This window comes from Lithobates pipiens, unplaced genomic scaffold (assembly GCF_037356315.1).
Source record: "Lithobates pipiens isolate NorthernLeopardFrog02 unplaced genomic scaffold, aLitPip1_a1.2 Scaffold_1, whole genome shotgun sequence".
NCBI classification, from domain to species: domain Eukaryota; kingdom Metazoa; phylum Chordata; class Amphibia; order Anura; family Ranidae; genus Lithobates; species Lithobates pipiens.
Window position 1 is genome coordinate 105027664 of NW_027507685.1, and position 288358 is coordinate 105316021.

General features: G+C 45.7%; 1 protein-coding gene across 2 annotated transcripts; it reads right to left on the reverse strand.

Annotated features, from left to right (window-relative positions):
* Positions 1–23977: 23977 nt before the first annotated feature.
* Positions 23978–218826, reverse strand: LOC143960348 (protein crumbs homolog 1-like). Of its 2 annotated transcripts, none has more exons than XM_077468986.1 (13): positions 218548–218826; positions 165078–165749; positions 156823–157018; positions 154137–154276; positions 151844–152026; positions 148592–148705; positions 111786–112739; positions 106063–106607; positions 101876–102041; positions 99214–100069; positions 96042–96158; positions 93374–93494; positions 23978–27234 (listed from the first exon to the last, which is right to left on the reverse strand). In XM_077468986.1, the coding sequence occupies exons 1-13, from the start codon at positions 218618–218620 to the stop codon at positions 27010–27012; spliced, it is 4362 nt and encodes a 1453-aa protein (XP_077325112.1). In that variant the 5' UTR covers positions 218621–218826; the 3' UTR covers positions 23978–27009. The 2 variants fall into 2 exon arrangements, with proteins under 2 accessions (XP_077325112.1, XP_077325020.1); XM_077468894.1 differs by lacking the exon at positions 23978–27234 and adding an exon at positions 83019–85990 and having other exon boundaries at positions 218548–218825.
* Between the last annotated feature and the right edge of the window lie 69532 nt (positions 218827–288358).

A 288358-nucleotide genomic window follows, 5' to 3' on the forward strand; every position in this document is an offset into this window, starting at 1 on the left:
ACCCATTAAAACGCTAGGAGGAGCTCAAATTTGTAACAACTTCAATATCGGGCGTTGCCATTTCCCTCAATGTAGACTCCTCCACGTCTGCCTCGCTTGCCACCAAGCTCACCCCAGAATCGCCTGTGGGATCAAAAAACCTAACCACACATGACTGAGCCACATACACATCGGATGGCTGCACTTCTACCTTCTTTCACACCCATCACCCTCACTAGCAGCCTTCCTACTACAGGGTTTCACCGTAGGTTTCCACACAGGGTTTATCACTCTTCCAGACACCACCCACGAATGCAGAAATCTTCGGTCAGCAGCCACAGACGAAGAAGCGATCAGCACCTTGCGGCAAAATGAACTTGATCGGGGATACATGATCGACCCCTCTCACACCCACCTTTTTCTGTTTGGAGAGTCAGCCCTATCGGGCTTGTGAAAGGGAAATTCTCAAATAAACTTCGTTTAGTCTATGATTTGTCCGCGCCTCATTTTTCTCACGTACCTAGTTTAAATTCCCTTATACCCTCAGAAGAATTCGGCCTCAAATATTCCTCCGTAGACCTTGCCATCCAAACCATCCTCAGCTTAGGAGCTGGCGCCTGGCTGTCCAAAGCCGACATCGCGGACGCTTTTAAGTTATTACCGATTCATCCATGCCTATGGCAATGGCACGGTGTCAAATGGAAGGACCAGTACTATTTCGCCACAAAATTAACCTTCGGCTCCAAAAGCAGTCCGTGGCTCTTCGACACGTTCGCCCAGTGCCTGTCCTGGATTCTTTCACACCACGCGTCCTGTCAGAAAGTGATCCACTACTTGGACGACTTTCTGCTTATTGAGGAACCTGGGGAACCTCCAGTAGATCTAAATAGCCTTAGGGAAGTTTTTGCCAAACTCAATATACCCATAGCAGAGAAGAAGGTGGAAGGCCCTGCACAACGCATCACCTTCTTGGGTATCATCCTCGACACTCAAACCATGCAGGCTAGCTTACCTCTCGACAAACTAACCCGCATCAGGGAGGTCATCCATACCTTTACAGTTACCCAAGGGTACACCAAGAGACAACTTCAGTCTTTGCTCGGGATGCTCAACTTCGTGGTAAGGATCATCCCCCAGGGTCGATCTTTTGTCTCCCGCCTCTTAGTATTTCTTTCCCAAGTCCAAGACCCCGACCGTGTCTTCAGGCTAGATCAAGCAGTGACAGCCGATCTCAACATGTGGGACGATTTCTTAGCAAATTGGAACGGCATCTCAATGTTTATCCCATCAGTATCCCCCTCTTCACCCCAGATAGTCACTGATGCTGCAGCCTCCACAGGCTTTGCAGCGATCTTTGACCGTCACTGGTTCGCAGGCCCATGGCCGCCAGAAATTCTCGCAATCCCCGGGTTCAGTCTATCATCCTCGTTATTTGAGCTATATCCTATAGTGGCTGCAGCGCAAGCCTGGGGCAGTAGCTGGGCAGGACAGACAGCTACTGTTGTTACAGACAATCAAGCCACAGCCAACATCATAAACAAAGGCCGTTCTAAGTCACTGGCCATAATGTCATTTCTACGCAGGCTGGTACAATTGTCCCTTCAGCACCAATTTAATCTTCTCTGCATCCACATCCCAGGCAAATGTAATACCTTAGCTGATGCCCTGTCCCGCCTTAATTTCGAATCGTTCTTTTCACAGGAACCTGGAGCCGACCCAACCATGACTACTATCCCACACTGGTCTCAGCTAACTCTGCATTGAATCCATACCTATGCAATGCTACCAAGCTCATTAACCTTTCGTTATCTCACAACACGATCAAGGCCTATCGTGCTGCCTGGAAAATGTACAACAGATTCCTAGCAGCCTTTCCCGGGGCGAGCCCAAGCGATCTCCATCATATCCTCGCTTTCATTTCATACTGCCACACGCAGATGACTTTGGCTCACAATACTATCAGACTCTATCTGGCAGGCATCCAACACTTTATTTCTTTGCAAGACCCCACCAAGCCGTCCTTATTCGCCGCTCATGCAGTCAAGACAATTCTGCGTGGTATTCTCAAACAGCAGCCGCCAGTCAGCAGCAAACGTCTTCCCGTGACCGGCGCTATCTTTTGTGAGATATCGCTCTTCCTCTCTCGTTCCCCTTTTGGCCCCTTTCCTAGCCTGGTCATTAAAGCAGCCATTTACCTAGCCTTCTATGGTTTTCTGCGCCCCAGCGAATTTACAGTCACCAGCTCCCGCTGTAAGACGCTATGCAGACGGCACCTCACTCGCCACCAAACCTTCTTCACTCTACATCTAGAGGTATCTAAAACACAACAGGTGGGCCCAGGGACGGACATCAAGTTTTTCGAAACCTTCAATACCTGGTGCCCTGTGGCCGTCTTGGACCAATTACTAGCGCACTTATCCGATCCATCACCCGACAGCCCGTTATTACCATTTCCGGTTAAACCTCTTAGCTGTAATCAGTTTATCAGCCATGTCAAGATCCTCCTACGCAATATAGGCCTTGACCCAGCTCGTTATTCAGGACATTCTTTTCGCATCGGAGCAGCATCAGCAGCCTCACGCAACGGAGTTCCAGCACACGTAATCAGGAAGTTGGGAAGATGGAAATCCACTTGCTTCGCTCAGTACATTCCCGACCCACAGTCAGAAATGGCTCAAGCCTTCTGCGGCCTTGCTCTCTAATCATATTGTCTTACTATAATAAACTACTTTGTCCCTAAACCAAGTCTTTTGCGCCCTTCTCTTAGCATACCGCCCAGTAGCACAGGGCTCACTGCCCAGCTCACCTGGGTTTACCTTACCGCAGACCAGGGCACACTTCAGGTCTATTTTATGTTGTTCGTCATGTGGCGTGTTTATGTTTTCCTTCCATATCTTTGAGGACGAAGGGTTTTGACCATAAATAAGAGGGCCAGTATGGTGGCCCGTAATTATGGGAGGAGCCCGGAGGGTATATAACCAGACCTCGCACACCGTTCAGTGTCGATTCCAGTGCGCGGTACCCTCCCACCCATTTCCCTTTCTCACAGCACTCAAAAAACAAGTTTCTCTACAGAAACATCCATTACTTTCTTCAGGTATGCGCCCTTCTCTTAGCATACCGCCCAGTAGCACAGGGCTCACTGCCCAGCTCACCTGGGTTTACCTTACCGCAGACCAGGGCACACTTCAGGTCTATTTTATGTTGTTCGTCATGTGGCGTGTTTATGTTTTCCTTCCATATCTTTGAGGACGAAGGGTTTTGACCATAAATATTAATTATAGGGAGTTTTAATGAGAAAATGCATTGACACATAGAGAAGTGAGGCTTACCGGCCAGGGACACCACAATGGTCACACAGCTAGGGTGGTACCCAGCTATTAGGCTGGGTTAACCACCCTTGGGGGCGGACACGGGAGGACAAAAGAGTTGTCCAGGCACATTAACTGTAAGGGAAATAAAAAATAGCCACAATCAGCAATATAATTGGTTAAAAATGCATTTGAGGGGAAAAAGAGGGGGGGGGAGGAAGGGGTGGGGAAGATAAAAGGGGGGAAGGGGGGGAAGCAAAGGGAAGGAAGGGGAGGGGGCAACATGGTATGCCTATATATATAGGCGCTCCCCAGCAGGTTGGTATAAATGTCAAATTTTTTTATTATTATTATATATTTTTTTAGGGGATTAATGAAAATTGATAAAAAATTGAAGAACAACCTACCAGGTCGTAAAGGAAAGGAAATTTATCTGAGTAGATGGTTAGAAGGTTGAAAAATCCCCACTAAGTAATGCTTGTAGTCTATACAAAAGGTATATTGGAGCGGATCAGTACTGCTGTTCCTAAAAGTAAGAACAATATGGTTTCAAAGGCTACAAGCCATAAGCATGAACAGAGTGGGGAGATATATGTATAAGGGGCCATATGGCTTCCCAGGTCCCATGGTGATAGCGGTCCCCTATTACCTGTCAACTTTGTGGATTGCCTGGATCACGTCTGCATCAGACCAAAGCCAGCGCTGTGTGCAGGCTGTCTGATGTGGCTCTCTTTTGTCCTCCATCCTGGTGCATCATACGGCCGGCGACGGCGCCCGCCGATGATATCACCGGGACCGCCGCTCCTACTGCGCATGTGTCAAACCTGATAGCGCAATTGCCTCAAACCACCACGCAATGAAGCGCAGATGGTGACTACCCAATTGCTGGTTTTCCCATCTCCCTTCAGGCCATCACCATGTCTGGAAGGCCAGCAAGGAGAGGCAGACAAGCGCGAGCCGATAAAAGAGGGCAAGCAGGCTCTGTGTCTAGAGACAACAGTGCTGGTCATGGACGCGGTGCATCGTCATCATCAGCACGTGACCATGGGACACGCTTGTCCTTCTTTTTGGCAGCTGGACATGTTGAGCCGCAACATGCCGAAGACTTGGTAGAGTGGATGACCAAGCCTTCTTCATCCTCCTCATCCTCTCTCACCCAGGCTCAGGGTACTAGCAAAGCAGCTGCCAACGCATCGTCTTCCCTCCTCTCAATGTCATCATCAGTGACTCCTTCCCTAGACCCACCATGTCCTCCTGAGGAGTCTCCTTAACTCTTTGAGCACAGTGTTGGGTACATGCTCCAGGAGGATGCCCAGTGTTTTGTAGGCTCTGATGTTGATACTCAGCTAGAGGAAGGCAGTAGCGTGAGCGCAGAGAGAGGGGATGCTCAAGAAGGACAGCAATCTGGCAGTCATGTTCCACAAGCTGCAGCATACTGCCAGGTTTGCTCCAGTGATGAAGAGGGAAGGGATGATGAGGGTACTGACTCCACGTGGGTGCCTGGTAGGAGAGAGGAGGAGGAGGAGGAAGCACATGTCCAACGAGGCAGGATGCCCTCTGGGGGCCAGCTTAGGATCAACACACCGACTGAATCACACCGCAGAGCTCCACCTGTGCAGGGCGCTGCCTCTGCGCGTTATACTAAAAGTTCTTTGGTGTGGGCCTTTTTTGAGACAAGTGCATCAGATCGCACCGCTGCTATTTGCAACATATGTCTCAAGCGTATCTCGCGTGGCCAAAACATCAGCCGCTTGGGCACCACATGCTTGACCAGACATATGTTGACCTGCCTTGCAGCTCGTTGGCAAACGTACCTCAAAGACCCACACCAAAGAACAAAGCGGACGACTCCTTGCTCCTCATCAGCTGGGATCTCCAACCCCACTAGACCTTGAGTCCTCTCTGAAACCTGCTCTGAGAGGAATGAAGGTGTAGAATTGGGTGTGTCACAGCCAAGTGCTTCCGGGCACTCTGCTAGCAATACACCCACGTCCGATTATAGCAGGCAAATGTCCCTGCCCCAGCTGCTGGACCGCCGAAAGAAGTTCACTCCCAGCCATCCACATGCCCAGCGGTTGAATGCTAGCTTGGCTAAATTGCTAGCACTTCCACTGCTGCCTTTTCAGTTGGTAGACTCGGCCCCCTTGCGTGAGTTTGTACAATGTGCGGTTCCTCAGTGGCAGGTCCCCAAACGCCACTTTTTCTCACGGAAGGTAGTTCCGGCTCTCTACCGGCATGTGGAAGGCAATGTTCTTGCCTCGCTGGACAGGGCGGTCAACGGTAAGGTGCATATTAGCGCTGACTCATGGTCCAGCCGGCATGGACAGGGACGTTACCTGTCTTTCACGGCCCATTGGGTCACTCTTCTGGCAGCTGGGAAGGATGCAGGACAAGGTGCAGTAGTGTTGGAGGTTGTTCCGCCCCCACGCCTCCAAAATGCTACTATTGGTTGTGACACACCTCTCTCCTCCACCCCCTCCTCTTCTTCTTCCTCCATGGCCTCTTCCAGTGCTCTGTCCTCAGAACCAGCGGTGCTCCGTAGGCAAGTACGCAGGCAAAATGATGCCATGCCATGCTTGCGCTGGTTTGTTTGGGGGACAGGAGCCACACTGGGGCAGATGTTTTGTCAGCTCTGCAGGGGCAGGTCGAGAGGTGGTTGACGCCACGCCAGCTTAAGCCAGGAATGGTGGTTTGTGACAATGACACCAACCTCCTCTCTGCCCTCCGACAGGGACAACTGACCCATGTGCCCTGTGTGGCTCACGTCCTTAACCTGGTGGTGCAGCGGTTCTTGGGCAGGTACCCGGGCTTACAGGATGTCCTGAAGCAGGCCAGGAAAGTCTGTGTGCATTTCCGCCAATCATTTAATGCCTGTGCTCAGCTGGCTGAGCTCCAAAAGGAGTTGAACCTGCCCAAGAACCGCCTTATATGTGACATGGCCACCAGGTGGAACTCAACGTTGGCCATGCTGCAGCGGCTGCACACGCAGCAGAGGGCCATCAAGGAGTACCTGTGCGACTACGGCACCAGGACAGGGTCAGGGGAGCTCGGTTTTTTCTCACCATGCCAGTGGGGCATGATCAGGGATGCATGCACTGTCCTGTCACCGTTTGAGGAGGCCACAAGGATGGTGAGCAGTGACAGTGCATGCATCAGTGACACTGTACCTCTTGTCCACCTCTTGGAGCATACGCTGCGTGGAATAATGGAGAGGGCACTTGAGGCAGAACAGAGGCAGGAAGAGGAGGACTTTCTTGCCTCTCAAGGCCCCCTTTATCCAGACAGTGTTCCTGCTGTGCCACCCATCACACAGGAAGAGGATGAGGAGGAGGAGGAGGAGGAGGAGGAGGATGATTGTGTCAGCATGGAGGTGGAGGCTGGCACTCAGCAGCAGCAGCAGTCTTGTAGGGATGATTTACAGTCCCAAGAAACCAGTGGACTTGTACGTGGTTGGGAGGAGGTAGCTGCGGATCATGTTGTCCTTAGTGACCCAGAGGACTCTGGACCGAATGCCTCAGCTAACCTACGCTGCATGGCCTCCCTGATCCTGCAAAGCCTGCGGAAGGATCCTCGTATTCTTCGGATCAAGGAGAGGGACCATTACTGGCTGGCCACTCTCCTTGATCCACGGTACAAGGGTAAGGTTGCTGACCTTATCTTGCCGACGCAGAGGGAGCAGAGGATGAGACATCTCTGGGAGGCCTTGCAGAAAGGTCTGTGCAACGCGTTCCCAGAGACTGGGAGGTTACAAACTCCTGGTCCTGGACAACGTGTTGCTGAGGCTTCGGTCAGAAGGAGCAGTGGAGAAGGTGGCCGTCTGACCGATACGTTCAGACAATTTTTTAGTCCGCAGCCCCAAGGTATGATCGGTTCCAGCAACCATCACCAGCGTCTGATTTACATGGTAGAGGAATACCTAGGGGCAAGGTCAGACTTGGACACCTTTCCCACCGAAAATCCCCTGGCTTACTGTGTCTTGAGGATGAATCACTGGCCAGAGCTTGCACAGTATGCAATTGAGCTACTGGCCTATCCTGCATCCAGCATTCTTTCGGAACGCACCTTCAGTGCTGCTGGTGGCTTTGTTACCGATCACAGGGTGCACCTGTCCACCGACTCAGTTGATCGACTGACCTTCATCAAGATGAATCAGTCTTGGATCACCACCAGCTAGCAAGCACCTGAAGCTGATGTAACCAAATAATTTTTTTTGAAATATCACATCCCTTCAAGACTGCCTATGCTGATGCTGAGTGACTGTCCTTTTATGTTGATTATCTATCCTCTTCCTCCTCCGCTGATATGTTGGAAGAACATTTTTGGTTCTGGGTGATGCCACCAGCCCAATTTTTCAGCCCCTGTTTAACAGGGGCGTTTAATTACAATTTTTGATGCAATGCTTTGCAGCAGGGCTCATTCCTGCACCACAACTAGAGTATATGGGAGAGGTTGCAGTGTCGTGGCACCAGCACCAGTGCCTAAGGCCCAATTTTTCTGCCCCTGTTTAACAGGGGTGTTTAATTACAATTTTTGATGCAATGCTTTGCAGCAGGGCTCATTCCTGCACTACAACTAGAGTATATGGGAGAGGTTGCAGTGTCTTGGCACCAGCACCAGTGCCTAAGGCCCAATTTTTCAGCCCCTGTTTAACAGGGGCATGTAATTACAATTCTTGATATAATAGTTCACAGGAGGGCCCGTTCCTGTGCCCACCCAGAGTAACTGTGAGGACTTATAGTGTTGTGGCACCAGTACCACAACCACCAAAGGTCAATTTTTCTACCACTGTTCAACAATGGCATGTAATTACGATTCTTGATATAATCGTTCACAGCAGGGCGCTCCAGCGCCCACCAAGAGTCACTTTGAGGGCTTACAGTGTTGTGGCAACACCAACACCTTGTTCCGCCATTTCTTCAGAGCATATAGGGCAGGCCCCTACTTTCAAACATCCAACTTACAAACATCTCCTACTTGCAAATGGAAGGAGACAACAGCAAGTGAGATGAAAAAAGATAGACGGCAAAACAAATTATACAGGGGTGATAACCCTTCCCTATGTTTTCCAAAAAGCTTAAAAATAGATTTTTTGACTGGAGCTACACTTTAAAAATGCACCAGTTAAAAATTACAAACAGATTCTATGTCACGTACCTTCTAGTAGCGAGCCCGGATTGCGGAGAGAGGCCTCCCTTACGACTCCCACTACCGGTTTCCTGGCAATGTAACAGGGAACACAGGAGTAAGGAGGGGTACAGGTGCCTGGCAGGATCAACAGATGGGTAGGATGGGTAGGTGAAGTTCAGTGGAGCAGGTAATCACAGTGAATGGATCAGCAGGTAGTTTAAAGGCAGATAACACAGTTCAATGGAGCAGGTAACTTGATGTCAGGGAAGTAGGCGCAATCTCACGAGGTATGTTCGTGTTAACGCGCGTCAGCGCCTACGGAAGCGCAAGGTAGTTCCAAGACGAACGGCCGACGCTACGTCTGACCAGGCGGGCGTACGCGGTGATGTTATGAACGCACAACGTACTCGGCGTAGCCGTACGATCGCCTCGACGCGCTCACGACGTGACCTGGGCACCTCGCCTATTTAAACGTTCGCCTGACAGTGCTGCATCGCTGGATTATCGTCAGCTCCCCTGTGTACCTGTGTCCGTGATTTCTGCTATCTGATCTCCTGTGTACCGACCCGGCTTGCTCGACCTGCTCCTTTTGTTCTCCTGGCTCTTACCCCTGGCTTGTACCCGACGTTCCTTGTCTGCTCCCTGCACCCGATCCCGGCTTGGCTTGACTCCTCTTCTGGACTTCTGCTGCTCCGCTCTTGGACTTCCTAGCACGGTTGCCCCCAGAGACTTGTTTACCCGGCTCTTGTCCTCTGCTGCTGCTACCTGGCAACCTGTGCTACTGTGGGCACTGCATCCCTGTGTCATCTTCAGGGTTGTGCTGCACTCGGCCGCAAGGGGAGCCCTCTCAGCATCTCGCCCTCACTCCTGATCGTGACACTTGATGATAAGCAGTGCAGGGAAGCAGGCAACTTGTAGCAGATGAACAGTGCAATATACACAAGTACTTGCAGCAGATAAACAGTTCAATATGAGCAGGCACTTGCAGCAGGTGAACAGTTCAATAAGACAGGTGACTTGAAGCAGATGAACAGCGCAATATGACAAGTGGCTTGAAGCAGACAAACAGCGCAATATAAGCAGGTACTTGCAGCAGATAAGCAGTTCAATATGAGCAGGCACTCACAGCAGGTGAACAGTTCAATACAAGCAGGTTACTTGCAGCAGATGACACAGTTCAGTATAAGCAGGTTACTTGCAGCAGATGACACAGTTCAGTATAAGCAGGTTCACCTTTAGCAGACGGATGGTCAAAGCAAGCCGGATCGGATATCAGACAGGAACGAAGTACAAGGGAACAGGCAGGAGAATCGTCACAACAAGCCGGGGTCGGGTGCAGGCGGATAGCAGATGGGTCACAGGCAGGCCGGGTCAAACAGGAACAAACAATACGGATCAGGTCTCACAGGTATAACGCTGTAGAGCAGACAGCAAAGACTATTGGCAAGAGGCTAGTTTAAATAGGCCGTTTGGCGCCAACACGGGCGCACGCACGCGACCGCGCACGTGCCCGCGCACGCGCACCTGTGTACGAACGTAAGGGCGTTCGTACGATCGTGCGTACCCGCGACGATCGTAAATCAGAAGACCTGGAGGACAATCTCTTCATGCGATTTTCATGACATTCTACTTAACACAACAAACCTACACAGTCCCTTGTCTTGTTTGCACCGCCTGTATACTGCTGTTCTGAGTATATAGGGCCTGGGTACGGGGTTCCCCTTAATATCCGTACAAGACCCAAAGGGGCTGGTAATGGGCAGGGGGGCTACCCATGCCATTTTTCTCAATGATTTTCATCCATATTGCCAGAACCAGATATAACATTAAAACTGCAAGAAGTTTTAAATGACGTTATTTCCGTTAAATATCATTTTGTGCAGGGACTGTTCTAAACACCGGAAACACGTGGCACTTCGCAGGCATACTATAGACACCCCCCAGGCACGATATTTAAAGGAATATTTCACTTTTTCTTTTCACTTTAATCGTCATTAAAATCAGTGCTCCCGCCAAAACTGACATTTTTAAAAACATTTTAGGCATTGACCTATGTCCCCTGGGGCAGGAGCCAGGTCCCCAAACCCTTTTAGGACAGTATCTTGCATATTAGCCATTAAAATTAGAACTGATTATTTCGAACGTTCGAGTCCCATAGACTTCAATGGGGATCTAAAGTTTGTACGAATTTTCGGTCCGTTCGAAAGTTCTGGTGTGAACCGAACCGGGGATGTGTTTGGCTCATCCCTGACTACTACATATCTTTGGTAAAAATAAGTACAAATTGGTGGATATTATTTGATTTTTGTGAAAGTTATAGAGTCCACAAGCTATGGTGCCAATATCTGAAAATTGATCACACCTGAAGTACTGATGGCCTATCTCAATTCTTGAGACCCTAACATGCCAGAAAAGTACAAATACCCCCCAATGACCCCTTTTTGGAAAGAAGACATTCTAAAGTATTTAGTAAGAGGCATGGTGAGTTTTTTGAAGTTGTCATTTTTTCCCACAATTCTTTGCGAAATCAATATTTTTTCACAAAATTGTCATATTATCAGGTTATTTCTCACACACAGCATATGCATACCACAAATTACACCCCAAAACACATTCTGCTATTACTCCCGAGTATAGCAATACCACGTGTCAGACTTTTACACAGCATGGTCACATACAGAGGCCCAACATGCAGGGAGCACCATCAGGCGTTCTGGAGCACCCAGGCCAATTCTGACATTTCTCTCCTACATGTAAAAATCATCATTTATTTGCTAAAAAATTACATAGAATCCCAAAACATTATATATATGTTTTTTTTAGCAAAGACCCTAGAGAATACAATGGTGGTTGTTGCAACTTTTTATCTCGCACGGTATTTGCGCAGCAATTTTTCGAATGCTTTTTTTTGGGGGAAAAAAACAGTTTTGTGCTTTAAAAAAAACAAAACAGTAAAGTTAGCCCAATGTTTTTGCATAATATGAATGATGAAGTTACACCAAGTAAATAGATACCTAACATGTCACCCTTCAAAATTGCACACACTCGTGGAATGACGCCAAACATCGCTACTTAAAAATCACCATAGGTGACGCTTTACATTTTTTTACTGGTTTCCTGTTTTGAGTTACAGAGAAGGTCTAGAGCCAAAATTATTGCTCTCGCTCTAACGTTCGCAACGATACCTCACATGTGTGGTTTGAACACCGTTTTCATATGTGGGCGGGACTTACGTATGCGTTCGCTTCTGCATGCGAGCACATGGGGGGCACTTTAAAAAAAAAAAAATTATTGTTAATTTTACTTTATTTATTTTAGTTTGACACTTTTTTCCCCCAAAATAATTTTTTTGATCACTTTTATTCCTATTTCAAGGAATGTAAACATCCCTTGCAATAGGAATATGGCATGACAGGTCCTCTTTACAGTGAGATATGGGGTCAATAAGACCCCACATCTCACCTCTAGGCTGGGAGTCCGTAGAAGCACCGGAGGGCGGGGGGGGGGGGGGGGGGTGATGTCCCTTCTCGCCTCCTGTAAGAACGATCAAGCAGCGGAACAGCCATTATGATCATTCTTATGGTGTAGGGAATCACCGACTGAAAAAGCTGATATCTGAATGATGCCTGTAGCTGCAGACATCATTCAGATATCCCCGCACAAAGTCAAGGACATCATATGATGGCCGGCGGGTTGGAAGTGGTTAAAATGCATTTTTTTTTAACACAAAGTTGTCCATTTATACAATATTTCTAACACATAGCATGTACGTACCAAAAATGACACCCCAAAATAGATCCTCCTACTCCTCCTGAGTAAGGATGAGCCGAACACCCTGTACAAATTCAAAAAGCCGGAACACCCTGTACAAGTCTATGGGAGAAAGTGCTAATTTTAAAGGCTAATATGCAAGTTACTGTCCTAAAAAGTGTTTGGGGACCTGGGTCCTGCCCCAGGGGACATGGATCAATGCAAAAAAAGTTTTAAAAACTGACGTTTTTTCAGGATCAGTGATTTTAATAATGCTTAAAGTGAAACAATAAAAGTGTAATATTCCTTTAAATTTCGTACCTGGGGGGTGTCTATAGTATGCCTGTAAAGGGGCGCATGTTTCCCGTGCTTAGAACTGTCCCTGCACAAAGTGTCATTTCTGCAGGAAAAAAAGTCATTTAAAATGACTCGTGGCTATAATGAATTGTCGGCTCCCCGTAATACAGAGAACACTAATTGAAAGTCATTGATTAAAAAAAAAATTAAAAAGCAAGGGGTTCCCCCAAATTCAATTACCAGGCCCTTCAGATCTGGTATGGATATTAAAGGGAACCCCGCATCAATTTCTTAAAAAAATGACGTGGGGTTCCCCCTAAATATCCATACCAGACCCTTTATCCAAGCACGCAACCTGGCAGGCCACAGGAAAAGAGGGGGGGACGAAAGAGCGCCCCACCCCCTCCTGAACCGTACCAGGCCACATACCCTCAACATTGGGAGGATGTTTTGGGGGTCACAGAACAGTGGTTGTAGGGGGTCTGCTGGCGGGGGACTTATCAGAATCTTGAAGCCCCCTTTAACAAGGGGACCCCCAGATTCCGGCCCCCCCTGTTTGAAATGGTAAGGGGGTACAAAAGTACCCCTACCATTTCACAAAGAAAGTCTAAAAGAATGTTAAAAAAGACAAATACTTTTGAAAAAGTCCTTTATTAAAAATAAAAAAAATTAAAAAAGATTCCAGCGGTGGTAATCCACTCTTGCTATCCAGCGACAGATGATCATCTCTCCGGGGTCCAGCGATGGCTGATCTGATCCAGCAATGGGTGATCTCTCCCTCCAGCGCAGTGCAGTCCATCCGTCCTCTGTCTCCACTGGCGGAGACATTGCTGGGAGGACGTTATAGTGCGTCCTCCCAGAGTTAAGCAACCGCCCTGTAGCCGCTTTAACTGACAATTGCACGGTCATGTGACGTTGTACCCAAACAAAATTGATGTCCTCCCCCCCCCCCACAAATAGAGCTTTTTTTTGGTGGTATTTTACCACCTCTGCAGTTTTTTTTTTTTTGCGCTATAAACAAAAAAAGAGCAACAGTTTGGACCGATATATATTTTTCTACATATGTTTGGTAAAAAAACCCGCAATAGGCGCATATTGATTGGTTTGCACAAAAGTTATTGCATCTACAAACTGCGGGATTAAATCTATCCCATAGTTTGTAGACGCGATAAATTTTGTGCAAACCAATCAATATACACCTATTGTGATTTTTTTTTAACCAAAAATATGTAGAAAATATATAATAATTTTTATTTATTTTTTTATTAAATTGCTGCTCTTTTTTTTTGGGACTTTTATTTATTTTTTATTGTTTTTACTGGTAATGGCGGTGATCTGCAGGACTGTGACATTGTGGCGGACAAATCTGACCCCCCAAATTACCCTTTTTGGGGGACCAGTGACATTATTACATTGATCAGTGATATAAAAATGCACCGATTGATGTATAAATGTCACTGGCAGGGAAGGGGTTAACACTAGGGGGTGATCAAGGGGCTAAATGTGTTCCCTGGGAGTGTTCTAACAGTAAGGTGGGGTGGTTGGGCTTACAGGAACATGACATAGATCGCTGTTCCCGCTGTATGGTCTTGGCCACCATGCTGCAGATCAGTTTCAGGGTCTTGGCAATCTTCCTATAGCCTAGGCCAGTGATGGTGAACCTTGGCACCCCAGATGTTTTGGAACTACATTTCCCATGATGCTCAACTACAATGCAGAGTGCATGAGCATCATGGGAAATGTAGTTCCAAAACATCTGGGGTGCCAAGGTTTGCCATCACTGGCCTAGGCCATCTTAATGTAGAGCAACAATTCTTTTTTTTTTACAGATCCTGAGAGAGTTCTTTGCCATGAGGTGCCATGTTGAACTTCCAGTGACCAGTATGAGAGAGTAAGAGCGATAACACCAAATTTAACACACCTGCTCCCCATTCACACCTGAGACCTTGTAACACTAATGAGTCACATGACACCGGGAGGGAAAATTGGACCCAATTTGGACATTTTCACTTAGGGGTGTATTCACTTTTGTTGCTCTTACAATCTAATGGTGAAACTTTGAAAGTACATCCATCTTATGATAGACGCATTCAAGACCTTAGGGAGTATATTACGAGAATCACCAAAGACATTATTTTTAAAAAACATAATAAACTCTCGAAAGACAGACTAGCCTTTAGTGAAGGTTTTGCGTATCGCTGGCACTCTCCTGCTCGACATCGTACCCGACCCAATTTTCGTACCTCTAGAGATAATACTTTTGGATATTCTACTACTGATGATGACACTGAGTCTGATTCTACTCTTCTTCTCCACAGCGTTCATTCCGGAAAGGTGGCGGCTCTTCTCACTCGGGAACATGTAAGCGGGATCTTGGTGGTGGGTCTCACACCTCACACTAAAAAGCGCCCCCCCACACTTGACACCACTCTTACTTTACATAGATCACTTCAAGACAATACCCAACCCTTGGGCCCCAACACTCATTCCCAAGGTAAATATCTAGGTACCACGGCCCTACAAGCCATTCACCTTCTTAATTCACAGACTCAGTCCAAAATCTTTCATCAACCATGATCCCTGGTGGATCTTTGACAAGTGCAAATACACTATCAGGAAATAATTCTCAAGAGACAAGTATGGTAATGACAACCAATTCACTACCCTCTATACCACCAACTGCACAATTACAAATGTTCACTCAACAAAGCACTTTGGATGCACACATTTCTCAACCCACTTCTTCAGTAAATTTTCAGACACTTCCACACCCTCCAATACTCAGTCTCGAACCTTGAGATTTTCAATCTTACTCCCTATATTTTTACCCCTCAGGATCTAGAGGTCCTCCGTTTGGGCCTGAACTTTTGCCCATCCACTAATATTGATAAATATGAGGCCATAAAAGACCGATACCTTTTCGCACGTAACTTAACATATACATTTTTGTTCGATGGCGATCGCCTTCGTTCGTTGCAAGACAAGCAAATCTCGGAATGCGTCAACAATTATACTATGGATTACTTCAGGGCCCTTCGTGATCTGATGCTTCTCCTTGAGGAAAATTCTGCGGGGGTGTCACCTGACCACGAGGCGCCCACTACGGCCAATTCGCCACCTGTCGGTACCCCTTGTTTCAAGCCTAAATCTCAACGGTTTCCAGACCTTATGTCTAATCCCAATATCTGGGCTTTTTTTAAAAGCTCTGTAATCGCCATCAAACAGTTGCACCTTACACCAAAACCTAGCAACTTGACCCATTCTCAATTACAATCCATTTCACGACTAAAAAACCATCCAGATTTGGAAATCAAATCCGCTGATAAAGGCGGAAACATTGTGCTTATGACAAAAGATTCATATGCCGCTATGGCATTTAAAATTCTACGTAATAGAGAATGGTATAAACCCATACTAGCTTCATATATTCAAACTTCTAAAAATGAATATTTGCAAATGATCGGTTCGGCATACCAGAAGGGCCTTATTGATAAGGATCTATATGACTTTCTAAATATTAAACATCCTAAAGTTGCTACTTTTTATGCCCTTCCTAAAATACATAAGCACCCTACCCATTGTATCAGGCATTGGGTCACTCACAGAAAATGCAAGCAGATTGGTGGACTCCATTCTCACACCACATGTACTCACTTTACCATCATATGTGAAAGATACACTGGATCTATTAAAACAAATTGAAGGAATGGTCGTGCCTCCTGATGCCCTGCTCGTGACATTGGATGTGGAGGCACTTTACTCCAGCATCCCTCACGAGCAGGGCATCAGAACAGCCCGTACCTTCCTTTTTGAGCAAACTAGCCACTGTTGGGAATTCTGTGAGTTCACATAATTTTTTTGTATTCGGAGAGTTCCACTTCCTCCAGGTACAGGGAGTGGCTATGGGCACTGTTTGTGCCCCAGGATATGCTAACCTCTACCTGGGGGGATGGGAACGTCACATTTTTTCTGATGATGCTTTGTCGATGTACACCAGCCTGGCTATTTGCTGGCTGAGGTACATCAACGATGTGTTCATCATCTGGGCAGGGACCAATGCAGATTTGGGAACTTTTGTCACGGAACTCAATAATAATCAGTTTAATTTAAAATTCACATTTACTAGTCATACATCTAAAATTACTTTCCTTGATTTGACTATTTCTAAGGACGAGGAGGGGTGTGTTGCTTCCACTCTCTATCATAAAGGGACTGCAGGCAACACACTCCTACATGCAACCAGTGTACACCCAGATACTTTGCTACGCAGTATTCCATATGCCCAGTATGTGAGGCTGCGTCGAAACTGTACATGCACTGCAGAATTTAAAACTCAAGCGGACCTATTACGAGATCACTTAAAATTAAGGGGATATAGCAAATCCATCTTACGGAAAGCATACAATAGAGCGTTGCGACAATCTCGTAGTTCTCTCCTATACAGACAAAAAAATTCGGAACAGACCCCTATTGCGAGGTTTATTACGAGATTCTCTAACCACCACACTGAATTGCACGAAGTTTTGGCTACACATTGGTCCCTTTTACGGGAAGATCCAATCTTAGTCAAATATGTACACCCCAGACCTAATATTACTTTTCGTAGACCCAGATCCTTACGGGACCAACTAACTTCTAGCTATTTTTCCTGTATACCTCAAAACCGACCCCGTTATGGAATGTTTAGATGTGGCAAATGCTCTTTTTGCCCTCTGATTTGAATCTTTCATACTACCCAACGGGGAATTATTTGTCCCTAAGTTCTTTGCAGACTGTGAGACTCGTGGAGTAATTTACCTCATGATCTGCAAATGCTCTGCATTTTATGTAGGAAAAACTATTAGGCAGTTCCGTGCCTGGATTAAAGACCATGTATACTTTTCTTCAGGGGGTAAGATGGTAACATCTATTAGTAGAAATCTGGATCTGTATCAAAATTTTACACCTCAGTCATTTCATTTATTGCATTAGATGTAGTCCCTCCCAATTCCCGTGGAGGTGATTGGGACAAAATAATCCGGAGAAAATAAACTTTATGGATTGAAAGATTAAACGCCACTTTTGCTCCGGGTATTAACGAGTCCCAGTCCTATAAACCATTTCTTTAATTTAATTTCTAATATCTGGTTTCACTGTTCTCCTCCTCTATTTTTGAAAAATATACTGTATGTTGATTAGCAGTATGGTACAGAGATATATTGCAGTCCATGTCTCTTTAATTATCTCTTAATTGTCCACTCGATTGAATATTTCATCTTGTTATTATTTCTGGTACTTATATGATACCCCTCTTTTATTTTTGAATGCAATGCCCCCCCTGTTTTTTGTGGGCATCGTTTAGTTTCAACCCATGTGTTATTTAGTGTGGAGATGGTTCAGTCTGCTACACCGTGGTGGTCTTGAGTACTGTGCGGCCACCCAGCGTCACAGGTTTTTGATCCTGTTGACGCATGCAGATCTCCTTCATGACCAGTATTTCTTCCATCCTACTGGCCTTGGAGATCTTAGCTTTGGCGGTGCTGTATGATCACCCTCGTCCCTTGCATCTGGTGGAGTCTCCGCACAGGTGCAATAAAGGGGGTGGGGAGGGATTAGCACACACCGGAGCTTTCGGCCAGCCCATTCGGCGTGCATCTTTGGCTCCGTTTTAGGTCCGAATTCAGGCAAAAATTTAAACCCAATTCGCACCTGAAATGGAGAACGGACACACACCGGACCTCCTGCTGTGAGCCGCGGCCGCAGCTCGTGGGAACCCAGCCCAAAGAAAAAACTAAATAAAAGAAAATCAAACGAGTAAAAGAATAAAACAAACAAAATGACTACAAATAAAAAATAAACGAAATAAAAATCAAATCAAACAAGAAAAAACAAACAACTAAATACATGAAAAAAAAATCAAATCAAACGACTAAATAAAAGAAACAAAAATCGCTCCTACTGACACCAATGATGTTTTTGTTTTTCTCCCACTGGTGTGATTTAGCCCCCACTGATGCCAGGGGGCATTCCCCCCCCCCCCCCCACAGTCCGCCCCCCTAAAGTTTGAAGAGCAGTAAATTGGCCCTTTGTTTTGAAAGTTTGGAGACCCCCTCATCATCTAGTAGTAGAAATCACTGCATAGACACCACTACTACACCGCTACTACAGGGATATCCACTAGGGCCCTGCGCTGAGTGGCTTCATTGTGAACACAGGAGGTCAGCCGCTCAGCACGGGCACCGTTCAGGAAATATTTTGTATTTGCGAAATAACAGCAGAACTTTCTCTGATTGGACAAGATGGAGAGTGCGACATCACTGCCCCACTTTGCCCAATTAGAGAACGATTTGCATTCATCAAGACAATACAAAGTGTTCCACGAATGGTGCCTGTGCTGAGTGGCCGACCTCCTTTGTTCCCAATGCAGCCAATCAGCATGAGAACTGAAAGCCAATGGAGATCACTGTAGTAATGACTTAGTAGCTGAGTGGTATTGGGGTAGATAAAGTGACTGCATGGGAGGAGCCTGTGATACTTGTGTACAGGGGAGGAGCCTGTGATACTTATATACAGGGGAGGAGCCTGTGAGACTTATGTACGTGGGAGGAGCCTGTGATACTTATGTACGTGGGAGGAGCCTGTGATACTTATGTACATGGGAGGAGCCTGTTATACTTGTATACATGGGAGGAGCCTGTGATACTTATGTACATGGGAGGAGCCTGTTATACTTATGTACATGGAAGGAGCCTGTGATACTTATATACATGGGAGGAGCCTGTGATACGTATGTACATGGGAGGAGCCTGTGATACTTATGTACATGGGAGGAGCCTGTGATAATTATGTACATGGGAGAAGCCTGTGATACTTATGTACATGGGAGGAGTCTGATATACATGGGAGGAGCCTGTGATACTTATGTACATGGGAGGAGCCTGTGATACTTATGTACAGGGGAGCAGCCTGTGATGCTTATGTACATGGGAGGAGCCTGTGATGCTTATGTACATGGGAGGAGCCTGTGATAATTATGTATCCGCAGTCTGACACACCCCCTGCGGAGCCAGAGATAGAATTCTTCAATCAGCAGGGAGCATGATCTTTTGTTCATTGAAAGAGATTTAGGTCTGACTCAGCAGGGGGGAGTGTCTGATCTATACAGAGAGATCACTGCTTCCAGCCTGTGAACAGCAATCTGACACACCCCCTGCAAAGCTAGAATTTTCCAATCAGCAGGGAGCAGGAGCTTTGTTGTTTGAAGAGCTTTAGTTTTTACTCAGCAGGGGGGAGTGTCTGACCTCTGCGGAGAGATTACTGCTTCCAACAGGGAGCAAGGATCCCCTCTGCAGCATGCAGGCTTTTTTTTACCCAAACGGTGTTTCTAAATAAAACAAAACATGAGCTGTTGCCCAATTTTTTTATTTTTATTGTACATCCGGAGATGATATAAATGAAAAAAAAACTAAATTGGGCTTAATTTACACAACCTAGACTTCCAATCACATAATACAACAAATCACAAGCTTTGTGGTGTGTATCCATTAAGGCAAAAAAGTGCAGAAAACCAAATCATTCAAATCTGAGCTCTTCGTACTCTTCATACCTTCTATGCTAATGACCATTATTGCTCCTTTATCATCATTTCCAGTGAGACCTGACTGCAGTAGATATAATCAGGTGCTTTTTAGGGTGAAACACGTTAGGTTTCCCAAGGAGGCCACCTAGCATCCTCCATTGCGAAGACACAGTTGGCTTCTCAAGAAAGCTGCCTTGGTTGCTAGGATGCAGGTGGCTATTGCCACCCAACATCCTCTGTTGTTAGAAAGCAGGCAGGTTCTCAAGGAAGTCACCTGCATCTATTTTTGCTTGGATAAAGGTGACTATTGCCACCTAGCATCCTCTGTTGCTAGGATACAGGCGACTGCTATGAAGCAGGCGGGTTCTCAAGGAAGTCACCCAGTGTTCTCCATTGCTATGATACAGGCAACTGTTGCAATTTAATATCCTCTGTTGTTAGGATACAGGCGACTGTTGTAACCTAGCATCTTCTGTTGCTACAAAGCAGGCAGGTTCCCAAGGAAGCAACCCAGTGTTTTCCATTGCTAGGATACAGGCAACTGTTGCAACCTACTATCCTCTGTTGCTATGAAGCAGGCGGGTTCTCAAGGAAGTCACCCAGTGTTCTCCATTGCTAGCATACATGCAACTTTTGCAACCTAGCATCCTCTGCTGCTACAAAGCAGGCAGGTTCCCAAGGAAGCCACCCAATGTTCTCCATTTCCAGGATACAGGCAACTGTTGAAACCTAGAATCCTCGGTTGTTATGAAGCAGGGGGGTGCTTAAGGAAGCTGCCCAGTATTCTACATACAGGTAAAGGTTGCAACCTAGAATCCTCTGTTGCTAGAAAGCAGACGGGTTCTAAAAGAAGCCACAAAGTGTTCTCGACTGCTATCAACCTAGCATATTCTGTTGCTAGGATACAGGTGGGTTATCAAGGGAACCACCCAGTGTTCTCCATTGCTAGGATACATGTGGCTGTTGCAACCTAGCATCCTGTGTTGCTAGGAAACAAGCAGGTTCTGCAGGAAGCCACCAAGTGTTCGCCATTGCTAGGATACAGGCAACTATTGAAACCTAGCATCCTTTGTTGCTAGGAAGCAGGTGGTTTTGCAAGGAAGCCACCCAGTGTTCTCCATTGCTAGGATACAGGTAACTGTTTCAACCTAGCATCCTCTGTTGCTAGAAAGCAGACGGGTTCTCAAAGAAGCCACCAAGTGTTCTCCATTTTTAGGATACAGGCAACTGTTGCAACCTAGCATCTTCTGTTATTTTGAAGCAGGTGGTTTCTTAAGGAAGCCACCTAGTGTTCTCCATTGTTAGGATACAGGCAACTGTTGCCACCTAATGCCCTCTGTTTCTAGGACGCAGGCAGGTCTTGTACTCCAAAAGAGTACAGTTGCACTTTATTAAGTTTGCATGCACACATGTGCATAAATGTTTAAATGCACCATAAAAAAACACCAATACATTGCTTTGGGAATACTGGTTTAGGGAATGCCACTCTAAAGTACAGATCTAAATGCCAGCATGTCCATGGGCACACTGACTATCATATAGCTACCATCTTTCCAATCTCTCCCTCTACTGGTTGTCCGTTCCAAATTTGCTATGTGTGGTGAAATGATATCCTCACACTAGTATTTATAGGTTGGTTTGTTGCTTTTTCATAAAGAGTACTCTTAAATAAAAAAGACCAGCAAAATATCAAATGCTTTTAATTACACTATAGGGGGATAGGAGAGAGGATGAGGGGCTGGATAGAAGCCCTTTATTTTTTCCCCAAAGCCAGAATAAGAATCAATGGGACCCTGTCTTGCCCCCTTGAGCTCTTTAACGGGACAAGACAGGGTTGCCCACTCTCCCCACTCCTCTTCATAATGGCACTAGAACCCCTTCTGGCAGCTATAAGGAAATATCAAGACATCCAAGTGATATGGGTGGAAGGGCGGGAGTATAAGACCGCTGCTTTTGCTGACGACCTCCTGCTCTATATTTCTAACCCCAGAACCTCTATTCCGGTGATTTTGAAGGAACTTTCAAAATTTGGAATTCTCTCCAATTTCAAAGTGAATGTGACCAAATCAGAAATTTTAAATTTAAATCTATCAGTAGAGGATCAGAGTGCAATTCGAAGTAAATTACCCTTCAGGTGGTGTAAGAAAGAACTTGGGTATCTGGGAATAAAGTTGACGGTAAAGGTGGGGGATTTGTTTGAAGCCAACTATATCCCTCTTCTGAACAAAATTAAAAAGCAATTAGGTATGATTCAGTACAAAGCTCTTTCATTGATGGGGAAAGTAAATGCAGTAAAATTGGTTATATTACCAATATTCATATCTACATGTCAAATGGTCCCAATCCCCCTTCCACAAACGTACCTTAATAAATTAAAATCCATGATTATAAGATTTATCTGGATAAGCAAAACTGTGCAGATTGCATTTAATACAGTATAATAGCCAGAGGAAAGGACAGAGAGGCTTGGCAGTACCTGACCCCAAAAAGTATTATAAGGGCCATTGTCGTGTCTAGAATAACAGACTGGACCCATAATAAAAAGGGTAAGGACTGGGTGGAATTAGAATATAATTTAAGTAAGAGGGAAATAGGGGGTTTAATATGGATCCCGGCACGATTTAGAGAATTAGGGGTTAATTCAAGTATATTAACAAAAAATTCACTGCGGGTTTGGGATACAATAAATAAGAGACAGAATTGGGAGTATAACTCACCATTAATCCCCGTTATTAGACACAACATTTTTTAGACCAGGGCAAGAGGAATATATATACTTTAGTAGGTGGGCAAAAAAAGATAACATTAGATTACAGGATGTTATGGTAGGAAATAGATCATGCACATATGAGGAAATTATAGGGAAATCGGGACATAAAACACTTGATAGATGGAGATATTAACAATTACATTATTTTTCCCAGTCCTTGTCACAGCCATTAAGGGGAAAGGAGCATCTTAGACCTCTGGAGAAGCTATTAGAGAGCCTCCAGAGTCTGGAAAAAAGGATATCAAAAATATACAAAATTCTGACATGCGAAGTAGACCATAAATATCCTGCGTACTTAGGAAAGTGGGAGCGAGAGATAGGACCGCTAAGTAACGACGAACATAGGAATAAAATCATGAGGCGAACTTATTCGGTAGCTAAAGATATACAAACGAGAGAAATGTCATATAAACTTTTAGCAAGGTGGTATATGACCCCACAAAAAGGGAATAAAATCAATGGAGAGAACCCTTCTATGTGTTGGAGAGGCTGCCCGGAGCTGGGAACTTTTGCACATCTGTGGTGGCATTGCACCAAAATAAAGATTTTCTGGGAAAAAATAATTGAAGCTAGCCTCAAAATAACAGGAGTAGAGATTAGGAAGTGCCCATGGGTTTGTCTATTCCATGATTCAGAAAATGGGGAGGGGCAATATGGGAACTCCCTGATCCCCTGTCTATTGAACGCTGCGAATGTGCTGATACCGCGAATATGGAAAAATCAGGAACCCCCATCAATGAAAGAGGAGGGATACTATAAGAGGTGGCAGCAATGGTTGAAGTTCAGAAAAACTGAAAATTATTTGAGGTTACTTGAATGATAGATAGATTTAAGGAAGGAAGGAGCGAGTGAGAAGAGGGGTAGAGGGACAGTGGAAGCCCTTATGGGCTCTAAGTTGTCCGAAGGGGGCGGGGGGAGGAAAAGGGGAAAGGAATTACTTGTTATTTGATATAAGAATTTGTGTATGGATGGAACTGTCCTGAAAATAAAGAATAATAAAAAAAAAAAAAAAAAAAAAGAAGGTTGTGAGAGAACCTGCTGCATCCTGGAACTAGCAGACTGTCTTTTGATGCTACATCCTTGTTTTTTACTTTGGAACTTTATAAACTTGATTTCTACTGAATAAACAAGACAATCTATACAAAAATTTTTTTTTTTTAAATAAATAAATAAAAAAGACCAGAAAAATATCAAATGCTTTTAATTACACTATGTACAGTAAACGATGATATAATCTTAATACAATGAATAATTCAATTAATTATTTAAAAAAAAAACAACAATCACACAATGAAGGTAATACTATGTTGAGAGAAATATGAAGGCAGTCAGTGCTGAGCTCCTCCATTCCCGGCTGTAATACTCGTAAATCCAAAAACATGCATGCAACCTGTGATGTCATAACTCACGATCTTCATACTTTCTGTTTTACATCCTTGATTTGGAAGGAAATTAAGCTAGAGGGTAAACGGGATAGTAAGGGAACTTACACTTTTAGAATACATCAACAATTGCCACCTACAAACACTAAACGGTGTGTGAAATCCTGACCATCACCATTTTATCAGCTTGATGGACAACTCCGTCCAAACCCAAGAAGTTGACCATCCTTGTGGCTTTAACTTCCTCCACTCTCCCTGGAAGGCTTTCTACAAGATTTTGGAGGGTGTCTGTGGAAATTTGTGCACATTTGTGAGGTCAGGTACTGATGTTGGATAAGAAGACCTAGCTCAGAATTGGGGTTCCAGTTCATCCCAAAGGTGTGCAGTGGGGTTGAGGTCAGAGCTCTGTGAAGAACATTTGAGTTCCTCCACCCATCACACCTATATGAGCATGTTGGACATACTATTTCAAAACCATGTCCATGAATATTAAGTTGCCCTCATCCCCCCTCCAAAGCCATTAATAGGACGTTGTCTACAATGTGTCTATAACATTCTCTGTTCTTGTAAGGCTTTATGCAGGAATTTCGAAGGTGTCTGTGGGAATTTGTGAGGTCAGGTACTAATGTTGGATGAGAAGACCTGGCTCAGAATTGGGGTTCCAGTTCATCCCAAAGGTGTTCAGTAGGGTTTAGGTCAGAGCTTTGTGAAGAACATTCGAGTTCCTCCACCCATCAATCCTATATGAGCTTGTTGGACATACCATTTCAAAACCATGGCCATGAATATTGAGTTGCCCCCTTCCCCCATCCAAAGCCATTAATAGGACGTTACCTACAGTGTGTCTATAAAATTCTCTGCCCTTCTTGTAAGAATTTTGGAGGGTGTCTGTGGGAATTTGTGCCCATTTGTGAGGTCAGGTACTAATGTTGGATGAGAAGACCTGGCTCAGAATTGGGGTTCCAGTTCATCCCAAATGTGTTCAGTAGGTTTGAGGTCAGGACTCTGTGTAGGACATTCAAGTTCTTCCACACCAAAATGTTTAAACCAAAAAAAAACTTGTCTGGCAATCAGAATGCCAATACATTCCAAAGACGTTGAGTAGAGTTGAGGTCGGGGCCCAGTGCAGGACACTCGAGTTCCTTCACATCATACTTCACGCACATGTCTTTATGGAGCTGGCTTTGTACACAGGGGCACAGTCATGCTGGAACAGAAAAGGTTCTTCACCAAACTATTACTACAATGTTGGAAAAGCGCAATTGTCTGCAATGTCTTTGTATGATGGAGTATTAACGGGACCCTTCACTGGAAATGCCTAAACTTAATTATAAGGAGGGGTGTCAACAAACTTAGGCCAAATAGCATAGATGTTATGATCAGGTTTTCACAAACTTTTAGCCGTGTAGTGTATTTCTTAGTGTAGGATTCCTTTAAGGGGTTTAAATAAGCAGTTTTTTTCATCTAAAAAAATATTATTCTTTAATTAAGACATGTTATGCTCAGAGGAAGAGATTTACATGAAGGAGACCACTCTTGGAACCCCTACCTTGGCTACCTCCTTTTGGATATTTACTGTTTAAACCAGTCTCTCTCAACCAGGGTTCCTTGGAACCCTATGGTTTCTCCAGTGGGTGCTAGGGCTTCCTTGAGCAATGAACATTTCTGCCTATCAGACAAGCAACCACTGACACCAAGGATCGTTTTAGCCATCAGTAGGGGAGTAATTCCTCCCACTCACCACCAATAGAAGAAGCATTCTTCCCACTGACCACCAATGGAAGGAACATTGTTCTCACTGATCGCCAACGTAGCAAGCATTCTTCCCACAGACCACCAATGTAAGCAGCGTTCTTCCCACTGATTACCAATGTAAGGAATGTTCTTCTCACTGATCACCAATGTAAGGAACATTCTTCCCACCGATCACCAATGTAAGGAATGTTCTTCCCACTGATCACCAATGTAAGGAACATTCTTCCCACTGATCACCAATGTAAGGAACGTTCTTCCCACTGATCACCAATGTAAGGAACATTCTTCTCACTGACCACCAATGTAAGGAACATTCTTCCCACTGATCACCAATGTAAGGAACGTTCTTCCCACTGATCACCAATGTAAGGAACATTCTTCTCACTGACCACCAATGTAAGGAACATTCTTCCCACTGATCACCAATGTAAGGAACGTTCTTCCCACTGATCACCAATGTAAGGGAAATTCTTCTCACTGATCACCAATGTAAGGAACGTTCTTCCCACTGATCACCAATGTAAGGGAAATTCTTCCCACTGACCACCAGGCTAATGTACTTTGAGTTGTAGATATAGTGATTTTTGGCAGACGTTTCCTGATACCGGAAAGTTATTTCAAGTGTTCCTCCATGTCAAAAAGGTTGAGAACGGCTGGTGTAGACCCAGATGTTTATTATTAATTTGCAGCTATCCATTCTCCTTTCACCCGTACTAGGAAGGCTATGGCTGTGCTACTTAATTATCATATCTCTCAACATTCTCCATATGACAGAGATAACTTTAGTCTAGGTGCATTTAATGGAGGTTTTACGCAGTCTCAGCAGTAGACAGTGTTTTTGTTTTTGTACTTCTTTGGCTCTCTCATGCTGAACCATATGCTCAGCATTTTTAAACATAAGGTGAGGAGACTTCCTTTCCGTAATGATGAGTTTGTCCACCTTGTGACTTTCCATCCTTCAGAGGCCTCCCCCATGCCTGTAAAAAAACATTTCAACACCAGGTTCTGTTTTTTTAGTCTCTTGAAGCTGGTCTTCACAATGGTTTGGTGATGGCTTAGTCTACATTTCACCAGCTGTCATTAGATCAGTCTCTCTGTAGGTGGCAGCTTGAGGACGTTCCACATCTCTACTCTTGCTCCTTCTTTTTCCTGCCGGCTTGGGCTGTACGTCCCCTGGGTGGCCCGCTTTTTCCGCATGGTTATCATAATAATGGCGATCACAAGCATCAGTATAAATAGCATTCCTGTTCCTATGGCTGAGCCAACCAGACTGGAGGATTGCACCTTCCGGGCCAAACGTGGTTTCTGTATTAAATATAGGAAAGTAAACACAAGACAACAATAACCAATATAAACATTTTTCTTGTCGGTGCTACTCAACTTTATTAACATATGTCTCCTTTTTTTTTATAAAGAAAAAATAAAATACTTTAGCACAGTGGTCTCCAAACTGTGGCTCACAGGCCAGGTGAGGCCCTTGATTTTATCTGGACCTCAGGGCACAATTTCTACCACTGACACCAACGATGGAGCACCATTCCTTCCATTGACAACAATGATGGGTCACTATTTCTTCCACTAATACCAACAATGGAGCACCATTTCTTCCACAGGCACCAACAATGGGGCGCTATTCTTCCCACTGGCACCAAAAATGGGGCACTATTCTTCCCACTGATACCAATGATGATGCACTTTTCCTTCCATTGAGACCAAGGATGGGTCAATATTTCTTGTACTAATGCCAACAATGGAGCCCCATTCCTTCCATTGGCACCAACGATAGGGTGCTATTCCTCCGACTGGCACCAATGATGGGGCACTATTCCTACCACTGATACCAATGATGGGGCACTATTCCTCCCACTGATGTCAATAATTAGGCACTATTTCTACCCACTGCCCACCAATGTAAAGCCACTATTCCTCCTACTGACACCAATGATGGGGCACTATTCCTCCCACTGACATCAATGATGTTCTATTCCTCCCACTGACACCAACAATAGGGTGCTATTCCTCCCACTGATACCAACGATGGGGTGCTATTCCTCCCACTGATACCAACGATGGGGCTCTATTCCTCTCACTGATACCAGTGATGGGGTGCCATTCCTCCCACTAATACCAATGGTGGGGAGCTATTCCTCCCACTGACACCAATGATGGGACACTATTCCTCCCACTGATACCAATGATGGGGTACCATTCCTCCCACTGACACCAATGATGGGACACTATTCCTCCCACTGATACCAATGATGGGGCACAATTCCTCCCACTGACACCAATGATGGGGCACTATTCCTCCCACTGACACCAATGATGGGACACTATTCATCCCACTGATACCAATGATGGGACACTATTCCTCCCACTGATACCAATGATGGGTCACAATTCCTCCCACTGACACTAATGATGGGGCACTATTCCTCCCACTGATACCAATGATGGGACACTATTCCTCCCACTGATACCAATGATGGGACACTATTCCTCCCACTGATACCAATGATGGGGCACTATTCCTCCCACTGATACCAGTGATGGGGCACTATTCCTCCCACTGACACCAATGATGGGGCACTATTCCTCCCACTGATACCAATGATAAGGCACTATTCCTCCCACTGACACCAATGATGGGGCACTATTCCTCCCACTGATGTTAATAATTAGGCACTATTTCTTCCCACTGACCGCCAATGTAAAGCCAGTATTCCTCCCACTGACACCAATGATGGGACACTATTCCTCCCACTGACACCAATGATGAGGCACTATTCCTCCCACTAACACCAACGATGGGGCACTATTCCTCCCACTGATACCAACGATAGGGTGCGATTCCTCCCACTAATACCAGTGATGGGGCACTGTTCCTCCCACTGATACCAATGATGGGGCACTATTCCTCCCACTGATACCAATGATGGGACACTATTCCTCCCACTGATACCAATGATGGGGCACAATTCCTCCCACTGACACCAATGATGGGGCACTATTCCTCCCACTGACACCAATGATGGGACACTATTCATCCCACTGATACCAATGATGGGACACTATTCCTCCCACTGATACCAATGATGGGTCACAATTCCTCCCACTGACACTAATGATGGGGCACTATTCCTCCCACTGATACCAATGATGGGACACTATTCCTCCCACTGATACCAATGATGGGGCACTATTCCTCCCACTGATACCAGTGATGGGGCACTATTCCTACCACTGATACCAATGATAAGGCACTATTCCTCCCACTGACACCAATGATGGGGCACTATTCCTCCCACTGATGTTAATAATTAGGCACTATTTCTTCCCACTGACCGCCAATGTAAAGCCAGTATTCCTCCCACTGACACCAATGATGGGACACTATTCCTCCCACTGACACCAATGATGAGGCACTATTCCTCCCACTAACACCAACGATGGGGCACTATTCCTCCCACTGATACCAATGATGGGGCACTATTCCTCCCACTGATACCAATGATGGGACACTATTCTTCCCACTGATACCAATGATGGGGCACTATTCCTCCCACTGACACTAATGATGGGGCACTATTCCTCCCACTGACACCAATGATGAGGCACTATTCCTCCCACTAATACCAACGATGGGGCACTATTCCTCCCACTGATACCAATGATGGGGCGCTATTCCTCCCACTAATACCAGTGATGGGGCACTATTCCTCCCACTGACACCAATGATGGAGCACTATTCCTACCACGGATACCAATGATGGGGCACTATTCCTCCCACTGACAGCAATGATGGGGCACTATTACTCCCACTGATGTAAATAATTAGGCACTATTTCTTCCCACTGACCGCCAATGTAAAGCCAGTATTCCTCCCACTGACACCAATGGTGGGACACTATTCCTCCCACTGATATCAATGATGGGGCACTATTCCTCCCACTGATACCAATGATGGGGCACTATTCCTCCCACTGACACTAATGATGGGGCACTATTCCTCCCACTGACACCAATGATGAGGGACTATTCCTCCCACTAATACCAACGATGGGGCACTGTTCCTCCCACTGATACCAATGATGGGGTGCTATTTCTCCCACGGATACCAATGATGGGGTGCTATTCCTCCCCCTAATACCAATGATGGGGCACTATTCCTCCCACTGACATCAATGATTGGACACTATTCCTCCCACTGATACCAATGATGGGGCACTATTCCTCCCACTGACACCAATGATGGGGCATTATTCCTCCCACTGATACCAATAATGGGACACTATCCCTCCCACTGATACCAATGATGGGGCACTATTCCTCCCACTGACACCAATGATTGGACACTATTCCTCCCACTGATACCAATGATGGGGCACTATTCCTCCCACTGACACCAATGATGGGGCATTATTCATCCCACTGATACCAATGATGGGACACTATCCCTCCCACTGATACCAATGATGGGGCACTATTCCTCCCACTGACACCAATAATGGGACACTATTCCTCCCACTGATACCAATGATGGGGCACTATTCCTCCCACTGACACCAATGATGGGGCACTATTCCTCCCACTGACATCAATGATGTTCTATTCCTCCCACTGACACCAACAATAGGGTGCTATTCCTCCCACTGATACCAACGATGGGGCTCTATTCCTCTCACTGATACCAGTGATGGGGTGCTATTCCTCCCACTGATACCAATGATGGGGTGCCATTCCTCCCACTAATACCAATGGTGGGGAGCTATTCCTCCCACTGACACCAATGATGGGACACTATTCCTCCCACTGATACCAATGATGGGGTACCATTCCTCCCACTGACACCAATGATGGGACACTATTCCTCCCACTGATACCAATGATGGGGCACAATTCCTCCCACTGACACCAATGATGGGGCACTATTCCTCCCACTGACACCAATGATGGGACACTATTCATCCCACTGATACCAATGATGGGTCACAATTCCTCCCACTGACACTAATGATGGGGCACTATTCCTCCCACTGATACCAATGATGGGACACTATTCCTCCCACTGATACCAATGATGGGGCACTATTCCTCCCACTGATACCAGTGATGGGGCACTATTCCTCCCACTGACACCAATGATGGGGCACTATTCCTACCACTGATACCAGTGATGGGGCACTATTCCTCCCACTGACACCAATGATGGGGCACTATTCCTCCCACTGATGTTAATAATTAGGCACTATTTCTTCCCACTGACCGCCAATGTAAAACCAGTATTCCTCCCACTGACACCAATGATGGGACACTATTCCTCCCACTGACACCAATGATGAGGCACTATTCCTCCCACTAACACCAACGATGGGGCACTATTCCTCCCACTGATACCAACGATAGGGCGCTATTCCTCCCACTAATACCAGTGATGGGGCACTGTTCCTCCCACTGATACCAATGATGGGGCACTATTCCTCCCACTGATACCAATGATGGGACACTATTCCTCCCACTGATACCAATGATGGGGCACTATTCCTCACACTGACAACAATGATGGGGCACTATTCCTCCCACTGACAACAATGATGGGACACTATTCCTCCCACTGATACCAATGATGGGTCACAATTCCTCCCACTGACACTAATGATGGGGCACTATTCCTCCCACTGATACCAATGATGGGACACTATTCCTCCCACTGATACCAATGATGGGACACTATTCCTCCCACTGATACCAATGATGGGGCACTATTCCTCCCACTGATACCAGTGATGGGGCACTATTCCTCCCACTGACACCAATGATGGGGCACTATTCCTACCACTGATACCAATGATAAGGCACTATTCCTCCCACTGACACCAATGATGGGGCACTATTCCTCCCACTGATGTTAATAATTAGGCACTATTTCTTCCCACTGACCGCCAATGTAAAGCCAGTATTCCTCCCACTGACACCAATGATGGGACACTATTCCTCCCACTGACACCAATGATGAGGCACTATTCCTCCCACTAACACCAACGATGGGGCACTATTCCTCCCACTGATACCAACGATAGGGCGCTATTCCTCCCACTAATACCAGTGATGGGGCACTGTTCCTCCCACTGATACCAATGATGGGGCACTATTCCTCCCACTGATACCAATGATGGGACACTATTCTTCCCACTGATACCAATGATGGGGCACTATTCCTCCCACTGACACTAATGATGGGGCACTATTCCTCCCACTGACACCAATGATGAGGCACTATTCCTCCCACTAATACCAACGATGGGGCACTATTCCTCCCACTGATACCAACGATGGGGCGCTATTCCTCCCACTAATACCAGTGATGGGGCACTATTCCTCCCACTGACACCAATGATGGAGCACTATTCCTACCACGGATACCAATGATGGGGCACTATTCCTCCCACTGACAGCAATGATGGGGCACTATTACTCCCACTGATGTAAATAATTAGGCACTATTTCTTCCCACTGACCGCCAATGTAAAGCCAGTATTCCTCCCACTGACACCAATGGCGGGACACTATTCCTCCCACTGATATCAATGATGGGGCACTATTCCTCCCACTGATACCAATGATGGGGCACTATTCCTCCCACTGACACTAATGATGGGGCACTATTCCTCCCACTGATACCAATGATGGGGCGCTATTCCTCCCACTAATACCAGTGATGGGGCACTGTTCCTCCCACTGATACCAATGAAGGGGTGCTATTTCTCCCACGGATACCAATGATGGGATGCTATTCCTCCCCCTAATACCAATGATGGGGCACTATTCCTCCCACTGACACCAATGATTGGACACTATTCCTCCCACTGATACCAATGATGGGGCACTATTCCTCCCACTGACACCAATGATGGGGCATTATTCCTCCCACTGATACCAATAATGGGACACTATCCCTCCCACTGATACCAATGATGGGGCACTATTCCTCCCACTGACACCAATGATTGGACACTATTCCTCCCACTGATACCAATGATGGGGCACTATTCCTCCCACTGACACCAATGATGGGGCATTATTCATCCCACTGATACCAATGATGGGACACTATCCCTCCCACTGATACCAATGATGGGGCACTATTCCTCCCACTGACACCAATAATGGGACACTATTCCTCCCACTGATACCAATGATGGGGCACTATTCCTCCCACTGACACCAATGATGGGGCACTATTCCTCCCACTGACATCAATGATGTTCTATTCCTCCCACTGACACCAACAATAGGGTGCTATTCCTCCCACTGATACCAACGATGGGGTGCTATTCCTCCCACTGATACCAACAATAGGGTGCTATTCCTCCCACTGATACCAACGATGGGGTGCTATTCCTCCCACTGATACCAATGATGGGGTGCCATTCCTCCCACTAATACCAATGGTGGGGAGCTATTCCTCCCACTGACACCAATGATGGGACACTATTCCTCCCACTGATACCAATGATGGGGTACCATTCCTCCCACTGACACCAATGATGGGACACTATTCCTCCCACTGATACCAATGATGGGGCACAATTCCTCCCACTGACACCAATGATGGGGCACTATTCCTCCCACTGACACCAATGATGGGACACTATTCATCCCACTGATACCAATGATGGGACACTATTCCTCCCACTGATACCAATGATGGGTCACAATTCCTCCCACTGACACTAATGATGGGGCACTATTCCTCCCACTGATACCAATGATGGGACACTATTCCTCCCACTGATACCAATGATGGGGCACTATTCCTCCCACTGACACCAATGATGGGACACTATTCCTCCCACTGACACCAATGATGAGGCACTATTCCTCCCACTAACACCAACGATGGGGCACTATTCCTCCCACTGATACCAACGATAGGGCGCTATTCCTCCCACTAGTACCAGTGATGGGGCACTGTTCCTCCCACTGATACCAATGATGGGGCACTATTCCTCCCACTGATACCAATGATGGGACACTATTCCTCCCACTGATACCAATGATGGGGCACAATTCCTCCCACTGACACCAATGATGGGGCACTATTCCTCCCACTGACACCAATGATGGGACACTATTCATCCCACTGATACCAATGATGGGACACTATTCCTCCCACTGATACCAATGATGGGTCACAATTCCTCCCACTGACACTAATGATGGGGCACTATTCCTCCCACTGATACCAATGATGGGACACTATTCCTCCCACTGATACCAATGATGGGACACTATTCCTCCCACTGATACCAATGATGGGGCACTATTCCTCCCACTGATACCAGTGATGGGGCACTATTCCTCCCACTGACACCAATGATGGGGCACTATTCCTCCCACTGATACCAATGATAAGGCACTATTCCTCCCACTGACACCAATGATGGGGCACTATTCCTCCCACTGATGTTAATAATTAGGCACTATTTCTTCCCACTGACCGCCAATGTAAAGCCAGTATTCCTCCCACTGACACCAATGATGGGACACTATTCCTCCCACTGACACCAATGATGAGGCACTATTCCTCCCACTAACACCAACGATGGGGCACTTTTCCTCCCACTGATACCAACGATAGGGCGCGATTCCTCCCACTAATACCAGTGATGGGGCACTGTTCCTCCCACTGATACCAATGATGGGGCACTATTCCTCCCACTGATACCAATGATGGGACACTATTCCTCCCACTGATACCAATGATGGGGCACAATTCCTCCCACTGACACCAATGATGGGGCACTATTCCTCCCACTGACACCAATGATGGGACACTATTCATCCCACTGATACCAATGATGGGACACTATTCCTCCCACTGATACCAATGATGGGTCACAATTCCTCCCACTGACACTAATGATGGGGCACTATTCCTCCCACTGATACCAATGATGGGACACTATTCCTCCCACTGATACCAATGATGGGGCACTATTCCTCCCACTGATACCAGTGATGGGGCACTATTCCTCCCACTGACACCAATGATGGGGCACTATTCCTACCACTGATACCAATGATAAGGCACTATTCCTCCCACTGACACCAATGATGGGGCACTATTCCTCCCACTGATGTTAATAATTAGGCACTATTTCTTCCCACTGACCGCCAATGTAAAGCCAGTATTCCTCCCACTGACACCAATGATGGGACACTATTCCTCCCACTGACACCAATGATGAGGCACTATTCCTCCCACTAACACCAACGATGGGGCACTATTCCTCCCACTGATACCAATGATGGGGCACTATTCCTCCCACTGATACCAATGATGGGACACTATTCTTCCCACTGATACCAATGATGGGGCACTATTCCTCCCACTGACACTAATGATGGGGCACTATTCCTCCCACTGACACCAATGATGAGGCACTATTCCTCCCACTAATACCAACGATGGGGCACTATTCCTCCCACTGATACCAACGATGGGGCGCTATTCCTCCCACTAATACCAGTGATGGGGCACTATTCCTCCCACTGACACCAATGATGGAGCACTATTCCTACCACGGATACCAATGATGGGGCACTATTCCTCCCACTGACAGCAATGATGGGGCACTATTACTCCCACTGATGTAAATAATTAGGCACTATTTCTTCCCACTGACCGCCAATGTAAAGCCAGTATTCCTCCCACTGACACCAATGGTGGGACACTATTCCTCCCACTGATATCAATGATGGGGCACTATTCCTCCCACTGATACCAATGATGGGGCACTATTCCTCCCACTGACACTAATGATGGGGCACTATTCCTCCCACTGACACCAATGATGAGGCACTATTCCTCCCACTAATACCAACGATGGGGCGCTATTCCTCACACTAATACCAGTGATGGGGCACTGTTCCTCCCACTGATACCAATGATGGGGTGCTATTTCTCCCACGGATACCAATGATGGGGTGCTATTCCTCCCCCTAATACCAATGATGGGGCACTATTCCTCCCACTGACATCAATGATTGGACACTATTCCTCCCACTGATACCAATGATGGGGCACTATTCCTCCCACTGACACCAATGATGGGGCATTATTCCTCCCACTGATACCAATAATGGGACACTATCCCTCCCACTGATACCAATGATGGGGCACTATTCCTCCCACTGACACCAATGATTGGACACTATTCCTCCCACTGATACCAATGATGGGGCACTATTCCTCCCACTGACACCAATAATGGGACACTATTCCTCCCACTGATACCAATGATGGGGCACTATTCCTCCCACTGACACCAATGATGGGGCACTATTCCTCCCACTGACATCAATGATGTTCTATTCCTCCCACTGACACCAACAATAGGGTGCTATTCCTCCCACTGATACCAACGATGGGGTGCTATTCCTCCCACTGATACCAACGATGGGGCTCTATTCCTCTCACTGATACCAGTGATGGGGTGCTATTCCTCCCACTGATACCAATGATGGGGTGCCATTCCTCCCACTAATACCAATGGTGGGGAGCTATTCCTCCCACTGACACCAATGATGGGACACTATTCCTCCCACTGATACCAATGATGGGGTACCATTCCTCCCACTGACACCAATGATGGGACACTATTCCTCCCACTGATACCAATGATGGGGCACAATTCCTCCCACTGACACCAATGATGGGGCACTATTCCTCCCACTGACACCAATGATGGGACACTATTCATCCCACTGATACCAATGATGGGTCACAATTCCTCCCACTGACACTAATGATGGGTCACTATTCCTCCCACTGATACCAATGATGGGACACTATTCCTCCCACTGATACCAATGATGGGACACTATTCCTCCCACTGATACCAGTGATGGGGCACTATTCCTCCCACTGACACCAATGATGGGGCACTATTCCTCCCACTGATGTTAATAATTAGGCACTATTTCTTCCCACTGACCGCCAATGTAAAGCCAGTATTCCTCCCACTGACACCAATGATGGGACACTATTCCTCCCACTGACACCAATGATGAGGCACTATTCCTCCCAATAACACCAACGATGGGGCACTATTCCTCCCACTGATACCAACGATAGGGCGCTATTCCTCCCACTAATACCAGTGATGGGGCACTGTTCCTCCCACTGATACCAATGATGGGGCACTATTCCTCCCACTGATACCAATGATGGGACACTATTCCTCCCACTGATACCAATGATGGGGCACAATTCCTCCCACTGACACCAATGATGGGGCACTATTCCTCCCACTGACAACAATGATGGGACACTATTCATCCCACTGATACCAATGATGGGACACTATTCCTCCCACTGATACCAATGATGGGTCACAATTCCTCCCACTGACACTAATGATGGGGCACTATTCCTCCCACTGATACCAATGATGGGACACTATTCCTCCCACTGATACCAATGATGGGACACTATTCCTCCCACTGATACCAATGATGGGGCACTATTCCTCCCACTGATACCAGTGATGGGGCACTATTCCTCCCACTGACACCAATGATGGGGCACTATTCCTACCACTGATACCAATGATAAGGCACTATTCCTCCCACTGACACCAATGATGGGGCACTATTCCTCCCACTGATGTTAATAATTAGGCACTATTTCTTCCCACTGACCGCCAATGTAAAGCCAGTATTCCTCCCACTGACACCAATGATGGGACACTATTCCTCCCACTGACACCAATGATGAGGCACTATTCCTCCCACTAACACCAACGATGGGGCACTATTCCTCCCACTGATACCAACGATAGGGCGCTATTCCTCCCACTAATACCAGTGATGGGGCACTGTTCCTCCCACTGACACCAATGATGGAGCACTATTCCTACCACGGATACCAATGATGGGGCACTATTCCTCCCACTGACAGCAATGATGGGGCACTATTACTCCCACTGATGTAAATAATTAGGCACTATTTCTTCCCACTGACCGCCAATGTAAAGCCAGTATTCCTCCCACTGACACCAATGGTGGGACACTATTCCTCCCACTGATATCAATGATGGGGCACTATTCCTCCCACTGATACCAATGATGGGGCACTATTCCTCCCACTGACACTAATGATGGGGCACTATTCCTCCCACTGACACCAATGATGAGGCACTATTCCTCCCACTAATACCAACGATGGGGCGCTATTCCTCCCACTAATACCAGTGATGGGGCACTGTTCCTACCACTGATACCAATGATGGGGTGCTATTTCTCCCACGGATACCAATGATGGGATGCTATTCCTCCCCCTAATACCAATGATGGGGCACAATTCCTCCCACTGACACCAATGATTGGACACTATTCCTCCCACTGATACCAATGATGGGGCACTATTCCTCCCACTGACACCAATGATGGGGCATTATTCCTCCCACTGATACCAATAATGGGACACTATCCCTCCCACTGATACCAATGATGGGGCACTATTCCTCCCACTGACACCAATGATTGGACACTATTCCTCCCACTGATACCAATGATGGGGCACTATTCCTCCCACTGACACCAATGATGGGGCATTATTCATCCCACTGATACCAATGATGGGACACTATCCCTCCCACTGATACCAATGATGGGGCACTATTCCTCCCACTGACACCAATGATTGGACACTATTCCTCCCACTGATACCAATGATGGGGCACTATTCCTCCCACTGACACCAATGATGGGGCATTATTCATCCCACTGATACCAATGATGGGACACTATCCCTCCCACTGATACCAATGATGAGGCACTATTCCTCCCACTAACACCAACGATGGGGCACTATTCCTCCCACTGATACCAATGATGGGGCACTATTCCTCCCACTGATACCAATGATGGGACACTATTCTTCCCACTGATACCAATGATGGGGCACTATTCCTCCCACTGACACTAATGATGGGGCACTATTCCTCCCACTGACACCAATGATGAGGCACTATTCCTCCCACTAATACCAACGATGGGGCACTATTCCTCCCACTGATACCAACGATGGGGCGCTATTCCTCCCACTAATACCAGTGATGGGGCACTATTCCTCCCACTGACACCAATGATGGAGCACTATTCCTACCACGGATACCAATGATGGGGCACTATTCCTCCCACTGACAGCAATGATGGGGCACTATTACTCCCACTGATGTAAATAATTAGGCACTATTTCTTCCCACTGACCGCCAATGTAAAGCCAGTATTCCTCCCACTGACACCAATGGTGGGACACTATTCCTCCCACTGATATCAATGATGGGGCACTATTCCTCCCACTGATACCAATGATGGGGCACTATTCCTCCCACTGACACTAATGATGGGGCACTATTCCTCCCACTGACACCAATGATGAGGCACTATTCCTCCCACTAATACCAACGATGGGGCGCTATTCCTCACACTAATACCAGTGATGGGGCACTGTTCCTCCCACTGATACCAATGATGGGGTGCTATTTCTCCCACGGATACCAATGATGGGGTGCTATTCCTCCCCCTAATACCAATGATGGGGCACTATTCCTCCCACTGACATCAATGATTGGACACTATTCCTCCCACTGATACCAATGATGGGGCACTATTCCTCCCACTGACACCAATGATGGGGCATTATTCCTCCCACTGATACCAATAATGGGACACTATCCCTCCCACTGATACCAATGATGGGGCACTATTCCTCCCACTGACACCAATGATTGGACACTATTCCTCCCACTGATACCAATGATGGGGCACTATTCCTCCCACTGACACCAATGATGGGGCATTATTCATCCCACTGATACCAATGATGGGACACTATCCCTCCCACTGATACCAATGATGGGGCATTATTCATCCCACTGATACCAATGATGGGACACTATCCCTCCCACTGATACCAATGATGGGGCACTATTCCTCCCACTGACACCAATAATGGGACACTATTCCTCCCACTGATACCAATGATGGGGCACTATTCCTCCCACTGACACCAATGATGGGGCACTATTCCTCCCACTGACATCAATGATGTTCTATTCCTCCCACTGACACCAACAATAGGGTGCTATTCCTCCCACTGATACCAACGATGGGGTGCTATTCCTCCCACTGATACCAACGATGGGGCTCTATTCCTCTCACTGATACCAATGATGGGGTGCCATTCCTCCCACTAATACCAATGGTGGGGTGCTATTCCTCCCACTGATACCAATGATGGGGTGCCATTCCTCCCACTAATACCAATGGTGGGGAGCTATTCCTCCCACTGATACCAATGATGGGGTACCATTCCTCCCACTGACACCAATGATGGGACACTATTCCTCCCACTGATACCAATGATGGGGCACAATTCCTCCCACTGACACCAATGATGGGGCACTATTCATCCCACTGATACCAATGATGGGTCACAATTCCTCCCACTGACACTAATGATGGGGCACTATTCCTCCCACTGATACCAATGATGGGACACTATTCCTCCCACTGATACCAATGATGGGACACTATTCCTCCCACTGATACAAATGATGGGGCACTATTCCTCCCACTGACACCAATGATGGGGCACTATTCCTACCACTGATACCAGTGATGGGGCACTATTCCTCCCACTGACACCAATGATGGGGCACTATTCCTCCCACTGATGTTAATAATTAGGCACTATTTCTTCCCACTGACCGCCAATGTAAAGCCAGTATTCCTCCCACTGACACCAATGATGGGACACTATTCCTCCCACTGACACCAATGATGAGGCACTATTCCTCCCAATAACACCAACGATGGGGCACTATTCCTCCCACTGATACCAACGATAGGGCGCTATTCCTCCCACTAATACCAGTGATGGGGCACTGTTCCTCCCACTGATACCAATGATGGGGCACTATTCCTCCCACTGATACCAATGATGGGACACTATTCCTCCCACTGATACCAATGATGGGGCACAATTCCTCCCACTGACACCAATGATGGGGCACTATTCCTCCCACTGACAACAATGATGGGACACTATTCATCCCACTGATACCAATGATGGGACACTATTCCTCCCACTGATACCAATGATGGGTCACAATTCCTCCCACTGACACTAATGATGGGGCACTATTCCTCCCACTGATACCAATGATGGGACACTATTCCTCCCACTGATACCAATGATGGGACACTATTCCTCCCACTGATACCAATGATGGGGCACTATTCCTCCCACTGATACCAGTGATGGGGCACTATTCCTCCCACTGACACCAATGATGGGGCACTATTCCTACCACTGATACCAATGATAAGGCACTATTCCTCCCACTGACACCAATGATGGGGCACTATTCCTCCCACTGATGTTAATAATTAGGCACTATTTCTTCCCACTGACCGCCAATGTAAAGCCAGTATTCCTCCCACTGACACCAATGATGGGACACTATTCCTCCCACTGACACCAATGATGAGGCACTATTCCTCCCACTAACACCAATGATGGAGCACTATTCCTACCACGGATACCAATGATGGGGCACTATTCCTCCCACTGACAGCAATGATGGGGCACTATTACTCCCACTGATGTAAATAATTAGGCACTATTTCTTCCCACTGACCGCCAATGTAAAGCCAGTATTCCTCCCACTGACACCAATGGTGGGACACTATTCCTCCCACTGATATCAATGATGGGGCACTATTCCTCCCACTGATACCAATGATGGGGCACTATTCCTCCCACTGACACTAATGATGGGGCACTATTCCTCCCACTGACACCAATGATGAGGCACTATTCCTCCCACTAATACCAACGATGGGGCGCTATTCCTCCCACTAATACCAGTGATGGGGCACTGTTCCTACCACTGATACCAATGATGGGGTGCTATTTCTCCCACGGATACCAATGATGGGATGCTATTCCTCCCCCTAATACCAATGATGGGGCACTATTCCTCCCACTGACACCAATGATTGGACACTATTCCTCCCACTGATACCAATGATGGGGCACTATTCCTCCCACTGACACCAATGATGGGGCATTATTCCTCCCACTGATACCAATAATGGGACACTATCCCTCCCACTGATACCAATGATGGGGCACTATTCCTCCCACTGACACCAATGATTGGACACTATTCCTCCCACTGATACCAATGATGGGGCACTATTCCTCCCACTGACACCAATGATGGGGCATTATTCATCCCACTGATACCAATGATGGGACACTATCCCTCCCACTGATACCAATGATGGGGCACTATTCCTCCCACTGACACCAATAATGGGACACTATTCCTCCCACTGATACCAATGATGGGGCACTATTCCTCCCACTGACACCAATGATGGGGCACTATTCCTCCCACTGACATCAATGATGTTCTATTCCTCCCACTGACACCAACAATAGGGTGCTATTCCTCCCACTGATACCAACGATGGGGTGCTATTCCTCCCACTGATACCAATGATGGGGTGCCATTCCTCCCACTAATACCAATGGTGGGGAGCTATTCCTCCCACTGACACCAATGATGGGACACTATTCCTCCCACTGATACCAATGATGGGGTACCATTCCTCCCACTGACACCAATGATGGGACACTATTCCTCCCACTGATACCAATGATGGGGCACAATTCCTCCCACTGACACCAATGATGGGGCACTATTCCTCCCACTGACACCAATGATGGGACACTATTCCTCCCACTGACACCAATGATGGGGCACTATTCCTCCCACTGATGTTAATAATTAGGCACTATTTCTTCCCACTGACCGCCAATGTAAAGCCAGTATTCCTCCCACTGACACCAATGATGGGACACTATTCCTCCCACTGACACCAATGATGAGGCACTATTCCTCCCACTAACACCAACGATGGGGCACTATTCCTCCCACTGATACCAACGATAGGGCGCTATTCCTCCCACTAATACCAGTGATGGGGCACTGTTCCTCCCACTGATACCAATGATGGGGCATTATTCCTCCCACTGATACCAATGATGGGACACTATTCCTCCCACTGATACCAATGATGGGGCACTATTCCTCACACTGACAACAATGATGGGGCACTATTCCTCCCACTGACAACAATGATGGGACACTATTCCTCCCACTGATACCAATGATGGGTCACAATTCCTCCCACTGACACTAATGATGGGGCACTATTCCTCCCACTGATACCAATGATGGGACACTATTCCTCCCACTGATACCAATGATGGGACACTATTCCTCCCACTGATACCAATGATGGGGCACTATTCCTCCCACTGATACCAGTGATGGGGCACTATTCCTCCCACTGACACCAATGATGGGGCACTATTCCTACCACTGATACCAATGATAAGGCACTATTCCTCCCACTGACACCAATGATGGGGCACTATTCCTCCCACTGATGTTAATAATTAGGCATTATTTCTTCCCACTGACCGCCAATGTAAAGCCAGTATTCCTCCCACTGACACCAATGATGGGACACTATTCCTCCCACTGACACCAATGATGAGGCACTATTCCTCCCACTAACACCAACGATGGGGCACTATTCCTCCCACTGATACCAACGATAGGGCGCTATTCCTCCCACTAATACCAGTGATGGGGCACTGTTCCTCCCACTGATACCAATGATGGGGCACTATTCCTCCCACTGATACCAATGATGGGACACTATTCTTCCCACTGATACCAATGATGGGGCACTATTCCTCCCACTGACACTAATGATGGGGCACTATTCCTCCCACTGACACCAATGATGAGGCACTATTCCTCCCACTAATACCAACGATGGGGCACTATTCCTCCCACTGATACCAACGATGGGGCGCTATTCCTCCCACTAATACCAGTGATGGGGCACTATTCCTCCCACTGACACCAATGATGGAGCACTATTCCTACCACGGATACCAATGATGGGGCACTATTCCTCCCACTGACAGCAATGATGGGGCACTATTACTCCCACTGATGTAAATAATTAGGCACTATTTCTTCCCACTGACCGCCAATGTAAAGCCAGTATTCCTCCCACTGACACCAATGGCGGGACACTATTCCTCCCACTGATATCAATGATGGGGCACTATTCCTCCCACTGATACCAATGATGGGGCACTATTCCTCCCACTGACACTAATGATGGGGCACTATTCCTCCCACTGATACCAATGATGGGGCGCTATTCCTCCCACTAATACCAGTGATGGGGCACTGTTCCTCCCACTGATACCAATGAAGGGGTGCTATTTCTCCCACGGATACCAATGATGGGATGCTATTCCTCCCCCTAATACCAATGATGGGGCACTATTCCTCCCACTGACACCAATGATTGGACACTATTCCTCCCACTGATACCAATGATGGGGCACTATTCCTCCCACTGACACCAATGATGGGGCATTATTCCTCCCACTGATACCAATAATGGGACACTATCCCTCCCACTGATACCAATGATGGGGCACTATTCCTCCCACTGACACCAATGATTGGACACTATTCCTCCCACTGATACCAATGATGGGGCACTATTCCTCCCACTGACACCAATGATGGGGCATTATTCATCCCACTGATACCAATGATGGGACACTATCCCTCCCACTGATACCAATGATGGGGCACTATTCCTCCCACTGACACCAATAATGGGACACTATTCCTCCCACTGATACCAATGATGGGGCACTATTCCTCCCACTGACACCAATGATGGGGCACTATTCCTCCCACTGACATCAATGATGTTCTATTCCTCCCACTGACACCAACAATAGGGTGCTATTCCTCCCACTGATACCAACGATGGGGTGCTATTCCTCCCACTGATACCAATGATGGGGTGCCATTCCTCCCACTAATACCAATGGTGGGGAGCTATTCCTCCCACTGACACCAATGATGGGACACTATTCCTCCCACTGATACCAATGATGGGGTACCATTCCTCCCACTGACACCAATGATGGGACACTATTCCTCCCACTGATACCAATGATGGGGCACAATTCCTCCCACTGACACCAATGATGGGGCACTATTCCTCCCACTGACACCAATGATGGGACACTATTCATCCCACTGATACCAATGATGGGACACTATTCCTCCCACTGATACCAATGATGGGTCACAATTCCTCCCACTGACACTAATGATGGGGCACTATTCCTCCCACTGATACCAATGATGGGACACTATTCCTCCCACTGATACCAATGATGGGGCACTATTCCTCCCACTGACACCAATGATGGGACACTATTCCTCCCACTGACACCAATGATGAGGCACTATTCCTCCCACTAACACCAACGATGGGGCACTATTCCTCCCACTGATACCAACGATAGGGCGCTATTCCTCCCACTAATACCAGTGATGGGGCACTGTTCCTCCCACTGATACCAATGATGGGGCACTATTCCTCCCACTGATACCAATGATGGGACACTATTCCTCCCACTGATACCAATGATGGGGCACAATTCCTCCCACTGACACCAATGATGGGGCACTATTCCTCCCACTGACACCAATGATGGGACACTATTCATCCCACTGATACCAATGATGGGACACTATTCCTCCCACTGATACCAATGATGGGTCACAATTCCTCCCACTGACACTAATGATGGGGCACTATTCCTCCCACTGATACCAATGATGGGACACTATTCCTCCCACTGATACCAATGATGGGACACTATTCCTCCCACTGATACCAATGATGGGGCACTATTCCTCCCACTGATACCAGTGATGGGGCACTATTCCTCCCACTGACACCAATGATGGGGCACTATTCCTCCCACTGATACCAATGATAAGGCACTATTCCTCCCACTGACACCAATGATGGGGCACTATTCCTCCCACTGATGTTAATAATTAGGCACTATTTCTTCCCACTGACCGCCAATGTAAAGCCAGTATTCCTCCCACTGACACCAATGATGGGACACTATTCCTCCCACTGACACCAATGATGAGGCACTATTCCTCCCACTAACACCAACGATGGGGCACTTTTCCTCCCACTGATACCAACGATAGGGCGCGATTCCTCCCACTAATACCAGTGATGGGGCACTGTTCCTCCCACTGATACCAATGATGGGGCACTATTCCTCCCACTGATACCAATGATGGGACACTATTCCTCCCACTGATACCAATGATGGGGCACAATTCCTCCCACTGACACCAATGATGGGGCACTATTCCTCCCACTGACACCAATGATGGGACACTATTCATCCCACTGATACCAATGATGGGACACTATTCCTCCCACTGATACCAATGATGGGTCACAATTCCTCCCACTGACACTAATGATGGGGCACTATTCCTCCCACTGATACCAATGATGGGACACTATTCCTCCCACTGATACCAATGATGGGGCACTATTCCTCCCACTGATACCAGTGATGGGGCACTATTCCTCCCACTGACACCAATGATGGGGCACTATTCCTACCACTGATACCAATGATAAGGCACTATTCCTCCCACTGACACCAATGATGGGGCACTATTCCTCCCACTGATGTTAATAATTAGGCACTATTTCTTCCCACTGACCGCCAATGTAAAGCCAGTATTCCTCCCACTGACACCAATGATGGGACACTATTCCTCCCACTGACACCAATGATGAGGCACTATTCCTCCCACTAACACCAACGATGGGGCACTATTCCTCCCACTGATACCAATGATGGGGCACTATTCCTCCCACTGATACCAATGATGGGACACTATTCTTCCCACTGATACCAATGATGGGGCACTATTCCTCCCACTGACACTAATGATGGGGCACTATTCCTCCCACTGACACCAATGATGAGGCACTATTCCTCCCACTAATACCAACGATGGGGCACTATTCCTCCCACTGATACCAACGATGGGGCGCTATTCCTCCCACTAATACCAGTGATGGGGCACTATTCCTCCCACTGACACCAATGATGGAGCACTATTCCTACCACGGATACCAATGATGGGGCACTATTCCTCCCACTGACAGCAATGATGGGGCACTATTACTCCCACTGATGTAAATAATTAGGCACTATTTCTTCCCACTGACCGCCAATGTAAAGCCAGTATTCCTCCCACTGACACCAATGGTGGGACACTATTCCTCCCACTGATATCAATGATGGGGCACTATTCCTCCCACTGATACCAATGATGGGGCACTATTCCTCCCACTGACACTAATGATGGGGCACTATTCCTCCCACTGACACCAATGATGAGGCACTATTCCTCCCACTAATACCAACGATGGGGCGCTATTCCTCACACTAATACCAGTGATGGGGCACTGTTCCTCCCACTGATACCAATGATGGGGTGCTATTTCTCCCACGGATACCAATGATGGGGTGCTATTCCTCCCCCTAATACCAATGATGGGGCACTATTCCTCCCACTGACATCAATGATTGGACACTATTCCTCCCACTGATACCAATGATGGGGCACTATTCCTCCCACTGACACCAATGATGGGGCATTATTCCTCCCACTGATACCAATAATGGGACACTATCCCTCCCACTGATACCAATGATGGGGCACTATTCCTCCCACTGACACCAATGATTGGACACTATTCCTCCCACTGATACCAATGATGGGGCACTATTCCTCCCACTGACACCAATAATGGGACACTATTCCTCCCACTGATACCAATGATGGGGCACTATTCCTCCCACTGACACCAATGATGGGGCACTATTCCTCCCACTGACATCAATGATGTTCTATTCCTCCCACTGACACCAACAATAGGGTGCTATTCCTCCCACTGATACCAACGATGGGGTGCTATTCCTCCCACTGATACCAACGATGGGGCTCTATTCCTCTCACTGATACCAGTGATGGGGTGCTATTCCTCCCACTGATACCAATGATGGGGTGCCATTCCTCCCACTAATACCAATGGTGGGGAGCTATTCCTCCCACTGACACCAATGATGGGACACTATTCCTCCCACTGATACCAATGATGGGGTACCATTCCTCCCACTGACACCAATGATGGGACACTATTCCTCCCACTGATACCAATGATGGGGCACAATTCCTCCCACTGACACCAATGATGGGGCACTATTCCTCCCACTGACACCAATGATGGGACACTATTCATCCCACTGATACCAATGATGGGTCACAATTCCTCCCACTGACACTAATGATGGGTCACTATTCCTCCCACTGATACCAATGATGGGACACTATTCCTCCCACTGATACCAATGATGGGACACTATTCCTCCCACTGATACCAGTGATGGGGCACTATTCCTCCCACTGACACCAATGATGGGGCACTATTCCTCCCACTGATGTTAATAATTAGGCACTATTTCTTCCCACTGACCGCCAATGTAAAGCCAGTATTCCTCCCACTGACACCAATGATGGGACACTATTCCTCCCACTGACACCAATGATGAGGCACTATTCCTCCCAATAACACCAACGATGGGGCACTATTCCTCCCACTGATACCAACGATAGGGCGCTATTCCTCCCACTAATACCAGTGATGGGGCACTGTTCCTCCCACTGATACCAATGATGGGGCACTATTCCTCCCACTGATACCAATGATGGGACACTATTCCTCCCACTGATACCAATGATGGGGCACAATTCCTCCCACTGACACCAATGATGGGGCACTATTCCTCCCACTGACAACAATGATGGGACACTATTCATCCCACTGATACCAATGATGGGACACTATTCCTCCCACTGATACCAATGATGGGTCACAATTCCTCCCACTGACACTAATGATGGGGCACTATTCCTCCCACTGATACCAATGATGGGACACTATTCCTCCCACTGATACCAATGATGGGACACTATTCCTCCCACTGATACCAATGATGGGGCACTATTCCTCCCACTGATACCAGTGATGGGGCACTATTCCTCCCACTGACACCAATGATGGGGCACTATTCCTACCACTGATACCAATGATAAGGCACTATTCCTCCCACTGACACCAATGATGGGGCACTATTCCTCCCACTGATGTTAATAATTAGGCACTATTTCTTCCCACTGACCGCCAATGTAAAGCCAGTATTCCTCCCACTGACACCAATGATGGGACACTATTCCTCCCACTGACACCAATGATGAGGCACTATTCCTCCCACTAACACCAACGATGGGGCACTATTCCTCCCACTGATACCAACGATAGGGCGCTATTCCTCCCACTAATACCAGTGATGGGGCACTGTTCCTCCCACTGACACCAATGATGGAGCACTATTCCTACCACGGATACCAATGATGGGGCACTATTCCTCCCACTGACAGCAATGATGGGGCACTATTACTCCCACTGATGTAAATAATTAGGCACTATTTCTTCCCACTGACCGCCAATGTAAAGCCAGTATTCCTCCCACTGACACCAATGGTGGGACACTATTCCTCCCACTGATATCAATGATGGGGCACTATTCCTCCCACTGATACCAATGATGGGGCACTATTCCTCCCACTGACACTAATGATGGGGCACTATTCCTCCCACTGACACCAATGATGAGGCACTATTCCTCCCACTAATACCAACGATGGGGCGCTATTCCTCCCACTAATACCAGTGATGGGGCACTGTTCCTACCACTGATACCAATGATGGGGTGCTATTTCTCCCACGGATACCAATGATGGGATGCTATTCCTCCCCCTAATACCAATGATGGGGCACAATTCCTCCCACTGACACCAATGATTGGACACTATTCCTCCCACTGATACCAATGATGGGGCACTATTCCTCCCACTGACACCAATGATGGGGCATTATTCCTCCCACTGATACCAATAATGGGACACTATCCCTCCCACTGATACCAATGATGGGGCACTATTCCTCCCACTGACACCAATGATTGGACACTATTCCTCCCACTGATACCAATGATGGGGCACTATTCCTCCCACTGACACCAATGATGGGGCATTATTCATCCCACTGATACCAATGATGGGACACTATCCCTCCCACTGATACCAATGATGGGGCACTATTCCTCCCACTGACACCAATAATGGGACACTATTCCTCCCACTGATACCAATGATGGGGCACTATTCCTCCCACTGACACCAATGATGGGGCACTATTCCTCCCACTGACATCAATGATGTTCTATTCCTCCCACTGACACCAACAATAGGGTGCTATTCCTCCCACTGATACCAACGATGGGGTGCTATTCCTCCCACTGATACCAACAATAGGGTGCTATTCCTCCCACTGATACCAACGATGGGGTGCTATTCCTCCCACTGATACCAATGATGGGGTGCCATTCCTCCCACTAATACCAATGGTGGGGAGCTATTCCTCCCACTGACACCAATGATGGGACACTATTCCTCCCACTGATACCAATGATGGGGTACCATTCCTCCCACTGACACCAATGATGGGACACTATTCCTCCCACTGATACCAACGATAGGGCGCGATTCCTCCCACTAACACCAACGATGGGGCACTATTCCTCCCACTGATACCAACGATAGGGCGCGATTCCTCCCACTAATACCAGTGATGGGGCACTGTTCCTCCCACTGATACCAATGATGGGGCACTATTCCTCCCACTGATACCAATGATGGGACACTATTCCTCCCACTGATACCAATGATGGGGCACAATTCCTCCCACTGACACCAATGATGGGGCACTATTCCTCCCACTGACACCAATGATGGGACACTATTCATCCCACTGATACCAATGATGGGACACTATTCCTCCCACTGATACCAATGATGGGTCACAATTCCTCCCACTGACACTAATGATGGGGCACTATTCCTCCCACTGATACCAATGATGGGACACTATTCCTCCCACTGATACCAATGATGGGACACTATTCCTCCCACTGATACCAATGATGGGGCACTATTCCTCCCACTGATACCAGTGATGGGGCACTATTCCTCCCACTGACACCAATGATGGGGCACTATTCCTCCCACTGATACCAATGATAAGGCACTATTCCTCCCACTGACACCAATGATGGGGCACTATTCCTCCCACTGATGTTAATAATTAGGCACTATTTCTTCCCACTGACCGCCAATGTAAAGCCAGTATTCCTCCCACTGACACCAATGATGAGGCACTATTCCTCCCACTAACACCAACGATGGGGCACTATTCCTCCCACTGATACCAACGATAGGGCGCGATTCCTCCCACTAATACCAGTGATGGGGCACTGTTCCTCCCACTGATACCAATGATGGGGCACTATTCCTCCCACTGATACCAATGATGGGACACTATTCCTCCCACTGATACCAATGATGGGGCACAATTCCTCCCACTGACACCAATGATGGGGCACTATTCCTCCCACTGACACCAATGATGGGACACTATTCATCCCACTGATACCAATGATGGGACACTATTCCTCCCACTGATACCAATGATGGGTCACAATTCCTCCCACTGACACTAATGATGGGGCACTATTCCTCCCACTGATACCAATGATGGGACACTATTCCTCCCACTGATACCAATGATGGGGCACTATTCCTCCCACTGATACCAGTGATGGGGCACTATTCCTCCCACTGACACCAATGATGGGGCACTATTCCTCCCACTGATACCAATGATAAGGCACTATTCCTCCCACTGACACCAATGATGGGGCACTATTCCTCCCACTGATGTTAATAATTAGGCACTATTTCTTCCCACTGACCGCCAATGTAAAGCCAGTATTCCTCCCACTGACACCAATGATGGGACACTATTCCGCCCACTGACACCAATGATGAGGCACTATTCCTCCCACTAACACCAACGATGGGGCACTATTCCTCCCACTGATACCAATGATGGGGCACTATTCCTCCCACTGATACCAATGATGGGACACTATTCTTCCCACTGATACCAATGATGGGGCACTATTCCTCCCACTGACACTAATGATGGGGCACTATTCCTCCCACTGACACCAATGATGAGGCACTATTCCTCCCACTAATACCAACGATGGGGCACTATTCCTCCCACTGATACCAACGATGGGGCGCTATTCCTCCCACTAATACCAGTGATGGGGCACTATTCCTCCCACTGACACCAATGATGGAGCACTATTCCTACCACGGATACCAATGATGGGGCACTATTCCTCCCACTGACAGCAATGATGGGGCACTATTACTCCCACTGATGTAAATAATTAGGCACTATTTCTTCCCACTGACCGCCAATGTAAAGCCAGTATTCCTCCCACTGACACCAATGGTGGGACACTATTCCTCCCACTGATATCAATGATGGGGCACTATTCCTCCCACTGATACCAATGATGGGGCACTATTCCTCCCACTGACACTAATGATGGGGCACTATTCCTCCCACTGACACCAATGATGAGGCACTATTCCTCCCACTAATACCAACGATGGGGCGCTATTCCTCACACTAATACCAGTGATGGGGCACTGTTCCTCCCACTGATACCAATGATGGGGTGCTATTTCTCCCACGGATACCAATGATGGGGTGCTATTCCTCCCCCTAATACCAATGATGGGGCACTATTCCTCCCACTGACATCAATGATTGGACACTATTCCTCCCACTGATACCAATGATGGGGCACTATTCCTCCCACTGACACCAATGATGGGGCATTATTCCTCCCACTGATACCAATAATGGGACACTATCCCTCCCACTGATACCAATGATGGGGCACTATTCCTCCCACTGACACCAATGATTGGACACTATTCCTCCCACTGATACCAATGATGGGGCACTATTCCTCCCACTGACACCAATGATGGGGCATTATTCATCCCACTGATACCAATGATGGGACACTATCCCTCCCACTGATACCAATGATGGGGCATTATTCATCCCACTGATACCAATGATGGGACACTATCCCTCCCACTGATACCAATGATGGGGCACTATTCCTCCCACTGACACCAATAATGGGACACTATTCCTCCCACTGATACCAATGATGGGGCACTATTCCTCCCACTGACACCAATGATGGGGCACTATTCCTCCCACTGACATCAATGATGTTCTATTCCTCCCACTGACACCAACAATAGGGTGCTATTCCTCCCACTGATACCAACGATGGGGTGCTATTCCTCCCACTGATACCAACGATGGGGCTCTATTCCTCTCACTGATACCAATGATGGGGTGCCATTCCTCCCACTAATACCAATGGTGGGGTGCTATTCCTCCCACTGATACCAATGATGGGGTGCCATTCCTCCCACTAATACCAATGGTGGGGAGCTATTCCTCCCACTGATACCAATGATGGGGTACCATTCCTCCCACTGACACCAATGATGGGACACTATTCCTCCCACTGATACCAATGATGGGGCACAATTCCTCCCACTGACACCAATGATGGGGCACTATTCATCCCACTGATACCAATGATGGGTCACAATTCCTCCCACTGACACTAATGATGGGGCACTATTCCTCCCACTGATACCAATGATGGGACACTATTCCTCCCACTGATACCAATGATGGGACACTATTCCTCCCACTGATACAAATGATGGGGCACTATTCCTCCCACTGACACCAATGATGGGGCACTATTCCTACCACTGATACCAGTGATGGGGCACTATTCCTCCCACTGACACCAATGATGGGGCACTATTCCTCCCACTGATGTTAATAATTAGGCACTATTTCTTCCCACTGACCGCCAATGTAAAGCCAGTATTCCTCCCACTGACACCAATGATGGGACACTATTCCTCCCACTGACACCAATGATGAGGCACTATTCCTCCCAATAACACCAACGATGGGGCACTATTCCTCCCACTGATACCAACGATAGGGCGCTATTCCTCCCACTAATACCAGTGATGGGGCACTGTTCCTCCCACTGATACCAATGATGGGGCACTATTCCTCCCACTGATACCAATGATGGGACACTATTCCTCCCACTGATACCAATGATGGGGCACAATTCCTCCCACTGACACCAATGATGGGGCACTATTCCTCCCACTGACAACAATGATGGGACACTATTCATCCCACTGATACCAATGATGGGACACTATTCCTCCCACTGATACCAATGATGGGTCACAATTCCTCCCACTGACACTAATGATGGGGCACTATTCCTCCCACTGATACCAATGATGGGACACTATTCCTCCCACTGATACCAATGATGGGACACTATTCCTCCCACTGATACCAATGATGGGGCACTATTCCTCCCACTGATACCAGTGATGGGGCACTATTCCTCCCACTGACACCAATGATGGGGCACTATTCCTACCACTGATACCAATGATAAGGCACTATTCCTCCCACTGACACCAATGATGGGGCACTATTCCTCCCACTGATGTTAATAATTAGGCACTATTTCTTCCCACTGACCGCCAATGTAAAGCCAGTATTCCTCCCACTGACACCAATGATGGGACACTATTCCTCCCACTGACACCAATGATGAGGCACTATTCCTCCCACTAACACCAATGATGGAGCACTATTCCTACCACGGATACCAATGATGGGGCACTATTCCTCCCACTGACAGCAATGATGGGGCACTATTACTCCCACTGATGTAAATAATTAGGCACTATTTCTTCCCACTGACCGCCAATGTAAAGCCAGTATTCCTCCCACTGACACCAATGGTGGGACACTATTCCTCCCACTGATATCAATGATGGGGCACTATTCCTCCCACTGATACCAATGATGGGGCACTATTCCTCCCACTGACACTAATGATGGGGCACTATTCCTCCCACTGACACCAATGATGAGGCAATATTCCTCCCACTAATACCAACGATGGGGCGCTATTCCTCCCACTAATACCAGTGATGGGGCACTGTTCCTACCACTGATACCAATGATGGGGTGCTATTTCTCCCACGGATACCAATGATGGGATGCTATTCCTCCCCCTAATACCAATGATGGGGCACTATTCCTCCCACTGACACCAATGATTGGACACTATTCCTCCCACTGATACCAATGATGGGGCACTATTCCTCCCACTGACACCAATGATGGGGCATTATTCCTCCCACTGATACCAATAATGGGACACTATCCCTCCCACTGATACCAATGATGGGGCACTATTCCTCCCACTGACACCAATGATTGGACACTATTCCTCCCACTGATACCAATGATGGGGCACTATTCCTCCCACTGACACCAATGATGGGGCATTATTCATCCCACTGATACCAATGATGGGACACTATCCCTCCCACTGATACCAATGATGGGGCACTATTCCTCCCACTGACACCAATAATGGGACACTATTCCTCCCACTGATACCAATGATGGGGCACTATTCCTCCCACTGACACCAATGATGGGGCACTATTCCTCCCACTGACATCAATGATGTTCTATTCCTCCCACTGACACCAACAATAGGGTGCTATTCCTCCCACTGATACCAACGATGGGGTGCTATTCCTCCCACTGATACCAATGATGGGGTGCCATTCCTCCCACTAATACCAATGGTGGGGAGCTATTCCTCCCACTGACACCAATGATGGGACACTATTCCTCCCACTGATACCAATGATGGGGTACCATTCCTCCCACTGACACCAATGATGGGACACTATTCCTCCCACTGATACCAATGATGGGGCACAATTCCTCCCACTGACACCAATGATGGGGCACTATTCCTCCCACTGACACCAATGATGGGACACTATTCCTCCCACTGACACCAATGATGGGGCACTATTCCTCCCACTGATGTTAATAATTAGGCACTATTTCTTCCCACTGACCGCCAATGTAAAGCCAGTATTCCTCCCACTGACACCAATGATGGGACACTATTCCTCCCACTGACACCAATGATGAGGCACTATTCCTCCCACTAACACCAACGATGGGGCACTATTCCTCCCACTGATACCAACGATAGGGCGCTATTCCTCCCACTAATACCAGTGATGGGGCACTGTTCCTCCCACTGATACCAATGATGGGGCATTATTCCTCCCACTGATACCAATGATGGGACACTATTCCTCCCACTGATACCAATGATGGGGCACTATTCCTCACACTGACAACAATGATGGGGCACTATTCCTCCCACTGACAACAATGATGGGACACTATTCCTCCCACTGATACCAATGATGGGTCACAATTCCTCCCACTGACACTAATGATGGGGCACTATTCCTCCCACTGATACCAATGATGGGACACTATTCCTCCCACTGATACCAATGATGGGACACTATTCCTCCCACTGATACCAATGATGGGGCACTATTCCTCCCACTGATACCAGTGATGGGGCACTATTCCTCCCACTGACACCAATGATGGGGCACTATTCCTACCACTGATACCAATGATAAGGCACTATTCCTCCCACTGACACCAATGATGGGGCACTATTCCTCCCACTGATGTTAATAATTAGGCATTATTTCTTCCCACTGACCGCCAATGTAAAGCCAGTATTCCTCCCACTGACACCAATGATGGGACACTATTCCTCCCACTGACACCAATGATGAGGCACTATTCCTCCCACTAACACCAACGATGGGGCACTATTCCTCCCACTGATACCAACGATAGGGCGCTATTCCTCCCACTAATACCAGTGATGGGGCACTGTTCCTCCCACTGATACCAATGATGGGGCACTATTCCTCCCACTGATACCAATGATGGGACACTATTCTTCCCACTGATACCAATGATGGGGCACTATTCCTCCCACTGACACTAATGATGGGGCACTATTCCTCCCACTGACACCAATGATGAGGCACTATTCCTCCCACTAATACCAACGATGGGGCACTATTCCTCCCACTGATACCAACGATGGGGCGCTATTCCTCCCACTAATACCAGTGATGGGGCACTATTCCTCCCACTGACACCAATGATGGAGCACTATTCCTACCACGGATACCAATGATGGGGCACTATTCCTCCCACTGACAGCAATGATGGGGCACTATTACTCCCACTGATGTAAATAATTAGGCACTATTTCTTCCCACTGACCGCCAATGTAAAGCCAGTATTCCTCCCACTGACACCAATGGCGGGACACTATTCCTCCCACTGATATCAATGATGGGGCACTATTCCTCCCACTGATACCAATGATGGGGCACTATTCCTCCCACTGACACTAATGATGGGGCACTATTCCTCCCACTGATACCAATGATGGGGCGCTATTCCTCCCACTAATACCAGTGATGGGGCACTGTTCCTCCCACTGATACCAATGAAGGGGTGCTATTTCTCCCACGGATACCAATGATGGGATGCTATTCCTCCCCCTAATACCAATGATGGGGCACTATTCCTCCCACTGACACCAATGATTGGACACTATTCCTCCCACTGATACCAATGATGGGGCACTATTCCTCCCACTGACACCAATGATGGGGCATTATTCCTCCCACTGATACCAATAATGGGACACTATCCCTCCCACTGATACCAATGATGGGGCACTATTCCTCCCACTGACACCAATGATTGGACACTATTCCTCCCACTGATACCAATGATGGGGCACTATTCCTCCCACTGACACCAATGATGGGGCATTATTCATCCCACTGATACCAATGATGGGACACTATCCCTCCCACTGATACCAATGATGGGGCACTATTCCTCCCACTGACACCAATAATGGGACACTATTCCTCCCACTGATACCAATGATGGGGCACTATTCCTCCCACTGACACCAATGATGGGGCACTATTCCTCCCACTGACATCAATGATGTTCTATTCCTCCCACTGACACCAACAATAGGGTGCTATTCCTCCCACTGATACCAACGATGGGGTGCTATTCCTCCCACTGATACCAACAATAGGGTGCTATTCCTCCCACTGATACCAACGATGGGGTGCTATTCCTCCCACTGATACCAATGATGGGGTGCCATTCCTCCCACTAATACCAATGGTGGGGAGCTATTCCTCCCACTGACACCAATGATGGGACACTATTCCTCCCACTGATACCAATGATGGGGTACCATTCCTCCCACTGACACCAATGATGGGACACTATTCCTCCCACTGATACCAATGATGGGGCACAATTCCTCCCACTGACACCAATGATGGGGCACTATTCCTCCCACTGACACCAATGATGGGACACTATTCCTCCCACTGATACCAATGATGGGTCACAATTCCTCCCACTGACACTAATGATGGGGCACTATTCCTCCCACTGATACCAATGATGGGACACTATTCCTCCCACTGATACCAATGATGGGGCACTATTCCTCCCACTGACACCAATGATGGGACACTATTCCTCCCACTGACACCAATGATGAGGCACTATTCCTCCCACTAACACCAACGATGGGGCACTATTCCTCCCACTGATACCAACGATAGGGCGCTATTCCTCCCACTAATACCAGTGATGGGGCACTGTTCCTCCCACTGATACCAATGATGGGGCACTATTCCTCCCACTGATACCAATGATGGGACACTATTCCTCCCACTGATACCAATGATGGGGCACAATTCCTCCCACTGACACCAATGATGGGGCACTATTCCTCCCACTGACACCAATGATGGGACACTATTCATCCCACTGATACCAATGATGGGACACTATTCCTCCCACTGATACCAATGATGGGTCACAATTCCTCCCACTGACACTAATGATGGGGCACTATTCCTCCCACTGATACCAATGATGGGACACTATTCCTCCCACTGATACCAATGATGGGACACTATTCCTCCCACTGATACCAATGATGGGGCACTATTCCTCCCACTGATACCAGTGATGGGGCACTATTCCTCCCACTGACACCAATGATGGGGCACTATTCCTCCCACTGATACCAATGATAAGGCACTATTCCTCCCACTGACACCAATGATGGGGCACTATTCCTCCCACTGATGTTAATAATTAGGCACTATTTCTTCCCACTGACCGCCAATGTAAAGCCAGTATTCCTCCCACTGACACCAATGATGGGACACTATTCCTCCCACTGACACCAATGATGAGGCACTATTCCTCCCACTAACACCAACGATGGGGCACTTTTCCTCCCACTGATACCAACGATAGGGCGCGATTCCTCCCACTAATACCAGTGATGGGGCACTGTTCCTCCCACTGATACCAATGATGGGGCACTATTCCTCCCACTGATACCAATGATGGGACACTATTCCTCCCACTGATACCAATGATGGGGCACAATTCCTCCCACTGACACCAATGATGGGGCACTATTCCTCCCACTGACACCAATGATGGGACACTATTCATCCCACTGATACCAATGATGGGACACTATTCCTCCCACTGATACCAATGATGGGTCACAATTCCTCCCACTGACACTAATGATGGGGCACTATTCCTCCCACTGATACCAATGATGGGACACTATTCCTCCCACTGATACCAATGATGGGGCACTATTCCTCCCACTGATACCAGTGATGGGGCACTATTCCTCCCACTGACACCAATGATGGGGCACTATTCCTACCACTGATACCAATGATAAGGCACTATTCCTCCCACTGACACCAATGATGGGGCACTATTCCTCCCACTGATGTTAATAATTAGGCACTATTTCTTCCCACTGACCGCCAATGTAAAGCCAGTATTCCTCCCACTGACACCAATGATGGGACACTATTCCTCCCACTGACACCAATGATGAGGCACTATTCCTCCCACTAACACCAACGATGGGGCACTATTCCTCCCACTGATACCAATGATGGGGCACTATTCCTCCCACTGATACCAATGATGGGACACTATTCTTCCCACTGATACCAATGATGGGGCACTATTCCTCCCACTGACACTAATGATGGGGCACTATTCCTCCCACTGACACCAATGATGAGGCACTATTCCTCCCACTAATACCAACGATGGGGCACTATTCCTCCCACTGATACCAACGATGGGGCGCTATTCCTCCCACTAATACCAGTGATGGGGCACTATTCCTCCCACTGACACCAATGATGGAGCACTATTCCTACCACGGATACCAATGATGGGGCACTATTCCTCCCACTGACAGCAATGATGGGGCACTATTACTCCCACTGATGTAAATAATTAGGCACTATTTCTTCCCACTGACCGCCAATGTAAAGCCAGTATTCCTCCCACTGACACCAATGGTGGGACACTATTCCTCCCACTGATATCAATGATGGGGCACTATTCCTCCCACTGATACCAATGATGGGGCACTATTCCTCCCACTGACACTAATGATGGGGCACTATTCCTCCCACTGACACCAATGATGAGGCACTATTCCTCCCACTAATACCAACGATGGGGCGCTATTCCTCACACTAATACCAGTGATGGGGCACTGTTCCTCCCACTGATACCAATGATGGGGTGCTATTTCTCCCACGGATACCAATGATGGGGTGCTATTCCTCCCCCTAATACCAATGATGGGGCACTATTCCTCCCACTGACATCAATGATTGGACACTATTCCTCCCACTGATACCAATGATGGGGCACTATTCCTCCCACTGACACCAATGATGGGGCATTATTCCTCCCACTGATACCAATAATGGGACACTATCCCTCCCACTGATACCAATGATGGGGCACTATTCCTCCCACTGACACCAATGATTGGACACTATTCCTCCCACTGATACCAATGATGGGGCACTATTCCTCCCACTGACACCAATAATGGGACACTATTCCTCCCACTGATACCAATGATGGGGCACTATTCCTCCCACTGACACCAATGATGGGGCACTATTCCTCCCACTGACATCAATGATGTTCTATTCCTCCCACTGACACCAACAATAGGGTGCTATTCCTCCCACTGATACCAACGATGGGGTGCTATTCCTCCCACTGATACCAACGATGGGGCTCTATTCCTCTCACTGATACCAGTGATGGGGTGCTATTCCTCCCACTGATACCAATGATGGGGTGCCATTCCTCCCACTAATACCAATGGTGGGGAGCTATTCCTCCCACTGACACCAATGATGGGACACTATTCCTCCCACTGATACCAATGATGGGGTACCATTCCTCCCACTGACACCAATGATGGGACACTATTCCTCCCACTGATACCAATGATGGGGCACAATTCCTCCCACTGACACCAATGATGGGGCACTATTCCTCCCACTGACACCAATGATGGGACACTATTCATCCCACTGATACCAATGATGGGTCACAATTCCTCCCACTGACACTAATGATGGGGCACTATTCCTCCCACTGATACCAATGATGGGACACTATTCCTCCCACTGATACCAATGATGGGACACTATTCCTCCCACTGATACCAGTGATGGGGCACTATTCCTCCCACTGACACCAATGATGGGGCACTATTCCTCCCACTGATGTTAATAATTAGGCACTATTTCTTCCCACTGACCGCCAATGTAAAGCCAGTATTCCTCCCACTGACACCAATGATGGGACACTATTCCTCCCACTGACACCAATGATGAGGCACTATTCCTCCCAATAACACCAACGATGGGGCACTATTCCTCCCACTGATACCAACGATAGGGCGCTATTCCTCCCACTAATACCAGTGATGGGGCACTGTTCCTCCCACTGATACCAATGATGGGGCACTATTCCTCCCACTGATACCAATGATGGGACACTATTCCTCCCACTGATACCAATGATGGGGCACAATTCCTCCCACTGACACCAATGATGGGGCACTATTCCTCCCACTGACAACAATGATGGGACACTATTCATCCCACTGATACCAATGATGGGACACTATTCCTCCCACTGATACCAATGATGGGTCACAATTCCTCCCACTGACACTAATGATGGGGCACTATTCCTCCCACTGATACCAATGATGGGACACTATTCCTCCCACTGATACCAATGATGGGACACTATTCCTCCCACTGATACCAATGATGGGGCACTATTCCTCCCACTGATACCAGTGATGGGGCACTATTCCTCCCACTGACACCAATGATGGGGCACTATTCCTACCACTGATACCAATGATAAGGCACTATTCCTCCCACTGACACCAATGATGGGGCACTATTCCTCCCACTGATGTTAATAATTAGGCACTATTTCTTCCCACTGACCGCCAATGTAAAGCCAGTATTCCTCCCACTGACACCAATGATGGGACACTATTCCTCCCACTGACACCAATGATGAGGCACTATTCCTCCCACTAACACCAACGATGGGGCACTATTCCTCCCACTGATACCAACGATAGGGCGCTATTCCTCCCACTAATACCAGTGATGGGGCACTGTTCCTCCCACTGACACCAATGATGGAGCACTATTCCTACCACGGATACCAATGATGGGGCACTATTCCTCCCACTGACAGCAATGATGGGGCACTATTACTCCCACTGATGTAAATAATTAGGCACTATTTCTTCCCACTGACCGCCAATGTAAAGCCAGTATTCCTCCCACTGACACCAATGGTGGGACACTATTCCTCCCACTGATATCAATGATGGGGCACTATTCCTCCCACTGATACCAATGATGGGGCACTATTCCTCCCACTGACACTAATGATGGGGCACTATTCCTCCCACTGACACCAATGATGAGGCACTATTCCTCCCACTAATACCAACGATGGGGCGCTATTCCTCCCACTAATACCAGTGATGGGGCACTGTTCCTACCACTGATACCAATGATGGGGTGCTATTTCTCCCACGGATACCAATGATGGGATGCTATTCCTCCCCCTAATACCAATGATGGGGCACAATTCCTCCCACTGACACCAATGATTGGACACTATTCCTCCCACTGATACCAATGATGGGGCACTATTCCTCCCACTGACACCAATGATGGGGCATTATTCCTCCCACTGATACCAATAATGGGACACTATCCCTCCCACTGATACCAATGATGGGGCACTATTCCTCCCACTGACACCAATGATTGGACACTATTCCTCCCACTGATACCAATGATGGGGCACTATTCCTCCCACTGACACCAATGATGGGGCATTATTCATCCCACTGATACCAATGATGGGACACTATCCCTCCCACTGATACCAATGATGGGGCACTATTCCTCCCACTGACACCAATAATGGGACACTATTCCTCCCACTGATACCAATGATGGGGCACTATTCCTCCCACTGACACCAATGATGGGGCACTATTCCTCCCACTGACATCAATGATGTTCTATTCCTCCCACTGACACCAACAATAGGGTGCTATTCCTCCCACTGATACCAACGATGGGGTGCTATTCCTCCCACTGATACCAACAATAGGGTGCTATTCCTCCCACTGATACCAACGATGGGGTGCTATTCCTCCCACTGATACCAATGATGGGGTGCCATTCCTCCCACTAATACCAATGGTGGGGAGCTATTCCTCCCACTGACACCAATGATGGGACACTATTCCTCCCACTGATACCAATGATGGGGTACCATTCCTCCCACTGACACCAATGATGGGACACTATTCCTCCCACTGATACCAACGATAGGGCGCGATTCCTCCCACTAACACCAACGATGGGGCACTATTCCTCCCACTGATACCAACGATAGGGCGCGATTCCTCCCACTAATACCAGTGATGGGGCACTGTTCCTCCCACTGATACCAATGATGGGGCACTATTCCTCCCACTGATACCAATGATGGGACACTATTCCTCCCACTGATACCAATGATGGGGCACAATTCCTCCCACTGACACCAATGATGGGGCACTATTCCTCCCACTGACACCAATGATGGGACACTATTCATCCCACTGATACCAATGATGGGACACTATTCCTCCCACTGATACCAATGATGGGTCACAATTCCTCCCACTGACACTAATGATGGGGCACTATTCCTCCCACTGATACCAATGATGGGACACTATTCCTCCCACTGATACCAATGATGGGACACTATTCCTCCCACTGATACCAATGATGGGGCACTATTCCTCCCACTGATACCAGTGATGGGGCACTATTCCTCCCACTGACACCAATGATGGGGCACTATTCCTCCCACTGATACCAATGATAAGGCACTATTCCTCCCACTGACACCAATGATGGGGCACTATTCCTCCCACTGATGTTAATAATTAGGCACTATTTCTTCCCACTGACCGCCAATGTAAAGCCAGTATTCCTCCCACTGACACCAATGATGAGGCACTATTCCTCCCACTAACACCAACGATGGGGCACTATTCCTCCCACTGATACCAACGATAGGGCGCGATTCCTCCCACTAATACCAGTGATGGGGCACTGTTCCTCCCACTGATACCAATGATGGGGCACTATTCCTCCCACTGATACCAATGATGGGACACTATTCCTCCCACTGATACCAATGATGGGGCACAATTCCTCCCACTGACACCAATGATGGGGCACTATTCCTCCCACTGACACCAATGATGGGACACTATTCATCCCACTGATACCAATGATGGGACACTATTCCTCCCACTGATACCAATGATGGGTCACAATTCCTCCCACTGACACTAATGATGGGGCACTATTCCTCCCACTGATACCAATGATGGGACACTATTCCTCCCACTGATACCAATGATGGGGCACTATTCCTCCCACTGATACCAGTGATGGGGCACTATTCCTCCCACTGACACCAATGATGGGGCACTATTCCTCCCACTGATACCAATGATAAGGCACTATTCCTCCCACTGACACCAATGATGGGGCACTATTCCTCCCACTGATGTTAATAATTAGGCACTATTTCTTCCCACTGACCGCCAATGTAAAGCCAGTATTCCTCCCACTGACACCAATGATGGGACACTATTCCGCCCACTGACACCAATGATGAGGCACTATTCCTCCCACTAACACCAACGATGGGGCACTATTCCTCCCACTGATACCAATGATGGGGCACTATTCCTCCCACTGATACCAATGATGGGACACTATTCTTCCCACTGATACCAATGATGGGGCACTATTCCTCCCACTGACACTAATGATGGGGCACTATTCCTCCCACTGACACCAATGATGAGGCACTATTCCTCCCACTAATACCAACGATGGGGCACTATTCCTCCCACTGATACCAACGATGGGGCGCTATTCCTCCCACTAATACCAGTGATGGGGCACTATTCCTCCCACTGACACCAATGATGGAGCACTATTCCTACCACGGATACCAATGATGGGGCACTATTCCTCCCACTGACAGCAATGATGGGGCACTATTACTCCCACTGATGTAAATAATTAGGCACTATTTCTTCCCACTGACCGCCAATGTAAAGCCAGTATTCCTCCCACTGACACCAATGGTGGGACACTATTCCTCCCACTGATATCAATGATGGGGCACTATTCCTCCCACTGATACCAATGATGGGGCACTATTCCTCCCACTGACACTAATGATGGGGCACTATTCCTCCCACTGACACCAATGATGAGGCACTATTCCTCCCACTAATACCAACGATGGGGCGCTATTCCTCACACTAATACCAGTGATGGGGCACTGTTCCTCCCACTGATACCAATGATGGGGTGCTATTTCTCCCACGGATACCAATGATGGGGTGCTATTCCTCCCCCTAATACCAATGATGGGGCACTATTCCTCCCACTGACATCAATGATTGGACACTATTCCTCCCACTGATACCAATGATGGGGCACTATTCCTCCCACTGACACCAATGATGGGGCATTATTCCTCCCACTGATACCAATAATGGGACACTATCCCTCCCACTGATACCAATGATGGGGCACTATTCCTCCCACTGACACCAATGATTGGACACTATTCCTCCCACTGATACCAATGATGGGGCACTATTCCTCCCACTGACACCAATGATGGGGCATTATTCATCCCACTGATACCAATGATGGGACACTATCCCTCCCACTGATACCAATGATGGGGCATTATTCATCCCACTGATACCAATGATGGGACACTATCCCTCCCACTGATACCAATGATGGGGCACTATTCCTCCCACTGACACCAATAATGGGACACTATTCCTCCCACTGATACCAATGATGGGGCACTATTCCTCCCACTGACACCAATGATGGGGCACTATTCCTCCCACTGACATCAATGATGTTCTATTCCTCCCACTGACACCAACAATAGGGTGCTATTCCTCCCACTGATACCAACGATGGGGTGCTATTCCTCCCACTGATACCAACGATGGGGCTCTATTCCTCTCACTGATACCAATGATGGGGTGCCATTCCTCCCACTAATACCAATGGTGGGGTGCTATTCCTCCCACTGATACCAATGATGGGGTGCCATTCCTCCCACTAATACCAATGGTGGGGAGCTATTCCTCCCACTGATACCAATGATGGGGTACCATTCCTCCCACTGACACCAATGATGGGACACTATTCCTCCCACTGATACCAATGATGGGGCACAATTCCTCCCACTGACACCAATGATGGGGCACTATTCATCCCACTGATACCAATGATGGGTCACAATTCCTCCCACTGACACTAATGATGGGGCACTATTCCTCCCACTGATACCAATGATGGGACACTATTCCTCCCACTGATACCAATGATGGGACACTATTCCTCCCACTGATACAAATGATGGGGCACTATTCCTCCCACTGACACCAATGATGGGGCACTATTCCTACCACTGATACCAGTGATGGGGCACTATTCCTCCCACTGACACCAATGATGGGGCACTATTCCTCCCACTGATGTTAATAATTAGGCACTATTTCTTCCCACTGACCGCCAATGTAAAGCCAGTATTCCTCCCACTGACACCAATGATGGGACACTATTCCTCCCACTGACACCAATGATGAGGCACTATTCCTCCCAATAACACCAACGATGGGGCACTATTCCTCCCACTGATACCAACGATAGGGCGCTATTCCTCCCACTAATACCAGTGATGGGGCACTGTTCCTCCCACTGATACCAATGATGGGGCACTATTCCTCCCACTGATACCAATGATGGGACACTATTCCTCCCACTGATACCAATGATGGGGCACAATTCCTCCCACTGACACCAATGATGGGGCACTATTCCTCCCACTGACAACAATGATGGGACACTATTCATCCCACTGATACCAATGATGGGACACTATTCCTCCCACTGATACCAATGATGGGTCACAATTCCTCCCACTGACACTAATGATGGGGCACTATTCCTCCCACTGATACCAATGATGGGACACTATTCCTCCCACTGATACCAATGATGGGACACTATTCCTCCCACTGATACCAATGATGGGGCACTATTCCTCCCACTGATACCAGTGATGGGGCACTATTCCTCCCACTGACACCAATGATGGGGCACTATTCCTACCACTGATACCAATGATAAGGCACTATTCCTCCCACTGACACCAATGATGGGGCACTATTCCTCCCACTGATGTTAATAATTAGGCACTATTTCTTCCCACTGACCGCCAATGTAAAGCCAGTATTCCTCCCACTGACACCAATGATGGGACACTATTCCTCCCACTGACACCAATGATGAGGCACTATTCCTCCCACTAACACCAACGATGGGGCACTATTCCTCCCACTGATACCAACGATAGGGCGCTATTCCTCCCACTAATACCAGTGATGGGGCACTGTTCCTCCCACTGACACCAATGATGGAGCACTATTCCTACCACGGATACCAATGATGGGGCACTATTCCTCCCACTGACAGCAATGATGGGGCACTATTACTCCCACTGATGTAAATAATTAGGCACTATTTCTTCCCACTGACCGCCAATGTAAAGCCAGTATTCCTCCCACTGACACCAATGGTGGGACACTATTCCTCCCACTGATATCAATGATGGGGCACTATTCCTCCCACTGATACCAATGATGGGGCACTATTCCTCCCACTGACACTAATGATGGGGCACTATTCCTCCCACTGACACCAATGATGAGGCACTATTCCTCCCACTAATACCAACGATGGGGCGCTATTCCTCCCACTAATACCAGTGATGGGGCACTGTTCCTACCACTGATACCAATGATGGGGTGCTATTTCTCCCACGGATACCAATGATGGGATGCTATTCCTCCCCCTAATACCAATGATGGGGCACTATTCCTCCCACTGACACCAATGATTGGACACTATTCCTCCCACTGATACCAATGATGGGGCACTATTCCTCCCACTGACACCAATGATGGGGCATTATTCCTCCCACTGATACCAATAATGGGACACTATCCCTCCCACTGATACCAATGATGGGGCACTATTCCTCCCACTGACACCAATGATTGGACACTATTCCTCCCACTGATACCAATGATGGGGCACTATTCCTCCCACTGACACCAATGATGGGGCATTATTCATCCCACTGATACCAATGATGGGACACTATCCCTCCCACTGATACCAATGATGGGGCACTATTCCTCCCACTGACACCAATAATGGGACACTATTCCTCCCACTGATACCAATGATGGGGCACTATTCCTCCCACTGACACCAATGATGGGGCACTATTCCTCCCACTGACATCAATGATGTTCTATTCCTCCCACTGACACCAACAATAGGGTGCTATTCCTCCCACTGATACCAACGATGGGGTGCTATTCCTCCCACTGATACCAATGATGGGGTGCCATTCCTCCCACTAATACCAATGGTGGGGAGCTATTCCTCCCACTGACACCAATGATGGGACACTATTCCTCCCACTGATACCAATGATGGGGTACCATTCCTCCCACTGACACCAATGATGGGACACTATTCCTCCCACTGATACCAATGATGGGGCACAATTCCTCCCACTGACACCAATGATGGGGCACTATTCCTCCCACTGACACCAATGATGGGACACTATTCCTCCCACTGACACCAATGATGGGGCACTATTCCTCCCACTGATGTTAATAATTAGGCACTATTTCTTCCCACTGACCGCCAATGTAAAGCCAGTATTCCTCCCACTGACACCAATGATGGGACACTATTCCTCCCACTGACACCAATGATGAGGCACTATTCCTCCCACTAACACCAACGATGGGGCACTATTCCTCCCACTGATACCAACGATAGGGCGCTATTCCTCCCACTAATACCAGTGATGGGGCACTGTTCCTCCCACTGATACCAATGATGGGGCATTATTCCTCCCACTGATACCAATGATGGGACACTATTCCTCCCACTGATACCAATGATGGGGCACAATTCCTCCCACTGACACCAATGATGGGGCACTATTCCTCCCACTGACACCAATGATGGGACACTATTCATCCCACTGATACCAATGATGGGACACTATTCCTCCCACTGATACCAATGATGGGTCACAATTCCTCCCACTGACACTAATGATGGGGCACTATTCCTCCCACTGATACCAATGATGGGACACTATTCCTCCCACTGATACCAATGATGGGACACTATTCCTCCCACTGATACCAATGATGGGGCACTATTCCTCCCACTGATACCAGTGATGGGGCACTATTCCTCCCACTGACACCAATGATGGGGCACTATTCCTACCACTGATACCAATGATAAGGCACTATTCCTCCCACTAACACCAATGATGGGGCACTATTCCTCCCACTGATGTTAATAATTAGGCACTATTTCTTCCCACTGACCGCCAATGTAAAGCCAGTATTCCTCCCACTGACACCAATGATGGGACACTATTCCTCCCACTGACACAAATGATGAGGCACTATTCCTCCCACTAACACCAATGATGGGGCACTATTCCTCCCACTGATACCAACGATAGGGCGCTATTCCTCCCACTAATACCAGTGATGGGGCACTGTTCCTCCCACTGATACCAATGATGGGGCACTATTCCCCCCACTGATACCAATGATGGGACACTATTCTTCCCACTGATACCAATGATGGGGCACTATTCCTCCCACTGACACTAATGATGGGGCACTATTCCTCCCACTGACACCAATGATGAGGCACTATTCCTCCCACTAATACCAACGATGGGGCACTATTCCTCCCACTGATACCAACGATGGGGCGCTATTCCTCCCACTAATACCAGTGATGGGGCACTATTCCTCCCACTGACACCAATGATGGAGCACTATTCCTACCACGGATACCAATGATGGGGCACTATTCCTCCCACTGACACCAATGGTGGGACACTATTCCTCCCACTGATACCAATGATGGGGCACTATTCCTCCCACTGACACTAATGATGGGGCACTATTCCTCCCACTGACACCAATGATGAGGCACTATTCCTCCCACTAATATCAACAATGGGGCGCTATTCCTCCCACTAATACCAGTGATGGGGCACTGTTCCTCCCACTGATACCAATGATGGGGTGCTATTTCTCCCACGGATACCAATGATGGGGTGCTATTCCTCCCCCTAATACCAATGATGGGGCACTATTCCTCCCACTGACACCAATGATTGGACACTATTCCTCCCACTGATACCAATGATGGGGCACTTTTCCTCCCACTGACACCAATGATGGGGCATTATTCATCCCACTGATACCAATGATGGGACACTATCCCTCCCACTGATACCAATGATGGGGCACTATTCCTCCCACTGACACCAATAATGGGACACTATTCCTCCCACTGATACCAATGATGGGGCACTATTCCTCCCACTGACACCAATGATGGGACACTATTCATCCCACTGATACCAATGATGGGACTTTATTCCCCCCACTGATACCAATGATGGGGCACTATTCCTCCCACTGATACCAGTGATGGGGCACTATTCCTCCCACTGACACCAATGATGGGACACTATTCTTCCCACTGATACCAATGATGGGGCACTATTCCTCCCACTGACACTAATGATGGGGCACTATTCCTCCCACTGACACTAATGATGGGGCACTATTCCTCCCACTGACACCAATGATGAGGCACTATTCCTCCCACTAATACCAACGATGGGGCACTATTCCTCCCACTGATACCAACGATGGGGCGCTATTCCTCCCACTAATACCAGTGATGGGGCACTATTCCTCCCACTGACACCAATGATGGAGCACTATTCCTACCACGGATACCAATGATGGGGCACTATTCCTCCCACTGACAGCAATGATGGGGCACTATTACTCCCACTGATGTAAATAATTAGTCACTATTTCTTCCCACTGACCGCCAATGTAAAGCCAGTATTCCTCCCACTGACACCAATGGTGGGACACTATTCCTCCCACTGATATCAATGATGGGGCACTATTCCTCCCACTGATACCAATGATGGGGCACTATTCCTCCCACTGACACTAATGATGGGGCACTATTCCTTCCACTGACACCAATGATGAGGCACTATTCCTCCCACTAATACCAACGATGGGGCGCTATTCCTCCCACTAATACCAGTGATGGGGCACTGTTCCTACCACTGATACCAATGATGGGGTGCTATTTCTCCCACGGATACCAATGATGGGATGCTATTCCTCCCCCTAATACCAATGATGGGGCACTATTCCTCCCACTGACACCAATGATTGGACACTATTCCTCCCACTGATACCAATGATGGGGCACTATTCCTCCCACTGACACCAATGATGGGGCATTATTCCTCCCACTGATACCAATAATGGGACACTATCCCTCCCACTGATACCAATGATGGGGCACTATTCCTCCCACTGACACCAATGATTGGACACTATTCCTCCCACTGATACCAATGATGGGGCACTATTCCTCCCACTGACACCAATGATGGGGCATTATTCATCCCACTGATACCAATGATGGGACACTATCCCTCCCACTGATACCAATGATGGGGCACTATTCCTCCCACTGACACCAATAATGGGACACTATTCCTCCCACTGATACCAATGATGGGGCACTATTCCTCCCACTGACACCAATGATGGGGCACTATTCCTCTCACTGACATCAATGATGTTCTATTCCTCCCACTGACACCAACAATAGGGTGCTATTCCTCCCACTGATACGAACGATGGGGTGCTATTCCTCCCACTGATACCAATGATGGGGTGCCATTCCTCCCACTAATACCAATGGTGGGGAGCTATTCCTCCCACTGACACCAATGATGGGACACTATTCCTCCCACTGATACCAATGATGGGGCACAATTCCTCCCACTGACACCAATGATGGGGCACTATTCCTCCCACTGACACCAATGATGGGACACTATTCATCCCACTGATACCAATGATGGGACACTATTCCTCCCACTGATACCAATGATGGGTCACAATTCCTCCCACTGACACTAATGATGGGGCACTATTCCTCCCACTGATACCAATGATGGGACACTATTCCTCCCACTGATACCAATGATGGGACACTATTCCTCCCACTGATACCAATGATGGGGCACTATTCCTCCCACTGACACCAATGATGGGACACTATTCATCCCACTGATACCAATGATGGGACTTTATTCCCCCCACTGATACCAATGATGGGGCACTATTCCTCCCACTGATACCAGTGATGGGGCACTATTCCTCCCACTGACACCAATGATGGGACACTATTCTTCCCACTGATACCAATGATGGGGCACTATTCCTCCCACTGACACTAATGATAGGGCACTATTCCTCCCACTGACACCAATGATGAGGCACTATTCCTCCCACTAATACCAACGATGGGGCACTATTCCTCCCACTGATACCAACGATGGGGCGCTATTCCTCCCACTAATACCAGTGATGGGGCACTATTCCTCCCACTGACACCAATGATGGAGCACTATTCCTACCACGGATACCAATGATGGGGCACTATTCCTCCCACTGACAGCAATGATGGGGCACTATTACTCCCACTGATGTAAATAATTAGGCACTATTTCTTCCCACTGACCGCCAATGTAAAGCCAGTATTCCTCCCACTGACACCAATGGTGGGACACTATTCCTCCCACTGATATCAATGATGGGGCACTATTCCTCCCACTGATACCAATGATGGGGCACTATTCCTCCCACTGACACTAATGATGGGGCACTATTCCTCCCACTGACACCAATGATGAGGCACTATTCCTCCCACTAATACCAACGATGGGGCGCTATTCCTCCCACTGATACCAATAATGGGACACTATCCCTCCCACTGATACCAATGATGGGGCACTATTCCTCCCACTGACACCAATGATTGGACACTATTCCTCCCACTGATACCAATGATGGGGTGCTATTTCTCCCACGGATACCAATGATGGGGTGCTATTCCTCCCCCTAATACCAATGATGGGGCACTATTCCTCCCACTGACACCAATGATTGGACACTATTCCTCCCACTGATACCAATGATGGGGCACTATTCCTCCCACTGACACCAATGATGGGGCATTATTCCTCCCACTGATACCAATAATGGGACACTATCCCTCCCACTGATACCAATGATGGGGCACTATTCCTCCCACTGACACCAATGATTGGACACTATTCCTCCCACTGATACCAATGATGGGGCACTATTCCTCCCACTGACACCAATGATGGGGCATTATTCATCCCACTGATACCAATGATGGGACACTATCCCTCCCACTGATACCAATGATGGGGCACTATTCCTCCCACTGACACCAATAATGGGACACTATTCCTCCCACTGATACCAATGATGGGGCACTATTCCTCCCACTGACACCAATGATGGGGCACTATTCCTCCCACTGACATCAATGATGTTCTATTCCTCCCACTGATACCAACGATGGGGTGCTATTCCTCCCACTGATACCAACGATGGGGCTCTATTCCTCTCACTGATACCAATGATGGGGTGCCATTCCTCCCACTAATACCAATGGAGGGGAGCTATTCCTCCCACTGACACCAATTATGGGACACTATTCCTCCCACTGATACCAATGATGGGGTACCATTCCTCCCACTGACACCAATGATGGGACACTATTCCTCCCACTGATACCAATGATGGGGCACAATTCCTCCCACTGACACCAATGATGGGGCACTATTCCTCCCACTGACACCAATGATGGGACACTATTCATCCCACTGATACCAATGATGGGACACTATTCCTCCCACTGATACCAATGATGGGTCACAATTCCTCCCACTGACACTAATGATGGGGCACTATTCCTCCCACTGATACCAATGATGGGACACTATTCCTCCCACTGATACCAATGATGGGACACTATTCCTCCCACTGATACCAATGATGGGGCACTATTCCTCCCACTGATACCAGTGATGGCGCACTATTCCTCCCACTGACACCAATGATGGGGCACTATTCCTACCACTGATACCAATGATAAGGCACTATTCCTCCCACTGACACCAATGATGGGGCACTATTCCTCCCACTGATGTTAATAATTAGGCACTATTTCTTTCCACTGACCGCCAATGTAAAGCCAGTATTCCTCCCACTGACACCAATGATGAGGCACTATTCCTCCCACTAACACCAACGATGGGGCACTATTCCTCCCACTGATACCAACGATAGGGCGCTATTCCTCCCACTAATACCAGTGATGGGGCACTGTTCCTCCCACTGATACCAATGATGGGGCACTATTCCTCCCACTGATACCAATGATGGGACACTATTCCTCCCACTGACACCAATGATGGGGCACAATTCCTCCCACTGACACCAATGATGGGGCACTATTCCTCCCACTGACACCAATGATGGGACACTATTCATCCCACTGATACCAATGATGGGACACTATTCCTCCCACTGATACCAATGATGGGTCACAATTCCTCCCACTGACACTAATGATGGGGCACTATTCCTCCCACTGATACCAATGATGGGACACTATTCCTCCCACTGATACCAATGATGGGGCACTATTCCTCCCACTGATACCAGTGATGGGGCACTATTCCTCCCACTGACACCAATGATGGGGCACTATTCCTCCCACTGATACCAATGATAAGGCACTATTCCTCCCACTGACACCAATGATGGGGCACTATTCCTCCCACTGATGTTAATAATTAGGCACTATTTCTTCCCACTGACCGCCAATGTAAAGCCAGTATTCCTCCCACTGACACCAATGATGGGACACTATTCCTCCCACTGACACCAATGATGAGGCACTATTCCTCCCACTAACACCAATGATGGGGCACTATTCCTCCCACTGATACCAACGATAGGGCGCTATTCCTCCCACTAATACCAGTGATGGGGCACTGTTCCTCCCACTGATACCAATGATGGGGCACTATTCCCCCCACTGATACCAATGATGGGACACTATTCTTCCCACTGATACCAATGATGGGGCACTATTCCTCCCACTGACACTAATGATGGGGCACTATTCCTCCCACTGACACCAATGATGAGGCACTATTCCTCCCACTAATACCAACGATGGGGCACTATTCCTCCCACTGATACCAACGATGGGGCGCTATTCCTCCCACTAATACCAGTGATGGGGCACTATTCCTCCCACTGACACCAATGATGGAGCACTATTCCTACCACGGATACCAATGATGGGGCACTATTCCTCCCACTGACAGCAATGATGGGGCACTATTACTCCCACTGATGTAAATAATTAGGCACTATTTCTTCCCACTGACCGCCAATGTAAAGCCAGTATTCCTCCCACTGACACCAATGGTGGGACACTATTCCTCCCACTGATATCAATGATGGGGCACTATTCCTCCCACTGATACCAATGATGGGGCACTATTCCTCCCACTGACACTAATGATGGGGCACTATTCCTCCCACTGACACCAATGATGAGGCACTATTCCTCCCACTAATATCAACAATGGGGCGCTATTCCTCCCACTAATACCAGTGATGGGGCACTGTTCCTCCCACTGATACCAATGATGGGGTGCTATTTCTCCCACGGATACCAATGATGGGGTGCTATTCCTCCCCCTAATACCAATGATGGGGCACTATTCCTCCCACTGACACCAATGATTGGACACTATTCCTCCCACTGATACCAATGATGGGGCACTATTCCTCCCACTGACACCAATGATGGGGCATTATTCATCCCACTGATACCAATGATGGGACACTATCCCTCCCACTGATACCAATGATGGGGCACTATTCCTCCCACTGATACCAATGATGGGGCACTATTCCTCCCACTGACACCAATAATGGGACACTATTCCTCCCACTGATACCAATGATGGGGCACTATTCCTCCCACTGACACCAATGATGGGACACTATTCATCCCACTGATACCAATGATGGGACTTTATTCCCCCCACTGATACCAATGATGGGGCACTATTCCTCCCACTGATACCAGTGATGGGGCACTATTCCTCCCACTGACACCAATGATGGGACACTATTCCTCCCACTGATACCAATGATGGGGCGCTATTCATCCCACTGATACCAATGATGGGGCACTATTCCTCGCATAAGGACAGTTGGATACAAAGGGGCAATTAAGAACTCCCCCCCCCCCCATTTGAGGGGGGGGGGGAAATCATTGTAAGAAAAATAAAATCTAAAATGAAATAACAGACCACAATAAAAGGTCCACATAGGACTCTATTCCAGTTATAGTCAAGGGGACAATGCAAAGAGTAGCCAATTCATTTCAGGGGTCCAAAATTACCCCCCCCCCCCTTCATCAGTGCTTGAGAGTTGAAGCAATATAAAAAGATTAGTAGTGAGCTGCCAAACCAACAGCTGAGACCTGTGCTTGTAAGAAATACCATTAAAAAGGTCCAAGTCACTTCCAGTCCTTTTGTATCAGCCATTCTTATACAGGGTTCCATGGAAACCCGAGGGCTCCTCCAAAGGTTGCTAAGAGTTCCTTAAGCCGTGGTTCACTGACCTCCCATCTGATGGTGCATGCAGAGTTCTGGGGCCAACGCCATTGGGCAGAACCAGGGACACGATGCCAATGATCTTTTTAGCTCTCTGTAACAGTGACATTCTGATGACCACCATTGTAAGGGGCCATTCTTACCACTGACCACCACTGGAAGGGGGCCATTGTTATCATTGACCACCACTGGAAGGGGGCCATTCTTATCACTGACCACCACTGGAAGGGGGCCATTTTTATCACTGACCACCACTGGAAGGGGGCCATTCTTACCACTGACCACCAATGTAAGGAGGCCATTATTATCACTGTCCACCACTGTAAGCAGGCCCATGTTATCACTGACCACCACTGGAAGGGGGGCATTATTATCACTGAACCACCACTGTATGGGGGCCATTCTTAGTGATGACCACCACTGTAAGGGGCCATTCTTGTCACTGACCACCACTGGAAGGGGCCATTCTTAACACTGACCATCACTGTAAGGAGGCCATTCTCACCACTGACCACCACTGTAAGGGGGCCATTGTTATCACTGACCACCACTGTAAGGGGGCCATTCTCACCAGTGACTACCACTGTAAGAGGACTATTCTCAACACTGGCCACCACTGCAAGGGGGCCATTCTCAACACTGGCCACCACTTTAAGGGGCCAATTTTTGCCAATGACCACCACTGTCATCTCTGTAGGTGGGCCATTCTTATCACTGACCACCACTGTAAGGGGGCCATTGTTATCACTGACCACCACTGTAAGGGGGGGCATTCTCCCCAGTGGCCACCACTGTAAGGGGGCCATTCTCAACACTGGCCACCGCTATAAGGGGGCCATTCTCAACACTGGCCACCACTATAAGGGCGCCATTCTCAACACTGACCACCGCTGCAAGGGGGCCATTCTCAACAATGGCCACCACTGTAAGGGGGCCATTCTCAACACTGGCCACCACTATAAGGGGGCCATTCTCAACACTGGCCACCACTGTAAGGGGGCCATTGTTACCACTGACCACCACTGTAAGGGGGGCATTCTCACCACTGTAAAGGGGCCCTTCTTACCACTGACCACCACTGTAAGGGGGCAATTTTTTCACTGACCACCACTGTCATCTCTGTAGGGGGGCCATTCTTATCACTGACCATCACTGTAAGCAGGCCCATGTTATCACTGACCATCACTGTAAAAGACCATTCTTACCATTGACCACTACTGTAAGGGGGTCATTCTTACCACGGTAAGGAAGCCAGTCTCACCACTGACCACCACTGTAAGGGGAAATTTTTTGCCACTGACCACCACTGTCATCTCTGTGGGGGGGGGCATCCTTACCACTGACCACCACTATAAGGGGGACATTCTTACAACTCATCACCTCTGTAGGGGGGGCATTCTCACCACTGACAACCACTGTAAGGGGGAAATTTTTGCCACTGACCACCACTGTAAAGGGACCATTCTTACCACTGACCACCCAATTAAGGGTCATTTTCCCAATGACTTCAATAAATTGATGGAGTTCAATGAGACCTTTTTTTAAGAGTTAATTTGAGGTATAGAGGTTGAGGAATGCTGATTTATATTTTCAATCTCAGCCCCTGATGTGCGTGATGGTTTTTTAGACCCCTAAAGCATGTTGCATACTCTTTGGATTATCCTCTTGACTTCTATCAGAATAAAGTCGTATCTGGACCTCCTAGCAGTGGGCGTGGCGTTTCGATTTACATTTTTTATCACATTACACTACAAGCCATGGAGATCCTCGGGGGAGGTGGAGAAGCCACCTGCCCAGGAACCAGATCACCTACATCAAGATCAATGCCATCAGATATCAATACCAAAGAGGTAACGTTACAGATCCGGCACCATTTTCCACTTTCTTCTACTATGGATACCATCAAAGTAGACTACGCTCGACAGAGCAGCAGCCATGGACCCGTGAAGAGTTGGTGAAGTTGGAAGACTCCTTTAACCCAAATACAGATTAGCATTATGTGGGGTTTTTTTTGGGGGGGGGGGGGGAACCAAGTTCATTCATTTGCTGTTGCATTTGGCAGTTGTTTATTATACAATAGATGACCATACAGGATACAACATATACAGATCAATATCATACACTTTGTACAAATGAGCCTTCAGCACACACAACCAGTGTTTGGACAATCACAGAACATCAAGAGCATTTCCGTTATTATACATTGACCTTAAAGAGTAAGGGATCTTCCCAACATTTGTCCAGCGAATCTGCATGAACATTCGTTCAAAACTTGCCAAAACACAAATGTTCTTTAGGTTATTTTCTTTTACTTTTTATTATGGGCAGTAGTAATATATGCCACATTATGACCACTAGATGGAGATGAGGAGCAATATATATATTGTAACAAAAGATACAAGGTAACAATTCTAGATGACACTAGAGAGCATTAGTAACCATAATTTACATTTATTTGCAAATTTTCTCTAGAAATTTTATGTTGAACCTTTGTTAAACAGACATATGTATTTCCTATGCTTATCAGCTCCATCTATTGGTCTAATTTGGTATTCCACTACTGCCCAAAACATTGGATCAGAAAAATAGCCTAAAGAACATCTGTTTTTACCCGAATGTACATGCACATTCGCTGGATGAATGGCTATGCAATTTATATATATATATATATATATATATATATATATATATATATATATATATAAATAGACCTCCCAAGTTTATTTTTCTTACAAGTGCACTTATCCATCCTCCCTAGACTTCCTGAATTAAACTACCCATGCCCAAATCCAGTTTCCAAATGGTAGATGCTAAAAGGTGACCCAATACAAGGGCTCACTCTGATGGCATTGGGTAGTTAGGTCAGGGGGAATTGGGTACACTGTGCAGGCATTGGGTAGTTAGGTGGAGAGCTGGGAGGCGTGGGTAAGTGTACACTGTGCAGGCATTCGGTAGTTAGGTCAGGGGGGTTGGCAGGGGTGGGTAAGTGTACACTGTGCAGGCATTGGGTAGTTAGGTTGGGGGGTTGGGAAGGGTGGGTAAGTGTACACTGTGCAGGCATTGGGTAGTTAGGTGGGGGGGTGGGAAGGGTGAGTAAGTGTACACTGTGCAGGCATTGGGTAGTCAGGTCAGGGGGGTTGGGAAGGGTTGGTAAGTGTACACTGTACAGGCATTGGGTAGTTAGGTGGGGGGGGGGGGTGAGAAGCGTGGGTAAGTGTACACTGTGCAGGCATTGGGTAGTAAGCTCAGGGGGCTGGGAGGGGTGGGTAAGTGTACACTGTGCAGGCATTGGGTAGTTAGGTGGGGGTTTGGGAGGGGTGGGTAAGTGTACACTGTGTAGTCATTGGGTAGTTAGGTTGGGGGGGGTGTTGGGAGGGGTGGGTAATTGTAAACTGTACAGGGATTGGGTAGTTAGGTAGGGGGGAGTTGGGAGGGGTGGGTAAGTGCACATTTATACAGAGTTTCTCTGTTCAGTCAGTACTATAGGCCCCTCTTTGATGTCACTGTTGAAGTTCCAGCAGAAACGTCTATTACAGTCTGGGGATGTGCCCTATTCATAAAAAACTGGTGGTGTGTCCCACAGCAACCAATCAGATTCCAGTTGTCATGTTCTAGTGCAGATGAGATTAGAAATAAATTGATAATAACTGGCGGATCACTTCCAGGAAATATCAGAGGAAGAGGCGAACTTGCAGTGGTTGGAAGGATGAGGAGAGCGACCCAACATGGCCACCTTCTTATTAATCTTTGAGAAATAATGTTACTTGTTAGCCAGTTTAATGTAAAATATTACCAAGTGAATCGTTTAGATAAAAAAATTATTTTAATTTAAAATTTTATTTTAATTGAATCTAAAAAATGTATTTTAATTGAATTCAAAATGTTATTTTAATTAAAAAATTGCATTTTAATTTAATTTAAAATTTTATTTTAATTTCATTTCATTTTAAAAAAATTGCATACGAATATTTTCATATCATCCACTTGCAGCCAGCAGGTGCTGCACTCGAGTCGAGTTATTTTGGTCTCTTACTATTGAGAACAAATTAAAGGGGAAGAAGTCCACCTTTCTGTTCTGAATAAGAAACAACTGTACTTGGGGTGTAATATGCTCAATGAGCACCCCCTCTCCCTGTGACAATGGACGGGTGACCTTCCTCCCCACACCCGCTGTCACAATTTGATGCGGCCACGCGGCTGCATCATTCATTCAAAGTTTCCTTTGAATGAATAGACTACAACTACCATAATCCATTGCGGCAGACTGCTTGTAGTTCCCAATGAACTGTGAGGGCGCCGGTAGACCTCCTCATAGTCCAATGATCTTCCATGAACTGCGAGGACATCGGTAGACAGCCTCGTAGTCCAATGACCTTCCATGAACTGCAAGGGCACAGGTAGACATCCTTGTTGTCCAATGACCTTCCATGAACTGTAAGGGCACCGGTAGACATCCTCGTAGTCCAATGATCTTCCATGAACTGCGAGGGTGCTGGTAGACATCCTCATAGTCCAGTGACCTTCCATGAACTGCAAGGGCGCCGGTAGACATCTTCGTAGTCCAATGACCTTCAATGAACTGCGAGAGCGCCGGTAGACATCCTAGTAGTCCAATGACCTTCCTGCTCTCAAGTAATGGCCCGTCCACATCGAATGTACGGGCAGACCGTATCCTGCAGGATCCTGGCATTGCACCCGCAATCTGCTGATCTCCAGTGGCACGCTCTGCAGGCTCCATAGAAAATAAAATATATGCACTTATTTTGACCTGCATTTATTATTATTTTTTCAAAAAAGTTAACCTATCCTTAAAGAGACAATTTCCTCACACTCCATCTCACAAACTATATATATATATATATATATATATATATATATATATATATATATATATACATGTATGTATCTCACAAAAGTGAATGCCAACATGTACTGTGACATACTGAAGCAGATCATGATCCCCTCCCTTCAGAGACTGGGCCACAGGGCAGTATTCCACCATAATGACCCCAAACACCTCCAAGACGACCACTGCCTGGCTAAAGAAGCTGAGGGTAAAGGTGATGGACTGGCCAAGCGTGTCTCCAGACCTAAACCCTATTGATCATCTGTGGGACATCCTCAAACGGAAGGTGGAGGAACGCAAGGTCTCTGACATCCACCAGCTCAGTGACGTGGTCATGGAGGAGTGGAAGAGGACTCCAGTGGTGACCTGTGAAGCTCTGGTGACCTCCATGCCCAAGAGGGTTAAGGCAGTGCTGGAAAATAATGGTGGCCACACAAAATATTGCACTTTGGGCCCAATTTGGACATTTTCACTTAGGGGTGTACCGACTTTTGTTGCCAGCGGTTTAGACATTAATGGTTGTGTGTTGAGTTATTTTGAGGGGGCAGCAAATTTACACGGTTATACAAGATGTACGCTCACTACTTTACATTGTAGACAAGTGTAATTTCTTCAGTGTTGTCACATGAAAAGATAGAAGAAAATATTTACAGAAATGTTACTGAGGGGTGTACTCACTTTTGTGAGATACTGTATATATATATATATATATATATATATATATATATATATAATATATACACACACAAATACATATACAAATATATATATATATATATATATATATACATATATATATATATATATATATATATATACATATATATATATATATATATATATATATACACACACACACACACATATACATATATATATATATATATATATATATATATATATACATACACACTAAACTTTTAATAAAGTTCGCTCAACAAATGTGGAGTCCCCCTTGAAATCCTCGCAGTGTACACAGATCACCCGGAGATTGTTTTTTTCTCAGTAAAGGAGTTGCACCTTTTTTTTTTAACAAAAAAAAAAACAAAACACAATCCTGCATTAATTTTTTTTCTCGTTTTTTTTTTTTTTACTCTCGCTCTAGACTTCACATTTAACAGATTTCTCACCCGCACAGGAAGATTGACAAGTCAATTCTGATTAGTCGCTTTTTTTCCCCAAAACATTTTTCTTCTTTATAAATGAGCGGTCAGTACTTTTTACAATGTCCAGTGTAACACGGTATAAACCAGTGATGGAGAACCTTAGGATCTACATTTCCCATGATGCTCCTGTGCTCTGCAGTGTAGTGGAGCATCATGGGAAATGTAGTTCCAAACCATCTGGGGTGCCGAGGTTGTCCATCACTGGTATAAACAGAGTATAGTAATAGTAGTCATCTTTTTGAATAGAACACGCTCGATTCCAAAAATATCGTTGGCCGATCATTACAAAATACAAAAATACAGTAATAATTATAAGGCACTAAAACAATATATACAACATTTGTCTCCTATCCCATCCAAGAAGAAGAGGGGCAGGTCTGGAGTCAACATGGTGGCAACTTCCAAGTCCCCCATTCAGTAAGCTCTGGGGAAATTTCCTTGCCAAAATGTAACTTCCTTTGCAAAGCGAATGGCTTATTTGCCTTTAGTACATGAATCCCCAAAAGTCACAATGAAAAAAGTTATTTCGCAGATCTAAGGCACAGACAGGCATTTCAATACAGTGTAGTAGTCTCCCAACATTGAACATCATGGAGCATAAATAGATCAAAAGAAGTCCAGGTTACAGTCCATGTTATATACAGTATGCGATATTCTGGTACATTAGATAACCAAAATTTACTTTATAGATGCTCCCAAGATCTGAGCATGAAGTCCGAGTTGGTTCAAGTGCATATCCAAGTCATGTGCTGTACATGGGGGCAAGGCAGTGGTGATGGTGGCAATTTGGAAACCATTGATGTTGAATTCTGGTTCAGGTAGCTTTAAGCATATGATCAGTTGCCCAAAATATTTCTTTCCGTCAAAGGTTTTCGGGCTGATTGTTCGATAGTGCCAAGCAACTTTGGTTGGAAAAATGTTGCAAGTGGGTATTCCCATGCCTTTAGTGCAGTGAGCATAATCAACACACTCATTGGGGTAGAGAGAGCTCATTGTGGAGGATCCAATCACTCAGGACCCTTGGGATAGGAGGAGCTCATTTTGAAGGATCTCTCCTTCGGGACCCCAGGGATAGGAGGAGCTCATTATGAAGGATCCCCTCACTCAGGACCCAAGGGATAGGAAGAGCTCATTATGAAGGATCCCTCACTCGGGACCCTAGGGAGAGGAGGAGCTCATTATGAAGGATACCTCAACTTGGGACAGGAGGAGCCCATTATGAAGGCTACCCTCCTTCAAGACCCCAGGGATAGGAGGAGCTAATTATGAAGGATCCCCTCACTCAGGACCCAAGGGATAGGAGGAGCTCATTATGAAGGTTCCCCTCAGTCTGGACTCCAGGGATAGGAGGAGCTCTTTATGAAGAATCCCTTCAGTCGGGACCCCAGGGATAGGAGGAGCTCATTATGAAGGATCCCTTCCCTCAGGACCCTAGGGATAAAAGGAGCTCATTGTGAAGGATCCCCTCACTCAGGACCCCAGGGATAGGAGGAGCTCTTTATATAGGATTCCTCCTTCGGGAATCCAGGAATAGGAGGAGCTCATCATGAAGGAAATTTCCTTAGGGACCCCAGGGATAGGAGGAGCTCATTATGGAGGATCCCTTCAGTCGGGACCCCAGGGATAGGAGGAGCTCATTATGAAGGATCCCTTCCCTCTGGACCCTAGGGATAAGAGGAGCTTATTGTGAAGGATCCCCTCACTCAGGACCCCAGGGATAGGAGGTACTCATTATGAAGGATTCCTCCTTTGGTAACCCAAGAATAAGAGGAGCTCATCATGAAGGATCTTTCCTTAAGGACCCCGGGGATAGGAGAAGTTCATTATAGAGGATCCTTCACTCCGGACCCCGGGGATAGGAGGAGCTCATTATGAAGAATTCCTTACTCAGGTCCCCTTGGGTTAGTGAAAACCCATTACGAAGATCCCTCACTCAGGACGCCTTAGGATAGTAAGAGCTCATTATGAAGGATACCTACTGCAGGATCTCAGGAATAGGTGGAGCTAATTATGAAGGTTCCCCTCTTTGGGACCCCATAGATAGGGGGAGCTCATTATCAAGGATCCCTCACTCGGGACCCCAAGGATAGCAAGAGCTTATTATGAAGGATCCCTCACTCAGGACCCCAGCGATAGGAGGAGTTAATTTTAAGGGATCCCTCCTTTGGGACCCCAGGGATAACAAGAGCTCACTATGAACGATCCCAGACTCAGGTCCCCAGGGATAGCAGGAGATTTTTTATGGAGGATCCATCACTCAGGACCCCAGGGATAGAAAAAGCTCTTCATAAAAGGTCCCTCACTTGGGAACCCAGGGACAAAAGGAGCTCACTATGAAGGATCCCCTTACTTAGGACCTGTGAAGACATCAAAAATTTGGCACTTTCAAAATAAAATCTGAGATGAGGTTCTCAGTCACATGTTCATGGTTTTATATCAAACGTTCCTCAGGAGGCACTTTCAAGACGCTGTCCATTTCCAACCGGGCCCCCGCTACCTCCTGCTGGCTTGGGCTGTATGTGCCTTCCGACTGTCTTCTCTTCCTCGCCGTCAACACCATAAAAATGACCACAATAATAAACAGAAGCACAACACCGCAAGATACAGGGACCGCAACTCCCAGGAGTGGAAAGGGGAAGGCCGAAGCTGAATTGCTTTTCTGCAAAAAACGAAGATCATGTTACAAGGTCTGCCCCACCGGTACTGGATGGATGCAGTAGTGAGGTAGAGGTTAGTAAGGCCGATTGTACAAATATTCTTATAAATATCTCAGCTTTTCGCCATCGTCTGGTATTTCTTTATGGCAAACAACAAAAACCCAGCATCAATGATAATTTTTCAAATCTGTGGTCCACAAAGTGCAGCATGGGAGCATCCAAAACAGCTGAAGAGTGCATTGTAATTAGAAGTTGAATAGAAACATGCATCAAGAAAGAAGAGGACAGTGAGCGGCCAGTACACGGAAGAGATAGCATGCATTGTTACATACGTGACACAGAAACATGCAGCAGCCTATGGATAGATCATATCAGACCAAATCTCCTAGTACATGAAGGTTTAGGTTATTGTTTTGTTACAACATTCGCATCACTGGGCAAATTCAATATGGCGGCAACCTACCATGGGCAATCGGAGATGGTGGGGTTGAAAGGGGACAAGATTTTTCACTTCGTAAAGTAAATGTTCCCTTTGAAAAGTGAACACTATTTAGTGTGTATGTATAGCCAAATTTTATTTTAGTATTGGATAGAGTAGGGTAGTGGTCCTCAATATGTGTCCCAGGGACTGGATGTGGCCATTTCCTGCCTTTATACCCATGGGGCACCATTACCCCTACTAACACCATTAAGGGCACCAATTTTCCCACTAAAGCCAAGGTTGGGGCACCATTACCCCTACTAACACAATTAACCACTTGCTTACTGGGCACTTAAACCCCCCTCAGTCCCAGACCAATTTTCAGCTTTCAGCGCTGATGCACTTTGAGTGACAATTGCGCGGGCATACAACACTGTACCCAAATGAAATTTTTATCATTTTTTTCCCACAAATAGAGCTTTCTTTTGGTGGTATTTAGTTACAGCTCGGAGTTTTATTTTTTGCTAAACAAACAAAAAAAGATGCAAAAAAAAAATCATGTTTTAATAGTTTGTTATAAAATTTTGCAAACGGGTCATTTTTCTCCTTCATTGAAGTGCGCTGATTAGGCGGCACTGATAGGCTGCATTGGTGGGCACTGATGGGCTGCATTGGTGGGCACTGATGGGCTGCACTGGTGGGCACTGATAGGCATAGTTAAGGCGGCACTAATAGGCACAGATAAGGCGGCACCGATGGGCACAGATAAGGCGGCACTGATGGGCAAAGATGGGCACAGATAAGATGGCACGGATGGGTGGCACGGATAAGTGGCACGGATGGGTGGCACGGATGGGCACTGATAGGTACCACAGATAGATGGGACTGATGGGCACTGATAGGTGGCACTGATAGGTGGCTCTGATAGGTGGCACTGCTGGGCACTGATGGGCGGCACTGCTGGGCACTGATGGGCGGCACTGCTGGGCACTGATGGGCGGCACTGGGGTGCAGCACCTTTGAGGCAGATTGGGTGGCACTGTGGGTGGCACTGTGGGGTGGCACTGTGGGTGGCACTGTGGGTGGCACTGTGGGTGGCACTGTGGGTGGCACTGTGGGCACTATGGGCACTGACAGGGGGCACTTACTTTTTCTTTTATTTTACTTCAGGATGGCACTGCGGGAGGCAGGTGGGCACAGGCAGGTGGCAGGTGGTCCCTTGTATTGATGGCCGTGATCGGGACTGATGTCCCGATCACGGCCGCCGGTGATCGGCTTTTTTTTTCTCTCCTCGCGCTGTCAGCGCGAGGAGGAATAATAGCCGATTACCGGCTCCGTTCTATCACATGATCAGCTGTCATTGGCTGACAGCTGATCACGTGATAAGGGGTCGGGATCGACCCCTTACACGGATCGGTGATTAGGCGAGTCTCACGGACTCGCCGATCACAGAGCGCGCCGCGCGCGCCCCTCAGGGGGCGCGCAGGCCGCTCGTAACCAGGACGACGTCAATAGACGTAGTCCTGGAAATGTAGGTCCGCGCTAATGCCGTCATTTGGCAATAGCGCGGATCTGAAGTGGTTAAAGCCACAATTTCTCTCACTAAAAACAATTATGTGGCACTATTCCTCCCACTGATACCAATGATGGGGCACTATTCCTCCCACTGACACCAATGATGGAGCACTATTCCTCCCACTGACACCAATGATGGGGCACCATTCCCCCTACTGAATCCATTAGGGGCACTATTTCTCCACTAAAACCAATGATGAGACACTGATGCTGGGGCCTTTTCTACACCCACTAAGCACAGTCCAGCTCCCCTAAAGGTTGAAGGACAGTAAATTGGCCTTAGAAAGTTTGGAGACCCCTGGAGTAGGGAATGGGTAAACCCCTGTAAGCTTCGATTTTTCTTTCTGTACCCCATTGGGGACATTTACCTTCAAGTCCTGTCCTATAAAAGCAACAGGATGTAAGAGGAAATCTTAACAAGATTATGTCAACAAAACAGTCTTTAATGGTTTCCGTTCATTACTGTTTTGCTTACCATCGTGATGGTGTGATTGGCCCACAGGTATCACATGGTACCTGGGCCAATTTAGAGCACCCTGTACCATGTGATTAGCTGTAGCCAATCATAGACCATAATAGTAATCAAGCGGTCATGTATGAAAGACATTCATGACAACTTGATTACTATTGCAATTTATAATTAATTTATTTTTAAATTAAATTTTGCAACTCCTAAGCCAAGTGTGAGTAACAATGGGATTTGCAATTCTGTCGTCTATAGAAATTTTACAAGATGCAATTTTTATATATTTATATCCGTTTTCATATTCCGCTCTTAATGTCTACCTATCCTTCTTCTAACATTGCCTGCTACATACCTACCAATTTCTATATATATTATATATATATATATATATATATATATATATATATATATTATATATATATATATATTATATATATATATATATATATATATATATATATATATATATACACACTATATATAAAATATATATATTACACAATATATCTAAAAATATAATAATATATATATATATATATATATATATATATAGACACACACATATATACATATATTTTTTTTCATTATATATATATATATATATATATATATATATATATATATATATATATATATATATATATATTTTTTTTTTTTTTTTTTTATATGTTACATATAATATATATAATTAATTAACAAAAAAATTATATTATATCCCTGACTTTCAGCTCCATTGACAGTGGTCAAATAAAGAGAAAATGTGTCCATCATGGACAGCAATTAAATCCTAACAGGAGTTCTAAACCCATCAATACTCTATCTAAAGCTAAAAGGAAAAAAAAAATGTTTCAGCTTTTGATACACTTTAAATATCAATTTTTCTATACCATATTTTTTTTAACAGAATTTTATTGTGCCAGATCTTCTTTTGTACCTCTGTTTAGTCAAGAAGCTAAATTTTTTTTTTTTAGAAGGGATGAGAGCACCACAAATTTAATACAAGTCCAGTAAGTTTTTTATTGCACATATACCACCGGATTGGCGCAGGGCCAACCTGGTGCCCATGTTTTAAAAAAGGGCACAAAGTCTTTATCAAGTACTGTAACTATAGACCTGTTAGTTTAAACTTTTAAAGTTGGGGAGATACTGGAGAGTTTAACCCACTTCAGATTTGGCTGCTCAATGACCGGGCCATTTTTTGCGTCACTGCGTCACTTTAACTGACAATTGCACGGTCGTGCGGTGCTGGACCCAAACAAAACGGACGTCCTTTTTTCCCCACAAATAGAGCTTTCTTTTGGTGGTATTCGATCACCTCTGTGGTTTTTATATTTTGCGATATAAACAAAAAAACATGGCGCCCGCCCGAATGAGAATGGGGATATGTGTGTGTAAACGCACAAATCCCAGCTATGTCAGGGGAGTAGAGACAGATTGTGTGTTCCTACTAAGTGGGAACAATGATATGTCTCCTCCCCCAGTCAGTCCCCTCCCCCCACAGTTAGAAACACACCCAGGGGACGCAGCTAACCACATGATTGCCCTCCTAGTGTTAACTCCGTCCCTGCCAGTGACATTTAAACAGTAATCAGTGCATTTTTTTATTTTTTTATTTTTTTTAGCTCTGATGGCTGTATAAATGTCAATGGTCCCAAAAAAGTGTGAAAAGTGATCTGTCCGCCACAATGTTGATTAAAATTGCAGATCGCCGTCATTAACAGTAAAAGAAAAAATAATAAAAATGACATAAATCTATCCCCTATTTTTGTAGACGCTATAATTTTTGCGCAAACCAATCAATATACGCTTATTGCAGTTTTTTTCCAATCAAAAATATGTAGAAGAATACGTATCGGCCTAAACTGATGAAAAAAAAATAGTTTTTTTTAAAAAAAATTTTGGTGGATATTTATTATAGAAAAAAGTACAAAATATTGTATTTTATTTTTTATTTTTTCAAAAAATTGTCGAACTTTTTTTTGTTTATAGCGCACAAAATAAAAACCGCAGAGGTGATCAAATACCACCAAAAGAAAGCTCTATGTCAGTTAAAGCAACGCAGTGCCGTATCGCAAAAAATGGCCCGGTCAGGAAGGGGTAGAAATCCTTCCAGGGCTGAAGTGGTTAACTGACAATTGCGCGGTCATGCACCAAGCTTTCTTTTGGTGGTATTTGATCACCTCTGCGTTTTTTTCTTTATTTTTTGCGCTATAAGGCTACTAGGAGGGCACATTTCACCCTCAAAGAAGGGGTGAGACCCCCCCCCCCCCCCCCAGAGCAGAACTCTGCCTTGTTCACATAGACCAAGCTACGTTCTGAGTTTATGCCCGACGTTCGGTGGGTGCCAGCGGACGTGTAGTGCCCGGCACGGCGCAGACCGGCTTCTGCTGCCATTACTTGCAGCAGAAGCCGGCTTGCGCACCCTCTAGGCGGAAGTGCAGAATCACGTCCATATTTGTGATTTTGCACAGTAGGGCCGCCCTGTAGCAGTCAATTTGCTATGGAGTGGATCGGTAGTGGCTAAATAAAAGTCAAAAAAATCGCAAAATAATCTGTGCTCCTCTGTAATTCTTTAATTTCAATTGCCACGTGTATTCCACAACCTGCCCGCCGACAAAGAAACGATCAGTCTATCATTTTAATGATCGGTTTATTATAACAGTGAGAGACAGAATAACAACAAAAATATCCAGAAAAACGCATTTTTAAAAAGTTATAAATTAATTTAATTTTAATAAGTGAATTAAGTATTTGATCCTTTATCAATCAGCAAGATTTCTGGCTCCCAGTTGTCTTCTGTACAGGTAAGGAGCTGAGATTAGGAGCACTCTCTTAAAGGGTGTGCTCCTAATCTCAGCTTGTTACCTGTATAAAAGACACCTGTCCACAGAATCAATCAGATTCCAATCTCTCCACCATGGGCAAGTCCAAAGAGCTGTCAAAGGATGTCGGGGACACGATTGCAGACCTACACAAGCCTGGAATGGGCTACAAGACCATCGCCAACCAGCTTGGTGAGAGGGTGACAACAGTTGGTGCGATTATTCGCCAATGGGAGAATTGGTAACACACTACGCCGTGAAGGACTGAAATCCTGCAGCACCCACAAGGTCCCCTTGCTCAAGAAAGCAAATGTACAGGCACGTCTGAGGTTGGCTAATGAACATCTGAATGATTCAGAGGAGATCTGGGTAAAAGTGTTGGTGGTCAGATGAGACCAAAATCAAGCTCTTTGGCATCAACTCAACTCTCCGTGTTGGAGGAATGCTGCCTATGACCCCAAGAACACCATCCCCACCGTCATACATGGAGGTGGAAACATTATGCTTTGGGGGGGATTCTCAGGACAGGATAACTTCACCGATCAAAGGCACAATGGACGGGGCCATGTACCATCAAATCCTGGGTGAGAACCTCCTTCCCTCAGGCAGGGCATTGAAAATGGGTCATGGATGGGTCTTCCAGCGTGACAATGACCCAAAACACATGGCAAAGGCAATAAGCGAGTGGTTCAAGAAGAAGCAAATTAAAGGTCCTGGAGTGACCTAGCCAGTCTCCAGACCTTCATCCCATAGATCAGGGATATGCAATTAGCGGACCCCCAGCTGTTGCAAAACTACAAGTCCCATCATGCTTCTGCCTCTGGGGTCATGCTTGTGGCTATCAAAGTCTTGCTATGCCTTGTGGAACTTGTAGTTTTGCAACAGCTGGAGGTCCGCTAATTGCATATCCCTGCCATAGAAGATATGTGGAGGGAACTGAAGGTTCGAGTTACCAAATGTCAGCCTGGAAACCTTAATGACTTGGAGAGGATCTGCAAAGAGGACAAAATCCCTCCTGAGATGTGTGCAGACCTGGTGAGGCCAACTCCAAGAAACATCTGACCTCTGTTATTGCCAACAAGGGTTTTGCCACCAAGTACCAAGTCATGTTTTGCAAAGGGATCAAATACTTATTTTACGCATTAAAATGCAAATCAATTTATAACTTTTTTGAAACGCGTTTTTCTGCATTTTTTTGTTGATATTCTGTCTTTTGCTGGAAAAATAAACCAACCATTAAAATTATAGACTGAATGTTTCATTATCAGTGGGCAAAACGTACAAAGTCAGCTAGGGATCAAATACTTTCTTCCCATACTGTAGCTCAGAAGAAGTCAAAAAGCCATCATCGTGCTACTCAATCGCTTTAAAATATATAGTATTGCCCCTTAATAGACTGCACATTGACATCACCCCTCCATGCCTGCCTTGCCCTTCCACCTCTGGGTATTATGTGCGACATCACTCACAATGCGTTTCGTCACATATCACATGACTTTCTTGATGAAGGGGAGTTTTTAGCCCCTATATCGTATTAAAGGTCACTTTTAAACTTTTGTCGTGCAATAAAGACTTACTAGACTCATATTAAATTGGTGACACGCTCATCCTTTCTATGTTCTTTAGATTACTGGGGATAGACCATTACATCTGAAAATTTGGATTCCAAGCCCCATCATCTCCATATTCAGGTCCCCAGCGCTCCACCAACAATTTTTTTTTCAGGAAGCTGGGAAGAGTTGAAATTACGTATCTTTGTTATTTTTGTACCCACCATGACCTTGTTAGTTGGGAAAGTACAAAGGTTGTTATTGTTCTTTGAACTCCCATAAATACAAATTAGAATTGATCCAATGACATAACGATTGGTTTTTCTTTGTACATAATAAGATACTTTGTTACAAAGAACATGCAAACAGATTGTTAACAGTCACTTAACAAGCATGCAGATTCCAAAAGCAACAGCAATGAAAGAACGCAGGTTATAGAGAGCTGCGACTAAGGTGACCTCTCGGTTGCGTGGTGAGGCTCTTGTTTGATGAGTGGAGTATTGTCATTGTGGAGGTCAGCATCATGCTCGTAGGTAGGACATCACACTTACCTCACAACGGATCCCACTGAAGCTTGAGTTGCAGATGCATTTGAAATTGTTGACAGAGTCTTGGCAAGATCCACCATTAAGACACGGGTTTGGCTCGCAGTCATCAATATTAATTTCACACCTAGGAGGCCATAAACATCACATTGTAATGGCTAGATCTCCAAACATATCTCCAAACATATCTCCAAACATAGCAGTTCATAATCTTATTGCTCTCACCCGACCACCTGACCATGTAGATACAGTGCCTTGAAAAGGTATTCACACCCCTTGAAATTTCCCACGTTTCGTCATGTTACAACCAAAAACGTAAATGTATTTTATCAGGACTTTATGTGATGGACCAACACAAAGTGGCACATAATTGTAAAGTGGAAGGAAAATGATAAATGATACAAATAAATCTGTGAAAAGTGTAGGGGGGGGGGGCATTTGTATGGCGCCCCCCGGAGTCAATACTTTGTAGAACCCCCTTTCTCTACAAGTCTTTTTGGGGATGTCTCTACCAGCTTTGCACATCTAGAGAGGGACATTTCTGCCCGTTCTTCTGTGCAAAATATCTCAAGCTCTGTCAGATTGGGTGGAGAGTGTCTGTGAACAGCAATTTTTTCGAGTCTTGCCACAGATTCTCAATTGGATTTAGGTTTGGACTGTGACTGGGCCATTCTAACACATGAATATGCTTTGATCTAAACCAGGGGTCTCGAAACTATGGCCCTCCAGGTGTTCAGGAACTACAATTCTCATCATGCCTAGTTATGTCTGTGAATGTGAGAGTTTTACAATGCCTCATGGGGCGTGTAGTTTTGCAACAGCTGGAGGGCCATAGTTTGGAGATCTCTGATCTAAACCATTCCATTGTAGCTCTGGCTGTATGTTTCGGGTTGTTGTCCTGCTGGAAGGTGAACCTCCACCCCAGTCTCAAGTCTTTTGCAGACTCCAACAGGTTTTCTTCTAAGATTGCCCTGTATTTGTCTCCATCCATCTTCCCATCAACTTTGACCAGCTTTCCTGTCCCTGTTGAAGAAAAGCATCCCCACAACATGATGCTGCCACCACCATGCTTCATCGTGGGGATGGTGTGTTCAGGCTGATGTGCAGTGTTAGAATTTGCTTTTAGGCCAAACCTGGTAAGTACGAGATAAAATTTTCCTAGTGCTGACATGGCAGCATATATGACGTAGTATTCTCACTTCGATTGGCACCAGAAATGGAAAATTACGGTTGATACCTGGTTGAAGGCTGCTCTGACTTTGGACTTGATGGACCAACACCAGCAGATGACACGGCTCCCTAAATCATCACTGACTGTGGAAACTTCACACTAGACCTTGTGCAACTTGGATTCTGTGCCTCTCCATTCTTCCTCCAGACTCTGGGACCTTGATGTCCAAATGAAATGCAAAGTTTTGCACAGTCAGTGATGATTTGGGGGAGCCATGTCATCTGCTGGTGTTGGTCCTCTGTGTATTATGAAGTCCAAAGTCAGTGCAGCCCTCTACCAGGAAATTCTAGAGCACTTCATGCTTCCCTCTGCTGACCAGCTTTATGGAGGCACTGATTATATTTTCCAGCAGGACTTGGAACCTGCCCACACTGCCAAAACGACCCATACCTGGTCACATGATCATGGTATCACTGTGATTGATTGGCCAGCAAACTCGGCTGACCTAAACCCCATGGAGAATCTGTGGTTTATTGCCAAGAGGAAGACGAGAGACACCAGACCCAACAATTCAGATGAGCTGAAGGCCGCTATCAAAGCAACCTGGGCTTCCACAACACCTCAGCAGTGCCCCAGGCTAATCTCCTCCATGCCACACCGCATTGATGCCGCAATTCACGCAAAAGGAGCCGTGACCAAGTACTGAGTGAACACATGGACAGACTTCTCACTAAGCCAACATTACTGTATTAAAAATCCTTTTTTTTTAAATGTTATTTATTTTTTATTGGTCTTCTGTAATATTAAGATTTTCTGAGATACTGAATTTTGGGGGGTGTTTCACTTTTTTAATTGAATTATTGGAAAAAAAAATTACTTTTTGACGATATATATATATATATATATATATCATTTTATACAATAACAGCCTGCTCCTTAATGCATATCTAAACCCAAAACAAAAAATATAATATGCTGCAACAACCTACAAGTCCTTAGATGTGGTGGCTGCATTAGTTTTACTTTCTTTCTTTATTTTTTATTTCAGGCTTCTCTTCCTTTATTGTAATACACAGGTGCATGTCAAAAAATTGTAATATTATTATTATACACGATTTATATAATTTATATATATATATTATTTTTTATTTTATATATATATATATATATATATATATATATATATATATATATATATATATATATATATATATATCTCGTGTATAATAATAATCTAATTATTTGACATGCACCTGTGTATTACAATAAAGGAAGAAAAGCCTGAAATAAAAAATAAAGAAAGAAAAAAAGAAAAAAAAAGAAAATCAAATGCAGCCACCACATCTAAGGACTTGTAGATTGCAGTATATTACATTTTTGTTTTTGGTTTAGATAAGGCATTAAGGAGCAGGCCGTTGGATAATGCTTTCATGCAAGATATGAAACACTAGTTGTGTTGACTTTCCCCGGCAGCTCTTAGGAGAGCAATAAGCGTGAATTTACCTTTTTCCTTTGAAGCCCAGCGGGCAGGTACAGTTGGCTCCCCAGATTCCATCTCTACATTTGCCTCCATTAAGACATGTTACGTTAATACCGCACCGTGCAGGGGGGTAAGGCCACCTGATGGGAGAGAAGTATATAGAGAAGTGCATTGTGTGTGATACAAAACAACAAAAATCCCAAAAGTGATCTACATTTGGGGGTTTGATTTATTAAAACTGGAGAGCGTAGAATCTGGTGCATCTGTGCGTGGTAGCCAATCAGATTCTAACTTCAGCTTGTTCAATTAACCACCCGGGAAGTTTACCTCCCTTAATGACAAGGCCATTTTATGCGATACGGCACTGCATTACTTTAAAGTGAGGTGGCCCTAAAAAAAAAAAAAAAAAAAAATTTAAAAAGTCAGCAGCTACAAATACTGCAGCTGCTGACTTTTAATAATCGGACACTTACCTGTCCCAGGGTCCAGCGATGCGGGCGAACGAAGCCCCCCCTAGTTCCCCTCTCCACTCATTCATACTGTGCACGTCGTCATTCGTACTGTGGGCACCCGGCTGTGGCTACACAGCCGGGCACCCACTGTGAATGCGCGAGCGGCGCAGGGCGCTGTGATACGCCGCACAGTCATCTGGGACACGTGACAGGTCCCAGATGACTGTGCGGCGCGAGGGGAAGTGATGTCATCAGCCTGGGCAAGGAAGAAGGCAGACTACGAGGGACTCCCTAGCAACAGGTATTTAGAGGTGAGTAAAAAAATAATTTTTCCAACAATTTTTTTTTTTTTTTTTTAAGAAATTAAACACTTTTTTTTTTTTTTGGTGGCAACACCACTTTAACTAGTGTAAGGACCGAACCTATTTTTCAGACTTGGAGTTTAAATACATTTTTTATTTATTTTTTGCTAGAAAATTACTTAGAACCCCCAATATATATATATTTTTTTCTTTCAGATACCCTAGAGAAAAAAAATGGCAGTCATTGCATTACTTTATCTGACACCATATTTGCGCAGTGTTCTTACAAGCATAATTTTTTGTGGAAAAAATACACTTTTTTGAATTAAAAAAATAACACAAACGTAAAGTTAGCCCAATTTTTTTTTTTTATATTGTGAAAGATAATTTTATGCCGAGTAAATTGATACCCAACATGTCACGCGTCAAAATTGCGCATGGAATGGCCCTTAAAAATCTCCATAGGTGCCGTTAAAAAAATTTCTATGGGTTATCAGTTTGGAGTTACAGAGGAGGTCTAGGGCTAGAATTATTGTTGTCGCTCTACCGATTGTGGCGATACCAAACACGTGTGGTTTGAACACAGTTTTAATATGCGGGTGCAACTTACGTATGCGGTCGCTTCTGCGCGCGAACTCAGCGTGCGAACTCAACTTTTTTTTTAACTTTTTGGGGTTTTTACACTGTCCTTTTAAAAACATTTTTTTTGTGTCACTTTTATTCACTTTTATTCCTAATACCTGTAAACATCCCTTGTAATAGAAAAAAAGCACAACAGGACTTCTTTAATGTGCGATCTGGGTTCAAAAACACCTCACATCCCATATTTACACTTAAATGCATAAAAAAAAAAAAATAATAAATGTATTTTTTTTGCAAAAAATAAATAAATGTCATTTTTTTGCAAAAAATAAATAAATGTCTTTTTTTTGCAAAAAATAAATAAAAGTCTTTTTTTTTTGCAAACAATAAATAAATAAATGTCTTTTTTTTGCAAAAAATTTTTAAAATTTCCCCTTTAAAGTGGTTGTAAACCCTTACAAACCACTTTAACCTACAGGTAAGCCTAGATTAAGGCTTACCTGTAGGTCCAAGAAATATCTCCCAAACCTATACGGTTTAGGAGATATTTTCCCGAAGACGGGCACCGCTGGCGCGCAGGCGCACTGAGTGTGGCATCCTTGATAACGAAGATGCCGCGCAATGCCGCGCGTCTAGGCTCCCGTGCGCATGCGCGGGAGTGACGTCATCGCGGTTTCGCCGAATGACAGCGGCGGAGCTGCGAGACCCACCGAGAAGATGGATGCGGCGGACTACAGGGGACAGCGGTGACATCGCTGGCTCCTGTGTCAGGTAAGTGACACATAATGGGCTACTGTGGAAAAGGACGCCATAATCTCTGCCACTACTGACAGTTCTGGTAAGCGGCGGGAGGCCCTTTCCCACTTCCCCCCCAACCCCGATAAAAGTGATCTTGCGGCGAATATGCCCCAGAGACCACTTTTATCTGAAAGAGGACCGCCCGCTGTTGAAGAAAATACCAGGGGGTTATGGCAGCCTATATCAAAGTACCGACGTACGATGACGGCGGGCGGTCCTCAAGTGGTTAACTGGACAATTGCGCGGTCGTGCAACGTTGTACCCAAATAAAATTTATTGCGTTTTTTTTCCCCCTACAATTAGAGCTTTCTTTTGGTAGTATTTGATCACCTCTGCACTTTTTTATTTTTGCGCTATGAACAAAAAAAGAGTGACAATTAAAAAAAAAAAAACACATTATTTTTTACTTTTTGCTATAAAACATATCCAATAAAAAAATTAATTAAAATGTAATTAAAATTAAATTAAAATTAATTAAAATTTTTAAAAATCGAATTTCTTCATCAATTTAAGCCAATATAATATTTTTGGTAAAAAAAAAAAAATCTCAATAAGCATCTATTGATTGGTTTGCTTAAAACTTATTGCGTCTACATGAGATATATTTATTTAATTCTTCTTTTGTTTTTGTTTACATAGGCAGACCGCCATTCTGCCTCTCCTCAGAACCATTGGCGTGTCCTGTCGGTCTTGGCGTCTGCTGGACACCGCATCCGCCAGACACACCGATTGGCTCCTGCTGTGTCCAATCCCAGCGGTAGCGGTTTGCCGGTGGGTGCGCGTACACATGCCCCAGACCCAGTGCATGAAATCATGTACAGGTAGGCGATTTCACGTGGGGGGGGGGGGACGCCCTGCCAAAGTATATCTGCGAAGAGCGGTCCTTAACAGGTTAAGCTTTGGCAATATTAACGGGAATCTGGTTTCTATGCAGATCTGCACCAGATTTTGCATTCTCCAGTTTTGGTAAATCAAAGCCATAGTTTGAATGAGTAGCTTTTTTTACAGGTATATAGAAGGCAACTGTTGTGTGATTTATGGAAGTATTATAAGACACTTACTGGCAGTAATCTCCGCTATAGGTAGCTGGGCATCGGCAGGTGTAGTTATTCAAGCCATCTAAGCAGGTCCCTCCATTCAGACACTGATGTCGCTGGCAGTCATCCACATTGCTCTCGCAGTTTTTACCAGTGTACCCGAGGAAGCAGTCGCATCGATAACTGGCCTCCAGGTCCATGCACAGGCCATGAATGCAAGGCTTGGATTTGCAGTCATCAATATTTGCTTCACATCGTGGTCCCTCCCATCCTTCTGCACACGCACAGCTAAATAAATTAAAGTCATCCTGACATGTTCCACCATGGAGGCATTGAGCCCCCGAACAAACATCAGCTCCTCTACAACCCAAGTTTGGCGGATCTTGGCTTTTCCTAGCAAAGTGCTGAGGAAACTTCTGGTCTGCAAATGGAATGTAAAAACCTCCTATAGAAACTTGTCCAAGGCATCCGGTGTAATTCTCAGCCAGGACAATGGGTACATCTTCAGTCAGGAAGCTCAGACTACCGGCGCTTCCTAGAGTCCTAATATCTTCATTATCGAAATGGATTATCCATTGAGGAGGCACATTTGTAGAGTCCTTCATCTTTACCAGAACCCTGTGCCATAAGGCATCAGAGACCTTTATTTTACCATTATAAATGACTTTCTCCACACTATTTCCACTTTGTATGTTGACATGCAGTTGGCCCTCATGAATGATGATGGAAATATGGTCCGAATCTTTGGAGGCCTGGAGCAGAACAGCATTTTCATCTCTGGTTCTGAAATCCAGCGACACTGATCTAAGCTGTATATCTGATGAAATGTTGAAAGTGAAGACCACCGAGTTCTGTTCTTCAAAGGTTGCGTTGACTAGGCCTACAAATACAACATACATGATGTCAGGAGACCTCAGTGTGCATCTCATACACAGCATATATTGACCATTAAGGGGTACAAAGGGGTAGAAATCTGTGAAAGCTATTCCTTAAGTAGGGATGAGCTGAACTGCCCTGAGTTCCGTTCAAGGGGAGTTTGGCAAACGTTAAAGAGGTTCAGATGTAGAACACCATTGAAATCAATGGGAGCATTGGAATAGAAGAACATAGAGTTCTGATCTTCAAAGACTACGTTGACTAGGCCTACAAATTCAACATATATGACACCAGGGGACCTCAGAGTAGATCTCATACATAGACTGACCATTAGGGGTATAAAGGTGTAGAAATCTGCATAAGCTATTCCTTCCAGATCTTCTCCCTTAGTGGGATGTTGCCTCCCCTCCACCCAGTGTCGGGACAAGGTAATTTAGTGCCCAGGACAAACATGCCAAACTACCACCCAACCCTTCCAGATCTTCACCCTTTTAGCACCCCCCCAGTACAAATCTTCTCCCCCCCATCCCCCTGCCAACACAGAAAAAAAGTGGATCACAGCAGGACAATGCTGGATCTGAAGGAAATGACTAATTCCTTCAAATAACATGCCTATGGGGTGTCCTAATCGTGCCCGTGATAAGTATGCATCTCTATAATATGAAGAAAGCGTCAGAATAAAAAAAACTAATTCTCAATGGACCCAGCGCAGATGACCAATCCAAATGCTACTCCTCACCGAAACTATATAAGGGAAGGGGCAGCGATAGTGTTGATATCAATGACCAAATACGGCCATTGCCATATTAAGTCAACATCATTGCTCAAATATGGCCAGTGACCATATGTGGGCAGTGATGCAATCGCCAATACTGCCCCTTCGCTTACACAGCTTGGGATTTCTGACCATGCAAGTCAAATGCGATGGTGCAGTTCGGCGTTGCTAGGGGCAAGGTGGGTGCTAACACCCACTGCTTCCCTAGTAACTTTTGACAGTGGGGAGATCACATATATAGAAGCGGTAAACTTACTGGCCATTGACCATATTTGGGCAGTGATATCTTCGCCATCACTGCCCCTTTGCTTACTGGCCATGTAAGTCAATAGTGATGTTGACATTAGGGGTTGCTAGGTGCACGGCGGGTGCTAGCACCCACCGCTTCCTTAGTAACTATTGACAGTGGGGAGCTGTCATATGTAAAAGAGGTAAAATTACTGGCCAGTGACCATATCTGGGCAGTGATGTAATCATCATTACTGCCCCTTTGCTTACATGGCTGGGGATTTCTGGCCACACAAGTTAATCATGGGGTTGCTAGGGGCATGGCAGGTGCTAGCACCCACTGCTTCCTTAGTAACTATTGACAGTGGGGTGGTGTCATATATAGAAGCGGTAGAACTACTGGCCAGTGACCATGTTTGGGCAGTGATGTAATTTCCATCACTACCCCTTTGCTTACATGGCTGGGGATTTCTGGCCATGTAAGTCAATGGTGATGGTGGCGTTAAGGGTTGCTAGGGGCACGGCAGGCACTAGCACCCACCGCTTCCTTAGTAACTATTGACAGTTGGGAACGGTCATATATAGAAGCGGTAGAATTACTGCTTCTATATATGATTTCCAGATCCCTCCAAACAGCGAATAAAAAAGTCCAGACGTTCGTCTGACTGCCCAAACAGTCAAAGTTTTGTTTGAACCTCCTGTAGGGTTTGGACCAAACCGTTGGCCCATCCCTATCCGCAAATAATAAATAATAACATACTACAAGGATGTATGATACAACACAGAACCATATTGAATGTTCCATACATGTGTATCCTCCAGGGATGTCTTGACACACGTTGTCTGCTGGACATGGTCTTCGATGGCACCACACAGGCTCTTCACATGTTACCCCGGTGAAGTTGGCCGAACAAGTGCAGGTGAATTCATTCCAGGTCACAGCACAAGTGCCATCATTCTTGCATGGGTGAGACTACAAAAAAAAAAAAAGGGTTTAACATATTGAGGAATATACAACCTAAAATTATAAAAAAGTATGGAAGTTTAAAAGCCAACAGCTTTTTATTGGTTGAACTAGATGGACTTGTGTCTTTTTTCAACCTGACTAATTATGCAACAGCATAAGCACATGATACTTGTATTTATTTATTGTATCTATTACTTTGTTTGCCGTTGAGTGGGATTGATCCTAAAAAGGAATATTTCAGACAAATTGTTTGGGTTTGTATCTCATGTATATTCAAAAGACCAAACACCAGCAAAGGAACCCGATTTACGTGGTCCAACGCAGTGAAAAAACCAAAAGAGCCAAAACATGGTAGAGACCAGGGGCGGACTGACCATTGAGCCACTCGGGCACTGCCCGAGGGCCCCATGCCACTAGGGGGCCCCGTCAGGGTTGCCAGCCTCAGTAAAACCGGGGACAGTATGTAAAAATGTGTGTTTCTTTTTACATGTGTCTCTGAAATGTCCCTTACCGACATACTTTTGGTCTAAAAATCCAGAGATTATAGCTGTCCCACCTCTCCAGTACCTTCTCAGCCAATAGAAACATGTCTGTGTATACTGTGTGTACATGTATATGCATACTGTGTGATCGTATACTGTGTGTGTTTGTGTATACTGTGTGGCCCCATAATCTCTGATTGTCTGGGGGCCCCATGAGTTGTCAGTCCGCCCCTGGTAGAGACAAAACAAACACATGGCCCAATGTTGAAGGGTGAATTCGGAAGGTCAGATCTCAGCAGCCCTCTTCCACCTTTAAGAAAAGGTACATTCATTCAAAGACAGTGAGGTGCACATTTTGGCTTGCAACCGGGATGAAAGATCCTATGTCACCAATGCCAATGTGCCAATGATGGGGCACTATTCCTCCCACTGACACCAATGATGGAGCACTATTCCTCCCACTGTCACCAACAACGGGGCACTATTCTTCCCACTGTCACCAACAACTGGGCACTATTTCTTCCACGGACACCAATGATAGGGCGCTATTCCTCCCACTGACACCAATGATAGGGCACTTTTCCCCCCACTGAGAACAATGATAAGGCACTATTCCCCCCACTGACACCAATTATGGGGCACTATTCCTCCCACTGTCACCAACAATGGGGCACTATTCTTCCCACTGTCACCAACAGCGGGGCACTATTCCTCCCACTGACACCAATGATGGGGCCCTATTCCTCCCACTGACACCAATGGGGCACTATTTCTCCCATTGACACCAATGATGGGGCACTATTCCTCCCACTGTCACCAACAATGGGGCACTATTTTTTCCACAGACACCAACAATTAGGCACTATTCCTTCCACTGACACCAATGATGGGGCACTATTCCTCCCACTGACAACAATGATGGGGCACTATTCCTCCCACTGACACTAATGATGGGGCACTATTCCCCCACTGACACCAATGATTAGGCTCTATTCCTTCCACCGACACCAACAATGGGGCACAATTCCTCCCACTGACACTAATCATGAAGCACTATTCCTACAACTGTCACCAACAACTGGGCACTATTCCTCCCACTGATACCAACGATTAGGCACTATTCCTTCCACTGACACCAACGATGGGACACCATTCTTCCTACTGACACCAACGATGGAGCACTATTACTTCCACTGACACCAATGATGGGGCACTATTACTTCCACTGACACCAATGACGGGGCCTATTGAAAAGAATGATGGAACACAATTCCTTCCATTGACACCAATGATAGGGCACTATTTCTCCCACTGATACCAACAATGGGGCACTATTCCTCCCACTAACACCAATGATGGGGCACTATTCCGCTCACTGACACCAATGATGGGGCTCTGTTCCTTCCACAGATACCAACAATGGGGCACTATTCCTCGCATTAATGACAATGGTGGGGTTAGAGGTCGACCGATATGGGTTTTTCTCTGGCCGTTGCCGATACCGATATTTAGAAATCACCACGGCCAATGGCCGATATATGATGACGATTTTTTTGGGCCCATATGTTAGGCCGATTATTTATTTATTTTTTCCCCTTCATCTCATAAAAGCTAACAGTTAGACACCTTTCCCACTGGGGCGTTTTTCAGGCGCTTTAAAATAGCGCCTGTAAAGTGCCTGCAAAACGGTTCCCCTGCAGTCTGTGTGGAAGCCCCGAGTGCTTTCACACTGAGGAGATGCGCTGGCAGGACGTTAAAAAAAAGTCCTGCAAGCAGCATCTTTCAAGTGGTGTATACCGCTCCTCCACCACTCCTGCCCATTGAAATGAATGGGCACCGTTGCCAAAGCACCTGCAATGCGATTTGGCAGTGGCGCTTCACAGGCACATTTAACCCCTTCCTGGGCCGCTAGCTGGATTATAAGTGCCCCGCTAAAATGACGGTAAAGCACCGCTAAAACTGGCAGCGTTTTACCGTCAACGCCTGCTCGCTCCAGTGTGAAAGCAGCCTTAAGTGATACAGAAAATTTCTTACATTTATTAAACAAAACAAACATCCAAACAGTTCACTTGTATGTATAATTTAGAATGAAATATATATATATATATATATATATATATATATATATATATATATATATAAACATTTTTTTTTTATATATATATATATATATTACACAACAACAAGTAATCAAAACTTTTGGATGAAAAAAATGGGCTAACTTTACTGTTATTTTTTTTAAATCTGTGTATTTTTTCCCAAAAAATTGAGGTTGAAAGACCGCTGCACAAATACCGTGTGACATAAAATATTGCAACAACCGCTATTTTATTCCCTAGGATCTCTGCTAAAAAATATATATATAAGTTTTGGGGGTTCTAAGTGAATTTCTAGCAGAAAATACAGGATTTTTATTTGTAAGCATCAAGTGTCAAAAAAGATTTAGTCTTTAAATGGTTAAACTGAGAACTGTACACACTGAGTTGAGTTCATTCATTCAAGTGTAAACATTGTATCTTTTTGATCTTTTCTTGGCAGACTGCCCAGAGAGGAGACAAGTCACTTCACTCAAGTCTCCAGGCAACTTGCACTGACTTCTATTACTGAAGTCATTTGCAAGTCCTGCTGAATATATCATCCGCCTTTTTTAACAGCACAATCGGCCAATGCCGATTAATTAAAAAACTGCAAATATCGACCGATATATCGGCCGACCTCTAGGTGGGGTATAGTTTACTTTTCTTGACTTTTCTTTACTTTTCTTTTCTACTCACACTGGCCATAGTCTGGCCCCCTCAAAGTCTAAAGATCAGTAAACTGGCCCTTTGTTTAGAAATCTTGGAGACCCCTGCTTTAGAGGATAGAAAAAATAAGTACTCGCCTTTTCTCTAAATTCCATGGAGCAGGGGGTGACATCGACTTCCCACAAGGTCCTGGGAATGCTGAGTACTCCAAATCCAGCAAGACCCGAAGCCCAGTGATAGGAACATCTTAGTGAGATTTTGAGTACTCTGCACATCCTACATGGATGACGTCACCTAAGTTCCATGGAAAGAAGTTGGGGAATGGGTAGTATACTCACATTTTCTTTTCCAGTGGTTATGCAAAAAGGGGGGGGGGGGGATAAATGTAAACAGAATTTCATCCCAACTTCTCTAGAACCACCCACATGCACCCACAATATATAATATAGACAATATATAAAGGTCTAAAAGTCTACATCAGCCTTTCTCAACCTTATCAACACAGAGGAACCCTTGAAATAGTTCTCCAGTCTTGGGGAATCCCTTCTAAAAAATTTGAAATCTGCAACTCATGATACATTAGGGTGATGGTTAATGGGAAGAATGGTCCTTACACTTGTGGTCATTGGGAAGAATTACCTCCTTACAGATAGCTAAAAAGATCAATGGTGTCGGTGGGAACTTATACGAGAGGTAGAAATGGCCCAATGCTGAAGGAACCCCTAGCAACCTCTGGAGGAACCCTAGAGTTCCACAGAACCCTGGTTGAGAATCACTGGTCTATATTGTATCAATACTCACTTTACATGTATCATCGGAAACACAATCCTTTGTAACATTGCTGATGGTAGGAATAGATGCAAAGTTTTCATTATCCATTGGGAACATCTCTAGACGATTGTCATTGATTCTTACATCCTGTAAACATCCTTTGAAATATCCCCCCCACTGATCAATATTCCCACCTGGGGGCATTCCCCCAACAAGAACCGTGTCTCCTGCTGACAGTGATATTGGCGGCAGCTGGTCCAGGTCTTCCTTGTTCTTCAGGCCACTGACGGAGACCAGACCTTCCTTGACCGATATATTGATCATGTGCTTCTTGCCATTGCTAACATATTCTCTTGATGCCATTTTTATTGACATTGCGCTAATATGAATGTATCCAGATTTCAGGTGAGCTGTAAGGCTGTTCGTGCTTCCATTACCGATCTGCAACAAAAGGCCGTCCTGTTTGAGAGTCCTGATGAAAGCTGACACATTGAATGAATCTCCGATGTCCTGGGTGATGGCAAAGCTGGCATAGCTGGGCACCATCTCATGGAAGAAAGTAGCAGATGTATATTCTATGAAAAGGTAAAATAAAATATTTTATTATCTTGAAGAAGAGGAGATCGGAAATAATTGTTTACAAGGAGAATTTTTTTTTTGATAGACAAGAGGAAATTACAGATTTATAGAGATCAAATATGATAACAACAGGTGGCAGATGGATGGATCTACTTTTGCCAACTTAGGCCTCATGCACACGAGACGCAGGTGAAAACTCTGCTCAAAAAAAGCGTTTTCCTGCGTTTGCATGCCACGTTTAGCTGTGTTTAGCTGAGTTTGTGTTTATAAGCGTTTATAAAGATAACATCATGTAGAGCCTCCCCAAGCTTTCAAAGCATGTTTTTTTTAACTATTTCTGCTATTTTGATCAGAGTGAGCAGCAGCAGCATAGAGAGCAGTTGTACACTTGCATTTGCCTCTCTTTCTGTGGTATATATTTTGAAATGGATCCCATATTGAATATATGTCAGGAAATGCTCCTGATGTTGCTCTTGATGAGACAGCAACGTCGTCGCAAATTTAGTGAGAGGTCCAGAGTCAGAGCTCGTCGATACTGGACCCATCCATTGATGGGACAGCGAATGTCCGTTGGATATTTCACAAACATGTATGTGCAGCTGCGTACCTACCCCAACAAGTTTTTTTAATTTTAGCCAGATGTCCATTGTCACATTTGATCTGCTCTTAGAAAAAGTACGACCTGGTCTGACATTCATGGACACCAATATGAGAAACAGTGTGTCACCAGAGGAACGTCTGTTGGTAACGATCAGGTATGTGTATATATTTATAAAATATATTTATCTATAGATGTACAGATACATTTTTTTCTCTGTCCTTTATTTAAAAAAAAATAATGTCTATTTATAGCAAATTATCAATTTTTTTTAAATATCTAAAATTTTCCATTATTTCTAATATAAAACAATATTAAAACAGTTATTTTTTTTAATCTTAATATATTTTTTTATTCATTTTTTCTAGTTTCAAATTGTTTTATTTAAAAGCAAATCTATGTTAATTAATTCGATTTTTTATAATTGTTTTAAATTTATTTGGCCAATTTTTTAATATATTTTTATCGTGAAATATGTATTGATTAATATATTTTAATTCTTTGCTGCTGTATATAGTAGTATAATATTTTTTAATGCCTTATTAAAATATTCAGAATCCTAAACCTAACCATTCATCCTAACCCTACCCCTAACCCTAAACAATAACCCTAACACTAACCACTAACCCTAACACTAACCCTACCCCTAACCCTAACAGCTAACCCTATCCCTTACACTAACCCTAACCCTAAACAACCCTAACCCTAACCCTAATCCAACCCTTAATCCTAAACAATAACCCTAACGGATAACCACTTACCATAACACCCAACCCTAATGACCAAATTACATTGCTGCAGATGGTCACAGTTGACTTTGAGGCCATGTATCTCTGATGCAGAAAAGTGCATGACATTTTGCGACCTGACTTTCTCAGGGTCTCTTAGTGATAGGAACCTCAAATTTGTTGTAGTGCTAGTTCCACAGTATCTGCATACCAAATTTGGGGTTCCTGGCAATAGGTGGCCCCAAGATATGGGCCCCAAAGTCGGGTCGCAAAATGCCATTCTCAGATCATATTTCTGAGTTTTCAGGTCCAAAAAATTGGGTTCCTTTAAAAACGCTTATAAACACAAACGCGGCTAAACACAGGTGCCGCGTTTGGCTGCGTTTTGCATCTGAAATGTGGAAATTTTTGCGTCTGAACCCATTTTTTTGCTTCTGGAAAAACGAGGTTAAACGCAACTGCATAAAAACGGCCAAAAACTAGACTGTGTGCATGGACACATAGGATAACATTGAATGAGTTCAGGGGCAGTTGAAAAAAGTGTCCATCTGAACACGCGTTTAACAGCCTCTCGTGTGCATGAGGCCTTAAAGTGAGCTTAAAAAGTAAACATTTGCTACATTATACGGAACATCTAGAAGCAGTAAAATGGTTGTAAATCTCTGAAATGAAAAATGAACAAAGCATATCTTATATTTTGCACTTGCCTCTACTCAAAGCACCTAATGTGATTTCTGTCTGCTCTCTCATTCCTGTGCTACCTGCATAAGTCCCTTCTCAATGTCTATGCCAGTGGTCTCCAAACCGTGGCCCTTTGCTTGCCTGTATCCGGCCCTTAAAGTCATTATTCCTGCCAATGACACCAACAATGGTGCACTATTCCTCAGTCTGACCCCAATGATGGGCTATAATTCCTTCCACTGACACCAAAGGATGGGACACGATTCCTCCCACTGACACCAACTATTTCTCCCCCTAACACCAAACATTAGGCATGGTTTACTCCCGCTGTCCAAAGGCCAGCCCCCCTGAAGTCTGAAGGACAGTAAAGTGGCCCTTTCTTTAGAAAGTTTGGAGACCCTTGGGTCTATGCCAACAGAAGAATCCCGAGAGATGGGCCTACCCTCTCCAGCATGCCGCAGGTGATCGAGGGTCTCAGCTATGCATGTTTCCTTATGAGACTGTATAGAAAGGAGGCATGTCCATTCCCTCCACTCAGGTCTCAGATTACACCAGTGGTCTCCAAACCATGGCCCTTGGGGCCAGATGTGGTACCGTATATACTCGAGTATAAGCCGAGATTTTCAGCCTCTTTTTTGAGGCTGAAAGTGCCCCCCTCGGCTTATACTCGAGTCATCGCCGTCTGTCTGCCCGAACAGCGTGTCGAGCAGACAGACAGCGGCCATTCTAACTTTCAAAAGCCGCGCCTCCCTGTCTGTGATAGGCGGAACACAATTTCCCAGCAGTCTGTGTTCCGCCTATCACGGACATCCGCTCATCCTCATACTATGGACGAGGATCAGAGGATGTCCGTGATAGGCGGAACACAGACTGCTGGGAAATTGTGTTCCGCCTATCACAGACAGGGAGGCGCGGCATTTGAACAGGGGAATGGGCGCCGACGAAGAGCGGTGATCCTGGGACGGGACCGGACGGAGGCTCGGCTCGGCTCGGGACGGGACGGGACCGGACGGAGTCTCGGGACGGGACGGGACCGGACGGAGTCTCGGGACGGGACGGGACCGGACGGAGGCTCGGGACGGGACGGGACCGGACGGAGGCTCGGGACCGGACGGAGGCTCGGGACACAGGTAGGCTGGACACACAAGGCCACACACACACATTATGTGCCATCTGCATACTTTGATCACTACCACACCTGTTTGGCAAGTGCTGCTGACATTCCTACTTCCTCCAGTTCCACAGTCCACTGCCTTAATGTCCCAGGAACTCTCAACTTCATGCATCCTCCCCCTATGCAATGCTTTATTTGCATGTTCTCTCTTTTAGGGAATGTAGAAAATGTACACACACACACACACACACACACACACACACACACACACACACACACACACACACACACGGATGGACACACACACACACATGGATGGACACACACACACACAGGGATGGATGGATGGATGGACACACACACACACAGGGATGGATGGACACACACACACACAGGGATGGATGGATGGATGGACACACACACACAGGGATGGACAGGCATATCTCACCCTCGGCTTATACACGAGTCAATAGGTTTCCCAGTTTTTTGGGGGTAAATTGGGGGCCTCGGCTTATACTCGGGTCGGCCTATACTCGAGTATATACGGTACTTTGCCAGTTTTTTTTCTTTAAAAATAACAAACATGTAGTGGTTTTGCACAGAGCAGTCCAGATCCTCCTCTTCTCGGGTCCCTCACTGGCACTCCTGGCCCCTCTCTCTTGCTAAGTGCCCTTAGCAAGAGAGAGGGGCCAGGAGTGCCAGTGAGGGACCCGAGAAGAGGAGGATCTGGACTGCTCTGTGCAAAACCACTACATGTTTGTTATTTTTAAATAAAAAAAACTGAAACTTTAGTATCACTTTCAGGCTAACTGTCAAGCCGCTGCTCCTTGTGCCCTGTGCCTATTCAGACACGGAGCCGCGGTTCAGCCCCTTCCCCTCTCTCCTCATTGGCTCACTGACTTTGACACCTATGGAAGCCAATGGCACTAGGCTTCTGTCTCAGCCTATGAGGGGGGAGAGTCCTGGGCAGCCGAGACACTCCAACATCGCTGGATCAAGATGGGCTCAGGAAAGTATTAGGTGGGCTGAGGGGAGCTGATGCATACAGAAGGTTTTGTATATTAATTCAGAGAATGCATTAAGATTAAAAAAAAACTTCTGTCTTTATGACCACTTTAACTGCAAGCTACTCCTTATATGGGGACAGATGGGGTCCCTTGTCTGTGCTTGTAGTCCCCAGCACAGTGACTGCACTGTCACTGATAGCTCCAGGTCCCTGTTTGCAATCAGCAGCCAGTGGGGTTGTAAATTCCCAATTTAGCTAAAAAAAAAAAAAAATATGTCTTCTCTTATTTCCCAAGCAATCATACTCCTTTCTCATATACAAACAGTATTGCAACCGAAAGAAGCTATTCCATACTCCATTCTCCAACTCCTGCTCCTACCGCTTTTATTACACTATATGGCCAAACATTTGTGGACACCCGAACATCACAAAAGTCTGTGGACACCTGATCATCACAAAAGTTTGTGGACACCCGAACATCACAAACGTTTGTGGACACCTCAACACCACACCTCTATGAGTTTGGATATCCTATGCTAGAACTATGGGCATTTATATGGAGTTGCGCCCCCCCCCCCCCCCACCACCACCACTTTGTTTGCAGCTTTAACAGCCTTCACCACTCTAGGAAGCCTTGCCACAAGGTTTTAGGATGTATCTGCAGGAATGTTTATGTCCACTTTGTGAAGTATGTTGGATTAGAAGACCTGACTCACAATCCAATTCTCCCCAAAGGTGTTCAGTAAAACTGAGGTCAGGGCTCTGAGTAGGTCACTTGGGTTCCTCTACACAAAACCCAGTAGGATTTGTGTACCTAAACTCAATAGTTCGGAGGGGTGTCCCCATAATTTTGGTCATCTATCAAGAGTCTGTTTATGAATGACAAAAAAAGTGTACATACTGTACCATACATGTTTTCTATATTGCATTATTATTTATATCCTGCAATTTGCAAAACATAGTCCTCATAAACATTTTGATAGCTATATTACTTAAATGTAGGGCATAGCATACATTATAGGACATAAAGAAAAATCATTTACTTACCTTGCAAGCAGGTTGGACCTGTGTATGGTCTGACGCAGTCGCATTTATATCTGGTCCACAGGTCAATGCATGGTGATTCATGATGACACGGGTTGGGATCACACCAATCTGTTTTGTTACATCCGAGCTCCATATCAAAAGAGCTTCCTTGCCTTATATTCTGTGGCAGTAAGGTCTTCAAGTCAATTGTGAGATCTTGCATACAACCAGTGAAGTTTTTTCTGCTCACTGTGTTGTTCAGCAGAGAGCTGTGAGCAAGTCCACCAATGTACACAGTAGCAAATGATTCAGGGAGTCGAAAATCATGGCCATCGCCAAGAGCTTGAGTTATGGAACAAGAACCATTAGTACAACCATCATGATGAACAATCAGCTCCAGAGTAGAATTCAAACTAACCCATGCTTCGTGCCAACGACCATCATCAACTCGGTGCTCGTCGATGACCAGGCGAGAGGAAGAGTTCTGGTTTTGAAATAAAACTTGTAGAAATCCTTTATAAAGCTCAAGCATTAGGTAGCTGTCTTCATCCCCCCGATAAAGGAGGATCATGTTTGGTAAAGTTGTCCTAAACCTCACAGTCATATGGGCGCTGTCTTCTTGAATGCTCCTCTTGCTTCTGTTTGAGGCATTTAGATCATAAATAATATACCCGCTGGAAGTGAAAGAAAAGGTGGTGGCAACAAAGCAGTGCTCTCCATAGAACCCTGGCTGACACGTGCAGGTATAACCATGGACCTCCTGCTCGTATGTTGGGATGCACAGGGCATCATTTTGGCAACTGTGATTCAAACACCCCTGCAGCACCACAGAGCAGTTTTTACCACCCCATGTAATACCATCAAGCCCTGGATGAGGGCATCTACAGGCATAGTCAGCAACTCCATCCAGACAAGTGGCACTGTTCTGGCAAGGGTTATTTTCACATTCATCAACATTTACAGCACATAAGACACCTAAACAAAGAAAAAGAAAACAAAATTACTCACAATTTTTACTGTATGGGAAGAACTGCGAGCACAAACTTCAAAAACTATACCCAACATAGAAGACTCATGTAAAATATTGGCCTTAGCACTCAGCACTTAGACTCAAATATCTCTCCCTTATTAAAGGGTTTGTATAGCCATGAATCTAATTTACCTCCAAACCTCTCATCCCCTCTAGTTTAGGGGCCTCCAAACTGTTCAGTATGAGGGCCACATTGTATATTTTACAGATATTTGTGGGCCAAAAAAAAAATATATATATATTGATAAATGAATTAATAGTATTTAAATAAATGAATAAACACACTCCCAGAAATAACTTCACACAAAATCCCCCATCACATCAGAAGTCCCTCATCAGACCAGAAGTTCCCCTTCACATCAGAAGTGAGTTATTACACAAAATGTCTCCCCTTCAGCTCAGAAGCCACTCATAATACCAGATGTTCTCCCTTCATAAGAAGTCCCTTATCACAACAGAAGTCCCTCATAACACCAGAGGTCCCCCCATTCACATCAGAAGTGCCCCCTTCACATTCAAAGTCCACCTTCATATCGGAAATTTCTCATTACACCAGAAGTCCCTCATTACATCCAAAATCCGCTTCACATCAGAAGTTCCTCATAACACCAGAAGTCCCCCTTCATAAGAATTCCCTTATCACAACAGAAGTCCCCCTTCACATCAGAAGTTCCTCATAACACCAGAAGTCCCTCGTAATATGCAAAGTCCTTAAAAAAACCGGAGTTTCGCACAACTTTAGTACTTGGTCTGAAACAAAAGACCACCCCTTGTTTTTGGAAATACTATTTTTTTTCTAACCTTAGTAGTAAAAAGGTGAACTTCTGTCCCAGCCTCGCCGTGGTGAGGTATGTTATTTCCTCTTCTTGCTCTGCCCCTCCTCCTTCACCCCCCCCCCCCCCCACAGAGTTTGTAGCTGCTGAATTTAAAAAAAAACTTTTTGAGGGTGGAACTCTGCTTTAATAACACCAAACGTCCCTCCTTCATATCAGAAGTCCCCCATAACACGAGAAGGTCTCCCCCCCTTTATGTCTGCATTGCCCCTTCATCTTAGAAGTCCCTCATCACACCAGAAGTCCCCCCCTTCACATCAGAAGTCAATTACACCAGAAGTTTCCCCTTCACATCAGAAGTCACTCAAAACACCAAATATTCTCCCTTCATAAGAAGTTCCTCATAACACCAGAGGTCCTCCCATTCATATCAGAAGTCCCTAATGACACCAGAAGTCCCCCCCACCCTTCACATCAAAAGTCCCCCTTCATATCATAAATTGCTCATAACATCAGAAGCCCTCCATTATATCTGAAATCCCCCTTCACATAAGAAGTCCCTCATAACACCAGAAGTCCCCCCATAATATACAAAGTCCTTAATAAGACCAGAAGTCCCTCATAACACCAGAGCCCCACCCCCTCCCCTTTCACAGCTGCATTCCCCCTTCATCTTAGAAGTCCCTCATCACAGCAGAAGTCCCTCATAACATCCAAAGGCCACATTCACATCAGAAGTGTCTCATAACACCAGAAGTCCCTTCTTCAAATCAGAAGTCCACCACAATACGAGAAGCCCCCCCCCCCCCCTTACGTCCGCATTCCCCCTTCATCTTAGAAGTTCCTCATCACACCAGAAGTCCCCCCTTCACATCTGAAGTAAATTACACCAGAAGTCCCCCCTTCACATCAGAAGTCCCTCATAACACCAGAAGTCCCCCCCGTAATATCCAAAGTCCTTAATAACACCAGAAGCCCCCTCCTTCACATCTGGATTCCCCCTTCAACTTAGAAGTCCCTCATCACACCAGAAGTCCCCACTTCACATCAGAAATCCCTCATAACATCCAAAGTCCACCTAAACTGCTCAAAACATCAGAAGTCACCCATTATATCTGAAATCCCCCTTCACATCAGAAGTCCCTCATAACACCAGAAGTACCACCTGTAATATACAAAGTCCTTAATAACACCAGAAGTCCATCATAACACCAGAACCCCCCCCCACCCCTTTTCACATCCGCATTCCCCGTTCATCTTAGCCCTTGTACACACGATCGGAGATTCCATCGGAATGTGTCTGATCGGAGCGTGTTGTCGGAGATTCCGACGGAATATGTCCGATCGGAGCGTTTTGTCGGATATTCCGACTGTGTGTGGTCTGCATCGGACTGTTTCCGTCGGAATATCCGTCGGACCAAATTTTCAAACTTGCTGGAAATATTTTCTGACAAAATGCTCAGATCTGACATATTCCGATCATGTGTAGAGAATTCCGATCGGACAAAGTGCCACGCATGCTCAGATCAAATTCCTACATCAAAGCTATTGGCTACTAGCCTGAAGATTTTCCGACAACTTTGTCCGACCGTGTGTATGCAACAGTTTCGGACAAGATCTGTCGGACAAAATCCGACGGATTTGGTTGTCGGAATCTCCGACCGTGTGTACAAGGGTTTAGAATTCCCTCATCACACAATAAGTCCCCACTTCACATCAAAAATCCCTCATAACATCCAAAGTTCACCTTCACATCAGAAGTCTCTCATAACACCAGAAGTCCCCTATCGAATCCGAAGTACCCCCTTCACATCAGATGTCCCTTATGCCGCGTACACACGATCAAACTATCCGGCGGAAAGACAATCCGCCCGTGTGTGGGCTCAGACTGACTTTTTTTTACCCAAAAGTCCAGTGGACTTAGAAAGTAGTTTTGACTCAAAATTTGTCCGCCGAACAATACGGCCGTCTGTGTGCTAGTCAGCCGTACTTTTGAAACGAACGGACTTTTCCCGCATGGGGGCTCCCGGATTCCGATAAGCCCCCCCGCCCGCAGACCCCGACAACCAACGGACAGGGTTGTCGGGAAGAGGCCTTAGTCCTCATCAACATGGGGACAAGGTGCTTTGGGGTGGGGGGGCGCGCGGCCCCACCTTCCTCAAAGCACCCCCCCATATTGAGGGCACGTGGCCTGGTACAGCTCGGGGGGGGGTCGCTCGCTCGTCCCCACCCCCTTTCCTGACCGGCCGGGTTACGTGCTCGGATAACCGTCTGATATGGACCTTGGGGGGACCCCCACGCCGTTTTTTTGGGTGTAGGGCTTCCCCTTTAAGTCCATACCAGGCGACGGGGGCCAGCAACGTGTCAATCTCGCCGCCAAAGGCGGCGACATTGACTTCTTTCGCTAGTCCCGGCTACCTGGAGCCACGCTCAAAATGAGCGGACTTCCTCCGTGTGTGGGCAAGTCCATTCATTTCAAAAGTACGGCGGATAGTCTGGCGGACCTAGTCTGCCAGAAAAGTCCCATGTGTGGGCAGGTCCACTCGTTCGGACAGTCCGGCGGACTTTACGGCGGTTTGTCCGCCAGACTAAGTCTGCTGGATAGTCTGATCGTGTGTACGCGGCATAAGAACACCAGAAGTCCTTCATAACAACACAAGTCCTTCATAATACAAGTCCCCCTGTCACATCAGAAATCTGCCCCCACTCTTCACTAAGGAATGGCTAGGCTTATCCAGCACTGCAGGATCCCAGTCCCCATGCAGTAGCCCAGGCTGCGTAGCCTACAGGGTGTAACCCCCTGGTACCCAACCTGTAACTCTAAAGCCACGTACACACGTAGCCGTCTGTCCGACGTACTTAGTCTGGCGGACGTCTGCCAAACTGTCCGTCGGAATTTTCGAACGGGCTACTTGCCCACACACGGCACTTTTTCAGCGGACTAATACGGCGTACTAAGTCCGCCGTACTAAGTCCGCCGTATTTTCGAAATGAACGGACTCGCCCACACACGCGGAGGAAAGTCTCCAGGTAGGCGGGGCCCGCGAAGGAGACGTCGCTGGCCCCGCCGCCTGGTATGGACTTAAAGGGGAACCCCCAACGCCGAAAAAAATTGGCGTGGAGGTCCTCCCAAGTCCAGAGGTCCCCCCAAGAAGAAGAAGAACGGAAGGCGGCAGCGGCGACAGAAGACAGGGCCACCGCCTGTAAAAGAGCTATAAGAAGGCGCGGTGGCCCGGCAGAAGAACCGAAGAGGGGGGACAAGACCCCCGAAGTCGGGAGAAGAGGCCGGTGGCGAGGAAGAAAGCCGGACTCCTCCGCTAGCAAAAGAGCTACAAGAAGATAGCGGAGGAGTCCGGCGAGAAGACCCCCGAAGACGGAAGACCCCTGGAGCTGTACAATAAAGTATTTTATCTCGTGTGTTGTGTTTTTTTTTGTACTTTTATTTTACAGGTGAATGGGTAGGGGTACATTGTACCCCTTATTCATTCACATAGGGTGGGGGGCCGGTATCCGGGGCCCCCTTATTAAAGGGGGCTCCCGGATTCCGATAAGCCCCCCGCCCGCAGACCCCGACAACCAACGGCCAGGGTTGTCGGGAAGAGGCCCTTGTCCTCATCAACATGGGGACAAGGTGCTTTGGGGTGGGGGGGGCGCGCCGCCCCCCCCTTCCCCAAGGCACCCCCCATGTTGAGGGCACGCGGCCTGGTACGGCTAAGTGGTACGCTCGCCCCCCTTTCCTGGCCGGCCGGGTAGCGTGCTCGGACAAGGGTCTGTTGTGGACTTGGGGGGGACCCCACGCCGATTTTTTTCGGCGTTGGGGTTCCCCTTTAAGTCCATACCAGGCGGCGGGGCCAGCGACGTCTCCTTCGTGGGCCCCGCCTACCTGGAGACCCGCTCGAAATGAGCGGACTTTTCTCCGGGCGGGAAAAGTCCGCTCATTTCAAAACTACGGCGGACTGGCATACACACGGCCGGATTGTCCGCCGAAATGCGAGTACGGCGGGCAGATTGTTGTGCAAACCGAAATTCTAAGTCCGCCGTACTGTCGGGTCAAAAAAGTATGCCGGAGGCTACACACGGGGGGATTGTTTGGCGGACTTGAGTTTGCCGGACTTTTCCACCGGATTGTTTGATCGTGTGTACGCGGCATAAGTTGATGACCTGTAGACCTTAAAGCATCATTTATTGAAGATATCGGATTACTGATGTTTGGTGCATGCAATTTTAGGCTTTGGCATGTTGGGTGTCTATTTCCTCAGCACAACCTCACCTTGTATATTTTATCAAAAATGGGTAATATATTGCGATAGTCTCTGCCAGAATGTTTGTGTTTTTATGTTTCATGAACCATTTCACTAATATTGTGTGACATATAAAAAGTGGAACTATCGCCATTTTATTTTCTAGGGTGTCTTCTTTCAGAAAATAAAGAATGTTTGGGGGTTTTTTAAGTAATCTTCAGGCCTAAAATTATTTTTCTTTAAATGTCTGTAAAACACACAAAAGTGGCTTTAGCAGTGAAAGAGTTAAAGCATCTCACAGTCTTCTGTCCTATACTGAATGTGGCCCTTTTAGCTTTAGCTTAGTTGACCACCACTATTGTAACCCAATAGACATGCAATAGGCCCCTCTTCTACACTATGGATGGGTCTTCTACATCATGGATACTCAAAATATAAACATTTCTTCGGGGCGGTGAAGGATATTAAGCGATGATACATTCTTCTGTCCTCGTTTTCCACTCTGTCAGCCTATCTTTCCCTAAGCAAAGGGCTTTACACTCCCGTCTTGTACAGATTACCCTAATAATCCGCTAATCATGACATGTGGCAGATGAATTGGGGGTTTAAACTGATCTGTGAGCCGGAACAAACAATGGAAGTGAAGCACGCCAGGCGGAAAACACGCGGTCTGCATTTACTGTATCAATCTCATTACGACATGTACATGGGGGGGTTGGGGGGAGTTCGCTGACACCGGTGTTTGGTTCATTTCCTTCAGATCCAGGCCGGCAATAGAGAAACTCTACACAAACAAAAAATTAATCCAACTTTAATGAAACTCTGAGTTATCCAGAGTAGAGTAATAACTGGGGTTCTAGACATAATCAGTAGCTGGCCTTATACCTGGAGGGAACAAAAGCTCTGAGACACTCTCTTATAGCCGATATACTGTATAGTGCAAGGCCCTGCCTCTGTGAAAATCGTTGTAGAAAGGACATCAGGTTCTCCGGAGTATCGATAATGAGAGGAGAAAACTGTTTTTAGTGCATTCCCTGGATTTTGTTTTTCTCCCCGACTGGGCTCCGGAGTTTGGAGCTTTTGTAGGGAAGAAATCTCCATCCCAGTGTCCAGGTCTTGCTGAAGACTAGCAGGGTGTGGGTTCAGGTGCACACAGATCTTACAGATACAGACTAAACTCACCTCTTCTGGACAGCATCTTCTCCCCGGTTGGCGACTGGGGAGAAGATTCTGGGGAGCCTAGGATAAGGGCTGTGTGCACCTGGACCCACACCCCGATGGTCTAAAGCAGGGGTAGGCAACCTCAGAACTCCAGCTGTGGTGAAACTACAAATCCCATCATGCCTCTGCCTCTAGGAGTCATGCCTGTGATTGTAAGGGTCTTGCAATGTCCCATGGGACTTGTAGTTTCAAAACAGCTGGAGGGCAGAGGTTGCCTACCCCTGGTCTACAGGGAAACCAGGGCACTAGGCTGGAGATTATGTGGTGCTATGGCAAGGAAGAAATCACCAACCCAGTGTCCAGGTCTCCCTGAAGACTGTCAAGGTTTGTGTCCAGGTGCACAATCTTCAGGTCTTGCCTTCTGTAGATTTTGGTATTCCCAGATTGGGCTCTGGAGTTTGTAGATTTTGAAGTGCTTTGGGAGGGGAGAAATGTCCAATCAAGTGTCCAGGTCTCGCTAAAGACCAGCAGGATCTGGGTCCAGGTGCACACAACACTTATGCCGCGTACACACGACCGGACTTTCCGGCAAACTGGGTCCAGCGGCCTTCCCAAGTTTACGTGGTGACGTAAATGGAGCAAAAAAAAAAGTTCAATAGCCAATAGCTGCCCTTGCGTCATATTTGGTCTGTCGGACCAGCACACAGACGAACGGTTTTCAAGATTTTTAGCGTGTCGGAATTGAGTCCATCAGATAGATTTGAAACATGTTCTATTTCTAGGTCCGTCTGATTTTTTTCACCAAAAAAATTATCAGATTAGCCCACACACAATCGGATTGTCCGGACCTAGTCTGCCAAAAAGTGCGGTCATGTGTACGCGGCATTACAGATACCAACTTAACTTGCCTCTTCTCACCATAGTCTTTTCCCTGGTTGGTGACTAGGGAGAAGAAGCAGGTGAGCCTATTATAATCAGGGAAACCTGGGCACTAGGTTGGAGATTTCTATCCTGCCAAAGCACTTACAAATCTCCAAACTCTGGAGCCCAGTCTGGGAATACCAAAATCTAAACAAAACAAGAAAGGAAGGTGCACTGACCTAGTGCATTACCATAAAAAATCTTTATTCAGAACAGAACAAATAGCAAAATGGCTACTCACAAACGAGTATTGATAAAAGGCATGATCAATACAAATGGATCCATCGCACCAAACATCGACACATCCATTGCTTGTTTTGGCTCTGAAATAAGGGGTTCTCCCCCGAAACGCGTCAGCCGTTTACAGCCGTTTACGTTGGGGTATTCATCAATCAATCTACCTGACATCAGATCTGGATGTGTCGATGTTTGGTGCAATGGATTCCTTTCTTGTTTTGTTTTTCCAGTATTTGAATACCCAATATTCTAAGGAGGGCTGCAAGACCTTTTGACACGACCATCTTAAACTGTCGGTATCACACTTTGAAGACCGGGACACCAGAGCGCAGGAGAAGTTGTCTTTTTCTAATACCAAAATCTAGACATGGCAAGACCTGAACACTGTGCACCTGGACCCACACCCTGATGGTCTTCAGGAAGATGTGGACACTGGGTTGGAGATTATGAGGTGCTTTGACAGGGAAGAAATCTCCAACCCAGTGTCCAGGTCACCCTGAAAACCATGAGCTATGACCGCAGTAAAGGTGCTGTTCAAAGCAACATATAATGCCATAACCCCTCAACTTTTTAAGGGGCACCTTTTAGCACAAAGTACGAGAGCAAAGGAAGCGTCCCTAGCCATAGCTCCGCTCCATAAATGACGTACAGGTGGGACAGTGAAATTACTCTCCTTGCGCTCATTTTTTTTCTGGTTATGGTAAAATAAATGAATTTGTTGCTGAGGAGGCCGGATATGATATGAGCTCAGCAATACTGAAATCACCATCAGTGTCAGACTAGTCTATCCTTTATTATAAACTGGACAGGGCAGTTAAAAAAGAATGTTCCCCTCCAAGCTCCTCATATATTAATATATTATGATTTGCCTCCCCCAACTTTTCCTTTTCATGTTGGTTTAGGAGTAAAAACACGCAGGAATGCAGAAAATTCTTCCTCGCTCCGCAGAGCCTGAGCTGAATATTTCTTAGGTTAAACACAATGCAATGAGTTGTACCAGCCTGTACCAGCCCCTCCCCCATATACAGACCCAGACCCCCCCCCATATGCAGCATACAGAAAGACCCACCATGTAGATGACAGCTGGGATCTCTGTACCTTCTGTTTAGCCTATTCACTAAATATGTTGAAAATTTTATTTCATGTTTTATACTATGCAAAAAAAAAAAAAAGTTATAGCAAATGTGGCTAAAATATATCTATAATATAAACATTATAGTAATATAAAATAGATCTCCCTTTCCTTCTTTATATTATAGTCATATAATATAGTAACTACAATATATAAACATAATGCAGTCTTAATATATATATATTATTTTTTATGGACATATAGTATAGTAACTATATTATGAATAATATAATAATTTATTGTAGTAACTATTTTATATATATATATATATATATATATATATATATATATATATATATATATATACACTGCAATATAGTTATTTAATATAGTAACTAGAATATACTATAAATAACATATAGTATAATAATCATAGTTATATAATATAGTAACTATAACATATTTAATGTAGTCCTATTGTATAGTAACTAAACTATACATAATATAGTAACTAATATAATAATTTAATATAGCAACGCTAACATACTATATATAATAGTCATATAGTATAATAATTCTACTAATAGTATTATATTATATACTGTATAATGTAGTTTTATGTTAAAATAACTCTAATATATTTAGTGTAGTCATATACTATAGTAACTACAATATAAATAATATAGTATGGTAACTATAATATCTATTTAACCATCTACCGAGAGAAATATTATAGTCAGAGAGTATAATAATTATAGTAATATATTATCCGTAGTAGCTATAATATACAGAATCTCACACAAGTGAGTACACCCCTCAGTCACATTTCTGTAAATATTTTCTTCTATCTTTTCATGTGACAACAATGAAGAAATGACACTTGTGTACAATGTAAAGTAGTGAGTGTACAGCTTGTATAACAGTGTAAATTTGCCGTCCCCTCAAAATAACTCAACACACAGCCATTAATGTCTAAACCGCTAGCAACAAAAGTCAGTACCACCTAAGTGAAAATGTCCAAATTGGGTGCAAAGTGTCAATATTTTTGTGTGGCCACCATTATTTTCCAGCACTGCCTCAACCCTCTTGGGCATGGAGGTCACCACTGGAGTCCTCTTCCCCTCCTCCATGACGACATCACGGAGCTGGTGGATGTTAGAGACCTTGCGCTCCTCCACCTTCTGTTTGAGGATGTCCCACAGATGCTCAATAGGGTTTAGGTCTGGAGACATGCTTGGCCAGTCCATCTCCTTTACCCTCAGTTTCTTTTGCAAGGCAGTGGTCGTCTTGGAGGTGTGTTTGGGGTCGTTATCATGTTGAAATACTGCCCTGCGGCCCAGTCTCTGAAGGGAGGGGATCATGCTCTGCTTCAGTATGTCACAGTACATGTTGGCATTCATGGTTCCCTCAATGACCGGTAGCTCCCCAGTGTCGGCAGCACTCATGCAGCCCCAGACCATGACACACCCACCACTGTATTTGACTGTAGGCAAGACACACTTGTCTTTGTACTCCTCACCTGGTTGCCACCACACACGCTTGTCACCATCTGAACCAAATACGTGTATCTTGGTCTCATCAGACCACAGGACATGGTTCTAGTAATCCATGTCCTTAGTCTGCTTGTCTTCAGCAATCTGTTTTCAGGCTTTCTTGTGCACCATCTTTAGAAGAGGCTTCCTTCTGGGATGACAGCCATGCAGACCAATTTGATGCAGTGTGTGGCATATGGTATGAGCACTGAAAGGCTGACCCCCCACCCCTACAACAACTGCAGCAATGCTGGCAGCACTCATACGTCTATTTCCCAAAGACAACCTCTGGATATGATGCTGAGAACGTGACCTCAACTTCTTTGGTGGACCATGGCGAGGCCTGTCCTGAGTGGAACCTTTCCTGTTATACCTCTGTATGGTCTTGGCCACCATGCTGCAGCTCAGTTTCAGGGTCTTGGCAATCTTCTTATAGCCTAGGCCATCTTTATGTAGAACAACAATTCTTTTTTTCAGATCCTCAGAGAGTTCTTTGCCATGAGGTGCCATGTTGAACTTCCAGTGACCAGTATGAGAGAGTGAGAGCGATAACACCAAATTTAACACACCTGCTCCCCATTCACACCTGAGACCTTGTAACACTAACGAGTCACATGACACTGGGGAGGGAAAATGGCTACTTGGGCCCAATTTGGAGATTTTCACTTAGGGGTGTACTGACTTTTGTTGCCAGCGGTTTAGACATTAATGGCTGTGTGTTGAGTTATTTTGAGGGGACAGCAACTTTACACTGTTATACAAGCTGTACACTCACTACTTTACATTGTACACAAGTGTCATTTCTTCAGTGTTGTCACATGAAAAGATAGAAGGAAAGATTTACAAAAATGTGACTGAGGGGTGTACTCACTTTTGTGAGATACTGTATATGATATAGTAATTTATAGTAACTGTAATATATATATATATATATATATATATATATATATATATATATATATATACTCTGTAAAATAGTCATTGTATACTAATTATATTAATATAATATTCAGAGCATCTATAAAATAGTCGTAATATTTGATATGTTGTTGTCCCCGTGGGACCCTTTCTCAGAATAAATAAATAAAAAAAATGATATATATTCAGAGTATCTATAACATAGTCGTTATATTTGATATAATGTTGTCCCCATGGGACACTTTCTCAGAATAAATAAATAATAATAATAAAAAAATAAAAATAATATAATATATATAAATAAAATAGTACAATGTAATTTAATATAGTAACTATAATAAACAACTATAACCCAACCAATCTAGGATTGGTCATTGCACATTGGTTCTGCACACTTTGTAATGTGCATATCCTAAGAGGTTGATAACAGCAGCCCTCGGTGGAGGTTCCATAAAGCCCGATTGAACTCTGTTTAGATCATCTAAAGGCATTCCAGGTGCATCATTACCAAAAGGTGCATATGTCTAATAGTACATTTTCTCCAGAAAGCAGCCACAGCCCGAGTAGAAAAGCCTTTCCCCTAGGCTTTTGCATGTATCCGTGTCATAATTTAGATCTGACAGACCTCTGCAGAGAGACCACTGCTTCCACACAGAGAGGAAATGTCCTTCTCTAAAGCATTCTGGCAGGGGACAGGCTTTTCTACGCAGGCTGTGGCTGCTTTCTAAATTAAGACTTTGCGCTCCTTTTGTTTTGACGCAGTTGGGCTTTGGAAGATGACTTTAAATGGCTGCTGTAGGTTATTGCACCTTACACAGCCTGAATGCTTATTGCACTTACTCAAAGAATAAGAGTATAACAGCAAGGGAATAAAAAGTATTTGATCCCCTGCTGATTTTGTACGTTTTCCCCGCTGACAAAGAAATGATCAGTCTGTAATTTTAATGGTCGGTTTATTTTACCAGTGAGAGACAGAAAAACAACAAAAATATCCAGAAAAACACATTTCAAAAAAGTTACGAATGGATTTGCATTTTAATAAGTAAAATAAGTATTTGACCCCTTCACAAAACATGACTTGGTACTTGGTGGCAAAACCCTTGTTGGCAATCGCAGAGGTCAGACGTTTCTTGTAGTTGGCCCCACCAGGTTTGCACACATCTCAGGAGGGATTTTGTCCTCTTTGCAGATCCTCTCCAAGTCCTTAAGGTTTCCAGGCTGACGTTTGGTAACTCAAACCTTCAGTTCCTTCCACATATCTTCTATGGGATGAAGGTCTGGAGACTGCTTAGGCCGTCACTCCAGGTCCTTAATATTCTTCTTCTTGAGACACTCTCTTGTTGCCTTGGCTGTGTGTTTTGGGTCATTGTCATGCTGGAAGACCCATCCACGACCCATCTTCAATGCCCTGGCTGAGAGAAGGAAGTTCTCACCCAAGATTTGATGGTACATGGCTCCATCCATCGCCCCTTTGATGCGGTGAAGTTGTCCTGTCCTCCTTAGCAGAAAAACACCCCCAAAGCATAATTGTAGTCCTTCGCGGCGTTTTGTATTACCAATTGTTTTCTTGGTGGCTATGGTCCCAGCTGCCTTGAGATCATTGACAAGATTCTCCAGTGTAGTTCTGGGCTGATTCCTTACGGTTCTCATGATCATTTAAATTCAACGAGGTGAGATCTTGCATGGAGCCCCAGACAGAGGGAGATTGACCGTTATTTTGTGTTTCTTCCATTTGCGAATAATCACACCAACTGTTGTCTCCCTCTCACCAAGCTGCTTGGCAATGGTCTTGTAGCCCATTCAAGCCTTGTGTAGATCTACAATCTTGTCCCGGACATCCTTGGACAGCTCTTTGGTCTTGGCCATGGAGGAGAGGTTGGAATCTGATTGATTGCTTCTGTGGACAGGTGTCTTCTATGCAGGTAACAAGCTGAGATTAGGAGCACTCCCTTTAAGAGAGTCCTCCTAATCTCAGCTCGTCACCTGTATAGAAAACACCTGGGATCCAAAAATCTTGCCGATTGATAGGGGATCAAATACGTATTTCACTCATTAAAATGCAAATCAATTTATAACTTTTTTTTATAACTTTATAACTTTTCTGGATATTTTTGCTGTTATTCTGTCTCTCAACGTTATAATAAACCAACCATTAAAACCCCCCACCGTGCCTGTTGTTGCCTCAGAGGCAGACCGATCATGTTGTGTTACCTGATATGCCCTGCTGCGGTTGTAGCCGTAGCGGAGAGTTTGCCCCTGCGTGGGTACTGTTGGCCCGGGTGTGGGCAATTTTCTATGCTATTGAAAAACTCAATAAAAAAGATTTTACAAAAAAAAAACCCCCCCCCACCGTAAATCTTTGTATGATCTGTGCCAGTCAGAAAAACATCATTTAAATAGTTAAAATAACAAAAAAAAAAGAGGGTGAAAAGCAGAGAGAACTCGTCAGCCCAAAAACGTTCTAGTTGGTGCCGGTCACCAAAATGAGGTCATTTTAGCTGCTTACAGAACGCTCATTGACAGAAGAGGAGGGACGGGCATTGGAGGGTGATGGGATGTGTAACATGCCACTTTAGTATAATAGATCAATTAAATTAGAATTGCAGGATGACGTGGCACCTAGAGACATGGTACGGGAAATGGAACAGGTTAAGCTTCTCAATACAATAAACACTACAATATTACTACTAAACACTATAATAAACACCAATACAATAAACACTATAATTACTACTAAACACTATAATACACACAAATACAATACACACTACTAAACACTATAGTACACACGAATATAATAAACACTACAATATTACTACTAAACACTATAATAAACCCCAATACAATAAACACTACAATTACTACACTAAACACTATAATAAACACTAATACAATACACACTACAATATTACTACTAAATACTATAATAAAACACTAATACAATTTACGCTACAATAGCACTAGAACAATACCAATAAACACAATTTACGCTACAATAGCACTAGAACAATACCAATAAACACAATCATGCTACAATATACACTGGAATAATAATATTAAGCATTACAATGCACACTATATTAATACTATTAAACACTAGAGTAAACACCAATAAAACACTTCAGTACAATACACACTGCAATAATACAATACACAATAATACAATATAAACTGCAATAAACAGTATTACTAATAAACACCAATACAACAAACACTACAATAGTACTACTAAATGCTACAATAAAGACACACCTAATATAAGATGATATGTACAATGACAATACGACCCTGCCACCTATAAAGATACATTGTGATAATAAATGAAGAAACTTTCTGGTTATGGATTTTTGGAAGGATCTATCAGTTAAATTGTTTTCCTATAAGTCAGGAATGATGAGTATGTGACGTGGTAAAGAACTTTGTGCCCCCCCCCCATTTCTCCTGCCCCCCACCTTCAGTCTGAGTTACCTGTGAGAAGAAGGTGGAGTAGGATGGGAATGCCCGGAGCGGTTGTCCTGCTCATGGTGTGATCACCTACATTGGGAAGGGCGAGCCGAGCTCTGAAGATTGGAGGGGGGCAGAGAGAAGAGCAAAGGCCGACCTCTTCCCTCTCACACCAGTCAGGCAAAAGGGATTTGATTTGTATCCAGACTGAGAGCCCGGCTCCACATCTAATCCGTTCCTGGTGCAAACTCCCAGCTGGCTCCTGTCACTGCTGACTCATTGGATGCTTGTCAGCGCTGTCCACCAGCTACATAAATACAGCAAACACTTGATTGAGTATATAGGAATAAAAAATAAAAAAAGGCACAAAAAAAAAATAAAAAAAAAATGTGAACATTTGTAATCATTTGAAAAGTTTTTTTTTACTTTTAAGTAACAATTGCTTTAAAGAATAAAAAACAAGAAAGAAAAAGCACACAAAAAATAATACTTTTTTTCATTATCTTTTTTAATTAAATTATTTTTAAATATTTTTTTTTTTTAGGTAACAAAAAGTGTTAAAAAAAAAAATACAAGTTACTCCAAAAGAAAGAGTACTTTCCTAGCAAAAAAAAAAAAAAAGAAAAAAGAAAAGAAAAGATGATTCTTACACGTAGGAGAAGAGTACCAGAAGTGGTTAAAAAAAGGGACATTTTAATGAAATGTTTTAAAAATAAATGTTGAAAAAATAACAAGATAAAAGCACAATAAATAATAATAATAAAGTTTCTTTTAAACAAAGGAATTTTTAATGAAATCATTCTCAAATAGCTTTTGTTTGTTTGTCGCTTTTAAGGTAAAACAAAAAAGTATTAAAAAAAGCACAATAAAAAAAGGTTATTTTCAATCAACTCTTAATATTCTTATTCTTCTCTAGGGGTCTCTGCTAAAAAAAAAAAAAAAAAAAAAAAAAAATATAAAAAAAAAATTTTCTACAAAAAAAAAAAAAAGATGATTCTTGAGTACCAGAATAGGCCCATATGTAAGAGGTTGAAAAAAAAGGGACATTTTTGAATTAACTCTTTTTAAAGAAACGTTTTTAAAAAAAGTGTTAAAAAATAACAAGATAAAAGCACAATAGATAAAAAAAAAAATCTTTTAAAGAAAGGACTTTTTATACCAACTTTCGAATGAAATCATTTTCAAATAGTTTTTGTTTTTAGGGTACAAAAGTGTTTAAAAAAATAGCAAAAAAAAGAAAAAAAAAAGCACTATAAAAAAAGGTTATTTAAAAAATAAATAAATACTATTTTTAATCAACTGCAACGTCCGCCGTTTTATTCTCTAGGGGTCTCTGCTTTTTGGGGGGTCCTGGGTAATTTTCTAGCAAAAAAAAAAAAAAGATTCTTACATGTAGGAGAAGAGTATTAGAATAGGCCAGGTATGGAAGTGGTTAAAAAAAGGTGCATTTTTGAATTAACTCTTTTTAATTAAACTTTTTTTTAAAAGGTGTGAAAAAACTTTTGTTTTTAGGGTAAAAAAAAGTGTTAAAAAAATTAGCAAGAAAAAAAGCACAATAAAAAAAGGTTATTTAAAAAAAAAAAAAAGAAGGCTATTTTAATCATTTTTTTAGTTAAATTATTAAGAGAAAAAAAAAAAAAGCTGTTGTTTTTAGGTAACAAAACGCTTAAAAAAAAAATAAATAAATAAAAACTCAGCAATGGAAAAGGCGCACTAAATTAAAAAAAAATCATTAAAAATAAAATTCACTTAAGTAATCGTTTTCTTTTTCTTTAGTAACAGAAAATGTCCTCTTTCAACAACCCCCCATCCCCCCCCTCCCTGCAGGTTTGGGCGTAATCAGATTAAATAGTCACTGCAGTTAAAATCTGCCAATCAAAGGGCATTGCTGGCGAGTTGAAGAGCTGTCATGGGTGGATTTAGTCCGCAAGGCTGATGCAACCAACAAATTGTATATATTAGGTGATGTGTTGCATCATAAAAAGTTAACACCTATACACTGAACAAGTCTGGGATAGAGATGGCCTTGCGGTTCGCCCGGTGGTCGGTTCGTGGCGAATTTTGCTCGTTTGCGATTCGCAAAACCGACGGACTTCTGGCACTGTTCGCCGCAGCCATATTTGTTTACATTGTGAAGAACTTTGACCCATGACACATCCATCATGGGGTACAGGACAGCCAATTGAGACATTTCAGCACATGGACAATTGGACATTCCCTCTACCTTATAAATAGACCTGATCTGGCGGCCATTTTACATTCTGTCTTTTGTCAGTGTAGGGAAAGGACGCTGTGTGGAGCAGGGACAGTCAGTTTAATCACTAACTATTACTATTAGGTCCACAAAAGTCCTTTTAAGGACTGGTATAGGTGTACAGCATATAGGGTTGTAATACACTTAGAATATACTTTCTTTCAAGTATATTATGGTGCACTGCTGACTGCTGTACTGCTGAGTGCTTGCTGACCGATTCTGCAGCTGCCTTTTATGAGTGTAGTGGGGGACAGTTTGGTGTTTGGAGCCGGGACAGTCAGCAAATCACTAGCTATTAGGTCCACAAAGGTCCTTTTAAGGACTGGTATAGGTGTACAGTATGTAGGGTTGTACACGCATAATATACTTTCTTTCAAATATAGAAAGCATATTATACTTGACTGCTGTTCTGCTGAGCTGATTGCTGCCCGATTCTGCAGCTGTCTTTTATCAGTGTAGGGACTGAGGGACAGTTTGGTGTTTGGAGCAGGGACTGTCTGCAAGTCACTAGCTACTAGGTCCACAAAGGTCCTTTTATAGGTGTACAGTATATAGGGTTGTACACGTATAATATACTTTCTTTCAAATATAGAAAGCATATTAACCACTTTCAGACCGGACCAATTTGCTGGTCAAAGACCAGACCACTTTTTGCGATTCGGCACTGCGTCGCTTTAACTGACAATTGCGCGGTCGTGCGACGTGGCTCCCAAACAAAATTAACGTCCTTTTTTTCCCACAAATAGAGCTTTCTTTTGGTGGTATTTGATCACCCCTGCGGTTTTTATTTTTTGCGCTATAAACAAAAATAGAGCGATAATTTTGAAAAAAACGCATTATTTTTTACTTTTTGTAATAATAAATATCCCCCAAAAATATAAAAAAAAACATTTTTTTCCCTCAGTTTAGGCCGATACGTATTCTTCTACATATTTTTGGTAAAAAAAATCGCAATAAGCGATTATTGATTGGTTTGCGCAAAAGTTATAGCGTTTACAAAATAGGGATAGTTTTATAGCATTTTTATTAATAATTTTTTATTATTTTTTTTTTTTACTAGTAATGGCGGCGATCTGCGATTTTTATTGTGACTGCGACATTGTGGGGGACCCATCGGACATTTTTGACACATTTTTGGGACCATTGTCATTTATACAGTAATCACTGCTATATAAATGCAGTGATTCCTGTGTAAATGACACTGGCAGTGAAAGGGTTAACCAGTGGGTGGCAGTGTAGGGGTTAAGTGTTCCTAGGGGTGTGTTACTAACTGTGGGGGGGTTGGGCTTTCATTTAGTGTACACTGATCTCTGCTCCAATCACATGGAGCAGAGATCAGCGTCACTAGTTGCTAGGCAGAATGGAAAAATGTTGTTTATACAGCATTTCCTCCATTCGGCCGCTCCGTGAGACGATCGCGGGGATGCCCGCGGCGATGGAGTCCGCGGGTCCCGCGACCGGACTCACGGGGGTCGCGGGAGCGCGCCGCCGGCGGCGCGCTCCCGATGGCACGGCGGCAACGAATATTGGACGTACATGTACGCCAATATGCCTGCCCGTACCATTCTGTCGACGTACATCGTCGTGCGCTGGTCGGGAAGTGGTTAAAGTGCACTGCATGCAGTGCTGCTGACCAATTCTGCAGCTGTCGTTTCTCAGTGTAGGGAGGGACAGTTTGGTTTTTGGAGTAGGGACAGTCTGCAATTCACTAACTACTAGCTAGCTACTATTAGGTTCACAAAGGTCCTTTTAAGGACTGCTTTAAGTGTACTATTTGGTGTGCAGTATATAGGGGTGTAATACACGTATAAAATACTTGCACATATAGAAAGCATAGTATAGTGCATTTCCACTGTGCAGCATTGTGACTGCTGAGCGGTTCTGCAGCGATACTACAAAGAGTGACAAACGCAATTTAAAAAAAAGTATTATAACTGGTGTGATATACCAGTGGCCCCCAAAAACGACAGATTGAAGCGGGGTGTTATATACCTTCTTCCACATACAGTGCCTTGCAAAAGTATTCGGCCCCCTTGAACTTTTCAACCTTTTGCCACATTTCAGGCTTCAAACATAAAGATATAAAATGTTAATTTTTTTTTGTGAAGAATCACCAACAAGTGGGACACAATTGTGAAGTGGAACGAAATCTATTGGATAATTGAAACTTTTTTAGCAAATAAAAAACTGAAAAGTGGTGCGTGCAAAATTATTCGGCCCCTTTACTTTCAGTGCAGCAAACTCACTCCAGAAATTCAGCGAGGATCTCTGAATGATCCAATGTTGTCCTAAATGACTGATGGTGATAAATAGAATCCACATGTGTGTAATCAAGTCTCTGTATAAATGCACCTGCTCTGTGATAGTCTCAGGGTTCTGTTGAAAGCACAGAGAGCATCATGAAGACCAATGAACACACCAGGCAGGTCCGTAATACTGTTGTGGAGAATTTTAACCACTTAACAACCGGCCCATAGCCGAATGGCGGCTACAGGGCGGTTGTTTAACTCTGGGAGGCCGTCATATGATGTTCTCCCAGAATTCCGCTCTCGCGCGCCCCCTGGGGCGCACACTTGAGAGTATCCGTGACCGCCGGGTCCTGTGGATCACGGTAAACGGCCGCTCATCGAGGTCATCTACCACGTGATCGCTCTGTCAAATGTCGGAGTGATCACTTGTAAACAAACCGGCGTCATGTTATGACGCCGATTCCTCCCTCCCCTCTCTGTACCGATCGGTACAGCGGAGGGGGAAGAGATCGGTGTCAGCAGCGCTGTGGGCTGCATCTGCAGTCCCCACATCACTGCTCACCGAAATTTAACCCCTCAATTCCCTGCCATTACTCTGCAATACCCTGCAATACTCTGCAATAACCCCCAATACTCTGCAATACCCACAAATACTCTGCAATACCCACAAATACTCTGCAATACTCTGCAATACCCGCAAAATACTCTGCAATACCCGCCAATACTCTGCAACACCCGCCAATACTCTGCAACACCCGCCAATACTCTGCAATACCAGCTAATACTCTGCACTACCCTCCAATACTCTACAGTACCCGCCAATACTCCGCAGTAAAATTCCAGCCAATACTCTGCAATACCCTGCCATAAATTGCCATACTCGGAGATACCCAGCCATACTCGGAGATACTCAGCCATACTCGGAGATACCCTGCAATACCCAGCCATAGACATCCCCCCCCCCCTCCCGCCGCCCTCCGGTGCTTCTACCGACTCGCCAATACGATCAAAGCCAGAATCTTTTTTTATTTTTTATTTCAGGCTTTCCAGCCTAGAGGTGAGATGTGTGGTCTTATTGACCCCATATCTCACTGTAAAGAGGACCTGTCATGCCATATTCCTATTACAAGGGATGTTTACATTCCTTGTAATAGGAATAAAAGTGATAAAAAAAATTATTTTTGGGGAAAAAAATGTCAAACTAAAATAAATAAAGTAAAATGAACAATAAATTTTTTTTTTTTTAAAGCGCCCCTGACCCCATGTGCTCGCATGCAGAAGCGAACGCATACGGAAGTCCCGCCCACATATGAAAACGGTGTTCAAACCACACATGTGAGGTATCGCTGCGAACGTTAGAGCGATAGCAATAATTCTAGCCCTAGACCTCCTCTGTAACTCAAAACATATAACCAGTAAAAAAAATGTAAAGCATCGCCTATGGGGATTTTTAAGTAGCGACGTTTGGCGCCATTCCACGGGCATGTGCAATTTTGAAGAGTGACATGTTAGGTATATTTACTCAGCATAACTTCATCTTTAACATTATGCAAAAATTGGGCTAACTTTACTGTGTTTTTTGTTTTTTTAAGCACAAAACTGTTTTTTTTTCCAAAAAAAGCATTTGAAAAATTGCTGCGCAAATACCGTGCGAGATAAAAAGTTATAAACAACCACCATTGTATTCTCCAGGGTGTTTGCTAAAAAAAACATATATAATGTTGGTATCGCCGTACTCAGGAGTAATAGCAGAATGTGTTTTGGGGTGTAATTTGTGGTATGCATATGCTGTGTGTGAGAAATAAACTGATAATATGACAATTTTGTCATCATGCCTCTTACTAAATACATTGGAATGTCTTCTTTCCAAAAGGGGGTCATTTGGGGGGTATTTTACTGGCATGTTAGGGTCTCAAGAATTGAAATAGGCCATCAGTACTTCAGGTGTGATCAATTTTCAGATATTGGCACCATAGCTTGTGGACTCTATAACTTTCACAAAGACCAAATAATATCCACCAATTTGTACTTATTTTTACCAAAGATATGTAGTAGTATAAATTTTGGCCAAAATTTATGAAGAAAAAATTACTAATGTGCTAACTTTTATAACAGAAGCAAAGAAAATTTCTTTTTTTTACAGAATTTTCGGTATTTTTTCTTTTATAGCACAAAAAATAAAAAAACGAGCGGTGATTAAATACCACCAAAAGAAAGCTCTATTTGTGTGAAAAAAAGGACAAAAATTTCATATAGGTCCAGTGTTGCATGACTGAGTAATTGTCATTCAAAATGTGAGAGCACCGAAAGCTGAAAATTGGTCTGGTTATTAAAGCGGAGGTCCACCCTAAAATGGACCTCCGCTCATCGGAATCCCCCCCCCCCTCCGGCGCCACAATCGGCACCTTTCAGGGGGGAGGGGGGTGCAGTTACCTGGATAATCCAGGTAACTGCACCCACTTCCGGGCTAGCTCTCTGCGGAAAGGGGCGTACGTTACGCCCCTTTCCGCAAGCGCCCACCCCCTTCAGCAAGTGCCCCGCTGCCTGCTGGGAAACACACAGCTCCCAGAGGCAGCGGGGACCGTCCGGATTGCGCCGCGCGGCTCGCGCATGCGCAGTAGGGAACCGGGAAATGAAGCCGAAAGGCTCCATTTCCTGATTCCCATACCCAAGATGGCGGCGGCAGGACCCGACAGACGAGCGAGCGATCGGCTTCGGGTGCCGACATCGCGGGCACGCTGGACAGGTAAGTGTCACTATTTAAAAGTCAGCAGCTGCAGTATTTGTAGCTGCTGGCTTTTAAAAAAAAAAAAAAAAACGCGGAGTCCCGGTGGACTCCCGCTTTAAGGGTGTTTAAGTGCCCAGTGGTTAAGTGGTTAAAGCCGGATTTGGATACAAAAAGATTTCCCAAGCTTTAAACATCCCAAGGAGCACTGTGCAAGCGATCATTTTGAAATGGAAGGACTATCAGACCACTGCAAATCTACCAAGACCTGACCGTCCCTCTAAACTTTCAGCTCAGACAAGGAGAAGACTGATCAGAGATGCAGCCAAGAGGCCCATGATCACTCTGGATGAACTGCAGAGAACTACAGCTGAGGTGGGAGAGTCTGTCCATAGGACAACAATCAGTCGTACACTGCACAAATCTGGCCTTTATGGAAGAGTGGCAAGAAGAAAGCAATTTCTCAAAGATATCCATAAAAAGTCTTGTCTAAAGTTTGCCACAAGCCACCTGGGAGACACACCAAACATGTGGAAGAAGGTGCTCTGGTCAGATGAAACCAAAATTGAACTTTTTGCCCACAATGCAAAACGATATGTTTGACGTAAAAGCAACACAGCTCATCACCCTCAACACACCATCCCCACTGTCAAACATGGTGGTGACAGCATCATGGTTTGGGCCTGCTTTTCTTCAGCAGGGACAGGGAAGATGGTTAAAATTGAGGGGAAGATGGATGCAGCCAAATACAGGACCATTCTGGATGAAAACCTGTTGGAGTCTGCAAAAGACCTGAAACTGGGATGGAGATTTATCTTCCAATAAGACAATGATCCCAAACATACAGCAAAATCTACAAAGGAATGGTTCACAAATAAACGTATCCAGGTGTTAGAATGGCCAAGTCAAAGTCCAGACCTGAATCCAATCGAGAATCTGTGGAAAGAGCTGAAAACTGCTGTTCACAAACGCTCTCCATCCAACCTCACTGAGCTCGAGCTGTCTTGCAAGGAAGAATGGGCAAGAATTTCAGTCTTTCGATGTGCAAAACTGATAGAGACATACCCCAAGCGACTTGCAGCTGTAATCGCAGCAAAAGGTGGCTCTACAAAGTATTAACGCAAGGGGGCCGAAGAATTTTGCACGCCCCACTTTTCATTTTTTTATTCGTTAAAAAAGTTTCAAAAATCCAATAGATTTCGTTCCACTTCACAATTGTGTCCCACTTGTTGGTGATTCTTCACAAAAAATTAAAATGTTATATCTTTATGTTTGAAGCCTGAAATGTGGCAAAAGGTTGAAAAGTTCAAGGGGGCCGAATACTTTCGCAAGGCACTGTATTCCTCAATAGCCATAGAGGATGTAAATCCACTTTGTGAGAACTGACATAACTCTGCTGTACATAGATTGTGCTGCACATAGAAAGTGCCGAATACTTTCACAAGGCACAATACTGCACTTCTCTAGAGACTTTTGTCACAGGGTCATTTAAAAAATGACAGGCAGAGGAAGAGGTGGGCCCTTCTGCAGGGGTGGTAGGGGTAGGGCATGAGCAACAGGCTTGAGCCAAAGTGGTAAATTGCAGAAGGTGCGTGCAATTACGTCAAAGGACGCACCAGGCTTGGTTGAGTGGCTCACTCAGCCTTACTCTTCTGCACCCTCCTCATCCTCTCGATCTGCACCCTCTTCTTCACTCTCTGCTGTGTGCACCCCCAAAGACACTACCACCAACACCACCATATACCCTCCGCTTGAGTCACAGGAATTATTTTTCAATCCATCACAAGACATTGCCGAAGCGCAGCCACTCTTGGCATTGGATCAGGAAGAGGAGGTAGCAACAACCGCCACTCAGCAGTCTGACAACAGTACCCAGATCACTCCAAGGAGGAGGTTGGTCCCCGGTGTTGCTGCCTACTGCCTATGTCGATGATGATGTGTCTAGTGATGTCACGTGGGTGCCCACAAGAGAGGAAGAGGAGGGGAGTTCAGAGGGAGATATGGACCAGCAGATAGGGGGGAGAAGCAGGCGGAACTTACATTGCACAGGAGGGACAAAGCAGACTGCTAATGTATCAGGAGCAAGGCATCAACCATGTACGGTCACATCTGGCGCTCCCAGGACGCCGGCACGCGGCTCTGCAGTGTGGGCTTTTTTAACGTGTCCACTGCTGACAATAGTGTTGCCATCTGCAGCCTTTGCAGTCAACGCATAAGTCACGGTAAGTCCAACACTCACCTTGGGATGACCGCCTTAAGAAGGCACATGAGCTGCCATCACCAAGCCCAGTGGGAGCAACGGAACCCACAAAGCCACACTCCAGGCTCTCACCGTCTAGCCTCGTCTTCTACTTCTCCTTCTCCTTTCTCCTCACAATTGTCCTCCACTCCACCTTCCATTATGCCGTCCTCACGTTTTTCTGGAAAAAGGCAGGCTTCTGTGGGCCAAATGTTCGAGCGTAAAAAAATGATGACGCCGGATAACCCTCTTGCCCAACGGTTGACGGCTGGCTTGTCAGAACTGATAGCCTGCCAACTACTGTCATATAAACTGGTGGACTCGGAGGCCTTTAGAAAATTTGTGCCCATTGGAACACCACAATGGAAGGTCCCAGGAAGGAAGCATTTCTCACAGAAGGGCATCCCAGAGCTATATGGCCATGTTCAGCAGCAAGTGAATGTATCTCTAGCACACAGTGTCGGTGCCAAGATACATCTGACCACAGACACGTGGTCTAGCAAACACGGGCAAGGAAGGTATATAACTTTTACTGCCCACTGGGTGAACCTTCTGACGGCACCCGTGTAGATTTGGTTTTACCGCCATGGATTGCATGCAGGCCTGGCTCCTCTTCTCCTCCTCCTACTCCATCCTCCTCCCTCTCCTCCTCGGCTGACTCCTCCTTTTCCACTGCTAGCGTCTCTTCCGCTGCGCCGCCCAAGATCCCCAGAACCTATTCAACATGCCAGGTGGGACATTGCCATGCTACGTCTGTTGTGCCTGGAAGCCAAGAGCCACACTGGCCCTGCACTCCTTTCAGCTTCGCGTTCACAGGCAGATCAGTGGCTAACACCACTCAATTTGACAGTTGGTAAAGTGGTGTGTGACAATGGTGCCAATCTGCTTAGTGCATTGAAAAAGAGCAAAATTACACACGTGCCATGCATGGCACACGTCTTAAACTTGGTCGTGCAGCAATTCATTGTCAAATACCCTGGGGTCCAGGACATCTTGCAGCAGGCAAGGAAAATCTCGGCCCATTTCAGAAGATCTTACATGGCCATGGCTCGCCTTGCTGACATTCAGCTGCGACACAATCTGCCGGTCAGACGTCTTATTTGCGATTGCCCGATGCAATGGAAATCACCCTTCTATATGCTTGATAGGATGCTCCAGCAGAAACGTGCAGTTAACGACTACCTGTACAAACTCTGTGGCAGAACAGGTTCTGGGGAGCTTGGTTTTTTTTCACCGTGCCAGTGGCTGCTCATGCGCGATGCATGCAGACTTCTGCGGCCATTTGAGGAGATCACCAAACGGGTCAGTCGTAGCCATGGCGCCATCAGTGACATCGTACCTCATGCCTTCTTTATGGAGCGTGCATTGCATCGTGTCATTGATCAAGCCGTGGAGGAGCAGGAGCAGGAAGATGAGGAAGTCGCAATGCTGGATGAATTCCCAGGGGGGGCTACTCTATCTGAGACAAGTCAACAACAGGAGTCTGAAGAGGAGTCAGAGGAGAATGGTGCCAGGGCAGATGAGGAGGAGCAAGAAGAGCATGCTTTAAACCTTTCTGGGATCCCTGTTGTTGTGCGTGGATGGGGAGAGGAGAACGAGGAGGATGACTTTATCCTGGATGATGAGCAGGAGCCAGGCCACCACACCGCTTCCAGTTTAGTTCAAATGGGGGCCTTCATGCTCCAATGTTTTAACAGGGACCCCCGTATAAAAAGCATAAAGGTCAAGGACCGGTACTGGGACCCCCGGTACAAACACAAAATGGCGGAAATTTTACCACCGTCACAGAGGGCTGTCAGAATGGAGCACTTACAGGCCTTGCTTCGAGAAATGCTGCATTTTGCTTTTGCGTGCGCTGGCAGAGGAGGAATTCCCACTCCCAGAGAAAGAGTTGCGGGTACCAATCCAACAGCACCTGCAAGAAGAGGGTGGTTTGAAGATGTGTTGGTTGACTTCTGATATGAGGTCATTCTTTCAGCCGACCCATCGACAGGTCTCATCCGGATCCAGCATCAGGGAACGCCTAGAACGACAGGTGTCTGACTACATCGTGTTAACGGCCAATGTGGACGCTCTGAGAAGTGATGAACCCCTGGACTACTGGGTGGGCAGGCTTGACCTCTGGCCAGAGCTTGCCCAATTTGCAATGGAATTGTTGTCTTGCCCCTTGTCCAGCGTCCTGTCGAAAAGGACGTTCAGTGCAGCAGGGGGGATCGTGACCGATAAGCACACTCGCCTAGCTCACGACAGTGTTGACTACCTCACATTTATAAAAATGAATGAGGCATGGATCTCGGAGGAAATCAACACATGTGACCAGTAGACCATGTATATGCATAACGCTATAAACGATTTATTTAATCGAGCACACAGACCTTTTTTCTACCTTCGGCTCACTTCCTTGTACAAAAAAAGCACACCGTACTATATGCCCGTACCCTCCTGTTTGAAGAGGTTGAGCGGTGTCATATTTTTGGGTCCCGCAGCGAGTTGCTGGTATCAGTGTTGGAGTCAGTGCTCTCTATCTCGGTGCTGGTGTTAGTGCTCTCTCTCTATCTCGGTGCTGGTGTCAGTGCTCTTTATCATGGTGCTGGTGTCAGTGCTCTCTCTCTATCTCGGTGCTGGTGTCAGTGCTCTCTCTCTATATCGGTGCTGGTGTGATGCCAGTGCTCTCTATCTCAGTGCTCTCTATCATGGTGCTGGTGTCAGTGCTCTCTATCACGGTGCTGGTGTGGTGTCAGTGCTTTCTATCTTGGTGCTGGTGTCAATACTCTCTATCACGGTGCTGGTGTGGTGTCAGTGCTCTCTATCTTGGTGCTGGTGTCAGTGCTCTCTCTCTATCTCGGTGCTGGTGTCAGTGCTCTCTATCACGGTGCTGGTGTGGTGTCAGTGCTCTCTATCGCGGTGCTGGGGTCAATGCTCTCTATCTCGGTGCTGGGGTCAATGCTCTCTATCTCGGTGCTGGTGTCAGTGCTCTCTATCTCGGTGCTGGTGTCAGTGCTCTCTATCACGGTGCTAGTGTGGTGTCAGTGCTCTCTATCTCGGTGCTGGTGTCAGTGCTCTCTATCTCGGTACTGGTGTGGTCTCAGTGCTCTCTATCATGGTGCTGGTGTCAGTGCTCAGTCTCTATCACGGTGCTGGTGTCAGTGCTCAGTCTCTATCGCAGTGCTGGTTTCAGACATTGAGGGAGATAGCAGCGGAGAAGCCAATCAGCAGGCAGTGCCAGCACCATGGCTGAGGATCAGCACTGGACTGGCACCTCCGGACCACCACAGTGGAGCCCTGCATAGGTGGGGGTAAGGGCCGGGCAGAGGGAGGGGCTCAAGCACAGGTTGGCACACTGGGACAAATAAAAAAAGAATGATTGTCGTTGTCGATCCCAGATTCACTTAATACTTTCGTTATGTCAGTGTCCATGTTGTGGGACTATGTGTGCACAGCTAGTAAGTATTTTGTGGCTGAAAATATGACCTGGAGGTTTTTAAGGTTCGCCTGCCATTAAAGTCAATGGGGTCCGCCACGAACTTTGAGATTTGCGAACTTCTGGCCACGTTTGCTGTTTGCAAAACGTCCCGTCGGAAGTTCGTCCATCGCTAGTCTGGGATATGCAATAAAATAAAATAATTTATTACAGTAACTCTAAATTGAAATATGTGCCATTTTTTTAAATCAAATAATTGTAATAGATTTTTTACATTTTACAAAAAATAAATAAAAAAAATAAAAATAAAACATTTGCATCACATAGCCCCATCCAAAATCACTACAAAAAAAAAGTGCCAATTTACAAGATTGCCATAAAGTAACACCCTCCCGAATAGTGTCCCATCATTGGTGTCAGTGGGAGGAATAGTGCCCCATCATTGATGTCAGCGGGAGGAATAGTGCCCCATCATCGGTGTCAGTGGGAGGAATAGTGCTCCATCATTGGTGTCAGTGGGAGGAATAGTGCCCCATCATTGATGTCAGCGGGAGGAATAGTGCCCCATCATCAGTGTCAGTGGGAGGAATAGTGCTCCATCATTGGTGTCAGTGGGAGGAATAGTGCCCCATCATTGGTGTCAGTGGGAGGAATAGTGCCTCATCATTGGTGTCAGCGGGAGGAATAGTGCCCCATCATTGGTGTCAGTGGGAGGAATAGTGCCCCATCATTGATGTCAGTGGGAGGACTAGTGCCCCATCATTGGTGTCAGTGGGAGGACTAGTGCCCCATCATTGGTGTCAGTGGGAGGAATAGTGCCCCATCACTGGATTTAGTGAAAGGAGTAGTACCCAATTGTTGGAATCAGTGGGAGCAATGGTGGGAAGAAATAGTGCCTCAAGGGCTAGATAAAGACAAGCAAAGGACCCCATACTGCCCCCGGGCAACAATATGGAGACCACTATTCTAGTGAGCTTTCTTGGTACCAGTGATGACCTAAGGTTCAAGCCAGACTCGGAATGGTAGCAGGCTACCACACGTGGCTGGGGAATTCCCCGCCCCGCTGCCACTTGCTACAAAGTAGTGAGGATGATGGTGACATCATTGACCTAATATGGTTATGCTCGTATTTGGACAATGGTTTTGACCAACTATGGCCATACGGTTATTCTCTGGAACACTAAGAACAACGACTAATGGAGCCACCTCATCCAAGAACTAGTAGGCTGCAGTTTATTTAATTTTAGTTTTTTTGGGTCTAGTTACAATTGAAGGCTACATCTGATAAAACATTGGTGTGGCCAATGCTGAGCCAGAAATGAGGTCATGGTGTTGGATGATGTCACATGGAATATGGGATCTCTCCCCCACCACCATGGTACATTTTTACGTCTGGCTGAAGGCTCGGTGATCCTAATATGAACTAATAAGCTGACTCTGGAGGGATTAATAGACAAAGTGGAGGGGATTAGTGGCCTTATTTTCTTGCCAGGCTTTGCTGGTTATTTCAAAAGGCCTCGCTTTGCTCAGCGAAGCGGCGTCGCACATGCTCTCGCAAACCACGGTGTTTGCACCAGTAACTCGTTAGCAGTCTCCGAACACTGAAATCCTGCACATCAAAGGGTAGACTTGCTTGATGGTTGATTTTCAGGTGCCTACAAAAGAGTGTACTTGGCACAGGCACAGTCTATGCCCTCCCCCACAGAAATCAATTTTAGGTATGTTGCAACCATTTTAACATTGTAGCAGTTCTGGTTGACACGAGATTTAGATAACGATTGTCTCTGTGCACAGACTACAGAATGAATTGATACCTAATTTTTATTTCTATATGAGGTTGCACCCCTTGCCTCCTCCAATATTAGTGCAGGCTTTCTAAGCCAGGGTTTAATGGAGAAGGCCTAGGGTTCCTCCAGAGGTTGAGTAGCGGGAGCATTAGTGGATTGATCTCCTGACTGGTCACCAGTGTGTAGGAACCCTTCTCCTACTGACCGTTACCATGAAGTGCTTTTCCCATAATATAAAAGATGAATTACATTAACCAAAGGAAAGACATCCTTCACAAGTGGGGGCAGTGGCGGAATTATCTTCTGCTTGACCATCAGAGTAACAGGACATTACATTAGTGCAGGCTTCTTCGGCCAGGGTTCTATTGAGAAGGCCCAGGGTTCTTCCAGAGGTTGTTAAGGGTTCTTCCAGAGGTTGTTAAGGGTTCCTTGAGCAGTGGGGGCATTGGTGGATTGAACTCTTGCCTGATCATCAATGTAGGAAACGTCACTGATCACCAACGTAAGGGGGCCTGTCTCCCACTGGTCACTAATTTAGGGTGCCTCTTTCATACTGTAACAAAGAACTACAGTACGTTGACCAACCAATGGACTGGTTTCATTGAGCAGTGGGGGGCAATGGTGGATGACCTTCTGCCTGACCATGAATTTAAGAGGACACTTCACTAATCACTAATGTAAGGGGGTCAGTCTCTCATGGTCCATTAAGCTAGGGTACTTCAACAATGTAAAGAAGAACTACATCGACCAACCAATGGAAAGAATTCCAGTGGCTTGATCTTCACTGATCACTAGTGTAAGGGGGTCAGTCTCTCATGGTCCATTAATCTAGGGTACTTCTCCAACAATGTAAAGAAGAACTACATCGACCAACTAATGGAAAGAATTCCTCAAACAGTGGATTGATCTTCTGTAATGTAAGAGGACATTTTTCTTACCACCGGTGTAAGGGGTCCTTCTCCCACTGACTACTAATCTAGGCTACCTCTCCCACAATTCAAAAAAGCACTACGTTGACCACCAATTAGGAGGGGTTCCTTGAGCAGTTGGTGGCATTAGAGGATTGATCTCCCACCAGACCCTCAATGTAAGAGGACACTTTACTATTCACCATTGTAAGGGGGTCCTTCTCTCTCTGTCCACTAACCTAGGGTATTTCAATAATGTAAAGAAAAACTACATTGACCACCCAATGGAAGGGATTCCTTGAGCAGTGGGGACATTGGTTGATTGAACTCCTTCCTGACCATCAATGTAGGAGGACATTTTCCTTACCACTAGTGTAAGTGGGGTCCTTCTCCCACTGGCCACTAATCTAGGCTACTTCTTCCACAATGTGAAGAAGCACTGTGCTTACCGCCAAATATAAGGGGTCCCTTGGAGCAGTGGGGGTAGGGTACTTTTCCCACAATATAAAGAAGCACTACACTGACCACCCAATGAAAGGACTTCTTTTGAACAGTGGGGGCATTGGCGGATTGATCTCCTGCCTGGTCAACAGTATATAGGAACCCTTCTCCCACTGACCATTACCATGTGTTGCTTCTCCCATAATGTAAAGAAGAACTATATTGACCACTCAATATGAAAAGGCTTTACTCACCAGTGAGAGGGTGGGGGGGGGGGGAACTGGAGGGATTATCTTCTGCCTGACCATCAATGTAAGAGAATATTATATTAGTGAGGCTTCCTCAGCCAGGGTCCACTGAGAAGGCCTTGGGTTCCTGCAGAGGTCGCTAGGGGTTCCTTGAGTAGTGGGGACATTGGTGGTTTGAACTCTTGCTTGACCATCAATGTAGGAGGACACATCACTGATCACTAGAATAAGGGGCCTGTCTCCCACTGACTAACAATCTAGGGTACTTCTACAATGTAAAGAAGCACTACATTGACAACCCAATGGAAGGGGTTCCTTGAGCAGTGGATGCTCTAGTTTATCCCAAAGGTGTTCTATCCAGTTGAGGTCAGGGCTCTGTGTAGGGCAGTCAAGTTCCTCCACCCCAAACTGTCAAATCCATGTCTTTATGGACCTTGCTTTGTGCACTGGTGCGCAGTCATGTTGGAACAGGAAGGAGCCATCCCCAAACTGTTCCCACAAAGTTGGGAGCATGAAATTGTCCAAAATGTCTTGGTATACTGACACCTTAAGAGTTCCCTTCACTGGAACTAAGGGGCAAAGCCCAACCCCTGAAAAACAACCCCACATCATAATCCCCCCTCCACCAAATGATTTGGACCAGTTTGGGGTGGACGAACATGACTGCCCTGACCTCAACCCGATAGAACACTTTTGGGATGAATTAGAGAGGAGTCAGCGAGCCAGGCCTTCTTGTCCAATATCTATCTATCTAGATAGATATACAAAATATTATACATATACACATACACAATATATTTATAATGTAGAAAATGAGGCAGACTTTTTTAATATATGATGGATTAAAATAAAAAATAGATTAAAACATATTTCCAAAGGGTTCGAACAACCAAACAATACTACTAGAGGTTGCAAACTTCAAAACGTCAAAACATCAGCAAACTCGAGACTTGTTGATGAGTTAAAAAAAAAAAAACCTCAAAGTGTTGTTTTCCAGTCTGGGTTTTCGTCACTCCCACCCGGCCTCATATCTGGCCCCTTATAACGGACGGCTCCCCCTGCATTCTCACACTTCTAGTTACACCGACTCAGCAGAATTCCGGGGCTCCTCCATTCCTCCTCCCCCGATGCACAAATTTAATTTCCTTCCATTATAACAAAGCGATCTTCCCTGAGGCCGGGGCAGCATTGAGAGACCGCCGAGATGCTAAAGCTACATAATCAATATTATCAATATATTTCCTATATTACATAGATGGTTTGGGGAAGATTTACTAAAGGCCGATTACTTTGCAAGAAGTTGGTGAATGTGGTGAAAATTCTCTGTGCAAAAGATACCCAAATACTGGGAAGGAATATAAAAAAAATTGATTCATTTTTGCTTGCACCTGGTGGAATGTGAGACCACAACGCAGCGACATTTTCCCTTTGTGACAATATTTTTTAAATCTTTATTTGTAAAAAAATATATATACTATGAAAAAATAATTTTATTATTGAAAAAAATATATTTTTTAAATCTTTATTTGTATCTCTTTGGCTGATCACATGAGCCCTATATTATTAATATTGAATACAAATAGTAAGTAAAAAAAAAAAAAATTAAATCTTTTAAAAATTTCATAATAATAATAATAATATATTTTGTTCAATTATTCATTTTTCCATAATAATAATTTAGTTCATGTGGTCAGCCAATCTATTATTATTATTCTTGAAAAGAAAACCATCATTATTATAAAGAAAATATATATATATATATATATATATATATATACACTATGAAAAACTAATTTTATTATTGAAAAAAATATTTTTTACATTTTAATTTGTATCTCTTTGGCTGGTTACATGAGCCCTGTATTATTAATATTGAATTGAGCTCATGTAATCAGCTAAAGAGATACAAATAGTAATTTAAAAAAATATATTTTAAATCTTTAACATTTATTCATAATAATAATAATAATATTTTTTTTCAATTATTCATTTTTTCTCATAATACTAATCATTTAGCTCATGTGGTCAGCCAATCTACTACTATTATTATTATTATTATTCTTGAGAAGAAAATAATCATTATTATAGAAAAAAATATATACTATGATAAACTAATTTTATTACTGAAAAAAATATTTTTTAAATATTTATTTGTATCTCTTTGACTGATCACATGAGCCCTATTATTATTAATATTGAATTGAGCTCATGTAATTAACCAAAGAGATACAAATAGTAATTTTAAAAAATATATTTTAAATCTAACATTATTTCATAATAATATTTTTTTTCAATTATTCATTTTTTCCATAATAATCATTTAGCTCATGTGGTCAGCCAATCTATTATTATTATTCTTGAAATGAAAATCATCATTATTATAGAAAAAATATATATATACTATGAAAAAATAATTTTATTATTGAAAAAAATATTTATTAAATCTTTATTTGTATATCTTTGGCTGATCACATGAGCCCTATATTATTAATATTGAATTGAGCTCGTGTAATCAGCCAAAGAGATACAAATAGTAACTTGAAAAAAATATATTTGAAATCTTTAACAATTTTCCATAATAATAATAATATATTTTTTCAATTATTATTTTTTTCCATAATAATAATAATAATTTAGCTCATGTGGTCAGCCAATCTATATTATTATCAAAGAAAATAAATATATATATATATATATATATATATATATATATATATATATATATATATATATATATATATACAGTGCCTACAAGTAGTATTCAACCCCCTGCAGATTTAGCAGGTTTACACATTCGGAATTAACTTGGCATTGTGACATTTGGACTGTAGATCAGCCTGGAAGTGTGAAATGCACTGCAGCAAAAAAGAATGTTATTTCTTTGTTTAATTTTTTTTTAAATAGTGAAAAGTTTATTCAGAGGGTCAATTATTATTCAACCCCTCAATTCAACAGAATTCTGTTTGGTTCCCCTAAAGTATTAAGAAGTAGTTCAGGCACAAAGAACAATGAGCTTCACATGTTTGGATTAATTATCTGTTTTTCCAGCCTTTTCTGACTATTTAAGACCCTCCCCAAACTTGTGAACAGCACTCATACATGGTCAACATGGGAAAGACAAAGGAGCATTCCAAGGCCATCAGAGACAAGATCATGGAGGGTCACAAGGCTGGCAAGGGGTACAAAACCCTTTCCAAGGAGTTGGGCCTACCTGTCTCCACTGTTGGGAGCATCATCCGGAAGTGGAAGGCTTATGGAACTACTGTTAGCCTTCCACGGGCTGGACAGCCTTTGAAAGTTTCCTCCCGTGCCGAGGCCAGGCTTGTCCGAAGAGTCAAGGCTAACCCAAGGACAACAAGGAAGGAGCTCCGGGAAGATCTCATGGCAGTGGGGACATTGGTTTCAGTCAATACCATAAGTAACGTACTCCACCGCAATGGTCTCCGTTCCAGACGAGCCTGTAAGGTACCTTTACTTTCAAAGCGTCATGTCAAGGCTCGTCTACAGTTTGCTCATGATCACTTGGAGGACTCTGAGACAGACTGGTTCAAGGTTCTCTGGTCTGATTAGACCAAGATCGAGATCTTTGGTGCCAACCACACACGTGACGTTTGGAGACTGGATGGCACTGCATACGACCCAAAGAATACCATCCCTACAGTCAAGCATGGTGGTGGCAGCATCATGCTGTGGGGCTGCTTCTCAGCCAAGGGGCCTGGCCATCTGGTCCGCATCCATGGGAAGATGGATAGCACGGCCTACCTGGAGATTTTGGCGAAGAACCTCCGCTCCTCCATCAAGGACCTTAAGATGGGTCGTCATTTCATCTTCCAACAAGACAACGACCCAAAGCACACAGCCAAGAAAACCAAGGCCTGGTTCAAGAGGGAAAAAATCAAGGTGTTGCAGTGGCCTAGTCAGTCTCCTGACCTTAACCCAATTGAAAACTTGTGGAAGGAGCTCAAGATTAAAGTCCACATGAGACACCCAAAGAACCTAGATAACTTGGAGAAGATCTGCCTGGAGGAGTGGGCCAAGATAACTCCAGAGACCTGTGCCGGCCTGATCAGGTCTTATAAAAGACGATTATTAGCTGTAATTGCAAACAAGGGTTATTCCACAAAATATTAAACCTAGGAGTTGAATAATAATTGACCCACACTTTTATGTTTAAAATGTATTAAAATTTAACTGAGCAACATAACTTTTTGGTTTGTAAGATTTATGCATCTGTTAATAAATCCTGCTCTTGTTTAAAGTTTGAAGGCTCTAACTTATTTGCATCTTATCAAACCTGCTAAATCTGCAGGGGGTTGAATACTACTTGTAGTCACTGTATCTCTATCGCTCTGTCTATCTATCTATATATCTATCTATATATCTATATATCTATTAGGGCTGTGGAAATTAAAGATTAATTCCTCGATTAATCAATACATTTTTTTGATCAATCAAAATTCTGTTGATCGGTACTCACCTCTCCGCCGGCTTCCGGGTCTTTAGGGAGTTCGGTCGCTCCTCCCCCCTTCCCCAAGTGCCTCCGTCTGCTAATGAAGGGAAGGGGGGAGGAGTCCGGTGACGGCGTTCTGATTGAACGTAATGCGTACAGGGGAGGAGCTACGCATGACGTCATCTTTATGTGAGAAGTTTGTGTTTGAATCTAGGAGACGTGAAAGAAGTTTATGGTCCGTGTTAACCCTTTTGATACCCGCTTGAATGACTACCTGTTGGCACAGGGGTCCATGCCATAAGGTGAGAGTGATTAGTTAGACAGGAGGTGGAGGGATTGTCACACTACTGTGGTAAAAAAGAAGAAAAAATTTTATTATTGTAAAAAAATATTTTTAAAATCTTTATTTGTATCTCTTTGGCTGGTTACATGAGATCAATTCAATAATATTAATCATTTTAAATGGCACTCATGTGATCAGCCAAACAGATAAAAAATAGAAAGATTTAAAAATAAAACATTTCAATAATAATAAAAAATATATATATATTTATCTCATAATAATAATAATAATAAATAAATAAGTACAGATACAAATAAAGATGTGAGTGGCAGGTGAAGTGACAGGCTGCAAACCCCCAACAACTCCCCCCCCCCCCACCCTTCCCGGTCAGCAGAGGGGGTCTTCTTCTGTGAAGAGGACGGTCCCTGGTGCCGGGGGAGGTTGGGCAACGCTGCTCTATGAGTTCTAAACTGAAACACAGATCGTCACTTACCAGCATATCCCGGGTCACACTGACACTTGTACCCATTGATTAGGTCGATGCATCTCCCTCCATTCTGACAAGGGCTGGAGGTGCACTCATCAACGTTCACTGAACAATTTTCCCCTGAAAACGAAAAAAATAAAAAAGTTAGGTCAGTTTTTTTCAGTCAACATATAGGGGTCTATATATAAAATGCTTGCTGTGCATTAAGCATTCAACAGGCACCATGATTGTCTGCCGTATTATAATATAATTATCTCCTGTGATCGTCAGCTCCCTCTAGTGGCCATAATGTGGTCTTTATTTGAAATACCTAAAAAAAATATATAATAATAATAATTCCACGTTTTGGCCACTAGATGGAGTGTTTTTTTTTTTAACTTGCACTTCTTATATGCAAATTGCCTTTTGCCATGGTCTCCACCCCCACAGGCAACATTAACAAGCGTCATTACCGTGATGATTTTCATACATGCCGTTGAGGATAGCCTTTCCTTTTGTGTGTGCTCTAAGTAGTCCCACTTTGATTTTAGACTGTTCTGTTCCCCGTGGAGGGGCAATTTATGTGTAATAGTTTGTCCCAACTTCTTATGTGCTGTCTAAAACTAGCTGCATAGTCATATAGGGCACCCTTCCTCCCTTCCTTCCTACCTCTATAGCCATCTGACAGTGTGGCTATCAAGGAGTGGGCTCCTTTCCTTGTCTCCAAGCATTTGCCACAGACAAGGGTGGTAAAACGGCTCAGATGTTCCAGGCCAGCAAAAGAAGGGCAGGGAGATGGAGAAAAGTGCCGTCTAGCAAATCAGGTCAGACAGTGCGCCCCCCTCCCTCCATGGCTATCTGACAACGCAGCTAGCAAGGAGATGGCTCCTATTTTTGTCTCCAAGAACTTGCCACAGATTAAGCGGCATTCCAGCTCAGATTTTCCATGCCAGCAAGCAAGGGCATGAAAATGAAGAAAAGTGCCGTCTATCAAAGCAGGCCAGACTGAATGCCTACTCTTTCTGTGGCCATCCGACAACGCACATAGAAAGGAGATGGCTGCTTTCTTTGTCTCCAGCCACTTGCCACAGACAAGGGTGGCGCGCCGGCTCAGATGTTCCAGGACAGCAAGCAAGGGCATTTAGCAAAGCAGGCCAGACAAAGCACCCCCTCCCACTATGGCTATCCAATTACACAGCTAGCAAGGAGATGGCTCCTCTGTTTGTCTCCAAACACTTGCCACAGATAGGGTGGCATGTCAGCTCAGATGTTCCAGGGCATGGAGATGGAAAAAAGTGCAGTCTACAAAGCAGGTCAGACAGAGTGCCCCCTCCCTCCATGGCTATCCGACAACGCAGCTAGCAAAGAGATGGATCCATTCTTTGTTTCCAAGAACGTGCTACAGATAGGGTGGCATGTCAGCTCAGATTTTTGAGGTCAGCAAACAAGGGCATCTAGCAAAGCAGGCCAGACAAGGCGCCCCATCCCTCCATGGCTATCCAATAACACAGCTAGCAAGGAGATGGCTCCTTTCTTTGTCTCCATGCACTTGCTACAGATAAGGTGGTATTCTGGCTCAGATGTTTCAGGCCAGCAAGCAAGGCCAATGGCGATGGAGAAATAAGCCATCTATCAAAGCAGGCCAGACAGAGCGCCCCGCTCTCTCCGTGGCTATCTGATAACGCAGCTAGCAAGGAGTTCCTTTCTTTGTCGCCAATCACTTTCCACAGACAAGGGTGGTGTGCCAGATCAGATGTTCCAGGCCAGCAAGCAAGGGCATGGCAATGAAGAAAAGTGCAGTCTATCAAAGCAGGTCAGGCAAGGCGCCCCCCTCCCTTCATGGCTATCCAACAACGCAGCTAGCAAGGAGACAAATGCTTTGACATCCATCAAGACAACCTACTCCTTGCTGGCTGCGTTGTCGGGTGGTCATTGAGAGGGAGGGAGGAGTCCTGTTTGACCTCACAGCTATCCTTAGACAGCACCTAAGAAGATGGGATGAAGTTCCCGTAGTAGCCTGTCCCCTGGGGCACATTGATAAAAATCAAAGTGAGACGTCTTCCACTTCCTTACCGGGCCATAGTAAAAAAAGACTTCCTTGGTGGGGGCAATATGCTATAAACGTCGATATTGTTTTTTTTCAGCCGGCTATTCTCCAACCGCTAAAAGTGATCAGAGCTGAATCACTTTTAAAAAGCCCCCCTTCTGCTGCTTACCAGCATGATGGATGAGTCCCAAGAACCGATCTGGGGGTTTGCACCAGCTGACCACAGAGATTAGCTGAGAAAAGATGGCTTCCGCTCATCTCTATGGTCTAGGAGGCCCGGAGCAGCATCATGACATCACTTCCGGGTTCAACAGAAACAAGGCCAAAAGGGGCAGAGTTACACTTCAAGTTCCCAATCATGTGTAGGGGCAACGAAAAATCTAACATTTGCCTGGACCTGGCTGGGACATTAGGATTGAAAGCTCCTCGGGGGCGGGGACTAATGTGAATGTATAATATATAAACTATCAGCACTCCTTGGGGGGCAGGGACTGATGTGAATGTATAATATATGAATTATTAACACTCCTTGGGGGCAGGGACTGATGTGAATGTATAATATGTAACTTATCAGTGCTCCTCAGGGGCAGGGACTGATGTGAATGTATAATATGTAAATTATCAGCACTCCTTGGGGGCAGGAACTGATGTGAATGTATAATATATGAATTATCAGCACTCCTTGGGGGCAGGGACTGATGTGAATGTATAATATGTAAATTATCAGCACTCCTTGGGGGCAGGGACTGATGTGAATGTATAATATGTAAATGATCAGCACTCCTTGGGGGCAGGGACTGATGTGACTGTATATTATGTACATTTTCAGCGCTCCTTAGGGGCAGGGACTGATGTGAATGTATAATATAAAAATTATCAGCCATCCTTGGGGGCAAGGACTTATGTGAATGTATAATTTGTAAATTACCAGCGTTCCTTAGGGGCAGGGACTGATGTGAACGTATAATATGTAAATTACCAGTGCTCCTCAGGGGCAGGGACTGATTATAATATGTAAATTATCAGCACTCCTTGGGGGCAGGGACAGAGGTGAATGTATAGTATGTCAATTTTCAGTGCTCCTCAAGGGCAGGGACTGATGTCAATGTATAATATATAAATTATTAGCACTCCTTGGGGGCAGAGACTGATGTGAATGTATAATTTGTAAATTATCAGCACTATATAAATACCTGTAATAAATAATAAAGAAACAGTCATCTGCTACTAACCTGTAAATCCCGGCTGACACCGACACACGTATCCTGCGGCATCGGCGTAACTGAATTCTGTGTTGAACTCTGGCTCTGTCATATAAAAGGTCTCATTCGATCGTTCAAGACAGAGGGCGCCATTCAGGCAGGGGTGTTCTGCGCATTCATCAACATCGAGCTCACAGCTGTTCCCAGAATAGCCTAAAAAAAATTAAAAACAAATAAAATAAAAAAAGGATCACATGTATAATAAGACAAAACAGGCAATGAACACGGGAAGCCAGAGGATAGGAAATTCAGAAATTGCAAACAATATTGACATGGATGTCGGCAGGAAGAACCAGTGAGCCCTGTAAAGGACCCGGGAGATCGACACATGAAGGTGTCCATTTCTCATCAGACTTTGGGATAATTATTGTTATTTTTAAATAAAATGTAAATTAAATAAAATGTATATTAATAGTAACCCTTAAATAGGTCTAATGTTTTAACTTCTTCTTTCACTTCTCCCCTTAGCTGTTATTTTGCTGTTTTTATTTTTTTTTCTATTTTTTTCTTACCATTAAGATTTAATTTCTTTTTTTCTTACCATTAATATTTACATTGTTTTATATATATATATATATATATATATATATATATTTATTTTTATTTTTTTCATACCATTAATATTGAATTTTTGTTTCAATTTTTGTTTCTTACTGTTACTTTTTTTTTTTCATTCAGATTGAACCAAAATAATAATTTTTTTTTATTTTCATTTGCAAAACCAGAAACATCACTTTAGCCCCCGTTCACACCAAATCCGACTTTCAAAGTGGAAATTGTGTGACTTAACTTGAAAAATCGCATGTTTTCAAAGCCACACCTCAGTACGACTTCAGGCATGACTTGGCTGACATCTGTGCGACTTCATGCACAGTCTGTGCAAGTCTCACCGGACATCTCCAAAAAAAAAAAAAAATTGTGCAGAAATGTCTTTTTTCATATCGGTCACACCAATTTGGACAGTTCCATTTCCAAAAATAGGGTGCGACTTGTCATGCGATTTGGACCATGACAGATCGCGCTGGTGTTAACCGAGAGGGCTTAGTGTCACTTTTGGAGGGGTCAAATAAAGTAAAACAATTTTTTTATAATTTTTTTTCTGATCAATAATAAAAAAAAGTTTTTCATTTGTTTAGTAAAAAAAAAGAAAAAAAAAAAAACGTGGTTTTTATAAAATAAAATATGTAATTAAAAATATATGCTTTTTACTTAAAGTAAACTAAAAGTAAACTATTTTCTTCTAACTCTGAACAATAATAAAAAAATGTTTTTCATTTGCTTTGGTAAAAAGAAAAAAAAAGTGTTTTCTATGGATTTTATAAAATAAAATAGATAATAAAAATAATATTATTTAAAGAAAAACATTTTTTCTAACTCTGATCAATAATAATAAAAAAATATATGTATTTCATTTGTTTTAGTAAAAAGAAAAAAAAATGTGTTTTCTATGGATTTTATAGAGAATACATTTTTCCTATCCCCTGCCCCCCCCCCCCCACCCAAAAAAATAAAAAATAAAATACATTTAAAAAATGTGTTTTCTATATCTTTTTATTTAAAGTAAAACTATTTTACTTGTCAATTTTACTGATCAATAATAAAAAAAAAAAAAGTTTTTCATTTGTTTTAGTAAAAAGAAAAAAAAGTGTTTTCTATGGATTGTATAAAATAAAATCTATTTTTTAGTTTAAATTAAAAGTACACATTTTTATTATATTTTTTTAAATCCACATAAAACTTTTTTTTGGTTTTTTTTTTAACAAAAACAAATTAAACATTTTTTTTCCTATTCCCACATCCGCCCCCCCCCCCCCCCCCCAATTTTTTTTTTTAACTCTGATCAATAATAATAAGATAAAAATGTTTTTCATTTGTTTTAATAAAAAAAAATTTGTTGGATTGTATAAAATAAAATATTTAATAAAAATATATACTTTTTATTTAAAGTAAAACAAGTTTTACTAAAACAAATGAAACATTTTTTTTCCTATTCCCACTCCCCAAAAAAAATAAAAAAGCAATGTATATATTATTTAATATGCAATGACAAAATTCTCACCAAATAAAGAGGCCTATAATAGAAATGTAAAAATTGCCCCATGAGGTGCCCATACAGGTAGGAGAGTTGACCTCAGAATGGTTGGTCATAATCTGGGCAAAGGGTGACTTTAGGGTCGGGGGTGTAATGTTCTTCATCCGGATGGGGGTCAGCGATCGTCTTAATTAAAAGACGCAGACGATGGGATGGAATGTTGGCACTGACCTGTCCAGCAGACACATGTGTAGCCCTTCACTCCCTCCACACAGGTGGCATTATTCACACAGGGGTTGGAGGAACATTCCATGATATCGATCGCACACGTATCACCTTCATACCCGGTGTCAGCACAGTTGCAGTGAAACCTAAAAAATACAGGAGATCCAATTTAGGGTGGTGCACGACAATTGTCATCGGTGTGGAGATCATCCAATGAAAGGTTGAAGGCCTCGGAGATCATACCAACGTAACAACGTATAGAGGAACAGTATCATGTATTAACCCCTTCAGGACCGGGCACTCTTACCCCCTTCCTGCCCAGGACACTTTTCAGCTGTCACACTTTGAATAACAATTACTTGGTCATGCAACACTGTACACATATGACATTGTTGTTTTTTTTTTGGAGACAAACAGAACTTTAATTTAATCAATCATACTAAGGCTGGGTTCACACCGCTGCGGCTACGAGAACTGGATGTGATTCGCACCGCACTGCAGTGCAAATCACATCCGATCTCTATGCGATGCGAGTTCAGCCATACAGATAGTATGGCTGAATTCGCATCGCACACGGCCCAAACTCGCACAGGACCCTTTTTTTGGTCCGCAGCAGAATCGGATCGCATGGGTGTTCACACCATGCGATCCGATTCCTGTCCAAGTTTGCAGATCGCACTGCGATATGCGAACTGATCTGGGGGTGTCATTAACGTTTCACTGACACTCCCAGCAGTTCGCATAGGGCAGTGTGAACTGCCGCCGGGAGGTATGCGGGAACCCGCCGCGGATTCGGTAGACGCTGATGAGGAGGCACTAATGGGCTCTGATGAGGAGGCACTGGTAGGCGCTGATGGGCTCTGATGAGGAGGCACTGGTAGGTGCTGATGAGGAGGCACTGATGGGCTCTGATGAGGAGGCACTGGTAGGCGCTGATGAGGAGGCACTGATGGGCTCTGATGAGGAGGCACTAGTAGGTGCTGATGAGGAGGCACTGGTAGGTGCTGACGAGGAGACACTGATGGGCTCTGATGAGGAGGCATTGGTAAGTGCTGATGAGGAGGCACTGATGGGCTCTGATGAGGAGGCACTGGTAGGTGCTGATGAGGAGGCACTGATGGGCTCTGATGAGGAGGCACTGGTAGGTGCTGATGAGGAGGCACTGGTAGGTGCTGATGAGGAGGCACTGGTAGGTGCTGATGAGGAGGCACTGATGGGCTCTGATGAGGAGGCACTGGTAGAAGCTGATGTGGCTGTACTGATGGGCTGCGATGAGGAGGCAATGATGGGCTCTGATGAGGAGGCACTGGTGGGCGCTGATGAGGAGGCACTGGTAGGTGCTGATGAGGAGGCACTGATGGGCTCTGATGAGGGGGCACTGGTAGGAGCTGATGTGGCTGCACTGATGGGCTCTGATGAGGAGGCACTGATGGGCTCTGATGAGGAGGCACTGGTGGGCGCTGATGAGGAGGCACTGGTGGGCGCTGATGAGGAGGCACTGGTGGGCGCTGATGAGGCTGCACTGATGGGCACTGATGAGGTGGCACTGAAGGAAAGTCATTTTTCTTCTTCACTAATGGGCGCTAATGAGGCTTCACTGATGGGCACTGATGAGGCTGCACTGATGTACTGCACTGATGAGGATTAATGAGGCTGCACTGATGGGCACTGAAGGAAAGTAATTTTTCTTCGCTAATGGGCGCTGATGAGGCTGCACTGATGGGCACTGATGAAGCTGCACTGATATATTGCACTGATGAGGATTAATGGGGCTGCACTGATGGGGTGGCACTGAAGGAAAGTAATTTTTCTTCTTCACTAATGGGCGCTGATGAGGCTGCACTGATGAGGCTGCATTGATGAAGATTAATGAGGCTGCACTGATGAGGCGGCACTGATGGGCACTGATGAGGACTAATGAAGCTGCACTGAGGAGGGGGCACTGATGGGGTGGCACCGATCATCAGTGTAAACATTTAACGGTCAGCCTTGCCGGTTGTTTGCACTCCTTTCCTGTGCTCGCAGACAACGTGTGAGGAAAGGAAATGCCGATAACCAGCAAGTTCGTGATTGGACACAGCTGATCACATGGCAAAGGGCCACTGTGATTGGCCCTTTACCGCAATCTGTGATCATCTGTGTCCAAAAGGACACAGCGGTCACAGAACATGCCCAATGTGAACCCCAAGGGGGCAGATGGGAGGTGCGGCTCTGGGAGGACGTTCATGGGCTCTGGCGGGGCTTTTTCGGGTATAGCTCGAGTGGAAAGGGGTTAGAAAAAGAGCCTCCATAGCTCCAATCAGGATGAAACCATGTCATGTCTGCTGTAGGCAGAAGGAAGCATTTCCTCAGTCCCCAGAGTAAAGCGGCAGGACCAGTCATTTGCAATGTATTACATTTTCATTGTTGGGTTAAGATAGACTTGAAGGTCTTCCCTTTCGATGGTTCCATTCTGGTATTGGAGATTGTTGCTTAGGCCTTCAAGCTGCTTTTATGGCCCCCAAGGCACAATTAATTCACCCGTGTGCTCACCCCACTGCCTGCCAGGCAGCCAACACTAAAGCGAGTATATTCTACTTCCAAGGCCATCACCTAGAGTGGGGATTTTAGCACCCCCGGTGATACATGATGATACAAGAACGACAATCTAAAAGACTTCTTATAAAATATATAAAAAAAAATAATAGATCACCTGTTAAGAGCATCCAGACAAACTCCTCCATTGAGACATGGCTGGCTTTGACACTCATCAATGTCTTGTTGGCACACTTCACCGGCGTACCCTGCGGGGCATTCACACAGGAAGTACCCAACGTAATCCCGACACGTGGCACCATTTTGACACGGATTTGACTGGCACTCGTCTATCTCTATATCACAGTTGACACCTGTGAAGGGAGAACGTGATGGTGATATTTTTCATCACTAAAAAAAAAACATGTGATAGAATGAGACACCATCACATCTGAAGAGGCTTTGCTGTGCCACGCACTGACTTGGCTGGAGAGCTCTTTTATTCCTTTAGTCCTTTCTCAAGGACGAGCTAAGGTTCAGCCCAAACCCGCAGGAAACTGTCCCATGATAGCAGGCTACTGGTCAAATCAGCTGCTGTCATGAAATTCCCCACCTAAGAGCCACACCTAACAAAAAGGGCAGGCATAATGGTGACATCAATTGCCAAATATGGCCACATGGCCATATTTAGTCAATGGCATTGCCTAAATAACAGCCATTGCTAGTCACATAGCTACATTTGGTCGATGACATAATATGGCCAACGCTGGTGGCATAATTGAGCTAAGATAGTCACATGGCCATTTTAGGTCAATGACATTGTCCAAATATGGGCAATGCTAATATGATCACATGGCAATTTTTTGTCAACGGCATTGCCAAAATAATGCCCATTGCTTGTGGGATTGTTGACCTAATAGAGTCACGCAGCTACATTTGGTCGATGACATAGAACTGATGGGCACTGATAGATGGCACTGGTGGGCAATGATTAGCAGTACTGATGAGTACTGATAGATAGCACCGATTAGTAGTATTGATGGGCACTGATAGATGGCACTGGTGGGCACTGATTAGCAGTACTGATGGGCATTGATAGACGACATTGATTAGTAGAACCGATGGGCACTGATAGGTGGCACTGGTGGGCACTGATTAGCAGTACTGATGGACACTGATAGATGGCACGGACTAGTAGTACTGATGGGCACTGATAGATGGCACTGACTAGTAATACTGACGGACACTGATAGGTGGCACTGGTGAGCACTGATTAGCAGTACTGATAGATGGCACTGATTAGTAGAACTGATGGGCACTGATAGATGGCACTGGTGGGCACTGATTAGCAGTACTGATGGGCACTGATAGATGGCACGATTAGTAGTACTGATGGGCACTGATTAGCAGTACTGGTGGGCATTGATTAGCAGTACTGATGGGCACTGATTAGCAATACTGATGGGCACTGATAGATGGCACTGGTAGACACTGATTAGCAGTACTGATGGGCACTGATAGATGGCACCGATTAGTAGTACTGATGGGCACTGATTAGCAGTACTGGTGGGCAATGATTGATGGCATTGATTAGTAGAACTGATGGGCACTGATTAGCAGTACTGATTGCACTGATTAGTAGAACTGATGGGCACTGATTAGCAGTACTGATGGGCACTGATAGATGGCACTGGTGGGCCCGATGTCCTAATAGAAGCCGGTTACCGGCTTTCTTCTTTTCTTCATGCTGATAGCGTGAGAAAAAAAGCCAATAACCGGCTTCTGTTTACCACGTTATAAGCTGTCAGCCAATGACAGCTGATCACGAAAGTAAAAGGACCTGCTGTGATTGGCCATTTGCCCGATCTTTGATCAGCCGAGTCCCAAGGGCTCGGCGATCACAAAGCACGGGCAGCATGAGAACGGCAGGATGTCTATGTACGCCCTCCTGGAATTTTAGGCCCACGCTGTAGCCGTCCTGGCGCACATGCCAAAAGGTTAAAGTTGTATGCAGTTTAAAACAAATGGCTTCTGGATGTACGTCTGGCCAGTGGCTGGTAAAGGACTGATTTTTATTTTTTCAGTCTACCGTCCTGAAATGTGGCACAATCCTCTTATTTTTGGGATATGTAATGGAGTGAGACGTGTAAATGACTTTTATTCTAAGAAAGCTTTTACTGCGCTCCATCACTAATAATGACAGTTAGAAACTGTGTACTGATATTGACAGTAGGTGGCAGTACAATGCCAAAAACACGAGACTGAGACTTTGGCAGTGATTGGGCAGATCCTCTTGTTTCTGTTTTGTGGCAAAGAAATAACGCCATCAACTTTCACACCTGTACGCCCCCACCTGGCCATTATTTAGAATTACTCTGTACAAGCAAAGATTTTTATTTGCCGATATCGTCTTGCAAAAAAATGTTGGTTTCTATGCAGTCTGAAGACAGAAAAGTAACAAAACTGAAAAAAAATAAAAAAATAAAATTTCTATGCTCACCAATGTTAAATAATTAGAGGTCCTTTTATAAACATAAATGGGGCTCAGTGCAAATATCATAATATATATATATATATATATATATATATATATGAATGTTTTCTTAACTTGTGATGCTAAAAAATAAAATATATAATATATACTGTAAATCTAAAAAAAAAATATATATATATATATATATATATATATATATATATATATATATATATATATATACACACATACACATACACACACACTGTATCTCACAAAAGTAAGTAGACCCCTCACATTTTTATAAATCTTTTCTTCTCATGTGACAACACTGAAGAAATGACACTTGTCTACAATGTAAAGTAGTGAGTGTACAGCTTGTATAACAGTGTAAATTTGCTGTCCCCTCAAAATAACTCAACACACAGCCATTAATGTCTAAACTGCTGGCAATAAAAGTGAGTACACCCAGTCAGAAGAAAAGATTTGCAAAAATGTGAGGGGTGTACTCACTTTTGTAAGATACTATATGTATACATTGTGTATATATATATATATATATATATATATATATACACACATACACATACATATACACACACACACACACACACACACACACATATCTCTCTCTCTCATATATATATATATATATATATATATATATATATATATATATATATATATATATATATATAAATACACAGTATATATACACACACACGTATTTATATGTATAGATATTTTTTTTGGGGGTATGCATGATATTTGCACAAAGTTCTCTATATAATATTCGCTCAGTTTCATGTGACAACTTAAAAACACAGGAGAACGAATTAAAGACAAAGGCAATGCGTTGTTACCCTATAAAGTGCCTCAATCAGGTCTTTCTTGGCAGGATCACCAGGGAATATTTCAAACGCAAGCTGAAAATTTTACAATAATTAAAAGAAATATCTGTATTTGTATCACTCATCACACACTGCATTGCCAATTTGCCTACTTCTATCAATAAAGAATATATATTTTATATATATATATATATATATATATATATATATATATATATATATATATATATATATATGGGCGTGGCCTATGCGACGTTGACCGGAAGTTACAGTTGCGTTCCACCGCTAACCAGACCCAGAAAGTGACACAGTGTCAGCAGAAAGACACATGGGGAAAGTTCCTGGCATCCATCTAAAACGGTGTCAGAACACACTGATGTTCTTATGCTTATTTTTTTCTTACTAAATGTACGCAGATTGACATAAGGGTTTTTATATGTGTGTGACCATTATTTAATAAAAAATGTTATTACGCTATGTACAAATTTCTTTATATTTTATGACGTTGTGGAAGCGTTGTTGGCAGACGAACCCTGGTGGAGGACATTTGAATTGTGGTAGACAGAAATGGGATTATTCCCTTAAAGGCGCTTGTTACTCTTGTATCTGGTGAGTTTAACCCCCTGAGGGGATACGAGCTTCACGTGGTGAAATACTGGTGCAACCCTGGTGGATGGAGTAGTTACAGCACTTTTTGATGAACATTATTATCACCTTACAGCGTTGATCATACCATCATTGTCACCCTTTCTGCACAATTTATTTTTTGATCAATATGCTACTATTTGGGACTTTATTTTTATTGTTTAGCGCTGTTTTAGTACTGATACTTTCAGGACGTGAACTGATTTTTATTTGTGTACTATTTGTTTTATGACTTTTTTAATTTTAACGGCTGCTGCCCTATAGACCCTCGAGACTAATTCGATAGGTCATTATTATATATTTTTACTATTTCTCTGAATGTTTGGTCTGCTGAAATAGGCGATGAGTGGGGTATTGTGGGCCTATTTTATACCCTTTTGTTTTATATATATATATATATATATATATATATATATATATATATATATATATAAAATAAAAATGTTATATTATAAAAATGTGAATATTAAATGTAAAAATAAAAAATGAAAAGAAATTTTTTTGGAATTAAATTAAAATGTTGAAGCTTCTATGGTTCTTAGTGATTAGGTTTACATTTACTTGAATACATTTTTTTTTACATTGAATATTGTTAATGTCGGGACTGTTCTCGCCAATTATTTAATACGTTACCATTTCACCTTCCCAATAAATATACTAGAAATCCAGGAAGGTCACATTGGCTGCCCCTTTGATGTTTATTTCTTTTGCTCTTCTAAATGGATTAGGTTTTGGTTGTCTTTGGTGTCCAGTTACAATGGCTCCTCCACAGCTTAACAGATTAAACTGCGATTGATCACTGAAGGAATGTCTGAGCATTGCATCTCCCCATTCACTCACATGTACATCCTTCTCCTTGTACCAGGCTGTGATGTGTATGTGGAGAGGGGAGATCACTGCAGAATGAAGAGATGAGGAGGAGGATTTAGGGAATACAAGAGATAGGGGGCTGTATCAAAAGTTGTGCTAAAGTGGGCAGAATTTTTTTTTGTTCAGCGCTATCGCACTTTGGTTGACAATTGTGCGGTCATGCTACACTGTAACCATGTGAGATTTTTATAATTTTCTTCACACAAATAGAGCTTTCTTTTGATGGTATTTAAGCACTGCTGTTTTTTTTTACAACAAAAATAAATGAATAAATAATAAAGAAGACCAAAAATGTTGAAAAAAAAACTTTTTTCTTAGTTTCCTGTCAGTAAATTTTGTAAATAAGCAATTTTTCTCCTAACACTGATGTGCGTTGATGAGGCGGCACTGATAGACTGCACTGATGAGGTGGCACTTATGGGCACTGATGAGGCCCACTGATAGGCATTGATGGGCAGCAATGATAGGCGGCACCGATAGCCAGCACTGACTGGCATCACTAATGGGCACCGGTTGGTGGCACTTGTGGCCACTGATTGCGCTTTATTGTAATCAGTGCACTGATGATCAGTGGCCACTGATGGGCATTGATGAGCAGCAATGATTGGCAGCAATGATAGGGGGCACAGATAGCCAACACTGACTGGCATCACTAATGGGCACTGGTTGGTGACACTTGTGGACAATGATTGCGCTTTATTGCAATCATGGCACTGATGATCAGTGCCCACTGATGGGCATTGATGGACAGCAAAGATTGGCATTGATGGGCAGCAATGATAGGTGGCACCGATAGCCACCACTGACTGGCATCACTAATGGGCACTGGTTGGTGGCACTTGTGGGCACTGATTGCATTTTATTGTAACCAGGGCACTGATGATCAGTGCCCTGATTACATGTCTCAATGTCCCCTGTGAGGAGTTCCCGTTGATCGGTGCTCCTCGTCACCCACTTGGTCAGTGTGAGGAGAGCCGATTACCGGCATTTCCGTGTTTACATATGACCGGCTGTGATTGGAGTTAAAGAGCCGCGGGAGAGATTGGGGTTGTACCTTGTCCTAGCAACATGGTGTGGCCGCAATCGACAAGCTGGGCGCCACCTGCGGGTGTTCCAGTGTGCCGTCATATGACATCCACCCAGAGCAAGAGGCGCACTGTCCCGCCAGTATTTGGCGTGGGGGGGGGGGGGGGGGGCGGCAAGCAGTTAACTTACATAGATTATTCAAATTTCACATGTTGGTAGAGTAACTTTTCCTCTATTGTAACTCATCATCTTTTTTTTTTCATTGCAGGTAAATAATGGATTCCAAGAAGAAGCAACGTGACGCCATTGAGTTCTTGACAAAGAAGGGGTGCCGGCTGCCGAACACAGAAGAGCAATGTCTTGTCATTGGTAACTTTTGTCAATGGTGTCACCTCCATTAACATTCTGTAGCCTTCTGTGGATGTTGGATAGCCTGTACCCCTCCATCATTAAGAACTCAATGACGGCATGTTGCTTCTGCTTGGGGAAAGAAGAAAGAAAGAAAGAGGAGGAAGAAGAAGGAGGAAAAGGAAGGAGGAAGAAGAAGGATAAGAGGAGGAAGAAGTGGAGGAAGAAGAAGAAGAAGTAGAGGAAGAAGAAGAAGAGGAAGAGGAGGAAGAAAAGGAAGAGGAGGAGAAGGACGAGGAGAAGAAGAAGAAGGAAAAAGAAAGAAGAAAGGAGGAGGAAAAAGAAAGAAGATAGAGGAAGAAAGAAGGAGGAAGAAGAAAGAAGGAGGAAGAAAGAAGGAAGAAGAATAAAGAAGGAGGAAGAAGAAAGAAGGAGGAAGAAAGAAGAATGAATGAGGAAAGAGGAAGAAGAAGAAAGGACGAGGAAGAAGAAAGAACAAAGAAGAAAGAAGAGGGAAGAAGATAGAGAAAGGAAGCAAGAAAGAAAGAAGAAAAAGGAAAGAAGAAGGAAAAAGAAAGAAGGAGGAAGAAGAAGGAAGGAGGAAGGAGGAAGAAGAAGGAAGGAGAAAGGAGAAAGAAGAAAGAAGGAAGGAGAAAGAAGAAAGAAAGAAAAAGAAAGAAAGAAAGAAAGAAAGAAAGAAAGAAAGAAAGAAAGAAAGAAAGAAAGAAAGAAAGAAAGAAAGAAAGAATAAAAAAGGAAAGAAGAAGGAAGAAATGAGGAGAAAGAAGGAAGAAGGAAGAAGAAAGAAGGAGGAAGAAGAAGAAGAAGAAAGTAGGAGGAAGAAGAAGAAAGAAGAAAGAAAAGAAGAAAGACCAAAGAAGAAAAAGAAGGAAGAAAGCCAAAGGAAAAAAGAAGAAGACTTGCTGTAGAGGAAGAGATGAGCCGAACACCCCCTGGTTCGGTTCGCACCAGAACCTTCGAACGGACCAAAAATTTGTACGCACTTTAGAACCCTATTAAAGTCTATGGGACTCGAACGTTCGAAATCAATAGTGCTAATTTTAAAGGCTAATATGCAAGATATGCAACAGACAACACCAGCAATAAAGGGTATCTTCAGGTGTATACTGTGCTGGAGGCACAAAACACCCACTTTAACTCCTGCAGATGCCTGTATTAGAGAACACCAGCAATAAAGGGTAGATACAGGTGTATACTGCGCTGTGCACGACGTTTAGTAATTGTCGGCCAACATTTGTGTGACCGTGTGTATGCAAGGCAAGTTGGAGCCAACATCCTTCGAACAAAAATCCACTGTTTTGTTGACGGAAAGTCCTATCGTGTTCACGGGGCATAAAGAGAACCTGTAACAAAGATAACCAACAAAGATGACTCAACCAACTGAAAGCTGAAGGGAGGCATCTTATGGTCATTCCTATTACTTTGCAGTAAATGAAGACCGGTAAACCTGTTGGACTTGTACTGTTTATTGAATAAAGAATCATTCTATAAGAGGCTGGCCATGTGTTCTTCATGGTCCAACCCTTCTCTGCTGGCAATACCCTCAACAGATAAGGATACTAAGAAGCTTCACTTACCAGCCCAATATGAGGAAGAAGACACTCAGGGCAGAATAGGGTCCACTGCAAGGACCATCAACCCCAATGAGGTTCTTACAGTGGTCCCCTGTTCCGGTATGTCTTCTAAAGGTGGTAATCCTCCGATGTTCTGTCAATGCTTAGAGATGTATGATCAAACAATTAAAGTGATACTAAACATACACTGTGTAATGTACATTGTCCCTTCTATTTCTGTATGTGGATGATGGCACTGTAAGTATTTTAATAAAAAAAAAAAAAAGAAAATCGAAGTACCTTTTTTCCTAATTGATATCCAGCTGTCAGATGACCCAGCTATCTCTCAGCCTGCCTGCAGGGAAACATAAGCAGGAGGAGCTTCTAGTCCTCTGCTGCTGGTCACATGTTAAAAAAAAAAAAAAAAAAGCCTTTGGAATATAGAGTAAAAATAAAAGTGATATTAAAGTCATGTCAATTATAGATCAATTGCATTGGGCCTGTCTTTTTTGTTTTTGTTTTTTTTTACCGTCTATAACCCTACTTGTGAGAGTTCCACTGATATCGGGAGAAAATAAGGCCTATGTATAATTAAGGTAGTGCAAAGTGCAGTAGACAAGAATTGGCCAGCAATCTTCCTTCTTACCTGTATAGCCCGTGGCACAGTCACACTCATACTCGTCCATCAGGTTGAGGCAGGTGCCGTTATTTTGGCATGGTGCTGACGCACACTCATTAATGTCTATCTCACAGTGGTGTCCCTGGAAGCCCGGGACACAAAAGCACAGGTACTTGTTCCACTTATCCACACAGATGGCGTCATTCTGGCAAGGGTTCGATGTACATTTGTTTATAACGGTTTCGCAATGCTGTCCGGTGTAGCCCGTTTGGCATACGCAAGTGTAACCATCCACGGTTTCCACACATTGAGCACTGTTGTCGCAGGGGTTTTGAGCACACGGCGACACCTTCTCTTGGCACTTTAGGCCACCGTACCCATTTTGGCATTTGCATGTGAATGCCTCTCCATCATCTGAGCACTGAGTGTTCGGGAATAGACAGGGGTTATTGTCACAGTTGTTAGTGGTGCAGTTAGATCCAGACTGGCAGAGGCACTGGTATTCCGGGTATCCAAGTTTAGCTTGACACGTGTGGGTTTTAGGGCAATCAAACTCTGTACATGCATCATATAAGACTTCACAGTGTTGACCAGTGAAAACCAGAGGCTGTGTGGGACAATGACAGGTAGAACCATTAAGGGTTTCTTGACAAGTCCCTCCATTCAGGCAGGAAGCAGATAAACAGTTCTGTGCCTGTCCTAGAGGTCAAAGAGAGAACACAGTTGTTAGAGGACTATTGTGCCATGCAAACAAAAAGTATTACAAAAGTTGTGTAGGGGAGCTGAACCCAAGTGGGAAAGTGGCGCTCAATCTCTAGTTCAAGAAAAGCATCAGGGTGCCCCTCAAAAGTCTAAACAAAGTGTAAAAGATCGAGTATCATAAGTCAGTGCAGGACTGCAGGTTAACAGGTCAATAATAAAAAGTCAGAAGATAAAACCATTGAATTTTGGTGGGCTCATAATTTCCTCTTCATCAAGGCTTGGAAGCTGAGCAGAATAGATGCTTGTACTGGGCACACATTTTAAGTCAACTATGAGGGTGACGGGGCCACTTGCTACCACACTGGCTTTATCTTCTGACTGTCCATCAATATTACTAAACTTCTACCGGACTTGCATGGACTTATCCAAGAATAAGTCAGAGGTAGGGTGCTGGGCATGGATTTTTACAGGTCATCAAGAGGATGATAAAATCTGAATTTGAAAAACTTCAAGGAACACATGTATTTTTTGCACTTTTTGCTATACAGTCAGTAGTGGTAACCCAGTCTTACCAGTTTTAAATGCCCCTGTGAGTCTTCTATTACACACTTTTCAGATCACTGTCTAGACCTTAGAAGAAAGTAGTATACCTGCTAGGACCTTAGAAGAAGGGGACATATCTGCTTGGACTTTAGAAGAAAGGATTATATCTGCTAGGACCTTAGAAAAAAGCGGTATACCTGCTTGGACCTTAAAGGAGTTAGGGCATGCCTATTTGGACCTTAGAAGAAGGGGTAGACCTGCTTGGACCTTAGAAGAAGGGGCGGACCTGCTTGAACCTTAGAAGAAGGGGCGGACCTGCTTGTACCTTAGAAGAAGGGGTGGACCTCCTTTGACCTTAGAAGAAGAGGTGTACGTGCTTGGACCTTTGAAGAAGAGTGGAACTGCTTGGACCTTTGAAGAAGGGGTTATACCTGCTTGAAACTTAGAAGAAGTGGGTAGACCTTTTTGGAACTTAGAAGAAGGGGGTAGACCTGCTTTGACCTTAGAAGGAGGTATACTTGCTTGGACCTTAGAAGAAGAGAGTAGACATTAGAAGAAGGGGGTAGACCTGCTTGGACCTTAGAAGAAGGGGGTATACCTGCCCGGATCTTAGGAGAAGGAGACAGACCTGCTTGGAACTTAGAAAAAGGTAGTAGACCTGCTAGGACCTTGGAAATAGGGGACATATCTGTTAGGGCACATACCTGCTTGAATTTTAGAGGAAGCAAGCAGCAGCTAGGATCTTAAAAAGAAAGAAGTATACCTGCTAGGACTTTAGAAGAAAGAGCGCACCTGCTTGGACCTTAGAGGAAGGGGTTATGCCAGCTAGGAGCTTAGAAGACGACGGTAGACCTGGTTGGACTTTAGAAGGTAGTAGACCTGCTTGGATCTTGGAAGAAGGGGGCAGACCTGCTTGGACCTTGGAAGAAGGTGGTATACTTGCCTGGATCTTGGAAGAAGGGGTTACACCTTCTTGGACCTTAGAATAAGTGGATAGACCTGCTTTGATCTTGGAAGAAGGGGGTAGACCTGCTTGGACCTTGAAAGAAGGTGGCAGACCTGCTTGGACCATAGAAGAAGGTGGCAGACCTTCTTGGACTTTAGAAGAAGGTAGCACAGGTAGACCTGCTTGGATCTTGGAATAAGGGGGTATACCTGCTTGGAACTTGGAAGAAGGTAGTAGACCTCCCTAAAAGCTTGTTCTGATAAAGTAACTGTTAAAAAACGTATCCTGGACAGTGCTGAGCTGAGATAAAAGGAAAACAATGTAAATGTGAGACTCATTATGGGGTCAGACCCTCAACAAATCACCCGGAGTTCTTTTGAAACTCAGACAACCACCGGTCACACCGAAACTGATGGGGCTTTTATGTGATTTAAGGTAGTATAGACTTTCCCTGGGAAGTGCTCTCAGTCTTGTCTCCTTCTGGACAAGTCTGATTTTCTTTGTTCAGGAACTGATTATTATGCTTGACTGAGACACAATGCCCTCCCCCACCCAAATAATACAAAATATAGAAGAGCACACGTGACCTTCCGTCTCATATTTACATGAAATATATCCCATTACTGGGAACACACAAAAGACTGGAGCAGATAGTATGCGGTACACACACAAAATAACTAAACATGAACACTTCAATATCCTATAGGGATGAATTAAATCCGCCCCCCTTCAGTCTTGCACAGGTGTACCGGCTCCTCCCCTTTCAGTCCTGCACAGGTGTACCGGCTCCTCACCCTTTCAGTCTTGCACAGGTGTACTGGCTCCTCCCCCTTTCAGTCTTGCACAGGTGTATCGGCTCCTCCCCCTTTCAGTCTTGCACAGGTCTACCGGCTCCTCCCCCTTTCAGTCTTGCACAGGTCTACCGGCTCCTCCCCCTTTTTGTCTTGCACAGGCCTATCGGCTCCTCCCCCTTTTTGTCTTGCACAGGTCTACAGGCTCCTCCCCTTTCAGTCTTGCACAGGTATATATCGGCTCCTCCCCCTTTCAGTCTTGCACAGGTCTACCGGCTCCTCCCCCTTTCAGTCTTGCACAGGTGGACCGGCTCCTCCCCTTTCAGTCTTGCACAGGTGGACCGGCTCCTCCTCCTTTCAGTCTTGCACAAGTGTACCGGCTCCTCCCCCTTTCAGTCTTGCACAGGTGTACCGGCTCCTCCCCCTTTCAGTCTTGCACAGGTGTATCAGCTCCTCCCCTTTCAGTCTTGCACAGGTGTACCGGCTCCTCCCCTTTCAGTCTTGCACAGGTGTATCGGCTCCTCCCCCTTTCAGTCTTGCACAGGTTTACCAGCTCCTCCCCTTTCAGTCTTGCACAGGTGTATCGGCTCCTCCCCTTTTCAGTCTTGCACAGGTCTACCGGCTCCTCCCCCTTTTTGTCTTGCACAGGTCTACCAGCTCCTCCCCCTTTTTGTCTTGAACAGGTCTACGGCTCCTCCCCCTTTGTATCTTGCACAGGTCTACCGGCTCCTCCCCCTTTGTGTCTTGCACAGGTCTACTGGCTCCTCCCCCTTTGTGTCTTGCACAGGTCTACCAGCTCCTCCCCCTTTTTGTCTTGCACAGGTCTACCGGCTCCTCCCCTTTTTGTCTTGAACAGGTCTACTGGCTCCTCCCCCTTTCAGTCTTGCACAGGTGTACCGGCTCCTCTCCTGGACTGAAACGGCTTCCTCTGATTTCACCGCACACTACGAGCTTCTCATACATATACATACGTGTACATTAGAAGCTGCAGCAAGCCAGATAGAGCTCCGTCTCATTTCCTGGTTGGAGGACGTCAAGCATCATCAATCCCTTTCCTTACCATCCTTACTGACTCTGGCCCACCCCTTTCATTCATTGGATTTCAGTTCTTTCAGTGATAGAGGCTCAGCATCACATGTGCGCATTACCCTACATACCCAGCCTGCCTAGGAATGCCCACATCTTCAGACTGACACTTACCCATCAAGGCATTTTGATATTTGCATCAGGACAGAGGGCTCTTGGGAGGAGGACTGAGGCCCTGTGATGTTTTCAGAAAGCTATGTGCAGCAGCTGGCCACCAGCCCTGATCTACATGCAGTTGCTAGAGAAGCACAGTGTCCCAGTTATGAAATCACTGATTCTAAAATGGTTATTGTAATAGAGCACTCTCACTTAGCAGTAAGAAGGGTCGCTGGTTCGAATCCCAACCATGACACTACCTGCCTGGAGTTTGCATGTTCTCCCTGTGCCGGCATGGGTTTCCTCCGGGTACTCTGGTTTCCTCCCACAATCCAAAGACATGCAGGTAGGTTAATTGGCTTCTGTCCAAAATTGGCCCTAGTATATGAATGGGGACCTTGGATTGTGGGCTCATTGAGGGTAAGGACCGATGTGAGTGTGCAATGTACAGGGATAGGGACAATTGTAGACACTCACTCAGGTTGAACTGGATGGACTGGTGTATTTATTCAACCTTATTAACTATGAAACTATATATATATATATATATATATATATATATATATATACACATACACACACACACACACACGCCATTTTTATTATTTATATACTACTACTATTATTGACATAAATATATGTAAATTATCATTTATATACAATTATGTTTATATACTATATATATATATATATATATATATATATATATCACTATTATTTATATACATTTATTCTTATTATTTATATATTATTACTGTTGTAATGAATATATTGTATATATAACAATATTATTTATAAAACTACTATTATTATTATCATTTATATACTACTACTATTGCAATAAATATAATAATATAATATATATTCTATCTATATAGATATTATATTATCTATATTACTATAAATATTACTATATAGATATATTTGCATATAATATTATTTATATACATATATTATTAGTTATATACTACTATTATCATCATTGTAATATATTAATATATATAACATTATTATTATTTATATACTACTATTATTGTAATTATATATATATATATATATATATATATATATACATTTTTTTTTTTTTTACTATTATTTGTGTACATTTATTATTATTTATTTATTTTTTGTACTTACCAAAGACAACAAAATGCTTTCAATTGGTATTAGTAACAGCCAAAAGGGAGCACACAAGAAAGGTTCATTGTTAGAGTTTACATGCCCTTTGTGTTTACCAAGGCAACCAAGGTTACTATCTGGTCGGGGTATCGTAGAAAGTCCTTTAAGAAAGTCCTAGATAAATATGTGCAAGCTTCTTCTTTTATTACTATGGGATTGCTTATTGCAGTCAGGTGCAGTTTCGCCAGACTGTCCATGTGCATGCGTGTCAATTTCCAGGAACACAATTGTTTCCTTTTTTCGATAGGAAAGGAATTCCTTTGTGCCCCTCATTTGTATGATCTCAGCAGTGTCATCAAAAGGCTGCAGGAGTCCAGTCATTGATGGAGGTCACATAATAGAAGTGCATTCCCACCATCTCGGGCCTTTGTTTTCGAGGATGGCCTGTGTGCGCTCTCGGCACTAATTGCTGCACATTCCCAGAGATCACGGCTAAATGAAGACTGCACTTCAATTCCTGGTCCGGGGACCGAAAGTGTTCCTGTCATTTTACGATTTTATTATAATAATTATTTATGTTTACCTTATATACAAAGAGATTGTAACAATATCGGTGCACTTGCAACAACCCAGTTAAGGTCTATACTTTTTTTATTTACAGGACAAGCCTTCTTCTAAGATCCAAGAAGACATACCCCCTTCTTCTAAAGTCCAAGTAGGTTTACCCCCTTAGCCGAAGGCTCAAGCTGGTCTTGCCTCTTCTACTAAGGTCCAATCAGGCATATCCCCTTCTCCTGAGGTCCAAGCAAGTCTATCCCCTTCTCCTATGGTCCAAGCAGGTCTAGCCCCTTCTCCTAAGGTCCAAGCAGGTATACCCTTTTCCTCAAAGTTTCAAGCAAGTGCACCCCTTTCTACTAAGATCCAAGAAGGCATACCCCCTTCTTCTAAGGTCCAAGTAGGTTTACCCCCTTCTCCCAAGGTCCAAGAAGGTCCAGTCCTTTCTCCTAAGGTTTAAGCAGCTATACCTATTCTTTTAAGGTTCAAGCAGGTATACCCTCTTCTCCTAAGGTCCAAGCAGGTGTCCCCCCTTCTTCTTTGGTTCAAGTAAGTACACGTCTTTCTTCTAGGATCCAAGAAGGTATACCCCCTTCTTCTAAGGTCCAAGTAGGTTTACCCCAGTCTTCTAAAGGCTCGCACTGGTCCAGCCCCTGCTCCTGTTCTCGTAAGCTCCAAGCAGGTGTAGCGCCTTCTTCTAAAGGTTCAAGTAGGTATAACCCTTTCTCCTAAGATCCAAACAGGTATACCCCCCTTTCTGCTAAGGTTCTAAGTATGTATATTCCCTTATTCCAAGGTCTGATCGGGTAAATCCCTTTGTTCTAGGGTCCAAGCAGGTCTACCCCCTTCTCCTAAGGTCGAAATCGGTATACTCCTTTCTCATAAGGTTCAAACAGGTATACCCAGTCTCAGAAAGGTGCAAATGTGTATCCCTTCACCACACAGTTATACCACCTTTTCCTAAGGTCCAAGCAGGTCTAGGCCCTTCTCAAGTCCAAGCAGGCCTACCCCTATCTCCTAAGGTCCAAACTGGCCTCCCCCTTCTCCTAAAGTCCAAGCAGGTATACCACCTTCTCCTAAGGACCAAAGAGGTATACCTAAAGGCTCAAGTAGGTATATTCCCTTATTTTAAGGTCCAAGCAGGTATACCCTCCATCTCCTAAGGTACAAACAGGTATTCCCCTTTCTTCTATGGTCCAAGCAGGTATTCCCCTTTCTTTGAAGGTCCATGTAGGTATACCCTCTTTTCTTAAGGTCCAGGCACCTTAGAAGAGAATAAACCTCTGGAAGCGTGTTCTGAAAATGTAGCTGTTATGGCAAATAAAAAAGCATTTAGAAATATTTAGAAATCTCTCCACCTCCACCTCACTTTTTGTAAATCAAGGATATCTCCTAGCATGGTTTGTCAATCACCTGTGTTAATATTGTACAAATACTATAGAGCAGCCTTTGTCAACCAGGGTTCCTTGAGCAATGAGCGAATCATCTGTTGCGTGGGAAAAAAAATCCCTATTAGATTGTAAGCTCCCAGGAGCAGGGCCCTCCTAACCCTCTTGTATTGAACAGTATTGTTGCTGTATTTTTCACCTTCAAATTGTTAAGTACTGCGCAAACTATTGGCACTATATAAATCCTATATAACAATAATAATTTGAACAAGGTTGATCGATGATTGCCCCTGTACACCACAATGGCCGGCCTGGAACATGGACTGCCAGAAACATGAATAGAATACCTTGTCCATTACAGGGAACTGGGTTTAGCATTTGTTTTTGAGAGGATCACTTCAAGCCAGTGGAGTTGAGCCAATGGGTGACCAAGATAATTATTAATTGGTACAATTACATTCTCTGACTTCCCATCCAAAACCAAACAATTGGCATATAATGCGCTCTAAATACATGTAGATTGTGCCATAACAGTCCTTTCCAGACCACTAAGCACCATTACGACAGAGCTGGAATCTTGCCCATGCAAACAGACATTGCGGCTAAATACCTGCTCTTCATAACATCACCCAACACTTTTATGCTGGATGCTGAAACATCACTTGAGTTCTGGGCTGCTGGTTTTTGGCACAGCAAGCAATGCCCTGCCCTAAGGCCCCCATTATATGAATATTAGCTTTAACCCCCAACTCTAACCCTTACACTTAAGCCCCATACACACTATCAGATTGTCTGCTGATATTTTCCTTCAGATTTACCAAAACCATATAATATGAGGTCAAACCTTAGGAGTTTCAATGTGTATGCAATCAGGCAGGCCCTTGCACTACATGGTTTTGGTAAATCTGAAGACAAAAATCAGCAGACAATCTGATAGTGTGTATGGGGCTTTAAGCTGGCAATACACAGCTCCAGTTTTGGCAAATTCTTGCTGAATCGGCTTAAATACAAGCTGAGTGGCAAAAAATTTGAACGTAGAACTGAACATGAGAAAACATATATTGCTAGCCTATCCCACTGTAAAGCTATCCTTAAGGTCCCCATGACTTGAATACTCCCTGCAACCCTATGTCTAACACTTACACTTACCCTCATGGTAAACCAAGGTGGTGGTGGTAAACCAAGGTAAACCATGGTAAACCTCATGGTAATCCAAGGAAAAGGTGCTAACTTAAATCTCCATTGAGCAAACCTGACCCCTTGTTTGAACACCCCACACTAGGACTCTTTGTGTAGAAGATTCGTTCTTTCTGTGCTGAAGCATACCAGTTGGCTAAGAGACTGTAAATGGTACTCAACTAAACCTGGTGATCAAGGTTTTCCTGTATAGAAGTTGGATGCTGACCATGCATGTATTCGCCCACTGAATAATCTTCACAAACTGGTTCTTCTGAGAGTAGCACTTCTCTGGACCCCTGCCATGTTCCATGTTTTTTCCGTACACTCCATCACTCAACAGAACCTGATTATCAAGGTATCTCTGCTAAGTTGGATACTCACCTATCATGCTGCCCATTTCCCACAAAGGTTGCCCATTGAGTAATCTTCACAAGCTGGATCTTCTGAGAGTAGCACTTTTCTGGTCCTCTGCCATGTTCCATGGTTTTTCCAAACCCTTCCTTATTAAAAAGAACCTGATATACAAGGTCTCTCTGCTAAGAAGTTAGATACTCACCTCTCCTGTTGCCCATGCCCAACAAAAATTGACCATTGAGAAATCTTTACAAGCTGCCTCTTATAGGAATGGCTCTCTTCTGGTCCCCCATTATGTTCCATGGTTCTCCCGGGCCCTTCATCATTACAGAAGGGTGGAGATAGTGAGAGAACCACCAATACAGTGAAAGTCTGGTAAATCTTAGGTTTGGATAACAGGAAGGGACTAGAAAAATCTTACGTATTTCAGGGGCTCAAAACTCACAAACTGGCTATTCTGAGAGTAGCACTTTTCGGGTGCCCTGTTGTGTTCCATGGTTTTTCTAAACCTTCCATCATTTGGCAGAACCTGACGATCAATGTCTCCTTGCAAAGAAGTTAGATACTCACCTCTCCTGCTGACCATGTCCAACAAAGGTCACCCATTGAGGAATCTTTACAAGCTGGCTCTTCTGGTACCCCATTATGTTCCTTGGTTCTTCTAAACTACCCATCATTTAACTGAACCTGGTGATCAAGGTCTCTCTGCTAAGAAGTTAGAATCTCACCTCTTCTGCTGTCCATGCCCAACAAAGATTTCCCATTGAGGAATCTTCACAAGCTGGCTCTTCTGGCAGTGGCTCTCTCCTGATCCCCTGGTTCTCCAGAGCCCTCCATTACTACAGATGGGTGGAGAGAATGAGAACACTGCCAATATAGTGAAAGTTTGGTAAACCTTTAGTTTGGAAGTGACTAGAAAATTCCAACACGTTGCAGGGGCTCAAACCTACTCCTTTATGAGGGCTTGGATGCAGATAGTTAAAAGGGAGATGTATTGAGCCCCTTAAGGGGGCAAACTAAAGAGTTACTGGACTTCACTGGACAACGGGTCATAACATAATGGACAGGATTTATGTGGGTTGCCAGTCAGGCAGGCATACTTACACTATATCTGTGGAGTTCTCCCTCCTTCCATACTTGTAGTCCATTCCGATGACCCCCCAAGGATATCCCAGTTGAAATAACGCCTCAGTGGGCTATTTCTGTTTAATGTAACTGAAAAACACTTTTAGTCTCCATCTGAAGCCCACGTGAAAAGGGTGAATAATCACAATTGGGAGACAGGGACAGAACACTGTCCCGTAACAGTAGGTACCTGAACAAGGACCTCCATGCTAGTATTGCTTTATCACAAGCTGAATTCTGGGTTAGGTGACAAAAAGACCCTTCAAGTACCTTCCCTCTCTATGGGCCTCCACAATGCAAGGGTTAAATGCTCATGCAGTCTATGGGGTATAAGATTAAGCAGTAATTCTCAATATTTTCTTTGCTCCTGCTGGCCCCAATGTCGCTTCTGTTCGCTCTCTTGACTGGTCGCAGGCAGTCCGACGTCATCACGTACAATGCAGGGCGAGCAGCCCTGCCTTGTACCCAAGTATGGTAAGAGCCCACCACATCCTGAAGGGTCTAGATTTGAGGAGTACTTTGGGTGCCAGGGGACCAAGAGAGAGAAGGAAGCTGCTTATTGCTCTCATCTTCCACAAAACACGCATTACAGGGGCGGGGGCACTGCAAAGGGGCATATTTTCACTCTGAGCTCAGCTTTAACACATTATGAGATTTTAGTGATTGGGTTTACATATCTATTCATAAACAATTCATTGTGCAAATGTCACCAGGGTAAATAATCCCTGCAATGTGTCTACAATGATTGTTAGAGCCATCTAGTGGTCGTAATGGTGTATTTTGTTTACTGAGGTATTTTAGGAAAATACTGCATTATGGCCACTTGATGGAACTGGCAATCAGGGGAAATAAACATATTAGAGCCATGGGAATGCTGAGATATACGCACAACCAATTATTTTATTTTATTTTTTAATTTACATTTTAAGTGTAACCTAAATATATTTGGTTGTCATACTTTTTAACACGCTTGTTTTTTGCCCAATAAACCTCATAGATGTGAGTGCTTTTCCACGTCATTCTAAAATCTCAATTAGTGAACCCAAAAAATGCCAAGAAGGTCGCTGTGTGCCAAAGAAATGTAAAAAGGTCAGTTCAGGTCTGTTGTTTTGCAGAGAAAGGGAAAGGGATTGTAAGGTGAGCTCAGCCGACCTCATCTGCTGTCATATTCGATTACCTCGCTCTGGTCACCATACTGTGTAATCTGCTGCACTAATTAAACACTGATCCCATATACTGGCGGAGACGGAATACAACATCTAGTTAAAGGAAAACCCACTTTCAAGGAGCTGGTTTTGCAGACCCTTCGGTCCCCATCCTCACACACATTAAAGTGGAATTAAATTGTATCTGAGACCTCCAAACTGAAAATATATTCAAAGCAAACTCCCCCCATCCATCCATATCTCCATGCTTTATTTTGTTGAGAGATCACTTTGACACCCCCCTAGGTCGGGGGGGGGGGCAATTGCCCCCCTGGGCTACTCTGATGCCTCGTAAAAAGGCCACATCGCTCCTGTCGCAGACATGCCTAAAGGCTTCTTCGTGAACAGGAGTAAAAAGTCCCCGCCGGTGTCCTACCGAATAAGGGCTGAGGACAAGGGGAGAGCAAAAGCGTAACGCGTAGGACCAGACGTAACGCGTAGGACCCGAGGCTAACGAAGACACCAAAACAGACGCTCAGGCATTGAGATACGAGCTCGGCGCTCGTTTATACAACGCTTGCTTATACTACAGAAATGTGAGTGTTTTTAATATTTAAATAAAAATACCTTTTCCATTCAAAATACTACACTATGGTGGGCCTGTTTATCTCTTTTAAATACATATCGTGAATGATATAATCCGAGGCACCCAGTGAAGGAAAGGAAGAAAAGGAGTACTACCACCCCTCTCTCCCCCCTCATCCCCCTGGCTCCACTTAAAAGTGAATGAAAGTCCAGGATTGAACCGAGCTGAAGGGACTCTCCCCTCCTCTTAAAGATTACTCTGCTATACGCTGTATACCTTACAGCAGTAAGGTAATCACCCATTTTTTCCACGGGTGTCTAGGACACTGAAGATTTGATTTAATTTCTGCACTTAAAGGCACAGTGTCACTATAATACCAAGATAGCTATATATAGTATTCCAGCGAAGCACCTTTGCACCAATATTTGCACACTGGATTAAGGACTAAAAATTCAATATCGCACTTTATATTTATGTAGCCAGTTGGAATATTTGTATACACGTTACCTATATATCTTGAGTCATTTTTACCTTATATGGCACATATATATCTTTAGTTAATTTTGCTTTATTTGTTCGCAATCTATCATCATTTTTTGAACCATTTACCTATACCTCATATTTATTGCACAAGTGATACAGTCACCTATTAGTTATAATTTTATATATATATATATATTTTTTTGTTTTTGTGGTTTAGAGATTGTTTATTGTACCTCTCGTTGTTTTAAAACTATTATGTGTTTTAGACATACCGATTTAATTTATTGAATTAATTAATTTAAGATTATTCACTGATTGTTGCACTTTAATGCACTATATTGTTTATTGCTGGATATACAACTAATATTTTGGCAATACTGTGGTAATATACCAAAAAATATACTAGAGGTAGCGCAACACCACCCCCCTCCTTTCACAAAGGCTTACCCCCGCCTCCGGCATGGACGGTGTACACCATGTCCGAGCAGAGGCCAGCTCCATGCCCCACCAGAGGCTCTCCTCCCCCCAGTCACCCCTGACTGGTTCACCCCTGCAGCTCCTGGCCACCCCCTGCTGGCCAGTTTGGGAATGCAGAGTCAGGGCAGCAGGTGCTGTCCAGCCAAACCTGCTCAATGAGCAGAGTACCTGGAGCGGAGTTTAAGCCTGGTATTGAGAGGAGGCAGGGAAAAGGGAGAGTGGGGGGGTTGCTGCACCATGGGCCTCTGGGTTGTACTTGCCCCCTGGGCCAAAAGTTGCCGGTCAGCCCCTGCCCCCATTCCCCCAGCATTACTAGCTGTGGCCATCTTGAGTAAGGGCAAATGATTCATATGGCATTTACTTTCTGGAGTAGGGGGGTGTACTTTGAGGGGAAATTTGAGGGTTGGAGGGTTTGTGCTAGGAGGGTTTTTTTATTAGGGGGACAGGGGCATTAGTGCTGGGGGATTTGGGGGATGGCTGGGGCTGAGATTTGTGCTGGGAGGGGGGATTTCAACAAGGTGGCATATTGGTACTGGGAGGAGGGGGAATTTATGCTTAAGATTTTTGCTGGCACATAATGTTCATACATCTTGGGGGGGGGTGCAGTTTTGCAGTTTGGCATGTTCACCCTGGGCTTTCAATCTAAGCATAGATTGAAGAAAAGAAAATTGCTTGATTCCACCATCAACACATTAAGGCCGCGTACACACGGGCGGACTGTTCGCCCAACTTAGTTTGTCAAACAATCCGACAAACAGTCCGCTCAAAATTTGCATGAGCGGACTTGACCACACACGATGAACGAACAGTCCGCTGAAAGCGTGCGCGATGACGTGAACGGCACGTACGACGGGACTAGAAAAACGACGTCCTATACACTGCAATGCAACCTTCGGCGTGTAAATCCTTTCTGAGCATGCGCGGAACTTAGTTTGACGAACAAGCCTACACACGAACGGACTGTCCGCTCAAACCAAGTTTCAGCGGACTTTCTTACGGGAATTCCGAAAAACTTTGTTCGTCAGACTGTCCGCTGAAACTGTCCGCTGAAGCCCACACACGAGCGGACTGTCCGCTGAAACACTGTTCAGCGGACAAAGTTGGGCGAACAGTCCGCCCGTGTATACGCGGCCTAAGTTGCTCCCGCTGAACTGCCCTAGATTCTATCCATCCATGGCTGGCCTAACATATCTATGAATTGGTAAAATGCAACACATTCCATTTTTGTTCTTGGGTGTACATCCAATTTTGAAGGTTAGATGATGAATGTACGATTGCATTGATTAACGGACCAATAGGTCAAACTATAAAGTCTCTCATTGATGGAATGACCCATGAAGAGCATTCCCTATTTTGATTTAAAGTATCATAAATATTTCTAGAAATGTTATTAGGATATATTGTCTTGCTTATCAGGGTGACCAATGAAATACTTTCTTGGATGTAGAATAAAATATAGGTTGCCTGAATGGATATCTTTAGTGATTTGTGATGTTTTCTCTGGCATCTCGGCATGTCATCCTCTAACATTAGCCATGTCTGCCCAGGTACCTGCAGTATAACTTGCTCAGACAGCTCTGCTGATAAGAAACCAGCAAAGTTTCACTTAACATTCCAAGTCACAGACATGGGGCCGGGGGTTATCAGAGAACCTAAGCTGAATAAAAATCCCTTCTCAAAGTATAGGAGGGAAGAAAAGAAGAGATGTTCACCTTTCTGATAGGACTAATTCATGAGTCAATGGAGAATCTATTTATTATACAGCTGTCCAACCTATAGATCTAAGCTGAAGAAAAATACCTTTTCAAAGTATGGGAGAGAAGAGATGTCTATCTTTCTGATAGGACTAATCTATGAGTCAATCAAGAATATGTTTTTTATACAGCTGTTCAACCTATAAATCTAAGCTGAAGAAAAATACCTTCTCAAAGTATGGGAAAGAAGACGTGAAGAATACATGTCTACTTTTCTGACAGGCCTACTAACCCACAAGTCAATGGAGAACATATGATTATTAGAAAAGTGTCCAACTTATAGATCTAAACTGAAGAAAAATACCTTTTCAAAGTATGGGAGAGAAGATATGTCCAGCCTTCTGATAGGCCTAAGCCACAAGTCAATGGGGAACATATATTACTGGAGAAAATACCTTTATTAGAAAACTGTCCAACCTATAGATTTAAGCTGAAGAAAAATACCTTCTCAAAGTACAGGAGAGAAGAAATGTCCACCTTTCTGATAGGACTAACCCACAAGTCAATGGGGAACATATATTTATTAGAAAGGTATCCGACTTATAGATCTAAGCTGAAGAAAAATACCTTGTCAAAGTATGAAAGAGAAGAGATGTCCACTTTTCTGGTTTTTATTATATAGGATTTATATAGCGCCAACAAGTTGCACAGCACTTTACAATTTGAGGGCAGACAGTATAGTTACAATACAATTAAATACAGCAGGAATCAGAGGGCCCTGCTCGTTAGAGCTTACAATCTAAAAGGGAGGGTGAGATAGGCTTCTCTGAAGTGAAGGGTTTTCAAGGATCGCCTTAAAGTTGACAGAGTAGGAGATAGCCAGACAGATTGGGGTAGGGAGTTCCATAGAATGGTAGAGACTCAGGGAAATTCCTAGAGCATGGGAGGTGGTGACAAGGGAGCTAGGAGCTGGGAGGACTAATCTACAAGTCATTGGAGAACATACTTTTTTTTTTTAGAAAATTTTCTAACCTATACTTCCAAGCTCAAGAAAAAGAACTTCTCAAAATACGAAAGAGAAGAGATGTGCACCTTTCCGATAGACCTAATCCACAAGTTAGTTGAGAAGATACATTTATTAGAAAACTGTCCAACCTATAGATCTAAGCTGATGAAAAATACCTTCTTAAAGTACAGGAGAGAAGAAGAAACGTCCACCTTACTAATAGGACTAACTCACAAGTCAATGGAGAGCATATATTGATTAGAAAGGTGTCCGACTTCTAAGCTGAAGAAAAATACCTTGTCAAAGTATGGGAGAGAAAAGATGTTCACTTTCTGATAAGACTAACCCACAAGTCAGTGGAGAAAATACATTTATTAGAAAATTGCCCAGCGTATTTGTATTGGTACCCCCATAGTAGCCATTGCTCTTTAACTGGTTTTCCCCCAAACAGTACAATACCACCAGCCACCCAAGCAACAGTCCATACAACCTGTCTCCAATAAAAAGTTTAGGGGTTGCCTTTTTGTAGCTTATTGCTGGAACAGTTTGTAACTGGGGAGGGGTTGGGGCATGGGATACTCCAAAATGTTCCACAGTAGCCAGAATCAGAGGACAGTCATTTAGCAGCAGTGGTAATTCTTAATAGTGGACAGTCTAAGGCCCATAGCTGTGGACCATGGGGCAAGCATTTGGACATCTGGCTACATTGTGTCAGTACACAACATTTGGCACCCAGCGCAGTATCCAGCCTTAGGGATCAACTTAAAGCGGAGCTCCACCCAAAAAAGGGGAAGTTACGCTTTAAGGCCTTCTTCTCAGCTCCAGTTTGTGAAATGGAGCTTTTGAGAAAGGGGGAGGGGGGAGCAGGTACCCGATTTTGACAGGTAGCCACTCCCACTTCTGCTCAGGTCGTCTCAGGAGATCAAAGGCGGGTGATCTTCCCCCCTCCCTAAGTCTTCTAGGACACGACAGGTCCCAGAACACTTTGGGACCAGTCACAGATCACAGCGGCGCTCACATATATGCAGTGGGCACTCGACTGTGAAGCCATAAGTTGAAAAGCCGGGTGCCCATAATGAAGATGCCAGTGAGGGAGGACAAAGGGAGAACATGACTGGGGTGAGCACACCACTGGATCCTGGGACAGGTGAGTGGCTGTTTATTAAAAGTCAGCAGCTATAGTTTTTGTAGCTGTTGACTTACTTTTTGCTTCAGAGACTGGAGCTCCGCTACTAAGTCACTACTCAGAAGTCCCCAGGACAGCTGCCTCCTTCCAGCTTCCTCCGGACACAAACCAGTGAGTGAAATGGTGCCACTCAGGACTGGATCCCTGGTGGTATGGTTCTGCAGTCAACTGCCCTTAAAGTCTTTGATCCTGGTGCCTTTGAAGGAAAAGCCACTGCCGACTTCTGAGCAGGCAGCTGCATGACAGCAGCACCAGAATCTCTTCCCAATGAGTTTCGTCCAATAGGAAGATATCCAGGCATCCTATTGGACAAAAAGTGTAGGAGCGGAGATACTGGCGAATGACGTCACGCTGCTGCACGATCCTGGGTTGGCAGCAGCTTTTAATATGAATTTACTGGATTTTTAATACTTTGATTTTATCTGTATTTGATAATAACAGTACTACACTATTGGAGATCATACTTTGCTCGTGGTGAGCTTTGTTTGCCCTAGTTGGAACGCAACAGATGGTGCCATTGGAAGTGGGCTGCAACATTAACTCCTGGGGGACCTCCAAGTTATCACAGGCTGCTGTAGTGGTAGCCATTTCTAGGTGAATTTTGAATCCACTTGATGTTGGTGGCTGGTCATCTGTGCACTTCAAGAAAAGTCTACACATGTAATGGCATTGCTTGGCAGTGTGGGCTTTATTTGTCTTTTTTGAACTTTTTTTTCCCTTTTAGCCTTATATAAGAAATTTTGTATTTCTTTTCTTGGCGCTACACTTTATTTTGATGATGTTTTGTACTACAATTCTCTTTGTGGCCAATAGCCAATTGTCCCCTTTTCAACAAAGGGACTAAAATTGTGGCTGTAGCCCATAAGGTGCAAAGAGTACAGCATGCCATGTGTCTTTCAAGGGTGTGCAAATGTCTCCCTGCCCCTTGTCCTTTGTGAGGTATATGGACATTCATGGCCACCTTTAGAGGCTGAATCTGAATGACATGGTGAGTTCATGCCCGGGGAGTGCGACAGAATGTAATCACACTCCACTGAGCACCAACAAGTGTGTCTAACCCACACATTGCCAATGGAGCATCTAAGATAACATTTAGAGGAATGTTTTGCTTGCATGCTGACTGTGCAGCATGGTGGGTACGATGTACAGGAACGCCGTTTTGTTGTACGAATACAAAGCCTGTCAATGCATTCTGGTTGTTAATCCAGGAAGGACTAACTGCTCAGGAAATGATGCCACTGTCACTTGAGGGTGACCTCCTGAAATGATTTCATATTTCATACATTGTTGAGTATAGCGAGATCACAGTCTGCAGGTCTTCTGAAGAACTACAAAACAACATACTCAAAGACGCACTGGGAACATTTAGACTTGCAAGTGCAGTCAGATAAAGGAAAACTTCAAACAAGCTCAAAAGATCTGGTGAGGTGACTCCCACAAACCAAGGCTGCTCTTGATGGGCACCCAATATTAGCTCTAATTATAGAAATACAGAAGGGAGCACCAGACCAAAACTTGAGAAAAATGTCCCAAGATTATTTTAATTGGTGGTAAACAAAGTCATTAAAAAAGCCAAAAACCTTTCAGGAGCAATACCACCCAGTCATCATGGTTCAAAACAGGAAGGAGAAAGCAGAGACCTCGCAGAGCTACAGTAGAACAAGTACAGTAGTAACCTTGCCACATGGATATCATTAAGCCAGTGTTTCTCAACTCCAGTACTCAAGGTGCCCCATCGGGTCATGTTTTCAGGATTTCCCTTGGATGAAAAAGCTGTGGTAATTATAGAGCTGGGGGAAAAAAATCTATTTAAATCTTGAATCGATTTGAGAGGTCAAATCGATTCAAAGTTTAAGCAAAACAATTTTTTTAGATTTTTTTTTCACCACCGCACCTCACCTGAGGTCCTGAGGTGCTGTGGTCAGGAGTTTTTAGGTGAGGCCGCGGCTCGAGGCCGGATGCCACGGACTAGGCTGAAGCTGCGGCCTCCCCTAAAAACTCCTGCCTGCAGCTCCCCAGGACCGGCGCTAACACCGCGCCAGGAGTTTTTAGGCGAGGCCGCGGCTTCGGCCTAGTCCGCAAGGCCGGACACTGCGAACTAAGCCTCGCCTCGCCTAAAAACTCCTGCCTGCAGCTCTCCAGGACTGGCTCTGTCAACACGCCAGTCCTGAGGAGCTGCAGGCAGGAGTTTTTAGGCGAGGCCGCGGCTTCGGGCTAGTCCGCGAGGCCGGACACCGCCGACTAGGCCGAAGCTGCGGCCTCGCCTAAAAACTCCTGCCCGCAGCTCCTCATGACCGGCGCGGTGTCCATAAAAAAAAAAAAACTCGATTCGAATCGTAAATCGATTTTTTTTTACTTTTTTTTTTTAAGAAAATCACCCAGCTCTAGGTAATTACTAAGGCAGGTAAACTGATTAAATCACCTGTGCAAAATAATGGAGAGACTGAAAACATGACCTGTTGGGGTGCCTTGAGGACTGGAGTTGAGAAACACTGCATTAAGCCCTCATTCACACATTCAGCGCGATTTCAAAGCTGCACATTTCATTGTGGCTTGCAACTCCATTCAACAGAAGTCTACGCAAGTCAGTCGTAATTAAAATCGTCAAAAACCACTTCACATCCAGGCCAATTCTGACATTTCTCTCCTACATGTAAAATCCATAATTTTTTTGATAGAAAATTACATAGAACCCCCAAACATTATATATGTTTTTTTAGCAAAGACCCTAGAGAATACCATCGCACGGTATTTGCGCAGTAAACATCCCTTGTAATAGGAATATGGCACGATCGGGCTTATTTACAGTGAGATATGGGGTCAATAAGACCCCATATCTCACCTCTAGGCTGGGAAGCCTAAAATAAAAAATAAAAAAAAACGATCCTGGCTTCCCAGCCAAAACGGCACCGTTAATTTTAATGCAGAGGCCGGGCGTGACGTCATAACATCATGCTCGGTCTCTGAACGATCCTAGAGCCTCCGGGGATGATCTGGTCTGCCGGAAATCTCTATGGTATCATCCGGGGGCTGGCGGATCCTGTGACTGAGTCGGTACAAGCACTGGAGGGCGGCGGGAGGAAGGGAGGGGGGCGTCCCCTCCCGTCGCCCATAAGAACGATCAAGCGGTGGAACAGCCGCTATGATCATTCTTGTGGGAGAATGGGAATCGCCGGCTGAAAATGACGATATCTGAATGATGTCTGTGGACTCAGGCATCATTCAGATATACCGCCACAAAGCCCATGACGTAGTAGTATGGGTGCTAAGTGGTTAAAAGTTGCTGCAACATGAGTTGTTGCAATTTCAACGTTTCCATTGCTGACAATGGGGTGCGCTGCCTCTGGGATCTGTGTGTTTTCCCAGCAGGCAGCGGGGCACTTGCGGAAAGGGGCGGGCACTTGCGGAAAGGGGCGTAATATACGCCCCTTTCCGCAGAGAGCTATCCCGGAAGTGGGTGCAGATACCTGTACTGTACAGGTATCTGCACCCCCCTCCCCCCTGAAAGGTGCCAATTGTGGAGCCGGAGGGGGGGAGGGTTCCGATGAGCGGGAGGTCCACTTTAGGGTGGACCTCCGCTTTAATATAAACAATCTAGAATGAAAGTATACATCAATGCACAGTTCATGGCTGTTTTGACAAAAGTAGTACAAATTGCAAAGGAAACCAAATGCCAAAATGTAGAAATACCATAAACAGAGCATATTACCCAAAAAACAACACATTTGGGGGGGCAAGATTTCATCTGAAGAAGAGGTATTCACTAAAATCTTGTTTTGAGATGTCATGTTCTTCTGCCTTGCTTGGGTGCCTTGGATTTGGCTAATATGCTCTCTTCATGGCATTTCTACATTTGTATGTATATCGTTCCCTTTGTAATTTGTTCTGTTCTGGAAGGGAATATATTTGCCACCATGGCTGTGGTGGTTTCTTGGTAAAATAGGCTCCAGAGGAATATGATGGTTTAGACAGTACTCTGGATCCTGTTTATTTTGGGTTCTAGAGCTTGGCCATGACTGCTCCAAGACTGGTCATGGAGGGTGAGGGTGGGTTCCATGGCCGCTACTCCAAGACTGGTCATGGAGAATGAGGGTAAGTTCCATGTCCTCTACGCCAAGACTGGTCATGGAGATAATGACAGAACTCTGGACGGCCGCACTCCAATGCTAAAACGATGCTTTATTCAAATAATATTTAGGACACAGCAAATGACATCACAGCGAAAGATGCTAACAGCTGATGCGTTTCGCACTAAGGCTAGTGCTTACTCGTAGCTGGTAAGAACCAGCTATGAGTAAGCACTAGCCTTAGTGTGAAACGTGTCAACTGTTAGCATCTTTCGCTGTGATGTCATTTGCTGTCTCCTAAATATTATTTAAAATAAAGCATCGTTTTAGCATTGAAGTGCGGCCGTCCAGAGTTATGTCATTATCCACATTATATGCATGCTGTGGCTCGCACCCAGATCCCTTCACCTGAAGCAATTATCTCTGAGTTCCCAAGACCTGCCTTTGAGCGGTGGTGTATATCTCAAGACTGGTCATGGAGCGTGGGTTTCATGTCCACTACTCCAAGACTGGTCATGGAGAAGGAGTGTGGGTTCCATGGCCGCTTCTCCAAGACTGGTCATGTCGAGTGAGGGTGGGTTCCATGGCCGCTTCTCCAAGACTGGTCATGGAGAGTGATAGTGGGTTCCATGGCCGCTACTCCAAGACTGGTCATGGAGAGTGAGGGTGGGTTCCATGGCCGCTGCTCCAAGACTGGTCATGGAGAGTGAGGGTGGGTTTTATGTCCACTACTCCAAGACTGGCCATGGAGAGTGAGGGTGGGTTCCATGGTCGCTACTCCAAGACTGGTCATGGAGAGCGAGGGTGGGTTCCATGGCCGCTACTCCAAGACTGGACATGGAGAGTGAGTGTGGGTTCCATGTCCACTACTCCACGACTGGTCATGGAGAGTGAGGGTGGGCTCCCTAGCTGCTACTCTTAGACTGGGTATGGAAAATGAGGGTGGGCTCCCTGGGTCCAATTACAAGACTGGCGTTTTACCTGGATGGCAAATAAAAAGCTGCAGATAGTTTCAAAACATGGCTTTCCTGTTTCAGAAGATGGTGTGGCACATGTTGTGGCCCACCCGTGAAGCTAACAGATGGGGATGGCTAGATGTCTAAACCATAGAGTAATTGAAGAAGGTGGCCTTTAGATACTGCCTTGGCATATGTCTTATGACCCAGCATCGGATGATTTTCAAATTGCTGATGCAAAAGATGACTTGCGGCATAGTTTCTTCACCACTTTCTTACAACCTACAGACTAATAATGCTCTTAGTTGTTTGCTGTAGTCTGCAGCGGATCCTAATGATGCAGACATTCCCCGGTCACCACAGGTTGAGTCACAGGCCTGATACCCCACCCCCCCCCCCCCCCGCTGGAATGTGAAATCTCTGACACCTCCTGATTTCCTTATCTCAGCCTCCCACAACTATGTGACACCAACCCATCACCTACTTCTACTATCTCCCCCTGACTGGGCATTAGTCAGGTGCCTGAGAATGTGGAGGATATACTGAGAGAAGGAAGAAGATGCAAGGAGTGGGTTCAATCACAGGAGGACAATGTCAGGACTTTGATTGATAAAATTGTTTAGGGATTATTCACTGAACTGAGAGAGAGAGAGAGAGAGAGAGAGAGAGAGAGAGAGAGAGAGACAGGGAGACAGAGAGACAGACAGAGAGAATATGAGAGAGAAGGAGAGACACACACACACAGAAAGACAGAGGAACAGAGAGAGAGAAAAAGAGAGAGAGGGCAGAGAGATGGAGAGGAGAGAGAGGGGGGGAGAGAGAGGGGGGGAATGCGAGAGAGGGGGCAGAGAGAGAGATGGGGAGAGAGAGAGAGAATGAGAGAGAGAATGAGAGGGGGAGAGAGAATGAGAGAGAGGGGGAGAGAGAATGAGAGAGAGGAGAGAGGGGGGGGAGAATGAGAGAGAGGGGGGAGAGAGAGGGGGGAGAGAGAGAGGGGGGGGGAGAGAGAGACACACACACACACACACAAACACACACACACAGAATAAGAATGATAGAGAGAGAAAGAGACAGAGAGAGATAGAATGAGAGAGAGGGGGCAGAAAGAGAAAGAGCGAGAGAAATAGACAGAGGGAGAGAGAGAGGGGGGAGGAGACAGAGAGATGGAGACAAGAGAGAGGGGGAGAAAGAGAATGAGAGGGGGGCAGAGAGAGAGAGAGAGAATGAGAGAGAGAGAGACAGAGAGGGGGAGAGAAAGTGAGGGGGGAGAGAGAATAAGGGAGAGCGGGGCAGACAGAGAGAGGGGGATAGAGAGAGAATGAGGGAGAGGGGGCATAGAGAGAGGGGAGAGAGAGGGGGAGAGAGAGAGGGGAGGAGAGAGAGAGAGACACACACACACAGAATAAGAATGATAGAGAGAGAAAGAGAGAGAGAGAGAGATAGAATGAGAGAGAGGGGGCAGAAAGAGAAAGAGAAAGAGCGAGAGACAGAGAAAGGGAGAGAGAGGGGGGAGGAGACAGAGAGATGGAGATGAGAGAGGGGGAGAGAGAGAATGAGAGGGGGGCAGAGAATGAGAAAGAGAGAGAATGAGAGGGGGGCAGAAAGATAGAATGAGAGAGAGAGTGAGTGAGAGAGAGAGAGAGAAAATAAGAAAGAGGGAGAGAGAGAGAGAGAGGGGGAGAGAGAGAGAGAGAGAAAATAAGAAAGAGGGGGAGAGAGAGGGGGATAGAGAGAGAATGAGGGAGAGGAGGCAGAGAGATGGGGAGAGAGAGAGAGGGGGCAGAGAGAATGAGGGCGAGGGGGGCAGAGAGAGAGGGGGCAGAGAGAGAGGGGAGAGAGAGAGAGAGAGAGACGGAAAGGTGGGAAGGAAAGAAATAAGGAAATGAGAGGGTGGAAGGAGAAAAGAAGACAGAGAAGAAGGGTGGTAAGCAAGAAAAGAAAGAAAGGGAGGAAGGATGGAAGGGAAGGACAGGGAGGAAAGTGAAGATTTTGTGAATACGATGAAACATACAAATCTAAAATACTAGAAAAACATTTATTCCAAATATTAAATAGCAGGAGTTTTTAGGTGGGAAGTGGTCACAATGCGCTGGAATGAGTTGAGTAGTTGGAATGGGGGGGAGGTTGTGGTGGAGGGATTATCATTAGAAGTCCTGGGGGGAGATTATTGGTGTTTATTATTATAAGAAATGGGGGGGGGGGGGAGTGATGGCTCATCAGAGTGAGGGTATACTGGCATTCATCAACATACATGCCAACCTCTGGGACCCTTTACTAAATACCAATGTAAGGAGAAATACAAGACCTAAATATATTGTACAGAGGTTCCTCTGGGGTGAAAAGGTTGGTAAAGACCGATCTAAATAAAGAAAATGGGCAAAAAATGGCTTTGAATTGAATTACCAGCTATAATTTGTATGTACATCAGCCACCTAATGTTCCTAAATCATCAGTCAGCAAGGGTTACCTTTTGAGTCCACAATTCATGTGTCATCCTGACACTCACAGCTGTACCCCGTAAGGAGAAGAATATACAAGAGCCTGTGGGACCCCATGACTGGGCTGTCAAAAACAGCTGCGGTAAAAGCTGTGATCACAGTCAAAAAATGATGATCATCCATCTAATCATCAATTACCTATCGCTAATATCTCATAAACTTTATTATCTCGCCATTACCTCCCTCTGCCTCATTGGATTTTTGTATTTCAGTTCTTTGTTGTATTTTTCAGGCTGAAAACTCTCTGCTCTTCAAAGGAGTGAGTCCTTGCCCATCTGACATTTTAGCTGTTGGAGAGTTAAATCGCTAAACTGCATTTTATGGCTCTCAAGAAATTTCACATTAGTACTTGCGTTACCCCCACAGTCACTTTTACTTAGAAGTTCTGCCAAGTGGCGTTGGACCTGATACTATGTAGGCACCATCAAATGGGAGGTCAATCAGCTATAGCTGAAGGAACCCCTAGCAACCTCTGGAGGAACCCTAGGGTTCCTTGGTACCCTCATTGAGAATGGCTGGGTTCAAGTATTTGTATACTCTCAATAAATTCCTAGCAACATCTGGAAGAACCCTAGGGTTCAATGGCACCCTGATTGAGAATGGATGGGTTAAAAGTATTTGCATACTCTCAAGGATCCCCTAGCAACCTCTGGAGGAGCGCCCATTGAGAATGGCTGGGTTAAAGTATTTATATACAGTACTCTCAAGGAACCCCTAGAAACCTCTGGAGGAACCTTAGGGTTCCTTGGAAAAGGAACCCCTACAAACTTCTGGAGGAACCCTGTGGCTCCAAAGAACCCCAGTTGAGAATGGCTTATCCAAGCTTTAGAACTCACATATACTTTAGTTATGGGGCGTTGGAGACCCTGAAAAAAAAACGCAATTTAGGGTTCACTACTTTATAGCTCCATTGTTATCACAGGAAACCTTTTACATAGGGAAGCCTCTTTTTAACCAGTAGCTCCAGGCCAATGCCTTGGGGACCCACTGTGACACCAGGGGCCATCAGCAAGCCATAGCCCAAGGTCAAACCCAATTACACCATACCACAGCATTAGCGACCTTAGGGCAGACCGACTACCCTACCCCTTTCCAACACGCAGCCATTAATACAGTCTTTATTCCAGGCATTGCCTGAACCTCTAACTTTAGAGGAGACTCAATCCAACATAGATTGTTGCCGAAAACATATAGTTAACCTTAAAACTTGCTTTTACATCTTCACAAGCTTCACTTCAAGGTTTAAACAAATTACTTTCTTGCCATATTTCCCACAGTACAGTTAAACAAGCTTTTAGGGACTACCTGGCACTTACTGCTGAAGTGCAGACCTTTTCCCTTTCCAGTATCAGATTCCAGTTCTCCTAGCAGGGCTTCCCAAGGGAGAGTAGCCCGATTCCTCCCCAGGAGGAAGCTGGGTTCTTTGTCAAACACATACCTCTAATGGAAAGGTTGCTCTTCCCAGAAAATATGTCTCCCCTGGGTTCCCTACATTAGGTCAACTCCTTCCACTACCACAATTTATACCTTCCCATCTAAGAGGGTTTGAGTGGCATTGCCAACTGCTGTCAACTACAGGGCGGGTTCTACACTAAAGGGGCCTTACAAGCAAAACAAGATTTTAACTTTAGTGCAAGGGAATATAATTAACACTTTGATTGCCAATGACGTTGCCTATATGCCATGGAAATCAAGGGGTAAAAACAAACTTGTAAACTTGTTTTAGTATTTATCAACAGCCTTTGGGCTTTGTGATAGAGGTGGTCTGTAAGGCTATAAAGACTGTCAGAGGAGTCCCCTTCTGTTATCGGGGGGTGACCTTCTGAGATATCAGAAGATCCCCCTTTGTGATAGCAGTAGGTTTCCATTTGAGATAGCAGGAGTTGCCCCCTTGTCATATCAGGAGGTACCACCTTGAGAGATCAGAAGGCTCTCCTTTGTGATGTCAGGAGGTGTTATCTTGTCATATCAGAAGTCGCTCCTTTTGATAGCAGAAGGTGTCCCCTTTTAATTTCAGTAGGTGCCCCCTTGGGATATAAGGAGGTGACCCCCCTGAGAATGCAGGAGATGCCCCCCTTTCATATCAGGATTTCCCTCCTTGTGATATCAGGAGGTGTCTTCTTGAAATATCAGAAGGTTCACCTTTGTGATGTCAGGAGGTGCCTCCTTGGAATATTACAAAGGCCCCCCTTGTGAAAGAGAAAGGTGTCCCCTTCTGATTTCAGGAGTAGCCCCTTGTGAAATCAGGAGGTGCCTCCTTGGCATATCAGGAGGCCCCCTTTGTGATAGAAGAAGGTACCCCCTTTTTATTTCAGAAGGTGCCTCCTTGGAATATCAGGACTGAAGGTGCCTCCTTGAAATATCAGGGGGTGCCTCCTTGGAATATCAGGGGGTGCCTCCTTGGAATATCAGGGGGTGCCTCCTTGGAATATCAGGGGGCTCCTTCTTGGAATATCAGGGGGTTCCTTCTTGGAATATCAGGGGGCTCCTTCTTGGAATATCAGGGGGCTCCTTCTTGGAATATCAGGGGGTGCCTCATTGGAATATCAGGAGGTGCCTCCCTGTGATAGCAGGAGGTGCCTCTTTGGGCCATCAGGAGGTGCCTCCTTGGGCCATGCGGAGGTGCCTCCTTGGGCCATCAGGAGGTGCCCCCTTTTGATTTCAGGAGGTACCCCCTTGTGATAGTACTTTAGTTAAATGAAAAAGAAAATGAAATAGTGTTTAGAAAGGTACATACACATACAAGTGAATGTTGCGCACACATACGTAAAATCTGATGCACACATTAGGTGTCGCTGCACCTCCAGGGTGTGAGGAATCATTCTGGGGCCACTATTTAAATTTAAACGAATGAGTCGATAAAGGCTATGAAAGCATCACCTATAGACAAATTTGGCGCATTTTTCACTGTTTTGCGGGTGCGCACAATTTTAAGGCTTTACGTGTTCAATTTCTACCTTTTAAAGTTTACAGAAAATGGGAATGATATGGTCTTTGTGGGCACTAAAATCCATGAGACATTTGCACAATAATTTATCAAATTTATATTTTCTGTTAAAAAAAATTATATATAGTTAAAATATAATTTAATTTTGTATTTTTTTATGGAAAATATACATTTGATAAAATATTGTGCAAATATCAAGCAGCATAAAAATGGATACCTGTCATCTATTTAGTCTGCATGTTCTCTACATTCCGAAAATATATAAAGTTTTTTTTTTTTTTTGGGGGGGGGGGGGGTTATGTTATTATTTACTCCAAGAATGTGCTTTTTATTTAGTGTGATAAAAAATGATTGGTCCAGCAGTTTAATTTCTTGCCGATTGTCAGCCGGCGTCCTTGACTTGGTTACACAAGAACAACGTTTCACAATTTTCAAGATATTCCCCTATTGTGAAATTAATTATGTTGTTTTTTTTCCCCCATTCACAATTTTTCATTTTTTATTCATTCGCAATCACCAAATTTCAGCAAAATAACCCGGAAATATGTTTAAAGCAAAAATTTAATCTGCATAAATTCTGTCTTCCCTGGGTTCCTCCTCCTCCCTTATCATCATATAATAATAATTTTTTTTTAAACTAAATATAAAGTAATAGCTTATTTTGCATCCAGTGATGTCATTGCTGGGACCCTGAGCTTCTCTATGCAATGAAGGCAGATCAAGACCGGTGGGGGGCAGACAGAGGCTGTACACACAGTGCCTTGAAAAAGTATTCATACCCCTTGAAATTTCCCACATTTTGTCATGTTACCACCAAAAACATAAATGTATTTTATTGTGATTTTATGTGAAAGACCAACGCAAAGTGGCACATAATTGTGAAGTGGAAGGAAAATGATAAATGGGTTTCAAAATTTCTTACAAATAAATCTGTTGAAAAGTGTGGGGGACATTTGTATTCCGCCCCCTTTACTCTAATACCCCTAACTAAAATCTAGAGGAACCAATTGCCTTCAGAAGCCACCTAATTAGTAAATAGAGTCCACCTGTCATTTAATCTCAGTATAAATATAACTGTTCTGTGAAGCCCTCAGAGGTTTGTTGGAGAACCTTAGTGAACAAACAGCATCATGAAGGCCAAGGAACACACCAGACAGGTCAGGGATAAAATTGTGGAGAAGTATAAAGCAGGATTAGGTTATAAAAAAATCTCCCAAGCTTTGAACATCTCACGGAGATCTGTTCAATCCATCATCGGAAAATGGAAAGAGTATGGCACAACTGCAAACCTACCAAGACATGGCCGTCCACCTAAACTGACCGGCCTGGCAAGGAGAGCATTCATCAGAGAAGAGCCAAGAGGTCCATGGTAACTCTGGAGGAGCTGCAGAGATCCACAGCTCAGGTGGGAGAATCTGTCCACAGGACAACTATTAGTCGTGCTCTCCACAAATCTGCCCTTTATGGAAGAGTGACAAGAAGAAAGACATTGGTGAAAGAAAGTCATAAGAAGTCCTGTTTGTAGTTTGTGAGAAGCCATGTGGAGGACACAGCAAACATGTGGAAGAAGGTGCTCTGGTCAGATGAGACCAAACTTTCTGGCCTAAAAGCAAAACGCTTTGTGTGGGGGAAAATTAACACTGCCCGTCCCCCTGAACATACCATCCCCACCGTGAGACATGGTGGTGGCAGCATCATGTGGTGGGGATGGTTTTCTTCAGCAGGGACAGGAAAGCTGGTCAGAGTTGATGGGAAGATGGATGGAGACAAATACAGGACAATCTTAGAAGAAAACCTGTTAGAGTCTGCAAAAGACTTGAGACTGGGGCGGAGGTTCACCTTCCAGCAGGACAACGACCCAAAACATACAGCCAGAGCTACAATGGAATGGTTTAGATCGAAGCACATTCATGTGTTAGAATGGCCCAGCCAAAGACCAGACCTAAATCCCATTGAGAATCTGTGGTAAGACTTTAACATTTGCTGTTCACAGACACTCTCCATCCAATCTGACAGAGCTTGAGATATTTTACAAAGAAGAATGGGCAGAAATGCTGGTAGAGACATCCCCAAAAAGACTTGTAGAAAAGGGGGTTCTACAAAGTATTGACTCCGGGGGGCGCCATACAAATGCCCCTCCCCCACACTTACATATTTATTTGTGTAATTTATAATTTTCCTTCCACTTCACAATTATGTGTCACTTTGCGTTGGTCTATCACATAAAATCCCAATAAAATACATTTATGTTTTTGGTTGTAACATGACAAACTGTGGACAATTTTAAGGGGTATGAATACTTTTTCAAGGCACTGTACAGCTTACCCACAGAGGGGTACTGGTAAGGTAGGTACAACAATTCAGGGGTTAAAGGCCAACTGAACCTTCAGTTTAAATCCGCTAAATACATTCCAGGTGCAGCAACAAAAAAAAAAAAATATATATATATATATAATAATATTAATCATCATCGTTTCTAAAGCCATCACAGCTTAAATATAAAAGCCTGCCCCCCCCCCCCTCAACATTCAGAAGGGTAAATAAATTAAGCCTGTCCCCCACCAGCATGATGCTGCAGAGATGAACCTTAGCTATGTGTGGAAGCAGGGATCTCTTTGCAGAGGTCCCGCACACTCTCCTGCTGAGTCAGAGCTAGGGTTTTGCATTCAGAAGAATTTGTTCGCTTTACAAAACAGCCACAGAGTGGATATAAAAGCCAGTACCCTGCCAGCATGATGCCGCAGAGGTGGACCATAGCTCTGTGTGTGGAAGCAGAGGTCTATCTGCAGAGCTCTAGCACACGCCCATGCTGAGTCAAAGATATGATCTGCATTCAGTAAGGTTTGTTCTTTTTAGAAAACAGCCACAGCCTGGGTAGAAAAGCCAGTCACCTGGCAGCATGCTGTAGAGAAGGTCCCTTCCTCTCTGTATGGAAGCAATGGTCTCTCTGCAGAGGTCAGCTCCCTAATGAGCACTACACTAGGAGGGGGGAGATAGCTTTTTGGTGGTGATGGGGAGGGGGTAATGAGGAGTGAGGGAGAGCTTCATGGTGTTTTTTTTCTCTGCCAGCATACTGTAGAGAAGGATTCTTCCTTGCTGTGGGTAAGCAGCATTCTCTCTGCAGAGGTCCCACTCTCTGAGTCAGAGTTGGATCCTTCCAATCAGCAGGGAGCATGAGCTTAACTTATTTCAGAGCTACAGGTCTGACATGGGTAAGGGGTTTGCCTGACCTCTGCAGCAGAGAGACCGCTGCTTTTACATATTAAACATGGGCCCCACTCTGCAGCTTGCTGGCAGGGGACTGGCTTTTCTGTTCAAGCTGTGGTTCCTTTAAAAAGCAAATTAGCTGTAAGCTATTGAAGGCTTTTTGTTTTTCTGCACCTATTTAGCGGATTTAAACAGAAGGTTTAGTTGGCCTTTACCCTCTAAATGGTTGTACCTACCTTATTATTACCTCTCTGTGGGCGAGTAGTATCCCTCTGTAGAGGTCCCACACGTTCCCTGCTAAGGAGTTCCAGCTTTCCAATCAGCAGGAAAGCGTGAGCTCTTACTCACTGTAGAGCTTTAGGTATGACACGGTAAGGGGGTGTGTCAGACCTCTGCAGAGAGACCGCTTTTTACACATAGCAAACAATGGCCCTACTCTGCAGCTTGCTGGCCGGGTGTCAGCAGTGAAGTCCGGGGTTTGCTCTGAATGGTGCTGGTTGGAAGCACAGCGTAAATCAGATACAATGGAGAGTCCCGGGAGCGAGCCCTCTAACATTGGCGGCTCTGCGGGCTGGTGGGACTGCAGCCTCCAGACCCTCGTGACGATAGAACATTGGCCGTCAATGCGCTCACCCTTTTGTGTGGGAAAGCCGAGTTAAAGATGATCATTCACAATCAGTTAGGAATGACGCAGATTACCGATCCTCCTCTCAGCTCCACCATAATCCTGTTAGCACGTTCACATAACAGACTCTCAACTCAGCCGGTATTTTTCTTCCCCCCTCTACGACAAAGATTATATTATATTATATATATATATATATATATATATATATAAATAAATATATATATATATATAAAACCAAATGTATTGGGACGCCTGCCTTTACACACACATGAACTTTAATGGCATCCCAGTCTTGGTCCGTAGGGTTCAATATTGAGTTGGTCCACCCTTCACAGCGATGACAGCTTCAACTCTTCTGGGAAGGCTGTCCACAAGGTTTAGGAGCATGTCTATGGGAAGGTTTGACCATTCTTCCAGAAGCACGTTTGTGAGGTCAGGCACTGATGTTGGACAAGAAGGTCTGGTTTGCAGTCTCCACTCTAATTCATCCCAAAGGTGTTCTATTGGGTTGGAGGACAGTACTCTATGCAGGCCAAGTCAAGTTCCTCCACCCCAAACTTGCTCATCCATGTCTTTATGGACCTCGATTTGTGCACTGGTGCGCAGTCATGTTGGAACAGGAAGGGGCCATCCCCAAACTGTTCCCACAAAGTTGGGAGCATGAAATTGTCCAAAATGTCTTGGTATGTGGACGTCTTAAGAGTTTCCTTCATTGGAACTAATGGGCCAAGCCAAGTTCCTCCACCCCAAACTCGCTCATCCATGTCTTTATGGACCTTGCTTTGTGCACTGGTGTGCAGTCATGTTGGAACAGGAAGGGGCCATCCCCAAACCATTCCTACAAAGTTGGGAGCCTAAAATTGTCCAGAATGTCTTGGTATGCTGATGCTTTAAGAGTTCTCTTCACTGTGTAGGCCAGTCAAGTTCCTTCCCCCCCAAACTTGTTCATCCGTGTCTTTATGGACCTTGCTTTGGGCACTGGTCCAAATCATTTGTTGGAGGGGGGATTATGGTGTTGGGTTGTTTTTCAGGGGTTAGGCTTGGACCCTTAGTTCCAGTGAAGGGAACTCTTAAGGTGTCAGCATTCCAAGACATCCCAACTTTGTGGGAACAGTTTGGGGATGACCCTTTCCTGTTCCAGTGCACAAAGCACGGTCTATAAAGACATGGCTGGTGATGGGGTGTGGGAGCTTTGTGGTGTTATTGGTGGTGGTGGGGTAGTTATGCAAGAGCTCTGTACTGGGTACTGTGCAGGAGGGGGAAGAATTTTGTAGTGGAGGGTTGATGGAACAGCTCTGCTCTGGGGAGGGGTGCTTGGCTCTGCTCTAGAGAAAAGGGGGGCGTTATGTAGTGGTCCGTGAGGCAAGGGGCATTGTACTGGGGGAAGGAATGGGAGTTGATGGTACAGATCTGAACTGGGGGTGGCTTTTAGTGCTGGGAGAAAGCTTTGCAGTTTTGGGGTTTGGTAGGACCTCTGTACTTGGGGGGAAACAGGGGGAAGAGTCTTGAAGTGGGGGGAAAAAATGGAGGTTAATGGTACAGATCTGAACTGGGGGAGGTTAGCTGCTACTACTGGGAGAAAGCTTTGTGGGGGGGGGGGGGACTCTGGACTGGGGGGAGGGGGGGATAGGGTTAAAGCTTTGTAGTGGGGGGAGGAATGGGGGTTGCTGGAAGAGTTCTGTATGGGGGTTAGCTGCTACTACTGGGAGAAAGCTTTATTGGGGGGGGGGGGACTCTGGACTGGGGGAAGGGGGATAGGGTTAAAGTTTTGTAGTGGGGGGAGGAATGGGGGTTGGTAGAAGAGTTCTGTACAGGGGGGTAATATCTTTGCACTGGTGGAAGAAAGCTTTGTAGTGGGGGGGGGGGGGTGTAGCTGCTACTACTGGAAGAAATATTTGTAGTGGGAGTGGGAACTCTGGACTGGGGGGAGGGGGGATAGGGGAAAAGCTTTGCAGTGGGGGGAAGAATCAGGCTTGGTGGAAGAGTTCTGTGCGGGGGGGATAACATCTTTGTATCAGTGGGAGAAAGCTTTGTAGTGGGGGCGGGATAGACGCTCTGTACTTTGGGGGTAGGGGAAAAGCTTCATAGTTGGGGGGGGGGATTTGGGTTGGTGGAAGAGATCTGTATGGGGAGGGTAAAATCTTTGTACTGGTGGGAGAAAGCTTTGCAGTGGGGGTGATGTAGGAGCTCTGTACAGGATGGGGGTGGATGAGGGAGGTAAGAGCTCTGTAATGGGGGGGGGGTAGCTTTGTATTGGTGGTAGAAAGCTTTGCAGTGGGGGGTGAGGTAAGGGCTCTGTAGTGGGGAGAGATAGAGGAAAAGCTTTGTAAGTGGGGGGGGGGGGCTTTACACTGGTGGGAGAGAAGGGAAGATCTCTGTACTGGGGGTAGATAGAGGAAAAGCTTTGTAGTGGGGGGGGGGGGCTCTGTACTGGGGGGAGATAGGGGAACCATTTTGTAGTGGAGGGAGGAATGGGGGTTGGTATAAGAGATCTGTACTGGGGGGGGGGGCGGCTTTGCATTGGTGGGAGAGAGCTTTGTAGTGGGGGGGGGGTATAAGGGAAGAGCTCTGTACTGGGGAGATAGAGGAAAAGCTTTTTAGTGGGGTTGGGGGGGGGGGGGTAGGAGCTCTGTACTGAGAGGAGATGGGAGAAACGTTTTGTAGTGGGGGAGGGGGGCCTCTGTACTGGGGGAGATAGAGGAAAAAGGTGAAGCAAGAGCTCTGTACTGGGGAGAGATAGAGGAAAAGCTTTGTAGTGGGGTAGGGGTAGGAGCTCTGTACGAGGGGGAGATGGGGGAAAAGTTTTGTAGTGGGAGGGGGGAATGGGGGTTGGTATAAGAGATCTGTACTGGGGGGAGCTTTGCACTGGTGGGAGAAAGCTTTGAAGTAGGGAGGGGGGTGTTAGAGCACCGTACTGGGGGGATGTGGAAAGACCTTTGCAGTTCATGGTTGAAAGAAGAGCTCTGTTCAAAAGGGAGGGACATGCAATAAAAAAAAATGCTTTTTTTAACTGTGGCTGGAATACTGAAAATATTGCTTTAAAGAAATCTGTAGACGGCCATTTCTGACCTTCAGTATTGTGTCCCAGGACATGGTCCTGGACATACGTAGCATCTGCAGGACAGAGGGCCATAATGCAGGACTGTCCCAGCAAATCCAGGACAGCTGGCAACTACAGTGCATGTTCCATGGCTACTCGCATTGCACGTACATATTTGTGCGCTACAGAAACATGCGCAATTTGGTTGCGTTCCTGCATATTTCCATCGTGAATCTTCTCCTCCAATGTTTTTCCTTTCTCTGTCCAGTAGAGAGGGAGCAAAGACTTCACACGTCCAGCTGGTGGGACCCATTGACTTTCAGCTCTTTCGTAGATAAGGAATTAGATCTGCTGAACCTGTCATGCTCTTTCATTTACAGTCTGCATACCAAGGACTCAAAAAGCACAAAGACCAGTGAAGCACAAGACGCCTGGCAGAACGCGGCCACAAGTCTTACATGCCATCACCAAATGAAAAGCTTCTCTAAACATCCCCTGAAATACCGCTTTAAAGAGAACCTGCATGGAAAGAAAAAACTGTAGATGACCACTTCCGACCTTCTTGGAAATTTACATTGGTTGAAAAAAAAGATCAACCATTAAGATAGTTGTGTGTGTTGATCATCCAACCCATTTATTGCTTTGCAATGAGATAATGCGCAATGTCACACAATAACGTGGCTTGTGTTAAGGTAGTCCAATAAAACAAATCGGTTCCAATACATATTAAAGTGCCTAAAGTTTGCATATGGTTTAAAAACATAAACCAAAATCCTATTTTACCTAATTCCGTTTGCAAGCCTATGAGATGCCGTGTCTTGAGTGTCTTGGGGACTCTAACCAGGTCCAAACACATAGTTTTTATCATGGGTCTACTTTCTCGCAGGAACACACTTGTTAAATTTACACAAAAAGCCATCCTTATCCTTGACTGCAGCGGTGCGCTTACATCAAGTCAAGAGATGGCCACAAAACTGGTTGGTGGCGGTGGGTCTGAACTTCATCACTGGACCACCAGTACTCATTCCCAAAGAGGCACCAGCAACGGGCACAGGGATTCAGGTAAACAAAAAATGTTGAGCAAGTATGATACCACAGCCATTAGAGCAAACTCCACCAGTTATTCCTATTGGCTGTCCAGCGACGGGGTTCTCTCGGGTCCCAGAAGACTTCAGTGGTGTGCTTTCATCAAATCAAGAGACAGGCACGTGACTAGTTGGTGGTAGGTCCACACTTCCTCACTGGACCACCAGTACCCATTCCCCAGTAGGCACCAGCAATGGACAAATTTGACTAAAGCCAACTCTACCAATACTTCCCATTGGCTGTCGACGGGGTACTCTCAGGTTCCAGAAGACTGCAGTGGTGTTAACTCATTACTCAAGTGGTGACTGATTAAGTTAAGAGACAGCAACATGATGGACATATTTTAGTACAGATGTTCCCTTTAAATTGTTTTTGAAAAGGATATTACTGCAACACTGAGCTGAGTTACCAGGACCACTATTGGGTCTACTAGGTGATCCTCCTGGGCTAGAAGTGAGGAAGTATTTATTATAGATTTAGTCTGATATAAGTCAGAATCACAGCACTTGCCCACCCCTTCCTCGTTGAATTTACACAAAAACACATTCTCATCCTTACTGGTGCAGCGCAACTTTAACCCTGCCAGTACTTCTGATTGGTTGTCCATTGACTGGGCCCTCTCAGTTCCCAGAAGACTGCAGTGGTGTGCTTACATCAGTCAAGTCAAGAGACAGCAGTGTGACCAGTTGGTGGTGGGTCAAGACTTCATCACTGGAGCATCAGTACCCATTCCTGAGACGGCACCAGCAATGAACATAAGGATTCAGGTATGAAAAAAAATGTTGAGCTAGTATAATATCAGAGCCACTTGAGCCAACTCTACCAGTACATCCCATTGGCTGTCCATTCACTGGGTTCTCTCAGGTCGCAGAAGACTGTAGTGAGGTTTACATCAAATCAAAAAGACAGAAATCTGAATGTGTAGATGTTCCCTTTTAATGGTTCTCAAAAAGCATATTACTGCAAAATGGAGCTGGGGTATAAGGACCCACTAGAGACAATTCTACCAGTACATTCCATTGGCTGTCCATTGACTGGGTCCTCTCAAGTCCCAGAAGACTGTAGTGATGTTTACATCAAATCAAGAGACAGTAATGTGAGTGTGTAGATGTTCCCTTTTAATAGTTTTTAAAAAAACATGTTACTGCAACATTGAGCACGGGCATAAGGACCGGTACTGGGTCTACTAGGTGGTCCTTCTGGGCTTGGAGTGAGCCAATAGTCATTACAGATTTATTCTGGGACAAGGCAGAATTCGCAAAACACTTTCCTGCCCCACTTTGTTGAATTTACACAAAAACACATTCTCAGCCTTACTGGTCTAGCGCTATCACAACTCTACCAGTACTTCCTATTGGCTGTTCAGCACTGGGGTCACCTCAGGACCCAGAAGACTGAAGTGGTGTGCTTACATCAAGTCAAGAGACCGCAACATAACTGGTTAAAGGTGGGTCTGAACTTCATTACTCTGGACCACCAGTACCCATTTCTAAGGAGGAACTAACAATGGACACAGGCTCAGGTTCGCAAAAAATGTTGAGCAAGTATGATACCAGAGCCACTAATCTGGAACAAGCATGCAGCCAAAGTCAGGGTTGGGTCAGTGACTCCAAGAATAATGGAACCAACGATCCTCATCACAGAAGGAGATGTCATCTATCGTAGCCTACATGTTTTCTTGTAGAGTTTCCCTTTAAATAGCATATGAAAAGCATATCCTTGCAACACTGAGCTGAGGTATGAGGACCACTATTGGGCCTACTAGGTGGTCCTCCAGGGCTTGGAGTGAGCCAGTATTTTTTACAGATTGATAAGTTAGAATCCACAGCACCTGTTCACTTGCATGCCTGCTTGGTATGGAGGAGGTGGAGAGGCAAGGCTTTGACATTATGATCTTCATCCTGTCTAATCAGAGAACGCTTTGCATTAATTGAGAAATTGAAAAGTGTCCAGTGAATGGCACCCATACCAAGCAAGCAGCAGGGCAGCAGATCGGCACGGGATGTGTAAGCTGGTGACAATGGCTTTGGTAGGTACCTACTGCACAGATTTTCAATTTCCACCGAGATGCTGCAAGTATGGTAGGTACATACCTACACTGGTCCAAGCTTTCACATGGTAATTAGACATACAATTATTTGAATTTGAATAGAATTCAATTCAGTTGAATCCCGAAAATTTGAATCCTCACAAATAGACTAGGACCACAATGACAATGAACGAATATCCAAGAATTAAACTATGTACAACTCTAAAAATATACATAGATATTGACTTTGATATAAAAAAATATAAAAAATTCAAATTTTTTTTTTTAAGTTAATAAAAAAATCATATACATACACACACACACACAATTATATATATATATATATATATATATATATATATATATAAAATCAAATCTCAGTATAAATACAGCTGTTCTGTGAAGCCCTCAGAGGTTTGTTAGAGAACCTTAGTGAACAAACAGCATCGTGAAGGCCAAGGAACACACCAGACAGGTCAGGGATAAAGTTGTGGAGAAGTATAAAGCAGGGTTAGGTTATAAAGAAAGCTCCCAAGCTTTGAACATCTCATGGAGCTCTGTTCAATCCATCATTGGAAAATGGAAAGAGTATGGCACAACTGCAAACCTACCAAGATATGGCCGTCCACCTAAACTGACCGGCCGGGCAAGGAGAGCATTTATCAGAGAAGAACTAAGAGGCCCATGGTAACTCTGGAGGAGCTGCAGAGATCCACAGGTCAGGTGGGAGAATCTGTCCACAGGACAACTATTAGTCGTGCTCTCCACAAATCTGACCTTTATGGAAGAGTGGCAAGAAGAAAGACATTGGTGAAAGAAAGTCATAAGAAGTCCTGTTTGCAGTTTGTGAGAAGCCAAGAGAAGCAAGTTATAAGGACCAAAGGTACTAGGGAGTGCTGGGCATGACAGTGTGACTGAGGGACTTAGAGGGTTAACATTCTGTAGGTGGAGCTGAGTGAATGAATGAATTAAATACTTGTATAGCGCACAATGAGAACTGAATCGCCTCTAGGCGCTTTGTGAGAAGTAGAGTGAAGGAAGTTGTTGTAGAGAAAGGGGAGGAGCCAAATAAAAGGAGGGGAGGAGCGGAAGGAGATCATTCGATGCCTGTGAGACATCAGAGGAGGTAGTTTTTTCACTGCTCCTCTACAATGGCCGACTTGGACGGACTGTTTGCGCAGCTGCGGCGGGCGGTGGAGGTGCGAGGAGTGGACTGGCTCCGGGACCATGTCGGAGACCTGGAGGACGCTGCATCGGCTGGCGGGGAGGAAGGTGAGGCGCCGCAGCGCGCGCTGAGTTTTTGCCCTCCGACGCGTTTTTCTCCAGGGCCTACACCTCGGCCACCTCGTGCGAGTCGGAGCCCGGGAGGAGGCGGGGTTGTTGGGCAACCTGGTTTTGCTCAAACTCTTTCCGGTGGTGTTGGCTTTGGAGTTGTGGGGGGAGGATTTTCGAAATCTGAAGTTGCGCATCAATTACGACAACGTGGGGGTGGTTCAGGTTATCAACCGTCTGACAGCTTCATCACCCCCGGTCATTCGGGAACTGTGGCAGCTGGTGTTTCGGTGTTTACGGCTGAATGTTTACGTGTATGTAGTGCACATACCTGGGGTGGAGAATTCTTTGGCTGACTCGCTCTCTCGTTTTCAGTGGGACAAGTTCTGGGAGCTGGCGCAGAGAACGGAGGAGTCGGGGGCTCCTTGCCCCGGGTGGATGTGGGAGCTGCCCTTGGAGTCGCCGCAGGTTGGATCCAGAGGTCTTTGAGCGAGTCTACGTGGGCGTCCTATTTCAGGGTGTGGTCGGAATGGTTGGAATTGGTCCGGGAGGTAGGGGCGGTTGGTCGGGGCTCTGGCCAACGCTGGTTGGTGCTGTATTGGGTGGCTCGGAATATTGAAATGGGTTTAGCGCCTGCGTCGATTGACCGGAAGTGGGTGAATCGGATGGGACTAAGGATTTTTGGGTGCGGCAAACCTTGAAGGGGTATAGGAGGCAACGGAAATGTTGGGACGCGCGCAGGCCGGTCACGTTTGATAACTTAGTGGCGATTTGTGCTCGGCTTGGGGAAGTCTGTAATTCCGCTTACGAGGCGCTTCTGTTCGCAGCGGCTTTTTCTTTGGCTTTTTATGGGGCATTTAGGATTGGGGAGTTGGTGTTGACGTGGGGGTTGTTGGATCAGGATGTACAGGTGGCTGGTGATCGGGTGAGTATCCGACTGCGGAGGTAAAAAAACAATCAGTTAGGCAGGGGGGTGGTGGTTGCACTGTTTGCCTTGCCGGGTTCGGTGGTGTGCCCGGTGGCTGCAGTACGGGCATTTACGGCATTGCTGCCGGAGGGGGCGGGGCCTTTCTTACGGCATGAGGATGGCTCTTTTCTCTCCAGGTTTCAATTTGTGTCGGTTTTTCGACGGTGCCTGCGGAATTTGGGGCCGGGAGTACACGTCGCACTCCTTCCGCTTTGGGGCGGCCACAGAGGCTGCCAGATGTGGGTTGGATGAGGCGATTGTTCGCCGGATCGGGCGTTGGGAATCTAGGAGATTCCGTTCTTATGTCTGGCCGAAGTTGATCCTGGAGTAACTGGGGTGCGGCCGGGGGTGTTTGGAGCCAGTTTGGTACTTGCAGGTAGTTACGGTATAGAAGTTGATTGGTTGTTATGTGTTATGTGTTGTGTTTTTTCGTTCCAGATGGAGGTTCCTCACGCCTCGTTTGGATCCTAGGGCACTCCTACGTTTGCTGGGGGGCCAGGAGAGGTGATGCAAGGCCGGCAGGCAGGCAACTGGGGATTTCCAAGCTGGAGGCTTGTTTGATGTGGTTGGGATTCCCAGGCATGCAGTGGGAGCGTGTGATGAGGGAGGTTGAACGCTTTGCTCTGAGAGACAGGCCCCCGGATGTGTTAGTCATTCACGCAGGGGGGAATGACCTGGGGATAAGAAAGGTGAAGGACATTCTGGCGGATATTAAGGCGGATGTTTTGCGCCTGCGTGTCCATTTCCCGGCCACCATTTTGGCTTGGTCGGACATTGTGGCTAGAACGGTGTGGCAGTGGGCTAGGTCCGTGGACAGCATAAACAAGACCAGGATCAGGGTTAACAAGGTGGTGGGGAGGTTTGTAGTGCATAATGGTGGGATTGTTGTGCGGCATCGGGAGCTGGAGGTCAATGCCGGGCTCTATTTGTGGAAGGATGGTGTTCATCTATCCGAAGTGGGGATAGACCTCTGGTCCTTGGGTCTGCAGGAGGGCATACAGAAGGCTCTTCGGGTGTGGGGTTGCCCTCAAGGTTGAGGTAGTCACCCTTTTGGGCTGTGGCGGTGTTTTCTGGTGGTTTCTGACGGTAGACGGTTACTCAGAAGGGATCTGACGGTGTGGGGGGCTCATCGAAAGATCGGCCCCTCTGGGTATTCCGGAAGGGTGGATGGAATACGGCTATGTTCACTGACGGAAGTTGTCTCCGACCGGTCACAGGTGGAGCCCTTGGAAAAGTTGGTCAGGTGTACCACAGTGAGTTGGTGTTGGTTTAAGTGGGGTCACCGTCAGAGATCACCAGAATGGGCACTTTATGTTGTTGATGTTAAAAAAGTTATTTATATATATATATTTATATATTTATCATATATACAAGTTTATTGGAGTGAGTTTTGTTTTGTGTTTAATAAAGACTGTTGTGGCCAGGTTACTCCAATTAAAGGTGTGGTCTCGTTTCTAAGGGGTAAGGTATTTTTGAAAAGGTACAAAAGGAGGGGAACATTCAGGCTACACTAATCATGTGGGGGACACAGCAAACATGTAGAAGAAGGTGCTCTGGTCAGATGAGACCAAAATTGAACTTTTTGGCCTAAAAGCAAAACCCTATGTGTGGGGGGAAAACTAACACTCCACTTTGCCCTGAACAGTGGTGGCTGGTGAAGTTTTAGGATGGGGGGCGCCAGACCCCGCCCCTTACTGTTTGGCCCCTCCCATTTCTCATAAGCCGCACCCCTTATAGAATCCACACACTCCGTCCCCTGTATTTCACTTGCTTCCACTCAGTGTCAGGAGTATACAGCTCATGATTACAGGACAGAGTATATAGCCCCAGCATCACAGGACAGAGTATATAGCCCCAGCATCACAGATCATGGTATATAGCGCAGCCTTACAGACCTGGTATAACATTTCTCACAAAGCCTGGCATATAGCATTTCTCAGAAAGCCTGGCATATAGCATTTCTCACAAGCCTGGCATATAGCATTTCTCACAAGCCTGGTATATAGCATTTCTCACAAAGCCTGGCATATATCAGGGTCATTGCTGGAGGGGTGGCATCAGTGACAGTGCTGGGGCGGTGGCATCAGTGTCAGTGCTGGGGCGGTGGCATCAGTGTCAGTTCTGGGGCGGTGGCATCAGTGTCAGTGCTGGGGCGGTGGCATCAGCGTCAGTGCTGGGGGGGATGGGATGAGTGTCAGTGCTGGGGGGAGATGGAATGAGTGCCAGTGCTGGGGGGAGATGGGATGAGTGCCAGTGCTGGGGCGAGATGGGATGAGTGCCAGTGCTGGGGGGAGATGGGATGAGTGCCAGTGCTGGGGGGAGATGGCGTCAGTGTCAGTGCTGGGGTGGTGGGGTCAGTGCTGGGGGGGTGGCATTAGTGTCATTGCTGGGGGGGTGGTAACAGTGTCAGTGCTGGGGGGCGTGGCGTCTGTGTCAGTGCTGGGGGGCGTGGCGTCAATGTCAGTGCTGGGGGGCGTGGCGTCAGTGCTGGGGGGCGTGGCGTCAGTGTCAGTGCTGGGGGGGTGGCGTCAGTGTCAGTGCCGGGGGGGTGGCGTCAGTGTCAGTGCTGGGGGGCGTGGCGTCAGTGCCGGGGGGGTGGCGTCAGTGTCAGTGCCGGGGGGGTGGCGTCAGTGTCAGTGCCGGGGGGGTGGCGTCAGTGCTGGGGGGGTGGCATTAGTGTCATTGCTGGGGGGGTGGTAACAGTGTCAGTGCTGGGGGGCGTGGCGTCTGTGTCAGTGCTGGGGGGCGTGGCGTCAGTGTCAGTGCTGGGGGGTGTGGCGTCAGTGCTGGGGGGCGTGGCGTCAGTGTCAGTGCTGGGGGAGTGGCGTCAGTGTCAGTGCCGGGGGGGTGGCGTCAGTGTCAGTGCCGGGGGGTGGCGTCAGTGTCAGTGCCGGGGGGATGGGATGAGTGTCAGTGCTGGGAGGAGATGGGATGAGTGTCAGTGCTGGGAGGAGATGGGATGAGTGTCAGTGCTGGGGGGAGATGATGTCAGCGCCAGTGCTGTGGTGGTGGCGTCAGTGCTGGGGGGTGGGATGAGTGTGAGTGCTGGGGGGTGGCATCAGTGTCAGTGCTGGGGGGGGTAAGATGAGTGTCAGTGCTGGGGGGAGATGGGATGAGTGTCAGTGCTGGGGGGCGGTGGGATGAGTGTCAGTGCTGGGGCGGTGGGATGAGTGTCAGTGCTGGGGCGGTGGGATGAGTGTCAGTGCTGGGGCGGTGGGATGAGTGTCAGTGCTGGGGGGAGATGGTGCCAGTGCTGGGGTGGTGGGATGAGTGTCAGTGCTGGGGGGGTGGCTTCAGTGTCAATGCTGGGGGGGTGGGATGAGTGTCAGTTCTGGGGGGGTGGCTTCAGTGTCAATGCTGGGGGGGTGGGATGAGTGTCAGTGCTGGGGGGAGATGGGATGAGTGTCAGTGCTGGGGGATGGCATCAGTGTCAGTGCTGGGGGGCGGCATCAGTGTCAGTGCTGGGGGGGGCGGCGTCAGTGTCAGTGCTGGGGGGTAGGATGAGTGTCAGTGCTGGGGGGTGGGATGAGTGTTAGTGCTGGGGGGTGGGATGGAATCAGCGGTGGTGGTGGGGACTGGGATCATTGGCAATGGCAGCGCTGGGGATTCCCCTGCATTTCTCTGTATCTTAGTCTCTGGTCTGGGCTCCCTCCGCTCCACACGTGTCTTGCTTGCATCGGTTAGGAAAACTGACACAGCGCCCGCGACCTCCTGCAGCTCCTCCCCCATCACTGTACTCACGGCCTGGGCCAGCCGTCATCTGCTTGTTGCTTGTAAAATTGTCAGACCTGACGGAGAGACATTGTGGCCTTAATTCTAAGTGGTTTGTGTGGAGAACACCAGGCACTGCTCATCACCTGTCCAATACAGTCCCAATAGTGAAGCATGGTGGTGGCAGCATCATGCTGTGGGGGTGTTTTTCAGCTGCAGGGACAGGATGACTGGTTGCAATCGAGGCAAAGATGAATGCGGCCAAGTACAAGGAATATCCTGGACAAAAAACCTTCTCCAGAGTGCTCAGGACCTCAGACTGGGCCGAAGGCTTACCTTCCAACAAGACAATGACCCTAAAGCACACAGCTAAAATAACGGAGGAGTGGCCTTCACATCAACTCCGTGACTGTTCTCGAATGGCCCGGCCAGAGCCCTGACTTAAACCCAATTAAGCATCTCTGGAGAGACCTAAAAAATGTCCGTCCACCAACGTTTACCATCCAACCTGACAGAACTGGAGAGGATCTGCAAGGAGGAATGGCAGAGGATCCCCAAATCCAGGTGTGAAAAACTTGTTGCATCTTTCCCAAAAAGAAGGGGGCTTCTACTAAATACCGAGCAAAGGGTCTGAAGACTTAGAACCATGTGAGATTTCAGTTTTTCTTTTTTAATAAATCTGCAAAAATAAAATGATAATAAGATAATGTTTGGGGGGTTCCAAGTAAATTTCTAGCAAAAAAAATACTGATTTAAACTTGTACATAAAAACCGCCAGAAAAAGGGTGGGTCTTCAAGTGGTTATGATGCACAATTAATGTCAGTTTGGGGAAAGCGGGATGAGATGGCACATGGTGTCATTGTTTATGTGATCCGGTTCCCTTGTTTTGCTGGAAACTTTCCCTTTCATGTGAAGACGGAGAAGCCCTGCCTGGCCTGGCGGATACTTCACATGCTCTGCAAGTTACCAAGGTAACCGCTAACAAAGGAATGCCAGCCACCTCCATCCATCCCAAATGCATACAAAGCAAGACCAGACGGGGGAAAACTGCACGTGTGTGTGCGGGGACGTACCGCGCTCAGCAAGGCCGTCCACCACCTATCATTTCCCACACATTGGGTGATACCGACCCACACATCCTACAAGGAGGAGACCGTCCCAGTACAGAAATCCAGGAATTTAACTTGTAATATTTATACTGATATACAGTATCCTTATATTATACATTGTACAGATTATCCGGAAAGTATTCACAGCGAATCACTTTTTCCACATTTTGTTATGTTACAGCCTCATTCCAAAGTGGATTTAATTAATTTTTTTCCCTAAAATTCTACAAACAATCCCCCATAATGACAATGTGAGAGAAGTTTAAAATCATTGCAAATTTATTTAAAAATAAATAAAATCCCATGTACATAAGTATCACAGGCTCCTCCCATGTACATAAATATCAAAGACTCCTCCCGTGTACATATGTGTCACAGGCTCCTCCCATGTACATAAGTATCACAGGCTGCTCACATTAACATAAGTATCACAGGCACCTCCCATGTACATAAGTATCACGGGCTCCTCCCATGCACATAAGTATCACAGGCTCCTCCTATGTACATACATATCACAGGCTCCTCCCATGTACATAAGTATCACAGGCTGCTCACATTAACATAAGTATCACAGGCACCTCCCATGTACATAAGTATCACGGGCTCCTCCCATGCACATAAGTATCACAGGCTCCTCCTATGTACATACATATCACAGGCACCTCCCATGTACATAAGTATCACGGGCTCCTCCCATGCACATAAGTATCACAGGCTCCTCCTATGTACATACATATCACAGGCTCCTCCCATGTACATACATATCACAGGCTCCTCCCATGTAAATATGTATCACAGGCTCCTCCCATGTACACAAGTATCACAGACTCCTCCCATGTACACAAGTATCACAGACTCCTCCCATGTACACAAGTATCACAGACTCCTCCCATGTACACAAGTATCACAGACTCCTCCCATGTACACAAGCATTGCTAGAGTCATGCGGGAACGCGTGGGAACGGTGTCCCTGCACTTTTTTCACAGCAGGAACGCCGTTCCCTTTGCAGGACCAGAGCCGCCCGAGGCTCTAGCACAGCCTGCTAGCTGTGTTGTCTTCACAGAGCTGACATCGGAAGAGCAGCACAGCGATGCACGGAGGGCAGGACCTGCCCCAGTTAACTGATTGGTAGAATGCAGAGCGGTTCTATTAACCAATCAGTTAACTGGGGCAGGTCCTGCCCTCTGTCCATCCCTTTGCTGCACTTCCGATGTCAGCTCTGTGCCTCCGATGTCATCTGCTGTGTCCTGTGTAAGGTAAGACAGGGAAGAGGGCGCTGTTATGAAGGAGGGAGGGGGAAAGTATCAGAAAATGAAAGGAATGAGGAGGGGTGATCATCTCCTGTAGTCGCATTCGCAGTCTGGTCATCTCCTGTACTATGTCGCATTCGTAGTCTGGTCATCTCCTGTAGTCACATTCCCAGTCTGGTCATCTCCTGTAGTATGTCGCATTCACAGTCTGGTCATCTCCTGTAGTATGTCACATTTGCAGTCTGATCATCTCCTGTAGTCGCATTCGCAGTCTGGTCATCTCCTGTAGTCGCATTCACAGTCTGATCATCTCCTGTAGTCACATTCACAGTCTGGTCATCTCCTGTACTATGTCGCATTCGCAGTCTGGTCATCTCCTGTACTATGTCGCATTCGCAGTCTGGTCATCTCCTGTAGTCACATTCGCAGTCTGGTCATCTCCTGTACTATGTCGCATTCGCAGTCTGGTCATCTCCTGTACTATGTCGCATTCGCAGTCTGGTCTTCTCCTGTAGTCACATTCGCAGTCTGGTCATCTCCTGTACTATGTCGCATTCGCAGTCTGGTCATCTCCTGTACTATGTCGCATTCGCAGTCTGGTCATCTCCTGTAGTCGCATTCACAGTCTGGTCATCTCTTGTAGCATGTCACATTTGCAGTCACTGTATTTTATGTGAAATATATATATGCATATGAGCATATTTTTTTTTTTTTTTTGGTGGGGGAGTGGATCTTGGGTGGGAGTTCCCACACTTTTTTCCCCAGGACTTGACCCCTGTACACAAGTATCACAGACTCCTCCCATGTACATAAGTATCACAGACTCCTCCCATGTACATAAGTATCATAGGCTCCTCCCATGTACATAAGTATCACAGGCTCCTCCCATGTACATAAGTAGCCTGTGATACTTATGTACATGGGATTCTTTTCATTTTTTAATAAATTTGCAAAGATTTTAAACAAACTTCTCTCCTGTTGTCATTAAGGGGAATTGTTTGTGGAATTTTGAGGAAATCTTTTGGAATGAGGCTGTAACATAACAAAATGTGGAAAAAGTGAAGTGCTGTGAATACTTTCCCGATGCAGTGTGTGTATATTATATTATATATATATATATATATATATATATATATATATATATATATATATACACACACACACAAACACACACAGTTCACATTATAGTAGAAGATAATATAAAATGAAAACATAATATAAAACTAACAAAAAGCAATCAGTTTAGATGACAGCTATACTATAGTATAGTCTATAGTACAACTAGCGAAACCCCCTGGGGGGTTCCCAAAGGTTTGCTGAGGCTTTAACAGATAAATAATTAGTTAAATAATGAACTAATCAAAATAAATAAACTTTTTTTTTTTTTTAACTTTAAATAAATAATAATTAAATTAAATAAACACTTTCGGGGGAAGGGCCACTCTAGTATAACTAGCTAAATTACCCAAACCAATTTAGAAAAACATTCAAGTGCTATGTTTTTTGTTTTGTTTTTTACACTGAAAACTAGCAGGTTGGTATTTGCAGAAGGGGGGGGGGGGGGGGCGGGGTAGAATTTTGAAAGCTCCCTGATCAGTCTCACCAATGTTTTGCCAGCACAAAAGAAGGCAAACAGTCACGTGTCACAAAGGCCAGTAAAGGGATTATAAAAAAAAGAGGGAAGGTGGTTAGATGTTGTTGGAGGCATTTTCTTTATTTATTTATTTTAGAAAAAATTATTTAAAAAAAAAATAAAAATCTTTCTTTACCATCAATTATAATACCAAAGGACCCCCCCCCCCCCAATAATTAAATAAATAGATAAAAAAAATTGAGTTAAAGTGGTTGTATACTCATTTTTTTTACTTTTACCAACAGGAAAGCCTATAATAAGGCTTACCTGTAGGTAAAAAAATATCTCCTAAACCTGTACGGTTTAGGAGACATTACCCTCGGTATGCGCCGCTGACTGCACTGGCGCATGCGCACAAGGGGATTCTCGGCTGAAAGCCCGGCAGTGGCGGGACCCGGCTGGGATGAAATCTGCCGCGCGCATGCGCGGGAGTGATGATATTGCGGCTCCGGCCACTCACAGCGCCGGAGCCGCGATACCCGGAAGAAACGCAGAGGGAGCATGTCAGCTCCCTTGGCGTGGATTGGGCCAGATGTCGGGGCCTCGTTCTAAGGTAAGTATTTCATAATGAGCTAGTATGCGGTGCATACTAGCTCATTATGCCTTTTACTTTGCAGGTGGCAAAAAAAAACACTAGCGGGTATACAACCGCTTTAAAGGAAAGGGTCATCCTCATCTCAATTTAAAAACGAGACCTATTGTTTTCACTTTCTAAGGAAAGAATCGAGCGTGAGAATTGGGATTGGAAACAAGAAATATACAGACAGATCCCTGATCAGCATTGCCAATAAAGCCTTCCTGATACAATGTAACACAAATAGTCACATAATGTTCTATGGGAGGGGATAACTGGACGTTTGTGGTGGTCCTGAGAAATCATTATTAGTATGAATCTAAAAAGAATGTTATCATCAGTTTTATTGACAAGGACCCCCTTTCCAAAAAATAAATAAAAGCAACTGGTCGCTGCACCTCCCATTTTTTTTTTTTTATGTTTTGGTTCACACCTTCATGTTTCTGTTTTAAACACGTTTTTCAATGCGCTTTTCACACATGCGTTAATGTGCATTGTTAATATTGCATTCATTAAATTATTATTATTATTATACAGGATTTATATAGCGCCGACAGTTTACGCATCGTTTACAACATTAGGGTAGACATTACAATACAATACAATTCAAGACAGGGGCAATCAGAGGGCCCTGCTTGTTAGAGCTTACACTCTAGGAGGGAGGGTCAGGTTATACAAAAGGGTAATAGCTGTGGGGGATGAGCTAATGGAGAAAATAGTGCAGTTGTTAGATGGAGGCAGGATAGGCTTCTCTGAAGAGGAAAGTTTTCAGGGATCCCCTAAAAGTGGATACATTTGGAGACATTCTGACAGATTGGGGTAGTGAGTTCCAGAGGATGGGCGAGGCTCGGGAGAAGTCCTGTAGGTGGATATGGGAGGAGATGATGAGGGAACTAGAGAGCAGGAGGTCTTGGGAGGAGCGAAGTGGGCAATTCGGTTGGTATTTTGAGACTAGGCTAGTGATGTAGCTGGGACAGAGTTGTGGATGGCTTTGTAAGTAAGTGTTAGTATTTTGAATTCATTGGGCAAGTGGTAGCCAGTGGAGGAATTGGTAGAGAGGGATAGCAGACACTGTACGGTTTGTAAGGTGTATGAGTCTGGCAGCAGCATTCATGATGGACTGAAGGGGGGATAGTCTATATAGAGGTAAGCCAATGAGAAGGGAGTTGCAGTAGTCAAGGCGAGAGATAACCAGGGAGTGAATCAGGAGCTTTGTGGTTTCATTGGTTAGAAAAGGGCGTAGTTTAGAGAGGTTTTGGAGGTTGAGGCGGCAAGCTTTGGAAAGTGATTGGATATGGGGCTGAAAGGAGAGTTCAGAATCCAGGAAAACATCTAGAACCTTGGCATGTGTGGGATGGGTGGATGGTTGTGCCATTGACAGAGAAGTCAGGGGAAGAGGCACATGGGGGAGGAAATATTATAAGTTCGGTTTTGGACAAGTTGAGTTTGAGGAAGTGTTGTGACATCCATACAGATATGTCTGTTAGTAAGTTGGTGATGCGTGAGGAGACTGATGGAGTGAGTTAAGGGGTGGAGAGATAGATTTGTGTGTCATCAGCGTAGAAATGATATTGAAAGTCGTGAGTGGCTATCAGCTGACCCAGGAAGAGGTGTAGATTGAAAATAAAAGAGGTCCAAGAACAGAACCTTGGGGAAGCCTGACGAAGGGAAGAGGAGTGGAGGAAGTAGAATTGTAAGTGACACTGAAGGTGCGTTGGGATAGGTAGGATGAGAGCCACTGAAGAGCACAGTCACGGAGACCAAGGGAGTAAAGTTTTTTGAGGAGTAGTGGGTGGTCAACCATGTCAAAGGCAGCTGAAAGGTCCAGAAGTAGGAGTACAGAATTGTATCTGTTGGTTTTTGCAGTTAGTAAGTCATTTGTGAGTTTTAAAAGAGCAGTTTCTGTTGAGTGTTGAGGGAGAAATCCAGATTGAAAGGGATCAAGAAGGTTTTTAATGAGGTAGTCGCTCTGTTGGTTGTAAACCAGCGTTCAAGGAGTTTAGAGGAAAATGGGAGCAAGGAAATAGGGCGTAGGTTGTTAAGATTGGTGGGGTCCAAGGACGGCTTTTTAAGTATGAGGGTGACCAGTGCATGTTTTAGAGCATTGGGGAAAATGCAAGAGAAAATGCAAGAGATGAGAGTTAGAGAGTGTAGGATAGAGTCAGATGGCGACCGTAGTGTTTGAGAGGGAATAGGGTCCAGGGGGCAGGTGGTAAGGTGGGCGTTAGAAAGGAGTTTAGCAACTTCGTCTGTATTAGCAGTTTTGAATAAGGGGAGCATTGAGAGTACCTGTTGTAGTGGGGTCTTAACTGGGGGAGATACCTGTAGAGTGGAGATTTCATCACGGATTATATCAATCTTGTTTTTGAAGTGGTTAGGAATCTCCTGGACAGTGAGTGAGTCAGTGGGTGGAGGCGGTGGAGGACGGAGTAGAGAGTTGAAGGTAGAGAAGAGTTTACGGGGACTGGACGAAAAGGTGTTAATAAGAGTTGTAAACTAGGGATGCTTGGCAGTGTGGAGGAAAGAGTAGTATTTTTGGAGGGCAGATTTGTATTGGTTGAAGTCTTTGAGAGACTTGGTCTTGTGCCACAGACACTCAAAAGCACGACTACGTTTTTTGAGAATTCTAGTGATATCTGTTTGCCAGGGTTGAAGGGGTCGAGGCCTGATTCTGCGTGTAGTGAGGGGAGCAAGCTTGTCCAGGGTGGAGGACAGGGATTTATTGTAGATGGAAGTGGCTTGGTTGGGGCAGGACAGGGGAGAGATTTTGTCATAGAGGTGGTCAGTAGAAGAATAGAGGAGAGAAGAGTTGAAGTTGCGAAAGTTTCTACGGGTGATGGTTAGGCGATTGGAGGGAAAGGTGTTGGAAGACAGGGAGAGAGAGAAACTAATTAGGTGATGGTCGGAAAGAGGAAAAGGATTATTTGAGAAGTTGCATGGAGTGCAAAGGTAGGAGAATACAAGGTCAAGGGTGTTGCCGTCACAATGAGTAGAGCCTGTACCCATTGCTTCAGGTCAAATGAAGAGGTTAGACTTAGCCCACGTACACACGGTCGGAGATTTTGCCAACCAAATCCGCCGGATTTTGCCCGTCGGATTGTGTCCTAAACTGTTGCATACACACGGTCGGGCCAAGTTGGCGAAAAATCCGATCTTTCAGAACGTGATGACGTAATTTCGTTACGATGGGACTACGTTCAGGCTAGTAGCCAATAGCTTTGATGTAGGAATTTGATCTGAGCATGCGTGGCACTTGGTCCGATGAAAATGCTCTACACATGATCGGATTAGGTCCGTCCGGCCCAGTTGGTCGGGAAATATTTCCAACATGTTGGAAAATTGGGTCGGACGGAGATTCGGACGGAATCAGTCCGATGCATACCACACACAGTCAGATTATCTGACGACACGGTCCGATAAGACTCATTCCGACTAAACAGAGAGATAATTAGTAAATAATTAGTAAATAATGAACTTATAAAAAAATAAATGAATTAACTAATTAATTAATTAAAGCGGGTTGTATTGCCCGCTTTGTGATTTTTACCTACAGGTAAGCCTATAAATAAAGCTTACCTGTAAGTAAAATAAATATCTCCTAAACCTGCACCATTTAGGAGACATTCATCTTGCATGCAGCCGCTGATATAAGTGGCGCATGCACTCTGAAAGTCCAGCATTCCGTGCCGGAACTTTAGAGCTTCTTGCCAGAATCGAGGGCTCCCACGTGGATTGCGCAGGAGTGACGTCAGCGCTGCTCCGGCCACACACAGTGCCGTAGCCCACGAACCCGGAGGAGATGTGGGGGAGGGTGACAGGTCAGCCCCCTCAGCAGTGACCAGGCCCCGCTGGGGGGGGGGGGGGGTTCATTCTAAGATAAGTATTTCATAATGTGCTGGTATGCGATGCACACTAGCACATTATACCAATATCTTGTAGGGTTGTTTTTGTTTTGTTTTTTTTGGGGGGGGGGGGGGGGTTCCCAGGGTTTACTACCGCTTAACAGAGGAATAATTAGGCAAATAATTAGTAAATAATGAACTAATAAAAATAAAATTACATTTTTTTAAACATTAAATAAAATAAATATAAAAATAATAATAATAATAATAATAATAATAATGCATTTTCTTGTGCTATGTGTGGTGACCAATAAAAACTATTCTGGCTTGTTACCAAAAAAACAAAAACTTACTAAAAACAATTACATAGTTAGTCTGGTTGAAAAAAAGGACACAAGTCCATCCAGTTCAACCAGTAGAAGAGAAAATAAATACAATATTATTATTATTTATCAATATATATTTTTTATATATATATATATATATATATATATATATATAAAAAATAAAACAACCCTATATATACACACACACAATTCTATACCCACAGTTGAAATGCATGGAAATGCATGCAAAATGCATCATATGTGTGTCTCTATGTGTTACCATTGACTCCTATACGTGTTAAAACATATGAAATTTTCTCAAAAGCCCCCCCACCCCCCAAAAAAATCCTGACCCATTTTCAAAAACGCACTGGAGAGCCCAATACACATGCTGTGGCTGGCGTTTTTCTGCCCTGGATAATCGCTAGTTACTGCTAGGGCACAACAATTACTTTCTATTGCACATGTGCATTATTAATATTGTAGTCATTAATAATTATTTTTATTTTATTTATTTTTAACAGAGAAATTATTTAAGTAATGAATGAATAATGAATACAAATAAAATAATAAAAAATAAATAAATCAACATGGAAATAATAATATATAAATAGTAATGAATAAAATAATTATTTAAATAATTAGTAAAGTAATGAACTAATAAAAAGAAATAATAATAATTAAAAAAATGAGCAGAGACATTTTTTGCAACACACTGCAACGCACCCCAGAGGCGTAGCGCAGTTTGCAATGGTAAAATGCAGATGTGTCATTTCATTGCAGCGCGCGGGAATTTATCGCATTGTACAGCGCAACGCCCGATGCTGCTGTGCGGAGACATGGATGAAGTGTCTCTTTGTGCACTTCAAATAAAGTAAAAAAATAAAAATAAAAAAAAGGAAGAGTAAACACTGTGATATACTGAAACACAATAAAGCGAACATCATACTAATCACACATGGCGGCTCAGAACGTTTAGTGTGCATGCAATATGAACAAGCTCTATCTATAAAGCTCCGTTCACACCATGCACGTACGACAGAGTACGTGCGCATTTTTTGCGCTCCTCATGTAGGACAGCCCATTCAATGGGAGAACTGCGCAAAAAGTCACAAAATCACGGTGCAACAAAAATGCTAATTAACGCCACTGCTGCGCTCCTGCTAAAAAATGAACGCCGCCTGATTGCTGGCCGTACACGTGCAACAAAAATATTTGGGTGAGTGTTCGAGCAAAAAAATTCTTCTTGCACCCATTGACCGGGAAACGAGCGCAAAAAAATTCCCAAAATCGTTTTTTTTTTTTTTTTTTTTTTTTTTTTTTAGGAACTAATGTCAACCCCCCCAAAAAAACAAAAAATAAATAAATAAATAAACCACACAACACATTCACCGTTCCAAATTCATTCGAAGAAAAACATTTCCGTCCCGCACCACAAACGTTTTAGAAAAATCGAAAAAACGGTTGTTCTTAAAAAAAGAGATGGTTTGCAAAACGCCAATCTAAAAAAAGTGTATGGTTGGCATTACGCCGCCTTTGATGACTGGCAGCATTTTAGAGCGCTGCGATACGCATGCTAAAATGCGGACGGATCCCCCTTTTCTTGGGGGGGGGGGACATTTAAAAAAATTATGCGGAATGTACAATGTATTCGTAAAGTGATGCGTAAAACTGACAGCGCTATATAAATACCTGAAAATAAATAAATAAGTAAATAAAATAAATAAGTAAATAAAATAAAAAAACATAAAATAAGCACTGTTCCCACTTAATAAATAAAAGAACTAATGATGAGATGTAACAAACAATACAAACAATCCACCGATCGATGATACAATGTAACACGAACAGTCACATGGAAAGTTTTTGTGGGTTGCTGGGGTCACGCTTACCATGCATGCAGAGACACAGGAGCAACACCGTAACGGTTCTCTGTAAGCCGGGATTAACTTCTCTAAACTCCATGCTAAGTAGTAGATGTGCAAGAAGAGGAAGAAGAAGAAGAAGAGGTGGAAGAAGAAGATGCTGTAAACATGAAAGAGGTGAAATGCTCTGCAGCAAGGGAGGTTCCTCAGCCTTGTGGTGGTACCAAGCCTCCTGGATTCCCAGGACCAGCACTTCTCTGCTGGACAGGGACTGACCTCTGCTGAGTTCTTCTGCCTCCTGGGAGAGTCCTAAAGAGTGGGCTGGATCAGAGGGGAAGAGGAGCCAGAGGGAGTGCAGCTCCCACTGAGACACCACACAAAAGGAATCCCAATTTAGGAAAAGCCGGCATGTTACCGGAAACTCCAATCCAATCAACCGATAATAATCTAATCAACCAATCGCAGTTTGGACTCAAGCGTTCAGCCTTTATACACCGTATGCCAGAAAAAAACAACAACTTTGTATCCACTTAATGCAACTTCTACAGAAAAAAATCTATACAGTATATATATATATATATATATATATATATATATATATATATATATATATATATATATATAAACACACACATATATATATTTTTTTACAAATATAAATATTTATAAAATATGACCACTGGCAGGTGAAGTGAAGAACATTGAATATTATCTGACAAAGGCACCTGAAAATGGGTGGGATATTTTGGGTGGCAGGTGAACATATTGTCCCTAAAGTTGATGCGTTAGAAGCATTAGGATCTGAGCGGCTTTGAGAAGAGCCAAATTGTAATGGCTAGATGCAGCGCTAGGACAACATCACCCAGCGCCCAGGGTGAGGGTGCAGAATTGCCCCCCTCCCCATCAGGTGGAGTCCCCAGTAGAATCCTCCTTTACATCAGGAATTTCCAATAGTGTCCCCCTCTACATGAGGTGTCTCCAATAGTGTCCCCCTCTACGTCAGTTGTCCCTAGTAGGGTCCCCCTCTACATCAGGTGTCTGCAATAGAGTCCCCCTTTATGTCAGGTGTCCCCTGTAAAGTCCCCCTCTACATCAGGTGTCCCCAGTAGCGTTCCCCTTTATGTCAGGTGTCCCCTGTAAAGTCCCCCTCTACATCGGGTGCCCCAATAGAGTTCCCCTTAACATCAAGTGTCCCCAACTAAGTCCCCAATTTACATCAGGTGTCCCCTGTAAAGTCCCCCTCTACATCAGGTGTCCCCTGTAAAGTCCCCCTCTACATCAGGTGTCCCCTGTAAAGTCCCCCTCTACATCAGGTGTCCCCTGTAAAGTCCCCCTCTACATCAGGTGTCCCCTGTAAAGTCCCCCTCTACATCAGGTGTCTCCAATAGAGTTCCCCTTTATGTCAGGTGTCCCCTGTAAAGTCCCCCTCTACATCCGGTGTCCCAATAGAGTTCCCCTTTACATCAAGTGTCCCCAACAGAGTCCCCACTTTACATCAGGTGTCCCCCATAGAGTCTTCCTTTACATCCTGTGTCCCCAATACAGTGCTCCTTTACATCAGATGTTCTCCTTTTGATCAAGTGTCTGGAAAAAACAAAAAAATAAATAAATAAAAGACTCCACCTTTATATCAAGTGCCCCCAATAGAGTCTTTCTTTACATCAGGTGTCCCCAATACAGTTCCCCTTTACAATAGATGTCCCCCTTTAAATCAAGTGTCCTCAATACAATCCCCTTTACATCAGGTGTCCCCAACGGAGTCCCACAGTTACATCAGTTGTCCCCAATACAGTTACCTTTTACATCAGGCGTTCCCAATAGAGTCACAATTTACATCAGCTGTCCCTAATACAGTCCCATTCTACATCAGGTGTCCGCAAAAGAGTCCCCCTTCACATCTGGTGTCCCCAGTAGAGTCCCCCTTCACATCAGGTGTCCCCAGTAGAGTCCCCCTTCACATCAGGTGTCCCCAGTAGAGTCCCCCTTTACATCAGATGTCTCCAATAAACTCCCCCTTTAGCGGCACAGTGGTGTAGTGGTTAGCACTCTCATCTAGCAGTAAGAAGGGCCGCTGGTTCAAATCCCAACCACGACACTACCTGCCTGGAGTTTGCATGTTCTCCCTGTGCTTGTGTGGGTTTCCTCCGGCTACTCCGGTTTTCTCACACACTCCAAAGACATGAAGGTAGGTTAATTGGCTTCTGTCCAAAATTGGCCCTAGTATATGAATGGGAACCTTGGCTTGTGGGCTCCTTGAGGGTAGGGGCCGATGTGAGTGTGCAATGTACAGGGATAGGGACAATTGTAGACATTCACTCAGGTTGAACTGGATGGACTTGTGTCCAGCTATGTAACTATGTGTCTCCAATACAGTCCCCCTTTACATCAGGTGTCCCCAGTAGAGTCCACCTTTACATTAGGTGTCCCTATGCTTCCGAGATGTTGCCCCCACTTTTCCCCATTCCAGATAGGTATCCTCTGGAGCTGACAGATCAGTGCTTACAGCACCTCCTTCTTCTCTCCAGTCATGTCCTATGACAGGAGGCGAGAGGTAGGACACAGTCTGCCCTCCTACCTCAGCAGCGCCGTGCTGAGACAGAGGACAGTTCTCTGTCTCAGTGCTGGCTTTGTTCCGCCCCATGCAGGTTGGTGGTAGGAGAAACCTGAATCCTTCAGTAGCAGCTATTGGCTCCTTCTGACAGGAGTGACACTGCAATCATTCCTGTCAGTGAGGAGCGAGACGAGCTGACTGGGTCAGAGAAACTCCAAAGATGCAGCTGTTGTGGGAGGTTCCCGGGCTGCAGTGGTCAGGACTGATCAAACGTGGTCCAAGGGCAACATGACCATGGACCGCCATGGCTTGTTGATGGTGGTGGGAGGGTTGGCTCACTGATGGCAGTGGGGAGGGGAGGCTCTTTGATGGAGGTGAGGAGAGGAGGCTCATTGATGGAGGTGGGGATAGGAGGCTCATTGATGGAGGTGGGGAGAGGAGGCTCATTGATGGAGGTGGGGAGAGGAGGCGCATTGGTTGAGGTGGGGAGGGAAGGCGCATTGATGGAGGTGGGGAGAGAAGGCTCATTAATGGAGGTGGGGGAAGGCTCCATGATGGAGGTGGGGAGGGGAGACTCATTGATGTAGGTGGGGAGGAAAGGCTCATTGATGGAGGTGGGGGAGGGAAGGCTCATTGATGGAGGTGGGGGAGGGAAGGCTCATTGATGGAGGTGCGGGAGGGAAGGCTCATTGATGGAGGTGCGGGAGGGAAGGCTCATTGATGGAGGTGCGGGAGGGAAGGCTCATTGATGGCAGTGGGGCGGTGAGGCTCATTGATGGCGGAGGGGAGGGAAGGCTCATTGATGGCGGAGGGGAGGGGAGGCTCATTGATGGCGGAGGGGAGGATCGGATCATTAATGGAGGTGGGGAGGAGAGGCACTTTGATGGAGGTGGGGAGAGGCTCTTTGATGGAGGTGGGGAGGAAAGGTTCATTCATGAAGGTGGGGAGAGGAGGCTCATTGATGGAGGTGGGGAGAGGAGGCTCTTTGATGGAGGTGGGGAGAGGAGGCTCTTTGATGGAGGTGGGGAGAGGAGGCTCTTTGATGGAGGTGGGGAGGGAAGGCTCACTGATGAAAGTGGGAAGGGAAGATGCATTGGTTGAGGTGGGGAGGGAAGGCTCATTGATGGAGGTGGGGAGGGAAGGCTCATTGATGGAGGTGGGGAGGGAAGGCTCATTGATGGAGGTGGGGAGGGAAGGCTCATTGATGGAGGTGCGGGAGGGAAGGCTCATTGATGGAGGTGCGGGAGGGAAGGCTCATTGATGGAAGTGGGGAGGGAAGGCTCATTGATGGAGGTGCGGGAGGGAAGGCTCATTGATGGAGGTGCGGGAGGGAAGGCTCATTGATGGCGGTGGGGCGGTCAGGCTCATTGATGGCGGAGGGGAGGGGAGGCTCATTGATGGCGGAGGGGAGGATCGGATCATTAATGGAGGTGGGGAGGAGAGGCACTTTGATGGAGGTGGGGAGAGGCTCTTTGACGGAGGTGGGGAGGAAAGGTTCATTCATGAACGTGGGGAGAGGAGGCTCATTGATGGAGGTGGGGAGAGAAGGCTCATTAATGGAGGTAGGGAGGGAAGGCTCATTGATGGAGGTGGGGAGGGAAGGCTCATTGATGGAGGTGGGGAGGGGGGGTATGTTCATTGATGGAGGTGGGGAAGGGAAGGCTCATTGATGGAGGTGGGGAGGGAAGGCTCAATGATGGAAGTGGGGAGGGGAGGCTCATTGATGGAGGTGGGGAGGGAAGGCTCATTGATGGAGGTGGGGGGGAAAGCTCATTGATGGAGGTGGGGAGGGGGAGGCTCATTGATGGAGGTGGGGAGGGGAGGCTCAATGGTGGAGGTGAGGAGGGAAGGTTCATTGATGGAGGTGGGAAGGGGAAGGCTCATTGATGGAGGTGGGGAGGGGAAGGCTCATTGGTGGAGGTGGGGAGGGGAAGGCTCATTGATGGAGGTGGGGAGGGGAAGGCTCATTGATGGAGGTGGGGAGGGGAAGGCTCATTGATGGAGGTGGGGAGGGGAAGGCTCATTGATGGAGGTGGGGAGGGGAAGGCTCATTGATGGAGGTGGGGAGGGGAAGGCGCATTGGTTGAGGTGGGGAGGGAAGGCGAATTGGTTGAGGTGGGGAGGGAAGGCACATTGGTTGAGGTGGGGAGGGAAGGCGCATTGATGGAGGTGGGGAGAGAAGGCTCATTAATGGAGGTGGGGGAAGGCTCCATGATGGAGGTGGGGAGGGGAGACTCATTGATGGAGGTGCGGGAGGGAAGGCTCATTGATGGAGGTGTGGGAGGGAAGGCTCATTGATGGCGGAGGGGAGGGGAGGCTCATTGATGGCGGAGGGGAGGATCGGATCATTAATGGAGGTGGGGAGGAGAGGCACTTTGATGGAGGTGGGGAGAGGCTCTTTGATGGAGGTGGGGAGGAAAGGTTCATTGATGGAGGTGGAAAGGGGGGGGGTAGGTTCATTGATGGAGGTGGGGAAGGGAAGGCTCATTGATGGAGGTGGGAAGGGAAGGCTCAATGATGGAAGTGGGGAGGGGAGGCTCATTGATGGAGGTGGGGAGGGAAGGCTCATTGATGGAGGTGGGGAGGTGAAGGCTCATTGATGGAGGTGGGGAGGGGAAGGCTCATTGATGGAGGTGGGGAGGGGAAGGCTCATTGATGGAGGTGGGGAGGGGAAGGCTCATTGATGGAGGTGGGGAGGGGAAGGCTCATTGATGTAGGTGGGGAGGGGAAGGCTCATTGATGGAGGTGGGGAGGGGAAGGCTCATTGATGGAGGTGGGGAGGGGAAGGCTCATTGATGGAGGTGGGGAGGGGAAGGCTCATTGATGGAGGTGGGGAGGGGAAGGCTCATTGATGGAGGTGGGGAGGGGAAGGCTCATTGATGGAGGTGGGGAGGGAAGGACGGCTTATTGATGGAGGTGGGGAGGGAAGGCTCATTGATGGAGGTGGGGAGGGGAAGCTCAAGATGGAGGTGGGGAGGGAAGGCTCATTGATGGTTGGCCTGTTTAGATTGATCCAACAGAAAAGCTATTGGAGCTCAAATTGCTTATAATGGTCCTGCACTGTACTTGACAATGTCCGAATGCCTGCGGCTGCCTGTGCACCCTAGAAGAGAGCCTGTGGAGGCCCTGCATTTTATCTGCTGACGTCAGAGAGCCTGCGGTCACCAAAGCGCCTTTAGATGAGAGTCCCTGAGGCCCTATATTGTACCTGATGACTGCAGGTGTGCCTTGAAGGACAGCCTATGGGGGCCCTGCATTGTACCTGATGATGTCAGAGTGCCTGCGGCTGATGGAGCCCCTCAGGGGAGAGTCTGCAGAGGCCAGTCACGTAGCTTGGAGGGAGCCTGCAGGAGCGAAAGATTAGGAAAGTAATTTTCCCATTCACTGCAGCAAGGTCCAGCATTTTTATGGAGTATTTTATTACTCCCATGTGCATAAGACCTTTTTAAAGCAGCCACAGCCCGCATAGAAAAGCCTGTCCCCTGCCACCATGCTGCAGAGGACTCTTGCTCTGTGTGCGTGTGTGTGTAAGCAATGGTCTCTCTGCAGAGATCTCACAGTGTCGCCTGTTGAGTCAGGGCTACAGCTTTCCAATCAGCAGGGTGCATGAACTTTGCTGAATGCAGAGCTATAGGTCTGACTCAGCAGGGGGTACCAGATGCCTCCAGCATCTGTGACCTCACACTGGGGTTCCACCTGCCACCCCCTCACATCCCTACAGGACATGGCGATCGCTGGAAGAACCCCATTATTGAGGTCTTCTTTTCCACCAAAGCTGAACTCCGGGCCAACACCCCAGAAGAAATACAGCCGTGTGAACGATTTGCGGTGCTGTTCATCCAGTCCTGAGATTTACACAGCTCACCAGGCCTGGCAGGGAAAGGGGGGGGATCTGATTTTCCTCTGCTGCAGTTTCACTTTCACTTACAGGTCTCTTACGTATTCATGCCCCTCGCACTGCAGAGCACCTGATTGGCTCCTGGTGCTGCTTCTACCATTCCCAGTCTGAACTCTGCTGTACAGTAGGACTGCAAGAGGCTGATACCAAGTGTTTAATATCTGCCTGGAGTTCAGTTTTAATGCCACCGAAACACCTGAGAAACATGAGATGGGAGAAATACGCACAACATCCTATACACCGCCATAGGAAATAACTGACTCCATACATCTAAGGATGAGCCGAACACCCCCCTGTTCGGTTTGCACCAGAACCTGCGAACAGACCTAAACTTCGTGTGAACTTTAGAACCCTATTAAAGTCTATGGGACTCGAACGTTCAAAATCTGTACACTTTGTACAGAGACAGTTCTAAGCACAGGCATACTATAGACACCCCCCAGGTATGAATTTTAAAGGAATATTACACTTTTATTGTTTCACTTTAATCATTATTAAAATCACTGCTCCCGAAAAAACGGCCGTTTTAAAAACTTTTTTTTGCATTGATACACGTCCCTTGGGGCAGGACCCAGGTCCCCAAACACTTTTTAGGACAGTGACTTGCATTTTAGCCTTTAAAATTAGCACTTTAGATTTCTCCCATAGACTTGTACAGGGTGTTTCGCAGCTTTTCGAATTTGCCGCGAACAGCCCAAATTGTTCACTGTTCGTTGAATAGGCGAACAGGCAATGTTTGAGTCGAACAGGAGTTTGACTCGAACTCGAAGCTCATCCCTGCATACATTGCTAAATAAATACCTTCAGAATGTGGAGGGAGAGAGAGATGACTGATCCAAGGTTTACGGATTTCATGTCTTGCACAAGAATACATTCCAGACGTCTCCTTTCACAGTTATATTACCAATACAGTGCCTGAAAAAAGTATTCATACCCCTTGAAAATTTTCCACATTTTGTCATGTTACTACCAAAAATGTAAATGTATTTTATTGGGATTTTATGTGATAGACCAACACAAAGTGGCACATAATTGTGAAGTGGAAGGAAAATGATAAACGGTTTTCAGAATTTTCTACAAATAAATATGTGAAAAGTGTGGGGGGGCATTTATATTCAGCCCCCTTTACTCCGATACCCCTAACTAAAATCTAGTGCAGTGATGGCGAACCTTGGCACCCCAGATGTTTTGGAACTACATTTCCCCTGATGCTCAAATATACTGCAGAGTGCATGAGAATCATGGGAAATGTAGTTCCAAAACATCTGGGGTGCCAAGGTTCGCCATCACTGATCTAGTGGAACCAATTGCCTTCAGAAGTCACCCAATTAGTAAATAGAGTCCACCTGTGTGTCATTTAATCTCAGTATAAATACAGCTCTTCTGTGAAGCCCTCAGAGGTTGGTTGGAGAACCTTAGTGAACAAACAGCACCATGAAGGCCAAGGAACACACCAGACAGGTCAGGGATAAAGTTCTGGATAAGTTTAAAGCTAGGTTAGGTTATATAAAAAAAAAAAAAACAACATCTCCCAAGGTTCAATCCATCATCGGAAAACAGAAAGAATATGGCACAACTGCAAACCTACCAAGACATGGCCGTCCACCTAAACTGACCGGCCGGGCAAGGAGAGCATTCATCAGAGAACGAGCCAAGAGGTCCATGGTAACTCTGGAGGAGCTGCAGAGATCCACAACTCAGGTGGGAGAATCTGGCTACAGGACAACTATTAGTCGTGCTCTCCACAAATCTGCCCTTTATGGAAGAGTGACAAGAAGAAAGAGATTGGTGAAAGAAAGTCATAAGAACTCTCATTTGCAGTTTATGAGAAGCCATGTGGGGGACACAGCAAACATGTGGAAGAAGGTGCTCTGGTCAGATGAGACCAAAATTCAACTTTTTGGCCTAAAAGCAAAACGCTATGTGTGGCGGAAAACTAACCACTGCACATCACCCTTAACACCATCCCCACCGTGAAGCATGGTGGTGGCAGCATCATGTGGTGGGGATGCTTTTCTTCAGCAGGGACAGGGAAGCTGGTCAGAGTTGATGGAAAGATGGATGGAGCCAAATACAGGACAATCTTAGAAGAAAGCCTGTTAGAGTCTGCAAAAGACTTGAGACTGGGGCGGAGGTTCACCTTCCAGCAGGAAAACGACCCGAAACATATAGCCAGAGCTAAAATGGAATGGTTTAGATCAAAGCATATTCATGTGTTAGAATGGCCCAGTCACAGTCCAGACCTAAATCCCATTGAGAATCTGTGGCAAGACTTGAAAAATGCTGTTCACAGATGCTCTCCATCCAATCTGACAGAGCTTGAGATATTTTGCAAAGAAGAATGGGCAGAAATGTCCCTCTCTAGATGTGCAAAGCTGGTAGAGACACCCCCAAAAAGACTTGCAGCTGTAATTGCAGCGAAAAGCGGTTCCACAAAATATTGACTCCGGGGGCGCCATACAAATGCCCCCCCCCCACTTTTCACATATTTATTTGTATCATTTATCATTTTGCTTCCACTTCACAACCATGCGCCACTTTGTGTTGGTCTATCACATAAAATCCCAATAAAATACATTTACGTTTTTGGTTGTAACATGGCAAAATGTGGGGATTTTCAAGGGGTACGAATACTTTTTCAAGGCACTGTACACACCCACACATTAGGGATAATACTCTGAAAAAATTAGATCCAAAAATACCTGCTAACCATGTAAGATCTACAGATAAATTCCCCCAAACGGCATCAATTCCTATCAGTTGAATCATCATGACGCTCTATGGAGGACCTCCAGCAGCCTCCTTTGTAGTTCCCATCCCTTGTGTGAGTCACCCGGAGCTCATCTACCAGTGAATGGGACACATTCAACACAAACAAATTGTTGCAGGTGCTTAAGCCGGCCATAGACAATTCGAATCTCAGCTGGTACAGCTGGGACCGGCCGAGATTCAAACCATCTATGGGCAGGCTGAATGTACCCAAGTCCAGCCATCGATTGACTTGGGTACAGCCAGCTTGTTAGATTTTCAGCATGCAATGATTACCAGCAGCTAAGCTATAGCCATTAGCAATAATCCACATCATATATGGCCGGCCTTAGGAACCTTCTGCTCACCCAGCAGTAAAATAAGGTGTATGAAATGTGTATAGCAATAAAAACCTGTAAAGTGAAATTAATGCCTAATACTAACTATTCTTATAAATGTTCCCTCCCCCCTTCTCCTACCTGTCCTGCATACACTATGAACAAATAGATTTACATACTTAGCTCCCAGTGTCAGTGGTAAGAAGGTCCCTTACGTTGGTGGCCAGTTGGAAGAAGGTCCCTTACGTTGGTGGCCAGTGGGAAGAAGGTCCCTTACGTTGGTGGCCAGTGGGAAGAAGGTCCCTTACGTTGGTGGCCAGTGGGAAGAAGGTCCCTTACGTTGGTGGCCAATGGCAAGAATGTCCCTTACGTTGGTGGCCGGTGGCAAGAATGTTCCTTACGTTGGTGGTCAGTGGCAAGAATCTCCCTTACGTTGGTGGCCAATGGCAAAAATGTCCCTTACGTTGGTGGTCAGTGGCAAGAATGTCCCTTACGTTGGTGGCCAGTGGGAAGAATGTCCCTTACGTTGGTGGTCAGTGGGAAGAATGTCCCTTACGTTGGTGGTCAGTGGGAAGAATGTCCCTTACGTTGGTGGTCAGTGGGAAGAATGTCCCTTACGTTGGTGGTCAGTGGCAAAAATGTCCCTTACGTTGGTGGTCAGTGGCAAGAATGTCCCTTACGTTGGTGGCCAGTGGGAAGAATGTCCCTTACGTTGGTGGTCAGTGGCAAGAATGTCCCTTACATTGGTGGCCAGTGGGAAGAATGTCCCTTACGTTGGTGGCCGGTGGCAAGAATGTCCCTTACGTTGGTGGTCAGTGGCAAGAATCTCCCTTACGTTGGTGGTCAGTGGCAAAAATGTCCCTTACGTTGGTGGTCAGTGGCAAGAATGTCCCTTACGTTGGTGGCCAGTGGGAAGAATGTCCCTTACGTTGGTGGTCAGTGGGAAGAATGTCCCTTACGTTGGTGGTCAGTGGGAAGAATGTCCCTTACGTTGGTGGTCAGTGGGAAGAATGTCCCTTACGTTGCTGGTCAGTGGGAAGAATGTCCCTTACGTTTCTGGTCAGTGGGAAGAATGTTCCTTACATTGCTGGTCAGTGGGAAGAATGTCCCCTACGTTGGTGGTCAGTGGGAAGAATGCCCCTTATGTTGGTGGTCAATGGGAAGAATGCCCCTTACGTTGCTGGTCAGTGGGAAGAATGTACCTTACGTTGCAGGTCAGTGGGAAGAATGTCCCTTACGTTGGTGGTCTGTGGGAAGAATGTCCCTTACGTTGGTGGTCTGTGGGAAGAATGTCCCTTACGTTGGTGGTCTGTGGGAAGAATGTCCCTTACGTTGGTGGTCTGTGGGAAGAATGTCCCTTACGTTGTTGATCAGTGGGAAGAATGCCCCTTACGTTGGTGGTCAGTGGGAAGAATGCCCCTTACGTTGGTGGTCTGTGGGAAGAATGTCCCTTACGTTGGTGGTCTGTGGGAAGAATGTCCCTTACGTTGGTGGTCTGTGGGAAGAATGTCCCTTACGTTGGTGGTCTGTGGGAAGAATGTCCCTTACGTTGGTGGTCAGTGGGAAGAATGCCCCTTACGTTGGTGGTCTGTGGGAAGAATGTCCCTTACGTTGGTGGTCTGTGGGAAGAATGCCCCTTACGTTGGTGGTCAGTGGGAAGAATTTCCCTTACGTTGGTGGGGAGAATGCCCTTTATAGTGGTGGTCCTCAAAAATAAAGCCCCTTAAGTTGTGGTTTCATGGCAATGCCTCTCTTACAGACACCACAAAGGAGAATTGGTGTCTGCGGCTACCTAGCTTAGACGCGTGAAGAAAAACTCCACTTGTTCCACACAATTGGCACTGCCAAAGGACATTGGCTCTGGAACTGTCCAGGAATCATCAAGAACAAGGTCACTTCATCACTGCTTGCTGCTTAAGGGACCCCAAAAAAAACTCTGGAGGACCTGCAGCTGAACAACATCATAGTGCCATCCTAAATAAGACTTTAGTAGGAACATTATTCTCTTTAGCTTTAACACACAAGGCCAAATCACAATCCTCCTCCAAGGAAGTTACTACAGATTTGGCCAATGGCCTCTGTTTGCTGGGGACATCCATGATAAATTATTGAGAGCACTTTATTGACCAAGTCTCCATTGCTATTCAGAGCAATTACTGGTTAGTTGCTTTGCGTTAGAAGTCCTGCCTTACAGGCAGTTCACAGGTCTGCATATCCAAACTTCAGCTTACCTTTGGATGCACCCATATTCTGCACTATTCATTTTATAAAAATGTGTGAGTAGAAATACCATTAAGAATGTGCAACTGGTAGCACAACCATGTATTTATACTAACATCAGTATACCTTAAGATGTCTCCACCTTGAACTAAGAGCTTCTTCTTAGAAATACATCTATAGATCACCTTATCCAAATTTACCAACCTCCGGACTCTCCAGACTGATAATGTCCAATGAAGGCATCCATCTGCAGACATTCATGAAGCAGGTGCCATCGCCCATGGAAGTATACATCATGGATATTTGCTCTAGGGAGGATCGGTACACAGCTAATCCATCTTACAAAAATGCAACTAATATTGGAGTTATGCAAAATATAGTAATATATCCTTTTTTTAACTACTGGAGGAACATTCAGCCTTCCAAGATATGCAGATCCATCACGTGGATCTACAGTATATTGCAAAATTCTTGATACACGTTAAGAAATATTAAAGTTGTATTTAGAGCTGCTATGATACAGAATATGTATGGTATGGCGGTCACGCCTATAAGGGCTTGTTGGATACCCCATTACAAAAAATATGGTCATTCAATTGGGCGCCCCCAAAATTCTGAAGCTTAATTTTTAAAACAAAGATTTTAGTTATTTTTCTCCTTTAGCCTAGTTGGCTCCAATTAACGTCTTTTTCTTCTCCTATTCTTTAATATTTGTTTTTTCTCCTACTATGTGATGGGGGGACCTCTGACTTGATGGGGGAAGTGGGGGGGGCCTCTGATTTGATGGAGGGGGACCTCTGACGTGATATAGGGGCTCTCATATATTATGTTAGGACCTCTGATGTAATGGGTGGGGGAGAGACATCTGATGTGAGATTAATTTCACAAAGGTGGTTGTTTTCTTCATCCCAGGCTCAGATTGCCCATTGATAAGTAACAAATAAAGGTTAGGGTACTAAAAGGGTATTGGGGTGTTTTTGTGGGGTTGGCCTAAATAGAAATAAAGTTAGGGTTACTAGAAGCCAGAAGGATTATGGTGGGTTAAGGTAGGTTATGGTAGGGTTGGCCTAGATAAAAATAAAGGTTAGGGTTACTAGAAGGGCTATGGTGAGTTATGGCAGGGTTGTGGTGGGGTTGGCTTTAACAGAAATAAAGGTTAGGGTTACTAGAAGCCAGAAGGGTTATGGTGAGTTAAGGTAGGTTATGGTAGGGTTGACCTAGATAAAAATAAAGGTTAGAGTTTCTAGAAGGGCTATGGTGAGTTATGGTAGGGTTGTGGTGGGGTTGGCCTTAATAGAAATAAATGTTAGAGTTACTAGAAGGATTATGGTGGGTTAAAGCAATATTAAAGTTGTTTAAAAATAACAAACATATACTTTCCTGCTCTGTGTAATGGCTTTGCACAGAGCTGCCTAGATCCTCCTCTTCACAGATCCCTTGCCAGCGCTCCTGGTCCCTCCCTCCTGCCGAATGCCCCCCACAGCAAGCAGCTTGCTATGGGGGCACCCGAGCTGCTGCTCAGTGTGTCCTTTCAGACACAAAGCCATGGCTCAGCCCTGCCCCCCCCCTCTTCTTATTGGCTTACTGCCTTTGGTTGACAGCAGCGCGAGGCAATGGCACCAGCTGCTGTCTCAACCAATGAGGGAGAGGCCGAGGACAGCCAAGGCTCTCGTGCAACATTGCTTGATCGAGATGGGGCTCAGGTAAGTATTAGGGGGGCTACTGCACACAAAAGTTTTTTTTATCTTAATGCATAGAATGCATTAAGATAAAAAACCTTCTGCCTTTAGAACCACTTTAAGGTAGGTTATGGTAGGGTTGGCCTAAATAGAAATAAATGTTAGGGTTACTAGAAGAGTTTAGCGGGTTATAGTGAGATTGTGTAGGGTTATAGTAGGGTGGTGGCGGGTTATAGTGGGGTTGTGGCGGGTTATAGTGAGGTTGTGGTGGATTATAGCAGGGCTGTGGTGGGTTATGGTTGTATTGGATCATGATGGGTTAGGTTATGGTAGAGTTATAGTGGGGTTGTGTTGGCTATAGTGAGGTTATGGTGGGGTTATGTTGGATTATGGTTGTGTTGGGTCATGGTGGGTTATAGTGAGGTTATGGTAGGGTTATGATGGGGTTGTGTTGGGTTATGGTAGGGTTATGATGGGTTATAGTGGGGTTGTGTTGGGTTATGGTGGGCTATGGTTTGCTATAGTGAGGTTATGATGGGTTATAGTGAGGTTGTGTTGGGTTATGGTGGGCTATAGTGAGGTTATAGTTTTTTTGGGTTATGGTGGGCTATAGTGAGGTTATGGTGGGTTATGTTGGATTATGATTGTGTTGGGTTATGGTGGGCTATAGTGGGGTTATGGTTGTGGTGGGCTATAGTGAGGTTATGGTTTTGTTGGGTTATGGTGGGCTATAGTGAGGTTATAGTTTTGTTGGGTTATGGTGGGCTATAGTGAGGTTATGGTGGGTTATGTTGGATTATGATTGTGTTGGGTTATGGTGGGCTATAGTGGGGTTATGGTTGTGGTGGGCTATAGTGAGGTTATGGTTTTGTTGGGTTATGGTGGGCTATAGTGAGGTTATGATGGGTTATAGAGAGATTGTGTAGGGTTATAGCAAGGTTATGTTGGATTATGGTTGTGTTGGGTTATGGTGGGCTATAGTGAGGTTATGGTGGGTTATAGTGATATTGTGTTGGGCTATAGTGGGGTTATGGTGGGCTATAGTGTGATTGTGTAGGGTTATAGTGAGGTTATGGTAGGGTTATGATGGGTTATAGTGAATGAATGAATGAAATACTTGTATAACGCACAATGCGAACTGAATCGCCTCCAGGCGCTGTGGTGAGCTTTGATCATCTGCTAAAAGAGGAAGGTCTTGAGTTTTTTCCTAAAAGCCAGGCGATTTTCTTCCAGGCGGGTGTTGATTGGTAGAGCATTCCATAGCCGATGCCCTTGGACAGCGAATCTCTGATCCCCCTTGGATTTATACTGGGCTTTGGGCATGAGGAGGAGGTTTTTGTTGGCTGTTCGAAGACTGCGGTTTGGTGTGTAATGATTTATTTTCTCCATTAGGTATTGCGGAGCTTCTCTATGCACGCATTTGTGGGTGAGGCAAAGGGTCTTGAACGTGATCTGATTTTTTACGGTTGGCCAATGCAAGCTCCTCAGCGAAGGAACGATGGATTCCCAGGTTTTTTTTCCTGTTATCGGCCTTGCCGCCGTGTTTTGGATCAGTTGTAATCGTGCAAGTTGATATTGTGGTAATCCTATGTAAAGCAAAATTTGCGTAGTCCAGTCGTGAATTAATGATTGTTCCAACTACCACTGCTTTGTCATTCTTTGGGATAAAAGGGATGAGTCTGCGAAGCATGCGCAGCAGATGGTGAGATCCACTGACTACTGCTCCTATTTGCGCATCCATTGACATTTGTGCGTCTAAAACAACCCAGAGACTCTTCGCTTTGGTCTTTGGGGAGATAGTCTGCCCAAAGACAGTTGGTGGAGACCAGGAGGTTTTGGTTGCAGGCTTATGATTTGGGTGTAAGATAAGAAGCTCTGTCTGATTCGTTCAGCTGGAGGGAGTTGGTGGTCATCCAGTCCTCTATTGATTTGAGGCAGTTTTCAAGTTGTTAATGGTGATCTTTTTTTCTATTTATCCGGAAATAAAGTTGCGTGTCGTCAGCGTAAGAGTGGAAGCAGAGATCTGAGCATGTTGTGAGTTGTGTAGTGAGGTTGTGTTGTGTTATGGTGGGCTATAGTGGGGTTATGGTTGTGTTGGGTTATAGTGAGGTTGTGTTGGGTTATAATGGGTTATATATAGTGAGGTTATGGTGGGGTTGTGTTGGGTTATGATGGGTTATAGTGAGGTTGTGTTATGGTGGGCTATAGTGGGGTTATGTTTGTGTTGGGTTATAGTGAGGTTGTGTTGGGTTATGATGGGTTATATATAGTGAGGTCATGGTGGGGTTGTGTTGGGTTATGATGGGTTATAGTGAGGTTGTGTTATGGTGGGCTATAGTGGGGTTATGTTTGTGTTGGGTTATAGTGAGGTTGTGTTGGGTTACGATGGGTTATAGTGAGGTTATGGTGGGGTTGTGTTGGGTTATGATGGGTTATAGTGAGGTTGTGTTATGGTGGGCTATAGTGGGGTTATGTTTGTGTTGGGTTATAGTGGGGTTGTGTTGGGTTACGATGGGTTATATATAGTGAGGTTATGGACGGTTATGGTAGAATTGGCATAAATTGAAATAAAGCTCCAACTTGCTCTTTTCAGGGAAATAATGAATTCAGATTTTGTGTTAATGAAGTGCAAGGAGGTGCTTTGTGTTACACGGTAAATATTCCCCTCCCCCTCCTCGCTGTCAGGTGAAGTTGTCTTGTATCTGTCTCATGTCACCGGCGTCTGGAATGGATTTCTCAGCGACTTTATCATCCCGGTGAAGTGTTTGTTTACACGGCTCAGTCCTTGTAGTTCAGGCATTTCAATGATGTCAGGTCTTCAGTTTGGGATGGGGCGGGGGAGGGGAGACAACTATGACTTACACGCCATAAATGTGTCAAACATTCACCGTAATTACAACCGACAAATAAAAATATCAATAATAAAATCACCCGCCACCTACATGGTTATACCACAGTTGAGAGGATTGCACTCCATCTGCTCATTCTATACAGCGGCGGACTACCATAGATGTGGACCTACATCCTCCCCCCGGCCTCCCCTTCAGTCTTGCAGAGGTGTCCCGGCTCCTCTCCTGGACTGACACGGCTTCCTCTGATATCACCGCACACTGTGAGCTTCTCACAATACGTAGTTGAAGCTGCAGCTGAAGTCAGATAGCGCCCACCTCATTTCTGGGCTGGAGGACGTCCAGCATCATCTAGCTCGTTCCACCCAAGCCTGTCTGCGCCCTGCCCCTTTCATTCATTGGGGCTCTTGTAGGTACTGAATCACATGTGGACCCGTCTAGGAAGGCCCACTCCTTCAATCTGACACCCATCAAGGCATTGTGATATTTGCAGATCTCCTCCCACTGCTTTCATCTTGGCGGAGGGCTCTGGAGAGGAGTACTGAGGTGGGCGATGGGATGTTTTCAGGAACCTCCATGTACAGCACCTTGTTGTCCACTTCAACCAGCCCTGATCTGCCTGCATTGCATAGAGGAGCACAGAGAGCTGGTGATGACATCACTGGTAATAAAATAAGGCACATCATTAATACAATAAGTCCACATCAGAGTCCCCATCAGAGTCTGCCCCCATACATCAGTGTCTCCATTAGAGTCACCCCTTACATCATAGTCTCCCCCCAAATCAGAGCCCCCCTACATCAGAGTCCCCCCTTAAATCCAAGCCCCCACCCCTCCCCTACATCAGAGACCCCTGTTACATCAGAGTCCCCCCTTGCATTAGAGCCCCACCCTCCTACATCAAAGACCCCCCTTACATCAGAGTCCACCCCCCCAATCAGAGCCCCTCCTCCCTACATCAGAATCCCCCTTACAACAGAGCCCCACTCCTCCCCTACATCAGAATCCCCCTTACATCAGAGCCCCACCCCCCATCAGAGCCCTACCCTCCTACATCAAAGACCCCCTTTACATCAGAGTCCACCCCCTAAATCAGAGCCCCTCTACATCAGCGTCCCAGCCACATCCCCCTTACATCAGAGTCCCAGCCGCACCCCCCCTTACATCGGTGTCCACCCCCCCAATCAGAGACACCCCCTTACATCAGAGTCCCAGCCGCACCCCCCTTAAATCAGAGTACCCCACCAAATCAGAGTCCCCGCTTAAATCCAAGCCCCACCCCCTACAGAGACCCCGTTACATCAGAGCCCCACCACCCCACATCAGAGTCCCCCCCCTTAAATGAGAGCCCCAGCCCCTTACATCAGAGTACCTCCTCCCTACATCAGAGCCCCACCCCTCCTCTACATCAGAATCCCCCCTTACATCAGAGCCCTACCCCCCTACATCAAAGACCCCCCCTTACATCAGAGTCCCCCCCTACATCAGAATCCCCCTTACATCAGAGCCCTACCCTCTACATCAAAGATCCTCCCCTACATCAGAGTCCCCCCCGACATTAGAGCCCCACCCTCCTACATCAGAGCCCCCCCTTACATGAGAGCCCCAGCCCCTTACATCAGAGTCCCTCCTCCCTACATCAGAGCCCCACCCCTCCTCTACATCAGAATCCCCCCTTACATCAGAGCCCTACCCCCCTACATCAAAGATCCCCCCCTACATTAGAGTCCCCCCCTACATCAGAGTCCCCCCCAACATCAGAGCCCCACCCTCCTACATCAGAGCCCCCCCTTACATCAGAGCCCCACCCCCTTACATCAAAGACCCCACTTACATCAGAGTCCCCCCCACATCAGAATCCCCCTTACATGGGGGGGCCCTTACATCGGAGTCCCAGCCACACCCCCTTACATTAGAGTCCACCCTCCCAAATCAGAGCCCCCCCTACATCAGAGACCCCCCCTTTACATCAGAGTCCCAGCTGCACCCCCTTACATCAGAGCCCCCACCAAATCAGAGTCCCCCCTTTACATCCCTCCCTTGGGGAGAAGTGGAAACCAAATAACCCAAATCCTCGGTCTGTGCTCGGAGTCTGAGGATAACCCACTGACCCTAGCGCCAGCCAGATAAAGTCTTGTAGCATGTCGCATGTGGCCCCCGAGGGCCATAGTTTGGCAATCACTGGGTTAGCTCAGTACACTGGATATGGTCATCGATACATTGTATTGTTTCATACCTTGGAATACAAGCCATACAGAATGAGCACAATTGTCTGCTTACTTACTTGTCAAATGAGGATTTAGTGCACTCTAGTGGACAAATTAGATCATTACCTTACTTTACGGTTATTAACCACTTAAGGACCGGGCCTATTTTTTTTTACACTTAGTGTTTTCTAGTAAAAAAACAAACAAAAAAAAAAAACCCTGATTTTTAACTTGTAAATGACTTCAAACCTCCAAACATTGTATATAGATAATAAAATGGCAGTCGTTGCAATACTGTATGTCACACCGTATTTGCGCAGCGGTCTTACAAACGCAATTTTTTTGGGGGAAAAATACACTTTTTTTCAATTAAAAAATAAGAAAACAATAAAGTTAGCCCTTTTTTTTATTGCTAAAGATAATGTTACACCGAGTAAATTGATACCTAACATGTCACGCTCCGAAATTGCGGCCATTTGTGGAATGGCGACAAACCTAAAAAACATTTAAAACATTTCTACAGGTTTAGATTTACAGGAGGAGGTCTTTTGCTAGAATTATTGCTCTTGCTCTAACAATCGTGCCAATACCCCACATGTGTAGTTTGAAAACCGTTTACATATGCAGGCACGACTTACGTTGGCTTCTTCAGGGCACATCTCATATTTACACTAAAATAAAAATAAATAAATAGTCTTAAAAAAATTAAAATAAAGTTTTTTTTTTCTTTGGTAATAGAAAAAAAAAAAAATCATGGCAGGACCTCTTTAATGTGCCAAGCCCCAAAAACTGCATGTGCCTGAAAAATGCAAAAAATAAAAAATTATGGTGCCAAAAATGATCAATAATTGACACTTTGCACTGTGCAGCTCATCAGTTTAGAGAAATGGTGGCCGGAGAATTCTTACTCTCGCTCGGACCTTCGCAGTGATATATAACATGAAGCAGTCGCCATTTACACACACATGTGCACTCTGTGCATGCGTTTGCATTCATTGGGGCGGGGCAATGGAATTGCTTTTTTTTATTTTTATTATTTTTTATTAAATATTTCCTGTAAAAAAAAAGTCATAAAGGGGGGGGGGTGGGAAGTAAACACACATTAGCGTCCCACCTACACCCAAAGTGGAAATGAATGATCTGAGGGGGGGGGCATGCCAGCTCCTCATTACCAAGACTGAGCAGTGCCCCCCTCCCTCACAAGTGTCACAGGACCCATGCAGATGGCCTTCTCTTCACTTCATTGGTTTATTGATGAATTGCAGCTCCTGGATCTCTCTTACCTTTCCTATTCCTGATTGTGTCAGATTGTGATTGTGTCTCATCCTGCTTTCTGCATGGCAGGTTGGGTTCGTTAGTCACCTGGTGGAATCTCAGGGCTCTGATCAGGGTCAGGATTCCATGTTGTGAGTTGTGTAGTGAGGTTGTAGTGTAACTAATAAAAAAATGAAAAGTGGGGCGTGCAAAATTATTCGGCCCCCTTGCGTTAATACTTTGTAGAGCCACCTTTTGCTGCGATTACAGCTGCAAGTCGCTTGGGGTATGTCTCTATCAGTTTTGCACATCGAGAGACTGAAATTCTTGCCCATTCTTCCTTGCAAAACAGCTCGAGCTCAGTGAGGTTGGATGGAGAGCGTTTGTGAACAGCAGTTTTCAGCTCTTTCCACAGATTTTCGATTGGATTCAGGTCTGGACTTTGACTTGGCCATTCTAACACCTAGATACGTTGATTTGTGAACCATTCCTTTGTAGATTTTGCTGTATGTTTGGGATCATTGTCTTGTTGGAAGATAAATCTCCGTCCCAGTTTAAGGTCTTTTGCAGACTCCAACAGGTTTTCATCCAGAATGGTCCTGTATTCGGCTGCATCCATCTTCCCCTCAATTTTAACCATCTTCCCTGTCCCTGCTGAAGAAAAGCAGGCCCAAACCATGATGCTGCCACCACCATGTTTGACAGTGGGGATGGTGTGTTGAGGGTGATGAGCTGTGTTGCTTTTACGCCAAACATATCGTTTTGCATTGTGGGCAAAAAGTTTGATTTTGGTTTCATCTGACCAGAGCATCTTCTTCCACATGTTTGGTGTGTCTCCCAGGTGGCTTGTGGCAAACTTTAGATGAGACTTTTTATGGATATCTTTGAGAAATGGCTTTCTTCTTGCCACTCTTCCACAAAAGCCAGATTTGTGCAGTGTACGACTGATTGTTGTCCTATGGACAGACTCTCCCTCAGCTGTAGTTCCCTGCAGTTCATCCAGAGTGATCATGGGTCTCTTGGCTGCATCACTGATCAGACTTCTCCTTGTCTGAGCTAAAGGTTTGGAGGGACGGCCAGGTCTTGGTAGATTTGCAGTGGTCTGATACTCCTTCCATTTCAAAATGATCGCTTGCACGGGATGTTTAAAGCTTGGGAAATCTTTTTGTATCCAAATCCGGCTTTAACCTTCTCCACAACAGTATTACGGACCTGCCTGGTGTGTTGCTTGGTCTTCATGATGCTCTCTGCGCTTTCAACAGAACCCTGAGACTATCACAGAGCAGGTGCATTTATACAGAGACTTGATTACACACAGGTGGATTCTATTTATCACCATCAGTCATTTAGGACAACATTGGATCATTCAGAGATCCTCGCTGAACTTCTGGAGTGAGTTTGCTGCACTGAAAGTAAAGGGGCCGAATAATTTTGCACACACCACTTTTCAGGTTTTTTTTTGCTAAAAAAGTTTAAATTATCCAATAGATTTTGTTCCACTTCACAATTGTGTCCCACTTGTTGGTGATTCTTCACAAAAAATAAAAATGTTATATCTTTATGTTTGAAGCCTGAAATGTGGCAAAAGGTTGAAAAGTTCAAGGGGCCCGAATACTTTCGCAAGGCACTGTATGTGGGGGCCAGTCTGTGGATGTGGGGGAGGGGGGCCAGTCTGTGGATGTCAGAGGGGCACCAGATGTAAGGAGGGGCTCTGCTGATGGACACAGATGTGAGGAAGGTACCTCTGATGGGGCACCTGATGTAAGGACAGACTCCGCTTGGGACACCTGATGGCATTTGGTGGCAGGCAACGTGGCAGGTGACACGCTCAGGGCTCCCACTGATTCTGCATTATGGTAAGTTGAATGATTTCATTTCATATTACAATGTAATAATAGAAATAATGCGCTTCAATCATCCTGACACCATAACAATCATGGCGCCAGGATGATTGAAGCGCTAACACCGGGTAATCTGCTGATTGTCAAATCCTGAAAACACATATTGCTATTGTGGTGTAGGATCGGGGAGCTGCTGTCCCTCCTTTTCCTCTCCATCCCACATTCATCTCAGACTCTAACCACACCCATGTAAGCCACGCCCCATGTAAGCCACGCCCACTATTTTACGTAAACCACGCCCATATTTTGCTGCATTTTTACCTTTTCCTATGCCACACCTATAACCGCATGCCCCGCACCCTAATTATAACACTACTCTGCCTACTGCCAAAAAAGTGTCCCGAATTTTTTTTTTACAATGTTGGCAACTATGCGCTTGTAACTGTCAGCAGCTTGCAATGCCTTATGGGACATGTAGTTTCAGAACAGCTGCAGGGTCACAGGTTGAACACCCATGCTCTAAATCCTATGGATGCTTTGTGACAGTGGGCAGAGGATCTTCTCCCTGCTCTGTGACAGTGGGCGGGGGATCCTCTCCCTGGTCTGTGACAGTGGGCGGGGGATCCTCTCCCTGCTCTGTGACAGTGGGCGGAGGATCCTCTCCCTGCTCTGTGACAGTGGGCAGGGGATCCTCTTCCAGCTCTGTGACAGTGGGCAGGGGATCCTCTCCCTGCTCTGTACAAACTTTAGAACCCCATTGAAGTCTATGGGACTTGAACGTTAGAAATAAAAAGTGCTAATTTTAATGGCTAATATGCAAGATACTGTCCTAAAAAGGGTTTGGGGACCTGGCTCCTGCCCCAGGGGATATGGGTTAATGCCTAAAATGTTTTTAAAAATGGCCGTTTTGGCGGGAGCACTGATTTTAATGACGATTAAAGTGAAAAAAAAAGTGAAATATTCCTTTAAATATCGTGCCTGGGGGGTGTCTATAGTATGCCTGTGAAGTGCCACATGTTTCCCGTGTTTAGAACAGTCCCTGCACAAAATGACATTTAACGGAAAAAAAGTCATTTCAAACTGCTTGCGTTTTTAATGTAATATCTGGTTTCCGGCAATATGGATGAAAATCATTAAGAAAAATGGCATGGGTAGCCCCCCCTGCCCATTACCAGCCCCTTTGGGTCTTGTACGGATATTAAGGGGAACCCCGTACCCGTATTAAAAAAAGGAAAGACGTGGGGCCCCCAGGCCCTATATACTCAGAACAGCAGTATACAGGCGGTACAAACAAGACGGGGATTGTGTAGATTTGTTGTGTTAAGTAGAATCTGTTTGTAATTTTGAACTAGTACATTTTTAAAGTGTAGCTCCAGTCAAAAAATCTATTTTTAAGCTTTTTGGAAAACATAGGGAAGGGTTATCACCCCTGTTTTGTCGTCCGTCTTTTTTCATCTCACTTTCTGTTGTCTCCTTCGGTTTGCAAGTAGGAGACGTTTGTAAGTTGGATGTTTGAAAGTAGGGGCCTGCTGATGTATCTCGGTATTCAACTGACTCCCAACCCACTCGCCCTCTTCCGCACAAATTTCCTGCCACTCCTCAACGCCATAAAGTCTGATTTCCAGAAATGGTCGCAATTGAATCATTCCTGGTTGGGAAGAATTGGGTTGGTCAAAATGAATCTGCTACCCAGGGTGCTTTTCATGTTTCAAATGATCCCATTTGGGATACCGGTTGGTTTTTTCACATTATTGAATTCGTTGGTTTATAGATATGTCTGGAACAGGAAGAAGCCTAGACTCCCCAGGTCCTTGCTCGTACGGTCGAGGTCCGACGGGGGTCTAGCAATGCCAGACTTCCGGCTCTATTTCCGTGCCATAGTGTTGGCCCGGTTGTCAGACTGGAAGTATAACATTCGTACTAAATTATGGGTTGCATTAGAAACTGAACTCAGTGGTACCGACCTCTCTAAGCAAATGTGGATTCCAAGGAAATATAGAGCCTTCTCTGCCAACTTGTCACCATTGACAAGCTCTTCTCTTATGGTTTGGGACTCTTTGTGTAAAGCCCAGGGATGGGCCTATAATTCTCCACTACTACCCCTGTCTGGACACAACTATTTCCCCCCTGGCAACATCGACCTGTACTCACGCTCCTCCTGGCACCTGGGGACTAGAACTCTCTTGTGTCAAGTCGCTGGCCCTTCTGGCACTTTTCCACTCCCTGCCATTATGGGTGACTCGCATATCTCTTCTATGGACCGTTGGAAATATCAACAACTGGCAGCCTTTGTATCCTCGCTGCCCAAGCCTTTGCGCACTGCTAATAACCTCACCCCCTTGGAGACCGCTTTCTCGGAGGACCAACCCATTGAGAAACCCATTTCATACTTTTATCATGCCCTACTATCCTTGATGTCTACTACCACGCCTACTTTTATACATAACTGGGAAATGGATCTCCATAAGGAACTTACCACCCACCAAAAATCTACGGTCCTCAACATGGCGCATACTGCCTCTGGTTCCTCGAAAATGGCGGAGGTGGCTTATAAATTACTGACCAGGTGGCATTACACACCCGTGATCTTACACAAGGTCTTCCCCCAAGTTTCGCCGCTTTGTTGGAGGGAATGTGGCGAAGAGGCTACTCATGCCCACATCTGGTGGTCCTGTCCTAAGATCCGACCATTTTGGCTGGCGGTCTTGCATTGGATCCACCAGATTCAGGGCTGGGAGGTACCTAATGACCCATGGTATGTCTTGCTCCATTGTTCGGGGGAACCAGCAGGCTCATATAAAAACTCTATCACGCCTCATCTCCTTAATGCCGCTAAAACACTCATCCCACAATTTTGGAAGCAGAGAAAGGTCCCGACGCTTCGACATTGGCTAATTAAAGTGGACAATATTTATGCTATGGAAGACTTGACTCTCTCCCTGCGTGACAAGGCCGATTTAGCGCACAAAATATGGGCCTGCTGGGTCGCCTTTAAATATTCTACTGCCTATGCGGATATTATGTCTCAACCTGTATGATTCTCAACTTTTTTTTTGACATATGTGTATTGAGGATGCCCTTTGAGAAGACAGGTTCACAGGCCACCTTCACCCCCCCCCCCCCTCCCCTGCCCTCCCTACTCCCCTCTATTTCTCTTCACCACTCTGCACTCTTGCTTTTCTCTTTTTCTAACTTTTCTCTTTTCTAATCTGTTATAGTCTTTATTCCTATATATTGGAAAGAGGGGTATGCTTGTCTGTACCTCACTGCCTACCTAAAAGGAATATGTATATATTACGTGGCTGTTTTCTCCTGATAACAGTGTGTTTTCCTATACTGTGTATGCTTCTTTCCTTCAATAAAAATTTATTAAAAAAAAAAAAAAAAAAAAAGAAAGTAGGGGCCTGCCCTATATGCTCTGCAGAAATGGTGGAACAAGGTGTTGGTGTTGCCACAACATTGTAAGCCCCCCAAAGTGACTCTTGGTGGGTGCTGGAGCGCCCTGCTGTGAACGATTATATCAAGAATTGTAATTACATGCCATTGTTGAACAGTGGTAGAAAAATTGACCTTTGGTGGTTGTGGTGCTGGTAAGTCCTCACAGTTACTCTGGGTGGGCACAGGATCGGGCCCTGCTGTGAAATATTATATCAAGAATTGTAATTACATGCCCCTGTTAAACAGGGGCTGAAAAATTGGGCCTTAGGCACTGGTGCTGGTGCCACGACACTGCAACCTCTCTCATATACTCTAGTTGTAGTGCAGGAATTAGCCCTGCGGCAAAGCATTGCATCAAAAATTGTAATTAAACGCCCCTGTTAAACAGGGGCAGAAAAATTGGGCTGCTGGCACTGGTGCCATGACACTGCAACCTCTCCCATATACTCTAGTTGTAGTGCAGGAATGAGCCCGGCTGCAAAGCATTACATCAAAAATTGCAATTAAACACCCCTGTTAAACAGGGGCTTTAAAATTGGGCTGGTTGCATCACCTAGAACCAAAAATGTTCTTCCAACATATCAGCGGAGGAGGAAGAGGATAGACAATCAACATAACAGGACAGTCACTCAGCATCAGCATAGGCAGTCTTGAAGGGATGTGATATTTCAAAAAAAATTATTCGGTTACATCAGCTTCAGGTGCTTGGTAGCTGTGGGTGATCCAAGACTGATTCATCTTTATGAAGGTCAGTCGATCAACTGAGTCGGTGGACAGGCGCACCCTGTGATCGGTAACAAAGCCACCAGCAGCACTGAAGGTGCGTTCCGAAAGAACGCTGGATGCAGGACAGGCCAGTAGCTCAACTGCATACTGTGAAAGCTCTGGCCAGTGATCCATCCTCAAGACCCAGTAAGCCAGAGGATTTTCGGTGGGAAAGGTGTCCAAGTCTGACCTTGCCCCTAGGTATTCCTGCACCATGTAAATCAGACGCTGGCAATGGTTGCTGGAACCGATCATACCTTGGGGCTGCAGACTAAAAAATTGTCTGAATGCATCGGTCAGACGACCACCTTCTCCACCGCTCCTTCTGACCGATGCCTCAGCAACACGTTGTCCAGGACTAGGAGTTTGTAACGTCCCAGTCTCTGGGAACGCGTTGCACAGACCTTTCTGCAAGGCCTCCCGGAAATGTCTCATCCTCTGCCCCCTTTGCGATGGCAAGAAAAGGTCGGCAACCTTACCCTTGTGCCGTGGATCAAGGAGAGTGGCCAGCCAGTAATGGTCCCTCTCCTTGATCCGAAGAATACGAGGATCCTTCCGCAGGCTTTGCAGGATCAGGGAGGCCATGCAGCGTAGGTTAGCTGAGGCATTCGGTCCAGAGTCCTCTGGGTCACTAAGGACAACATGATCCGCAGCTACCTCCTCCCAGCCACGTACAAGTCCACGGGTTTCTTGGGACTGTAAATCATCCCTACAAGACTGCTGCTGCTGATGCTGAGTGCAAGCCTCCACCTCCATGTTGACACAATCATCCTCCTCCTCCTCCTCTTCCTGTGTGACAGGTGGGACAGCAGGAACACTGTCTGGATAAAGGGGGCCTTGAGAGGCAAGTAAGTCCTCCTCTTCCTGCCTCTGTTCTGCCTCAAGTGCCCTGTCCATTATTCCACGCAGCGTATGCTCCAACAGGTGGACAAGAGGTACAGTGTCACTGATGCATGCACTGTCACTGCTCACCATCCTTGTGGCCTCCTCAAACGGTGACAGAACAGTACATGCATCCCTGATCATGCCCCACTGGCATGGTGAGAAAAAAAACCAAGCTCCCCTGACCCTGTCCTGGTGCCGTAGTCGCACAGGTACTCATTGATGGCCCTCTGCTGCGTGTGCAGCCGTTGCAGCATGGCCAACATTGAGTTCCACCTGGTGGGCATGTCACATATAAGGCGGTTCATGGGCAGGTTCAACTCCTTTGGGAGCTCAACCAGCCGAGCACAGGCATTAAATGATTGGCGGAAATGCACACAGACTTTCCTGGCCTGCTTCAGGACATCCTGTAAGCCTGAGTACCTGCCCAAGAACCGCTGCACCACCAGGTTAAGGACGTGAACCACTCAGGGCACATAGGTCAGTTGTCCCTGTCGGAGGGCGGAGAGGAGGTTGGTGCCATTGTCGCAAACCACCATTCCTGGCTTAAGCGTGGCGTCAACCACCTCTCAGCCTGCCCCTGCAGAGCTGACAAAATATCTGCCCCAGTGTGGCTCCTGTCCCCCAAACAAACCAGCGCAAGCACGGCATGGCATCGTTTTGCCTGCGTACTTGCGTAGCCCCTTGAACGCCTACGGAGCACCGCTGGTTCTGAGGACAGAGCACTGGAAGAGGCCATGGAGGAAGAAGAAGAGGAGGGGGTGGAGGAAAGAGGTGTGTCACAACCAGTAGTAGCCTTTTGGAGGCGTGGTGGCGGAACAACCTGTAACACTACTGCACCTTGTCCTGCATCCTTCCCAGCTGCCAGAAGAGTGACCCAATGGGCCGTGAAAGACAGGTAACGTCCCTGTCCATGCCTGCTGGACCATGAGTCAGCGGTAATATGCACCTTACCACTGACCGCCCTGTCCAGCGAGGCAAGGACATTGCCTTCCACATGCCGGTAGGGAGCCGGAATCGCCTTCCGTGAGAAAAAGTGGTGTTTGGGGACCTGCCACTGAGGATCCGCACATTGTACAAACTCACGGAAGGGGGCCGAGTCTACCAACTGAAAAGGCAGCAGTTGAAGTGCTCGCAATTTAGCCAAGCTAGCATTCAACCGCTGGGCATGTGGATGGCTGGGAGTGAACTTCTTTCGATGGTCCAGCAGCTGGGGCAGGGAAATTTGCCTGCTATAATCAGACGTGGGTGTACTGCTAGCAGAGTGCCCGGAAGCACTTGGCTGTGACACACCTAATTCTACACCTTCATTCCTCTCAGAGCAGGAGTTTCAGAGAGGACTGAAGGTCTACTGGGGTTGGAGATCCCAGCTGATGAGGAGCAAGGAGAGGTCCGCTTTGTTCTTTGGTGTGGGTCTTTGAGGTACGCTTGCCAATGAGCTGCATGGCAGGTCAACATATGTCTGGTCAAGCATGTGGTGCCCAAGCGGCTGATGTTTTGGCCACGCGAGATACGCTTGAGACATATGTTGCAAATAGCAGCGGTGCGATCTGATGCACTCGTCTCAAAAAAGGCCCACACCAAAGAACTTTTAGTATAACGCGCAGAGGCAGCGCCCTGCACAGGTGGAGCTCTGCGGTGTGATTCAGTCGGTGTGCTGCCCCTAAGCTGGCCCCCGGAGGGCATCCTGCCTCATTGGAGATGTGCCTCCTCCTCCTCTCTCCTACCAGGCACCCACATGGAGTCAGTGCCCTCAACATCCCCTCCCTCTTCATCGCTGCAGCAAACCTGGCAGTATGCTGCAGCTTGTGAAACATGACTGCCAGATTGCTGTCCTTCTTGAGCATCTCCTCTTTCTGTGCTCATGCTACTGCCTTCCTCTAGCTGAGTATCATCATCAGAGCCTACAAAACACTGGGCATCCTCCTGGAGCATGTACCCAACACTGTGCTCAAAGAGTTCAGGGGACTCCTCAGGAGGACGTGGTGGGTCTAGGGAAGGAGTCACTGATGATGACATGGAGACGAGGGAAGACAATGCGTTGGCAGCTGCTTTGCTAGTATCCTGAGCCTGGGTGAGAGAGGATGAGGAGGATGAAGAGGGCTTGGTCATCCACTCTACCAAGTCTTCGGCATGATGCAGCTCAACACGTCCAGCTGCCGAAAAGGACAAGCTTGTCCCATGGCCACGTGCTGATGATGACGATGCACCACGTCCACAACCAGCACTGTTGTCTCTAGACACAGAGCCTGCTTGCCCTCTTTTATCGGCTTGCGCCCGTCTGCCTCTCCTTGTTGGCCTTCCAGACATGGTAATGGCCTGAAGGGACATGGGAAAACCAGCAATTGGGTAGTGTATATTTTGCTGGAGGCACACAACACCAACTAACTCCTGCAGATGGCAGATGGCTCAATTAGAGAAGAGCTATATAGGTGGATATAATGGTGTATAGTGCGGTCAGGGCACACAGACAACACGCACAATCTCCTACAACTGACTGCAAGCTCTATTACAGAAGAGCAATATAGCTAGCTATATAGGTGGATATAATGGTGTATAGTGCGCTCAGGGCACACAGACAACACGCACAATCTCCTACAACTGACTGCAAGCTCTATTACAGAAGAGCAATATAGCTAGCTATATAGGTGGATATAATGGTGTATAGTGCGCTCAGGGCATGAAGACAACACGCACAATCTCCTACAGCTGACTGCAAGCTCTATTACAGAAGAACAATATAGCTAGCTATATAGGTGGATATAATGGTGTATAGTGCGCTCAGGGCACGCAGACAACACGCACAATCTCCTACAACTGACTGCAAGCTCGTTTACAGAAGAGCAATATAGCTAGCTATATAGGTGGATATAATGGTGTATAGTGCGCTCAGGGCACACAGACAACACGCACAATCTCCTACAACTGATTGCAAGCTCTATTACAGAAGAGCAATATAGCTAGCTATATAGGTGGATATAATGGTGTATAGTGCGCTCAGGGCACACAGACAACACGCACAATCTCCTACAACTGACTGCAAGCTCTATTACAGAAGAGCAATATAGCTAGCTATATAGGTGGATATAATGGTGTATAGTGCGCTCAGGGCACACAGACAACACGCACAATCTCCTACAACTGACTGCAAGCTCTATTACAGAAGAGCAATATAGCTAGCTATATAGGTGGATATAATGGTGTATAGTGCGCTCAGGGCACGCAGACAACACGCACAATCTCCTACAGCTGACTGCAAGCTCTATTACAGAAGAGCAATATAGCTAGCTATATAGGTGGATATAATGGTGTATAGTGCGCTCAGGGCACGAAGACAACACGCACAATCTCCTACAGCTGACTGCAAGCTCTATTACAGAAGAGCAATATAGCTAGCTATATAGGTGGATATAATGGTGTATAGTGCGCTCAGGGCACGCAGACAACACGCACAATCTCCTACAACTGACTGCAAGCTCTATTACAGAAGAGCAATATAGCTAGATATATAGGTGGATATAATGGTGTATAGTGCGCTCAGGGCACGCAGACAACACGCACAATCTCCTACAGCTGACTGCAAGCACGTTTACAGAAGAGCAATATAGCTAGCTATATAGGTGGATATAATGGTGTATAGTGCGCTCAGGGCACACAGACAACACGCACAATCTCCTACAACTGACTGCAAGCTCTATTACAGAAGAGCAATATAGCTAGCTATATAGGTGGATATAATGGTGTATAGTGCGCTCAGGGCACGCAGACAACACGCACAATCTCCTACAGCTGACTGCAAGCTCTATTACAGAAAAGCAATATAGCTAGCTATATAGGTGGATATAATGGTGTATAGTGCGCTCAGGGAACGCAGACAACACGCACAATCTCCTACAACTGACTGCAAGCTCTATTACAGAAGAGCAATATAGCTAGCTATATAGGTGGATATAATGGTGTATAGTGCGCTCAGGGCACGCAGACAACACGCACAATCTCCTACAACTGACTGCAAGCTCTATTACAGAAGAGCAATATAGCTAACTATATAGGTGGATATAATGGTGTATACTGCGGTCAGGGCACGCAGACAACACCCACAAACTCCTGCAGATTGCTAACAGCTCAATTACAGAAGAGCAAGAATGCAAAATCGGCCGATAACGAACGGTGTATATTGTGTTGAAGGTACATAGAGAACACCCACTAACTCCTACAGACGCCAACACACTACACAAGGCCGCCGCGCTGGCGGCCTTATATAGTGTGGGGCGTGTACTGCATCCTGCCTGTAGCCAATCATGGCTCTCCTCGCTGCCGGCGCTGTGATTGGCCAAGCATGCGGGGTCACAGTGCATGCTTGGCCAATAATAAGCCAGCAATGCACTGCGATGGCGCAGTGCATTGTGGGCCGTGAGCGCCACACGAATTTGGCGCGAATGGCCCATAACGTTCGGTATTCGCCGAACGTGCGAACAGCAGATATTCGAGTTGAACACGAAGCTCATCCCTAGTGGGCAGGAACCCGCTCCCTGCTTTGTGACAGTGGGCAGGGGATTTTTTCCCTGCTTTGTGACAGTGGGCAGGGGATTTTATTTTATTTTTTTAAAGTACTGTCACTGATTGTGCATAATGAATTGCGAGGGTGTTGGTGAGCGCTTTCATAGCCCATTGATCTTTCAGCCATTCAGTAACTGCCTGCTCATATCATGGGTATGGAGGTATAGGAGGTATGGGAGGAATGGAGGTATGGACATACAGGGGGCAAGGGAGGTACAGAGGTCTGGGAGGAATGGAGGTACGGGAAGTAAGGGAGGCATGGAAGCACAGAAAATATGGGAGATACAGGAGGTATGGAGGTACAGGAGGTAAGGGAGGTACAGGAGGTATGGAGGTATGGGATGCATAGAGGTACAGGAGGTATGGGAGGAACAAGAGGTACAGAGGTATGGGAGGTACGGAAGGTATGGGAGGTATGGAGGTACGAGAGGGTATGGAGGTACGGGAGGGTATGGAGGTACGGGATGTACGAGAGATATGGAGGTAGAGAAGATATAGAGGTACAGGAGGTATGGGAGGTACAGGCGGTAAGGGAGGCATGAAGGTACAGGAGGGATGGGTGTTACAGGTGGTATGGTGGTACAGCAGGAAAGGGAGATATGGAGGCACAGGAAGTATAGAAGGTATGGAGGCGTGGCTACGTTACGTGCACCTTTTCTATAGCTATCAGCGTCCGGCGGATGTTTTTATACACAGAGCGATCTTTTACTCTATAAAATGTGAGTATGTTTTTTTGTATTCAAATAAAGCAATTGTTTGTACATACTACACCATGGATGGGTTTCTTCCCTCAATGCATATACCAATAGAGACAATATAAACTGAAGAGCGAACATCTCCCCAGCGCACCAGCAGCAGAGGCCAGTTAGCAGCACAGTGGCTTATACTGTGAAAGCCCATCTAACCCCATAGGGGTATAAGTTCTGGTGAGAGCATTGACATTACCACAGCACTGAGTGGCACACCGGGTAAGATTGTTTTCTCTGCATTGAAGATATTGGCACTTTTTGCACTTGTCACTTTATTTTATTTCACTGTTACCTGGGACATTGTTATATGGGACATTTTTTCATTTTTTCAGTAATTTTTTCAGTGATCCTAGGACGTGTGTTTGAAAGCTTTTTCACATGCAATGATGTTTGCACAATAATTTTGAATGAATTTTTGTGTAATGGTTATATGTAATTTAATCTATATTAATTTCATTGGCACATCTGTGTTAGCACATGTTTAACACATTAGTTACCATCACCTTTTAATAATTTTTTTAATTAATTTGTTAATTAACATTTAACTAATATTTTAGCACTGAATTATAGCTTCGGTTACACAATAATATGTTTTGCACATAGAACACCATACAAACCAGTTGTATTCCCTTGTCACAAACAGGCTATAATACGCCAGGTATATAACAATTTGGGTTTAGCGCCATAACCTATTATTCACACTTTTAAACTTAATACCCCCCCCCCCCCCCCCATTCTCTGGGGTGGAGGCTTCTAGGTAGAGGCAGCTCTAACCCATTCACTCTTCATTCAGTTTACTCAGTTTTCACTCACTTTTTGCTTAAGCTACCCACAGGGTGGGCAGTCCTTAGCGCAACTTTATCTGGTTATTTGTATGTCATGGTGATGGTGTTTGTGATTGCCCGCCGCACCGATCACCCCCGACCTTCAGATTCCCCCTGCTGCAGGAGGTAAAAGTAGCGTCTCTTGCAGTGCAGTATCCAAATGGTCAGTTCGTCCCTGCTGGGCCTATATTAAGGTAGGGGCCTGGAGCTGCAGCTCCAACAGTCCCTACATTAATCTGGCCCTGGTGGAGACATGTAGGCGGAGGCTGCTCCTTATCATTTGTTCATCTGGGTTGGTCAGGAGTAGCGGTGATCATTTCCTCAATTACACTTGCTATGATTAAAACTTTACTTTTTTTGGCATTCAATCCTGTTTTTTGGCTGGTTAGTTCCCAAACCTAAGCTGCCATGGAGTCAGTCAGGAAAATTGAAAATTTCCTACCAAAAACGTACTGTAATTTTCATTTTCCTTTCTTGTGATTTTATGTGATAGACCAACACAAAGTGGCACATAATTGTTAAGTGGAAGGAAAATGATAAATGATACAAATAAATATGTGAAATGTGTGTGTGTGTGTGTGTGGGGGGGGGGGGGGAGTGGGGCATTTGTATTCAGCCCCCTGATACCCCTAAATAAAATCTAGTGGAACCAATTGCCTTCAGAAGTCACCTAATTACCTAATTAGTAAATAGAGTCCACCTGTGTGTCATTTAATCTCAGTATCAACACAGCTATTCTGTGAAGCCCTCAGAGGTTTGTTAGAGAACCTTAGTGAATAAACAGCATCATGAAGGCCAAGGAACATACCAGACAGGTCTGTGATAAAGTTGTGGAGAAGTATAAAGCAGGGTTAGGTTAAAAAAAATCTCCCAAGCTTTGAACATCTCACGGAGCTCTGTTCAATCCATCATCCGAAAATGGAAAGAGTATGGCACACCTGCAAACCTACCAAGACATGGCCGTCCACCTAAACTGAAGGGCCGTGCAAGGAGAACATTCATCAGAGAAGAGCCAAGAGGTCCATGGTAACTCTGGAGGAGCTGCAGAGACATCCAGCCAGAGCTACAATGGAATGGTTTAGATCAAAGCATATTCATGTGTTAGAATATTATATATTATTATAATTAACATTATTAATAACACATATTATTATTAGTATACAGTATCTCACAAAAGTAAGTACACTCCTCACATTTTTGTTATCTTTTCATGTGACAACACTGAAGAAATTACACTTGTCTATGTTACCAGCCTCAAAATGTGAATTAAGAGAGCCGATGATTGTAGACGTGATGAGATAAGGTGGTCAGCTTGGCGTGGACTGCAAAGAATCACACAAACAGCATGAGATATGACCACTGACTTTATGGCTGGAAGTAGTTTTATTTTTACATAACAATACATCTTTTACATTTTTATAGTCACATGTTTATAACCATTAACAATATATAATGCAGATTTTAACTAAAGTATTTTAAAACGTAGTTACAACAATGAACATTACTATATTTTAAATATATATATATATATATTCCTGTTATTCAGTGTTATAGATAATTATCTTTATCTCTCTGGTACACTTTAAGTGTGCAATGATCATACTGGCAATGCATTGCTTTAATACAAATAAAATCATGGTAGTACTCTATTTTTAACCACTAGATGGTGCACATTGCATGTCTCTATGACGCAATGCATAAGCTTTACATACAATAGTTTTTTTTCTATATTAATAACAGGAAACATGTGCTTTTATAAATCTATGCCATTTTCAATAAATCAGGTTCAAATATACCTATTTAGAAAGGTTTAGTGTTTATCATAGACATTTGTTCTGACTAATGCAGTATTTTCATGTTTTTATACACTCTTCACTTGTTTCTCACACATGCTGTTCTAAACTTCTAATTACAGCAAAACTATAGCATAAAATCTGCTGAGACTTTTTCTGCATCTGCTCAAGATCTTTAGGAATCTTTCTATCACAGGTTAATACAGATTAGGAACAATTTAGAGTACATACCTGCAAAGAATCACACAAACAGCATGAGATATGACCACTGACTTTATGGCTGGAAGTAGTTTAATTTCCAGTCACATGGTGTGTGGCCTTATATAGACTCTGTTTGTGTACCTTCTCTGCCATCTACTGGTTATTAATAGAATAGAAGGGACATATTTAGAAAAAAAAAAAATGAATATGTACTTTGCTTTGGGGTGTCTGTTTTATGACCATATAAACCCCAGTCCGTCACATCTACAATGTAAATTAGTGTGTGTACAGCTTGTATAACAGTGTAAATTTTCTGTCCACTCAAAATAACTCAACACACGGCCATTAATGTCTAAAACGATGGCAACAAAAGTGAGTACACCTCTAAGTGAAAATGTCCAAATTGGGGTTCATTTTCCCTCCCCGGTGTCATGTGACTCGTTAGTGTTACAAGGTCTCAGTTATGAATGGGGAACTGGTGTGTTAAATTTGGTGTTATCACTCTCACTCTCTCATACTGGTCACTGGAAGTTCAACATGGCACCTCATGGCAAAGAACTCTCTGAGGATCTGAAAAAAAGAATTATTGCTCTACATAAAGATGGCCTAGGCTATAAGAAGATTGCCAAGACCCTGAAACTGAGCTGCAGCACGGTGACCAAGACCATACAGCGGTATAACAGGACAGGTTCCACTCAGAACAGGCCTCACCATGGTCCACCAAAGAAGTTGAGGTCACGTGCTCAGCGTCATATCTAGAGGGTGTCTTTGGGAAATAGACGTATGAGTGCTGCCAGCATTGCTGCAGAGGTTGTAGGAGTGGGGGGTCAGCCTGTCAGTGCTCAGACCATACGCCGCACATTGCATCACATTGGTCTGCATGACTGTCATCCCAAAAGGAAGCCTCTTCTAAAGATGATGCACAAGAAAACTTGGAAACAGTTTGCTGAAGACAAGCAGATTAATGACATTGATTACTGGAACCATGTCCTGTGGTCTCATGAGACCAAGATAAACTTATTTGGTTCAGATGTTGACAAGCGTGTGTGGTGGAAACCAGGTGAGGAGGACAAAGACAAGTGTGTCTTGTCTACAGTCAAGCATGGTGGTGGGAGTGTCATGGTCTGGGGCTGCATGAGTGCGGCCGGCACTGGGGAGCTACAGTTCATTGAGGGAACCATGAATGCCGACATTTACTGTGACATACTGAAGCCGAGCATGATCCCCCTCCCTTCAGAGACTTGGCCGCAGGGCAGTATTCCTACATGATAACCACCCCAAACACACCTCCAAGACCACCACTGCCTTGCTAAAGAAGCTGAGGGTAAAGGTGATGGACTGGCCAAGCATGTCTCCAGACCTAAACCCTATTGAGCATCTGTGGGACATCCTCAAATGGAAGGTGGAAGAGCGCAAGGTCTCCAACATCCACCAGCTCTGTGATGTGGTCATGGAGGAGGGGAAGAGGACTCCAGTGGCAACCTGTGAAGCTCTAGTGACCTACATGCCCAAGAGGGTTAAGGCAGTGTTGGAAAATAATGGTGGCCACACAAAATATTGACACTTTGCGCCCAATTTTGACATTTTCACTTAAGCGGGATTCCACCCTAAAGTGGAACCTCCGCTGATCGGATCCCTCCCCCCCTCCGGTGTCACAATTGACACCTTTCAGGGGGGAGGGGGGTGGAGATACCTGTCAAAGACAGGTATTTTCACCCACTTCCGCGCATATTTCCTGCCCTGCCGCGCTGTCTGCTGGGACACACACGGGTCCCAGTGACAGCGCGGAGATTTCCTATTGCGCGGCGCGGCTCGCGCATGCGCAGTAGGGAACCGGGAAGTGAAGCCCATTCGCTTCACTTCCTGATTCCCTCACCTAGAATGGTGACTACAGCAGCCGAGAGCCGAGCGATCGATCGGCCTCGGCTGCCGGCATCGCTGGAACCCGGGACAGGTGAGTGTCCATTTATTAAAAGTCAGCAGCTGTAGTATTTATAGCTGCTGGCTTTTAATTTTTTTTTTTTTGGTGGAATCCCTCTTTAGGGGTGTAGTCACTTTTGTTGCCAGCGGTTTAGACATTAATGGCTGTGTGTTGAGTTATTTTGAGGGGACAGCAAATTTACACTGTTATACAAGCTGTACACTCACTACTTTACATTGTAGACAAGTGTCATTTCTTCATTGTTGTCACATGAAAAGATAGAAGGAAAGATTTACAAAAATGTGAGGGGTGTACTTACTTTTGTGAGATAATATATACTTAGTTGGGCTTTCATTCAATTCAGCTGTATAATAGTACCCCATCATTGGTATCAGTGGGAGGAATAGTGCCCCATCATTGGTATCAGTGGGAGGAAGAGTGCTCCATCATTGGTGTCAATGGGAAGGAATAGTGCCCATCATTGGTATCAGTAGGGGGAATAGTGCCCCATCATTGGTGTCAGTAGGAGGAATAATGCCCTATCACTGGTATCAGTGGGAGGAGCAATTGGGAGACCCAGCCCAGAGAGGACAAGGTTATATAAAATAAGAGGAGCTGTATATAAACTCTACAACAATAAACAGGTTCCTCTACTAATATACTAGAAGGAGATCACTACACACATACAGGAGCGCAGACCTGGCACTGTGCATGTTAGATAATAACAAGAGGGCAGAAGCAAATCTGTCCCCAGGATGCAGATACACACCCGGGAAGTTAGGGGTACCTAAACTATTAGAACATACTTACATAATGGTCTCTTGTGGTTCAGGATTTAGCAGCATGGGCCGGACATGTGGCAAAGACTTTCTCTCTCTCTCTCCATTTCCTCTTTCCAGAGTTTTCTTTTTTTCTTTTTTACCCAAAAAAAAACAGGGACAGGAAGTGACCTCTCTGATAATTAACAAAAGCGAATTGCAAATTCAGACAGCAGAGGGCAGCAAACCCCTACCTTTAGATTCCCTTGGCTCGTTAGCACCATCTAGTGGCCATAACGCTCATTTATATTAACGTTCCATTGATAAACAGCCCAAGTTGAAGTGATTATGCCGGGATCGGGGTTGAGGCCACAGCCATGATCTAGGTATCATATTTTTCAGCCGGCAATTCTATTTTATGTAAAAGTGATCCAAGCGGCTCTAGAGCAACCAAATCCCTTTTACGGGAAGCGAAACGGGCCTCCCCCCCTTTTTTTTAAGCCTATGCTTTATATCAATAAATATGGAAATATATCAATCAATTAAATCATTTTTTAAATAAGTAAGCAGTGAACAGTAAGTACCTGCATCTGACCTTGTATAAGACCCTTGCATTCCTTGTACAGCATAGCTCAGACTGGGAGAGGGAAAAGAAGCACAAGGCACTAATCGGTTGTACTGCTGTGCAAGGAACATGCTGATAGAAGGAGAGAGCAGAGCAACGGGAAGATGAGCCCATCAGCCTGCTGCTTCTTCACTGTCCAGTCACAGGGTGGGGGTGGGGAGGAGGACTTTAAGGGATCAGTTAATAAAAATATGTGCTGTGCAAATGTCTTTAGCATTCATGCAGCTGTCACAAAATGTCCCCATATTTGCCTAAGATGTTTATTGCCTATGACTGTCAGTGCCATCTAGTGGTCATAATGCAGTATTTTCCTTTATTATTCCAATCAGGAAAATACTGCATTATGGCCATTAGATGGAGCTGTCAATCAGGAAAATACTGCATTATGATTACTAGATGGCGCTATCTGGAAAATACTGGATGATGGCCAATAGATGGAACTGTCAATCAGAAAAATATTGCAATAGGGCCACTAGATGAAGCTGTCAATCAGGAAACTACTGCATCGTGGCCACTAGGTGGAGCTGTCAATGGAAAAAAAATACTGCACAATGGCCCCTACATGGAGCTGTCAATTGGGAAAATACTGCATTATGGCCACTAGATGGAGATGTCAATGAAAACAATACTACATGATGGCCAGTAGATAGAGCTGTCAATTAGGAAAATACTGCATTATGGCCACTAGATGGAGATGTCAATGAAAACAATACTACATGATGGCCACTAGATGGAGCTGTCAATTAGGAAAGTACTGCATTATGGCCACTAGATGGAGCTGTCAAAGAAGAAAACACTGCATCATGGCCGCTAGATGGCGCTGTCACTCGGGAAAATGCTGCATTATGGTCACTAGAAGGAGCTGTCAATTAGGACACTACTGCATCGTGGCCACTAGGTGGAGCTGTCAATGAAAAAAATACTGCATGATGGCCACTAGATGGAGCTGTCAATTAGGAAAATACTGCATTATGGCCACTAGATGGAGATGTCAATGAAAACAATACTGCATGATGGCCACTAGATGGAGCTGTCAATTAGGAAATTACTGAATTATGTCCACTAGATGGAGCTGTCAAAGAAAACAATACTGCATGATGGCCACTAGATGGAGCTGTCAATCAGGGAAATACTGCATTGTGGCCACTAGATGGAGCTGTCAATTAGTAAAATACTGCATTATGGCCACTAGAGGGAGCTGTCAATCAGGAAAATAATGCATTATGGCCAATAAATGGAGCTGTCAATTAAGAAAATACTGCATGATGGTTACTAGAGGGAGCTGTCAATGAAGAAAATACTGGATGATGGCCAATAGATGGAACTGTCTATCAGAAAAATATTGCAATAGGGCCACTAGATGGAGCTGTCAATCAGGAAACTACTGCATCGTGGCCACTAGGTGGAGCTGTGAATGAAAAAAATACTGCATGATGGCCACTAGATGGAGCTGTCAATTAGCAAAATACTGCATTATGGCCACTAGATGGAGATGTCAATGAAAACAATACTGCATGATGGCCACTAGATGGAGCTGTCAATTAGGAAAATACTGCATTATGGCCACTAGATGGAGATGTCAATGAAAACAATACTAAATGATGGCCACTAGAGGGAGCTGTAAATTAGGAAACTACTGCATCATGGCCCTAGGTGGAGCTGTCAATGAAAAAAAAATACTGCATGATGGCCACTAGATGGAGCTGTCAATTAGCAAAATACTGCATTATGGCCACTAGATGGAGATGTCAATGAAAACAATACTGCATGATGGCCACTAGATGGAGCTGTCAATTAGGAAATTACTGAATTATGTCCACTAGATGGAGCTGCCAAAGAAGACAATACTGCATGATGGCCACTAGGTGGAGCTGTCAATCAGGAAAATACTGCATTGTGGCCACTAGATGGAGCTGTCAATTAGTAAAATACTGCATTATGGACACTAGAGGGAACTGTCATTTGGGAAAATGCTGCATTGTGGTCACTAGATGGAGTTGTCAATCAGGAAAATAATGCATTATGGCCAATAAAGGGAGCTGTCAATGAAGAAAATACTGCATGATGGCCACTAGAGAAAGCTGTCAATGAAAAAAATACTGCATGATTGCCACTAGATGGAGCTGTAAATTAGGAAACGACTACATCGTGGTCACTAGGTGGAGCTGTCAATGAAAAAAATACTGCATGATGGCCACTAGATGGAGCTGTCAATTAGGAAAATACTGCATTATGGCCACTAGATGGAGATGTCAATGAAAACAACACTGCATGATGGCCACTAGATGGAGCTGTCAATTAGGAAATTACTGAATTATGTCCACTAGATGGAGCTGTCAAAGAAGACAATACTGCATGATGGCCACTAGATGGAGCTGTCAATCAGGAAAATACTGCATTGTGGCCACTAGATGGAGCTGTCAATTAGTAAAATACTGCATTATGGCCACTAGAGGGAGCTGTCATTTGGGAAAATGCTGCATTGTGGCCACTAGATGGAGTTGTCAATCAGGAAAATAATGCATTATCGCCAAAAAATGGAGCAGTCAATGAAGAAAATACTGCATGATGACCACTAGAGAAAGCTGTCAATGAAAAAAAGTACTGCATGATTGCCACTAGATGGAGCTGTAAATTAGGAAACTACTACATCGTGGTCACTAGGTGGAGTTGTCAAAGAAGAAAATACTGCATGATCGCCACTAGAAGGCGCTGTCAATCAGGAAAATGCTGCATTATGGTTACTGGAAGGAGCTGTCAATCAGGAAAATAATGCATTATGGCCAATAAATGGGGCTGTCAATGAAAAAATTACTGCATGATGGCCACTAGGGGGAGCTGTCAATGAAGAAAATACTGGATGATGGCCAATAGATGGAACTGTCAATCAGAAAAATATTACAATAGGGCCACTAGATGGAGCTGTCAGTCAGGAAACTACTGCATTGTGGCCACTAGGTGGAGCTGTCAATGAAAAAAAGAATGCATGATGGCCACTAGGTGGAGCTGTCAATTAGGAAAATACTGCATTATGGCCACTAGATGGAGATGTCAATGAAAACAATACTGCATGATGGCCACTAGATGGAGCTGTCAATTAGGAAATTACTGAATTATGTCCACTAGATGGAGCTGTCAAAGAAGACAATACTGCATGAAGGCCACTAGATGGATCTGTCAATCAGGAAAATACTGCATTGTGGCCACTAGATGGAGCTGTCATTTAGTAAAATACTGCATTATGGCCACTAGAGGGAGCTGTCATTTGGGAAAATGCTGCATTGTGGCCACTAGATGGAGTTGTCAATTAGTAAAATACTGCATTATGGCCACTAGATGGAGTTGTCAATTAGTAAAATACTGCATTATGGCCACTAGAGGGAGCTGTCAATCAGGCAAACAATGCATTATGGCCAATAAATGGAGCTGTCAATTAAGAAAATACTGCATGATGGTCACTAGAGGGAGCTGTCAATGAAGAAAATACTGGATGATGGCCAATAGATGGAACTGTCTATCAGAAAAATTTTGCAATAGGGTCACTAGATGGAGTTGTCAATCAGGAAACTACTTAATCGTAGCCACTAGGGGGAGCTGTCAATGAAAAAAATACTGCATGATGGCCCCTACATGGAGCTGTCAATTAGGAAAATACTGTATTATGCCCATTAGATGGAGATGTCAATGAAAACAATATTGCATGATGGCCACTAGATGGACCTGTCAATTAGGAAAATACTGCATTATGGCCACTAGTTGGAGTTGTCAAAGAAGAAAATCCTGCATGATCGCCACTAGATGGCGCTGTCAATCAGGAAAATGCTGCATTATGGTTACTGGAAGGAGCTGTCAATCAGGAAAATAATGCATTATGGCCAATAAATGGGGCTGTCAATGAAGAAATTACTGCATGATGGCCACTAGGGGGAGCTGTCAATGAAGAAAATACTGGATGATGGCCAATAGATGGAACTGTCAATCAGAAAAATATTACAATAGGGCCACTAGATGGAGCTGTCAATTAGGAAACTACTGCATTGTGGCCACTAGGTGGAGCGGTCAATGAAAAAAATACTGCATGATGGCCACTAGAAGGAGCTGTCAATTAGGAAAATACTGCATTGTGGCCACTAGATGGAGATGTCAATTAGTAAATTACTGCATTATGGCCACTAGTGGGAGCTGTCATTTTGGAAAATGCTGCATTGTGGCCACTAGATGGAGCTGTCAATCAGGAAAATACTGCATTGTGGCCACTAGATGGAGCTGTCAATTAGTAAAATACTGCATTATGGCCACTAGAGGGTCACTAGATGGAGCTTTCAATCAGGAAACTACTTCATCGTAGCCTTTAGGTGGAGCTGTCAATGAAAAAAATACTGCATGATGGCCCCTACATGGAGCTGTCAATTAGGAAAATACTGCATTATGCCCACTAGATGGAGATGTCAATGAAAACAATACTGCATGATGGCCACTAGATGGACCTGTCAATTAGGAAAATACTGCATTATGGCCACTAGTTGGAGTTGTCAAAGAAGAAAATCCTGCATGATCGCCACTAGATGGCGCTGTCAATCAGGAAAATGCTGCATTATGGTTACTGGAAGGAGCTGTCAATCAGGAAAATAATGCATTATGGCCAATAAATGGGGCGGTCAATGAAGAAATTACTGCATGATGGCCACTAGGGGGAGCTGTCAATGAAGAAAATACTGGATGATGGCCAATAGATGGAACTGTCAATCAGAAAAATATTACAATAGGGCCACTAGATGGAGCGGTCAATTAGGAAACTACTGCATTGTGGCCACTAGGTGGAGCTGTCAATGAAAAAAATACTGCATGATGGCCACTAGAAGGAGCTGTCAATTAGGAAAATACTGCATTATGGCCAATAAATGGAGCTGTCAATTAAGAAAATACTGCATGATGGTCACTAGAGGAAGCTGTGTCAATGAAGAAAATACTGGATGATGGCCAATAGATGGAACTGTCTATCAGAAAAATATTGCAATAGGGCCACTAGATGGAGCTGTCAATCAGGAAACTACTGCATCATGGCCACTAGGTGGGAGCTGTGAATGAAAAAAAAACTGCATGATGGCCCCTACATGAAGCTGTCAATTAGGAAAATACTGCATTATGGCCACTAGATGGAGATGTGAATTAAAACAATACTGCATGATGGCCACTAGAGGGAGCTGTCAATTAGGAAAATACTGCATTATGGCCACTAGTTGGAGTTGTCAAAGAAGAAAATACTGCATGATCGCCACTAGATGGCGCTGTCAATCAGGAAAATGCTGCATTATGGTTAGTGGAAGGAGCTGTCAATCAGGAAAATAATGCATTATGGCCAATAAATGGGGCTGTCAATTAAGAAATTACTGCATGAGGGTCACTAGGGGGAGCTGTCAATGATGAAAATACTGGATGATGGCCAATATATGGAACTGTCAATCAGAAAAATATTACAATAGGGCCACTAGATGGGGCTGTCAGTCAGGAAACTACTGCATTGTGGCCACTAGGCGGAGCTGTCAATGAAAAAAATACTGCATGATGGCCACTAGATGGAGATGCCAATGAAAACAATACTGCATGATAGCCACTAGATGGAGCTGTCAATTAGGAAATTACTGAATTATGTCCACTAGATGGAGCTGTCAAAAAAGACAATACTGCATGATGGCCACTAGATGGATCTGTCAATTAGGAAAATACTGCATTATGGCCACTAGATGGAGCTGTCAATTAGTAAAATACTGCATTATGGCCACTAGAGGGAGCTGTCATTTGGGAAAATGCTGCATTGTGGCCAATAAATGGAGCTGTCAATTAAGAAAATACTGCATTATGGCCACTAGATGGAGATGTCAATGAAAACAATACTGCATGATGGCCACTAGATGGAGCCGTCAATTAGGAAAATACTACATTATGGCCACTAGTTGGAGTTGTCAAAGAAGAAAATACTGCATGATCGCCACTAGATGGCGCTGTCAATCAGGAAAATGCTGCATTATGGTTACTGAAAGGAGCTGTCAATCAGGAAAATAATGCATTATGTCCAATAAATGGGGCTGTCAATGAAGAAATTACTGCATGATGGCTACTAGGGGTAGCTGTCAATGAAGAAAATACTGGATGATGGCCAATAGATGGAACTGTCAATCAGAAAAATATTGCAATAGGGCCACTAGATGGAGCTGTCAATTAGGAAACTACTGCATTGTGGCCACTAGGTGGAGCGGTCAATGAAAAAAATACTGCATGATGGCCACTAGAAGGAGCTGTCAATTAGGAAAATACTGCATTGTGGCCACTAGATGGAGATGTCAATTAGTAAATTACTGCATTATGGCCACTAGTGGGAGCTGTCATTTTGGAAAATGCTGCATTGTGGCCACTAGATGGAGCTGTCAATCAGGAAAATACTGCATTGTGGCCACTAGATGGAGCTGTCAATTAAAAAAATACTGCATGATGGCCACTAGATGGAGCTGTCAATTAGGAAAATCCTGCATTATGGCCACTAGATGGAGATGTCGATGAAAACAATACTGCATGATGGCCACTAGATGGAGCTGTCAATTAGGAAATTACTGAATTATGTCCATTAGATGGAGCTGTCAAAGAAGACAATACTGCATGATGGCCACTAGATGGAGCTGTCAATCAGGAAAATACTGCATTGTGGCCACTAGATGGAGCTGTCAATTAGTAACATACTGCATTATGGCCACTAGAGGGAGCTGTCATTTGGGAAAATGCTGCATTGTGGCCACTAGATGGAGCTGTCAATCAGGAAAATACTGCATTGTGGCCACTAGATGGAGCTGTCAATTAGTAAAATACTGCATTATGGCCACTCGAGGGAGCTGCCATTTGGGAAAATGCTGCATTGTGGCCACTAGATGGAGTTGTCAATTAGTAAAATATTGCATTATGGCCACTAGAGGGAGCTGTCATTTGGGAAAATGCTGCATTGTGGCCACTAGATGAAGTTGTCAATCAGGAAAATAATGCATTGTAGCCAATAAATGGAGCTGTCAATGAAGAAAATACTGCATGATGGCCACTAGAGAAAGCTGTCAATGAAAAAAATATGCATGATTGCCACTAGATGGAGCTGTAAATTAGGAAAATAATGCATTATGGTCACTAGATGGGGCTGTCAATCGGGAAAATACTGCATTATGGCCACTAGATGGAGCTGTCAATCAGGAAAATACTGCATTATGGCCACTAGATGGAGATGTCAATGAAAACAATACTGCATTATGGCCACTAGATGGAGCTGTCAATTATGAAAATACTGCATTATGGCCACTAGTTGGAGTTGTCAAAGAAGAAAATAATGCATGATCGCCACTAGATGGCGCTGTCAATCAGGAAACTACTGCATCGTGGCCACTAGGTGGAGCTGTGAATGAAAAAAGTACTGCATTATGACCCCTACATGGAGCTGTCAATTAGGAAAATACTGCATTATGGCCACTAGATGGAGATGTCAATGAAAACAATACTGCATGATGGCCACTAGATGGAGCCGTCAATTAGGAAAATACTACATTATGGCCACTAGTTGGAGTTGTCAAAGAAGAAAATACTGCATGATCGCCACTAGATGGCGCTGTCAATCAGGAAAATGCTGCATTATGGTTACTGAAAGGAGCTGTCAATCAGGAAAATAATGCATTATGTCCAATAAATGGGGCTGTCAATGAAGAAATTACTGCATGATGGCTACTAGGGGGAGCTGTCAATGAAGAAAATACTGGATGATGGCCAATAGATGGAACTGTCAATCAGAAAAATATTACAATAGGGTCACTAGATGGAGCTGTCAGTCAGGAAACTACTGCATTGTGGCCACTAGGTGGATCTGTCAATTAAAAAAATACTGCATGATGGCCACTAGATGGAGCTGTCAATTAGGAAAATCCTGCATTATGGCCACTAGATGGAGATGTCGATGAAAACAATACTGCATGATGGCCACTAGATGGAGCTGTCAATTAGGAAATTACTGAATTATGTCCATTAGATGGAGCTGTCAAAGAAGACAATACTGCATGATGGCCACTAGATGGAGCTGTCAATCAGGAAAATACTGCATTGTGGCCACTAGATGGAGCTGTCAATTAGTAACATACTGCATTATGGCCACTAGAGGGAGCTGTCATTTGGGAAAATGCTGCATTGTGGCCACTAGATGGAGCTGTCAATCAGGAAAATACTGCATTGTGGCCACTAGATGGAGCTGTCAATTAGTAAAATACTGCATTATGGCCACTCGAGGGAGCTGCCATTTGGGAAAATGCTGCATTGTGGCCACTAGATGGAGTTGTCAATTAGTAAAATACTGCATTATGGCCACTAGAGGGAGCTGTCATTTGGGAAAATGCTGCATTGTGGCCACTAGATGAAGTTGTCAATCAGGAAAATAATGCATTGTAGCCAATAAATGGAGCTGTCAATGAAGAAAATACTGCATGATGGCCACTAGAGAAAGCTGTCAATGAAAAAAAAAAGCATGATTGCCACTAGATGGAGCTGTAAATTAGGAAAATAATGCATTATGGTCACTAGATGGGGCTGTCAATCGGGAAAATACTGCATTATGGCCACTAGATGGAGCTGTCAATCAGGAAAATACTGCATTATGGCCACTAGATGGAGATGTCAATGAAAACAATACTGCATTATGGCCACTAGATGGAGCTGTCAATTATGAAAATACTGCATTATGGCCACTAGTTGGAGTTGTCAAAGAAGAAAATAATGCATGATCGCCACTAGATGGCGCTGTCAATCAGGAAAATGCTGCATTATGGTTACTGGAAGGAGCTGTCAATCAGGAAAATAATGCATTATGGCCAATAAATGGGGCTGTCAATGAAGAAATTACTGCATGATGGCCACTAGGGGGAGCTGTCAATGAAGAAAATACTGGATGATGGCCAATAGATGGAACTGTCAATCAGAAAAATATTACAATAGGGTCACTAGATGGAGCTGTCAGTCAGGAAACTACTGCATTGTGGCCACTAGGTGGATCTGTCAATTAAAAAAATACTGCATGATGGCCACTAGAAGGAGCTGTCAATTAGGAAAATACTGCATTGTGGCCACTAGATGGAGATGTCAATTAGTAAATTACTGCATTATGGCCACTAGTGGGAGCTGTCATTTTGGAAAATGCTGCATTGTGGCCACTAGATGGAGCTGTCAATCAGGAAAATACTGCATTGTGGCCACTAGATGGAGCTGTCAATTAGTAAAATACTGAATTATGGCCAATAGAGGGTCACTAGATGGAGCTTTCAATCAGGAAACTACGTCATCGTAGCCTTTAGGTGGAGCTGTCAATGAAAAAAATATTGCATGATGGCCCCTACATGGAGCTGTCAATTAGGAAAATACTGCATTATGCCCACTAGATGGAGATGTCAATGAAAACAATACTGCATGATGGCCACTAAATGGACCTGTCAATTAGGAAAATACTGCATTATGGCCACTAGTTGGAGTTGTCAAAGAAGAAAATCCTGCATGATCGCCACTAGATGGCGCTGTCAATCAGGAAAATGCTGCATTATGGTTACTGGAAGGAGCTGTCAATCAGGAAAATAATGCATTATGGCCAATAAATGGGGCGGTCAATGAATAAATTACTGCATGATGGCCACTAGGGGGAGCTGTCAATGAAGAAAATACTGGATGATGGCCAATAGATGGAACTGTCAATCAGAAAAATATTACAATAGGGCCACTAGATGGAGCGGTCAATTAGGAAACTACTGCATTGTGGCCACTAGGTGGAGCTGTCAATGAAAAAAATACTGCATGATGGCCACTAGAAGGAGCTGTCAATTAGGAAAATACTGCATTATGGCCACTAGATGGAGATGACAATGAAAACAATACTGCATGATGGCCACTAGATGGAGCTGTCAATTAGGAAATTAATGAATTATGTCCACTAGATGGAGCGGTCAAAGAAGACAATACTGCATGATGGCCACTAGATGGAGCTGTCAATCAGGGAAATACTGCGTTGTGGCCACTAGATGGAGCTGTCAATTAGTAAAATACTGCATTATGGCCACTAGAGGGAGCTGTCATTTGGGAAAATGCTGCATTGTGGCCACTAGATGGAGCTGTCAATCAGGAAAATACTGCATTGCGGCCACTAGATGGAGCTGTCAATTAGTAAAATACTGCATTATGGCCACTAGCGGGAGCTGTCATTTGGGAAAATGCTGCATTGTGGCCACTAGATGGAGTTGTCAATTAGTAAAATACTGCATTATGGCCACTAGAGGGAGCTGTCATTTGGGAAAATACTGCATTGTGGCCACTAGATGGAGCTGTCAATTAGTAAAATACTGCATTATGGCCACTAGAGGGAGCTGTCATTTGGAAAAATGCTGAATTGTGGCCACTAGATGGAGTTGTCAATTAGTAACATACGGCATTATGGCCACTAGATGGAGCTGTCAATTAGTAAAATACTGCATTATGGCCACTAGAGGGAGCTGTCAATCAGGAAAATAATGCATTATGGCCAATAAATGGAGCTGTCAATTAAGAAAATACTGCATGATGGTTACTAGAGGGAGCTGTCAATGAAGAAAATACTGGATGATGGCAAATAGATGGAACTGTCTATCAGAAAAATATTGCAATAGGGCCACTAGATGGAGCTGTCAATCAGGAAACTACTGCATCGTGGCCACTAGGTGGAGCTGTGAATGAAAAAAAGTACTGCATTATGGCCCCTACATGGAGCTGTCAATTAGGAAAATACTGCATTATGGCCACTAGATGGAGATGTCAATGAAAACAATACTGCATGATGGCCACTAGATGGAGATGTAAATTAGGAAAATACTACATTATGGCCACTAGTTGGAGTTGTCAAAGAAGAAAATACTGCATGATCGCCACTAGGTGGCGCTGTCAATCAGGAAAATGCTGCATTATGGTTACTGGAAGGAGCTGTCAATCAGGAAAATAATGCATTATGGCCAATAAATGGGGCTGTCAATGAAGAAATTACTGCATGATGGCCACCAGGGGGAGCTGTCAATGAAGAAAATACTGGATGATGGCCAATAGATGGAACTGTCAATCAGAAAAATATTACAATAGGGCCACTAGATGGAGCTGCCAGTCAGGAAACTACTGCATTGTGGCCACTAGGTGGAGCTGTCAATTAAAAAAATACTGCATGATGGCCACTAGATGGAGCTGTCACTTAGGAAAATCCTGCATTATGGCCACTAGATGGAGATGTCGATGAAAACAATACTGCATGATGGCCACTAGATGGAGCTGTCAATTAGGAAATTACTGCATTATGGCCACTAGTTGGAGTTGTCAAAGAAGAAAATCCTGCATGATCGCCACTAGATGGCGCTGTCAATCAGGAAAATGCTGCATTATGGTTACTGGCAGGAGCTGTCAATCAGGAAAATAATGCATTATGGCCAATAAATGGGGCGGTCAATGAAGAAATTACTGCATGATGGCCATTAGATGGAGCTGTCAATCAGGAAAATATTGCATTGTGGCCACTAGATAGAGCTGTCAATTAGTAACATACTGCATTATGGCCACTAGAGGGAGCTGTCATTTGGGAAAATGCTGCATTGTGGCCACTAGATGGAGCTGTCAATCAGGAAAATACTGCATTGTGGCCACTAGATGGAGCTGTCAATTAGTAAAATACTGCATTATGGCCACTCGAGGGAGCTGTCATTTGGGAAAATGCTGCATTGTGGCCACTAGATGGAGTTGTCAATTAGTAAAATACTGCATTATGGCCACTAGAGGGAGCTGTCATTTGGGAAAATGCTGCATTGTGGAAACTAGATGGAGTTGTCAATCAGGAAAACAATGCATTGTAGCCAATAAATGGAGCTGTCAATGAAGAAAATACTGCATGATGGCCACTAGAGAAAGCTGTCAATGAAAAAAATATGCATGATTGCCACTAGATGGAGCTGTAAATTAGGAAAATACTGCATTGTGGCCACTAGATGGAGCTGTCAATTAGTAAAATACTGCATTATGGCCACTAGAGGGTCACTAGATGGAGCTTTCAATCAGGAAACTACTTCATCGTAGCCTTTAGGTGGAGCTGTCAATGAAAAAAATACTGCATGATGGCCCCTACATGGAGCTGTCAATTAGGAAAATACTGCATTATGGCCACTAGTTGGAGTTGTCAAAGAAGAAAATACTGCATGATCGCCACTAGATGGCGCTGTCAATCAGGAAAATGCTGCATTATGGTTAGTGGAAGGAGCTGTCAATCAGGAAAATAATGCATTATGGCCAATAAATGGGGCTGTCAATGAAGAAATTACTGCATGAGGGTCACTAGGGGGAGCTGTCAATGAAGAAAATACTGGATGATGGCCAATAGATGGAATTGTCAATCAGAAAAATATTACAATAGGGCCACTAGATGGAGCTGTCAGTCAGGAAACTACTGCATTGTGGCCACTAGGTGGAGCTGTCAATTAAAAAAATACTGCATGATGGCCACTAGATGGAGCTGTCAATTAGGAAAATACTGCATTATGGCCACTAGATGGAGATGCCAATGAAAACAATACTGCATGATAGCCACTAGATGGAGCTGTCAATTAGGAAATTACTGAATTATGTCCACTAGATGGAGCTGTCAAAGAAGACAATACTGCATGATGGCCACTAGATGGATCTGTCAATTAGGAAAATACTGCATTATGGCCACTAGATGGAGCTGTCAATTAGTAAAATACTGCATTATGGCCACTAGAGGGAGCTGTCATTTGGGAAAATGCTGCATTGTGGCCACTAGATGGAGCTGTCAATCAGGAAAATACTGCATTGTGGCCACTGGATGGAGCTGTCAATTAGTAAAATACTGCATTATGGCCACTAGAGGGAGCTGTCAATCAGGAAAATAATGCATTATGGCCAATAAATGGAGCTGTCAATTAAGAAAATTCTGCATGATGGTTACTAGAGGGAGCTGTCAATGACGAAAATACTGGATGATGGCCAATAGATGGAACTGTCTATCAGAAAAATATTGCAATAGGGCCACTAGATGGAGCTGTCAATCAGGAAACTACTGCATCGTGGCCACTAGGTGGAGCTGTGAATGAAAAAAAGTACTGCATTATGGCCCCTACATGGAGCTGTCAATTAGGAAAATACTGCATTATGGCCACTAGATGGAGATGTCAATGAAAACAATACTGCATGATGGCCACTAGATGGAGCTGTCAATTAGGAAAATACTACATTATGGCCACTAGTTGGAGTTGTCAAAGAAGAAAATACTGCATGATCGCAACTAGATGGCGCTGTCAATCAGGAAAATGCTGCATTATGGTTACTGAAAGGAGCTGTCAATCAGGAAAATAATGCATTATGGCCAATAAATGGGGCTGTCAATGAAGAAATTACTGCATGATGGCCACGAGGGGGAGCTGTCAATGAAGAAAATACTGGATGATGGCCAATAGATGGAACTGTCAATCAGAAAAATATTACAATAGGGCCACTAGATGGAGCTGTCAGTCAGGAAACTACTGCATTGTGGCCACTAGGTGGATCTGTCAATTAAAAAAATACTGCATGATGGCCACTAGATGGAGCTGTCAATTAGGAAAATCCTGCATTATGGCCACTAGATGGAGATGTCGATGAAAACAATACTGCATGATGGCCACTAGATGGAGCTGTCAATTAGGAAATTACTGAATTATGTCCATTAGATGGAGCTGTCAAAGAAGACAATACTGCATGATGGCCACTAGATGGAGCTGTCAATCAGGAAAATACTGCATTGTGGCCACTAGATGGAGCTGTCAATCAGGAAAATAATGCATTATGGCCAATAAATGGAGCTGTCAATGAAGAAATTACTGCATGATGGCCACTAGAGGGAGCTGTCAATGAAGAAAATACTGGATGATGGCCAATAGATGTAACTGTCAATCAGAAAAATATTACAATAGGGCCACTAGATGGAGCTGTCATCAGGAAACTACTGCATCGTGGCCACTAGGTGGAGCTGTCAATGAAAATAATACTGCATGATGGCCACTAGATGGAGCTGTCAATTAGGAAAATACTGCATGATGGCCACTAGATGGAGATGTCAATGAAAACAATACTGCACGATGGCCACTAGATGGAGCTGTCAATTAGGAAATTACTGAATTATGTCCACTAGATGGAGCTGTCACAGAAGACAATACTGCATGATGGCCACTAGATGGAGCTGTCAATTAGTAAAATACTGCATTATGACCACTAGAGGGAGCTGTCATTTGGGAAAATGCTGCATTGTGGCCACTAGATGGAGCTGTCAATTAGTAAAATACTGCATCATGGCCACTAGATGGAGCTGTCATTTGGGAAAATGCTGCATTGTGGCCACTAGATGGAGTTGTCAATTAGTAAAATACTGCATTATGTCCACTAGAGGGAGCTGTCATTTGGGAAAATGCTGCATTGTGGCCACTAGATGGAGTTGTCAATCAGGAAAATAATGCATTGTGGCTAATAAAATGGAGCTGTCAATGAAGAAAATACTGCATGATGGCCACTAGAAAAAAGCTGTCAATAAAAAAATATGCATGATTGCCACTAGATGGAGCTTTAAATTAGGAAAATAATGCATTATGGTCACTAGATGGGGCTGTCAATCGGGAAAATACTGCATGATGGCCACTAGAGGGAGCTTTCAATCAGGAAAATACTGTATTATGGCCACTAGATGGAGCTGTCAATCAGGAAAATAATGCATTGTGGCTAATAAATGGAGCTGTCAATGAAGAAAATACTGCATGTTGGCCACTAGAGAAAGCTGTCAATAAAAAAAAATACTGCATGATTGCCACTAGATGGAGCTGTAAATTAGGAAAATAATGCATTATGGTCACTAGATGGGGCTGTCAATCGGGAAAATACTGCATTATGGCCACTAGATGGAGCTGTCAATCAGGAAAATACTGCATTATGGCCACTAGATGGAGATGTCAATGAAAACAATACTGCATGATGGCCACTAGATGGAACTGTCAATTAGGAAAATACTGCATTATGGCCACTAGTTGGAGTTGTCAAAGAAGAAAATACTGCATGATCGCCACTAGATGGCGCTGTCAATCAGGAAAATGCTGCATTATGGTTACTGGAAGGAGCTGTCAATCAGGAAAATAATGCATTATGGCCAATAAATGGAGCTGTCAATGAAGAAATTACTGCATGATGGCCACTAGAGGGAGCTGTCAATGAAGAAAATACTGGATGATGGCCAATAGATGGAACTGTCAATCAGAAAAATATTACAATAGGGCCACTAGATGGAGCTGTCATCAGGAAACTACTGCATCGTGGCCACTAGGTGGAGCTGTCAATGAAAATAATACTGCATGATGGCCACTAGATGGAGCTGTCAATTAGGAAAATACTGCATGATGGCCACTAGATGGAGATGTCAATGAAAACAATACTGCATGATGGCCACTAGATGGAGCTGTCAATTAGGAAATTACTGAATTATGTCCACTAGATGGAGCTGTCACAGAAGACAATACTGCATGATGGCCACTAGATGGAGCTGTCAATCAGGAAAATACTGCATTGTGGCCACTAGATGGAGCTGTCAATTAGTAAAATACTGCATTATGGCCACTAGAGGGAGCTGTCATTTGGGAAAATGCTGCATTGTGGCCACTAGATGGAATTGTCAACTAGTAAAATACTGCATTATGGCCACTAGAGGGAGCTGTAATTTGGGAAAATGCTGCATTGTGGCCACTAGATGGAGTTGTCAATCAGGCAAATAATGCATTATGGCCAATAAATGGAGCTGTCAATGAAGAAAATACTGCATGATGGCCACTAGAGGGAGCTGTCAATGAAGAAAATACTGCATGATGGCCACTAGAGGGAGCTTTCAATCAGGTAAATACTGCATTATGGCCACTAGATGGAGCTGTCAATCAGGAAAATACTGCATTATGGCCACTAGATGGAGATGTCAATGAAAACAATACTGCATGATGGCCACTAGATGGAACTGTCAATTAGGAAAATACTGCATTATGGCCACTAGTTGGAGTTGTCAAAGAAGAAAATACTGCATGATCGCCACTAGATGGCGCTGTCAATCAGGAAAATGCTGCATTATGGTTACTGGAAGGAGCTGTCAATCAGGAAAATAATGCATTATGGCCAATAAATGGAGCTGTCAATGAAGAAATTACTGCATGATGGCCACTAGAGGGAGCTGTCAATGAAGAAAATACTGGATGATGGCCAATAGATGGAACTGTCAATCAGAAAAATATTACAATAGGGCCACTAGATGGAGCTGTCATCAGGAAACTACTGCATCGTGGCCACTAGGTGGAGCTGTCAATGAAAATAATACTGCATGATGGCCACTAGATGGAGCTGTCAATTAGGAAAATACTGCATGATGGCCACTAGATGGAGATGTCAATGAAAACAATACTGCATGATGGCCACTAGATGGAGCTGTCAATTAGGAAATTACTGAATTATGTCCACTAGATGGAGCTGTCACAGAAGACAATACTGCATGATGGCCACTAGATGGAGCTGTCAATCAGGAAAATACTGCATTGTGGCCACTAGATGGAGCTGTCAATTAGTAAAATACTGCATTATGGCCACTAGAGGGAGCTGTCATTTGGGAAAATGCTGCATTGTGGCCACTAGATGGAATTGTCAACTAGTAAAATACTGCATTATGGCCACTAGAGGGAGCTGTAATTTGGGAAAATGCTGCATTGTGGCCACTAGATGGAGTTGTCAATCAGGAAAATAATGCATTATGGCCAATAAATGGAGCTGTCAATGAAGAAAATACTGCATGATGGCCACTAGAGGGAGCTGTCAATGAAGAAAATACTGGATGATGGCCAATAGATGGAACTGTCAATCAGAAAAATATTACAATAGGGCCACTAGATGGAGCTGTCAGTCAGGAAACTACTGCATCGTGGCCACTAGGTGGAGCTGTCAATGAAAGTAATACTGCATGATGGCCACTAGATGGAGCTGTCAATTAGGAAAATAATGCATTATGGTCACTAGATGGGGCTGTCAATCGGGAAAATACTGCATGATGGCCACTAGAGGGAGCTTTCAATCAGGAAAATACTGCATTATGGCCACTAGATGGAGCTGTCAATCAGGAAATACTGCAATATGGCCACTAGATGGATTTGTCGATCGGGAAAATACTGCATTATGGCCATTAGATGGAGCTGTCAATCTGGAAAATACTGCATTTTGGCCACTAGATGGCACTGTCAATCGGGAAAATACTCCATTATGGCTACTAGATGGAGATGTCAATCGGGAAAATGCTGCATGATGGCCACTAGAGGGAGTTGTCAATTAGGAAAATACTGCATTATGGCCACTAGATGGAGCTGTCAACCGGGAAAACACTGCATCATGGGCACTAGATGGAGCTGATAATCTGCATGGCGCTCTACTGGTGGCGATGCAAGTGATGACATTGCATCCAGCCTTTAAATATACAGTACCTGAGCAGGTGGAATGGAGGAGTCTTGCCATTGTGTTGCCGGCGGTGGTCTGCCCAGATGATTCAGTGACAGCCCAGCCCTGCAGCTGCCCAGGCATCCACAGCACAACCGGACCAGCTCAGGGCAAGCCTGCATTCTCAGGCTTCCTTGCTTTAAGGTAATAAATAAAGCAGGTGATGGGGGCAGGAGGAGCTTGTGGCAGGAGCTGGTGATGGTGGCAGGAGCTGTTGGGGGCAGGAGGTGGCAGGAGCTGGTGGGGGAGGAGGCGACAGGAGGAGCTGGTGGTGACAGGAGGAGCTGGTGATGGTGGTGGGGGCAGGAGGTGGCAGGAGCTGCCGGTGACAGGAGGAGCTGGCGGTGGCAGGAGCTGGTGATGGTGGCAGGAGTCGGTGAAGGTGGTAGGAGTTGGTGGGGGCAGGAGGTGGTAGAGCTGGTGGGGGCAGGTGGAGCTTGTGGCAGGAGCTGGTGGTGGCAGGAGGAGCTTGTGGCAGGAGCTGATGGGGGCAAGAGGAGCTTGTGGCGGGAGCTGGTGATGGTGGCAGGAGCTGGTGGGGTTAGGAGGTGGCAGGAGGAGCTGGTGGTGGCAGGAGGAACTGACAGTGGCAGGGGGAGCTTGTGGCAGGAGCTGATGGGGCAAGAGGAGCTTGTGGCAGGAACTAATGATGGTGGCAGGAGCTGGTGGGGGCAGGAGGTGACAGGAGCTGGTGGGGGAAGCAAGAGCTTGTGGCAGGAGCTGGTGGGGGCAGAAGGAGCTTGTGGCAGGAGCTGGTGGGGGCAGGAGGAGCTGGCGGTGGCAGGAGGAGCTTGTGGCAGGAGCTGGTGATGGTAGCAGGAGCTGGTGGGGGCAGGAGGAGCTTGTGACAGGAGCTGGCGATGGTGGCAGGAGCTGGTGGGGGCAGGAGCTGGTGGGGGTAGGAGGCGGCAGGAGGAGCTGGTGGTGGCAGGAGGAACTGACAGTGGCAGGAGGAGCTTGTGGCAGGAGCTGATGGGGCAAGAGGAGCTTGTGGCAGGATTTGGTGATGGTGGCAGGAGCTGGTGGGGGCAGGAGGTGACAGGAGCTGGTGGGGGAAGCAAGAGCTTGTGGCAGGAGCTGGTGGGGGCAGGAGGAGCTTGTGGCAGGAGCTGGTGGGGGCAGGAGGAGCTGGCGGTGGCAGGAGGAGCTTGTGGCAGGAGCTGGTGGGGGCAGGAGGAGCTTGTGGCAGGAGCTGGTGATGGTAGCAGGAGCTGGTGGGGGCAGGAGGAGCTTGTGACAGGAGCTGGCGATGGTGGCAGGAGCTGGTGGGGGCAGGAGGAGCTTTTGGCAGGAGCTGGTGATAATGGTAGGAGCTGGTGGGGGCAGAAGGTGGCAGGAGCTGGTAGGGGGCAGGTGGTGACAGGAGAAGTTGGTGGTGGCAGGAGGAGCTGGTGGGGGAAGGAGGAGCTTTTGGCAGGAACTGGTGGAGGCAGGAGGAGCTTGTGGCCAGAGATGGTGGCAGGAGGAGCTGATGGTGACAGGAGGAGCTTGTGGTAGGAGATGGTGGGGGCAGGTGGAGCTTGTGGCAGGAGCTGATGGGGGCAGGTGGAGCTTGTGGCAGGAGCTGGTGGGGGCATGAGGAGCTTGTGGCAGAAGCTGGTGGTGGCAGGAGGAGCTTGTGGCAGGAGCTGGTGGGGGCAGGAGGAGCTTGTGGCAGGAGCTGGTGGTGGCAGGAGGAGCTGGCAGTGGCAGGAGGAGCTTGTGGCAGGAGTTGATGGGGGCAAGAAGAGCTTGTGGCAGGAGCTGGTGATGGTGGCAGGAGCTGGTGTGGGGGGGGGGGGGGGTGACAGGAATAGCTGGTGGTGGCAGGAGGAACTGACAGTGACAGGAGGAGCTTGTGGCAGGAGCTGATGGGGGTAGGAGGTGGCAGGAGCTGGTGGGGGAGGTGGTGACAGGAGGAGCTGGTGGTGGCAGGAGGAGCTTGTGGCAGGAGCTGGTGATGGTGGCAGAAGCTGGTGGGGGCAGGAGGTGACAGGAGCTGGTGGAGGCAGCAAGAGCTTGTCGCAGGAGCTGGTGGGGGCAGGAGGAGCTTGTGGCAGGAGCTGGTGGGGGCAGGAGGAGCTTGTGGCAGGAGCTGGTGGTGGCAGGAGGAGCTGGTGGTGGCAGGAGGAGCTTGTGGTAGGAGCTGGTGGGGTCAGGAGGAGCTTGTGGCAGGAGCTGGTGGGGGAGGGGGAGCTTGTGGCAGGAGTTGGTGGGGCAGGAGGAGCTTGTGGCAGGAGCTGGTGGGGGCAGGAGCAGCTTGTGGCAGGAGCTGGTGGGGGCAGGAGGAGCTTGTGGCAGGAGCTGGTGGGGGCAGGAAGAGCTTGTGGCAGGAGCTGGTGGGGGCAGGAGGAGCTGGTGATGGCAGGAGGAGCTTGTGGTAGGAGCTGGTGGGGGCAGGAGGAGCTTGTGGCAGGAGCTGGTGGGGGCAGGAGGAGCTTGTGGCAGAAGCTGGTGGGGGCAGGAGGAGCTTGTGGCAGAAGCTGGTGGGGGCAGGAGGAGCTTGTGGCAGGAGCTGGTGGGGGAGGGGGAGCTTGTGGCAGGAGCTGGTGGGGGCAGGAGCAGCTTGTGGCAGGAGCTGGTGGGGGCAGGAGGAGCTTGTGGCAGGAGCTGGTGGGGGCAGGAAGAGCTTGTGGCAGGAGCTGGTGGGGGCAGGAGCAGCTTGTGGCAGGAGCTGGTGGGGGCAGGAGCTTGTGGCAGGAGCTGGTGGGGGCAGGAAGAGCTTGTGGCAGGAGCTGGTGGAGGCAGGTGGAGCTTGTGGCAGGAGTTGATGGGGGCAAGAAGAGCTTGTGGCAGGAGCTGGTGATGGTGGCAGGAGCTGGTGTGGGGGGGGGGGGGGTGACAGGAATAGCTGGTGGTGGCAGGAGGAACGGACAGTGACAGGAGGAGCTTGTGGCAGGAGCTGATGGGGGTAGGAGGTGGCAGGAGCTGGTGGGGGAGGTGGTGACAGGAGGAGCTGGTGGTGGCAGGAGGAGCTTGTGGCAGGAGCTGGTGATGGTGGCAGAAGCTGGTGGGGGCAGGAGGTGACAGGAGCTGGTGGAGGCAGCAAGAGCTTGTCGCAGGAGCTGGTGGGGGCAGGAGGAGCTTGTGGCAGGAGCTGGTGGGGGCAGGAGGAGCTTGTGGCAGGAGCTGGTGGTGGCAGGAGGAGCTGGTGGTGGCAGGAGGAGCTTGTGGTAGGAGCTGGTGGGGGCAGGAGGAGCTTGTGGCAGGAGCTGGTGGGGGAGGGGGAGCTTGTGGCAGGAGTTGGTGGGGCAGGAGGAGCTTGTGGCAGGAGCTGGTGGGGGCAGGAGGAGCTTGTGGCAGAAGCTGGTGGGGGCAGGAGGAGCTTGTGGCAGAAGCTGGTGGGGGCAGGAGGAGCTTGTGGCAGGAGCTGGTGGGGGAGGGGGAGCTTGTGGCAGGAGCTGGTGGGGGCAGGAGCAGCTTGTGGCAGGAGCTGGTGGGGGCAGGAGGAGCTTGTGGCAGGAGCTGGTGGGGGCAGGAAGAGCTTGTGGCAGGAGCTGGTGGGGGCAGGAGCAGCTTGTGGCAGGAGCTGGTGGGGGCAGGAGGAGCTTGTGGCAGGAGCTGGTGGGGGCAGGAAGAGCTTGTGGCAGGAGCTGGTGGGGGCAGGTGGAGCTTGTGGCAGGAGCTGGTGGGAGCAGGAGGAGCTTGTGACAGGAGCTGGTGGTGGCAGGAGGAGCTGGTAGTGGCAGGAGGAGCTTGTGGCGGGAGCTGATGGGGGCAAGAGGAGCTTGTGGCGGGAGCTGGTGATGGTGGCAGGAGCTGGTGGGGGCAGGAGCTGGTGGGGGTAGGAGGTGCTGGGGTAGCAGGAGCTGGTGGGGGCAGGAGGAGCTTGTGGCAGGAGCTGGTGGTGGCAGGAGGAGCTGATGGTGGCAGGAGGAGCTTGTGGTAGGAGCTGGTGGGGGCAGGAGGAGCTTGTGGCAGGAGCTGGTGGGGGAGGGGGAGCTTGTGGCAGGAGCTGGTGGGGCAGGAGGAGCTTGTGGCAGGAGCTGGTGGGGGCAGGAGCAGCTTGTGGCAGGAGCTGGTGGGGGCAGGAGGAGCTTGTGGCAGGAGCTGGTGGGGGCAGTAAGAGCTTGTGGCAGGAGCTGGTGGGGGCAGGTGGAGCTTGTGGCAGGAGCTGGTGGGAGCAGGAGGAGCTTGTGACAGGAGCTGGTGGTGGCAGGAGGAGCTGGTGATGGCAGGAGGAGCTTGTGTTAGGAGCTGGTGGGGGCAGGAGGAGCTTGTGGCAGGAGCTGGTGGGGACAGGAGGAGCTTGTGGCAAGAGCTGGTGGGGGCAGGAGGAGCTTGTGGCAGGAGCTGGTGGGGGAGGGGGAGCTTGTGGCAGGAGCTGGTGGGGCAGGAGGAGCTTGTGGCAGGAGCTGGTGGGGGCAGGAAGAGCTGGCAGTGGCAGGAGGAGCTTGTGGCGGGAGCTGATGGGGGCAAGAGGAGCTTGTGGCGGGAGCTGGTGATGGTGGCAGGAGCTGGTGGGGGCAGGAGCTGGTGGGGGCAGGAGCTGGTAGGGGTAGGAGGTGGCAGGAGGAACTGACAGTGGCAGGAGGAGCTTGTGGCAAGAGCTGATGGGGGCAAGAGGAGCTTGTGGCAGGAACTGGTGATGGTGGCAGGAGCTGGTGGTGGGGGCAGGAGGTGACAGGAGCTGGTGGGGGCAGCAAGAGCTTGTGGCAGGAGCTGGTGGGGGCAGGAGGAGCTTGTGGCAGGAGCTGGTGGGGGCAGGAGGAGCTGGGGTAGCAGGAGCTGGTGGTGGCAGGAGGAGCTGGCAGTGGCAGGAGGAGCTTGAGGCAGGAGCTGATGGGGGCAAGAGGAGCTTGTGGTGGGAGCTGGTGATGGTGGCAGGAGCTGGTGTGGGGGGGGGGGGTGACAGGAGGAGCTGGTGGTGGCAGGAGAAACTGACAGTGACAGGAGGAGCTTGTGGCAGGAGCTGATGGGGGTAGGAGGTGGCAGGAGCTGGTGGGGGAGGTGGTGACAGGAGGAGCTGGTGGCAGGAGCTGGTGATGGTGGCAGAAGCTGGTGGGGGCAGGAGGTGACAGGAGCCGGTGGAGGCAGCAAGAGCTTGTGGCAGGAGCTGGTGGGAGCAGGAGGAGCTTGTGGCAGGAGCTGGTGGGGGCAGGAGGAGCTGGGGTAGCAGGAGCTGGTGGGGGCAGGAGGAGCTTGTGGCAGGAGCTGGTGGTGGCAGGAGGAGCTGATGGTGGCAGGAGGAGCTTGTGGTAGGAGCTGGTGGGGGCAGGAGGAGCTTGTGGCAGGAGCTGGTGGGGGAGGGGGAGCTTGTGGCAGGAGCTGGTGGGGCAGGAGGAGCTTGTGGCAGGAGCTGGTGGGGGCAGGAGCAGCTTGTGGCAGGAGCTGGTGGGGGCAGGAGGAGCTTGTGGCAGGAGCTGGTGGGGGCAGTAAGAGCTTGTGGCAGGAGCTGGTGGGGGCAGGTGGAGCTTGTGGCAGGAGCTGGTGGGAGCAGGAGGAGCTTGTGACAGGAGCTGGTGGTGGCAGGAGGAGCTGGTGATGGCAGGAGGAGCTTGTGTTAGGAGCTGGTGGGGGCAGGAGGAGCTTGTGGCAGGAGCTGGTGGGGACAGGAGGAGCTTGTGGCAAGAGCTGGTGGGGGCAGGAGGAGCTTGTGGCAGGAGCTGGTGGGGGAGGGGGAGCTTGTGGCAGGAGCTGGTGGGGCAGGAGGAGCTTGTGGCAGGAGCTGGTGGGGGCAGGAAGAGCTGGCAGTGGCAGGAGGAGCTTGTGGCGGGAGCTGATGGGGGCAAGAGGAGCTTGTGGCGGGAGCTGGTGATGGTGGCAGGAGCTGGTGGGGGCAGGAGGTGGCAGGAGGAACTGACAGTGGCAGGAGGAGCTTGTGGCAGGAGCTGGTGGTGGCAGGAGGAGCTTGCAGTGGCAGGAGGAGCTTGTGGCGGGAGCTGATGGGGGCAAGAGGAGCTTGTGGCGGGAGCTGGTGATGGTGGCAGGAGCTGGTGGGGGCAGGAGCTGGTGGGGGTAGGAGGTGGCAGGAGGAACTGACAGTGGCAGGAGGAGCTTGTGGCAGGAGCTGGTGGGGGCAGGAGCTGATGGGGGTAGGAGGTGGCAGGAGGAACTGACAGTGGCAGGAGGAGCTTGTAGCAAGAGCTGATGGGGGCAAGAGGAGCTTGTGGCAGGAACTGGTGATGGTGGCAGGAGCTGGTGGTGGGGGCAGGAGGTGACAGGAGCTGGTGGGGGCAACAAGAGCTTGTGGCAGGAGCTGGTGGGGGCAGGAGGAGCTTGTGGCAGGAGCTGTAGAGGGCAGGAGGAGCTGGGGTAGCAGGAGCTGGTGGTGGCAGGAGGAGCTGGCAGTGGCAGGAGGAGCTTGTGGCAGGAGCTGATGGGGGCAAGAGGAGCTTGTGGTGGGAGCTGGTGATGGTGGCAGGAGCTGGTGGGGGCAGGAGCTGTTGGGGGTAGGAGGTGGCAGGAGGAACTGACAGTGGCAGGAGGAGCTTGTGGCAGGAGCTGATGGGGGCAAGAGGAGCTTGTGGCAGGAACTGGTGATGGTGGCAGGAGCTGGTGGTGGGGTCAGGAGGTGACAGGAGCTGGTGGGGGCAGCAAGAGCTTGTGGCAGGAGCTGGTGGGGGCAGAAGGAGCTTGTGGCAAGAGCTGGTGGGGGCAGGAGGAGCTTGTGACAGGAGCTGGTGATGGTGGCAGGAGCTGGTGGGGGCAGGAGGAGCTTGTGACAGGAGCTGGTGATGATGGTAGGAGCTGGTGGGGGCAGGAGGTGGCAGGAGCTGGTAGGGGGCAGGTGGTGACAGGAGAAGCTGGTGGTGGCAGGAGGAGCTGGTGGTGGCAGGAGGAGCTGGTGACGGTGGCAGGAGCTGGTGGCAGAAGGAGGAGCTTGTGGCAGGAGTTGGTGGTGGCAGGAGGAGTTGATGGTGGCAGGAGGAGCTTGTGGTAGGAGCTGGTGGGGGCAGGAGGAGCTTGTGGCAGGAGCTGGTGGGGGGGAGCTTGTGGCAGGATCTGGTGGGGGGGAGCTTGTGGCAGGAGCTGGTGGGGGCAGGAGGAGCTTGTGGCAGGAGCTGGAAGGGGCAGGAGGAGCTTGTGGCAGGAGCTGGTGATGGTGGCAGGAGCTGGTGGGGGCAGGAGGAGCTTGTGGCTGGAGCTGTTGATGGTGGAAGGAGGAGCTTGTGGCAGGAGCTGGTGATGGTGGCAGGAGCTGGTGGGGGCAGGAGGAGCTTGTAGCCGGAGCTGGGGATGATGACAGAAGCTGGTGGGAGCAGGAGGTGACAGGAGCTGGTGGCAGGAGCTGATGGGGGCAGGAGGAGCTTGTGGCAGGAGCTGGTGATGGTGGTAGGAGCTGGTGGTGGCAGGAGGAGCTGATGGTGGCAGGAGGCGCTTGTTGTAGGAGCTGGTGATGGTGGTAGGAGCTGGAGGGGGCTGGTGGTGGCAGGAGTTGGTTGGAGCAGGAGGTGACTGTGGCAGGAGGAGCTGGTGGTGGCAGGAGGTGGCAGGAGGAGCAGGTGGTGGCAGGAGGTGGCAGGAGGAGCTAGTGGAAGGAGGTGACAGTGGTGGCAGGAGCTGGTAGTGGCTGGGGGTGGCAGAAGGAGGTGGTGATGGTGGCAGGAGGTGATGGTGAACAAAATCTGATGGACTATTTTTATATTGAAAATAACAGAAATAGCAGAATTGTGCCAGTCCGCCGTACTTTTGAAATGAACTGACTTTTCCCGCCCGGAGAAAAGTCCGCTCATTTCGAGCGGGTCTCCAGGTAGGCGGGGCCCGCGAAGAAGACGTCGCTGGCCCCGCCACCTGGTATGGACTTAAAGGGGAACCCCAACGCTGAAAAAAATCGGCGTGGGGGTCCCCCCCAAGTCCACAACAGACCCTTGTCCGAGCACGCTACCCGGCCGGCCAGGAAAGGGGCGGGGTCATCGGTTGATGTCACATGGGTTGATGTCACATGGCGACAGTCCCAGCATCCTCCGGGACTGTGACATCGTAAGGGGGCGGGGTCACCATGTGACATCAACCCATGTGGCATCAACCGATGACCCCGCCCCTTGTCCCTATATAAGTCAACGCACAGCGTGTCCCTGGCATTGCGGCCGGAGAGAACTTCGAGTCAACATCTCCAGGAGAAGAAGAAGAAGAACGGAAGGCGGCGGCAGCGGCGACAGAAGAACCGAAGAGGGGGACAAGACCCCCGAAGTCGGAAGAAGAGGCCGCGGCGACGAAGAAGAATGCTGGGCTCCTCCGCTAGCAAAAGAGCTACAAGAAGATAGCGGAGGAGTCCGGCGAGAAGACCCCCGAAGACGGAAGACCCCCGGAGCTGTGCAATAAACTATTTTATCTTGTGTGTTGTGTTTTTTTTTGTACTTTATTTTACAGGTGAATGGGTAGGGGTACATTGTACCCCATACTCATTCACATAGGGTGGGGGGCCGGTATCCGGGGGCCCCCTTATTAAAGGGGGCTCCCGGATTCCGATAAGCCCCCCGCCCGCAGACCCCGACAACCAACGGCCAGGGTTGTCGGGAAGAGACCCTTGTCCTCATCAACATGGGGACAAGGTGCTTTGGGGTGGGGGGCCGCGTGGCCCCCCTTCCCCAAGGCACCCCCATGTTGAGGGCACGCGGCCTGGTACAGCTCAGGAGGTCGCTCGCCCCTCCTTTCCTGGCGGGCCAGGTAGCGTGCTCAGACAAGGGTCTGTTGTGGACTTAGGGGGGGACCCCACGCCGATTTTTTTCAGCGTTGGGGTTCCCCTTTAAGTCCATACCAGGTGGCGGGGCCAGCGGCGTCTCCTTCGCGGGCCCCGCCTACCTGGAGATGCGCTCGAAATGAGCGGACTTTCCTCCGCGTGTGTGGGCGAGTCCGTTCATTTCAAAAGTACGGCGGACTTAGTCGCCGTATTAGTCCGCTGAAAAAGTGCCATGTGTGGGCAAGTAGCCCGTTCGGAAAGTCCGACGGACAGTCTGGCGGGAAGTCCGCCAGTCTAAGTCCGTCAGATAGTCGGCTACGTGTGTACGCGGCATAAGGGTGCAAATTTTTGATTTCACTCCTCACTACCTATCACAGTTTCGAAGGCCATAAAATGCCAAAATAGCACAAAACCCCCCCAAATAACCCCATTTTGGAAAGTAGACACCCCAAGCTATTTACTAAGAGGCATGTTGAGTCCATGAAATATTTTATATTTTGCCACAAGTTGCAGGAATATTACAAACTTTTTTTTTTTTTGCACAAAGTTGTCACTAAATGATATATTGCTCACACATGCTATGGGCATAAGTGAAATTACACCCCAAAATAAATTCTGCTGCTTCTCCTGAGTACGGGGATACCACATGTGGGGGACTTCTTGTGAGCCTAGCCGCGTACAGGACCCCGAAAACCAAGCACCGCCTTCAGGATTTAAAAATAAAACGCTACAAAAAAACTGTTAGCGATCGCAGGGATCAGGCCTGACTCTGTGAACGCTGCAGTTATGTGTTTAGTGTTTTGTAAGTGACAGTGATCGATCGATACTGCACTTGGGTGGGCTGGGCAGAGGGGCAAAACGCAGGTGCTAGCAGGTATCTGGGCTGATCCCGCTAACAATGCGTTTTTTTGGAACCCTAAACTGCTGGGGACGCTAGTATAGATCAGATCAGATATTGATCTGTTCAGATACTATACCACTACGGGAGGCGTATGCTTTGCGTGTGAGTGTTAGCGGTACTGGCACTAACCTAGCGCTGCCTGGGGCGGCGCAGACCCTGACCCTAAAACCTAATTTATATCACCCACCGGGTGATCAGGGGGTTAAACCTTTATTGGGTAATAAATGGTGGTTGCCCTGATGCTATAAAAAGCAAACTAACTAACCAGAGTCACCTGTAACACTTATATGGTGATCACTGGTGAAAGGGTTAACTAGGGGCAATCAGGGGGTTAAAATCTTTATTAGGTAGTATATGGGGGTCCCTGATGCTATATAAAAACCTGACGGGGAACCTAAATAACGAACTGGCTAACCAGCGTCACCAGTGACACTTATACGGTGATCGCTGGTGAAAGGGTTAACTCTAGGGGCAATCAGGGGGTTAAAACCTTTATTGGGTAGTATATGGGGGTACCTAATGCTATAAAAACCTGGCGGTGAACCTAAAAAAATAACTAGCTACCTAGCGGCACCAGTGACACTAATGCAGCGATCAGAAAAACGATCGCTTAGTGACACTGGCAAAAGGGGGTGAAAGGGTTAACTCTAGGGGCAATCAGGGGGTTAAACCTTTATGGGGGGGGGCTACCCTGGACCTAACACTAACTGCCCTGACACTTTTTACTGTCACAACTGACACTAAACACACTGTGACTGGGAGGGGGCTGGGGGGGATTGGGGGGTGATCGGGGGGTGATTTGTGTGCCTATGTGTACCTACGTGTCAGTGTAGTGATTGGTGCACTTACTATGTGTTCTCCTCGCAGTCCGGTCAAAAAGACCGCCCGAGGAGAGTGACATCACTTCCTCCCTGCCTGTGTTTACACTACACAGGCAGGGAAGCTTCTCATTCGCCAGGAGCGGCGCAATGGCACGGACAGGCACAAGCACGTACCGGTACGTGCTTGCCTTCCAGCGGGTGGGGGGTCCGATCAGCGGTCCATTCGCTTCAGGAGCAATCCGGAATGAGGGGATGGCCGTTGGTTTCTGATCGGACCCCCCACCCGCTGGAAGGCAAGTTCGTACCGGTACGTGCTTGTGCCTGTCCGTGCCATTGTGGGGACGTAGATTTACATGCGGCGGTCCTTAAGTGGTTAAGTTGCATTGCTATTCACATAGTGTTCTTGTTTGTAGCCTAAATACCAAAATTTGCACCTAAAACTGTAATTTTGTAACTTTTGTAAAATGGCAGTAAATATTTGGCTTTGCCAGTAAATTTTGGGTGTCGTGCCAATAAATTTCAATCTGGTAGGTTGGCAACACTGGTCACTAGATGGAGCTGTCAATCAGGAAAATATTGCATTATGGTCACTAGATGGAGCTGTCGATCTTGTGACAGCTGTAAGAATACTTCAGGTAAATCGGACCTCCTTCCCTGCCTGACATGATGGCAGAGCTGTGTAAATCTCAGGACTGGATGGACAAAAATACATACCCTTTGCAGGTAAAACTACCCTTATATACAGATCTCATCGGTGGAGTTCCACTTTAAGAAGCTTGTATTCGCATTATAGGAAAGAAATAATATCCATCTAGGGAATGCTTTGCATTTGGAAAATGAAGGGCTGCGCTCGGCACAGATAATTCCAGGCTTTGCCATCCAGTCTGGTGACAATTTTACGCTCCGATATATTTTTGTGTCACTTTGTGAGTAAATAGCCAATTACTTACCTGTTCCCCACAGAGCCGGCGTTATTGGAAGAAACGGAGTCTTCGCAAATTTAAAGAATTATCTGATTGCTGTAAGAAATAAATGGCGCTTTTTAGGCGGTAAGAACTGTAATTCAGAAGCAAGGCGAAGCCCCGGATCCCATTTGCCGTCACATTTCCTGCGATGGGAAGAGATTCTAATGGCGGTTGTTTAGCAATCTTTACACTTCGGTAATGCGCTCTGTCATTGTTCTTCGGAAATCGTCCCCCCGGAGCGCGGTGTGAAAATTAACGGAACCGTTCCCTCCAATATATACAATAAAAATCACTGCAACATCCTGATGGGTACCTTATAACTATCCAATAATTTTAATCTTCTTTTTAGGATACTGAATATTCTTTTATCATTGTGTCGGATTTCTATTTATTTACTAATATTTATTCTTTTTATTTATTTCTATTTATTATTATTATTTATTTTACTTTATTTAATTTAATTATTCATATTATTATTAACATTAATTCATTCATTTTCTTTAGGAGAATTTAAACTTTTTGTTTTTGTTTTTTTGAGGTATTATGTTAGAATTCTATTTCTGCTTATTTACTATTAATATTTATTATTTTTATTATTATTATTATTAATACAAATTTTACTTCTTTATTTAATTTAATAATAATAATAATTATTATTAATTAATTCATTTGTTTCTATTTTCTTTAACACCCTAATGTCACTCTTTAGGTGGGCTTTAATCCCTTTTAGTTTTTTTGTATTTTTTTGGAGGTATTATGTCAGAATTCTAGTTCTGCTTAAAACTAATAAATATTAATAGTAAATATGTATTTGCATTTATATTTATTATTATTAGTATTTATTTATTTTACTTCTTTATTTAATTAATTACTTCTTTATTTAATTGAATTATTATTATTACTATTATTATTAATATTGATTTCATTCATTTTTTTCTATTTTATTTAACAGCCTAATGTTGCTCTTTAGGTAGGCTTTAATCCCTCTTTGTTTTGTTTTTTGTATTTTTATGGAGGTATTATGTCAGAATTCTATTTCTGCTTATTTACTATTAATATTTATTATTTTTATTTATATTGTTATTATTATTATTACTACAAATTTTACTTCTTTATTTAATTTAATAATAATTATTATTATTAATTAATTAATTTGTTTCTATTTTCTTTAACACTCTAATGCCACTCTTTAGGTGGGCTTTAATCCCTTCTAGTTTTTTTGTATTTTTTTTGGAGGCATTATGTTAGAATTCTTTTGCTGCTTGTTTTCTATTAATATTTATTATTTTTATTTATTTCTATTTATTATTATTATTATTATAATTATTATTATTATTTATTATACTTTTTTATTTAATACTTATTATTATTAATTAATTCATTTTTTTCTATTTTCTTTAACACCTTAATGTCGCTCTTTAGGTGAGCTTTAATCTCTTTTTGTTTTTTTTGTATTTTTTTGGAGGTATTATGTCAGAATTCTATTTATGCTTGTTTACTATTAATTTTTATTAGTTTTATTTATTTCTATTTATTATTAATAATATTATTATTTTTATGTATTGAATAACTTATTTAAAAATGTATCATTGGTAGGTCATTGGTATCAGTAGTTACTTACCTGAGTGTCAGAAATTGCTCTTTGCTCCCTACCAACCTTTGGAGGAAACAGGGGCGTCACTATGGGGGGGGGGTGCAGGGGGTGCAGGCCGCACCTGAGTGACACCCACCGGAGGGATGACACCCCGTCCCGCCATTTACAAGCCACGCCGCTGTCGTTCTCCCAGGCGGGAGCCGTCTGTGGGAGGCAGGACAGCTCAGGATAGAGAGCGGGGCTGCCCGAGTTAACAGTTGGTGATTGGTTGTTTGGATGCAAGGTGGTCCTAGCAACCAATCACCAGCTTGCAGTCTCCAGCCCTCCGAGCTATGGGGGGAGGGGCTAAGGACAGTAATGGGGTGCTGTGAGGGGGGCGAACCTGAGGGCAGTAATGAAGCTCCATGGGGGGAGCTGAGGACTGTAATGGGGAGCTGGGGGGGGGGGGGGCTGGGGACAGTAATGGGGCACTATGAGAGGGAACCTGAGGACTGTACTGGGGAGCTGGGGACAGCAATAGGACATTATGAGGGGGACCTGAGGACTGTGATGGGGAGCTGGGGACAGTAATGGGGCACTATGAGGGGGAGCCTGAGGACTGTAATGAAGTGCTGTGAGGCTGGGAAGCTGAGGACAGCAATGGGGCGCTGTGAGGTGGACCTGAGGACTGCAATGGGGCACTGGGAACAGTAATGGGGCACTATGAGGGGGGACCTGAGGACTGTAATGGGGTGCTGGGGACAGTAATGGGGAGCTATGTGGGGGACCTGAGGACTGTAATGGGGCACTGGGGACAGTAATGGGGTGCTGTGAGGGGGACCTGAGGACTGTAATGGGACACTGGGGACAGTAATGAGGCGCTATGAGGGAGGACCTGAGTACTGTAATGGGGTGCTGGGGACAGTAATGGGGCGTTATGAGGGGGAACCTGAGGACTGTAATGGAGTGCTGGGGACAGTAATGGGGCACTATGAGGGGGAACCTGAGGACTGTAATGGGGTGCTGGGGATAGTAATGGGGCGCTATGAGGGGGGACCTGAGGACTGTAACGGGGAGCTGAGGACAGCAATGGGGCACTGTGAGGGGGACCTGAGGACTGTAATGGGGAGCTGGGGACACTAATGGGGCGCTGTGAGGGGGACCTGAGGACTGTAATGGGGAGCTGGGGACAGTAATGGGGAGCTATGAGGGGGAACCTGAGGAATGTAATGGGGAGCTGGGGACAGTAATGGGGCGCT

Bases quoted from the DNA above. Each gene is read 5' to 3' on its own strand.
- LOC143960348 (XM_077468894.1), bottom strand. From the start codon at position 218,620: ATGGAGTTTAGAGAAGTTAATCCCGGCTTACAGAGAACCGTTACGGTG. The intron at 102,042-106,062 runs GTGAGTATTGAT...TTTTTTTTGTAG, and splicing joins TTTCCGATGATACATGTAAA to TCTCACCCATGCAAGAATGA. The intron at 85,991-93,373 runs GTAAGTGTGATG...CGTTTTTTGCAG, and splicing joins TCAGTGGGATCCGTTGTGAG to AAAAGCAATTCAGCTTCGGC.